Source organism: Mchenga conophoros, linkage group LG4 (genome assembly GCF_057382185.1).
Source record: "Mchenga conophoros isolate Kocher_MC1m ecotype Shallow Benthic linkage group LG4, M_conophoros_male_GT1.1, whole genome shotgun sequence".
Lineage (NCBI taxonomy): Eukaryota > Metazoa > Chordata > Actinopteri > Cichliformes > Cichlidae > Mchenga > Mchenga conophoros.
The window spans coordinates 27,804,454-28,067,817 of NC_140529.1; the positions used below are offsets into that span (position 1 = coordinate 27,804,454).

The 263,364-nt window shown below is 41.6% G+C and overlaps 20 protein-coding genes across 40 annotated transcripts in view; 13 read left to right on the forward strand and 7 right to left on the reverse strand.

The window, feature by feature from the left end:
* The window catches only part of LOC146576293 (G protein-coupled receptor 183-like), a 1,921-nt gene extending 328 nt beyond the window's left edge, over positions 1-1,593 (forward strand). Inside the window, exon 2 of the mRNA XM_085272658.1 lies at positions 601-1,593. Within this exon, the coding sequence (XP_085128784.1) occupies positions 628-1,593 (966 nt within the window). The 5' untranslated portion in view covers positions 601-627. The remainder of the gene's footprint in view (positions 1-600) is intronic.
* A 9,886-nt stretch (positions 1,594-11,479) lies between these two features.
* Positions 11,480-13,391, forward strand: LOC146576294 (G protein-coupled receptor 183-like). The gene is made up of 2 exons (XM_085272659.1): positions 11,480-11,569; positions 12,399-13,391. Exon 2 carries the CDS (start codon positions 12,426-12,428, stop codon positions 13,389-13,391), a length of 966 nt encoding a protein of 321 aa, XP_085128785.1. The 5' UTR covers positions 11,480-11,569; positions 12,399-12,425.
* Positions 13,392-19,123: 5,732 nt separating this feature from the next.
* On the reverse strand, positions 19,124-26,392 carry LOC146576295 (zinc-binding protein A33). The gene is made up of 6 exons (XM_085271455.1): positions 25,279-26,392; positions 24,980-25,075; positions 24,659-24,889; positions 24,552-24,574; positions 24,109-24,227; positions 19,124-24,012 (listed from the first exon to the last, which is right to left on the reverse strand). The coding sequence occupies exons 1-6, from the start codon at positions 25,669-25,671 to the stop codon at positions 23,474-23,476; spliced, it is 1,401 nt and encodes a 466-aa protein (XP_085127581.1). The 5' UTR covers positions 25,672-26,392; the 3' UTR covers positions 19,124-23,473.
* On the forward strand, positions 20,169-21,149 carry LOC146576296 (G protein-coupled receptor 183-like). The gene has a single exon (XM_085271456.1). It carries the CDS (start codon positions 20,184-20,186, stop codon positions 21,147-21,149), a length of 966 nt encoding a protein of 321 aa, XP_085127582.1. The 5' UTR covers positions 20,169-20,183.
* Positions 26,393-27,233: 841 nt separating the features above from the next.
* On the forward strand, positions 27,234-30,014 carry tubb4bl (tubulin, beta 4B class IVb-like). Its single transcript, XM_085271457.1, has 4 exons — positions 27,234-27,422; positions 28,207-28,315; positions 28,445-28,555; positions 28,646-30,014. Exons 1-4 carry the CDS (start codon positions 27,366-27,368, stop codon positions 29,701-29,703), a joined length of 1,335 nt encoding a protein of 444 aa, XP_085127583.1. The 5' UTR covers positions 27,234-27,365; the 3' UTR covers positions 29,704-30,014.
* A 1,456-nt stretch (positions 30,015-31,470) lies between these two features.
* Positions 31,471-36,767, reverse strand: crb3a (crumbs homolog 3a). 6 transcript variants are annotated; one of them, XM_085271461.1, is made up of 6 exons: positions 36,486-36,767; positions 36,046-36,190; positions 35,871-35,958; positions 35,391-35,595; positions 32,564-32,610; positions 31,471-32,482 (listed from the first exon to the last, which is right to left on the reverse strand). In XM_085271461.1, exons 4-6 carry the CDS (start codon positions 35,530-35,532, stop codon positions 32,273-32,275), a joined length of 399 nt encoding a protein of 132 aa, XP_085127587.1. In that variant the 5' UTR covers positions 35,533-35,595; positions 35,871-35,958; positions 36,046-36,190; positions 36,486-36,767; the 3' UTR covers positions 31,471-32,272. The 6 variants fall into 6 exon arrangements, with proteins under 6 accessions (XP_085127587.1, XP_085127586.1, XP_085127588.1 ...); XM_085271460.1 differs by having other exon boundaries at positions 36,046-36,277; XM_085271462.1 differs by lacking the exon at positions 36,046-36,190.
* Positions 36,768-41,901: 5,134 nt separating this feature from the next.
* On the forward strand, positions 41,902-46,244 carry asf1ba (anti-silencing function 1Ba histone chaperone). Its single transcript, XM_085271465.1, has 4 exons — positions 41,902-42,267; positions 42,876-42,991; positions 43,121-43,297; positions 45,476-46,244. The coding sequence occupies exons 1-4, from the start codon at positions 42,159-42,161 to the stop codon at positions 45,665-45,667; spliced, it is 594 nt and encodes a 197-aa protein (XP_085127591.1). The 5' UTR covers positions 41,902-42,158; the 3' UTR covers positions 45,668-46,244.
* Positions 46,245-46,779: 535 nt separating this feature from the next.
* On the forward strand, positions 46,780-69,147 carry prkacaa (protein kinase, cAMP-dependent, catalytic, alpha, genome duplicate a). 3 transcript variants are annotated; one of them, XM_085271467.1, is made up of 10 exons: positions 46,780-47,564; positions 58,966-59,027; positions 60,093-60,221; positions 60,757-60,855; positions 60,965-61,047; positions 61,131-61,257; positions 61,374-61,469; positions 61,633-61,755; positions 64,651-64,815; positions 66,003-69,147. In XM_085271467.1, exons 1-10 carry the CDS (start codon positions 47,519-47,521, stop codon positions 66,126-66,128), a joined length of 1,056 nt encoding a protein of 351 aa, XP_085127593.1. In that variant the 5' UTR covers positions 46,780-47,518; the 3' UTR covers positions 66,129-69,147. The 3 variants fall into 3 exon arrangements, with proteins under 3 accessions (XP_085127593.1, XP_085127594.1, XP_085127592.1); XM_085271468.1 differs by lacking the exon at positions 46,780-47,564 and adding an exon at positions 49,570-49,887; XM_085271466.1 differs by lacking the exon at positions 46,780-47,564 and adding an exon at positions 54,932-55,619.
* Positions 69,148-82,895: 13,748 nt separating this feature from the next.
* Positions 82,896-91,368, forward strand: samd1a (sterile alpha motif domain containing 1a). Of its 4 annotated transcripts, none has more exons than XM_085271469.1 (7): positions 82,896-83,403; positions 86,007-86,355; positions 86,705-86,844; positions 86,968-87,031; positions 88,724-88,802; positions 89,162-89,276; positions 89,520-91,368. In XM_085271469.1, the coding sequence occupies exons 1-7, from the start codon at positions 83,041-83,043 to the stop codon at positions 89,664-89,666; spliced, it is 1,257 nt and encodes a 418-aa protein (XP_085127595.1). In that variant the 5' UTR covers positions 82,896-83,040; the 3' UTR covers positions 89,667-91,368. The 4 variants fall into 4 exon arrangements, with proteins under 4 accessions (XP_085127595.1, XP_085127596.1, XP_085127597.1 ...); XM_085271470.1 differs by having other exon boundaries at positions 86,971-87,031; XM_085271471.1 differs by having other exon boundaries at positions 86,708-86,844.
* tecra (trans-2,3-enoyl-CoA reductase a) lies at positions 91,343-98,483 on the reverse strand. Its single transcript, XM_085271473.1, has 11 exons — positions 97,294-98,483; positions 96,568-96,619; positions 96,345-96,389; positions 96,160-96,263; positions 93,511-93,626; positions 93,168-93,273; positions 92,965-93,037; positions 92,833-92,876; positions 92,686-92,743; positions 92,499-92,587; positions 91,343-92,195 (listed from the first exon to the last, which is right to left on the reverse strand). Exons 1-11 carry the CDS (start codon positions 97,459-97,461, stop codon positions 92,022-92,024), a joined length of 1,029 nt encoding a protein of 342 aa, XP_085127599.1. The 5' UTR covers positions 97,462-98,483; the 3' UTR covers positions 91,343-92,021.
* An 8,429-nt stretch (positions 98,484-106,912) lies between these two features.
* Positions 106,913-112,169, forward strand: dnajb1a (DnaJ heat shock protein family (Hsp40) member B1a). The gene is made up of 3 exons (XM_085271474.1): positions 106,913-107,499; positions 108,385-108,968; positions 109,080-112,169. Exons 1-3 carry the CDS (start codon positions 107,289-107,291, stop codon positions 109,308-109,310), a joined length of 1,026 nt encoding a protein of 341 aa, XP_085127600.1. The 5' UTR covers positions 106,913-107,288; the 3' UTR covers positions 109,311-112,169.
* Positions 112,170-115,033: 2,864 nt separating this feature from the next.
* On the forward strand, positions 115,034-120,783 carry gipc1 (GIPC PDZ domain containing family, member 1). Of its 2 annotated transcripts, none has more exons than XM_085271477.1 (7): positions 115,034-115,251; positions 116,849-117,417; positions 117,516-117,701; positions 117,867-118,047; positions 118,745-118,857; positions 118,939-119,020; positions 119,109-120,783. In XM_085271477.1, the coding sequence occupies exons 2-7, from the start codon at positions 117,118-117,120 to the stop codon at positions 119,258-119,260; spliced, it is 1,014 nt and encodes a 337-aa protein (XP_085127603.1). In that variant the 5' UTR covers positions 115,034-115,251; positions 116,849-117,117; the 3' UTR covers positions 119,261-120,783. The 2 variants fall into 2 exon arrangements, with proteins under 2 accessions (XP_085127603.1, XP_085127604.1); XM_085271478.1 differs by having other exon boundaries at positions 117,111-117,417.
* Positions 120,784-120,925: 142 nt separating this feature from the next.
* On the forward strand, positions 120,926-126,102 carry LOC146576305 (E3 ubiquitin-protein ligase TRIM39-like). Its single transcript, XM_085271475.1, has 6 exons — positions 120,926-122,685; positions 123,092-123,187; positions 124,110-124,340; positions 124,422-124,444; positions 124,541-124,659; positions 124,791-126,102. Exons 1-6 carry the CDS (start codon positions 122,146-122,148, stop codon positions 125,348-125,350), a joined length of 1,569 nt encoding a protein of 522 aa, XP_085127601.1. The 5' UTR covers positions 120,926-122,145; the 3' UTR covers positions 125,351-126,102.
* Positions 126,103-129,438: 3,336 nt separating this feature from the next.
* On the reverse strand, positions 129,439-172,248 carry kcnt2b (potassium sodium-activated channel subfamily T member 2b). Of its 3 annotated transcripts, XM_085271479.1 has the most exons (31): positions 171,864-172,248; positions 170,670-170,866; positions 155,586-155,665; positions 154,754-154,856; positions 154,438-154,500; positions 153,661-153,709; positions 153,213-153,272; positions 151,042-151,116; positions 150,698-150,781; positions 150,127-150,221; positions 149,239-149,419; positions 146,842-147,006; positions 145,418-145,554; positions 144,817-144,880; positions 143,747-143,855; positions 139,395-139,503; positions 139,189-139,245; positions 137,501-137,653; positions 137,169-137,422; positions 136,486-136,810; positions 136,306-136,411; positions 136,055-136,227; positions 135,505-135,576; positions 135,286-135,420; positions 135,079-135,190; positions 134,251-134,352; positions 134,068-134,151; positions 133,857-133,985; positions 132,969-133,314; positions 131,121-131,205; positions 129,439-131,022 (listed from the first exon to the last, which is right to left on the reverse strand). In XM_085271479.1, the coding sequence occupies exons 2-31, from the start codon at positions 170,756-170,758 to the stop codon at positions 130,905-130,907; spliced, it is 3,714 nt and encodes a 1,237-aa protein (XP_085127605.1). In that variant the 5' UTR covers positions 170,759-170,866; positions 171,864-172,248; the 3' UTR covers positions 129,439-130,904. The 3 variants fall into 3 exon arrangements, with proteins under 3 accessions (XP_085127605.1, XP_085127607.1, XP_085127606.1); XM_085271481.1 differs by lacking the exon at positions 170,670-170,866; XM_085271480.1 differs by lacking the exon at positions 171,864-172,248 and having other exon boundaries at positions 134,251-134,349; positions 170,670-171,158.
* Positions 172,249-172,518: 270 nt separating this feature from the next.
* Positions 172,519-177,497, reverse strand: qtrt1 (queuine tRNA-ribosyltransferase 1). The gene is made up of 9 exons (XM_085271491.1): positions 177,177-177,497; positions 176,989-177,057; positions 176,738-176,876; positions 176,430-176,624; positions 174,738-174,876; positions 174,361-174,436; positions 174,153-174,262; positions 173,740-173,824; positions 172,519-173,036 (listed from the first exon to the last, which is right to left on the reverse strand). The coding sequence occupies exons 1-9, from the start codon at positions 177,453-177,455 to the stop codon at positions 172,884-172,886; spliced, it is 1,245 nt and encodes a 414-aa protein (XP_085127617.1). The 5' UTR covers positions 177,456-177,497; the 3' UTR covers positions 172,519-172,883.
* A 114-nt stretch (positions 177,498-177,611) lies between these two features.
* On the forward strand, positions 177,612-210,654 carry dnm2a (dynamin 2a). 8 transcript variants are annotated; one of them, XM_085271482.1, is made up of 22 exons: positions 177,613-178,117; positions 188,716-188,789; positions 189,010-189,159; positions 190,312-190,515; positions 191,449-191,547; positions 191,636-191,796; positions 191,901-192,043; positions 192,263-192,398; positions 193,560-193,627; positions 194,321-194,459; positions 196,330-196,416; positions 198,137-198,207; positions 199,535-199,588; positions 199,824-199,875; positions 201,109-201,141; positions 203,130-203,240; positions 205,275-205,384; positions 205,513-205,624; positions 205,861-206,025; positions 207,224-207,447; positions 207,577-207,840; positions 208,162-210,654. In XM_085271482.1, the coding sequence occupies exons 1-22, from the start codon at positions 177,957-177,959 to the stop codon at positions 208,232-208,234; spliced, it is 2,691 nt and encodes an 896-aa protein (XP_085127608.1). In that variant the 5' UTR covers positions 177,613-177,956; the 3' UTR covers positions 208,235-210,654. The 8 variants fall into 8 exon arrangements, with proteins under 8 accessions (XP_085127615.1, XP_085127608.1, XP_085127609.1 ...); XM_085271483.1 differs by lacking the exon at positions 201,109-201,141 and adding an exon at positions 200,899-200,910 and having other exon boundaries at positions 177,614-178,117; XM_085271489.1 differs by lacking the exons at positions 194,321-194,459; positions 199,535-199,588; positions 201,109-201,141 and adding exons at positions 195,099-195,237; positions 200,899-200,910 and having other exon boundaries at positions 177,612-178,117.
* Positions 210,655-211,962: 1,308 nt separating this feature from the next.
* Positions 211,963-215,463, reverse strand: LOC146576309 (transmembrane emp24 domain-containing protein 1-like). Its single transcript, XM_085271492.1, has 4 exons — positions 214,945-215,463; positions 213,929-214,026; positions 212,691-212,877; positions 211,963-212,575 (listed from the first exon to the last, which is right to left on the reverse strand). Exons 1-4 carry the CDS (start codon positions 215,137-215,139, stop codon positions 212,357-212,359), a joined length of 699 nt encoding a protein of 232 aa, XP_085127618.1. The 5' UTR covers positions 215,140-215,463; the 3' UTR covers positions 211,963-212,356.
* A 3,270-nt stretch (positions 215,464-218,733) lies between these two features.
* Positions 218,734-221,611, forward strand: tnfsf14a (TNF superfamily member 14a). Its single transcript, XM_085272660.1, has 5 exons — positions 218,734-218,901; positions 219,061-219,271; positions 220,367-220,400; positions 220,488-220,553; positions 220,698-221,611. Exons 2-5 carry the CDS (start codon positions 219,077-219,079, stop codon positions 221,087-221,089), a joined length of 687 nt encoding a protein of 228 aa, XP_085128786.1. The 5' UTR covers positions 218,734-218,901; positions 219,061-219,076; the 3' UTR covers positions 221,090-221,611.
* A 3,729-nt stretch (positions 221,612-225,340) lies between these two features.
* Positions 225,341-230,169, reverse strand: LOC146576311 (uncharacterized). Its single transcript, XM_085272662.1, has 4 exons — positions 229,812-230,169; positions 228,509-228,559; positions 227,965-228,031; positions 225,341-227,718 (listed from the first exon to the last, which is right to left on the reverse strand). Exons 1-4 carry the CDS (start codon positions 229,926-229,928, stop codon positions 227,351-227,353), a joined length of 603 nt encoding a protein of 200 aa, XP_085128788.1. The 5' UTR covers positions 229,929-230,169; the 3' UTR covers positions 225,341-227,350.
* A 9,947-nt stretch (positions 230,170-240,116) lies between these two features.
* Positions 240,117-256,293, forward strand: ppap2d (phosphatidic acid phosphatase type 2D). The gene is made up of 6 exons (XM_085271493.1): positions 240,117-240,743; positions 250,695-250,852; positions 251,028-251,317; positions 251,420-251,477; positions 254,353-254,529; positions 254,749-256,293. Exons 1-6 carry the CDS (start codon positions 240,536-240,538, stop codon positions 254,851-254,853), a joined length of 996 nt encoding a protein of 331 aa, XP_085127619.1. The 5' UTR covers positions 240,117-240,535; the 3' UTR covers positions 254,854-256,293.
* The last annotated feature ends 7,071 nt before the right edge of the window (positions 256,294-263,364 follow it).

The following is a 263,364-nucleotide window of genomic DNA, read 5'->3' on the forward strand; positions in this document are numbered from 1 at the left end:
AGAAACTTATGGCTTATGAATGTTTTTATTCCATCAGTCCACCTTTGATAAAATTCATTTTCCAAGTTATCATTCTTCTATATTGAAATTAGCTTAAAGATGAGCTAAATGTCAGAAATCGGCTTTTAAAAGCTCCCAGAAATGATCAAATTCCCACTGACATTACTTACAATAATCTTGAACAGAATATGACCTTTTCCATTTTAATTTGGCAATCACTGCCCTTTTTATCCTTCTGTGAAAGGGTGGTGCTTTTAGAATGACTCTCTTAAGTGAGTTACATGTTCCTAGGGGGAGTCACGTTTCCCAGAGGAGAGTCCGCACAGACACAATAACATGATAACAGCCTGAGGAGAGGCTCTGACGGTGTTTGCGACATGTTTTTACTGTCTCTGGAGCTACTTTATCTCTACTTGTAAGATGAATCTCAGCAGATCAGAAGCAGGGATAATAATTAACAGACAGGCTGTGGCTTCACAGATGTAAAAGAAACCAAAACACTTTAATAACTTCGTGGCTTCAGTGGTATCAGCTGCTGTTTTTTGTGCTTCTTACTGGTCAGAAGTAGCTCAATAATCCTTCTCGCTCCTCTCCCATCAGACTGCTGATTTTTGTGGTAGCACAAACATGGACACAAATGATTCATCACTCAGCTCAACATCCATCCTGACCCAGCTGCTTCTCAATACCACAGCATTCATAAACAGCACGGCAACATCCTTCAGTGCTATTGATGGGTGCGACAACCTGATAGAGGCCGTTCTCTTTGACCTGGCCGTTCAGTGCATCAATGTAATTTTGGGTATCCCGGCCAACTTACTCGTCATTGCTATTCTCATCCACAATCGCAAAGAGCCCTCCACTTCAGACATATTCTTGGGCTGCTTGGCCTTCATGGATGCCTACTTTGGTGCAATGACCCCCCTGAGCTTTCTTAATCTCTACCTCTGGCAGCTCAAAGAGGTGTTGTCTGCCATTAAGTTCTCCTATGGCGTGAAAGACACCAGCGGTCCGTTGTTCCTCTCCTGCATCTGCTTGGATCGCTTTGTAGCTGTACTCTTTCCAATCGCTTTTGGGCAACTTAAACACTTCAAGTACAGGTTAGGCCTCTCAGTGCTGGTGCTCTGCCTCACCTTTGCCTACTCAGCAGCCAAGATGGTGGGAGGACTCCCCAACTTTGAAAAGCTGTTCACCGGTGAGGTACTGGCAACATTTACTTGGATGGTGGTGTGTAACGCAAGCATCCTGTGGGCACTGAAGAAGTCCACCGGTGCAGGGAAAGATGCAATGCACCCCATGAAAAAGAAGGCCTTCAAGATGGTGCTCTCTATCCTGTGTATCATCGTGTTCAACTACCTGCCACTTGTTGCTCTGTTTCCATTTGAGGACTACTACTCCCCTCATGTGTTTCGCTGCTACGTGCAGCCCGCGGGTTTTGCCTTTCTGAACATCAGCAGCACAATCCAGCCCCTTGTCTACTTGTCTCGTCTAGAGAAGGTGCCTTTCCTCTCTGACGCCTGCATTAAAAAGATTACTTCCTGTTTCGACCCAGAGAAGAACCAGAATCCACAGGAGCAAAACCCACCTGCTTAGATTCACAAAATATAAAACTATAACACACATATTAAAATCTATGAAAAATAATTGTCTGTAACTGTGAGAGTCAAATCCTGAGTGTAAAGTCCTGCTTTGTTTTTGTTTGTTTTTTCACAGTTTACGTTTTACTTGAATGCATTTTTTTCATAATCAGTGAAAGAAATCTGTATCAAAAATTGAATCAATAATTAATCAACAACTAGTAGACAATGTTAAAATTATAAGCATTTTAATTTCATGTTTTCATAATGTGATGAATTGCTACAAGGAACATGTGAACTATTTGATTGTGTTTTGGCGCCACCGTGAGGACAAAATACATCAATAAACTTTATCCTTCCAGTGAATGTGTGGACCAGTGACTGTGGTGAGGTTGTGAGGACATTTAGGCTCAGAATCCCAATCAGCATCATACTGATAGCAAAAGGAGCATCTATCTGTTTCATGTGTGATGTCTTTCTCAAGGTGCATGGTGCAGGACGGGGTGTATACATTCCCCACATACGATCGTGGCTCAAGAGTTGGGAGTTCGCCTTGTAATCGGAAGGTTGCCGGTTCGAGCCCCGGCTTGGACAGTCTTGGTCGTTGTGTCCTTGGGCAAGACACTTCACCCGTTGCCTACTGGTGGTGGTCAGAGGGCCCGGTGGCGCCAGTGTCCGGCAGCCTCGCCTCTGTCAGTGCGCCCCAGGGTGGCTGTGGCTACATTGTAGCTTGCCATCACCAGTGTGTGAATGTGTGTGTGAATGGGTGGATGACAGGTTGTGTAAAGCACTTTGGGGTCCTTAGGGACTAGAAAAGCGCTATACAAATACAGGCCATTTACCATTTACCATACCTCTCCAACATAATAATGAATGAATAAGTCAAACAGTGAGTTTTTAACAAGGGTTAGTGTTTGCCACACACCAAAAACTCAGCTGCACCACTACAGGGAAAAAACACTACATATGATTTTATTCAATGTAGTTAAATGTGTTGTATACAGATCTATATTTTCTTTCCTACTGAGTGAACATTCATGCCATGCTCAAATGTATAAAGCACACTGGTATGTTCAAGAATACCACACAGTTAGGTTAACATAGCATACAACCCAAGTGAAAAAGCCATCTTAGCAATAATATCTGTCTTCTAACACCTCTAAAAACTATAAATAGGATGTGTTATTTCTTCCTTTCTTTAAATCCCGGAAAAATGCTTAAGTGTAAAATTTACAGTTCACCATTTTAAAAGTGTTTGCATAACAATCTTTGTGGGGACCAAAGATCTGAAGACATTTTTGACTCAAAATGTGGTTTGGTTAGGGCAACTAGGGAGACTCACTTAGATGTGTCCTGGTCCGGCTGGCTCATGATAGTTGCAGGTTTTGTGTATGTTTTGCTCTCTCTCTCCCCGCACTCTCCAGCGGGGAGAGCACAGCACCTGCAGCCAATCCTCCCTCGGATGGAGCGGCAGCGCCCATGGTGGAGCCGGCTCCTCCCGCCCCAGAACCAGGTACCTCGAGTCTTTGCCTACCTGCCCCTGAGCCCTTCACTGGTGAGTGTCATATATTTAATATATATTCTTAGTGCTTATTGTCTGATTATATTGTTTTATGTATTTTAAGCTCAGACGAGACAAGAACTAGGTTAAGGGTGAGAAGTTGCCCTGCCAACAGACCTTAGACAGGGGAACTGGAGAAAAGAGGAAGTTTCACACACAAAGAGGAACTGAGTAAACTGAGTGTGTGTGTGTGACGTGCTGCATAATATAACCATCCTGGCTGCTACCGCAGTCAGACTCCGCAGTCTCTGTGCTCAGTCTCCATTTTCTGGAAAATGTAAAATTAAAGATCATTTTTTGAGTTAGACCACTTTGAGCCGTGTTTTTCTTCGCTGCCAAAAGAATGCAAAGAACTAAATTTAATATGAGCTATCAAAATGTGCAGGGTTTTAATGCAAATTTCATTGATTTTTTTTGTTTGAGGATGATGGCGCAAAACTTGCAGTTTTTGTTCACTTGTGCAACCACGCACTGCAGTGGGCTCAGGCGGTTTTCTGAGGCGACCCCGAAATAACCTATCCTTCTTTTCTGTTAAAGTTTAAGAGTGTGTTTGACAAGGGGTCGAGCCCCAAAGCGGCGGCTCATCGCCTGCTGAATTTGAAGCAGGGGTGGCAGACAATGGCCAACTACTCCATTGACTTCCAGATCCAGGCCAAAGAAACTCGCTGGGGAGAGAACGTGCTGCGAGGTACCTTGTTAAATAATCTTTGTGATGAATTTAAGGACAATTTGACAATGCGGGTATTGCCCACCTCTTTGGGAGCATTGTTAACATTAGGTAAGTCCCAGTTCCTAGGGACTTACCTAATGTAAGGTACCTATAAGGTATATAAGGTACCCAATGAACTTGAAGGCCGTATACATCACAGCTAGGCAATGGCACCTGGCCCAATTTGAAGGCTGCACCAAATGCAGCTAAAAAATGCCTCCTTCATTTCCCTGGATATGAAGGATGGGTCAAGTGCATCCTTCGTGGCCCAGCCTACCCCCTACGGCCCAGCCAATTCCAGTTTCCAAAAATGGCGGCAGCTACTTAGTTTTAATACTCTTACTCTTTCATGCTCACGAAATAAACTTTTAAGGTATTTTCAGGCGAGAACGTAGCTGTGTAAACTTCAAATATCTGCTTGATTTACCAAGAGATCACGCATTTGTAAAAGTGCGCCGACATTTCTGGAGACGTTTGTTACGCACCAGCTAGATAGCTGACTGGGAGGACAAGGCTCACTAAAGCCGGCGAGAAAACCAGACTCCCGGCACATCGTTTTTAGACCTCCCATGTTCTTTCGGTACTCAGGTTGAACATGATATATAAGTCACTTAGATAACTTAAAAATGTTATTGTTTGGCTTTTTTCAGTGTTTTCTGGCCTTCTCGGTCTTCGAAGGACCCAGCCCATGTAGACCGCGACGGCTGTGTCCTCCGAAGGTTGCGGCCCAGGAATTGGGACATACCTGTAGTGTATCAAAGATGATGATCATCTGTGCGCCCGTCGGAGCTCTCTGCACTACATCTCCCACGAGCCTTCGGAGCAATCCAAGATGGTGCCTGAGGGAGCCCAAGCGGAGCTCTGTGAGCAGGGGAAGGTCTTAAATCAGGAGGAGCCCATGCAGTTGGGCCACTCTCGCCTGTCGTCTGGTCTCCGTGTTTGGTTTGTGGCAAGAGAGGCACATTGTGTTGCAATGTGTCCGGCACAATCAAACAAAATTTCATTTACTTGGCTCTCGTCAAAATTTCAATTTAATTACCGAGCCATTGCCACTCTCACTCCAGATTTCCACTCTGTCAATAAAGCACCTGCCAGACATCACCCACATTACAGAACCAGTCGCCCTCACTTTATCTAGAAACCATTCAGAAACCATCAGATTTTTTTTTGTATTTCAAGCTCCTCAAACACCGTTTGTTTTAGGTCACCCCTGGTTGCAACAATATAACCCTCATATTAATTGGAAGAAGACGTGCACATCTGGGTGGGGGGAGTGCCAAGTGGACTGTCTTAAATCTGCCACTCCCCCTGCTTCAGCATTCAAATTGCCACCAGTCTCAGAACCCCCAGATCTTTCTCTGGTGCCATCGGTCTATCATGACATGGCCAAAGTGTTTCGTGAAGACTGAGTGCGGGCATTATGCCCCCACAGGATGTATGATTGGGCAATCGAACTGCTCCTGGGGCTTACGGGCCTACGAGTCGTTAATTCGTATCACTTGTTTAGAATCCGCGTGGTTGACAAATGGAAGACAACCTTTAACACACATCTCGGTCACTTTGAGTACCTTGTGATGCCGTTCGGGCTAACGTCTTCCAGACGTTGGTTAATGATGTACTCGGGGACTTTTTCAACCGTTTCATCTTCGTGTATTTAGACATTATTCTAATCTTCTCTAAGACTGAAACTGAACACATAACCATGTAAGACAGGTCTTCCAGCAGCTGCTTTAGAACAGACTTTTTGTTAAAGGAGAAAAATGTGAATTTCATGTGCAAAATGTTATTTTTGGGCTACATAATCGAACTCAACTAAATGAACTCAAGCCAGACCCAGCTAAGGTTAGAGTGGTTGTGGAATGGCCAGAACCCACAGATATTTATTGCAGATTCATCAGGAACTTCAGTAAAATCGCCTTACCTTTGACCCATTTGACCTCCCCCAAGATCCCTTTTCAGTGGGACCCAGCAGCTCAAAAGGCCTTCACTAAGTTAAAGGAGCATTTCACTACCGCACACATCCTGACACAAGCCGACTTGCACCTCCAGTTTATAGTGGAGGTGGATGCCTGGGATTCTGGAGTCGGCGCCACCTTCTCCCAGCAACGAGATGGTAAGCTATGGCCCTGTGCCTTTTTCTCTCGCCATCTCTCTCCTACAGTGCCCAACTATGATGTGGGAGACTGGAAGTTCTTTGCAATCAAACTGGCCTTGGAGGAGTGGAGGCACTGGTTGGAGGGCATGGCTCAGCCATTTATCGTTTAGACAGACCATAAGAACCTGGCTTACTTACATGGAGCAAAATGACTCAACGCACTGCAAGCCAGATGGGCTCTTTCCTTCATCCGCTTTAACTTCTCAATTACATACATGCCAGGGTCCCGGAATGTGAAGCTGGACGCTCTGTCCCGGCAGTTTTCGACGCACAAGGAGAAACAGGATCCTGAGCCCATCCTTCCAGCAACTTGCACTATTGGAGCAATCACATGGGAGATCGAGTTGGCCGTTCGGGAGATTAAGAGCCGAACCGGATCCCGGAGGAGGGCTCGCAGGGCAATCTTTGTTCCGTCCACCGTCCACTCCCGGGTGCCACACTGGGCTCATACCGCCTGCTTCACATGCCATTTAGAAGTAAACAGAATGATTACCTTCATCCAGCGCTATTTCTGGTGACTCACCTTGTCACCAGATGCTCAGGAATATGTCTCCACCTGCTCTACATGTGCCCGAGACAAATTGGGGAATCAACCACCGACTGGCTTGCTACAACCACCAGCTCAGCCGTGGTTTAATATCATGTGGACTTCGCCATCGGCCTACCCCCGTCAGCAGGTAACAACACAATAATGACTGTTGCTGATCAGTTTTCTAAATCTGCTCACTTTGTAGCACTTCCTAAAGTCACATCGGTCCTGGAGACAGCCCAGCAGCTCACTAACCACGTGTTCGCCCTCCATGGCATCCCGGAGGATATAGTATGGGATCATGGACCTCAATTAACCTCTCAGGTATGAAAGGAACTCTGCTCACCTCTAGAAGAAAAGGTTAGTCTCTCTTCTGGTTACCACAGAGCAACGGACAAACGGAGCACGCCAGTCAGGAGCTGAAGACCGTGCTTCGCTGCATCGTCGCCTCCAACCAAACCATCTGGAGCGAGCAATTGCCCGGGGTGGAGTATACCCACAACAGCTTGAAGTCTTCGGCTACAGGGCGTACTCCCTAGGGTATCAGCCCCCCCGTTCTTGGCCGTGGAAGGTGAGTACTTTGTTCCTTTGGTCCAGTTTCACCTCTGCATGTGTCGCCAGCTTTGGAGGGCCACTCAGGTGGCACTGTTACGCACCAAAGAATGCAACAAACATGCCGACTGGCATAAAACTCCCGCTCCAGAATACACCATCGGTCAGAAGGTACAGTTGTCCACACACTACGTACCTCTTCATACTGAATCTAAGAAACTCAAATCAACATTCATCAGGTTGTTTGAAATCGCAGCACTGGTTAACCCAGTTTCTGTTCACCTTAATCTCTCTCATAATATGAAAATACACAACGTCTTTCATGTGTTCCAAATAAAGTCATGTCTCTCTAGTCCATTGTGCTGAAGAGAAGGGTGTGAGTGGATTACCTTGCTTCCCCCCCCCAGAGCCCCAGACCAGTTCCCAAGTCACTGTAGGAATAGATCTATATAGCACTGTGATTTCCTCACAGCTTGTGTTTTTATAAGATGTGACTCAACTTTACTACAATTATATGACCCACTGAAGCAGCCAAGATTATGATTTGTATTACAGGCTTTTGACATGAATAGATTATTCTTTATTAAATCCTATTAAGTTGGTATAAATTTGTCCTGCATTGGATTTTATTGTGGATTTGTTTGGTTCTGCATAAACACATTCCCTACTGTATATGTAATTTTTTAAGCTTAAGCTCCATTTGTTACTCTTCTGTTTCTTTTGCACTTGTCCTTATGCTGGTGCACCAATGGTTTGGTTGGAGATGCACAGGCTTAGTGTTTTAATTTGAAAGATGCAGAGAAAGCAGGAAGAATGTGCAGGACACAGTGCAGAACCACAAGAATCCGGTTGTTCAGTGATGACGCGACGAATCCTACTTCCGGTTCTAAAGTAGTCTGCGTTTAATATGGCTTTTGTGTTGTTAACATGTTTAATGTTATGTATTTTCTTCTATTTGATCTCAAAAAGCTCCTAAAACAGTCAGTGATCCCTGTTGACCTCCCTCGGCTTTTATTACCACTAATCATTTATTTAAGCTCGGTTTTTAAAACCTTAGGATGTAACTACAGCCCAGCCCATGCAGCAGTATATGAATGACTAACCTCGTATTGTGGATGGATTATCTCAGTTGTTCTCCTGGCTGAAGTTTGGACCTTTTACAGCATCCTGCCATGCGATTACATTTGTTCCTGACCACCGAGAACACTCACGTTAACTTTTATCGAGTGGAAAAAAAGTTAGCTTGTTTATATTATGCTAACATAGCTGTGTCGCTAGCGGTCACGTAGCACATCATTATATACCAGCTAGCCAAACTTCAGTAACCCTACAAACATCACTGCTGTTTAGTTTTCTGTCTTCATTTATGCTGGAAGTGATAGCAGAGCTGTACGTTTTAATTTGTTTCCAAAACCCTGCAGTCAGGACATGCTATATTGTATTTAGATAGAAGCTAGCGAGCTAACTTCCTGCTAACTTCTAACTCCGTTAAATGTCATAAATTCCGTTTTCATGGATGCCTGGATGTTAAACTCAATTGTTACACCTGGTAGAGCAGAACGCTGATCATTTTATTAAAGATGAAAGACTTTAGACAGTTTTTCAACTCTCAGTAATGCCATAGTGATCGTTTGATATATGGACCTGCAGCGGAGTTTAGACCCAGACACGGCTAGTGACGTCAGACTGAACAACCGGATAGGAAGGATAGGGGGTGATTGTGGCTCAAAAGTTGGCAGTTCGTCTTGTAATCGGAAGGTTGCCGGTTGGAGCCCTGGCTCCGACAGTCTCGGTCGTTGTGTCCTTGGGCAAGACACTTCACCCGTTTCCTACTGGTGGTGGTCAGAGGGCCCAGTGGAGCCAGTGTCCAGCAGCCTTGCCTCTGTCAGTTTCTACAATGTAGCTTGCCATCAACAGTGTGTGAATGGGTGGATGACTGTATGTAGTGCAAAGCACTTTGGGGTCCATAGGGACTAAGTAAAGCGCTATCCGGTCGTTAAGTGATGACGTGACGAAGCCTACTTCCGGGCCTAAAGTAGTCTGCGTTTAATATGGCTTTTGTGTTGTTAACATGTTTTATGTTATGTATTTTCTTCTATTTAATCTCAAAAAGCTCCTAAAACAGTCAGTGATCACTGTTGACCTCCCTCGGCTTTTATTACTGCTAATCATTTATTTAAGCTCAGTTTTTAAAAACCTTAGGATGTAACTACAGCCCAGCCCATGCAGCAGTATATGAATGACTAACCTCGTATTGTGGATGGATTATCTCAGTTGTTCTCCTGGCTGAAGTTTGGTCCTTTTACAGCATCCTGCCATGCAATTACATTTGTTCCTGACCACCGAGAACACTCACGTTATCGAGTGGAAAAAAAGTTATCTTGTTTATATTATGCTAACATAGCTGTGTCGCTAGCGGTCACGCAGCACATCATTATATACCAGCTAGCCAAACTTCAGTAACCCTACAAACGTCACTGCTGTTTTCTGTCTTCATTTATGTTGGAAGTGATAACAGAGCTGTACGTTTTAATTTGTTTCCAAAACCCTGCAGTCAGGACATGCTATATTGTATTTAGATAGAAGCTAGCGAGCTAACTTCCTGCTAACTTCTAACTCCGTTAAATGTCATAAATTCCGTTTTCATGGATGCCTGGATGTTAAACTCAATTGTTACACCTGGTAGAGCAGAACGCTGATCATTTTATTAAAGATGAAAGACAGTTTTTCAACTCTCAGTAATGCCATAGTGATCGTTTGATATATGGACATATATGGTATATGGATATATGGACGGCTAGTGACGTCAGACTTAACGACCGGATACAAATACAGGCCATTTACCATAAGCGTCAGGTTCTACTTGTGGGAACCTGCTGTGCTCGTCAAACAGGTACAATGATCCTCTGCTGCCCCCCTAGACAAAAAAGAAGTAATGCAAATAAATCCCACCCCCTTTTTTCTCTCTCTGTCTCCCTCACTTCTGGATCATTGTGGGTTTTCCTTCTTGTCTTCACATGGAAACAGAACATTGGGTTCTACTTAGCAGAGCCTCAAAATTAACCGCTCTGTGAAACAATCGATCCCAGTACGTCCTGATTCATAACTCTCACACACACAGGCTTTATGCACCTGCCACAGCTTCTTTTCAACTTCACTTGTAACTGATGAGCACTCCATTGGGAATCTAAAATAGCTGTTTTCTTCAGCTACATGAGTGAGACACTGATGCACTAAAACCCAGCAAACACAATTTAGATCTGCTCTCGACTGCTGATGTTTTCCTGCACTTGTGTTCAGTGATTGAGGACAGCATTCATCGCTCCCAGTGAACAGAGAGCATCATCAGACTGGTCCCGTGATGCTCCCTGTCAAAGAAAATTGACACTGGCAAGCTTATCTATAACCCCTGGCACAGTTCAGAGATTTCTTGCTTGTGTAAAAATATCAGCACAATACAGAAACTCTTCGTCACAACAGTCTCTCTACTGAAGAGTCAGCCCCTCATGATGTCAGACAGAACCTCCCCTGGTTGGCGTCAAATACACGACACTTCAGAGAACTTATAAATGAACACCTGTAACACGCTCAGCGTCACACTTACTGCTCAGCTTAGAGGAATCATTCAAACAGGTGAGTAGAACATTGAGATGCTTTAAAATGATTTTGTACTTGGGTTTTATTTCAAGAAGTTTGTTTCTAATCAAACTGTTTCACTCAGTATGTGTCCTTGATAAGAGCACAGATGCCAAACCATATATTAAAGTAACAGATCAATAATTCAGATTTGAGGGATTAGAGGTTAACTCTGTTCCAAGAAATTATCAAAGTGACAAATGGAAAGAGGTCTGTTTATTTTTTCCTCGCTTGACATTGCGCACATCTTCATCTTCATCTTCGTTATGCATGGAGTGACTTTATTTAATAAAAAATGGTAGCATCTCTGCGTGCTTTAGCTGTAAAAGGTGTTTTCTATTTAAAAACAAACATATGAACATATCTACAGTGACAAGAATGCTGCAAAGGACAAATCTGAAATTAAATTTAAAAAACATGTGATTTTTGGTGGGTAATTACAATATGAGTTTTCATAAAACATGACAGAAGTGTTCCAAATTTCAAAATCAAATATTTAATAGCCTTTGCTTTCATGCATTATTGGATGCAGTGCAATACAATAATCAGCAAAAATCACCTCATCAGAATTTTAAAAATGCAAATCAACATCAGTACAGTGCTGTGATCCACACCTGATTAAACCCTCAGAAATGTGTTCTTTGTAAATTCTGTAATATAGACTTCATTTTCCAGTGATTACCCAAAGAAATATACAATTGATTAGATGTGACATTTCCAGGGACGAGCATCTTTGCCAAAGATTACTCCTCCCGTGATTAGTCCCACCGGAGTGTTTGTGGCCTGCAGCAGAAGCACCTCAGAAACATCGCCCACTAAGGAACAGAGCTCAAGAAAGATCTGTATTATAGCAGAACAGTTCCCTTGATGGCAAGAAACAGTCACAGCCTCTGGCTTTAATAGTTCATTACTGGAGGTAGCTCAGGTGTACTCCATTTAAAAACTCTTGCACTTTCACATTGTTCAAATCAAGCTGACTACGAGCTGCTGCAAACATTCCCAAAGCCCAGAACAAAACCTGATATTTATCAATAAAAGCTGCAGAAGAAAAATCAAAAATCTTCTTTTAGGACCCAAAGACGGAGAACCTAAGCTTGTGGCTTATGAATGTTTTTATTCCATCAGTCCACCTTTGATAAAATTCATTTTCCAAGTTATCATCCTTCTTTTTTGAAATTAGCTTAAAGATGAGCTAAATGTCAGAAATGGGCTTTTAAAAGCTCCCAGAAATGACCAAATTCCCACTGACATTACTTACAATAATCTTGAACAGAATATGACCTTTTCCATTTTAATTTGGCAATCACTGCCCTTTTTATCCTTCTGTGAAAGGGTGGTGCTTTTAGAATGACTCTCTTAAGTGAGTTACATGTTCCTAGGGGGAGTCACGTTTCCCAGAGGAGAGTCCGCACAGACACAATAACATGATAACAGCCTGAGGAGAGGCTCTGACGGTGTTTGTGACATGTTTTTACTGTCTGGGAATGGTCTCTGGAGCTACTTTATCTCTACTTGTAAGATAAATCTCAGCAGGGATTCTAATTAACAGACAGGCTGTGGCTTCACTAATTTAAAAGAAATTGAAACACTTTAATTGCATGGCTTCAGTGGTATCAGCTGCTGTTTTCTACGACTGGTCAGAAGTAGCTCAATAATCCTTCTCGCTCCTCTCCCATCAGACTGCTGATTTTTGTGGTAGCACAAACATGGACACAAATGATTCATCACTCAGCTCAACATCCATCCTGACCCAGCTGCCTCTCAATACCACAGCATTCATAAACAGCACGGTAAAATCCTTCAGTGTGTTTGATGGGTGCGAAAACCTGATAGAGGCCATTCTCTTTGACCTGGCCATGCAGTGCATCAATGTAATTGTGGGTATCCCGGCCAACTTACTCGTCATTGCTATTCTCATCCACAATCGCAAAGAGCCCTCCACTTCAGACATATTCTTGGGCTGCTTGGCCTTCATGGATGCCTACTTTGGTGCAATGACCCCCCTGAGCTTTCTTAATCTCTACCTCTGGCAGCTCAAAGAGGTGTGGTCTGCCCTTAAGTTCTCCTTTGGCGTGAAAGATACCAGCGGTCCGTTGTTCCTCTCCTGCATCTGCTTGGATCGCTTTGTAGCTGTACTCTTTCCAATCGCTTTTGGGCAACTTAAACACTTCAAGTACAGGTTAGGCCTCTCAGTGCTGGTGCTCTGCCTCACCTTTGCATACTCAGCAGCCAAGATGGTGGGAGGACTCCCCAACTTTGAAAAGCTGTTCACCGGTGAGGTAGTGGCAACATTTACTTGGATGATGGTGTGTAACGCAAGCATCCTGTGGGCACTGAAGAAGTCCACCGGTGCAGGGAAAGATGCAATGCACCCCATGAAAAAGAAGGCCTTCAAGATGGTGCTCTCTATCCTGTGTATCATCGTGTTCAACTACCTGCCACTTGTTGCTCTGTTTCCATTTGAGGACTACTACTCACCTGATGTGTTTCGCTGCTACGTGCAGCCCGCGGGTTTTGCCTTTCTGAACATCAGCAGCACAATCCAGCCCCTTGTCTACTTGTCTCGTCTAGAGAAGGTGCCTTTCCTCTCTGACGCCTGCATTAAAAAGATTACTTCCTGTTTCAACGCAGAGAAGAACCAGAATCCACAGCAGCAAAACCCACCTGCTTAGATTCACAAAATATAAAAATATAACACACATATTAAAATCTATGAAAAATAATTGTCTGCAACTGTGAGAGTCAAATCCTGAGTGTAAAGTCCTGCTTTGTTTGTTTGTTTTTTCACAGTTTACGTTTTACTTGAATGCATTTTTTTCATAATTAGTGAAAGAAATCTGTATCAAAGATTGAATCAATAATTAATCAACAAGTAGACAATGTTAAAATTATAAGCATTTTAATTTCATGTTTTCATAATGTGATGAATTTCTACGAGGAACATGTGAACTATTTGATTGTGTTTTGGCGCCACCGTGAGGACAAAATACATCAATAAACTTTATCCTTCCAGTGAATGTGTGGACCAGTGACTGTGGTGAGGTTGTGAGGACATTTAGGCTCAGAATCCCAATCAGCATCATACTGATAGCAAAAGGAGCATCTATCTGTTTCATGTGTGATGTCTTTCTCAAGGTGCATGGTGCAGGACGGGGTGTATACATTCCCCACATACCTCTCCAACATAATAATGAATGAATAAGTCAAACAGTGAGTTTTTAACAAGGGTTAGTGTTTGCCACACACCAAAAACTCAGCTGCACCACTACAGGGAAAAAACACTACATATGATTTTATGCGTCTTTGCCTACCTGCCCCTGAGCCCTTCACTGGTGAGCTATCAAAGTGTGCTGGGTTTTAATGCAAATTTTGTTGAATTTTTGTCAACAAAGGAGTTTGTTTGAAGATGATGGCGCAAAACTTGCAGTTTTTGTTCACTTGTTGTGCGACTGCACACTGCAGTGGGCTCAGGTGGTTCTCCGAGCCGACCCCGAAATAACCTATCCTGCTTTTCTGTTAAAGTTTAAGAGTGTGTTTGACAAGGGGTCGAGCGCCAAAGCGGCGGCTCATTGCCTGCTGAACTTGAAGCAGGGGCGGCAGACCATTGCCAACTACTCCATTGACTTCCAGATCCAGGCCAAAGAAACTCACTGGGGAGAGAACGTGCTGCGAGGTACCTTGTTAAATAATCTTTGTGATGAATTTAAGGACGATTTGACAATGCGGGTATTGCCCACCTCTTTGGGTGCATTGTTAACATTAGGTAAGTCCCAATTCCTAGGCCGCAGCCACCGAAGGCCGATTACATCACAGCCAGGCAACGACGGCTGGCCCAATTTAAAGGCTGCACCAAATGTGGCTAAAAAATGTCCCTGGTTTTGAAGGATGGGTCAATTGCATCCTTCCTGGCCCAGCCTACCCCCGAATTCATAGCACCGCCCAGCCAATTCCAGGTACGGTCATCCTCACTTTATTAGTTATGCTGCAATAGACATAGGCTGCCGGGGGATTCCCATGATGCATTGAGTTTTTCCTTTCCAGTCACCTTTCTCACTCACTATGTATTAACAGACCTCTCTGCATTGAATCATATCTGTTATTAACCTCTGTCTCTCTTCCACAGCATGTCTTTTATCCTGTCTTCCTTCTCTCACCCCAACCGGTCGCAGCAGATGGCCGCCCCTCCCTGAGCCTGGTTCTGCCGGAGGTTTCTTCCTGTTAAAAGGGAGTTTTTCCTTCCCACTGTTGCCAAAGTGCTTGCTCATAGGGGGTCATATGATTGTTGGGTTTTTCTCTGTATCTATGAAGCGCCTTGAGGCAACTTATGTTGTGATTTGGCGCTATATAAATAAAATTGAATTGAATTGAATCCGGAAACCATTCAGAAAACATCAGTTTTATTTGTATTTCAAGCTCCTCAAACACCGTTTGTTTTAGGTCACCACTGGTTGCAACAACATAACCCTCATATTAATTGGAAGAAGACGTGCACGTCTGGGTGGGAGGAGTGCCACATGAACTGTCTTAAATCTGCCACTCCCCCCGCTTCCGCATTCAAATTGCCACCAGTCTCCCAACCCCTAGATCTTTCTCTATTGCCATCGGTCTATCGCGACCTGGCCAAAGTGTTTCGTAAAGATCGAGTTCGGGCATTATGCACCCCACAGGCTGAATGACTGCGCAATGGAACTGCTCCTGCACCCATCCTGGCACAACCCGACTTGCACCTCCAGTTTATAGTGGAGGTGGATGCCTGGGATTCTGGAGTCGGCGCCACCCTCTCCCAGCAACGAGATGGTAAGCTATGGCCCTGTGCCTTTTTCTCTCGCCATCTCTCTCCTACAGTGCCCAACTATGATGTGGGAGACTGGAAGTTCTTTGCAATCAAACTGGCCTTGGAGGAGTGGAGGCACTGGTTGGAGGGCATGGCTCAGCCATTTATCGTTTAGACAGACCATAAGAACCTGGCTTACTTACATGGAGCAAAATGACTCAACGCACTGCAAGCCAGATGGGCCCTTTCCTTCATCCGCTTTAACTTCTCAATTACATACATGCCAGGGTCCCGGAATGTGAAGCTGGACGCTCTGTCCCGGCAGTTTTCGACGCACAAGGAGAAACAGGATCCTGAGCCCATCCTTCCAGCAACTTGCACTATTGGAGCAATCACATGGGAGATCGAGTTGGCCGTTCGGGAGATTAAGAGCCGAACCGGATCCCGGAGGAGGGCTCGCAGGGCAATCTTTGTTCCGTCCACCGTCCACTCCCGGGCGCCACACTGGGCTCATACCGCCTGCTTCACATGCCATTTAGAAGTAAACAGAATGATTACCTTCATCCAGCGCTATTTCTGGTGACTCACCTTGTCACCAGATGCTCAGGAATATGTCTCCACCTGCTCCACATGTGCCCGAGACAAATTGGGGAATCAACCACCGACTGGCTTGCTACAACCACCAGCTCAGCCGTGGTTTAATATCACGTGGACTTCGCCATCGGCCTACCCCCGTCAGCAGGTAACAGCACAATAATGACTGTTGCTGATCAGTTTTCTAAACCTGCTCACTTTGTAGGACTTCCTAAAGTCACATCGGTCCTGGAGACAGCCCAGCAGCTCACTAACCACGTGTTTGCCCTCCATGGCATCCCGGAGGATATAGTATGGGATCATGGACCTCAATTAACCTCTCAGGTATGGAAGGAACTCTGCTCACCTCTAGAAGAAAAGGTTAGTCTCTCTTCTGGTTACCACAGAGCAACGGACAAACGGAGCACGCCAGTCAGGAGCTGAAGACTATGCTTCACTGCATCGTCGCCTCCAACCAAACCATCAGGAGCGAGCAATTGCCCGGGGTGGAGTATACCCACAACAGCTTGAAGTCTTCGGCTACAGGGCGTACTCCCTAGGGTATCAGCCCCCCCGTTCTTGGCCGTGGAAGGTGAGTACTTTGTTCCTTTGGTCCAGTTTCACCTTTGCATGTGTCGCCAGCTTTGGAGGGCCACTCAGGTGGCATTGTTACGCACCAAAGAATGCAACAAACATGCCGACTGGCATAAAACTCCCGCTCCAGAATACACCATTGGTCAGAAGGTACAGTTGTCCACACACTACGTACCTCTTCATACTGAATCTAAGAAACTCAAATCAACATTCATCAGGTTGTTTGAAATCGCAGCGCTGGTTAACCCAGTTTCTGTTTGCCTTAATCTCTCTCATAATATGAAAATACACAACGTCTTTCATGTGTCCCAAATAAAGTCATGCCTCTCTAGTCCATTGTGCTGAAAAGAAGGGTATGAGTGGATTACCTTGCTTTTCCCCCCCATAGCCCCAGACCAGTTCCCAAGTCACTGTAGGAATAGATCTATATTATATATTATATTATATTATATATATTTTTCCCTGACCAGAACTCTGTCTGCATGTGAATCCATCTGTTAGCCATGATAAGATGTCCCCACAAGGATATGAAAACACAACTCTGTGTGTGTGTGTGTGTGTGTGTGTGTGTGTGTGTGTGTGTGTGTGTGTGTGTGTGTGTGTGTGTGTGTGTGTGTGTGTGCAAGTAAGTGGGTGTATGTACTGGTGGGAATTTACCTGCATCTCTCTCATGCAGATGAGACTGGAGACAGCTGGATGTCTGTGGACAGTCTCTGCCTCCTCTGTACGCACACATGTTACATCACGGTTTAAATCCACAATAAGACAATAAAATGCTGATATCTCACATGCATAGCATCCAAAGCACATTTGCTATTTGATTTTAATTATGTTAATTATCACAGTGTGTTGCATGCTGTTGATGGTGCTGTGATTAGGTTTTCTGCACAATATCAGTAGCAACTTTTCTAATAATTTTGCTTTTGGCAGACATATGCTAAGGCCTGATTCTGACTAATACCAAAGACTGAAGCTCGCCATCATAGGATTGTGTTTACTTTGTAAATGTATAAATGTGAAACTGATGGTCACATCTGGAGGAAGAAAGATTTATGTAATAGATGAAGGTGGAAAGGATAGATTGTCAAACAGGTACAATGATCCTCTGCTGTCCCCCTAGTCAAAAAAGAAGTAATGCAAGTAAATCCCACCCCTTTTTTTCTCTCTCTGTCTCCCTCACTTCTGGATCATTGTGGGTTTTCCTTCTTGTCTTCACATGGAAACAGAACACTGGGTTCTACTTTAACCGCTCTGTGAAACATTCGGTCCCAGTACGTCCTGATTCATAACTCTCACACACACAGGCTTTATGCACCTGCCACATCTTTTTTCACCTTCACTTGTAACTGATGAGCACTCCATTGGGAATCTAAACTAGCTGTTTTCTTCAGCTACATGAGTGAGACACTGATGCATTAAAACCCAGCAAACACAATTTAGATCTGCTCTCGACTGCTGATGTTTTCCTGCACTTGTGTTCAGTGATTGAGGACAGCATTCATCACTCCCAGTGAACAGAGAGCATCATCAGACTGGTCCCGTGATGCTCCCTGTCAAAGAAATTGACACTGGCAAGCTTATCTATAACCCCTGGCACAGTTCAGAGATTTCTTGCTTGTGTAAAAATATCAGCACAATACAGAAACTCTTCATCACAACAGTCTCTCTACTGAAGAGTCAGCCCCTCATGATGTCAGACAGAACCTCCCCTGGTTGGCGTCAAATACACGACACTTCAGAGAACTTATAAATGAACACCTGTAACACGCTCAGCGTCACACTTACTGCCCAGCTTAGAGGAATCATTCAAACAGGTGAGTAGAACATTGAGATGCTTTAAAATGCTTCAAAGGCCAATGTGATTTTGTACATGGGTTTTATTTCAAGAAGTTTGTTTCTAATCAAACTGCTTCACTCAGTATTTGTCCTTGATAAGAGCACAGATGCCAAACCATATATTAAAGTAACAGATCAATAATTCAGATTTGAGGGATGAGGGGTTAACTCTGTTTTGCAAGAAATTATCAAAGTGAGAAATAGACAGAGGTCCGTTTACTTTCTCTTCGTTTGACATTGCGCACATCTTCATCTTCATCTTCGTTATGCATGGAGTGACTTTATTTAATAACAAACGGTAGCATTTCTGCGTGTTTTAGCTGTAAAGCAAAAAACATATGAAATTATCTACAGTGACTAGAATTCTGCAAAGGACAAATCTGAAATTTTTTTAAGAAAAAATAATTTTTGGTGGGTAATTACAATATGAGTTTTCATAAAACATGATAGAAGTAATCGAAATTTCAAAATCAAATATTTAATAGCCTTTGCTTTCATGCATTATTGGATGCAGTGCAATACAATAATCAGCAAAAATCACCTCATTAGAATTTTAAAAATGCAAATCAACATCAGTACAGTGCTGTGATCCACACCTGATTAAACCCTCAGAAATGTGTTCTTTGTAAATTCTGTAATATAGACTTCATTTTCCAGTGATTGCCCAAAGAAAAATACAATTGATTAGATGTGACATTTCCAGGGACGAGCATCTTTGCCAAAGATTACTCCTCCCGTGATTAGTCCCACCGGAGTGTTTGTGGCCTGCAGCAGAAGCACCTCAGAAACATCGCCCACTAAGGAACAGAGCTCAAGAAAGATCTGTATTATAGCAGAACAGTTCCCTTGATGGCAAGAAACAGTCACAGCCTCTGGCTTATTATAGTCCATTACTTGAGGTAGCTCAGGTGTACTCCATTTGAAACAAAACATTCACATTGTTCAAATCAAGCTGACTACGAGCTGCTGCAAACATTCCCGAAGCCCAGAACAAAACCTGATATTCATCAAAAAAAACTGCAGAAGAAAAATCAAAAATCTTCTTGTAGGACCCAAAGACGGAGAACCTAAGCTTGTGGCTTATGAATGTTTTTATTCCATCAGTCCACCTTTGATAAAATTCATTTTCCAAGTTATCATCCTTCTTTTTTGAAATTAGCTTAAAGATGAGCTAAATGTCAGAAATGGGCTTTTAAAAGCTCCCAGAAATGACCAAATTCCCACTGACATTACTTACAATAATCTTGAACAGAATATGACCTTTTCCATTTTAATTTGGCAATCACTGCCCTTTTTATCCTTCTGTGAAAGGGTGGTGCTTTTAGAATGACTCTCTTAAGTGAGTTACATGTTCCTAGGGGGAGTCACGTTTCCCAGAGGAGAGTCCGCACAGACACAATAACATGATAACAGATAAGGAGAAGCCCTGACGGTGTTTATGACATGTTTTTACTGTCTCTGGAGCTACTTTATCTCTACTTGTAAGATGAATCTCAGCAGATCAGAAGCAGGGATTCTAATTAACAGACAGGCTGTGGCTTCACAGATGTAAAAGAAACCAAAACACTTTAATAATTGCATGGCTTCAGTGGTATCAGCTGCTGTTTTCTACGACTGGTCAGAAGTAGCTCAATAATCCTTCTCGCTCCTCTCCCATCAGACTGCTGATTTTTGTGGTAGCACAAACATGGACACAAATGATTCATCACTCAGCTCAACATCCATCCTGACCCAGCTGCCTCTCAATACCACAGCATTCATAAACAGCACGGCAACATCCTTCAGTGCAGTTGATGGGTGCGAAAACCTGATAGAGGCCATTCTCTTTGACCTGGCCATGCAGTGCATCAATGTAATTGTGGGTATCCCGGCCAACTTACTCGTCATTGCTATTCTCATCCACAATCGCAAAGAGCCCTCCACTTCAGACATATTCTTGGGCTGCTTGGCCTTCATGGATGCCTACTTTGGTGCAATGACGACTGTGAGCTTTCTTAATGTCTACCTCTGGCAGCTCAAAGAGGTGTGGTCAGCCATTAAGTTCTCCTTTGGCGTGAAAGACACCAGCGGTCCGTTGTTCCTCTCCTGCATCTGCTTGGATCGCTTTGTAGCTGTACTCTTTCCAATCGCTTTTGGGCAACTTAAACACTTCAAGTACAGGTTAGGCCTCTCAGTGCTGGTGCTCTGCCTCACCTTTGCCTACTCAGCAGCCAAGATGGTGGGAGGACTCCCCAACTTTGAAAAGTTGTTCACCGGTGAGGTACTGGCAACATTTACTTGGATGGTGGTGTGTAACGCAAGCATCCTGTGGGCACTGAAGAAGTCCACCGGTGCAGGGAAAGATGCAATGCACCCCATGAAAAAGAAGGCCTTCAAGATGGTGCTCTCTATCCTGTGTATCATCGTGTTCAACTACCTGCCACTTGTTGCTCTGTTTCCATTTGAGGACTACTACTCACCTGATGTGTTTCGCTGCTACGTGCAGCCCGCGGGTTTTGCCTTTCTGAACATCAGCAGCACAATCCAGCCCCTTGTCTACTTGTCTCGTCTAGAGAAGGTGCCTTTCCTCTCTGACGCCTGCATTAAAAAGATTACTTCCTGTTTCAACCCAGAGAAGAACCAGAATCCACAGGAGCAAAACCCACCTGCTTAGATTCACAAAATATAAAAATATAACACACATATTAAAATTTATGAAAAATAATTGTCTGCAACTGTGAGAGTCAAATCCTGAGTGTAAAGTCCTGCTTTGTTTGTTTGTTTTTTCACAGTTTACGTTTTACTTGAATGCATTTTTTTCATAATCAGTGAAAGAAATCTGTATCGAAGATTGAATCAATAATTAATCAACAAGTAGACAATGTTAAAATTATAAGCATTTTAATTTCATGTTTTCATAATGTGATGAATTTCTACGAGGAACATGTGAACTATTTGATTGTGTTTTGGCGCCACCGTGAGGACAAAATACATCAATAAACTTTATCCTTCCAGTGAATGTGTGGACCAGTGACTGTGGTGAGGTTGTGAGGACATTTAGGCTCAGAATCCCAATCAGCATCATACTGATAGCAAAAGGAGCATCTATCTGTTTCATGTGTGATGTCTTTCTCAAGGTGCATGGTGCAGGACGGGGTGTATACATTCCCCACATACCTCTCCAACATAATAATGAATGAATAAGTCAAACAGTGAGTTTTTAACAAGGGTTAGTGTTTGCCACACACCAAAAACTCAGCTGCACCACTACAGGGAAAAAACACTACATATGATTTTATTCAATGTAGTTAAATGTGTTTTATACAGATCTATATTTGCTTTCCTACTGAGTGAACATTCATGCCATGCTCAAATGTATAAAGCAGACATGGCATACAAACCAATTGAAAAAGCCATCTTAACAACTAAATCTGTCTTCCAACACCTCTATAACCTATAATTAAGACCTGCTATATCATCCTCTTTAAATCCCAACATAAAGCGTGATTGTAAAGTTTACAGTTCATCATTTTAAAAGGGTTTTTATAACAAGGAGCTAATGGGGTCTCTGGAAAGTTATTATTCCACACTACTTACCCCTGTAAAGTTATTAGTTACTCTCATACTTGTGGTTTTGAACTAAATCAATTAACCAAAATATATTATGTTTGTACATTAGATAAAGATAGGGTAGAAATTTCCATCTTTGTCCTAAGCTAACCAGCTTCTAGCTTTTGTTGCACATACAGTCAATGAACATTTTGTTAGGTACACCTGTTCAGCTGCTTGCTAAAGTAAATATATAATCAGCCAATCAAATGGCAGCAGTTCAATACATTTGGGTAGGTAGGCATGGTTAAGACATCCTACTGAAGTTCAACTTGAGCATCAGAATTAGAAAGGATTTAAGTGACTTTGAACGTGGGATTGCTGTTGGTGCCAGATGGGATATTGTGAGTATTTTAGAAACTGCTGATCTAATGGGAATTTTCCACACAACCATCTCTGGAGTTTAAAGAGAATGGTCCAAAAGAAAAGGGATTATATTGCATCAGTAAGCCTTTCCTCTCAGTTCAAAGCAGCAACTCAAAGAATCACACATTAGATGGGCTACAGCAGCAGAAGACTGCATTAGGTCCTGTCAGCTAAAAACAGGAAACTGAGGCTAAAGTTCATACAGGCTGAACAAAACTGGACAATAGAAAATTGGAAAAATGATCCCTGGTCTGATGAGTTTTGACTTTTAATGCAACATCCACATGGTTGGATCTGAATTTAATATAAGATGAAAGCATGGGTCTATCCTGCATTGTCTCAACGGTTCAGTGGGGAATATTCTTGGCACACTTTATACTGTTAAAATGCCACAGCCCACTTGAGTATTGTTGCTGACCATGTCCATCCCTTTATGGTAAATGGACTGGTTCTCATATAATGCACTTCTACTCTACTGGAGCGCTCAAAGGGCTTTATGACCAAAGTGTACCCATCTGCTGATGGCCAATTCCAACAGGATATTACAGCATATTACAAAGTTCAAATACTCTTAAATTGGGTTTTATGACAGTGAGGTCACTGTATTCAGATTAGCTCCACAGTCACCAGATCTCAATCCAACAGAGCACCTTTTGGATGAGGTTGGAACAGGAGATTTGAATCACGGATGACAAACCTGCAACAACTGTGACACTATTGTGTCACCATAGACCAAAATCTCTGAGAAATATTTTCAGCACTTTGTCGAATCTGTGTCACAAAGAATTAGGGCAGTTCTGAAGTCCAAAGGAGGTCCGACATTGTACTAGCAAGGTGTACCTGATATAGTGTCCAGTGAGTATACATCAAGCCTGAAGAAGGAGCAATATTCCCATTACAGTAAAATGACTGCTTCAGTGGTAACATTACAGCAGGTCACTCCTCCCCACTTTGATAGTTTGACATTCATTTCATCCCGGGATTACATTTTCTCGCTTGATAAAGAATAAATGAGTCGTCCACTTATTGCCGCAACATTGTGACAAGTACCCTCTCTGGCAGTATTCGCAATGGATGACTGCTCTGTGTATAAAAATATGGAAATAAAGGTTCAGTGAAGGAGTGTGTAAATGCATATAAGAGTGTGTTGTCAGTGGCGTCAAAAAATGACACCGTTCCCTTGTTGTAATCGAGCTGAACTTTGACCTGCTTAGGTGTTCTAGAAACTGTCAGCAGGCTGGGTGGGGAGGCCATTGCTCTCAGGTCTCCATCCCGGAAACATAAAGTCCAGAAGCCATTCTTGGGCCGGGCAGAGATCTCTGTGTTTCTCGGTACAGACATGGAGGCAACACCCAGGAGCCAGTCATGATTACTTCCTGTTTCCACAACCCAGTGGTGACTTCCTGAGCCTAGTGCGGTCATGCCTACCACTTCAGCGCTCATATGGAAGCGCTCTGGGTTGTCAGGACATACACTGGGCTGCTTTGAGTAGTGCAGGGAAGTGAGATCGTCAGACAGGATGAGGCAAGGGTGTGCTGTGTTTGGATCTAAGGTTATGGGAGCTAAAAGACAGGAAATGTGCCAAAAACAATGATCTATTAATATTTTGTTGTGCAATTCTTAGGTAAAAGCGAATAATAATATTTAGGTATACTTACTATAATCAACATGGTCCAGGATTTTTTCCCAGACTCTGTACTTGAGGTTGTAGAGGTGTTTAGTCACATCAATCAGCAGCCCAGACATGTTCTCTGAACCAAGCACTATGCTTTTACATCTGTGATAACAACAGATGTCTTACACTGAGGATATGTGACACTGAAATTATTCTTCATCTCAGTAAACATGAAACAATAACTTGGGGGTAAAATGCAACTGACATATATCAAATCAAAGGTTTATTTATTCAAGTATTAATGATTAAGATAAATGTGCTTAGCAAAAACTGAATGTATACCAATCAAGTCTGAACAGATCCCATTAAACTTAACATTTTACACTCTACTCATGTAAAAAAAAGAAAAAGAAAAAAATGACACAGACCATTAATAGGTAATTACATATTTTGCACACATTTTTGTTTGCCTTTTAATAAACCTACCGGTCTTGTGTGTCTTTAAAATTCTGGGGGAGAGAAAAAAAAACATGTTAAGGCAGAGGCTTTTTGCAAACAATAAGGAGATAAGCTTCAAATTGGACAACACAAACCTTCAACAAAACCATATCGTCTTCTTTCAACTGTTCCTGTATGATGGCGATGGTCTCCGTAAGACACGTCACCTCAGCTGAAAGCTCTTTCATTTTCTCCTTCATCCCTGCTATCTTTTCTTCTTCCTCTTTTTTCACAGCAGCTAATCTAGCCGACTCTTCGTGGTAGAGGACTTGATGCAGCTGCTCAAAATGGTTCTTGATCATTTTCTGTGTCTCCAGCGCCTGACTCTGTGGGGGGGGATTATCACAAGCTCTTTTATTAGGTCAGGCATATTTTCCTGACAAATATGAAACATCTGTCAGCTCATCACAGGTTACCTTGATGCACATTAGTGTGTTATTGGACGGCATGTTAATTCTTTTGAGGTTGTCCAGCTTTTCTTGCAGGCTCTTGAGGGATAAAGCAAGTTCGTCCTGGAAGTAAAGCAGGCCTCAGTCAACAGACACCAAATTTAATGTGTAAAGTACTTTAGGTACTGCAGATCTGAGTTAATCCCTGAAAGGGTGCATTACATTCAGGCCTGACTTGTGGAGCAGCATTCTACCATAAGGTGTTACCTTAAAAGCAAACTGCAGAATTTGTTAAGATAACCAATAGCTATGTTTGTCTCCCTCACCTTGCAGTCCAGCAGTGCCTCATCTATAGGCGAGCAGTCGTGGGTCTTGTGCAGTTTGGACGACTGACACACCACGCAGATGGGCTGTTTGTCATTGAGGCAGAAGAGTTTCAGCTTCTCTCCATGAAGATTGCAGTTCACCTTGTCTTCCCCTTCCACTGAGCTCAGCCTCCTGACCTGAAGAACAGCCTCGCAAACATTTTTTAGCGCCAAGTTGCATGGAGGGTTGCACTTTGAAGCTTTTTTCCTACAAACTGGACACTCTCGTATCCCTGTGTCCCAGCAATGTTTTAGACAGCCCCTGCAAAAGCTGTGACTGCATGACAACAGAACAGGGTCTGTGAAAATGTCACAGCACACTGGGCACGTAAGATCCTCCTCTGGGAGTGACATGGCCAAGAGCTCGTCACGTATATAGAATAAATCCACAACTCCAACCAACAAGTCCTCGAGTTTAAGTCCTTAATGACTCCACGGTAAACAGCAACAACATAGTAGCATTATCACACCTAATTAAACTTGTCCCCAGAAAGCCTTAAAGCGTATGGACAGCTTAACTATTGTTCTTGACATGAAGTTCCAAATGCTGTTTTTCCTGTGCATGTCTACTGTGGGAGTAACATGAATCATGCAGCAGCTGAAAAAAAGGAAAGAGCCTGCATGCAGCATAGCTGGAAAGCAGGAAATAAAGCCCCATTGGCTAGTTGTTGAAGAATGGTGGAGGGTAGCTGGTAACTCAGAGCAGGTCTGGAATGTAATCATTCAGGATGTGACTGTTTTAGCGTTGACAGCCCATCCCACCAGCAAACCTTTGTTTTTACCTGGCCTTAATCTGCATACTTAAAAACTCACCATTCAATTACAGACTGGGAAGTTTAAAAAAAAATCAAACTGTAAAAAAAGGGGAAAAAACAACATCCAAACTCATACATCGGTGAACTGAGTGGCTCCTCATTCCCCATGTTTCCATTCATAGTAAGGCTTAGCTCTTGTAGCTGTTGAGTTTCGACACAAACAAGCTAAACCTGCCGTCAGCAACGACAGCAGGCCACATTTTAAGACTTGTGAAAATTAACGTGCTGGGTACAAAATGATAAAAGAGACACCTTTTACGATCTTCAAAAAGAAAAAAGAAAAAGGTGCGCAGCTCATGATGGGCAGAATATAAAATAGGTGGCAGCCAAAAATAGATTAAATGCAGACAGCATTTCATCTGAAATCGTACTTTTAGTACGGTTTAAGTCTGAGGAGAAGGCAGCAATTATTCTGTAAGAAGCTTTAGATGTATCCAATGTATAACAAAATGAAAGGATCTTTATATATAAACAGGTAGCCATGATATCCTGTGCAAAATGTAACTGCAACTTTAAAAAACTGGCTTTCTTTTTTTCAATAATGCCTGCACTGTGTTGGTGCATTTTCATAAGGCCACAGGCTTACATATTTACTAATATTAAAACGTCAGACATGTAAGGCCTCAGACTGACGTGAATGTTTCTGCTTTTCCTCTTTACTTCTTGTGTGCAAACCATGAATTGTGTTCCAGAAACATATTCAGCCACACGAGATGAAGATAAAAATAAGCACGGCAAAAGCCATCCTGGGTCAGACAGAAATGGGTCAAGCACTGATATTATGGAGGGAATCATGATGTGGCTTTTTTTACCTTTTTTTTTTGGGAAGGGGGGGGGGGGGATAACATCAAGTTAATGCGTTCAAAAGTACCAAATAGTCTACATATCACTTTAAGGCAGCTGGATGACTGGTGTTGTTTCATGTGAATATTTTTTTTGGGGGTGTGGGGTCACTGAGTCCGTGAGAATAACGAGACGACCTATTGACACCTGATGCAGCTTCCTCGCATCCTATCCGCCATTTCCACCGCTTTTGGTTCCTCCCTCTCTCCTCCAGTCTTTGGTTGCCATGGCGATGACGTCAAGTTGCACCACCGTTTCAGCCCAGTAGACGGTCTTAGAGGCGGTGCAACAAAATCCCGGACGATCGACTGCAGGAGCCATCATCCTGTGAATCTCCTCTGCTCAGATTCCCGTCTCCTACTCGACCGTCCTCTTACCCACCTGTCCAAAATGCGCGAAATTGTGCACTTGCAGGCCGGCCAGTGCGGAAACCAGATTGGAGCCAAGGTATTTCTTTCTGATTTCTTTTGCTCTATTTCGGTTTTTTTCAATCCGGTGAGCCGTGTGCCGGCTGTCATGCAGGCACTCAGAGGAGCTCCCCTAATCCATCTTCCAGAAATTCTCTAGAACAAACTCTGTGCGGCGTATTTTCTTCTTAAAGCTCATTACATTCCAGAGAGAGGGAGAATCAATCCACAGACGATTTGCTCATTGACATTCCGTGCAGGGTTTCACACCGAGGACAAGACTGATTCATGCACTGGTATATGCAGGAGAAATTAAGAAATTAAGATTTATGCGACTTTATGCTTTAATAATTCCATGCATAACTCGCATTTAATATCGCCACATTTTTGTCGAATTTCCCATGCGAGTATATCAGCGATTGACTGGAATAGTAATGAAACCTTATTGTAGATGTAGGAGCAGCCGCCCCTCCCCCTCCATATTTATGACCTATTTTTGCCTGATTCTTTTCCAGCCACTTGCTTCTGAAAAAAAATGTCTAAATTTAAACTGAATCAAACTGCAGTATTATCATTTTAACACTGGCATGGATTATATCTTTAGTATAATTAATCTTGTTGGCTATATGGCACCAAAGACGTTTTTACTTTTCAGATTATTGCCATCTGCCAGATCAGACTAATAGACTGCTCTTTTGACTCTACATGCACCAGAAATACACACTAAGCTTTCTAGAAATGTAATTAAAAGTATATCAGCAAATACGTAACTGGAATGAACTTGCATCCCACCTTCCTCTCCTACCACGCTTGTTTTGTTTCAGTTCTGGGAGGTGATTAGCGATGAGCACGGCATTGATCCCACCGGTACCTACCATGGAGACAGCGACCTGCAGCTAGACAGGATCAGCGTCTACTACAATGAGGCCACAGGTTGGTTGCAGATTCACCTCTACTGCCGTACAGACTGATTCGCATACATATCTCTGTTTTACATCACATCCAGCGTGCCTCTTAAAATTACAAGGAATTATATTGTTCATTCACTTTTGACTGGTTTAGGTGGAAAATACGTTCCACGAGCCATCCTGGTGGATCTGGAGCCTGGAACGATGGATTCGGTGAGGTCTGGTCCCTTTGGACAGATCTTCAGACCAGACAACTTTGTCTTTGGTAAGCTGGGTGAATTTTGTTAATCGAGCATACTATGCTATGTCTTTCCTGTGCATCTTACATTATAAATTGGAATATTTTTGACTACAGGCCAGAGTGGAGCTGGAAATAACTGGGCCAAGGGCCACTACACTGAGGGAGCAGAGCTGGTGGACTCTGTTCTGGATGTAGTGAGGAAAGAGGCTGAGAGCTGCGATTGCCTCCAGGGCTTCCAGCTCACTCACTCTCTGGGCGGAGGCACTGGCTCCGGCATGGGCACCCTGCTGATTAGCAAGATTCGCGAGGAGTACCCCGATCGCATCATGAACACCTTTAGCGTGGTGCCTTCCCCCAAAGTGTCTGACACCGTGGTGGAGCCTTACAACGCCACCCTCTCTGTCCACCAGCTGGTAGAGAACACAGATGAAACCTACTGTATTGACAATGAAGCCCTCTATGACATCTGCTTCCGCACGCTCAAACTCACCACTCCAACCTACGGAGATCTCAACCATTTGGTGTCTGCCACCATGAGCGGGGTGACCACCTGTCTGCGTTTCCCTGGCCAGCTCAACGCCGATCTCCGCAAACTAGCCGTCAACATGGTGCCCTTCCCCCGTCTGCACTTCTTCATGCCAGGGTTCGCCCCGCTCACCAGCAGGGGCAGCCAGCAGTATCGCTCACTGTCTGTGCCTGAGCTCACTCAGCAGATGTTCGATGCCAAGAACATGATGGCTGCCTGCGACCCACGCCACGGCCGCTACCTGACCGTGGCCGCAGTCTTTAGAGGTCGCATGTCCATGAAGGAGGTGGATGAGCAGATGCTGAATGTGCAGAACAAGAACAGCAGCTACTTTGTCGAATGGATCCCGAACAATGTGAAGACCGCCGTCTGTGACATCCCACCCCGTGGCCTCAAAATGGCCGCCACTTTCATTGGCAACAGCACCGCCATCCAGGAGCTGTTCAAGCGCATCTCCGAGCAGTTCACCGCCATGTTCCGTCGTAAGGCCTTCCTCCACTGGTACACGGGCGAAGGTATGGATGAGATGGAGTTCACCGAAGCCGAGAGCAACATGAACGACTTGGTGTCCGAGTATCAGCAGTACCAGGATGCCACCGCTGAGGAAGGAGAGTTCGAGGAAGAGGGAGAGGAGGAAGTTGCATAAAACCTCCGCGCAACTGGCTCCCTGAGCTCCTTTCACCTCGCCCATTACCCCCCCTTTTCACTCCCCCCCCCCATCATGAATTGAATGGTTCGCCACACTTGAACAGATCACTGTTGCTCTAGTGTTAGACATTGGTGTTAACTGGTGCTAGTGAAGTTTTTGGTTCAAATGTTTTTGTATGTCGTGAATGCACTGAACTACTGACATCCTCACATCTGTCCTGTCATTGCCTTGCCGAAGTCAAAAGCAAGTGATTTTAACTGTGAAGCCTTGAAACTGGCGAAAGAATAAAATCTAATTTAAATGCCAAATTAATGCCTCTTTGGGGGTTTTTGTTTGTTTTCTTTTACTGATTAATTTGACGTGCGATCCAAGATTTCTCTTCACCTTACAGCATTAAAACTCCTAGTTAGCAAGTCTATTCTACAACATATAGCTACAAGGACTTGTGCTACACAATGTTTACTAATACACTGCCGGATGTATACTTCTTTAAGAGAATTATCCTAAATATACATAATGGTTTGGTGAATCTCTCAAGCTTCTCCAGATTTAATGTTCTTCACTTCATAGATTTTCAATGAGATTCAAGTGTAGGACAGTCAGTAACATTCACTTTGGTGATCAGGAGTGTTGGAAGATATATCTTGCATCCAGACTCTGTTTATTTCTGACTGCTTGAGGTTTTCTTTCATAATCTTCCCATATCATTTTTTCTTCATGAGTCCTTCCACCTTGACAAGATTCTCAGTCCTAGACACATCGAAGCATCCACACAGCATAATACTCCCACCACCGTGTTTCATTGTTGGGATGCTGTTTCTTTGGTCTCTAAATTCTACCTTTCTTTCTCCAAATGTAAGCAGTGGCTCTGTGGCCAAAAGGGTTTAATCTCATCTGACCAAAGGATGTGCTTCCAGTATGCATAATCTTTCTCCAGGTTGTCCTTACTGTAGCATACTTCAGTCTGGCTTGAAGGTGTCTCTTTTACACAAATGGAGTTTTTCTTGGTCTACAACATCTGAGTCCATTCCTGTGCAAGGTTCTAATGATCATCTTCTTTCAGACTGCAATTTCTGACTCAACTAAATCATTCAGTTGTTCTGGGGTCTTTCGACACGTGTCTCACTAGCTTTTTTTCCAGTCTTTGAAATCTAACCAACTTGATCTGCCTGTATGTGAGGAACCTTCTTTCCTCGCAGTGATAATGCTGACGTCACATGACTGCGTGTTTCCGTGAGTCATTTACATGCAGAAGCCACTGAAAACCAGGATACGCATTTGTGTGGGGAATAAGACATAAAGACCTGCTCATTTAAAAAAAATTATGAAAAAAGTGACCCTGTGAATTTTCCTTGCATCATACAGTTAACAACTTTTTTACTACAGGCTAACGAGTCGAGCATTTCAGTGCTTTTCTCATGTACACCGAGAGCCTGAACTTTACACTCTGTGGTTACTGAAAATGCTTATCTGCATAGCTATTTTATCATCAGCCTCTGTACACTAATACATACAATAGCTGTGGACTTGTTTGCATTTTTTCCATCGCTGCTCAACCTTTTCAGGCATGTGCTATTTCCTTATTGTTATTTTTAGCCTTTTGCGTAACAGGACAGTGGACAGAAGAAGGAAAGACCTACAACATATAGATCGCCTGCTCTACCTACCCAGCTAAACCAGCACCCTATATCCTATTTTTACTGGGATTTTATACATAAACACCGCTGCTGATCCACCTGGGGAGGACTCGTGAGACTTTAAATGCTTTGTAAAGTTTAATTACACAAATATTAAACAAATATTCAGTTATTTGACAAATGCATAAATAAACACGTGGTGACATTGTAAAACATCTCTACTTGATTACAGTCAATTATGTGCTATACATATGATCTGGTGAATTATTGATGGCCTGTCTTTAAATTAGTGTTGTTATTCAAAGAGATGTCAAGTGTAAACAGTTGCTTCTGATTTCTAGTTATAACCTGACTTCTTTTTTTAGCTCAGAGCAGCTTTGTAAAAAACTAGTTTTCACGAGGATAAGATCTTTTGATTAAACTCATAAATAGAAACTCTTTCCTTTTCAAATGCGATTGACTAAAAACGCAAAAAGTTTGAGGTTAAACGTCAGCAGATTTTGCATTGAAATTTTAGACAGAATCAAATCCAGCAAGTAATTAGGACTTAAGGCAGCTGGCAAAAAGAAGTGTCGCTAAACTAAAATCATTAGTGGCGATAAAATACTGTAGCTTTTTGTTTTTTTAACTTGTGCAGAATAAACATTTAGACCTCTTTGAAATGTTCAGTTGTTCTTAAAAGTCAGAGAAAAATCCCTTTGGGCGCTTCTCTTCGGCTTACCAAGCAAGAACAATTCAGTGCTTGTTGAAATGGAGCGGCAAGAAAATGCATCATGTTGTACGGTTTCAAAGATCTCTCTTTGTCCTCTCTTAAACCTGGAGACAGTTTTCTCTCAGTGGTCAAGCCCCAATCTGAGAGCCTCGTCACACAGGAAGGCTGCCGTGCAAGTGTTTGCAGCCTGTGTCCTTACAAGGTGTTCCACAAAACCTCAAATGAGTCTTTCCTCCTTTGGTAATTTTAGTGCATCCGGTGCGGCAATGCTGCGTGCACCAGACTGCTCCTCAGCGCTGGGTCTGTACGTCCCTTCGGTCTGCCTCTTCTTTTTGACCACGCAGAACAACCAGACGAGAAAAGCCGAGACTATAGCCAGCACTCCCAAGGTGACTGTAGGGGCCACAATGGCTGCGATGTTGGGTCCCTGCAAACAGGATAATATAACACTTAAAGTCTAATTACATACCAAAGTTATTTACTGTTCTTGAAAATATTTGTCACTTACTGTAGTGTTATTAGATTGGGTGTCACTTGCACTTAAGGTCATATTCCCTGTGAAAGGAGCAGAAACATAATGAATGTTATATCAGTGGAACAGTATTTGTTCCCTTTCCAAAAAATGTTTTAACATATTTATTATGCTTCAAATCCTCAAACAATTTTCAATATTAGACACAAATAACCCAAGTAAATACAAAATGCAGTTTTTAAATTGTGATTTTATTGATTATAAAAGTTATCCAAACCTATCTAGCCCTGTGTACAGTAATGGCCCCCAAAACCTAATAACTGGCTGTGCCAGCCTTGGCAGCAATAACTGCAATCAAGTGTTTGCAGTAACTGGCACTGAGTCTTTCACATTGCCGTGGAGGAATTTTGGCTCACTCTTCTTTGCATTTTTTTTTTTGATTCAGCCACATTGTAGGGTTTCTCAGCAGGAACATCACTGTTCAAGGTCACGCTGAAGCATCTTAATCAGATTTAAGGCTGGACTTTGGCTAGGCTGCTCCAAAACCTTTATTTTGTTTTTGTTTTCTGGTTTTATTGAGTCATACAGATGTGAACCTGCTGCTGTGTTTTGGATCATTGTCCTGCTACATAATCCAAGTTGAGCTTCAAACAAACTGACGGTCGGATAGACTCCTTTGAGGTTTTTCCAGTAAAGAGTAAAATCAATGGATCCATCAATTAGATGCTGTTGAGGTCCTGAAGCAGCAAAGCAGGCCCAGACCATCACACTACCCTCACCATGTTTGACCGTTGGTGATTTTTCCCCTCAGCCCACAGAATATTTTTTCCAAAAGTCTTGGGGATCAACAAAATGTTTTATTGACAAATGTGAGACTTTGTGTTCTTTTCGGTCAGCAGTGGATTATCATCTTGGAACTCTCCCATGGATCCCATTTTTGTCTTTCTTATTGTTGAATCATGAACTCTGACCTTAACAGAGGCAAGAGAGGCCTGCAGTTCTTTAGATGTTGTTCTGGGTTAATCTGCGAGCTCGCGGGTCAATTGTCAATGTGGTCTTAGAGTAATTTTTGTAGGCCAACCACTCCTCTTCCAAGTTTTCACCATTTTTGAGTAATGGCTCTAAACTCAGTCCCCCCCCACCCACAAGAAAAAAAGTGCTTAATCACAGTTAATTCATGAGTTAAAAATATTTCTTAACATAGAGCCATGTAGGTTTGTACAGCTTTTTTCTCTTAATAAATGAAATCATCATTTAAAAACTCCATTTTGTATGTAAACTGATGTATATAATTAAAATGTGTTTAAATATTATGGGGCTCTCTGTATTTAGATAAGATCTTTTATTTTAATTGGCAAATGCATTTAAACTTTCAGAGTAACCACTTACAAGCACGTGTGAATGTGCACTCATAACATTTAAAGTAATGAGTCTGTTTCCTGGCAACTGGGGGAGACTTTTGAAAGTTCCAGTCTTTGCAAAGAAGTATAATACCGTACTTTTTTTTTTTTTTAAAGCTACTCATGTAACTCTCAGTGAGAATGAAGAATAATTTTCACATGTAACCAAAGTGTTTGACACATTCATATGCAGATGAATGCAGGAATGTGAAAGGATCTTGAAAAGCTGGCTTCTTAGTAAAGTGCAAAACTGTTTTTGAACCACGACAGAGACATGAGTGTCAAAAATAATGTCTAAAAGAGGAAAAGTGTATCGCTTCTACATGTTATCATGATTGTATCTACCCTTATACATACATGCGTAATGAAAAGCACATAAGAGGAAGTACCACAGTAAAGCAGAAGTTCATTTCAACCTCGTCCACTTTCTAAGCACCTGACACTTGTAAGCATTCCAGTATCGCTACCAGCCATTTCATCTGTGAGCAGCCATGTGATTACTCAGTTACATCATAAAGCCCCACTGGAGCTTCTTGACCAGAGCGAATAGGGAGGAGGAGAAGCTCAGGAATGCACGGTATACCGCAGTCACAATTAGCTGAGTCAAACAGCACACTAGTTTGAAATGTGAGAAAAAAACCCAACTCAAATCTATTTGTTTCTTTGTGTTTCTTTGTGTGTGTGTGTGTTCATCATTCAAAAAATCGTGTTAATGAGAAAGTTTTGTTTTGGAAACTTAAGCCCTCCCCATAGTTTCTGAGTCAATCATTTGCTTGGGTAAATAGTAAACTTGCCAAGGACAAAGGTACGACTTGATAACAAACGTTACAGACGGGGGCAGCCATGTTCACAACTTAAAGTAGGATTCAAACTGACAAATGCAACAGTTTCTCACAGCAGTGGGACAGGGGTCTGTGTCTTACTGTGTAGCATCACCTTCATTTACCAGTTAAAATGTCTGGGAACTGAGGAGAACAATTGCTGCAGTTTTGAAATCACATTTCCTCTCATTCTTGTTTGATAGGAGATTTCAGTTGCTCAACAGTCCCCCACCCCAATGTAACTATACCCATCAGATATACTGTGTTTTGTACTGCACTTATAGTACAAAACACCTCTCCTTTTTAGCTGTAATGACTCTGCGAGATGTTCAGTATCGTGTGAAAATCTAGTTCAAATGATTTTTAAATCATGACATTAGTTTACACGGCACCGCAACATCTTTAAAATTGCTTTTTTGTATATTACTCCCACTCAATGGGGAGCTTGTTCCTATAAATTCTTATCTTAGTCTTATGTTATTAGGCAGTGCTGACATGTTTCACAGTTTCTTAGCAAAGCTTCCTAAGTTTTTTTATGTGTCATCACAGGATGCAATAGGTTTTTTATGTGTGCGTGTGCACAGGTGTGGTCAAAAGGCTGGCTTATTTGTATGGGAGTGCTGAGGAAGGCTTCCAACTCACCCCACACAGGATTACTGCTCAGCACCAGCAGTAAAACACTCCCAACCACAGCTCCAGGTATGGTCAGCACATCCAGGCACGCTGCCATCTCTACCCGTGACCAGCAGGGCCAAATGGGGGCAGACTGGTACAGTCGGGGCATCAGCTTGGGTCCATTTCATTCACAGACAGCCGCCGTGAGGATTTACTGCCTCCATTTGAACAGCTAAAGACACACAACTATCAGCAGTGCAAACGCAAATATCCTCTCCAGTTCACTCAGACACTGATAGACTGTTTTAATCGCAAGCTGAGTCAGGCAGAGAAAACCACAACTACTGAGTCACATTCAGCCTGATGTTGAATCACCTCTAAACCTGCGCAATAATATTTTTACTGGCCTAACAAAAGAACACAGCTCTAACACCTCCTAAAAAACATCATTACACTATCAAATGACAATATGCTGTAACGTGATTCTTTTCAAAGACTTACACACACCCTTCATCCGACTGCTTCCAGATGGTCGAGGCAAAACGAGGAACATCGAACAGGTTGATTCTTTACGCGTCAACTGCTTCCGCCTCACCTTGTCAAAAATGAAACCGCAACACATATGAGTCGGGTGAAAAGTACAGGTAACATCCTCAGCCGACTTCTATCAGAACAAGCCTACCTGAAGTACCCGAGACTACATCCTCGGCTGTCCTATGAGTTGGTCTTTCATCTAAAGCTCTTTTTTTTCCCCTCGTCTACTCCTCACTTCGCCATTGGTCACGTGGTTGAGTTTCGTGTTACAATACCTGAGCACAGTTATCTACCTGCAGCGGGGCGAACAGAACCTCCTTTGTGCGTACAAAGTAGAATAAAATGCGCACTTTGCTAAAGCAGAGCAGCGCCGATCTATCCTGTTTCCATCAGGAAAAAAAAAATCAGACCTTAAAGCTTTTAATCACCTTTATGCAATAATATTTATATTCAGAAATTCCTTCCAAAGTTCATTCAGTTTCTAAAAAATTAACGATAATGATAATAATAACAAGATGCCAGGTTTGCCTTATTTGCTCCAATCTGCACAACTTTAGCCGTAGTTTTTACTCCCTGTGAAGCTCTTACCTACAGCAGCAACCTGCTGATGGCGTTGCATGAAACAGCGCCTCCGTCAGGTTTTATGGTTCCCGTCAGGAGAAAGGATATCGACATTCCTGAGATATTTTAAGGATGAATTTGGAGGCCAGCTGGTCCAGTGGGCTCTAATCCTCTCCTAATCTCTCCTTTCAGACTAAGAGGGGCACAGAAAATGTAGTCTGCTTCGGGCCTAATCTGTGCTAGTCAGAGTTTCGTGTGGACACTCTGTAAGAGCACTGAAGCGTTTTCTGAAAAGCACAGACCTGCTGTGGAAAATTACTCTTATAGTACAGCAGTGACTCACATTGAGGAGGTGCCCCTTGCTATTTTGTATGTAGCCTAATATCTGCAACAGTGTTTCAGTAATATAACGTTCAGTAACCACAGTTTGACATGTGATTCAGAGTGTTTTATCTATTAAAGAAAGGACAGATAAGGCATGAGAAAGTTAACTACTGGCATAACCCTGTCTTTTCATGCACATACACTCACTGGGCACTTTATTAGGTACACTTTGCTAGTACAGGATTGGGCCTTCTTAATTCTTTGTGGCACTGAGTCACAAACCCACCTCATCCCAGTGGTCTATTGAGATATTGAGATCTGTTGAATCTGTAGACGGCATTCCTGTACAGTGAACTCATTATCATGTTCCAGCAACCAGTTTGAGATGATCTGCACTTGGGAACATGGCATGTTTTCCTGCTGGCATGTTACGTCCCCACGAAGGAATTCTTCGAGTTGCGAGTGTGGTGGCCGGTAACAAATGGGTCCAGAACAGAATGAAAAGGAAAGCAGACAGAGGTGTTTAGCATATAATATGGTTTTATTGCAAATAATCTTAACACAAAGAGTCAGCAACGTCGCTGTATCAATAAGGCCAAAAAGAAAAGAAGAGATCAAAAACAACAAAGGAAACAACTAAAAAAAAAAAAAAACTCCACAACACAAAGAGGCACTTCCCACTTCTCACTCAACTGAACTCCTCACCACGGTGAGACATTTCCAAGGCCTATATGCCCATCTACTCACTCAACTTAAAACCACGGGTAGGACAAACACGCATTGGGACTTTTCCAACATCTAAAAAGACAATGTAGAGCCATAGGGAAAAACCACTTGCATCACACAGTTCTTCCCCAGCCTATATAATCTATATAATAAAGAGGTGATTGCTGACTGGGTCCAGGTGCCAAACGGGGTAATGAACAGCAGGTGCGTCGTGGCAAGAGGGCGGAGTGAAAAAGAGACAGAAGGGTGGGAGGAACAAAAGAGGAGGAGGCGGAGAGAGAAGACCACACCCACACAAGGGAAATTTCAAGAAGAGGCCCTGCTAGGGCCATAACAAGGGTCATAAAGGGATGGACATGGTCAGTAATAAAACTGAGGTAGGCTGTGGTAGTTAAACGATGCTGCAGTTGGCACAAAGGGGCCTAAACTGTGCCAAGAAAATATCAGAATCAGAATCAGAAAGGGTTTTATTGCCAAATGTTGAGCAGGTTTACAACATTAGGAAATTGCTGCGGTGCTTCAGTGCAAACATACTGTCATAAATTGCGCTTAAATAGACATGAAAAAATAAAAGTAAGAAGAAGAATTAAAAGTGCTACGTAGAAAGATATATGCATGAGTGCAGGTGGTGATCAGTGCCAAACATGGAATGATGCAGTGAACACAGCGTAGGGTCATGTGTTAGGGGTGGGAACAGTCGTACGTTTATTGTTCATGTGTCCAACAGCAGAGGGGAAGAAACTGTTCTTATGGCGAGAGGTTCTGGTGCGAATGGACCGGAGCCTCCTGCCAGAGGGGAGCAGGTCAAACAGACTGTATCCAGGGTGAGAAGGGTCAGCTGAGATCCGAGCTGCTCGCCGCAATGTCCTGGAGGTGTACAGGTCCTGCAAAGATGGGAGTCTGCAGCCAATCACCTTCTCAGCAGAGCGCACAACACGCTGCAGTCTCTGTTTGTCCCTGATAGTGGCTCCAGCGTACCACACGGTGATGGAGGAGGTGAGGATGGACTCGATGATTGCAGTGTAGAACTGCATCATCGTCCGTGTTGGCAGGTTGAATTTCTTCAGCTGCCTCAGGAAGTACATCCTCTGCTGGGCTTTCTTGATGACGGAGGTGATGGTGGGCTCCCACTTCAGGTCCTGGGTGATGGTGGTACCCAGGAAGCGGAATGAGTCCACAGAGGTGATGGGGGTGTCAGTCAGGATGATGGGGGGGGGGAATGGAGCTGTGTGCTTCCTGAAGTCCACAATAATCTCCACTGTCTTCTGGGCATTCAGCACCAGGTTGTTGTGGCTGCACCAGGACACCAGACGTTCAACAACCCCACAACCATGACATCCTGAACTGCTAATATGGTTCTTTCATGTTTTTCACATCACATTGTGACCCATCTGAATGTCTCACCAGAAATCAAGACTCATCGAATCCAATTTAGGTGAGCCTGAGTGAATCACAGTCTCAGCAAGTAACAGGTGGCTATTTGAGTGACTGTTCCCATCAGCTAGAAACAGACTGGCTGTTCTCCTCTGACCTCTGGTAACAACTAGGCATTTTATCCCTGAGACTCAGCTTGAGATTAAAGAAGTCTCTCATCATTCAATACTTTCTGTTTTGGAGACCATTCTCTGTAAACTCTAGAGGTGGTTGGGCAGAAAAATCCCAGCATATCAACAGTTTTTGAAACTCTCAGAAGCTGGCAGCAAGGCTTGCCATGTTCAAAGTCAAATGCACTGAGCTAACTGACTGATTAGATTATTTGCGTTAACAATTTGGTTGGACATTAGGCTGATTGCAGACCAGATATGGCGGTAGAAGAAACATTAAGAACAAATAGCTCTTCTGGTGTCTTGTTTTCTACTTATTTAGTAGTGACCACTAAAGGGTGCAACAAGCACCTTTTTGTGTGTGTGTGTTTGTTGTCAAATAAATGAGCATTACGTGTAAAACAGTATCTTTTTTATTGGAGTCACTGTTATATATTTCACTGTTAGTTTTATCAGGAAGTTTATTTTACTAAAGAAAGCTTCTGTAAGCAAGTTCATTAGCCTAATAGTTTATGTAAGCTGATATAAATACCTACAGTGACAGCCCAGTAATTAATAACATACATAATAAAACTGCAAGAGAGAAGCAATTCAATGATGATTTTAAAAGGTACACTGTTTTTAGAGCAACGTATTTGATTTAACATCTGTCTAAATGTTGCACTTGGCCATGTTTTCTGGGCTGGAATCAGTGTTGGTGAAACTGCTGCGAAGACATGAAACTGCCATGTACTGGAAGTTAATACGCTATAGCAGAATGTAAAAATGTCAAGGAGATTTATATATTTATCTGACTTGTTATCAGCGCTCAGTTCAAAAACCTGCATGTCTGATAGTGTGGAGGTTCATTCATGCCACTGGAATTGGAAGCTTACACATGCAGAAAGGTATACAGAGGTTTTAGAGCAACATATACTCCCATGCAGGCAATGTCTTTATTATTTCAATCTATATTAATGTGTACCCTTATGTCTATATATATCGCTACCATATTTCAAGAAGATAAATCTTGAAATATTAAAATAAAACCCTAGTTTTGAAAAAGTCAGGACGTTGTGTAAAATGTAAAGAAAAAAAAGCATGCAATGATGTGTATTTTATTCACAGCAGAACATAAAACATATCACGTGCAATGTACCATTTTAAGAAAAATGTTAACTTATTTTGACTTTAATGGCAACAACACCTCTCACACAAGTTGGAAAGGGGACAACAAAAAAGCTAATTATGTTAACTGTCAACAGGTCAGGAACATGTCTGGGTATAAAAAGTTTCACGGAAGTAAAGATGGGCAGATGGTTTAACCATCTGCAAAAAATCAAAAAACAATAATTGAACAATGTCAGAATAATGTTCCTCAATGTCAAATCCTAAAGGCTTGGAATCTCTCACCACCTACGGTACATAACATCATCAGAAGAGTCTGAGAATCTAGAGAAATCTCTGAAAAAAACAGAAAAACTCTAATGTTTGTGCCCTCGGGTGTCACTATATTAAAATGTTTCTATCAGGCATGTTGCTATCATGGAAGTCACTGAATGGCCTCAGGAACACTTCAACATGGTATGGCCATGACCACAGTTTACCATCCAGAAATGAAGGTTAAAGCTCTATCATGGAAAAAAGATGCCACATGTGAACAAGATCCAGAAATATTTCTCTGGGTCAAAGGTCATGGAAATGGACAGACGCAAAACAAAACAAAACAAAAACAATCCAAACACAAAAACCCAAATTGAACTACAAAGAGTACAAAGAAGACTCAGGACTGCTGAACATTCGCCTCCCCAAATTCTAGCAGCTGGTCTTCTCAGTTTCCAGATGTTTATGGACTGTTGTTAAAATAAGGGGTTTGCTGCATGTGGGTAAACATGGCCCTGTACCACTTCTTTTGAGAAATATTGCTGCTATCAAACTCAAAATGAGCCAATATCTTTCTTAAAATGCTACATTTTCTCAATTTAAGTATTTGCAATTGCATTCTGTTTTTATCCTTTTCAGTATTGGGGTTGCAAGCTGGAAAAAAAGTTGCATGCCAGCAAAAATGTCAGTGAATTTTGTTTTATTAAAAAAATTAAATATTTTGTATGGGCCAAGTGGGAGGATTAGAGTATTGCTTTGTGGCATTCTAAAATTCTGCATGCAACAGCTTATTTAAAATGTGTGAATATATAGTATATAGTTCTGATTTCTGACTACACCTCACATATTCAAGTTTTACGAGTTCAGATTCAAAGCTTAAAAATTAGAGCTAGATTTCATGTTTTTCACCAGTGAACTGAAGACCCTGCTTCTCTGTAGCTATAAACCTGTCCTTAAAAGAATCTACCTGGGGATAGAGATTGCAATGAATGCCATGTCTTTTTGTAAACAAATTTAGATTTTCTCTGCATTCAAAGGGGTTTCAAATGTAACACTTTAATCACTATGCTGGTACCTGGTATAGGTGCAGATGAAACCCTGCAAAATGTACTTAATCTGTTAGTTTAATGGCACAAACTCACTACTCCTCAATCCTGGGTGTGACTCCATAAAGTTTAGATACTTTAGATAATTTCATCACCTCCCTGCCCAAGCATTTATGATGAACTGCAGTCATTAACAGCACCAATAAAATGCCTCAGGCACTGAGTTGGTACATCAGAGCTTGAGGCCACGTTACAGAAATACTTCCAGCCTGATTTACTTTGTTTGTGGTTGAAATAATTACAACAATAATCAATCTGTAGCTTGTTTATTGTGGGTTCGGGCTTTGGTAGTTGTGCAACTAGGGGTCAGTAGAGGCACTTTTCCTTCCTTTTGATCGAGGCCACCCTTTTCCTCTGTTTCCATCATACGCGTGTACAGCTTGCCGTAGACGCGCTGAAACCTGGGTAATACAGTCAAAGCGGCGGGAGAGCGGCAATTTATTCCCAGATTTATGAGCAATTGAATGATAGAAATATTGTTTTGGTGAGTAGTGTGAGCCTAGTCCTATAAGTAAGGCCTGCGTTTCGTGAAAGCACAGGTGTGTGATCCATAATAATTGTGGTAACCGCTTGTGTTGCGAGAGTGTTGCTTTTTAAGGTTCCCCGGGAAACTGCCCCTTCTTACCGCTCCAGAAAATATGGCGAAGGTACAGGTGTTGAATGTGGCTGTCCTAGACAACCCGAGTCCTTTCGGAAACCCCTTTCAGTTTGAAATAACCTTTGAGTGTATGGAGGACCTTGCTGAAGGTTGGTACCATTGCATAACAGCTGTCATTATCGCTTGTGTGAAGCTACAACATAAGTCTGCTAACAGCTACACAGTATTAGCTGTAGTAGCTAACTACTTTTTGTTGAAGTGTAAAGGGTAACGTTGCTTAAAGATAACATTAAAGTTGCATAACAGCATGGCTTAAAGCTATAACAAGGAGAGTGGACGCTTCTCGCACGTCCTGTGGTACTTATGAATATGGTAAAGCAATCTTATTGTTTCCATTAAGGGATAAAAAACAAGTTCAGTGCTAATTAGCCAACGTTTTAATGTTTGTGCGTAAAAATGTAAACAAAATATAGCTCTATTCAAGGATGGAAATCTAAAATTTTGTTTTGTTTTTTTTTTGCATTTCTTTGTGTAACTTTATGTGGACAGATTCTTTGTACGAGCACACAACCAAACTGAATTTATAAAGCTTTTGAAATATTAAAAACCATTGTGCACATTAACCTACATGTTTACATCTGTTCATCAGCTGATCAGTTCTTTGCTTAACAGGCTCATTTTTTAACAAAAAAATAATGTTTTTGTCACATCATATTTTTCTAATGAAGCACTCTATTGTAATATTTCCTGTTTATAGACCTGGAGTGGAAGATCATCTATGTCGGCTCAGCAGAGAGTGAAGAGTACGACCAAATCCTCGACTCGGTGCTGGTTGGCCCAGTACCTGCTGGGAGACACATGTTTGTGTTTCAGGTATAATTAATTGACACTCAGAAAAAGTAGTCACTATTTGTGACTAATCTGACCAAATCACAACAGCAGTGGAGCTCCACATATATTAATAGCTTTTTGTTGTTGTTTGTTTGCTTGCTTGTTTATCAGGCGGATGCCCCAAACACTGGATTGATTCCTGAAAGCGATGCAGTTGGTGTTACAGTAGTGCTCATTACCTGCACGTACCGCAGCCAAGAGTTCATTCGCATTGGTTACTATGTGAACAACGAATACACAGACCCAGAGCTGCGTGAAAATCCTCCAATCAAGCCAGACTACACACAGGTTAGGATCATGACTGATTTCTGAGATGCAATGCTACCACGACTGTCTATTTTGAATGTTATTGGTGTAAATTACACGGTAAAGGCCTATTTCCACTGAACATTTATAATTGCAGTCAAATTAAAAACCACCACAGGTCATTTGGCTATTTGAAGTAGACCTAAGTACCCTGAGAATCTAAAATTAGTCCCTTTTGGAAATAAATCTGAATTTCACTGGCCTGTTAGGTTGACAGTTGAAAATTTTGATGAGAAATGCATCACTCATTGTGACGCATGCACTGGAGGCAGACCATCGCTCAGTTATATTGAAGTCTTTTGGTACCACTCAGAGATTACAACATTTTTTGTTGTAATTGAAAGAAGAAATAAACAAAAATGACTAGTTCTTCAGATGTTATTAAATGAAAATTTACTATTAATTATTGAATTTCCAAAAATGGAAACTATTTCATAATTATTGCAGAGGTAATGTGCCAATGTTTACAAGAAGCATACTACGGCAGTACTGATTTCATTTTGGCGTTTTCACCTGCTCTTGTGTCAATCACAGATGTTTATTTTATACACAGAAAATGTTTAACATCTACATAGATATTTTGGATAATGCTCAAGTCAGTGGAGAGTGACTTTTTACACAAACTGGACTTTCATTACTTCAAATAGGTAGGCTTTGGTATACTTTGTAAAGGCTGGCCTCATTTAACCTTTATTTTCTAAACCTGAATTGCATTTTGAATAAGATTTTGCTGATTCTTTGTTACGATTATTTCCTCCATTTCCTGAAATATTTACTGTGCTGCAAAAACGATCCTAAAGGAGATTTTTTTTTTTCCACACCCATTTTTAATAGTGTTTTGTTCATTACAAAATACTGCTACAGACATATCTTTGCTACCATAAAGCTCAATATGAATATGTCCACAGCAGTTGTTTCCAAAACAAGTGTGGCGTTTCTTTGCATAAGTCAACTACTGACTTGTATGACAAGTTTGCAGGTAAGGTTTCTTTTGATGAGTCTTCCATGTAGGACCAGTCTGGACTACATTTCCAGCTCATTTGCGCTCATTTAATGGTTATCTTTTCCCTTCCTGCCCAAGAGATGTGTAGTTTTTGGAGATCCTTACAGGACTAACTACACTTCCTGTGAAGCAAGTGACAGTGTTTTAACATTTTAAAAGAACACTATCTACTTTGAGTGACTCGAAATTGAACCATCTCATTTGCCAAAGAAGACTTGTTGTTGTTCTACATTAGCTTAGTGCAAGAGTTACATTGTATTTGCAGATAACTTCAATGGGATTTTATTGTAAAAATCAACCTTACTTTTTTTTATGCAGAAATTAATCAAATATCTAATTGAAAATGAAATATATGATACGCTTTGCAACTATTACCATACATATGGAGCAGCATGGTGCACTACTGGAGCCCTGAAGTTGAAGCCTTTAATTCAGCAAAGCTTGCACTTTGGAACAAAAAGCGTTGTGAAAGTTCGATTATGACATTCCTTCAGTGGCTTATTCTGTGCCACTGTGAGATTTGTGGTCATAGCAAAGGGTTTTGATTGAAGGTGTCAAATTTTTAAGGTGGCTGACATCTGTGATTAAAACCTTTCACTTACAAATGCAAAAAAAATATCTAAACAGCTTACTCCGATTAGAGTTGCAAAGTTCTTGTTTCCTGTGTGAGTTTATGTGATTAGCTATTGTGAAGAAAGAAAAAAAATACCACACTGTGCCTTTGTACTACTGGGTTCACTCTTTCCTGCCCTGAGTCTAGAGAGCACATGGAGTCAGATGCATTTACACCAGCAGCGTGCCTGTTTTGATGTTGGAGCTAACAGAAAATCAATTAGTAGTCAGGGTAAATGGTAAAGACTTTCAAATGCTGCCAGATACAGTTGTTTGTTTTTTTTTGTTTGTTTTTAATGTTCATGTACACTTCTAATATCACACTTGGTCTTAAATGTTACACTAGCGTACACTAGTATAATGAACATTAATTAATGTCATATTAATGTTATTTACACTGACATGCAGAAATAACACAAATACACGATGAAGATGAAATAAAACTGCCTTAAATTGTGGTCCAAATGATTCTATTAAAGATGCTGTGTTAGGTATTCCTAAAGAACTTGTGCAAAGAATTTATTTTTATGTTTTTCCTTTTTCAGCTGCAGAGAAATATTCTAGCTTCAAACCCACGTGTCACCAGATTCCATATAAACTGGGAAGGCTGCACAGAGCGAATGGAAGACTGTGAAAATGTGGATCCTTCTTCAAACTCCATGCTCCCGCCATCCTGTCTCCCTGGCAAGGCCCCACCTTTGGGTGTACTCCCAGATAACTCTATGGACTGCTTATAAAGATGGCCCCTGCCCTAAAAAGGTGACGATTCACAGCCCGAAACCTTACTTTTGAACAATGCCTATGGACATTCAAGTGGGAATAAAGGATGTGTACACATCCCTGCCTTATAGCTGCCCTTTATTTTCCCGAGACTTCTCAAACATGAGTTCTCACCCTGGGTTTCAAACAAGCACTTGTTCCAAGGAAGATTATGAGTGTCTGACTGGAATGAGTGTTATTTATAGTTGGATAGTTCTTTCCAGTGTTGAAAGCAATATTGCAGGAAACCTCAAATATGAAGCGATAAAACGGAACTGAAACGTAACAAAGCTGTTGAATGATCCACCTTACTTCCTTTCTTGGTGCACAATGGACTTGTACCTGTTTATGAAGATTTCAGCACTGAAGCAATAGGCAATTAAATTGCAGTTTGATAATCTGCCATTGTATTTGTGTTCACAGTGCACTTACACTTACTTTTCCCATTTGACTGTGGAGTTTTGTATGGCTTATATCGCTTCATGGTTTTTTTCCTCCTTTTATTTTGTAATTTTGTGTTCCAAATAAAAGAACGGTGAATTTGTTATATCTGTATGAGTGGGTTTCTAATAATTACTTGGATTCGATCTCCACTTGTTAGATATAGGTAACAAGTGCTAGGTTTATAAGTATATTCCACACTTTTATCATATTGCAAGCGCAGTATCACAAATACAAGTGTGAGTATCCCCTCATATTTTCACATTTTACTAAAAATAGTATGTATTAACGTCACAACCAATCACAGATTGCTATGGTAAAGGGGGTGGCTAGGCCACAGAAACGAAAAACATTGCACTGCAAATATGAGGATTATTGCAAAAGCATCTGATTTGCTTTCGCTACAATAATCTCTCAGATAAATAAAGAAAAGCTGTTAATTTGCAGTCAAAATCGAAAGACGCGGTAACTGTTATTGGCATTTTAGCTACTGGCAAGTCCGGGAGGCGGGACGAAGTCGCTTGACAGTCGAATCGCATGAATGCAATGATTCAATGTGTAGATGCTGATCCAATGAGCGCTCGAATAGCTACGCCTCGCACGTAATTGTCTGTGCGCGGGGCCACTCAGAGGCAGGCGAAGGCGGGCCTGGGTGGATGGATGACTGGAGTTTCCCTTGCGGTCTGAAGATTAATGGAAGGGGTCTGTTGATCTGAGGAATCGACTATCAGGTGGTCGGTCCCAGGAAACCATTGCACTTGACGGCTTCTTTGGAAACGAATGAGGAGAAATCAAGTGGGATAAGCGCCATTGTTAAAAAAACCCCGACTATACTGGACATTTTTTTTAAAAAGGTCTCAAGTGAGAAGGCCTGCATACACTGAGAGAGTACCTGGTTAGTTAAGGCCAGACTGCGAGGAACGCTCAGAAGCTAACTTTAGCTTGCTAGTTAGACAGACGGAAGTGGCTTTCGACGATCTGTGCCCGGACTTGAGGGTTTTTTTTTTTTTTTGGTACAAAACCAAGCCGTCTGTGGAAATAAATAACAACTAATTGACAAGTTGATTTGTCCGTGCTTGCTGGAGAAATCGACGAGCTAACGCTACCAAGCTGACATCCGCTGGCTATCTCTGCGAGCTAACGCGCTAGGCTGAGCTAACTTAAAGCGGCTAACCCTTGGGGCAGTCTTCTGAGTTTCCCTGAAGTCACAACGGAAGAGTACTGCTTTGATCTACATTTACATTTAGTCAATAATGATAGCTGTCAGCTAGTAGCTAGCTGTCAGCTTCATTGAGTCCAGTGACTTGCGTTAACGGTGTAACAATACTCAGTGACTCGCAAAGGAAAACTGATTCCGAGCCAAGGGACTCCACCATCAGCCTGCCATCATGGGCAACACGCCCACAGCAAAGAAGGGCAATGAGATGGAGAGCGGTGAGTTGTACCCTTTACCTCTAAGTTGAAGCAGCTAGCCCGATCATGCCGTCTGCCCCTTAGATCGTTTTGCTATAGTCATTTCCTGTTTCCCATAATGACAGGTACATATGGAGTATACAACCTAGCATCTGTACTGTGCATCCATAATGAGACCACATTAAAATGCTGCAACGGATTTTCTCTAATATGAAGAAGTGTTTGTCAACCTAGACCCACGAAGGACACCCACCCGTGGTCATTCACCTCATACACTGTCATACACTTTCAGCCAAAGTTGTTTTACTGTGAGGCCACGGTCAACTCATCGGAACAGCAGGGGATGTTATTCATTTTCTCTGCTCATCCTGTGGGAAAGCTCGTGACTGCGAGCCCGAGGTTATATTCAGAGTTACCAGTGAGGATGACAACAATTGGCCTCATACAACAGTCATAGGTTTCCTTGCGGTTTGTGTTTTTTAGGTCTTCACATCAGGTCATGAAAGCCGACGATAACACCGCAAACACAAAGCCCACTGTGCAGCTGCTTTCTTGTGCACTTCTTAGAATCGCTTCAGAAAAATAAAACTTTCTTCTCTGTTTTTGAAGCCAGAGGAGAGATGCACATACTACTTTGGATGTTTACATTAACCTCCTAGGACCTGTCGTTCACATATGTGGACATAATATTTTTGGTTATTTAGACCAAAATACTCAATTTTGCTCTACATGGGCCTGATATCCACTTACAAGTACATTATACTGCTACTGTTGTATCAAATTTTTAAATGAATATCCTCATATATGGCTCTTATTTTTCTTAAAAACAAAAATAAGGTTAAAAAAAATGCCCAAATATCAAAGAGAAATTAAAAATGCATGCCGTGGAAGAGTTCGGGTCTTAGGAGGTTATGTTTACATTAGGATGTTTACATTAAGTGATGAGTGAGATCTTAATGCAGTGACTCTCATAGAGCAAAAATAACTGTTATCAGTGGAGGGAGGAAAATAATGCCACCAGGACAGGGTCATATGATGCATGAGGGCAATTTGTCTGCAGGCACAAAGTTGGGAGTTGAGGAGTCTCTTGAACAACATGTGATGAGCGGCATTTAGAACAAGGGCACTTGTATGCGTCACGGAGTCTGTGTAATGTGGAGAAAGAGGTGATCTTGGACCATCTTATTTGTTTGTTTTTGTCTAGTATATATTTGTTGTTGTTGTTGTTTTTATAAAAAAGTTCTTCAACAAAAGTAGAATTAAAAACCCCCAAAGAAATGTTAATCATATACAATAAGTATTTTTAAAAACGACTTAATTTCTTATGAAAATAACTCAGTCAAAACATTTGAAGTTCCTTTTTAATAGTCTGGATCACAGGGTTGCAGAAAAGTTTTGAGAGGACACTGTTTTATGTTTCCATAACACCATAAATGACGCTCAAGTGTGCAAAGTCTGAACGGGTACCTGTTAAATGAATGTCAGCTCCTTGCTGCTGGTAGAGAGTAAGTGTGAAGAATGGCCTCTAGGCTCTCTACTGTACTGTTACCCATGTAACAAGGCCAAGGCTTTCAAGAGCCCTGGCTCAAAGATTTTTAATTTTTTTTCCTCAGGGTTGTAGACGTAAAGGAAACTGACGGATTAGTAGGTTAAAAACATTGACAGAGGAGGCAGTGCTGCCGGAAGGTCTTTTCATACTTTGTCATACTTCACATCTTTATCAGTCTGATCTACAGAGACAGGTGCAGGCAAGGGGTTGAAAGGCCACACCCAGAAGCATCATTTTCCACAGAGCAGCTAGAGATTAAGGGCAACATGGCAGCCGCCTTTGTTTCCTACGTAAAATGGAAGGACAGTGTTGAGAGCTGGTCCAGGTGTTTAACACGTGTCGCGCCCGAACTTTCCAGGCTGGGCAGGCAAGTGAGACACTGAACTGCTGTGCAGAGCTGACCCACAGGAAGAAGCAGGGCGGACAGACAAGTGAACAGCAGTAGGAAGTGAAGGAGCAAGGAAGTTCCAGCCCAGGCTCTGCACAGTTGGTCATCGCCTCTTCTGCTCTATAGACTAAACAGCCATACAAGGATAGCTTAAAGTTTGGGCCTTTAAGACGACGTTAGTTGAGCATTTTTGTGGAATTCCTCCTTGGTAAAATATCGGGACGTACAGCAGTTTTTAAAAGTCTACACGGGAAATCAGCTGGCTTCCCTCCAGCATTGTGTGATGTCTGTAATTCACAAGCTGGCAGGAAGGCTGTTTCATCGAGCTGGACCCTGTCTAGGGGACATAGGCAGTGGAGAAGGCAGACATGACCGACCACAGGAGGAGCTAGAGGCTTGCAACTGGAGTGAGTTTTTATTCTGGAGCTGGGCAGTAGCGTGGGTTAGGGGTGGAGCTGTAGCTCATGCTATGTCCCTTTAGCTTAGTCCTTCACAGGCAGAGGGGAAACGTCTGACAGATAACCAAGCTGTGTTTTCTCGATAATGTTGCACTAAATTAATCTCTTGAACTGGGCGATTGAGTGTCTAACGTTCATGTATAAAAATACATCCGCAGAGCAGAGCACCCTGATATTTGTGTCTGCTCAGTTACCACTTGTTTTTTTTATAGTTACAGTGAAAAGGGGGGCAGTTCTCTGTGCACTGTGCTGCACAGCAAAACACTCAGGCTAAAACTACACAACATAAACTTTTTTTTTTTTTTATTCTTTGACTTTCTTATGCTTTTGTCACTGTCCTCCTGACTCTAGTTTAAGACATTTTTCTGTACCTTCACACTTAAAGTGCTCTCATTGGGCTTTGCAAAACGTTCGCTTTGCGTTAGTGTGGTTTAAAGGTTGTTGTTTTTTTTTTGTACATGAACAAAAAAAAACTCAGCCAAGTCTACTTATAAGGCAGTTACACACATCCACACATGTGCAATAACACTAAGTGCAATAATCTTTTCTGGCATCGTTGTATTTTTACTCAGTTGTATATAGCATTCGTATTCTATTTTTATCTTATTGTATATTTTTATTCTATTTTATTCTACTGTATATAGTATATTATTTTATTCTATTCTGTACAGCTGTGTACTGTATTTATTCTTATTGTATTCTAATTTTTGCGTCATAACTTTTGCACTGTCCACTTCCTGCTGTGACAAAACAAATTTCCCACGTGTGGGACTAATAAAGGTTATCTTATTCCCTCTCACTAGGAAAAACATGCTGCTTCTGAACTGGCAAAAAGCCTTATTGGCCAGTTCAGTCTTTTTTTTTTCTTCTTTTTTGTAACTTAATAACATCACCCTGCAACATATTTACATAACGGCTTTGTGAAAGTTACTTTACATGACATCCAGAGTGTCATAAGTGCATCAGCTTTGGAAGTTTTTTTTCTTTTAAACCTATGTTGCCTAGATGGGTTTTAAGTGATTTCATGCCCATTTTTAAAGCACAATCACTTTCAGCATCCATCTAAAAAACAAAACAAAAAACCCCCCCAAATATTCTTGATCTTAAATCTTATCCCAAGTGATTGTGTTCAAATTGTGTACACTTTGCTGTATAAAATCAAATGGATTTTGATTTGTACTATCGCTATTTTATTGAGTACTTTACTCAACACAGATCGCCAAGAGTAAAATCATAATTGTTGCATTGTCTAAGAAACTGATTTATGATTTAACTTTATGCTTTGTAATTCACTTACGATGGCAGTGTCCCGATAACAATAGGAAAAAACTCTCTTAACGTCAGCCATGCAAAATGCTATCTTTGATGTGTCCACAAGCCAGGGCTGTGTCAAAATGATAATACTGAGAACAAATCAGAAATTATGAAAATCTTTAACACAGATTGGAGACTTATGAATAAGGACCGGGTTTAATTGTTGTTTTCTTTGTACCTTTTATGCTACAGAGCAACCTAAACTAAGCTGGCATCCCCAGATAATACACGTGCGGAGAACTTAAAAGTGTCTTAGGGCGTGTCCTCGACACTCAAGGCCAATGCCAACGCCCTATTTCGCAGTTTTAAAAATGTTCATCCTGTCTCTTTTCCTCTTGCCCATGTTCTACGTCTTTGCCAAGTGTCATGATTCGTGCTTGCAAGCAAACGTAGCTCGGTGTTATCTCATTTTTGCTGGACCTGCTCACTAGTGAGAGGAGACTGGATTTTTAGTGGAGGGGGGAGGGGAAAGCGTTAAAGGAACACGAGCAGAATTAGAGGCAGGGTGAAAAGTTGAGTAGCGAGTAGTTTACTAGTCTCGTGAACAGGAGAAAAAAGCAGACTAGTCAACCATGGACGCATGAAAACGCAAGATAAATCGAGCACAGTCAAACGGTTGAGGTTAAACGTCGGTTAAACCTTTGCATATGTATTTCAAATCAACATTCGACAATCAAATCACGTTGTAAATGTTGCTGAAATGTGTGACACATTGTGTCATTGAGACACACACACGCACACACAGTCAGATTAGTTAGCAGTCCTTGCACTACCAGCCTTTTTTCCTTGCTGGCGTCAGCCGATACACGACCATTAAGATCCAACATCAAAGTGTGCACTGCACTGGTTCAGCAGCTGTCATCTGCTTACTTAACATCTCGCTTGTTTAAAACTTCCCATCACAGAGAGGGAGAGAGAAAGGGGCCACAGCCGTCTGTCTGAGCTGCAGACCATGTTAAGGGTGGGTGGCATGATGAGAGCATCTTTTAACCATTAATGCTTTTCATTAATCAGATGATGTTTGACTGAGTAGTATTTCTGGTGGCGACTTGCAAGGGCTGCAACATTTAAACATGCAGATGACTGGTCATGCATAGTCCTTTTGAAGAGAGGTATTGCTGCAACTTATAGTATAAGGGTCAAAAACTGCATGTATTTTTAAAGTATGTGAGCATTTTGTTGTAAGAAAAAAAATTGCTAATGGGTGATCAGTGGGTCCTGTAAATATGAGCAAAACCTTGGTCAGTTAAGCAGTTATGACACAGGATGTTTGTGTGCTTGTGTGTGTTTTGACTATGACAATATAATGAGGTAGCACTCAATAAAAGTACAACTCCGTCTATAAATATCTGTGGGGTTCATGACCCGCCCCTGCTCTGCATGCAGCTGATTTGTGTAATGCTTAAAGTTGTTTGGGGGGTTTTGTGTGTGTCGTAAGCCTGCACTGCTTATCAGTTGACCTCAGTGTTGAAAGCCAATCAGACATCTCAGGCAAGCTTAGAGCACTAAACTGATAACACGGCAAACTGACACTCGCTGCTAAATAACCCTGAGATCCAGCAGCATGCATGCATCACAAAATCTCCTATACCTGTTCTCAAAATGTGGGGTATTTTCACTTGCTTAATTTTGTCTGCCATGGATGATTGAAATATGCAGCAGTTCTCAAGCTGAAATTACACAATGAAGCTGATGGTTATAGACATTTTACCTGCATGTGACATTCATTGGAGTGCAAAGGTACTTGAAAATACCTGGGTGGCATAACTATATAGACTCAATGGCCAGTTTATTGGGCATACTTGTTAAAGTGCTTTTTGAGGCAAATATGTAATCAACCGATCAGATGGTAATTAATTAATACATTTATTAGGCGTTTAAACATGGCCATTACCACCTCCTGCAAATTCATTAACAGAGCCTTAGACTGAGGTCAGGAAGATCTGCTAGAGCTGAAAGGTGATTTTAAGTGACTTTCACATTGGCGAGGTGGTTGATGTTGGTGTATTTCAGAAATTGCTGATATACTGGGATTTCCTTCACAGGCATCTTTGGAGTTTACAGACAGTGGTATGAAAAATTGAGAAAATATTGAGTGAGTGGCAGTTCTCTGCGTGAAAATGCCTTACTGAGAGGCTAGAGGTCAGAGGAGACCAGCATTTTGAGCTGATGGGAAGATGACACTTACTCAAATAGCCAATTTGTTGCAACCAATGTAAGCAGAAGAGCTTCTCTAAACACGCTTAACCTTGAAGCAGAAGACCACAGTCAGGTGACAGTTCAGAACGCAAAGGACTCCAGTCCTTTTAGTCCTTTACACTAACTACTTCCTATAAGGACTGTAAAAATATATGAAACGCGTATATAAATAACATCACATGTTAAACAAAGAATTTCCTCTTGTACTGACTTTATTAGTCTTAAATTCTTCCTTTTATGCTTTTAATGCTACTCTCTTTTGCTTTTTTGTTTTGTTTTTAACAAAGTAAGCAGCTACATGAGCTAGCTTTAAAACCAACTCCTCTCTGACTGACTTTTCCAGATTTTGTGGCACACATTCTGTAGCCAGGAAAAAGAAAGTACTTATTAGCCTCGGGTAACGCATTGCTTTTGCCTCACCTAGTTTCCTGTCTATATGTGTGTAGGAGCTGCCTGAGCTCCACCCATGGTTAATCTCAGAGCACGGAAGCAACATGACAAAATGTGAAGTAGTCTCCTTTTGCAAAACCTCTAAACGGCGGGCACATCTCCTCTCCTCTCTGGGAGTATCGCTGCTGTATTTTCCTCAACTTTCATCTGTCTTTACTGTCCTCACTGCTGATAACAGATTGCTATGCTTCCTGACTAGGTTGGCTTCTATTAGTTTTTGCGTCTCATGATTAGAACCGTCAGAGTTAGGGGTGTACCTTTACTGCAGCTTCCCTCTCAGTACACTTCAGGGTGCTCCTTGTGTCCGTTAATGTTTTTTGTTTTGTTTTGTTTTGTCTCTCTGATATTGCAGTATTTGGCAAAAATGTATATCATGCATGAAAATAAGATTGATCCCACACTTCATGACTGGCTGTCAGCTCGCTTGCTCCTGAATTGGTCAGTAAATTAACACATCTGCTCTGTTTAAGATGGTAAAACACTCCACATTCATGACTTTGTCAGTATTTGTCCCCTCCCTGTTTTCATTTCATGGCTAAAAGCCGAGTTCTCACCTTTTACAAGCATTTGATCTCATTTCCATTTTACATACAGCTCTGTTTGCTCATTTACTGCTTTCTTATTCACTTGTATGCTATCTGAACAAGGCCTGGTGTAGACTCACACCTGATTTTGGCGCGCGTTGCGGTTTAATGTCGGTCAACTCGCCCTAATATAACCCCTCTATTCCTGCGTCAGAGTGGGGCAGTGAGGCCCAGGGGAGAGATGTGGGATTGATTTTTGGAGGATCAATTCAACCCTGGCACTAAACAACAGACTCTGGTGCTTTTGGGGGTGTGTGTGTGTGTGTGTGTGTGTGTGTGTGTGTGTGTGTGTGTGTGTGTGTGTCCCGGGCAGGGGTGGGGGAGGGGGGTTCACTGTGGTTTGTGCCTTCCTGTTTTGCTAGCGTCTCCTGAGAGTGCCACTTTTTATGTTTCTGAAACACCCAGATCATCTCTGAAAGTTTTTCATCAGTGACATCTGATTGGTTGTGCTAATTGGGGAAAGTTTTAGCTGCTGCTAGATGTGTCTAGTTCATCTCAAGGGTACTTGCTTAGGCCTAGTTTTCCATAGGACTTCATCTCTGGGTTGGATAAATATACCAGCTAGTGTTTTATGCCCCCTCCCCCTGATGATTATGCCCCTGTTTAGATCAATATAGTGTGTGTGTGTGTGTGTGTGTGTGTGTGTGTGTGTGTGTGTGTGTGTGTGTGAGAGACATGAGAGGGAACAGCAGTGAGTACTTTGTGTACAGAATAAATATTGAAACCAAGCAAGGGACCAATTGATCTGCTCGAGTCTAACGGGAGCAGCACTGTTCTCCATACTATGAGTGCACACTGGAGGTGGATGCTACTTTTTGAACTTGGTCTCCAGCAGAGTGAAAGTCACAGGAAAGACTGAAGACTGCCGGCAGGGACTTTTGGCTGGGTTTTTGTGGATGTGTGGGCCTGCTGACTTGACCAGAGTGCTGTCAGAGGGGGAGGATAGGTCATGAGTCAGTGGCTGTGAGGAAGAGGCCAAGAAGTAGTATAGGGGAGACTTTGCAGGGCTAATGTGTGACAGGAAGAGCTCCAGAAGGCATGCAGGGAAGAGGGAGTCATCCTCACGCTCAAGTGAATCGGGGTCGCGCTCGGCAGATGCTGCAGCACCAGAGGTACCCATAGTCCTCCCAGATGGTAAGAAATTTGGAGCTACAGGAGAGTAAGAACATGGATTTTAAAAAAAAATTATTTATTTATTTATTTATTTTGATCAGCTGTATCTCCATTGGTACTCCTTGATACCAGTCCTGTTGCTGTGTCCATATAGCTGCCAGTAACTTCTTCCCATGTCTTTCCTTTGCGCAGTTCCAAGTTATTCCAGTAATGGCTTTTTCTGCTTGGAAGTGGAAGTTGTGCAACTTTCACAGGAAATGTTTTCTCCCTGGTGACCATTCTGCTTCCATTGCTCTCTGAGAGCCACAGTGCTCCTGACATGTTTATAGGAACTTTAGTCTTTGCCATTGTTGCTCCCATCCAATTGTTGGAGCTGCTGGTCTTTTGAGAATTTGCAGGAAATGATGTTTGCTAGATGAGAATTAAGCTTTTCTCTTGGTGTGTGTTTGTGTTTGTGTGTGAGAGAGAGAGAGAGATGAACAAATGCTTGCACGAGACATTTATGAGTAGGTAGCTGTTTGTTTTTCATAATTAATTTTCAGTTTTCTGATTCAGACATCACTCCAAAAGGACATTAGCCGTATCACAAAGCTGATGAATAAACGACCGAGCACTTTCATTATTGACAGTTGACTGGCTTAATTTAAACTGTGCCCCAGGCTGTTGTGTTCTATTGATCGCCAAAGCAGACAGAAATTCCACATGATCATTTAAGCCATAACATTTTTTTTTTTAAGAGATTTGTACATTTTTGTAGCTTTAGTATTGATTTTAAGGTAACGGCTATCAATTAGCTTTCGCTTGAATTCAATTCTTTTAAAAAGATGTCAAAATTGTTAAGCTTATAATCTGATCGTTAAAAGTCGTTGAGTCGTTCTCCACACTTCATTTATGTTTTTGTAATAACAGCAACACAGAAAAGTGGACTCAATTTTACTAAAGCAGTTGTCGGCCTACAACTGTCACCATTCTGTTTCCAGTACTAACAGTATAAATAGCACACTTCAGCTCAGCAGCTGTGCACGGTGCAATGACACTAAGGAAGAATGAGGAAGGGTTGGTTATCTACATGTTCCCACAGAGCACTGAGATTAACCCCATAAAGATAAGGGGGGAAAAGAACTTCTTCATATGACTGTGTGTGTAAAGTTGTTACAGTCTGTCCACAGGATTACAATGCCACTCAAACGTATACCACTTAGGAATGTCTTTTTCTTCTTCTTTTTTTTTTTTAATTAAAGAAAAAAGTCATCTCCATCCATTTAAGCTGAGTGCAAGTGTTATGACTGTCATTAGTTGGTTGGAGTCCTAAAATAGCCAAAAAATAAACATGCTTCTACCAAAACTTGTTAGTGTTCTTGTTCTGATAAAGGCAGCCTGTTAAATGCAGGATAAAGAAACCTTGAAGATTTCATATGAATGTGTGTACTACTCCCTGAGAACAGGACAAAATGACTTTCTTAACGGATAAATGCCAGGACTCGGTGTGCAGCTGATTGTTTCTCTAGATGTACTTACCTTTCTCAGTTAAGTCCTAAACTAAAGCCCCTTTTCCATTAGTACCTACTCGGATTGACTCTCCACGATTCGACCCGGATCGACTGGTTTTCCATTACAATCCCACGACGTAACTAACATGCGACACGAACACTACAATAAAGGTGGGCGAATATAACAAGAATATACCTGTGGCTTGTCATCAGACTCGGGGATCACTGGGTTGTTTTTTTTTTTTTTTGTTTTTTGTTTTTGTAGCCATTTCCCTCGTTGGCGGGTTTCAAAAATGGCGTTTTTGACTTTCGTAAACAAGATGCTCTCATGGGTGACACTAACGAGCTGCCAGTCAGCGGCATGAAATCTGACGTCACAGTTTAGTACCTTCTCGGATTGCTTGGAACCCCACCTGAGAAGTCACTAAAAAAGTACCCGGTACCAGGTACTATGACCTAATGGAAAACCCTGAAAACTGTTGATCTGAGTGGCTTATTTCCTTCATTAAATACTACTATAAGACTGCACTGGGGTTTGGACGACAGGTCCTCATACAAAAGCGTGTACTAAGTGTCTTGGAAATGAAGTCCCACACGGAATAGCTTTAATTTATTACACAAAGAAATTTATTTCAATGTCGTTTTGACAAACTCAAACGCAGAGGCGGATTTCGGCTTTGCTGACTACATCCTGACTGATTTATCAGTGTTCGGTATTAGCAATTTATTCGTTTCTGCATTTCTAATGGCAGATAAATGAACATTCGAAAAATATTAAAAGCAATTGAGAAAGGCCTTTTACCATTTTACATGAATTGATGTGGCATAGTTTCTGTCAGAGAGCAGCTGTTTGGTTGCCAGCACATATTTGGAACACCACAAACAACAATGAGGCGATTGGGACAGAATGTAAACTGCTAGATACATAACTACACATAACAAGTGTCAAAGAAAAAGTATTGGTCAATATAATCCATATACCGGATTTTTAAATCACTAAATATTGATAGCAATATCAGTCTTAGTCCTGCATTGCTTGGGTTCAAGCGCTGACGTGATCTGCGTAACCTTTAACATGATAAACTTGTTTTATATAACAAAGACTCTTTGAAACATGACTCCCGATGGTAGTGTGCCAGAAAATGAGTCTCTTTACGCCTGTGTTGCCATTAGTCTTCCATGAATCATCATTTTCAAGATTTCTCATCAGCTTCAGGTTTTATGAGATTTTTTCACCAAGGACATTCAAAGTGACCCCAGACTTTTGAGCAGTATTTTCAAATTGAATTTGTAAATATATGCAGATTTATATCGTTTTACTTATTCCATTATTCTCCAGTGTGCAGTCAAAGACGTTTGAGGCTTCAAAAGATGAGTTTGTTTAGTCTAAGCCTGAAGTGATACCTCAAAGTTGTTCTTTGATGGCAGAAATGTTGATTTAATGAAACTAACCTGGAATTCTTTGAAATTGATCACTTAGTTGTAAGAACAAAAAAAGAACCGACTAGAATGAATAGAAGTTCGTTTAGACTCCAGTTTATTTAAAGCTTTACTATTTCAATTTGGCTTTGTTGTTCATTTGTGTCTTGCTATTAAGTATTGCTGTGTTGTATTATTTTCTCTATTCTGTGAATAAGGTCATCTATAGCATTTTTTTTTTTTAAATTTATAAATTTGACAACTTTAACTATGTGCTACGTATTCGCTTGTTCTCTTTCATTGTTGCTTGCTGGCAGCAGCTGATAAATCCAGACATCCAGTCATCACAAGCATGTTATGTTGCTCTCCAGTGCTTCAATATCCTTATAAAAGTCTTATTAAATTCAGTTAGGTTTGGGTGAAAACTCTCTGAATGGGAATTTTGTTTCTCTTTGCAGTGAAGGAGTTTCTTGCCAAAGCCAAAGAAGATTTTCTGAAAAAATGGGAGAATCCAGCACAGGTGAGATGAGACATAATTTAGTTTCTCCTCATTACTGTGTCACTCTGTTATTTGTAGCATGCTTTAGTTTTAGTTGTGTTGAGGCACTGTATTGTTAGTGTATTTCACAATGAATCGTGACTTGATTAATGTTTCTTACGCTCATTTACTCAGATAGCCAGTGTCATGGAAATAGGCCTGCCCCTAAACTAATGAAAGCCCATTCATTTCTTAAGGGCAGTTCGCCCTCTGCTGGGCATGTGTGTAATAATACAGTTGACAGCCACTTTCAGTCGCAGAATATATAACCCTGCTGGATTTATCAGGCTGTTAAGGAGACGGCATTCTGTCATCCAGACGTGGATCGCTTATGCAGATGTTCCTCGGGGCTACTTTCAGACACGAAAACGGTGTCTGAGAGTGCTACAGGCCATGTGCAGTTTTTCCCCTTAAGACTAGTTGCAGGACTCGATGTGGAACCTACTCTTGTGAACTGCGACCACGCTTTTGAATGTCCATTTTTGCCATTGTTAAGAAGAAGCATGATCTCTGTGTCGCGCAGGGTGCTACAGCGAACGACCCACCCCTGACTCAGAGAGAGAAAGAGAGAGGGACCAGCATAGATAGATCATAGACAATTTTCTCAAACTTAATATAATTAGAAGAGATTTGGTGAAATTAAGTTTTAAATGTGAACATGTAATTGCTTTTAAAGGCATTCTGTAGCGCACCGAGCTGCTTAGACAGAGGCACGCGAGTGCAACTGCACGTGTTTGCCCCTTAATGTAACTGCATGCATTCAGACTTGTGTTGAATGAGATGTGCTCAGATTACTGTAGCACCTTTTATGGAAAATTAACAAGGTCACTTAATCAGCAGCGAAGCCACGACATGTTTAGATGCTGTCAGAGAAGTTCACCATGAGTGTGCCTCAAACAAAAGACGATATGTCCGATTCATAGTAAAATATCTTGTTACTGATATGGGATGGCCTTTTAGTTCAGGTTTAGCAAAGAACTATGTGGGGCTTGTAAGGACAAACAGATTGTGATCGTTCTCTAACTGGCATGGTCTTCTGTCTCCCAGCAAACTGCGGCGTTGGATCACTTCGAGCGTTTGAAGACTTTAGGCACGGGCTCGTTTGGTCGAGTCATGTTGGTGAAACACAAAGAGTCTGGTCAGCATTACGCCATGAAAATACTTGACAAACAGAAGGTACGGTATTTTTGATGAAGCTAATTCAAGAGTATATTGGAGAGTAAATAAATATGACTCAATTGGGTGCTCTGGCTTGTATCATATCATGCCTTGTACAAAAACATTTATACCAAGATTGTATGAACCATTTGTTCTCATATGTTCTTACAAATACTGGCTTTGGAATTTCCAGAAGGTCACGTTGAAGTTTAGACGTTTTCCAGTGTCAAAAGACACTTTCTAGCTTTACATGTCAAAGTTTCGGGAAATTCACACCATAACTACATCATAACTGCAAAACCCCCTGAAACCCTGTGGGTAGCCTGACAAGCACGTCGTAGAAATGGAACTACGCGATGGGTCGACACTGCTCACAGCTATTCTGATTGGCCTTTTCCATACTGTGCATTTTTGGTTACTTTTCCACAGCGTTATTTGAATTTATCGAAATCTGTCCTGAGATGTAATCATTGTTTTGGGGGGGGGGGTTTTTTGTTTATTTGTTTTTCTTTTTGACAGCCTTCTTACCTTTCTATGTCCTGATCCCTCACAGGTAGTGAAGCTGAAGCAGATAGAGCACACACTGAATGAGAAGCGTATCCTCCAAGCCGTCAGCTTTCCATTTCTGGTGCGACTGGAGCACTCTTTTAAGGTACGCATTTGTGTCCTTCCACTTCTGTTGTTTATCTGTAGTAATTTGGCCGGCTTGTTTATGCGTGCATGCTTTACGTGTCAGTAAGTCTTTCCTCATCTCACTACAGGACAACAGCAATCTGTATATGATAATGGAGTACGTGCCTGGGGGTGAAATGTTCTCACACTTAAGGAGGATTGGTAGATTCAGGTGAGTTGTGTTAACTCTGATGAAAGGCCTCCATGTGCTGTTCCCAGACTTTAAGTATTGAGCCTCGTATGTTGTTTTTGCAGTGAACCGCACGCCCGCTTCTACGCAGCGCAGATTGTACTGACCTTCGAATACCTTCACTCGCTGGATCTCATCTACCGAGATCTGAAGCCAGAGAACCTGCTCATTGACCAGCAAGGTTACATACAGGTATGGGTTACATGTTTGTATTCAGTCATCATCAACAACATTTGCTGCTTAGCGTCTCTAAAAGTGCTCTCCCCGTATGCGACTAGCGGTTAAGGGCTGTTTATTCTGTTTCTTAGGTAACAGATTTTGGGTTTGCAAAAAGGGTGAAAGGCCGAACTTGGACGCTTTGCGGGACTCCCGAGTACCTGGCGCCAGAAATCATCCTCAGTAAAGTAAGTGTTAAGCAGATTAACAGGGGAAATTTAGGAAGCAATTGCTTCAACAGCTTTTAGACTGTGAAACTGCTTTCTTTTTGCTGTTTCCTGTGAAAATTGTAGTGTGAAGTGTTTGTTAGCGGACATGTTTGATGCCCTTTGTTTCTCATGTATTCTTCAGGGTTACAACAAAGCTGTGGACTGGTGGGCTTTGGGAGTACTGATATACGAGATGGCTGCTGGTTACCCACCCTTCTTTGCAGACCAGCCTATTCAGATTTACGAAAAGATTGTATCAGGAAAGGTGAGTTTGGCTACCTGGAAAAATTTGTGTAGGCATTAGAACTGTGCACTTATCCCCAACTAAGGACTCATTTTTACCACCTATTACTGCTTCAAATACACACTGTTACATTTGAACCTTTAGCCTTTATGATTTGAAAAGTGTATAAAATAACGCATTTAGCTTTTCAATTATTATTTCTGAGAAATACTGTCTATGAATCAAGAGAAAAAGTTAATGTCGACTAGGGCTGAACGATATATCGCATTTGCGATAATATCGCGACATGATCAAGTGCAATTTTCTAACCGCAAAGGCTGCGATTATACTCTGGACATGTCCAAATTCATGGGCTGCATCCTCCTGAGGCCGCATTTGTAGACCGATTACGTCACAGCGACGCGCCGAAGGCTGTCCAAATTACTACCATATCCCAGAATTCATAGCGCGGCCCAGCCAAACTCCAGTTTCCAACAATGGCGGCCGCTACTAAGTTTTAAAATTACTCATACTAATCTTTCTGGGTCACAAAATAAACTTAACATATTTTCAGGCGAGAAAGTAGTTGTGTAAACATCAAATATCTGCTCGGTTTATCAAGATATCCCATATTTGCAAAAGTGCTTCGACGTTTTCAGAGGCGTCTGCTACCCACCAGCTCGACAGCTAGCCGGGAGCTCGAGGGTTACTGATGCGGCCGAGAACGGCACAACTCCCGGCACATCATTTTCAGATCACCGCGGAGTTTCGCTGCTCGGGTTAAACGTAATATATAAGTCACTTAGACAACCTAAAAATGTTATTGTTGGGCTTTTTTCAGTGTTTTGTTTGTTCGTGAGTAAATCGGTTTGGCTGAGATTAAAGTTATTAGATTAGATAAAATAAAACTTTATTAATCCCCCGGGTGGGTTCCTCCTTGGTTTTCACACAGCTGACTAAACGTCAAACAGAAAACTTATTAAACAGAAGTATGAGACAGTCGAGAATTTACACCAGTGTCTGGTTATATTTTAGATAGCAAGAAGCAGACGGCCGAGTTTATTAAACTCCACCGAGACAGCGGTGACGCTAATCAGAACTAGCCTTCTGATTCAGAAGGCTAGACCGTCCAATTTCACGCCTTTAAACTTTAAAGGCGTGTTTGTGTGTGTGTTTATACAATTGCTATTATGTTTGCACTTTATGTGTAATGTTACTGACTGCAGAGATCAGTAAGATGTGTGTATTTTTTATTTATTAGTTTTATTTATTTAATATTATTTTTTAATTGAATGACTGTCTAGTAGTTCACAGATGTCGAAAAACTGAGTGTGGTAAAGCCACTGATTTTGTTTATGTATATTTCTGCAATCTGCACATTGTACTGACTTTCATTTTAATGTTTACACCAGGGTTCCTTGTCAGCACTTTATGCTCAGATGTTTGTAAGCTAAAAATAAACTATTGTGTATGTTCAAATATACTGTTGTGATTGAAGAAGTTAAATAAAAATGTCAGTCATCAATTCATGCATCACCTCATGTCATCATAACAGAGGTCTGTCTTCCAGGAAAGAACAGTTTAAAAAAATATAATAATAATAAAGATTAGAAGAACAATACTGTGAATGCTTTTCAAGCATTCACACTAATTAATGTAATATAGTATTGGCCATACTATATGATGTATTGCTTGTCTTTGTTTAATAATACAGAAGACAAAGACCTTAAAAAATAATCGCATATCGCATCGCAATCGCAATATTGGGGCAAAAAATCGCAATTAGATTATTTTCCATAATCGTTCAGCCCTAATGTCGACTCTATGAGCCGCCGCAAAACTCATAAAATCAAATGCAGACAGGACAGCGCAGAGCACGAGCTGCAGTAGAAAGAAGTCGTGCGTGAAGTGATTCCTCTGTAAAACTGTTTAATATAATGTGTAGTTTATAGCTCCCAAATGTCATCTCTGACTTTCACGTATGGTCTCAACAGTGGTGAGAAAAGCAAAAGAACAACTAGCTGGAAGCAACTCCTTAGACACAAATGTCTCATGCAGCAGAAGGTTCAAAGGAGAGTGGAAACAAATGGACACAACCACTCACAACCAGAGAACCATCAAATTTAATTAAGCCGTGTCTCTGTGCTCTTTATGTCTACACAGGAGTCTTTTAGGCACTGTATTGAGTCGTAGGTACATTAACACCGTAGGTGCATGTTTTAAGCACAGGAGAGTGGGGTGCTTTTCATTATGCTAGACACATCTTCTTATTTCCCTTACTGGTATTACTTTCTATCACATTTGCTTCTCATAGCAAGAGAGAGAGAAAAAGAAGGATACATCAGGTTTTCCTTGCATTTTTGCTCTTCCAGTAGGCTCCTCATTTCTTCAAGGTGCATTTATGATTCTTAGATCTTCCATGATAGCAGGGAGGGGGGGGGGGGAGGAGAGAGGATGCAAGAATGCTTGTTAGCAAAATGAGAAGAATCAATATATGTATATACTTTGGGCCATACTAAAATGCAAGCTCTTATGCGTGGAGGATTGATTAAAATATAAATGTATCTGCTTTGAGAAATGCACATGACATGGAAAATTGAAAACAGCCACTAGAGCGCCTTCTCTGTAGACATGTTGGTGGGTGTGATTTTCCACCTGAAGGTCTAGAGTCTCGCAGTGTATTTAAGTGATTATACGAGGAAGGAATGAATAGTTTATTCCAAACCAAATATAAAAACAATTTCAACCTTGCATGAGAATATAGAGCCATGAATGGTTATTACACTTCAGTTAAACTTTAACTGAATTAGCTTAATTTTCTAAAGTTGAACTCTTACGTCAGAAAAGTCACAATAAGACATTTTCCCCCAAAATGATCAGCCTCGTGCCTGAGAACACACTCCGAACAAGACTCTGATTGCTTTCTGTGGTTTGCAGGTTCGCTTTCCTTCCCACTTCAGCTCAGACCTGAAAGATCTGTTGAGAAATTTGCTGCAAGTGGACCTGACCAAGCGCTTTGGCAACCTCAGGAATGGAGTCAATGATATCAAGGGCCACAAGTGGTTTGCCACCACCGACTGGATTGCCATCTACCAGAGGAAGGTAAGAGGTTAGCTTTCATGCAATAGGAATGTGAACATAAATATAAACATAGTCTGGGGTCTGAAAAAAGGAGTCGGGGTAAAAGTCCCTCAGACCAGCTGTTTTTCTAATGACCAATAGGTGGTGATTGTATTTAAATCTGTGGGCAAATGACAGATGATTGAGAATTTATGGTCTCAATCACTAGTTTCATGTCTTATAGAACATGGCAATCACATGGTTGATCATTTTGTACATTATTATGACTTTTACAGTAATATTTAAAAAAAGCAGGGGCTGCTTTAGAGCGATGCTACCTCTTGACATGGCAATGTAAAAAAAATACTCCAAACAATGGTTGTCACTATGGTAGCTACACCCATCTTTTATATACCGTTAATGTTTATAAGTGTTTCTTCGTATTTACAATTGAAGGAATGGAGAAAATTCCTTATTACATTCTTTCCTTAAAAACGAAACTGCTTTTAATGAGATTTCGGTCAGCTTAGGTGTGTTTTGTGACTGCGGATAATTTCCCTGTGTTCTGCCTGTGTACAGAGGGTATTTCAGTGGAGGTTAATGGGGAAAAATATGCAAAGGTTTTAGTACTTTCCCCTTTCCTTCATGCAAAAAGTGGATTCTGCAGAAAACAAAAGCACTGCGCCTAATTTGAAAACCCATGTTCAGCCTTTGTCAGTATAATATGAATACAAATACAAGTTTGAGCTCCTGAGTTGTAGCTTTTAATTCCTAATTCACAGTTAAAGTTGTCAAAGGATTTTACAAAGTTTGAATAGCTCTGCATAAAACGTATGTTAAGGGCAGCTGCCTTTATAGGTAGACCTGACACCACAGACAGGTGAACCTGTCCCCCCCCACCACCTCACCTCTATTTGTTTTTCAGTTTGATTAAAGCTAATGTGGATTCCCTGCAAAAAGACAAATAACTGATTAATGTTAATTGAATGAATAATTGTGCTGAATAACCAGAATTATGGCTTTTTTTTTTGCCTTAATCAAGCAGCCTAAGTTCAAATATGGGCATCTGGGAAAGTACATGATTACACTGATGGTCCTGCAGGGTGTTCACAGATTGATTATCAGACAAACATCACAAATATCAATGTAGGAGTGTTTCATCGAATAATGCATTTGAAGTTACACTTTAACCGCTTTGTCTGTGCGTCTGTCTCCCATCTGCGTTCCAGGTGGAAGCTCCCTTTATTCCTAAGTGCAAAGGCCCTGGTGATACAAGCAACTTTGATGACTACGACGAAGAAGAAATCAGAGTCTCCTTCACAGAGAAGTGTGCAAAGGAGTTTGCTGAGTTCTAGATACCAACCACGGTGGTGATATTATGAGAGAGAGGCAGGGATTTAGAAAGTTAAAGGGGGTCTGAGGACAGAAAGCACTAAAGTGGACTGATAACTTGCTTATATGTGATGAGGAAAACGATGTAAAATCCACCCCCCAAATGGAAAGACGGAGGCAAAGTGATAAAAGATCCAACAGAACCAGCAGTGTTGCCTTTTTGATTGTTTCTCAACTGTTACCTTTACACTTTATTTATCCCTCTTGTGTTTTGTGCCAGGGGCTTGACAAGAACAGGCATAGGTTGTGGCTGTTCAGCTAGATTTGTTTCTTTCTGATGGTGTAAATGACATGTTTTCAGTCTCTGCAGGTTGAGGCATTGATTTTTCTGTTAAGGTACTGAATCTGCTAAAGCTCCTTTTTTTTTTTTTTTTTTTTTCTTCCCTCCTCCCCCTGAGCGGGCCCTCTCTTCAAGCTTCTCTAAGAGTGATCGTTGTATCTTGTCTCCTCCCCACCCCCGGTCTCCTCTCCACCTCTCCATCCCGAATCTGTCCAAGCAATACCAAGTCCAACAGCAGTGCCTATCATAATGCCAACTGGTTGGAAAACTGTGTCAAAAGCGTTGGTGCAGAGCTTTGGCTACGGTGGCGGTGGCCCTCGTTCCCGTTTTGGTTGAAAGCTTGAAAAACTCTCTGCACCTGCCTTTGTCTGCTCAATGTGGCATGATTATTGGGTAGTTGATGCACTCTGCTGCTTGCCGCTGAAGCAGCGGCGACCTCTTTGATCAGAGTGAAAATGATTTATCACAGTAAACTTCACTGCGGTCCTGCTCGTTTAGGGACCCGCGGGAAGTAAACATGAGGTCTGCATTTAAGTCTGTCTTTCTCTTAGCTGAATTTATTAGAGCATTTTAAAAGGAAAAAAAATCCTATCAGTGATCATTTTGTCCTTTTTATGTCGATCTCTGTGCTTGTGTGTTATTTAGTGCTCACGGGTGGGTTTAAAAAGCTGTGATTTAGCAGCAGCTAACATTGTGGTCACACTCCTGACTATTGTTTATTTAAGTCATAGTACATTTATACATGTATATTGATATATATAAATATAAGATAGAGAACATGAAATATCCATCTTTTTTCAACATATGTCTATGTCTCATAGCTGTGAAACTGACTTTAAGATTTTATAAATAAACAGATATTATATAAATTCTGCCAAATTTGCAAACTGAGAAAAATGCAGTTTCCTGTATGTGACTGATGGTGGTGGATTTTAATACGCAAAACAGTAGCAAAAGGTTTCAACAACATGTGCATGTTATTTTTGTACAATATCACTTTTAAAGAAAGACGGCAGAGCTTTGTGCTTTGCTCGTGCCGAGGTACCTGAGATCACGAATAATGTTTAACATTAAAAAGGACAGTCAGTGCTCTATTGGAAGATGGATTGGGAACAAGACCCAGTTAAATGCGTCAAAGTTCTTCTGGGTTTGAGTCATTATTCAGTTGTAGGGCAGCAGATTGCAGATAATTGTCACCGGGGTTGTGCTTCTCCTCTTCCCTGACCTTTTTGCCCCACCCCTCCCCTTTTTGTAATTCTCCCTACATGCAACACCTTCATAGATTTACAGTCCAACCAATTTTCTTTTTCTTTTTTGAACTGTTGGGTTTGGGAGTGTTTTGTTTCTTTTATTTTTCCAGCTTTCTCTGTAACAAATTAAAACCAAGGAAGCAAACCTAAAGCTTTTTTTTTTTTTTTTTTTTTCGGCCAAGTTTCTTTACATGGATGCAAGACAATCGCAGACCAAATCTTATTGCTGGTTTGTTGAGTGAACACAATGTTTTGGTTCATTGAAGGACTTAACGCTGTCGCCCACCTGCCATCCATACATAGGCCTTAGGTGCTAGACCTTGTCCATCTCACTGAAAAGTTTCTGTGAACTGTTTGATGTGCATCGAGCTCTTTGTCATACAGTCGTGTAACGTGACATGTTTAGAATGTTTTGGGGGGTTTTGGCTCCAGTTGATTTCAGTTGGCTTGAGTGATCATTTTTGGCAGTGTCTTAATACGATTGAGATCAATCGCAGGATGATTTTTTTTTTTCTTTCTTTTTTTCCCCTTTTTTTGAGAATGTCTTGAAATGGAGAAGTTTCAGTGCTGTTTGGAAACCTGATGTGTGTGGGGTTTTTCTTTTTCTTTTTTTTTAAAAATACATTTAGTTGGCAGGTTTGGTTTTTCTTGCACGTGGTAAAGCAGCCCAATGAGAAGACTTCCCTCTGGGCCTTAGACATGTTTGAAAAAGCACTGTTTCCACAGCTAACGGTCTGGTTGCTGGTTAACCTTTTTTCGGGGGAATTGTTTGAGCATCACACTAAACAGTAAAGTTGCTCACTAACCAAGCTGTCCAGCCTTTTGAACACAGTGAAGCACAGGCCACACAGTTCATTTGTGCTAAATATTTGAGTCCTTTAATACACACTGTAATGTTTTGAAGAGGGCACATGTAATGCCTTTCTACCCAGCGATGACTAAACCGTCGACAGGTAGAAGGCAACGCCACTTGATCCACTTCAGACACCGAAGCATCACACTTTGTTTTTTCTTTACAATACAAGACGTATTGTCACTTTTCTATCAGCTATCAACTGCTCTGTGCTACTTAAGGTTTTTTTTCTCCCGTCTGCCTTCTCTTTTCATCAAGTTTCCACACACACTTCTTTCAAACATAACACTTTTTACATCTGAGATGTTTTGCGTTCATATTTTCTAATTGTATTTTCAGAAAAAGAGAGGAAAAAAAAAAAGCAAAAACAACATTAATCTTTCTCCTCATGACCTGGGTACAGTGATTGTGTAGTCTATTGTACCTTTTGGGAAACAATACTGTATATCCTTGCCTTCGACAGTCTTAACTATCTTACCCTCTTCTGGAGAACTTGACAGATACCCTTAGAACACAATGAGTATGTTAAAAATATATATACATAAAGTAATATTTTGCAAAATGTATCATTCCAATAAAGTTTTACTTGTTAAGACTAATATGTCTGGGTTATATGTAAACTTTCTCTTTACTTCGCAGAAAGCAGTTGTAGGGTAACAGCTGGATAAGACAAATAAACATGCCGGTAGGTGATGGCAGATGCTGTATTTCCACCGTCCTGTCTGTTATTGTGAATCGTTTAAGAGGATAGCAGGCGCAATTGAATAATGCAGTGTTGTGTTCATCCTGTCACAGTATGGTGTCAGTTACCAACCAGCTCCCAGCACCCCTTTTCCAAATGTAACCCCAACCATAGTGAACTCTTTTATTTTTTTCTTCCCCCTCTTTCTTTCTTTCCTCCTCCTCACTTGCATCTATCTGCATAAGTCATACAGTTGTATGCAAAAGGGTTTGGCACCCTGCGGCGAATTGCATATTTTTGTTGATTTTTGAACTGAAGACCAATAAATACGACTCCTGCAGCAAACGCGCATCAAAAATGAATTCTCCACATGTTAATGCACTCCTGCCACTTTGATTTATTTAATGAAATAAAAAGTACTTGTGGGCATGTGCTGTTAAAAGCTTCAGCTTGGGTTTCATGTGTGGATCGCTGTCGTCTTGCAGAAGTCAGCCACTTTTTCAGTTGCACTTCCTTGGCTCGATCGCATGACATTTGCATCCTGAATTTGCTGATAGGCAGTGAAATTTTTTTCTTCCCTTTTATCCATGCAATGTTTCCTGTGACACCACCCCAAAGCACAATATCCCCAGCCCCAAGGTGTTCTTTTCATCAGTGCAATTCCTTCCCTCTCTCTTTCTCTGAATATATATGTATAGATATCTATAGATCTATATATGTATCTCCAGTAAATATGACCAAAGAGCTGAGCTTTTTGTTCTCCATACAAGTCTGGCCTATCCAGATGTTGCTCTGCATGCTTCAGATGCTGAGTTTTTATAATAGGACCTCAGATAACGTTTCTGTTTTTAATGGCTTGCATATTGGCCACAATAATCCACCATGGAACTTTTTCAAGAAGCTCAAGCTGAAGCTTTTCCCACTGACTGAGGGAGGGGAGAAAAAATTGTGAGTTGTTTTCTTAAAGATTAAAGCAATCTGCGAAGGAGTAAGGGATTCAGAATTTCCAAATCAAGAAAAGCCTCAAATCACAAATGAAAAACTATTGGAATGACTCGCTGTGTAAAATAAAGTGGGCAATTTGGCCAGTGGTCCGCATATGTTTGCACGTATTAAAGGCCTAGAAACCTGAGCCATCATTATGAATGCACTATTTCCATTAAAAAAAATACAAAGCCATGGAGTAAATCTGTTATTACATTACACATTACATTAAGAAAAATGTTAGTGCATATTTGTAAATATGGAGAACATGCAGATGAGTGACTAATTAAATGGAAAAACCTTAAACTTTGACCTTTTCATTGAGGGTATCTGGTGACTTTGTTAAGCTGTGGGTGACATAGTTTGAGCCTATGATGTCTTCTTAGGGGCTAATGGTCACTTTAAATCAATACAGATTTGTCCTAAGTGATCCCATGATGAAACGGCGGTGGTTTCTTTCAGGATGACAAGGACCCCACCCTATCTAAAATGCAGAAAGGGTCACTGAATGGGCTGAGAGACTCCTGACTTAGTTTAACGCCTACAGGAGATTAATAAACTAACAATGCTCTCCGCCACCAAATCAGGATATCTTTTCACGAAATGGTGCAGAAACATTAACAAGGTGCTTTGACGTTATGAGGCAGCAGCTGGTGACCCCAAAACCTTACCAAGATGTAAGTTTACATATATACTGTAAGCTATAATGTAAAAACTATAAATCACTGAAACAGCTTTTGTGGTGGTGCAGTACTGTGTAAAAGCCCTGTGCTACCCCTCATTTCTTTATATCTTGCTTCCAAAGAGCCAAACTTTAACAAATTGCAATGAAGTGCTCTTGAGCAAAAGTTCTCTTGGCTTTTTGGCTGCTTTTTCACTCTTTTTTTTTTTTTTTTAAAGAGTCTTCAAACTGACCTATGAATCATTCAAGCATTAAAAAATGCACATAACTCGAGGGATGAACCTGTGTTGTGGCTACACAGACAGCTTAGCAAAGAACCATTTTTTTAAATTGTCTTTAGGCACTTTGTTACTAACAGCTTGTTGCAATATTGCAAAAGCATGTTTTTTTTGTTACATTTATGAAAAATGCCAAAGATAACACAGTTTGAGCATAAGGTAGTATTTGTGCACCAAGAGGGTGATTCTTAAAGGGCAACTAGCTGAAAACTTGGCATATCTCAAAATTCTGAGCCGTGTGTCTTAAATTTGAGGCTAATAGAAGAAGTATCAGGCCTAAAAGACTATCTACAGCAGATGAACAATATCTGAAAAGTCATATCCTTAAGTAATAAGAAAAAAATCCATCAAAGACCTGACCTTAGAGACAGATCTGGCTCTTCAGTTGATCCATCTGCTGTTCACTGAAGCCTCAGGAGAAATGGTCTCAGTGGAAGGGTGGCTGTCAAGAAGCCATTCTTACGGAAGGGAAACGGGGAGAAAATCCTGAGGTATGCCAACTTACACAAAACTGGACTGAAAACCAGTGTCAAAAGCTCTTAAGGAGTGATGAATCCACTTAAGGTCAAGGGAGAAGTGCAACAGTGTGTGTCTGCAACCATCTGTAAAACGTGATGGAGGCTCTGCCACGGTATGAGACTGCATTTCAGCCAGAGGTGTTGGGGGGCTCTTATGAATGCAGAAAGTGCCATCAGACTTTAATCCACCATGCAATACCACCTGGTCAGCATAGTGGCTTTATATTTCAACATGACAATGACCCAAATGCACTTGCTAATACAGTAAAAGCATACCTGGACAGAAAAATACACAATGGGGCACTGTCAGTCCTGGGCTGGCCTTCTCAGAGCCAGCAACGTGGGATCATTTGCACAGAGAACAGAACAAGAAGGCAGCCATTATTCAAAGAAGAGCTCTGAATGTCCTTCAGGGAGCCTGGAGAACTATTCCTGACTTACAAGAGAGTTTGGGCTTTGTTGACAAATAAAGGTGGTCATACCAAATAGTATGGACATGTTTCAATAAGTTGCTTAATCTCTTTACCACTTTCCCAGCAAAATATTAGGTAAAACGTGAAGGGAAGCTCAAGACTCCTCCACTGTACTGTAAATCTAAAGGAGAATGTACCATTGACAATCATTTGTATATTCAGATCACTTGTGTAGTGTTTGATGGCTGCACGGCTTGTATGTAATTTGTGGGTTTTGTTGTTGTTGTTGTTGTTTTTGTTTTTTTTTATAAAATATATGTATTGCCTGTTTGTGCAATGCTTATTTCTTACTTAAGATTTAGGCATCGAGGGGGCGTCTCAGTTTGGTCTGTGGCTTTGATTTGATTTTGCGAAGCTAGGCGAAGGACTGGATCACGTGTTAAGAATTATTTCCGTGACAGGATGTTTACTCTAATCAAGGGTTGAACGATAATACTAATAATAATAGTTGTTGCCAGTTTGTGTTAATCTTAAACAATAAACAAAAAGCTACCTTTCCGACCAACTGGACCACACTTAATACCGAGTGCGGGCGCTCGTTCCCGTTCAGGACTGCATATTCCACCTTAAAAACGCCTCTCGAGTAAAACTTTTCGCTCTAACTCCCTCGTTCCACCTTAACACTAGGAAGGCCCAGAGCCCAGCCATTTGGCTTTTCTACCTTTAAAACCCGGAGAGCAGCCAAATGGCTGGTAGGCTTTTAGCTAAGCTTTAGCTTCAGGCAAGTGGAAGCTAAATTGGCTAGTCATTCATATGTAAATTGGGTTGTTACCTGGGAATTCTGGAGGGAGGGGAGTGGGGGTGTGTGGATGAGGGGGTGGGGGAGCTGCTAAAAGCGGTGAGCTTCCTTTTGTTTCATCTTGATGCATTCTCAATCATCCAGGGAAACAAATCTCCAAAAGTCACCAACTTGGAGTGTTTCAGTTTGCCATCTTAGGGAGAAATCAACACACATGGGTGTATGTCCTTTGTTGCTGAGATTTATTGATAAAAACAGTACAAAAAATCAACCATTTGTACACATTTTTACAAATAATTATAAAAAGTGAGTGAGTACATTTCGACATTTTCAGCAATCACTCACAATCCTGGCACTGCCATGGTATCTGTAGTCTGCATTTACCACATGTGTATCTGTTGCAGTGAACACATCGCACAGTGGCATGATTGTTCTTGCAATTGTGTTTGACCTGACACATGGCTCTTTTTCCAGGGCTAGGTGTGGAGGGTTGTGTCAAAGGCAACTGTTCTTTTCTTGCCTTCTTCGCAGCTACATGAGAGTGAGCTAACTCCCTTGCAAGCTCCACCAGGAAGTCCACCCGTCTTTCCTTCGTCCCGGAGCATGCTTGATACAGCACATGTGCATTCAGTGCTGCCATGTCAATCATGTTATAAAACACGGCAACTGGCCAGCGCCGTGTTCCTCTGCGGACAGTGTACTCCCGAACCATCTGGTCCATCACATCCACGCCACACTTTGTTTTGTTGTAAAGGGTGACAGTGTTTGGCTTCCTTTTGGTAGTGTTATCAGTCTGAACCACGCCGTGCATGCTGCTAAGAATATAGACTGTCTTCTTCCGTTTGGCCGCATACGCCGTCAGCGTGGCAGCAGATGTTGAAAACACCTAAGAAATAAGATAAATTGTTATTTCCATAGCACTTTTACACACAATGAAACACATAAACATAGAACCAGAAAAGACCTGCAACATACCTGAGTGGTGAATTCATTGCGATCTGTCTGTCTAGTGGATTGAGGAATTTCCCTGCGAATCTTGTTGACTGTGCCGAGGATGGTGGTTTTCCGTCTAAGAAGTTTTTGCGCAAGTGAAAGCGATGTGAAAAAATTGTCCGTGGTAACATTTCTGCCCTTGTCTAGGAATGGTTCCATCAGCCTCATTACTACATTTTCAGAAAGTCTCTCCCCAGTGGGACGACTGGGGTCCTTGCCAAGATATGGGAAGACATTGCAAATGTACTTGGATTTTAGGTCGCAAGCCACCCAAAACTTGATCCCAAACTTGTCCGGCTTACTTGCAATATACTGCAGGAAACTGCACCGAGTCTTTGATGGGAAAAGCTGTTCATCAACGGTGATATGTAGACCAGGGTTGTAGCACGTGATGCAGTTGGTGACAAATGATCCCCACAAACTGGAAATTGCAGCGAACTTATCAGTCTTTGCTCGATCACTGCGGGTGGACTTGTCATCAAAGCGTAGGTGTTGCATGATTTCTTTGAAGCGGTTTCGTGCCATAGTTCCAATTATCTGTGGGTTTCCCAGGTTTGCTGACCAGCAGTCATTTAGAGATGGAACCCTGGTAACCCCCCGCAAGATGACAATTGCAATAAATGCCATTAGTTCAGGGAGGTCCATGAACCAATGAACATGCTCCGTTTGCTGTGCATGTTGAACAGTCCATTCTTGAATGCTACGAAGCATGTCAAGAGTGACAAAACACAGGAAGCTCTGAAGGCGACTCGTGATATTTCTCCTGGCCTTAGCCGTTGGCTCTCCATCTGCAGCGTACGCTTCTATTGGGGTGAAAGGGAGACAGGTCCCCACCTGTTCTTCACGCCACACTGTGCCATCTTTCGCTGTCTCAGTCCCCAAACAAGCTCTCTTTTTAGGTGCAGAAGCAGTCTCCTCATCTGCAGTGTGAACAAATTCAAATTGTGAGCAATGGGAAGGTCCAGTATCTCCTCCTCTGTATCAGAATAATGTCTGAAATATCTTACTTACAAACTACATCCACTTACTTATTTGAAATGAAATAGGAAATAACATGAAATGCAACTAACCGGAAGACTGATCAGACAGCTCTGAGTCCGAATCCGGCTGAACTTGTAGGTCTTCTCCATCCGAGTCACAAGGGTCGACTTCCCTCAGGATCATTTCCAAGGCCTGCTGAGTGGTGAGTCTTCTCTGCATTTTCTTTCCTTGGAGAGGAGGTCCGTACACCACAGAATTCTTCAGGGCAATGAAGGATTAGGCTAAGTGTAGTGAGATTGTATCATATATATAGGGCTTGGCTTCCTGATCAATGCTCCACTACCAAAAGGAAGCCAAGCCCTGCCACCCTTTACAACAAAACAAGGTGTGATCACATTGATGCCACAATGGACGACTGATCAATGCTCCACTACCAAAAGGAAGCCAAGCCCTGCCACCCTTTACAACAAAACAAGGTGTGATCACATTGATGCCACAATGGACGACTGATCAATGCTCCACTACCAAAAGGAAGCCAAGCCCTGCCACCCTTTACAACAAAACAAGGTGTGATCACAGGGCTTGGCTTCCTTTTGGTAGTGGAGCATTGATCAGTCGTCCATTGTGGCATCAATGTGATCACACCTTGTTTTGTTGTAAATGCCACAATGGACGACTGATCAATGCTCCACTACCAAAAGGAAGCCAAGCCCTGTGATCACACCTTGTTTTGTTGTAAAGGGTGGCAGGGCTTGGCTTCCTTTTGGTAGTGGAGCATTGATCAGTCGTCCATTGTGGCATCAATGTGATCACACCTTGTTTTGTTGTAAATGCCACAATGGACGACTGATCAATGCTCCACTACCTTTTTTTTTTTTTTTTTACTTTGATTTTTATTAGGTTATTTTATCATTGTGGACATACAGTAAAGAAAATAACAAACAGACATACATATAAACAAACAGAGTCTGGAGTTTACATATCTTTCTCCATTTATCACATTGCAGAAAAAAAAAGAAAACCTATTATGTTATTTCATTTGTGTCACTTCTGAATGTTTTCCACTTCCTCCATAGTCTGTCGTATTTACCTCCCATCAGTCTAATGTTGAGTGTTATTTTTTCCATCTCTGAGATATCCTCTACAATACTGATCCAATCCCGCTGGGTGGGAGGATCTGGATGTAACCACTTCTTTGTAATTGCTTTTTTTGTTGCGGCCAGAATTATTTTGACTAAATACACGTCCTCTTTTTGTATGTATTCTTTTATGTTTCCTAGATACATCACTTGGCAAGTATTTGGGAATGTATAACTCAAAATATTATCCATATTCATTTTTAAGTCTTCCCAATACTTTTTAATTTTAATGCATTTCCAGAATACATGAGAATGATCCGCTTCCATTTCTCCACACAATCTCCAACAATTTTGTAAACTTGAGGTCAGTTTGCTTTTTATTTTGGGTGTAATGAAAAAACGTGTCAAATTTTTCCAACAAAATTCCCTCCACAACGGCGAATTAGTTGTACTGTGTTGCAATTCACACATATTGAGCCATTCTTTCTCTGTTATTTTTATGGTCAGTTCAACTTCCCATTTCTTTTTAATATAGAGTGTTGAATCTTGTCTATTTTCTTCTAATGACCTATAGAAGGTGGAAATAGTTTTAAATTGTTTATGTTCATAGCAATCTTTTACTTTTCCGACAACCCCCAGTGGTTTCCCAAGCCAGTCAGATTTTATTTGTTTTGCGTAGTAGTCCCTAACTTGCAAATATCTAAAGAAATCTCTATTTTCCAATTTGTATTTGTTTTTTAGTTGTTGGAAACTCATTAGTCCTCCGTTTTTCATAAGGGTACAAACTGCTGTAATCCCTTTTAGTTCCCACTGTTTGAATGTTTGGTCCAATTGTCCTGCCTTGAAATTTTTATCATGTCTAAACCATCTGAGTATAAATAATTGTTCTTTTAACTGACATTTTTCTATTACTGTGTGCCATATGTCTAATGTAAATTTCACAATTTGATTCATTCCACTTTTATTCTTTGTCATTAAATGTTTGTCAGAGATAAAAATCTGAATGTTGTTTCCCTCGATTTCTTTCTCAATTTCCTTCCATCTTGCCTCATATTCTGGTCTACACCAACCAGCAAGTGGTCTGAGTTGGGCTGCATAGAAGTATTCCCTTAGGTTCGGCAAGGCCATCCCTCCCTTGCGCTTCGGGAGTTGCAGTGTTGTTAGTCTTATTCTGGGCTTCTTCCCACCCCAAATAAACCTTGATATCAACACACATGGGTGTATGTCCTTTGTTGCTGAGATTTATTGATAAAAACAGTACAAAAAATCAACCATTTGTACACATTTTTACAAATAATTATAAAAAGTGAGTGAGTACATTTCAACATTTTCAGCAATCACTCACAATCCTGGCACTGCCATGGTATCTGTAGTCTGCATTTACCTTGGCTTGGCTTCCTGATCAATTGTCCACTACCAAAAGGAAGCCAAGCCCTGTGATCACACCTTGTTTTGTTGTAAAGGGTGGCAGGGCTTGGCTTCCTTTTGGTAGTGGAGCATTGATCAGTCGTCCATTGTGGCATTTACAACAAAACAAGGTGTGATCACATTGATGCCACAATGGACGACTGATCAATGCTCCACTACCAAAAGGAAGCCAAGCCCTGCCACCCTTTACAACAAAACAAGGTGTGATCACAGGGCTTGGCTTCCTTTTGGTAGTGGAGCATTGATCAGTCGTCCATTGTGGCATCAATGTGATCACACCTTGTTTTGTTGTAAATGCCACAATGGACGACTGATCAATGCTCCACTACCAAAAGGAAGCCAAGCCCTGTGATCACACCTTGTTTTGTTGTAAAGGGTGGCAGGGCTTGGCTTCCTTTTGGTAGTGGAGCATTGATCAGTCGTCCATTGTGGCATCAATGTGATCACACCTTGTTTTGTTGTAAATGCCACAATGGACGACTGATCAATGCTCCACTACCAAAAGGAAGCCAAGCCCTGTGATCACACCTTGTTTTGTTGTAAAGGGTGGCAGGGCTTGGCTTCCTTTTGGTAGTGGAGCATTGATCAGTCGTCCATTGTGGCATCAATGTGATCACACCTTGTTTTGTTGTAAATGCCACAATGGACGACTGATCAATGCTCCACTACCAAAAGGAAGCCAAGCCCTGTGATCACACCTTGTTTTGTTGTAAAGGGTGGCAGGGCTTGGCTTCCTTTTGGTAGTGGAGCATTGATCAGTCGTCCATTGTGGCATCAATGTGATCACACCTTGTTTTGTTGTAAATGCCACAATGGACGACTGATCAATGCTCCACTACCAAAAGGAAGCCAAGCCCTGCCACCCTTTACAACAAAACAAGGTGTGATCACAGGGCTTGGCTTCCTTTTGGTAGTGGACAATTGATCAGGAAGCCAAGCCAAGGTAAATGCAGACTACAGATACCATGGCAGTGCCAGGATTGTGAGTGATTGCTGAAAATGTTGAAATGTACTCACTCACTTTTTATAATTATTTGTAAAAATGTGTACAAATGGTTGATTTTTTGTACTGTTTTTATCAATAAATCTCAGCAACAAAGGACATACACCCATGTGTGTTGATATCAAGGTTTATTTGGGGTGGGAAGAAGCCCAGAATAAGACTAACAACACTGCAACTCCCGAAGCGCAAGGGAGGGATGGCCTTGCCGAACCTAAGGGAATACTTCTATGCAGCCCAACTCAGACCACTTGCTGGTTGGTGTAGACCAGAATATGAGGCAAGATGGAAGGAAATTGAGAAAGAAATCGAGGGAAACAACATTCAGATTTTTATCTCTGACAAACATTTAATGACAAAGAATAAAAGTGGAATGAATCAAATTGTGAAATTTACATTAGACATATGGCACACAGTAATAGAAAAATGTCAGTTAAAAGAACAATTATTTATACTCAGATGGTTTAGACATGATAAAAATTTCAAGGCAGGACAATTGGACCAAACATTCAAACAGTGGGAACTAAAAGGGATTACAGCAGTTTGTACCCTTATGAAAAACGGAGGACTAATGAGTTTCCAACAACTAAAAAACAAATACAAATTGGAAAATAGAGATTTCTTTAGATATTTGCAAGTTAGGGACTACTACGCAAAACAAATAAAATCTGACTGGCTTGGGAAACCACTGGGGGTTGTCGGAAAAGTAAAAGATTGCTATGAACATAAACAATTTAAAACTATTTCCACCTTCTATAGGTCATTAGAAGAAAATAGACAAGATTCAACACTCTATATTAAAAAGAAATGGGAAGTTGAACTGACCATAAAAATAACAGAGAAAGAATGGCTCAATATGTGTGAATTGCAACACAGTACAACTAATTCGCCGTTGTGGAGGGAATTTTGTTGGAAAAATTTGACACGTTTTTTCATTACACCCAAAATAAAAAGCAAACTGACCTCAAGTTTACAAAATTGTTGGAGATTGTGTGGAGAAATGGAAGCGGATCATTCTCATGTATTCTGGAAATGCATTAAAATTAAAAAGTATTGGGAAGACTTAAAAATGAATATGGATAATATTTTGAGTTATACATTCCCAAATACTTGCCAAGTGATGTATCTAGGAAACATAAAAGAATACATACAAAAAGAGGACGTGTATTTAGTCAAAATAATTCTGGCCGCAACAAAAAAAGCAATTACAAAGAAGTGGTTACATCCAGATCCTCCCACCCAGCGGGATTGGATCAGTATTGTAGAGGATATCTCAGAGATGGAAAAAATAACACTCAACATTAGACTGATGGGAGGTAAATACGACAGACTATGGAGGAAGTGGAAAACATTCAGAAGTGACACAAATGAAATAACATAATAGGTTTTCTTTTTTTTTCTGCAATGTGATAAATGGAGAAAGATATGTAAACTCCAGACTCTGTTTGTTTATATGTATGTCTGTTTGTTATTTTCTTTACTGTATGTCCACAATGATAAAATAACCTAATAAAAATCAAAGTAAAAAAAAAAAAAAAAAGGTAGTGGAGCATTGATCAGTCGTCCATTGTGGCATTTACAACAAAACAAGGTGTGATCACATTGATGCCACAATGGACGACTGATCAATGCTCCACTACCAAAAGGAAGCCAAGCCCTGCCACCCTTTACAACAAAACAAGGTGTGATCACAGGGCTTGGCTTCCTTTTGGTAGTGGAGCATTGATCAGTCGTCCATTGTGGCATTTACAACAAAACAAGGTGTGATCACATTGATGCCACAATGGACGACTGATCAATGCTCCACTACCAAAAGGAAGCCAAGCCCTGTGATCACACCTTGTTTTGTTGTAAAGGGTGGCAGGGCTTGGCTTCCTTTTGGTAGTGGAGCATTGATCAGTCGTCCATTGTGGCATCAATGTGATCACACCTTGTTTTGTTGTAAAGGGTGGCAGGGCTTGGCTTCCTTTTGGTAGTGGAGCATTGATCAGTCGTCCATTGTGGCATCAATGTGATCACACCTTGTTTTGTTGTAAAGGGTGGCAGGGCTTGGCTTCCTTTTGGTAGTGGAGCATTGATCAGGAAGCCAAGCCCTATATATATGATACAATCTCACTACACTTAGCCTAATCCTTCATTGCCCTGAAGAATTCTGTGGTGTACGGACCTCCTCTCCAAGGAAAGAAAATGCAGAGAAGACTCACCACTCAGCAGGCCTTGGAAATGATCCTGAGGGAAGTCGACCCTTGTGACTCGGATGGAGAAGACCTACAAGTTCAGCCGGATTCGGACTCAGAGCTGTCTGATCAGTCTTCCGGTTAGTTGCATTTCATGTTATTTCCTATTTCATTTCAAATAAGTAAGTGGATGTAGTTTGTAAGTAAGATATTTCAGACATTATTCTGATACAGAGGAGGAGATACTGGACCTTCCCATTGCTCACAATTTGAATTTGTTCACACTGCAGATGAGGAGACTGCTTCTGCACCTAAAAAGAGAGCTTGTTTGGGGACTGAGACAGCGAAAGATGGCACAGTGTGGCGTGAAGAACAGGTGGGGACCTGTCTCCCTTTCACCCCAATAGAAGCGTACGCTGCAGATGGAGAGCCAACGGCTAAGGCCAGGAGAAATATCACGAGTCGCCTTCAGAGCTTCCTGTGTTTTGTCACTCTTGACATGCTTCGTAGCATTCAAGAATGGACTGTTCAACATGCACAGCAAACGGAGCATGTTCATTGGTTCATGGACCTCCCTGAACTAATGGCATTTATTGCAATTGTCATCTTGCGGGGGGTTACCAGGGTTCCATCTCTAAATGACTGCTGGTCAGCAAACCTGGGAAACCCACAGATAATTGGAACTATGGCACGAAACCGCTTCAAAGAAATCATGCAACACCTACGCTTTGATGACAAGTCCACCCGCAGTGATCGAGCAAAGACTGATAAGTTCGCTGCAATTTCCAGTTTGTGGGGATCATTTGTCACCAACTGCATCACGTGCTACAACCCTGGTCTACATATCACCGTTGATGAACAGCTTTTCCCATCAAAGACTCGGTGCAGTTTCCTGCAGTATATTGCAAGTAAGCCGGACAAGTTTGGGATCAAGTTTTGGGTGGCTTGCGACCTAAAATCCAAGTACATTTGCAATGTCTTCCCATATCTTGGCAAGGACCCCAGTCGTCCCACTGGGGAGAGACTTTCTGAAAATGTAGTAATGAGGCTGATGGAACCATTCCTAGACAAGGGCAGAAATGTTACCACGGACAATTTTTTCACATCGCTTTCACTTGCGCAAAAACTTCTTAGACGGAAAACCACCATCCTCGGCACAGTCAACAAGATTCGCAGGGAAATTCCTCAATCCACTAGACAGACAGATCGCAATGAATTCACCACTCAGGTATGTTGCAGGTCTTTTCTGGTTCTATGTTTATGTGTTTCATTGTGTGTAAAAGTGCTATGGAAATAACAATTTATCTTATTTCTTAGGTGTTTTCAACATCTGCTGCCACGCTGACGGCGTATGCGGCCAAACGGAAGAAGACAGTCTATATTCTTAGCAGCATGCACGGCGTGGTTCAGACTGATAACACTACCAAAAGGAAGCCAAACACTGTCACCCTTTACAACAAAACAAAGTGTGGCGTGGATGTGATGGACCAGATGGTTCGGGAGTACACTGTCCGCAGAGGAACACGGCGCTGGCCAGTTGCCGTGTTTTATAACATGATTGACATGGCAGCACTGAATGCACATGTGCTGTATCAAGCATGCTCCGGGACGAAGGAAAGACGGGTGGACTTCCTGGTGGAGCTTGCAAGGGAGTTAGCTCACTCTCATGTAGCTGCGAAGAAGGCAAGAAAAGAACAGTTGCCTTTGACACAACCCTCCACACCTAGCCCTGGAAAAAGAGCCATGTGTCAGGTCAAACACAATTGCAAGAACAATCATGCCACTGTGCGATGTGTTCACTGCAACAGATACACATGTGGTAAATGCAGACTACAGATACCATGGCAGTGCCAGGATTGTGAGTGATTGCTGAAAATGTCGAAATGTACTCACTCACTTTTTATAATTATTTGTAAAAATGTGTACAAATGGTTGATTTTTTGTACTGTTTTTATCAATAAATCTCAGCAACAAAGGACATACACCCATGTGTGTTGATTTCTCCCTAAGATGGCAAACTGAAACACTCCAAGTTGGTGACTTTTGGAGATTTGTTTCCCTGGATGATTGAGAATGCATCAAGATGAAACAAAAGGAAGCTCACCGCTTTTAGCAGCTCCCCCACCCCCTCATCCACACACCCCCACTCCCCTCCCTCCAGAATTCCCAGGTAACAACCCAATTTACATATGAATGACTAGCCAATTTAGCTTCCACTTGCCTGAAGCTAAAGCTTAGCTAAAAGCCTACCAGCCATTTGGCTGCTCTCCGGGTTTTAAAGGTAGAAAGGTAGAAGCCTGGGCCTTCCTAGTGTTAAGCGCAAACGCAAACGCAGGAGGCGTACAGCGAGGTTTCCGCTTCTCAGTAGGGCTCGGACCGCGGCTCACGAAAATCACCGTGTGTAACGCACAAGGTTGACGCACTGAGGCACGAAAAAAAAACGGGGAAAAAAGAGAGCAAAGCAAGCGAGCAGAAAAGATGTCTGAATCCAAGTACCGCGAGTGGATTCTGGACACTATCGACTCGCTGCGGTCTCGAAAAGCCCGGCCGGACTTGGAGAGGATTTGCCGAATGGTCCGGAGACGACACGGGTCCGAGCCCGACCGAACCTGCGCAGAACTGGAAAAACTGATCCAAGAACAGACCGTGCTGAAAGTTAACTACAAGGGCTCCATTTCGTACCGAAACGCCGCCAAGGTTCAGCGGAGAAGCAGAAAAAAAGAAGATGTGTCGTTAACAGCGGCTGCGAGAAGGAGCGCCGTGGAAGAAGCTAGTCACTCCGACTTGAGCAACGGGGACAGCGCTTTCGGTCCCGCTGACCAGGACGAGGAGGATTTGGAGGTATGTGGAGGCTGATGCTAGGAGGCACGTTTTCATTGTCATGTCACCTCACAGAAAATTAACAGGTGGGGGGATTGAACGACCACTGTTTGGTGTGTAAAAATAAAACATGTTTTGCCGTGTGTGTGAGAGTGTGTAAGGGAGTGGAGGGGGACGGTGAAGGGGAGTGATTTGCAAGTGCACCCGAAACTGCCGCAGACGGGGAGCGGCGGTTGGACCTCGCTCGAGCGCTGCCGAGGTGGAGAAGGGGAGGGGGAAAGAGAAAAAAAACTGAAGGTGCGCGTGAAGGGAGCGTGTGGCACAATTTGTTTCTTTCTTTTTTACACAGCGCGACAGTTTAAAAGCGCTTTAAATGGACGGCGTGAAAGCGCAAACACGGGACGGGGAAAAGTTGAACCGTCCTGTTCGTCCGCAACAACCCGAGCCTCCATTATCGGCAGCAGAAAGCGCTTTTCAAGCCCCAAACTCGGCGTTGAGGGAGGGGGAGGGGGGTGCTGTTAAGGTTCCGCAATGACAGTTGAGGTAGCCCGGAAGTTGAGAAAAGTGCACTTTCATAATAATGGCATGAAAACTGTGCCCCGCTGGTGGGAATTTTATTTCGAAACGTAAGTCTGGATGTGTGTCTCTTCATTCTCTGTCAACGTGGGAGTGGGTGAAGGAGGAGGAGGAGGGGGGTGGAAAAAAAGTCTCAAACACTGCGAATGTAGGAACCTGACGGGGGGACTGTGGGTCATTGTTGCATTTTTGGTTGTTTTATGCCAGGGAAACAAACGGGGCCCGCTGTTGTAAACAGTGTCGCTATAGCCGTGTCCTCAATCATATTTTTGACCGCCCATGGCTAGATTTCCACCGTTAGCCTCGGTCTATACTTCAAAATATGCCCATCGCAATGTGCAGTGTGCTAAAACAGACACAAAATCGACTGCAAGCGGTGACAAAGTAGTTACATTGTGGGTGCAATCACTTCATTTCACCAAACTGCGTTTCTTCTTCGAGCGATGGACGATTGCCGACGCAGTGCTTGAAGTCGAACCCCTAGATCCATTATCGGACGCACTGCCAAGCCCGGTCACGTCCAACGTCGTGGTGTTAGCTGTTTTTTTTGTTGTTGTTGTTGGTTTTTAATTTTATTGCTCATCACGTCCCGTACAGTGGCGACATCTCGTCTCTGTGTCTGCCAGCTGTGCGCCGACAGTATTTTAGGAGGAAAATCAGCACCACAAAGCTCTGAAATATGCAAGAGCCGGCAGAAAGCTGAAGTAACATAAAGCGACCGCAAACTGTTCGTCCGGCGCTAGATGGCGGATGTGCCCGTCCGATTTGGGTTAAGCCGAGATCAAATTGTTCTGTGAAAGGCGTGTGTGTTGCTACAAGACCGACTATGCGTGAATGCTTTGAACAGACCCCTCTGCGGGGTGTTAACCAGCTTTTGCCAGCATACGAGGGGGTCAAATGTAGACAGTGACGTGTCCGATAACGGACTCATTCGTGTGACTCTTTTCTGTCCAGTCGCTTTTGCTGTAAATCGTTGACCCGACGCAAAGTCAAAGTAGACTGGTAATCGCGTCGTCCGCTGCTCTTTCTGATCGGAGGGCTGTCCGTCGAGTTAAAGCTCGGCTTTTATCTCCGACTGGTCCGCCGTGCAGCGAGCGGCTCGGCCCTGGAAAGCTCTCTGTTTTTCTTTCATTTGACTATTTCCCTTATTTACAAAAAGAGCACAGACACAAAAACAAGGTCTATACCGCGTCTCCCAACTCCATGCGCACTTTGGAGGAAATTTGAGGAAAAACAACAAGAGCATGAACAAAAAACGCCTCCCATCGGCCCCTTTTGTGCTCTCGCGTGTTAAAATTATCAATCAAGTAGGCCTCTTAAAAAAAAAAAAACACGGGGACGCACAGAGTACGTCGGCGGCTCTGAGTGTTTGTGAGCCGAGATGTAAATCATGTTGGGCTGAGATCCCCAGGGGCGTTATGTTTTTGTGACCGTGCCTCGGTGAAAGTTGTGAGAAATGCAGTGCGACGGCTGAATGCCGTTCAAGCGGCTCTTTCCTCAGGAGCGGGGCGGGCTTTCGTGCGCTCATGTGCTCGACTGCTGGGTCTCGGACACGCAGTCGCACACGGCGTGATTTTTCACTCGGGGCGCCGTCGTCGAACCGCTCCAGCAAAAGGAATGTGTGCGTTCGTGAGAACTCTTAGCTGCCATGAAAAAAAGAAAAGACAAGATTGTGTTTAAATGTTTTAATGCAGCGGGGTACATGTTTGTGACGGGAGGGCTCGCACTCTGCGGAGTGAACGCTGTACCGCGGAAAGGGACGGAGGCATTCAAAGGCAATAATTTACCACCACCGCGGTCAAATTGCGACATCAGTACGAGCTTGCCTTCATGTGATACCCTCAGCCTACAATCAGTGCCTCTCAGTGTTCCCAACAATACCTTACAACCTTGTCGGGCTCAGCAGCTTTTTTTAAGTTGCTGCTAATAACAACTTGATGTCTCTTCCTGCTTTTTGTCCCCTCTCATCCAAATGAAGATTTAGAAACATCTAGAAAGCTTCTGTGCAAATGTGAAATCACGTTTCCCCCTCTGCTCCTGTGTTCCAGGCTGACACCTCTATAGCTATGGACACAGACAGCAATGCAGACGAGGAGGGGGGCGATGAGAGCCGGGATGGGCAGGAAAGACCCTCACCCAGCCACACACATGAAGATGCCACTGTGCACTGTGCCCCCGTGCGAGCTGTCTCTGCTCCCTGCTCTCCCTCTGGTGCTAGGCCCGGCCCCGGGTGCAGCCCTGGCTCCGCTCTGGACTGTGCCTCTTTCCAGAAGGCTGGTGAGAGGCCCAACTCCTTGCCCCCCTCCAGCCCCAGGGCCCTTGCACACAATGACTGGGCTTATGATTCTGCCGTCTGCCCAGCAGAGCGCCAGCACCCAGGAATGCAGAGAGACAAAGGTATTCACGGTGCTACACACAGAGCAACGTGCGCACAAAGCACTCTAATATCAGTTTATGTGCAAGCTTACGCTCAGCTTTGCGCTGGATATGAAAGAAGTCGATGGGAGCTTTTAAACACCTGTGTAATTATTTGTGGGATGTTGACAGTGACAACTGTAATGTAAGCCAGACACAGAGATGCAGGGGAAAATAATATATTCTCATAGCTTAGTGATGATCCAGTCTGAGGCGCATTCATCCATTTGGCTGTCATAAATTTCTCCTATTAGACTAAGTAGAATTTGGCAGGTCAGATGTGGACGATAATCAGCGTATAATTGGTGTTAATTGGCCCACTCTGTGTTAGCAGTGGCCATGAAGCCAGCGGCCCAGTCTGTAGCTCCTGCCCCCTGCGCTGTAAACAACGTAAAGAAAGATGATGGAAGCAAGGTGGAGGACAGAAGCGTCTCGTCTGACCAGTTGGTGCCAGACTCAGCAGCACGGCCGGTAAGGGCCTGTTTTTTCCTTTTGTGACGAACATCTGTATCTGTCCTCTGCTTCTTTGATCCCTCTGCTTCCTACCTGACATTGTCATGTTGAATTCATCTTTGTTCTCTCGTGTTTGACCAGCAGGATGAGACCAGGAATGCTTCTAATGGGAGATCACAAACACTGCCTTTGCTATCTGACAACTGTGAGTTACATAGTTTTCTCTTGTTTGTTTGTGTTTGTATAGCAGGCTTGCAGCTTCTATCTCTTTTGCAAAGCTTGACCACCGAATCGTTCTCTCACTTTGGAACATGGTTTCTAATAGAAAGGGAACTTAAGGAGGTTAACTAAATGTCAACATAATGGGCATAAAGGCTCCATTCTGGTTGTTATTTGGCTTTTTGTACCAGTACTTGCCTTCAGCATTGCTTACGATCTTTTGACTGCTTCACAAGCGTGTGCTGCTACCTGCTGTTCAGCTAGTACCCAATCTAGTTAGAGGTCATTGCAACACTTTGTCAGGACTGACTTGTAGAGATGGGATTTTTAGACTGTCCACAGATGCATGATATGAAGAAAAATGACTACATTACCACCACATAATCAATTAATGATTCAGGTATATCTTGTGGGCTCTTATTTTCATTCTTCCTTAAATTTGATTACATTTATTCCATCCTTTGTGGTGGGCAAAACACAGAAATCTCGTTTTAAAGTCTTTCAGCTTTTATCACTTTAACTTGAGACTTAGCCAGCAAAACAAAAGATGTTAAATGACAAATATATGTTCTTCACCACCACTGTTAAGTCATCTAGGCCCATGGCGATCATTAGGTGAACCTGATATGTTGGTACATTCCTAGTAAATCTGTGTTTGCGGGAAACAGTGAACTTTCAGATTTACTAAGGATCTGAGTCAGTTTTTAGGGTTAAAGTTTCTGTCCAGAAGAGACAGAGGCTTCCATTCTTGGTAGATGCTAGTGGAGGTCTTTAGTGTGTAAAAATGAATGTAGTTTGTTGTGTTTACAGGGAGAAACCTAAAGGTAAAACACCTCAAATTGACCATGGTAGTTCTTACTGCTAAATACCCAATAAGCTACATTGCAAGCCAGCTGTTAACCGATGCCTACAGTAATACAAAATCTGACACATAGATATAAACTGCATATGTGTGGGGTGTCATCTAAATCTGAATTTAACTAATCCTGAAATGGGCTTAGCCAGGATCTAATGTCTCCAATCTTTATCTAAAAGTGATCATTGCAGATCCCTACTTTATTTTGTTCTCTGTTTTATTACTTCAGGGATCTGTCAGTGACTTTACTCATGCCTGAATATCAAAGTGAAACCTGCATTTTTCTTTCCTAAGTGAGACATTGCACACTTACAATGCACAGTGGCAAAGCTGGCATGGAGTTTGCCTTGGAGGAGCGGTACCCATCTAAAACATGGCTGCGTCCTCGTCATGCATCATGTGTATGACAACAGGCCTGCCAGCATCCTGTGAAAGTGGTCCGGTGTAATAAGGGGCTGTATCAACACTCATTCACCGAGCCCTCACCTTACTGAGGTGTGAAGCAGCTCTAATAGAAAAACATACCATAACTGCAGACAACCCAGTATGACTACAAGAAGCTGGTCCAACATCGCTCTGCTGGATATCAGCGGAATGAGTTTGCACATTTAAAACTGGAGCTGCTTTTTTTTTTTTCCTTGAAGAAGATAAGTTAGAGCTCTGTTTTTCATTTTAAGACTTTTCTTTTTTTCTGTTTGTTACTCATAAGAGCTCAGGTTCAGTTCACTTTTTATGAATGAGCTGCCCTGCGGTCGATGCAGATATCATCTGCATTTGAGGAATTTTTACATTTATTATAATGTGATTTCTGTTTGTCAACAGGCACATTTAAGAAGGCAGACACATCATCCTTAACAGCAACTGATGACAATCTTCTGAATGGTGGTAAAGTGGATGACGTGTGAGTATCCTGTTAAAAAAAAAAAAAAATATATATATATATATATATAAGTACAAAATACAGCAACTGGCAGGATCTGAGCATTTAGCCATAATTACCTGTCAGCCATTTAATCTGCCAGCCTCAGCTCAGCATGCAGATAGTCCTTGACGGTGTTTGGCCCACACTTTTTGGCAAATTGTCCAGATTATCAGTTCACCTTTGCTGAGGGACAGCACTTAAAATAATTATAGTAAACTACCCTGTGGGTCATGTAAAAGCTTGAAAATGAAACAAAACAAGACATTACCTGCACACGGATGCCATATTGAGGTTTTGTGACTCTTCTTGATTTATTTTTAAATCCTGTAATCCACCAGGTCTGTGAAGAAGGAGAAGATGAGCCAGAACTTGTTGCAGTGGACTGTGGCAGATGTGGCCAGTTATTTCTCAGCTGCAGGATTTCCCGAGCAGGCTGTCGCTTTTCGAACACAGGTTAGTGCAGCGGTACAGAGCTGCTACAGAGAGCATTGCTCATACATCAGAGTCAAACCTAACATACTCCATCACTTCATGGATTTTGTTTTAATGTATTATTTTTTTCGAGGCTCTGTATATACACTATGAGTCTGTTGCACTGTTCAAAACTGAAGAATGGTGCCGTTGGGTTAAATACTCAAAGCATATCTTTAGAAACCCAAGCGTAATTCTAATTAAATTCTTTTCCCTCTTTTGCAGGAAATTGATGGGAAGTCTCTTCTTTTGATGCAGCGTAGTGACGTATTGACCGGGCTGTCCATCCGACTCGGCCCTGCCCTCAAAATCTACGAGCGCCATGTAAAAGTGCTGCAGAGGACCCATTTCCTGGAATGCGAAGACCTTTGAAGTGGCGATTGACATGGCAGACTGCTGCATTGACTCAAACTTCCATTTAGCGCCCCCTCTCACTACTGCCCACTTTCATATACAGTATGTGTAGAGGGTGTGTGGTGGAGGGTTTCGGTGGAATTGACTTTCACTGTGAGAATGACCAGAAACTGAAACACAGTCGTCCTACCTCTCATTACGGTCTTTAGTTTTCAGATGGTTTTCATTTCACTCATTGCAACCCCGTTATGGAGGGAAGAGACCGCTGCATTCCGAGTGTTTTAAAGCGGTGCAGCAGCAACCTTTCTGCAAGAGTAAAACACTGGGAAAGTGAAAAGTTTAAGCCTTCCAACCAAGTGGACCACCTACACAGACATGGCTGTGGACACAGTGCTGTCGCAGCTTTGGATGTCCCCTCTGTGTCTGTTACCACACATTCTGTTTACCCAGAAACTGTTAGTCACAGAAAACAAAGCACAGCAATTGTGCAGTTTGCTTTTTTTCCCCCTTTAATTTCTTTTTATTTCATGTGATGAGTGCTGGAGAAGTCAGACTATCCAAGTACCTGCATTATTAGGGCTGCCCTTTATATCTTGTTTTTCTTTGAAGCCTTGATAATCAGCAGTGAATAGTTGACAATTTTATAACTAAAGCATCATCTGACAGGTGCTGTGCAGAGAGAATGAACAGCAGGACAACAATGGGAGCTAGAGCTCCATTGCAAACCAGTACTTTTCATAGTTTTTTTTTTAACTTGCTAAATAGGTATGAAAGTCACTAATTAGCAGCAGTGAGGTGAACTAAAGCATGACAATCACTGCTGAGAGTCATATGCTGTGCACTCAAGCTCAGATCTTATGGGTTTGTGTTTTTTCCACATTGAGAAAGAAAAAAGTTCCACCTACACGATGAAAAAATATCATTGCCACCAGTAGCTGCTGTTTTGGATTATTTCTTCAGTACCTTTTATAACACTGAGGCCCTTTTCAGACATGGGATATGTGACATTGGTGTCTAAGCGACTGCACTGTCATTCAAACGTAAGCCACTTTCCTGTTAATATTCCTCTCGATTTCATTCAGACACACCCGCAACAGTGACGGAGGCCCGCGGCACACGTGCATCGCAGAGGAATGTTTTACTGCGAATCAGGTCCGGAACAAAGTGTCAATGTGTATTTGTTATTGCTCTTTAGGGCATTCTCTAGTGCATGTCTGAAAGGGGCTGGAGATATAACCAACACTTGAGCTGATATGCTACAACCTGAGGTTTTTTTTTTTTTTTTTTTTGGTTTTTTTCTCCTTGTATTGTCTTAATTAAAAATGACTGTGGTCCAACAATACAGTTGCACTTTGGGGAACGATTGCAAATAGATGTGACCAGAATATGTGCAACCTAAAGGAACTTGCTTTTACACATACACAAAATAAACCTGCAAGAAATGTTGTTGTAATACTGAATATATTGTGAGACATTCAACGGAGCTGCTCAGAATCTGTTTACAAACAGATATCTCGATGAAATGCAATATTTTATCTTCTCTTATTCCTTTATAATTTTGTCTCGTCTCTCTTTGTGTTTTGATCTAAGCCAGCCACTTGAATTGTAACATTCCACATAATGTAGTCCGCATCTCCAGTGTATTTCCCTCCACGTTTTATCTGTAACACAACAGACACTTTTGCGGAGTTGCAAATAAAACTCGTGTCTCCGCTAAGTTGTTTTGTGAGAGTTTATTACCCTTAAATCAACAGTACACCGAAAAGCAATTGTTTCATTGGTTCGGTGACTTAAAGTAATGTAAACAAACCTTACACTACAGATGGAAATCCCTGCAAAAAATATCTATTTTTCAGTAACAAATTCACTCATCTGATCTTCAAATTCAGCTTTGTGTGAAAAGCGCCTTCAGGGGAAACACAATTCATAACAGTGAATAAACTTCATAAGAGAACAGTGTTAGTATAAAGGTCAGTAAGTAGAGTATTGCATGAGCTGCGTGACACCACCAAGTTTTCAGCTCCAGGCTGCATAGTAAGAATACTTTTGATAAAATTTCACTGATTGGGCTGATAAAAGCTACGATTTCTTTTTAAACTTTTGAATATTGTGCAACACATAAAAAGAATAAATAAAAAGGACATCTTTTATCTTCTAGATTGCATATAACATTAAAATAAGACTTTATTGCATTTCACTAGCTTCCTTTCAATGTGACAGTCCTTCAGTTACCAGTCCAGCACTGTAAATGCCGCTCCTTATTACCTCAGCGCACAGTCCCTGACATCCAGGGGGATGCATGGGCCCTTAAAAAGGACCGCTACCAGTGAGGAGTTGGATGGGTGTAGCAGCTGTTGTTGCCTGTGCTTAGATCTACAGGATGAAGGGCAGTATGGAGGAGCGCAGGGTGGGATAATCCCTAAACTCCTTTAAGTAGCTGCGGTGTTTGCCTTTAGCCCAAACCGTCATCTGGATGAAGGCCACAAGAGTGAAGAAAGCCACAGGCACACACTGGGTCATCACTGTGAAGCCGATCCAGGAGCCGACCTGTGAGTAATAAGTTACAGACACACACACAGAGTGCATAGAGAATGATGGTACAGTTACAGAACATAACCACCAGATGGCAATGCATCTTTCCTTGCGAGGATAAAATGCAGCACTGTACAATGAAATGTTAACCTTTAGCGTTCTAGTAGAGTAACATTAAAAAATACTAATAACACCAAAATGAGCATAGACCCAGAAAATTTCCCTTAAATAAATATATAAATACTGGATGTTATAGATTCATCTACCTAAGGAAAAAGGGTGAACTTCACCGAAATATGGAGTTTGATTTGGGCTTACCTCATATGTGTAGTTCGGACAAGAGACCAGCCAAAAGATCCAGGTGAAGGGGTTTTTTGTTGGATAAGGAATCTTCTTGGTTTTGGAGCCTGAAACGAAGGGTAAACTCAAACTGCACTGTGCGTTTAAAAGGAAATCAGTAAGAAAAGGAGACTGAAAATCACACGTATTGCTGCAAAACGCTCACCTGGTGTTTTGAGGTTACGAAGCGCCACGTGGATGGAAAAATTCCCTATTTGACAGAACTGTGGGGATAAAGATATTCAAAAATGAGCATTCAACAGGATGGTGGGTTTAAAATGTGGAAGGTGACTCTCAGAGAGCTGAAGCTTACCAGGAAAATGTAAAGACCTGCATTCACCTGCTGCTGCCCGTAATCTGTTGACGTGTCACAGAAAAATGGATTAAGATAGAAGTTGGCATTGACTGATGAGCTAAAGTGAGAATGAAAGTGGTCAGCACTTACAGGGTGTGGTGTAGAGAGGGTGGTTAATGTAGTATGCCATCCAAGCTGCAGTAGACCAGTAATAGCCACAGTTCTGGCATAGAAAGCAGGACTATTATAAGTCAAAGTGTCTAGATATTGCTCCACATAGATTTCTAAGAAGAGTAACCCCAAACAAAGTAATAACTACAATGCACAAAGCTTTTAATGTGCAGCACAGTTACCTTAAATATGTTCCTGAGAGGCATGGTCCCATGGGAGATACGATGGACAAACAGTGTCTCCAGAATCCTCTTGATGTAGTGGAAGGAGTGACATATGCAGGCCAAACTGCAACAAGACACACAAGCACAAAGACACACTTACATATTTAGCTGTGATTAATACATCGCCCCGCTGCAGTCCATTACACTTGGCGCTGACTCAGTGTCAACATAGCAATATGCTTCCCAACTGTTTGTCATGCTGACGGGGGAGGCGGGGGGTCTGTGCAAAGCCCGGGATTGTGTGAAACACTGCACCAACATCACAACAGATCTCTGAAAACATGGGAAAGCCGACACTCACTGTACGATCCAGTGCTTGCTGCTAGTGAAGTCATACTTTGGAGAGTAGATGAAGGGAAGGCGGAAGTAGAACATTAAGTAGATGATCAGCGGGCCAGCACACTCTGCCAGGAACACCTGAAGTGAGTGAGGAGACACATGTGCTTTAAGTCAAGGGTTCTCAAAGCTTTGTGACCAAGGGCCAGTTAAGGGATTTGTGTGGAAAGCTGCACATATTAAAAAAATGCACACATTAAAGGAGAAATGTGGTTTGGCAGTATTTTATCTTGGCCTGTTTTTCATTTTATTCAGTATAATCAGTTACATTCTTTGGCAGCAGGAGTAGGATGGTTTAGTGGGATATGATGGCTGGAAGTGAAGAGTTCCAGCTGGATGTTAGAAATGCTACTATACTCACTGGCCACTTCTTTAGGTACACCTGTTTGCCTGCTCTTTTCAACAAATATCTAACCAACCAGTTACATTTATATAGCCTACGAAGGAATATTAGGGCCTCATTTCAGACGGATCAGACGGAAAAGCGCACAAGAGTGGATTTGTACAAAATGAAATAGCTGGTATTGGAAAGATGCAAGGTTATCGATGGTTACACCCCGGTCCAATAAGAGGATGTATGTTGTGTCACAAGACGGCGGATCAATTTGTTTCACTAACTCATCTAAACAAGGCATTTTTTAGTGGGTATAGCAAACATGGTAGTTTGTCTTGAAACAAAAATGATAATCTCAACATTTCGTCTTTTTTCTCAAAATAATCGTTAATGTTTTTTTCATTAATGTGGCCCTAATAAATACTCAATCTTACATAGAATCAACTCAATCCACTTTTGCATGTAGACATGCCCCAGGCAGTCTGCTGAAGTTCAAACCGAGCATCAGAATGGGAAAAAAAGTGATTTAAGCTACTTTGAATGTGACATTGTTTTTTGTGTCAGAGTGCTAGTCTGAATATTTCGGAAACTGGTGCCATAACAACCATATCAAGGATTTATACAGAATGGTCCAAAAAAAGAGAAAACATCCAGTGAGTGGCAGTTATTTGGGTAAAAAGTCCTTGCTGATGTCAAAGATGAGATGAAAATGGCCAGTCTGCTTCCTGCTGATAGGAAGGCAACAACAACTCAACCACTCGTTAGAACCAAGGTATGCAAAAGAGAATCTCTGAACACCCAACACACTGAAGCTTGAAGCGGATGGACTACAGCAGAATAACACATCATGTCACAAAGGTTTGGTCAAACTGCGTTCTTAAACATAGCTTGAACAACTCAGAATCCATTACTTTTCTTCATGGATGTGCAGCTGACAAATCTGCACCGTGTGGCTCTGTTTCAACAAAATGAACCAAATTCTCTGAGGAATGTTTTCAGCACATTGTTGAATCTCTGTCATTAACATTAAGGCAGTTCTGAAGATCGAAGAGGGTCCAAACCCTTTGCTGGGATAAAGTGTATCTAATAAAGTGACTTTAGTATATTTATCATAATATGATATCATAACAACATATGACCTGTCGATGAATGAAAAGTTAAAAACAAATCAGGGGTTGCATAAGTTAATACCAGGACTACAGCTTTAAATGCTTTTAACTCAGTACCATAAATTCTGGTAGCTTTCAAATTACAGAAATTAACATAGCCTAATTATTGACTGAAATCCATTTAGAATGATAGTTTGTCGGTATAAACCCTATGCCACAGGGAGAACATGCAACTGACACCTGACATGCTCACCAGCTCACTAACAGCTGACACCAGCGTGGCTCTGGTTTCAACAGTCTCACTTGTTAAAGCCACCATGGATCAAAAAGGTCTGTCTACCTCACCTAAGCATTAGGAACAAATCAGTTACAGTAATACTCCTCCTCATATTCAGTATGTACGCATAGACCAGATGAGATACTGGGACAGCTTGTAACACCCGCTTTAAGATCAAGTGACACAGCTGTGAAACAGATCCCCGAATCAGCACCTTCGGCGGAGGCCTGGCTCAGCATGCCTGACTGGTAGCTACTTCTGATCGCTGCTCGTCCACCCACACTGGCATCAGACTAAAGGCATTTTTCTCAGATTGTCTCAGGGTTTGACGGGGAATGAAAAGACTGGGTGGGCATGGGTGAGTAAAGAGCAGCAATGAAACGGGAGTGAGTGGTCAGGAGGGATAAACGCCTCAGGGGGGAAATGAGGCCATGAGATTAAATGTCCTAGGACAGAGGACATGCAGTGCAAGAGGTGGGGGTAGTGCAGGGGGGACGCCACAGTAAATCAACTCTACCTGTCACTGTAGGCTGATATTTATATTCAAGAGTTATTGAGTGGGTGAAAGGGTGTCTTTGTATATTTAAAGTGCAAGAATGTTAAAAGATCGTGTCGAGGGGTTTGCATGTTTTAGCATAATAAGTGCAAAGCAGTTTTTGAAAAGCAGTTCTCTTTAAGTGATAGTCAGCAGATTAAAAACAATCCAGCTGTGGCTGAGTCATATCCAAAAGCCAATTGTGCAAACATGAGAATTAAATCCTTTCTTCTAATACAATTATGAGTCTTTAGAGTATATTTAAATCCCAGAGCAGAGGCATTACAGAGCAATGTGTTCATGACTTGACACACAACACTAAATCCAAATGTTGTGTGTCTGTGTACAGGTGGACTTACAGTTCCCCACGTGAGCTGGGGTCCCAGGTCACTGAAGTAAAAGCTGGCTGTGGTTCCCACAGGAAGTGTCTGGAGAATGTCCTCATCTCTGAGACACTTTGCCTCTGAGACAAAAACAGTCACCATCACGACCTGCTCTGTAATCTAGATAAATGCTTTAAAAACAAAAAAGGTGGCAGACTTACTTGGATCTAAGCGTAGGGACTGTCGGGCCGGATACCACTTAGGATCTGTCAAAATGGGGAGGAACTTTACTATTAGTATTCTGAAGAGATTCTTTGTGGTCCAAGTGTCTCACTGCTGTAGCTGCTTTCGTGTTTGTACTGAACATCGCTACCAGATTTAATGTAATTCGGATTCAGCAAAGTCAGCAAGAGTCATTTTGGATGTCGTGCAGGATGAACTTACATGATTTGTGAAACAAAGCTTTAATATCCAAAACAGTGGCAGTTGGCTCCACCTAAAATCAAAATAAAAAAAATAAATTTTGTTAAAGATTGTGTTATTACCAGCAGCACAAAAAACAAAGCTGAAATCATTCCTGCTGTCTTGATCAATTTTGTTTTGATTCCTTGTGAAACTTGTCAGGCTCGTCGACTCTGTTATGAGCCCTCCTTCTACGGACATAGCTTGTAACATTTACACTAGCTACTAATCAAGCCTATCTGCGATGCGGGCATGTGCTGTAACTGAAACAGAAAATTCCTGTCAGATGAGGAGGGAATTCTCACCTCCTAACTGCAACCTCAATAGAAACATAACTGATAATGGCTGCACTCGACTGGGCAAACTGTGAAACAGATGATTATCTTTAAAGAGCATCCATGTGTTCAAAGCAACCGTTCTGTATTTTCTTGGCTTCGCTGCAGAGTAAGATCAGGTTTTGCCGCTTGCAGCACAGACTTAACATGTATAAAATATGAAACTTTCAGAGGAGTGAGAACAAGGTGATAAATCAATCCACTCTATGGCATGCTAATGTTTCGAGGCCTTTCTTTTAAATAGGACTTTAGTTATGTGGCTGCAATCAAAGTGATCTGCTGGCTGTTAACATTTTTAAAAAAAAAATCATTAAGCTAAATATAAAAGGTGAGTGTAATTAAATAAAGACCCTTTTGACATCCTCTCACTCACCTTGTCCAGCAGCAATAGCTTCTCCTTTGTCTTTAAATCCACAATCTCCACCTCAAAGTAAACAATCCTTTTGGCCTTTTTGGGGGCTTTTGGTTTTGGCCTCGGTGCGGCTTTCTTCTCAGGCTCTAGTGCATCTGCCTTCTTTGCCTCTAATGCGAGCACATCCATGACACTGTTTGATCCCAAACCTCAATAGCGTGGGGAAATAATCTGTGATATGTCCAGTGACGCTGGTTGTGCTCCACTGGTATGTGTAACAGCTACCAGCTCGTCTCCAGAGAAGCTGTTAGTCCAGTTCAAGAGTCTCTTGTGTCTCTCAGACTCAGTGAATATCCTTCCACTTTCGGAGTTTCTTCCACAGAGGAGTGACCGTAAACACTTGAGGCAATGGCACTGAGCAGAAGTCGGAGGAGAGCTAGTCTAAAACCATGAAGTAGACCTGCTCTTCACCTGAACAGAATCCTGTTCAAGATCCACAGCCCCCACATCACGCAGCAAAATGCACTGAAGACGAAACTGGAGAGGCCCAAGACATAATCCATAGCGCGCCATTTGCGAGGCTAAATATAAGTCGCCTGATTTGCTCTGCTCCGGCTTGGTAACCTTGGGAAGCCACATACAGTACAACCTTAGCCGGTGACAGATGCCAACATTTTCTCATTAGACCTATAAGACACATCTGCTCCCCGCTCTGCTCCTCGCTTGGTCACACAGTGAGGGGTCCCACTGAAAACCTGATCAGTCAGATGAAAGATCTCCACATGCCCACACATCCCTCTATCCCCCAAACCACCTGTGAGGGTTGTTTTCTCGTTCTGAAAAACCACAACAAAGACAAACCTGTTTATTCAGGGCCTGCGTCAGGTCACAGTTTGTGTGCCGAACACATTCTGAAACACTTCAAGGGGGTTTGTTTTGAGAGGCGGGTGATAAAAATTCTGATTGGGAGAACATCAGAGATGCCTTTCATTGCACTGGGTCAGCTCATCATTGCAAATAGCCAGCTGCATATCTATAGTCCAGTGTTGGGGAGTAACGGAATACATGTACCGCCGTTACGTATTTAAAATACAAAATATGAGTAACTGTATTCCGTTACAGTTACCGTTTAAAAAGGTGGTATTCAGAATACAGTTACTTTGTTGAAATAAATGGATTACACTGCGGTACTTTCCTGTTTCATTTTGTCGCGGGTCAGGACTGTTTGGGTTTTGTTTGACAGCTACGTGCTGTTGTTCCAGGCGGCAGCGCTACGGTTGCCATGGTTACAGGGCGACGCTCTCTCTCTCTCTCTCTCTGCGACTGTGTGTTTCCTGGGTGAGAGAGCGCCTTTTCGTTGTTGTTGTTGTTGTTGTGCTAAGCTAACAGGCAGAATGCTACAAGCATAGCTCTAAAGAATGTAGCATCATGGGCAGTGTAGTCCGTGCTGCAGGGAGAATGGACTGCCATACACATTATGGGTCTGTGAGCGCGAGGAGGGAGAGAGAAAAAGGGGAGTGGAAAGGTTGGAGTTGTCATCGAGGAAAAACGGGAGCTGGAAGCATGTAAATATAATAATAACCACTTCAGCCAAGAAGAGTGCCTGACGAGCCCAGTTGTAAGTAAGCTATTAAGACTCGACTGTACACCGTGTTCGTGTTTTCCTCCGAAAACAATAAGTTCCGTTGGAGCCGTCTTTCAACGTCTCTCTCTGTCTCTCGCAAGAAAAGTTGACCCACACAACAAAGTAAAGCTATTTTTCGGCTATGAGCCGACAGGGACCCCGCCGTATTAGTCAGAGGTCCCTTTACTACAGCTCGGAGTCGCGGACCTTCAGTAATAGTAATAAATCACACAGCAATAGTACATTCACGTTGTTGTAAAAAGCATGATAATATATTAAGTAATCCAAAGTATTCAGAATACGTTACTGTCATTGAGTAACGTAACGGAATACGTTACAGAATACTGTAACGATGGTTAAGTGTTATTGTACAGTGACATGTTGGTGATCTCTGCACACTGTTGTTGTTCCTTTAAGATTCATGTTTGGTTGTGGTGTACAGGAAGGGGTGGGTGGGACCTGGTTGTTCTGTGTGTGTGCCAGGCTGAAGAGAGGGGGAGTTCGAGAGCGCTTCCCCCTGAGTTAACAACCCGCTGGCTTATGTGCCAAATAAACGGACAAACTGAGACCCCAACCGTCTGGTTCTTGTGAACGTTACATTGGTGTCAGAAGTGAAGAAAGAAAAAAGAACCCCAGAACGCCCGACACCCTGTTGCTGGCGACGCTTGCCGTTACGAGACGAGGATGTTGCCGGGCAAGATTAAGAAGGAGACGGAGGAGAGGGAGGTTCGTCCGCGCTCGCCCGCCCATGGAGTGAGGGAAACGGCGCTGCGGCTGTCTGCCGAGGCTGGATTTTCTCCAGGTTTGACTAGGCTCGGGAACTGTTCGCACAGCGGCCGCGATTCCGGCGGGAAGGAGTCGACCTCGCTTGGCGCGCCGTCACGTGATGTAAACAAACATGGCGGCGCCCAGCAAGCTGCAGCGAATATAAAAACGCCTAAGTTCAGCGGCAAGACGCCATGGGAAGTGTTTATCGCACAGTTCGAGCTGTTAGCTGTCGCAGCTGGCTGGTCTGAGGAACATAAAGCTCTCCAACTGGCTTTGTGTCTGTGTGAGGATGCAGCTGCATGCCTGCTGCTGCTGACCGAGGAGCAGAGGGGAGATTATAATGCTCTGGTCGGAGCACTTCAGAGGCGCTTCGGGCAGTATAACCAACCAGTGCTGCTGAGGTCGGAGTTCCACAACAGACGCAGATTGCCAGGCGAGCCCCTCCGCATTTTGGCCCATGAAATCGTGTGCCTTTGCCGGAGGGCGTATGACAGCATGCCACCATCAGTGCAAGCGGAGTTAGCTCGGGACCAGTCCTGCAGGCCCTGAGCCCTAAAGAGCTCCGTATGCAAACTCAGCTTGCTCGGCCAGCCACACTCAGTGCAGCCCTGGAGCTAGCGTTGGAGAGGGAGATGCTTGCAGGATCCTCTGGGGGCGCTGATGACGCACACGTGGTGAGGGCTGTGTCAGCACCTGTGGAACAGATGGAGACGCCAGCGGGCTTGTGCAGTTTGGTGCAGGCGGCTTCGCTGCAGTCGCCTTCCCCTCGGGCTGGCCCACACCGCCGACCACAGAGCTGCTGGGGATGTGGACAACCCGGACACCTCATCAGGCAGTGCCCCAAGCTTGCAGCGGTTCAGGGAAACGCCCACGGGCCCGTGTAGGCGGGAGTACACGGGCCTGGGAGAACGACATCCCCACACCACCGCCACCTCCACCCGGTGCGGCCATCGCTGTGGGCTGGACCCAGGTTGGCGGCTTTTGCCATGTTCCAGTGACGATCGCGGGGGTGTCCTGTACGGCCCTGCTGGACACGGGGTCCAATGCAACGCTGGTCCGACCCGATATTGTCCCAACCGGAGCTGCTGTGCAACCGACTAATGTGCAACTTAAGACTGTGACCGGTGATCTGGCCCCAATGAGAGGGAGGGGAGTGTTCCAGTTCAAGGTGGGGGACCTCGGTGTGTCTTATGCTGCCTGGGTGGCTGACGTGCAGGACGCCTGCATCCTTGGGCTGGATTTTTTACGAGCCATTGGCGGTGTACTGGACTTAGGCAAAGGCTTCCTCGTAACCCCTGATGGGAAGAAGGTGCCGCTTATTCCTCCCCCGGTCTGCACAGCATCTGCCGCGGCGTCCACCTCCACCGCAGAGACCGCTGCAGACCCGCCAGCAGAACAGCGAGCGGAGGAGGAGGAGGAGGAGAGGCTCTTAGCAGTGAGGAGTATCTGGTCAAAGAACTGTGAGGGGCTGACTCCACAGCAGCAAGAGAGTCTATGGCAGGTACTAAAAGAGTTTAGTGACATTTTTGCCCTGAAAGAAAGTGATGTTGGCTTGACACACTTGGTAGAGCACGTCATTGAGACCGGGGATGCCCAGCCTATTAAAGTGCGCCCACGCCGCCTGCCCCTGGCTCATCAGGAGGCTGCGGACAGAGAGTTGTGTGAAATGATGAAGGCGGGCATCATAGAGCCATCTGATAGCCCGTGGGCCTCCGCGGTGGTGATGGTGCCTAAGAAAAAAAGTCCTAGGATGCGTTTCTGTGTGGACTACAGACCACTCAACAAAGTGACGAAGAAGGACTCTTACCCCCTTCCCAGGATTGATGAGTCTCTCGACTTAGTAGCCGGGTCCTCCTGGTTCTCCACCCTGGACCTGCGGAGTGGCTACTGGCAGGTGCCACTGTCCCCGGAATCCAGACCGAAGACAGCCTTCTGCACTAACAGGGGACTATGGCAGTTCAAAGTCCTGAGCTTTGGTCTTTGCAATGCTCCTGCGACCTTCGAGAGGCTTATGGACAGTGTGCTGGCTGGCGTCCCACGGCAACGGTGTCTGGTTTACCTGGATGACCTTCTAGTGCACGGGAGCTCCTTTGATGCTGCCCTGGATGCCCTGAGACAAGTGTTGGAGAGGGTGGCAGCTGCAGGCCTGAAGCTGCACCCCGACAAGTGCCACTTCATGAGGAGGGAGGTGGAGTTTCTGGGCCACAAGCTGGGTCGTGAGGGCATCAGCACGTTGGAGGAAAAAATTCACACCATTACCGAGTGGCCCACACCAGCAGACCAGAAACAGCTCAAAAGCTTCCTAGGACTGGCGTCTTATTACAGGAGGTTTGTGAAGGGCTTTTCCTCCATAGCCGCACCACTCTTCCACCTGCTGCAGAAGGACCGTGACTTCATCTGGACCCGGGACTGTCAGCAGGCGTTCGACACCCTCCGCAGATCGCTGACAGAGTCTCCAGTCCTTGCCCCCCCTGACCCCGCCCTGCCTTTTGTCCTGGACACTGACGCAAGTAATGTGGGGCTGGGAGCGGTGTTGTCGCAGGTTGGGCCGGAAGGGGAGAAGGTGGTGGCGTACTTCAGCCGGGTCCTGAACAGGAGTGAGCGGTGCTACTGTGTCACACGACGAGAGCTGTTGGCTGTGGTGGCGGGGGTGAGACACTTTAAGTACTACCTGTGCGGCACAGCATTTGTTATCAGAACTGATCATGCTGCCCTTCAGTGGCTGATGTCTTTCAGGGAGCCAGAGGGACAGGTGGCTCGCTGGCTGGAGGAGCTCCAAGCCTTCAATTTCACTGTGGAGCACAGAGCAGGGACGCACCATTCTAACGCAGACGCCCTCTCTCGTCGCCCATGTGCTGCAGCTGGCTGCCGTTACTGTGAGAAGCGAGAGGAAATAGAGCGGGAACTCACGACAATAGACGGAGCAGCACAGCTCGCCTGCAGGGCTCTTCTGATGGTGGATGCAGCGGAGTGGAGGGCACGGCAGGAACAAGACACGGACCTGCTGCCGGTCCTGCAGTGGCTGGAGAAGGGGGAGCAACCCCTTTGGGATGAGGTCACTGGGTTTTCCATCTGTACCAGGGGGCTATGGGCCAAGTTTGCAGCTCTCAGGCTGAAGGAGGGGGTGTTGGAGCGTGCCTGGAAGGATCCTGCCACGGGGGAGGAGAGGTGGCAGGTTGTGGTGCCAAGGTCGCTGAGGTCAGCTGTGCTGGAAGCCTGCCATGGGAGCACTGGCTCCGGCCACTTTGGGGTCTCCAAGACTCTCCGCCGCCTCCGCCAGGGCTATTACTGGGGTCAACAGCGGAGGGACGTGGAGGACTTTTGCCGCAGCTGTGATGCATGTTCCTCACACAAAGGGCCACAGGACCAGTCCCGGGCTCAGCTTCAGCAGCAACCAGCAGGAGCCCCAATGGAGCGAGTAGCTGTGGACGTCATGGGCCCATTTCCTCGCACAGACAGAGGAAACCGCTATGTTCTTGTGGCCATGGACTATTTTACCAAGTGGCCGGAAGCATACGCCATCCCAGATCAGGAGGCTGAGACGGTCGCTGATGTATTAGTGGAGGGGATGTTCAGCCGCTTTGGAACAGCAGAGACCCTCCACAGTGACCAGGGGCGTAACTTTGAGTCCAAGGTATTTGCTGCCATGTGTGAACGCCTTGGGACTAAGAAAACCCGCACCACCCCACTTCACCCCCAAAGCGATGGGCTGGTGGAAAGGTTTAACAGGACGCTGGCCCAGCAGCTAGCCATCCTTACCTCAGAACACCAACGGGACTGGGATTACCATCTTCCCTTTACCCTCATGGCCTACAGGTCGGCAGTACAGGACTCCACCCAATGTACGCCTGCCCTGCTCATGTTAGGGAGAGAGCTGAGAACTCCTGCAGAGTTGGCTTTTGGGAAGCCCCCGGACGTGCCAGAGGCACCACCGGGCCGGGACTACGCAAGGAAGCTGCAGGACCGGCTGGATTCTGCACATTCCTACGCCCGAGAGCAGCTGGCGAAGGCAGGCCTGCGCCAAAAGTGGAATTACGACATCACCACTAAGGGGAGGCACTTCCATGCTGGGGAGCTGGTGTGGGTCTACAGCCCAAAGAGGAAGAAGGGACGGTGTCCTAAACTGGATAGCAGCTGGGTGGGGCCTTGCAGCGTCCTAGAGCGAGTAGGGGAGGTTGTTTACAGGGTGCAGTTGCCTCCTAGGGGGAGGATAGTAGCGCTGCACAGAGACCGGATGGCCCCCTACAGAGGGCAGTCCCTCCCCTCCTTTCCAGAGGGACGTGTACAGAGCGTCCGTGACCCTGCTCAGAGGGACCCCCGACCGGGGCTGCGTTCCCCTCCCTCGGACTCTCCACCCCAAAGCCCCGAAGCTCCGCGTCCACCTCAGGGGCTCAGGAGGTCAAGGAGGGAACGTAGGCTACCACCCCGCCTCAGAGACTGTGTCGTTCCCTCGGGGACGAGGAAGTTATTGCTGGGGGGGCAGTGTAACGATGGTTAAGTGTTATTGTACAGTGACATGTTGGTGATCTCTGCACACTGTTGTTGTTCCTTTAAGATTCATGTTTGGTTGTGGTGTACAGGAAGGGGTGGGTGGGACCTGGTTGTTCTGTGTGTGTGCCAGGCTGAAGAGAGGGGGAGTTCGAGAGCGCTTCCCCCTGAGTTAACAACCCGCTGGCTTATGTGCCAAATAAACAGACAAACTGAGACCCCAACCGTCTGGTTCTTGTGAACGTTACAATACATTTTGGGGCATGTATTCTGTATTCTGTAATGGAATACATTTTAAAAGTAACCTTCCCAACACTGCTATAGTCTATGTTCTATTTATAACAAGTAAGAGCACCACAGGGCAGAAGCAGGCAGCAGTACGCGTGCATTCCCAGATCACTTCTGAGTCTTGGATTTGACACATTCCAGCTTAACTGTAATCCATTTCATGCTAATAAACTCATTTATGTGTTGATCTGGGCCTGCTTCTTTTTCAAGGTGGTTACACTGAGATCTGATCTTGTGACGTCGTTGTGATCCTTCACAGTGATTTGTGGAGCAGCTACAATCGGTTTAGGTTATCAAAAGGCTCTTCTGAATATCCTCATTATTCCCTGTGTAACGTGAGATGAAAAGATGCAATGTAAAAGGGCTTTGAGCTGATTTTTTTTTATATACACTATCATTTTTCACAATGATTGTGAAAATGATTTTCATGCAATGAGAATAAAAGGGCTTTTTATAATCATTCATTCACTGTCTTTGTTTCTACTGCTGTGAAAGCAATCCATTGCACTCTTGTGAAACATATTACCCCTAGGCTTTTTGTTTTTGTGGAAACTCAGTCAAAAAGCCTTTGATTTAGCTCTATGCATATCTCTGTGGCTGTATCCTGATTAATGAGAAGTTGCCGGTGAATATGTGAAAAACCTTCAGCACTTCTTCCTGAGTCAGGCAGTGAGCAGCAGGAAAATCAATGCTGACCCCTTCAGTCCTGTATGTATTTTAGCATGTGTCCTCTAGTAATTATCACACAGCACTGCATAATCAGTGAAACCACTTAATAATTGAACTCAAAGAGTTTCTTTCTATATATGCACCATCAAACATGAACAGTTAATTTAGCCACATCGGATCCTGTCAAATTATCTTGAAAAAGCAAGACACCCCTTTGCACTTATGGAGAATGTCAGCATTAGCTGAAGCTGTAGAGTCTGGGCATCCATCAAGACGAGCATGTAAAATATATTTCGAGACCGTTATGGTCAAGCTTTTACATAGACTCATAGGCATGAATGTCGTGTTAATTTGGGGCTTTAAATAATTTTTTTGAACTGTTCTTTTTAATGACTGTAAGAAAACAAAAGCTCGGTGCACTAGATTGAATTTTTGGGGATTTTCTCTAATCTGCACAGGGTCAAAAGTATATATACAGATATATACACAAACACCCCCGTAATATTTGGTTACACGTCAAGTTGCACCGAGATCATATGTTTTTGGCGCCCATCAACAAGCTTCTGGCATATTTCTTTATATGCCAGAAGTCTCACCTTTATTCTTTCAAACATACCTCTTGTCATTGTCTCCAAATATCTTACTTTTTGTTTTGTTTGATAAAATTCTTCCCCAGATGATATTTGGCTTGTCCATGAGGGCAGCTGAAAATTTTAGTCGACTTTGGAGCAGGGCTTCTTTCTCAATCGGCACACTCTCTGTCCATGTTGATGTAAAACTCACTCCACTGTGGACAGTGATGCTGGAGTTTCCAGGTCATGGCAGGCTGAGCGTTGGTGGTTCCTGGGCTATTCTTTAACGGTCTAATCGATTTTCCTTTTAACCCTGAGAAAATCCAAAAGAAATTTAAACTCGTGCAATTCTTGTTTTTTTGTTTTGTTTTGTATTTTTCTTTTTTCTTTTAAGTCATTAAAGTTATATGCTGGACAATCATTACCATGGCATTCACTCCCGTGATGAATGTATTCAAACGTCTGATCACAACTATTACCTTTAACTTACATGCAGCGTATATTGCTGAAATGCAATAACAATGATGTTAAGATTATTAGACTGATCTGTGGACATTCACTTTAAAATCTATTGCACTTTATTTGATTTCATTTTTATTCCTAAGTGCCTGTGCTATGGCCTATTTGTTAACTATACGCATGTGTTTAGATTTAAAAGGTACAATTCACAAGCCAGATTCAATATTCCATATTCCATAAAATCCGTGCATCATGTTGCATCATGTTTTGAAAGTGCAGGGAATTTGTATAAAGAGCTGTTGTAGAAATATTGCTTTAACACATCTAAGATAATAATAATAACAACAATAAATGAATTTATTATTAATATAAATTGTTACATAACGCGAATCCATAAAGCAGGAAATGGAGAGTTTGATGCTTAAAATGTGGTCGGTGTGTGTCTAGTCATCGTAGTTTCTTATTTTTATTTTTACCCTATGGTATTTATTCTCCTCCCTGCGTTATAGTACAGCGAGGAACTGGAAACTTGTAAAAAATTACTCGATAGTATAAAAAATTTCTCACGCTGCTAAGTAGTCTGCGCATGCGTACTTGAATGTCACTTATATTATAATAATAAGTGCTAAGAGCTTTTAAAATGCGGATATTTTACACGAGTCATCCAAGCAGTAATAAATGCCTCGATAGGTTCCCGGTTTCGAGTACAAGTTTCTTAAACATTTAATTGAAAACGTCCAGCGCAGCTCAAGCGAAACCGGAAGTTGTCGGGGGTGAATTTTCTTGACTCGGCAGAGATGACCCACATCAGCAGCATCAGCTTCTTCCAGAAGTTTCCTCGCAAGGTTTCGAGTGCGGCATACTGACACACTTACGCAAACGCGGGCAGGCTAGGTGACATTTTCGTCCTCGCCAGTGGGTCAAAGCTGAAAGTTGCTGTGGGGGCTGTGACACTTTCTGGAGGAGCACCCCGACGGCGATCTGAACTATTGCCCGCTGCAGGGACAACTGCGGCGGCGGGGTGAGACATTGGATCCCGGTAACCTGTGCTTCGTTTTACACGAGGCATGCTGGGTGTTTTATCGACGTCAAACCGAAGCTATTGAACAAACAAAAGCAATTGAAAGAAGTGCCGACCGGCCGGTGTGATGGGTAAAGATTATTACAAAGTGCTGGGTATAGCCAGGGGAGCATCTGAAGATGAGATAAAAAAGGCGTACAGAAAACAGGCTCTGCGCTATCACCCCGACAAGAATAAGTCTCCTGGAGCTGAAGACAAATTCAAGGAGATCGCCGAAGCCTATGACGTCCTCAGTGATGCCAAGAAAAAGGACATTTACGATCGTTTTGGAGAAGAAGGTAACCGAACTCCTTCCCCCGGGTTGCACGAAGTTTTGCAGCCTTTGCATTTACCGAGTTTAATCCTCTGCAAATAATGCAAAGCAAAACGTGCATCTTCTTACTCTCTCAATCTAATCGATGTACACATGCATCCTCCTCAGTGCGGTTTCTGGGGTCTTTCTGCAGCAGTTATCTGACAATAGTTGGGTGTACAATAGGGTGCAGCTGGAGAACCTGCTGGAAACAGCAAGTTCTTGCCCGTCCTGTCGGTGTGCCTCTCTCTTGTTATTATTGTGGCTTTGAAAAAATGATTTGTACCTTCAGGCTTTGGTGTCCTTGTCCACACCCTCATGGACAGGGAGGGACAGAGATCAAACTTTGGGATGTCTGGAAGCAGAAAAATATTTTAGCTTCTGAGCATTTACTTCTTGCAAGTAGTAAATATTTTGTGTCAGTTTGTTTGTTTGTTTGCAATCTTTAGACGTTGATTCAAATCATAGGGGTGAATATAGGGTGAATTAAGGTCAGTGTGTTATAAGTGTTAAAGCGGTAATGCCGAGGTATTATTCAACAGATGAGCACCAATAAGCTGATCAAAAAGATCAATAATCAGGTGGCTGTCATCTGATGTCATCTGATAACTACCTTGTCATTAGCAGTGATCAGTGTTTGTCTGTTGTGTTAAGACAACTATGTGTTGACTTGCACCAGTGATGGTGCAGTGAAAACTCTTTTTTTTTTTGCAGTCAATTTTTATATAAAGAATGCTTAGTTTCCCAGACATCAAAGGGTAAATAAAAAATAACAGTAAAAACGAAACAAACATGCTATTTCAAACATTGATATGACAGTGATATTTCCCGTTCTTTTTTAAATACTTGGCGATGTTGTCTTCTTCAACAGGATTAAAGGGTTCAGCTGACACTGGAGGCAGAGGACATGGCGGTCAAAGCTGCAACTACAGCTTCCACGGGGACCCTCACGCAATCTTCGCTGAGTTCTTCGGTGGCCGCAGCCCATTCGATCACTTCTTCTTCCAGGACGGGGAAGACGACGTGGACATCAACAACCCTTTCGCAACGTTTGGCATGCCAGGAATGGGCGGCATGGGTGGGTTTCACCGGCCTTTCAAAACCCACCCGGCAGGAGTTCACCGAGCGCACGAGAAGAAGAAGGACCCGCCTGTGGTGCACGAGCTGAAGGTGAGCTTGGAAGAGGTGTTCTCGGGCTGCACGAAAAAGATGAAGATTTCTCGCAAGAGGCTCAATCCGGACGGCTGCACCATGCGCAGCGAAGATAAGATTTTAACGGTGGACATTAAGCGTGGCTGGAAGGAGGGGACGAAAATCACCTTTCCTAGGGAGGGGGATGAGACTGCCACCAACATTCCTGCAGATGTGGTGTTTGTGGTCAAAGACAAACCTCACCCGGTGTTCAGAAGAGAGGGTTCAGATATTGTTTATCCTGCAAAAATATCTCTTAGAGAGGTAAGATAATCATTCCAACATTAATCATGCTAGTTTATCTTTTTAAAGATGCTTATAATCAAAACTCGGCCGAGCACTTGGATGTCTGCTTATCAGTCCTTTTGTCTCCAGGCATTGTGTGGCTGCACGGTCAAAGCTCCCACACTGGACGGCCGGACCATCACTGTTACCTCTAGAGACATTGTCAAACCCGGAACGAAAAAGCGAATAAGCGGCGAGGGGCTGCCGTTGTCCAAGTTCCCAGAGAAGAGAGGTGACATGATCCTGGACTTCACTGTTAAATTCCCAGACAAACTGGCCCAAAACACACGCGATACACTCGAGCAGATTCTTCCGCTGTGACATGTTATGACTCCAAATCCCCAAAAAGTTAGCATTTCCAGCAGCACTGTCCTGTGTACTACCTGGACTTTTGAGGGCAGATTTGGGTTCAGTGGGGTTTAATTTTACTGCCTGAACAACAAATCCGTATCCTTAACCCAGAATCCAGCTTGTTATTTATTTATTTTTTGGCTTTGAGTGAAGGAGACAAAGGCAGAAAGACAAACAGGTGTTCTTTAAATGTTCAGTGAATTGCAGCACTGGGAAACTTATTGTAGTAACTGAGGATTTGATAACATAGCAGATCTTTGTGCGAGTGCTTTAGGTAACACATAGCCAGCTGCTTAACAATACCTCCCTGATGCAAGTGCACTGATGCATGAATGTGGCTAAAACTTCATTACTCATAGGACATGATTTGGGTTTCCATTAAGTAAAATTGAGGCTTAGATATTGTGCGGGTCTTGAAAGGTGAAACTTTTTGAGATATCTGTAGCAGTATTGGTCTTACTAGGAGTTAATAGAGTTTTCTTTTTCATTGATAAATAAAATTCAGTGTTTTACTTGTCGTTTACACTAAGCTATAATGTAAAGCTTTGTGAAAAATACACCTAAAGTGTTCTCAAGGCTGAAAACAGTAGAGCCCTACCAGGACTGATGCTCAGTACGACTCTTATGGAGTGTGTGTGTGTGTGTGTGTGTATATATATATATAATGAGATGATATTGTTTATAATTATAAAACTGTCAGCCACAACTTTAAATCCACTAAAAGGTGAAGTGAGACTTAACATTCATGTGGATGTTATTACATGTAACACTCACTTAAAGCCCCTATCATGCAGGCCTAGAGGCCAGTTAGTGACCCGCCAACAACCAAAGGTCGCTAGGGAAAAATGTGCATTCCCAGTCTGGTTAGTGAGTGGTTGCTGGGTGAAGTTGGTTGCAAAGAGATATCACCTGCAGATTTCCACGATCACCCAAAGGGAGGTGATGCTGACTTGTCTGCAAACACTTGCCAGCTGCTTGTTGAGCAGAATGGAAATGGAGTAAAAGTTGCACCTATTGAAACATAATAGTTTTGTAGTAAAACACGGGTTTTGCTTTGGAGGTGAGTGCACTCCATTTTTGGTTTGCGTTGCAAGTTTCACTACTGCTCCATGGTTAGATAGCGAATGCTTGCAGACAAATTAGTGTCTTGTGTAGAAGCAATGGGCGAAAGCAGAAATCTGAGCGTTGACAAGGAGGGTTTTGTGCAGCACCTTAATTGTAGGTTATTTCACCTAGCGACAGTCTGCACAAGCAGTCGGGGATGACTGGGACTCAGCGGCCAGTCCCTCGGTCATTACCATTGCTGAAGCCCAAGCTCAACCACTTGTGGCCAGTCTTCTTCCCAAGGTGTCACATCGGCCTCGAAACCCTTTAGGTTTCAGTTGATCTTTGGAACGTGGCAGAGGCCTCACTACATAGAGGGTATCTGACAGGTCAAAGGGGAGGTACCTGTGCACCTGATTGGTGTAAGTACATACACTATGCTAGGGGTATATTTAAAGAGAAAATGATGGGGTCATTGTTTATTAACTTTCCAGCAGGGCATTTAATAAAATTAGTCACCAACGTACCATGAAGACTTGACAGGTCTCCACACTACACTGTGCTCATCTGTAATGCTGCTCTGTTTCATGTGCTGCAGATTATTGTAAAAATGGAGTGAGACTATAAATGATCCCTGTTTAGTATCAGAAAGCATTATATCCCAATGCTAATATATCTGGAGATAGGCCAATTAACTTATGCTACTACTAATAATAAGATGCACCTTGATGGACCTCCAGTATTTTCCAGATTTTTAATGGAGGACAACAAAGGCATAGGGAGTTTTCTTTTCTGCAGTTGTAAAGATGGCACATGTTTACTTTTCCAAACTCTTGTTTAACCAGAAGTACACACAAATTATTGCTCATGTAAAATATTTGTTGGAGAAAAAAATGTGCCAAACATTTGTCCCTATCTTATTGTAATATATGTGTGTAAGTATGTGTCTTAAAATTTGCTGAGGACATGTGTGTATCCTGTCACATGACTGAAAATGATCAAAACCTGACTGCATTCATACCCTGTTAAAATGCACAGAGAAATTGATATTTTATACAGAAGTCATGTATTTGTGATGGTTTAATTCATCCTTTTTGTTCTTCTAATGGTGTCTGTCTGATTGCAGATTGAATCAAAAGCCAGTGTGTTTATAATTTCTTTTATCCAACCTGTAAAAATGATATGAAATGTGCTGCCGTTATATTTCACATGACGATGTGAAAAAGAAGTTTAACCTCCAGCTTTAAAGGCCTGCAACCTTTGATCATTCTGTCTTATATCACGAGTCTATTGTGCCAGACAGCTTTCACTCTAGCGTGTACAGAATCGGGTGTTGTGTAGTTTCACAGTTGGGTGACGATCCTGAAGACACAGTCTTTGTGATGATGATGGAAGCTAGTGAATATTAGTAATTTTAGTATCAGTGTGACTGTCAGAGAAAAATAAGTAAACCTCATGATAGTCAGGAACTGCCGCTTCGTCCTGCTTCTGCACATGGTGTAACGTGAATGTAGAGATGTGTAATCTCTCTAATTTCTCTCTATTTTATTTTATTATTTTTTTACAGAATGAATGATTTCTTTTTTTCTTTTTAAAGGAAAACAGATCCTTTTTTTTGTTTACCTCGTTTATGTTTTGAAATTTCTCAGGTTGGGATTCAGAAGCCTTTGATTTTTAACAACAAAAGTTTTATGAATTGATAATAGGAAATATGGAAATTTCTACTTGGCCTTTCCTATGCTGTGATGATTAGCATTTCCACAATAAAGAAACTGGCAAACCAAACTGGCCAATACTGCCTCACTTACTGTCCAATGTTTTAATTATATAGCTGAATTGTAACAACAGTTTCCCTTAAAATCTTTTCTCAGGTTTCACTGTATCCAGCACGTTATCTAGCAAGCCTCATACATTTTGGTTTAGAGGGACTATGCTTAAATTTAGGGCTTAATTTATTTCAAGTTAACGACCAAATAATATTACAGAAAAATGCCCAACAATCAAATGACCCCTTCCAACCCCCTTAAAGAACCATGTGGTGACAGTAGAAAGGAAAAACTTGCTTTTAACAGGAAGAAACCTCTGGCAGACACAGGATCTTGGAGGGGCAACAATCTGCTGAAGCCGGCTGTGAGGGGAAAGAGAAAAGAAAAGAGGCATTTGCAGAGATGAGGAGAAAACAAACTATCTCAGAGAAAAGATAAAATCACATGGCAAAAAAAAATGCTCATTGCATCATAGGAAGTTCCTCGGCAGCCTGAGCTTATGGCAGCATATCTAAGAGATGGTTATGATGGGGTCTAGTTATTCAAGACTCGTGTGTGTGCAAGAAGAAATATTTTAGTTTAAATTCTAGAACTAACAAAGTGTCAGTGAAGAGAAGCCAATACGGGAGAAAGGCGGTCTGTGTTCTAGTCCCTTTTGCTACTCCCACTTCAGTGTTTTGGATCAACTGGCTCTCCAGAGATCTTTCAGAGCAACCTGACAATAATGATTAACAATGGTCCAATCTAAGAATAACACATGCATGAACTAGTTTGTCAGCATGTCAGACATACTTCAAAAATGACTACCAGGTTCCTCAAAGTGTTACTGGAGGCTAACTTAACCCTCCACTGCATAGCGTTGCCCTGAGGCAACAAACCACATTTTCATGCCTTACACTACATGAGAGACATCTCCATTAGGAGGCAAGATAAAGATCACTATTTTACATGTTTATGGACTAACCTATTTTACAGGTTAGTGGTTCAATCCCTGGCTCCTCCAGTCTGCATGTCAAGAATGTGAATGTGTATGAATGTAGTTAGGAAGCACTCAGTTAAGCAAAAGTGGGTGAATGTGGCATGTTGTATAGAGCACTTTGAGTAATCTGGGAGAGTAGAAAAGCGCTATATAAAAATCAGTCCATTCACTGTCTGAACAGAGTTTCGGCATGTTACTTTTGCACTGTTTTGCATGTTCTGGCACATGTTGTTATTGCATGGCTTGATTAAGGTACACATTAGGCTGACATCTGGGGCCAGAGCTCAAACTGTTCTGGGCCAGCACAGGGCCAGCAGTGTGTCTACAACTGGCCCGTGGCTGCACACCACCTACAGATGGCCCACATACCGCAATGAATGACGGCCCTTTGGTGGCCCAGACCAGGTTTGTCAAATTTTATGATTGATATATTATTAGGGACCCTAAAGCTCCCCCAAAATAGGGAGAAATATTTTATTCCCCAAAAATTAAAAAGTCATGCTGTAGAGGGATAATGTCATCCAGAGTACGTAGCTGGCTAGACACCAGGTTTCTGAGGTTTTGTCACAATTAAGAAGTAGAAAATTGGAGGTCAGGAATGCCTATAGTATAACGAACCAAGTTGTCTAATCTGGTTTCATAAATAAATACAGCAAGGTACTATTTGCATAGCAATGGAAATGCATGCAGTGTTTTCTAAAGATGTTACCCAGGGAAAACATGTATGAGGTAAAAGGTATTGGTCGCAGCACAGAGCCCTGTGGAACTCTATGTGACGAAGAATCCCTGTTTACATGAACAAAGTGTGGTAATTGGTATTGAAGTACAGAGACAGATACACTGTCAGAAACTATAAGAATATTAGTGACCCACACTAGTGTTACTTTTGTGCTATGATAAACTCTTCAAATGGACTATTTTACATTTTTTTAAAAGGTCTTGACGCATGCTCAATCATCCAGGTAAGTAAATCCCAAAAGATTGATTCTATTCATCTGGAAGTAGCGTTTTCAGTAGAAGAACAGAATCAACTTTTTGGGATTTTTAATAAGTTTCTGTATTAGTCTTATTTGAATTGTTCAAAGAAACCATGTAATTATTCCCGTTGTATTAAAGTGTCCTTGTCTCTTTTTTATTTACTGTGTAAAAATGAACAGAATTCAGATTAGATATCATCTAGATATCTTCTATTCAGATAAAAATAGCAATTTCGTGGTTAAAACTGTGCAGTCTTGGTTTTATTTTGAAGACCGCAAGCGGAAATACGTCTGTCTGCCTCGATAGTCGGGAATATCATATGCACGAATAAAAAAAAACTGTGTCACTTTCAAGGACACCATAAGCAGCCAGTTAATACATTCAAGCTGTTAAAGAAAAGGTTTCTACAGGGCTTGTTTTGTTCGCCTGTAAAGAACACATCGAGGAACTAGACATACAAACGTCAGCGTCAGAAACACTAAATGCTTCCGGCAAGAACCTTCAAAATTAAAGTTTTATAATTGACAGCTGTCGTAAATGATTTTGGCCTCCAGGGGGAGGTGTATGCTCACAGCTATCAGCGCTCATAAGCGAAATAGCAACAATATCAAAAGTTTAAGTAGACAACGGCATCCAAACGTTTCGTAAAAACTAAAGAAACGCTTCATAATATTCATACATTCACAGTACACATTTATATATAATTTAATGACAGTAATGATGTAACTTCGACTCAAAGATCCTGTAAAATGTCAAAATAGCAGACCTCTAATAGACATATCCATGTGATTTTTTTTACTACATTTTAACCAAACATTGCTTTACACTCATGTCGTTCTTATTCTTCTTGATTAAACTTTAAAATCCGGACTATGAAGCAGTCGCTCTGGGGAAAGTTGGTGTTTACGAGAAACCTTGAATGCGTCACTGTTCCACCCCTGTTGGGCTGGCACTAAGCTAACTCTACAGCAGCATACCGACACACATACACACAGATACACTGTACCCTTAAACCTTAATAGGCCAATTTAGCCTGTTCGTTACGCAGAAGTAAGAAATATTAAACACTGTCTGTATAGCTGTAACGTCATTTGCGAGTGCACCGTTAGCAGGCTAACGATAGTTGGCTGAAACTCGTGCTCTGGTAAGAATGACTCGCCTTCCATGTTTACTGCGATCTTGATTCAGCTAGCTAGATAGCTAATCAATCTTGAGAAAGAGTAACGGTGTAACTCACTAACATGGGGGATTGCCAGTCAAAGATTCAGCTGCATGTTTCATGAGCTGTCTGATAACTGTCTGATAACTGATTAAGTGGCCACTGGAGTATTAACTGTTATTCGTTATTTGTGTTGCTACAAGTGGAAGATGTTTGACTGCGTCTTGGAGCTAGCAGCTAACGTTAGCGTTTTCTAATGTAATGAATGTTCAAGCTATAATGTGTAGACAGTGTTCAGAAGAAGCAATTTATACAGCTTATACAGTACTGTGCAAAGGTCTCAAGCCAACCCTCGTTTCTTTATATTTTGTTTGGGAAATTGAGAAGGGGTGCAGTGATTTATTGAAACATGTGCAAACACCCATTGAAATACAGTATGTAAGGCAAAACAGAATTTGTATAATTAGCTTGAATGTCTGTATTTTGTATGACTACGTTTATTCTTCAACACAGCCTAAACTTTCTTAGGCGAGTGTGGCTTTCATGTAATTTTCATTAAGTAGTCTGTGGGAATAGTTCTCCAGGCTCTTTGGATGTTGGCTGTCAAGATGATCCCTGCTTCAGTAATTAAAGTTTGAGGTCTGGGGAGGCCAGGCCATGACTGATAGTGTTCCTCTGCTTTTGCTGTGTTTTTGGGATCACTGTCATGCTGAAATGTGAAAGCAGCTAGACACTCCAGACTGTATTGCAATTTTCTGATTGTAATTTTCTGGATTCAGAATTCCATCCGCTTTGCCAAGATCAGCAGTTTGCAGCCATAAACTCCCGTAGACATTCACTGTTGTACCTCTCTCCTGGCCGCCTCCATACTTATCGATGATGATTTGAACGAAAAATGTCAAATATGCCATTGAATTTCAGTCCAGACTTTTCTCTCTGTTTCTATTCATTAAGAATGGCTTCTTGACAGCCACTGTTCCACTGAGACTATTTCTGATGAGGCTTCATTGAGCAGTAGATGGCTCGATTGATGCTTCAGCATGTCTTTAGGTCCCATTTCAGGTCTTTGCTGGATTTTTTATTTTTTCCTATTTTCTAAGGACATGACAAGTATTTGGCGTGTAGCTCCTTGAGAATCACCTTGTTTGTGCAAGGATACTATTTTATAACTGTCAGACTGTGTTATCTTCTTTATAGATGTATCTAAAGAAATGGGAACAAATTGTGTTTTCTGTGACAGGCTGCTGCAGTGTTTAACAAAGTGCCTCAAGACCGTTTTAAACAGATTCTTTGCTAAAGTTCTGTGCCTTTTTTATCCTTGAAATGATTCACAAGTTATTGTTAATTGGGTAAGAAATAAACAAACAAAACAAAGCCCCCTGAAAATAGTCAGAACCAAGGACTTGACTGTAAATTACAGAAAAAAACCCAGCCAATGTGCAAGATTACAAGAAATTTTGGCTCCCTGGATACAAAAAATAAAGAAATAAGTTGTGACTCTAGACTTTTGCATGCCACTGCGTATGTACAATCCATGGTACATGTATAAAGAAGAAAGAGTTTTTTGTCTCTTGTTTTACAGCTGAAAACCTTCCACTGGAGGCTGCTGGACTTGACAGATCCAGCTATGTGAGCTGCTCTGATGTGTGGATTCCTAAATCCATACAGTGCGTGGTTGAGACGGCTCTCAAGCTGGTCTAGAGGACAACACTATTACTGTGACATACATATCCAGCAGACCTGCAGCTGATTTAGCTGAGCAGGTGTATGTTGGTCAAAGTTGTAGCATAACTCCCCAGAGCTGCCTCCATCCTCCCTTCCTCTCCCTCTGCAACCCCTCATAGGACTACTATGCCACTGGGATTGGGAAGAAGGAAGAAGGCGTCCCCGCTGGTCGAGAACGAGGAAGCGGAGCCTATCCGCGCGGGTCTCAATGTGCCAGGTATGGAAGGCATCGATGGTGGGGTCGTCGGGCTGGGAGAAGGCGCCACCTCCGAAGGCCTGCCGCCGCCACCTAACAGCATGCGGCCTCGCCTCATCTTCCACACCCAGCTCGCTCACGGCAGCCCCACAGGCCGCATCGAGGGCTTCAGTAACGTGCGGGAGCTTTACGCCAAGATTGGCGAGGCTTTTGGGATACCACCGTCAGAGGTAAGCCTTCCTGCAGACATTAATGGATTTGAGGATTTATAGATTTGCTCCAGATATGCTTGTGGCAGAATTTACCTGATGTTTGTCTTCCTTCACAGGTTATGTTTTGCACTCTGAACACTCACAAGGTGGACATGGATAAACTATTGGGAGGTCAGATCGGGCTAGAGGACTTTATTTTTGCCCACATTAAAGGCCAGAGAAAGGAGATAGAGGTGTTCAAAGGCGAGGATGCGCTGGGGTTGACGATCACTGATAATGGAGCCGGCTACGCTTTCATCAAGGTGAGGAATGTTTAAGTGATGGAGAAAGTGTTTTTTTATTGACTCAAGCACCACCGGGTAAAGGCGTGACCCTGGAATGAAAGTGAATCAATTACTTGCTGTAGGGAGAAAGCGATGAGCTTAATAGTGAATTGGATTTTTTTTTTTGTTTTGATGGTTTTTCAGAGGATTCGTGAGGGCAGCATCATCCACCAGATCCAGGTCATCAACGTGGGGGATATGATAGAGTCGATTAATGGCCACCGCCTTATTGGCTGTCGACACTACGAAGTGGCCAAGATGCTGAAGGAGCTTCCCAAAGGAAAGGAGTTCACCATCAAGCTGGTGGAGCCTCTTAAAGCCTTTGGTAGGTGCTGGAAGAAGATGCTTGAAAACCTAGTTTGAAGGGACCTGTTAGGGCTTTCCTTTTTTCCTATCATTTATAGATATATAGTTTTATATGGTAGGAATTTGGATAAAAATGTTTTTAAAAAATTACATTAGCATATTTCCCCCCAAAAAACAGTCTGGTTTCGGCCTGCTCTTAACACATTGAGGGTTTTTTTTGTACCCTTAGATCTGTAGGATGTCACTGAGGAAGAGACATCCTTTACATATGAGGGGTAGCCAATCAGAAGAAAGCTGGCTTAGAGCGAGGGGGAGGGCAGGTCAAACAGCTAGTTCTAGACAAAGGATTGAAGTTTTTGGCTGTGGCAAGACCTAATATGAGGTAAATAAAGGTTATTTTGAACAGTGACTTGACACTTCTAATGTAGAGCAACCCCACAGGGTGTACAGGTTTGTTTTTGTGCCAGGATTCTAGGTCTGCGTCTTGGACCCACCTTTTCACTTGCTCTCTTACAAATATATATTTCATCGTGCTAATAACATCCTTATTAGTACATCAGATGTCCTAAACAGAAACCTAGAGTGGTAAACGAACTACGTTTTCAGTTTTCCAGCTCACGGAGTAATCAGTAGAGAGTAATAAAGAGGATGAAGACTGCCGCAGCAGAGGGAGAAATCTTTAATTATTTCTGAAAAGGTTTAATTCTGTTTTGTAGACATGATTAGCCAGAGATCTGGTGGGTCTAGGTCAGCTTCAGGGGTTCAGCTGGGGACCGGCAGAGGAACCCTTCGTCTTCGCTCTAAAGGGCCTGCCACTGTGGAGGAGCTGGTGAGCATGCCTGCAAGACCTGTGAACTAATAACTGGTGGTTGTACTGTTTAAATAAAATGTCCCGTTGCTGCTCTTCTAGCCCTCTGCATTTGAGGAAAAGGCCATCGAGAAAGTGGATGACCTGCTCGAGAGTTATATGGGCATCAGAGACAGCGAGCTGGGTGAGTGTGAGTCCCCGATGGCTCTGTGAGTGTCTCACTTAGCGTGATGTGAGTTAAAAAAGATCTTATGTTTTTTTCTTCCCCTCAGCGGCTACCATGGTGGAGCTGGGAAAAGACAAAAAGAACCCGGATGAGTTTGCAGAGGCTTTAGATGAAACCCTGGGAGACTTTGCCTTCCCCGATGAGTTTGTTTTCGATGTGTGGGGCGCCATCGGAGACGCTAAGGTCGGGCGGGTTTAACGACAGAACCGAAGCAGAACGACCTGCTTTGCGTGTGTGCTTGTTACACCCACAACATTGAGCACTACTAGAAAACCACAACACTACCGTCATGAGTTTGTTTTTATTCCACTGCGCACTCTTTCTATTTTTTTGAGTTTGTACTGTTTATTTTTGTTTGTTTTTGGGAGACTCATCCTTAAAAATGAGGATAATCCAGTAAACGGGAGAGGAAGGTGACTATGATGACTTCCAAAGTGCTTTTATTTGTCTTCCAGCTGTTCCCAGAAAATACGAGCACGCCAACGAGCATTTCCTTCGACTGCGTCACATGAACCTGCATGTCATTGTTGTAGTTGCTGGCAGTGGACCAAACACGGGGCAGGTTTCTAAAATGGGAGAAATGGCAAAACAGAGGCTGACACAGAGGAGATTGATATGGATCTTTTTTTTTTTTTTTTTTGATTGTTGCACTGTGTTGCACGCGCTGTAAACCAACTACGGAAGTGAGCATGGATTACACTGTACCTGTTGAGCGACTCTGTTATTGCACAAGCATGGGTCTCCCTGAAGTACAGTGTCGTCCTGAAACACTAAATGTTACTGTGATGGATCAGTTTTACAAGCATGTGCTGTTACATTTCTCTCCTCATAATGAATTTTGCTGGTTTTCCTTTTTATTTTTCTTTCTTTTCTTTTTAAGTAAAGGTAAAAGGAGTGTTCTCAGAGAGAAGTCATAGTAAATTGTAGCTCCTGACTAAAAAGACCAGAGGTGTTTGTTTACTGTTAACACATTCCGTGATGTAATGAAGTTAACCGTGCAGACTGTCTTTCACACATTTGACAGTGTTTGAGAAAATCAGTGTTCATTTACTTTCATTGAAGTATGTGCTAGGAGAAAGAGAAGAACGGCGGTCTCCAGCTTGTGGATCGTGTTGACTTGTTATTTTTTTATAGCCGGTGTGTTTTTTATATGAGGTGACGTGATGTCTATTTTAAAACAAGGTTTGCATAACTGACGAATAATGAAAACTTGTGTTGCAGTTTATTATGGAGAGCAGTATTACAGAAGAAGAAAGAAGTGATGAGTTGGAGTAGTTGTGTTTAAAAAAAGAAAAAAAAAGAAAAGACAATAGATCTGCCTTCATTTCTTCTTATTTCTTACATTTTATATACTTTGTTAGAAGTCTGCGTTCTGGTGCGTGCGATTGAAAAATGAGAACACTTGAAGCAGAATGGGACCAAATGAGTTTCATCTCCTGCAGTCGTTTGTTCACTGAAAGGAAAAAAATACAGCGGCAATGTTGCGCCAGCTACTTGGTTTAGGTAAACACACGTCTTAAAGAACTCTGGGTGTTTAGCCTTTTCTGTATATCCAAATGTATGAAGCTATTTTGTAGTTTTGTTTGATTCTTTCAGAGTTCATGGATACCTAAATGGGTTATGATGCTAGAATACTGTAAAACTAAGGAGAAGACATTATTTTGATGGCTTTGTATTACACCGGTGTCAGTGTCCAAATATAATGCAATAACATCCACACAGCAGCCGTCCTTCTGTTTCTTCTTTCATCAACTTAGCACAACAAACTGCCCCGTGGCGTCTGGTCTGAAAAATCTTGATTTGGATGAGTTTATTCAACACTTTGAGCCACTATTGTGAAACAAAGAGACAAAACTGCAACAAACCCGTAGTCTTTTCCAAGATTCTGAGAAACCGTGCCTGAGAGCACTTTCTGTGTTTGTGTTTCTTCTCACTCCTGTGTCTTCTTGAAATATAAATGACATTTAACTAGACAGTGAACTAGGTGTCAGCAGGTAATAAGATCTCTCTGGGTCAACATGATAGTGCTGGTCAAGCTCAGCGAGGTCACTTACAGGCCTCAATGGAGGGAGGTGACAAACTGAAGAGCCGCCGATGTTCCTGCCACTTTATAAAGGGGCTTTTTCAGCATTTCTTTAATAGGATTTTCAGATGAGTTACTGCAGTTCAAACATTGCAGACAGGCCAAGTCTCACTAAAAAGTGCAAAGAAAGTCTATGAGACCAAACGTCAAATATAATTGCAATTAACAAATATTTTGTTAAACGTGACACTAAATTTGAAGCATGAAGATGAGACAATGACAGTACAAATGAGGAAAAAAACATTGTATTTAATGAAATGAGTAACAAGAGTGTGTGTGTGCGCGCTGCACATGCAAGGATGTCCTCTGTAACTATGAATGTCAGACATGGTGATGTATGAGGCTCTAGAAAATGATATTACTGAGAGGAGATATAGATGGAGAGATGTCATAAATAACTAAATAAGAATGACTAATAATAACAAAGATAATGATAATAAGGACAGTAATAGTAAATACATAAATAAAAGGAACAGAGAAATAGGGTTATGCATAATAATTGAGTAAAAACTATATCTGTAATTGGCTTGGATTTGGCCTTCCTCGCCACATCACCTGCTCCAGAGGGTCCCAAGAATGACAATAATAGCAAAATTACTTGTTTTGCTATTATTATACTTCAAGCTTATTTTTATTCGAGGTTTGTGAGTACACAATGTCTTTGTTCTAGTTTGAACAACAGACCTTTTACCAGGTAAGTGTTACCTTACCTGGTAAAAGCTTAAAGTTTAACTTTGGTTCACTATTACGACCTTTTTTCTACATAGAAGAATTTTCAATAGGCTGGACTGTGTCCAGTTTCCTAAGCTTCCCTGAGGCTAACAAATGAGGGGTGGTGACATGTCCTGTATTTACTACAAGCGAGGTAAACAAGTTCTTCAAGTCCCTGTTGCTCTATAACCTTGGTTGCTCATAAACTGTGTCCAGACTGCTCTCTGGACTCCCTGCAGGGTACTTACAGACAGCAGCTCCCCCTCCCACACACCCTACATCAAGAACCATGGCGTTGCGCCCACGCGCTTCCTCCCAGCCTTTAAAGCTTACCTTCTTTCAGAGTTCTAAGCTAAATTCGTTCCTGCGACCTCGAGCTGTTTCGTCACAGTCAGGCTCCATGCTGGAAGATGAGCTCTCCTGTCCTATATGCTGTGAAATCTTCAAGGACCCGGTAGTGCTCAAGTGCAGCCACAGTTTCTGTCGGGCCTGTCTTCAGCAGTTCTGGAACAAGAAGAAGGCCAGGCGTGAATGTCCTGTCTGCAGGAGGAAGTGCTCGCTGACTGAGCCCACAGTCAGCTTGGCTCTGAAGAATGTGGCCGAAACCTTCCTGAAGGAGCACGGGTGCAGGGGAGCCACAGCGGGAACTGGGGCTGGTGATACAGGGAAACAAGCAGTGACAGTGGATTTTAAGTGCAGTACACATGAGGAAGTTCTCAAACTCTTCTGTCTGGATGACTTTGAAGTCCTGTGCTGTGTGTGTCACACCTCCAAGAAGCACCTCGGACATCGAGTGTGTCCCATAGAAGAAGGTGCTCAGGATCTTAAGGTATTGTACTTTTGTTCCCTTTCCTGTTACCCACATCCAGCTTTAGCAGATGTCTACTCCGCACAGATCCTTGTTATGCTGGAAGGAGTTAAAAGGGAGTTCTTCCTTCCTGCTATCACCAAGCGCTTGCTTATAGAGGTTCACATAATAATTGGAGCTCTCTCTTGTATAGTATGCGGTTTTCACCTTATGAAATAAGCACCTGCTATTCTTAATTGGAGCTACATAAATACAGTTGAACTATTTGCCATTTAAGCAAACTACCTTTGACCTTTTAGTCCTCCTTTGAAAATGTCACTTTACTGCTTTCAAATTGAAGAAGGTGATACTTTTGCAAACTGAGAAAACTGTTAACATTGTTCAATGTACAATAAGATAAATATGACTCTTTATCCTCGCTCTTCAGGCAGAGCTGAAAAATGAGCTGATTCCTCTGAAGAAAAACCTGCGTTGCCTCTATGAAGCCAAGCAGGAGTGTGATGACACAACTGTGCATATCAAGGTATCAATAAACACTCAGATACCACGAAACACTAGAGGACATTGAAGGTGACGTAACAGTGACTGAAGTTGAGCAGTGCAATGTTAAGTGTGTAAATATGTCAGCTAATGTCTCAGAGCAGGTGAAATATACTTCTCAAAAAAGTTAATGTCTAACATCAAATCAGATAAACTTCCAGGATACTGATCTGGTCAGTTAAGTAGCAGAGAGGGTTGATGGTCAGTTTCAGTTGCCTTGGTGCTAATTAGATTAACAACAGGTACTCTAGATGAGCAACAGTGAAACAACCATCCAAAAACATGGTTTTAAAAGTGGAGGCCACTGACATTTGTTCCATTCTTTTCTGGTTTTCAATAGTTTTGCATTTGTCTAGGGTCAGTGTCACTACTTGTAGCTTGAGGCAATACCCGGATTGTGCAGATTGCACAGGTAGTCCGGATCCTCCAGGATGGTACATCAATGTGCCATTTTCAGGTTTGCTGTCTCTCCCGGCGCAGTCTCAGTAGCGTGAAGGAGATTCCAGGAGAGAGGACGTTATTCTAGGAGAGGTGGACAGAGCCGTAGAAAGTCCTTAATCTGTCAGCAGGACCGCTATTTGCTCGTTTGAGCAAAGAGGAACAGGATGAGCACTGCCAGAGTCCTACGAAATAACCTCCAGCAGCCCACTGGTGTGAATGTCATGATGAAACAATCATGTTTAGGGAGTGGCACCATTGGCTAGGCAGTGGCAACACGAAGGAACTGATACCACTGACTGACCCTCACTCTCGCCTAACATAAATCCAACAGAACACTTCTGGGACATTATGTTTTGGTATGAGCTGGTGGGTTGCACCTCAAGTCCCTTTTGAGGAAGTATGGATAAAGAAAGAAAATTAGACTAGAAATGAATTTTTACATTGATCCATATTCCCATGTGTAGAACCAGACTCAGGCCACAGAAAAGCAGATCAAAGAGGAGTTTGAGGAGCTGCGGGAGTTTCTCCGGAGGGAGGAGGAGGAACGTCTGGCCACTCTGCAGAAAGACGATAAGGAGAAGAAAGAGCTAGTGAAGAAGAAGTCTGACAGCATCGCCAGAGATATCCTCACCTTCTCCCATGCTGTCATTGCCATTGAGAACGAGATTGCATCCAGTGATGTTAATTTCCTTCAGGTGAGCAGATCTTAACGGTTTTCCGCATCACATCCATGCCACGAAACACACTGCTTATAACTCTTTCTTTCCTTATTTCAGAATTATACAAACACAAAGAAAAGGTAGGAGGTTTAAAAAAGTATTTGGCAGCGTCATGCCAGCTTCAACGCTAGTGATTCAGCACTACTTTCTTTTTGTGTTTCTTTTACCTCTCACAGAGCACAGATCCTACCCAAGAATCCAGAAAAAGTCTCAGGTGCTCTTATAAATGTGACCAAGCATGTCAGTTCCCTCAAGTACCACGTGTGGGAGAAAATGGTGGATCTGGTTCAGTACAGTAAGAACTCACGTGACTCTGTGACACATTCTTGTATACATCACCAAGGAAGATTTTTTTTTTCTTTTAGAGATCTTTGCATTTAAACAGTTCAACGTATCTCAAATTTCTTTCTTCTTCTTAATCTTTAGCACCCATCACCTTGGATCCTAACACTGCCTACTCCTGGTTATCCCTCACCTCGGATTTGACCAGTGTGGCCAACAGCGGATCCCTGCAGCAACTCCCGGACAATCCTGAACGGTTTGGTCATTTTGTGTTTGTTCTGGGCTCAGAGGGTTTTACATCAGGCCGTCACGCCTGGGAGGTAGAGGTGGGCGACAAAGTGGAGTGGATGCTCGGGGTGGTCAAAGAGTCCATTGACAGGAAGGGCCGCATCTCGGGCTGTCCCGAGGGCGGCTTTTGGATGATCTCATACTTTGAGGGGGAGTACTCAGCCATGACAAGGCCCAGCACCCCGCTGCATCTGGAGGGGAAGCTAACTCGAGTAAGGGTGCAGCTGGACTACGACTCTGGAGAGGTCATCTTCTCCAACCCTGTCAATATGACACCCATCTACACTTTCAATGACTTCTTCACTCAGAAGTTGTACCCCTTCTTCTGCCCTGGTGCTAACATCAACGGAAACAACCCCAAACCTCTTAAAATCTGCCCCGCCAAGGTGGCTGTGTGGAACAGCGCGACGTGGTGATTAGTGAGGACCTTAGAAAGGACATCAGTAGAATTGAAATTCATTATATGACCCAAGTGTGAATCAAATGATTAAGCAAATTATGTCAGTGCATGATTGTTGGTAAAATGAGCACGACACAAGCTGAGTGATGACAGCAGTAATTGGTTTATTTCACTTGGGTTCATTTAGTGATTGACTGCAGGTTACGAAGCCAAAAGAGGCTCTTTAGAGTGAACAAGGGGACGCAGTTGCAATAATTATGCAGCAAGGCTCCATTATACTTCTCAGCCAGGCAGGCTGTCACACTAAGCATCTCCTGCCTACTGTCATGAACATCAATATCCCCCTAGTGGTTCCTCACACTGGAACACAATTATTTTCACTTCTAGTTCAGAAAAACACAAACAACCTCATGCGAGTGTCACAGATGATTTAAGTTTTGCTTTTCCCCCCGCCCGGTTCAAATGTGACACAGATCTGTCATTCACTGCTGGTATAATCATTAGAACACACACTTTCACTCATCTGACCTGGACTTTTTTCATACGTGATCATTCTGAATTTAATGGCTTTGCAACAACTGTTTTATAAAATATTATACAGTTTTAGTTTATCTGACTAAGTGTGTCTTTAAGTCTTTAAGTTTTGTACAGTGACTCCTGCAACAGCTTGTTTTCCATGCAATGATGACGCATACACGCAACCATTGTTTGTATAAATGCTGAACATAATTGCTTGGTAATTGTCCTTAATTAATAAAATGATCATATTCTGAGACCACTCTTGTCCCTCTACATTATTTTATTGCGTCCTTTATACAAGATGTAACTGGAAACTTGATCTCCTCTTCTCCACACATGGAACTGCCAGGTTGCGACACTGAAAAGGCTGTTTTGTCCTCTCCTGTCGGAGAGGAGAAGGCTGGTACAAAAATGTCAGTGCAGAGGTTACATGTTAGTAAGATCAAGCTTTTGGGTGGCAGATCACTTACCTTTATGCTGCAAAAAGAAATGGTAGGGATGATGATGCATGCGATTTTAGATCTTCTTCTAAAGGGGAAATGCAATCTAATGATGAGGACCAGAAGGAGCAAGAGTTAAAGTCTGCTTTTTCTAATTTAAAAAATACAAGACAGCTTTAGATGTAGTATTTTATCCTCCTCAGTCCTTATTTTGATGCTCAACATTATTGTGGACTTTAGTCTGCATGTTCTCTAGCCTGCCACCCTGCAGGGGGCCTTTGGTCAGAACCCCTGCTTTGTTAATCAGCAGGTTGAGACCCACTGTATTCACCAGGGAGACCTCCTGCTGGGTGTACTGTTTTATGCAACAAAGGTCAGTGGCGTCTGACAGAGAAAGAAAGAAAGTGGAGCATCAGGGGCGGTCAATAGTGAACAGTCAGATAAATATCAGAACAGTGGGCTAGTGGTGGAGGTGGGGCCTGTTTGTTCCCTGGTATGTACAGACTATAACAGGAGAACATCCAATGATCAGGCATAACATGACCACTAAAATGTAGCGTGAATAACACTCAGTATTTGTTCATCATGGCGGGATTTATTAGGGAGCAAATGAACTTTGTTCTCAAAATTGATGTGTCACAAGCAGGGAAAATGGGCTGTTTGTCAGAGCATCTTCAAACCTGAAGCTCCTGTGGGGTGTTCCCAGTCCACAGAGGTGAGTATCTATCAAAAGTGGTCCAAGGAAGGGACAATGGGGAGCCAGGGTTCACTGATAAACACGGAGAGTGAAAGCTGACCCATTTGGTCCAATTCTAGAGATAAGCTAACGTAGCAAATTTCTGTAAAAGTTAATGGTGGTTCTGGAGATGTCAGAATACATAGTGTATCGTAGTTTGTCGTGTATAGGGCTACATAGCACAGACCAGTGTCCGTGTAGCCCGTGCTGACCCGTCCCAACAATGGGCACAACTGGACCATAAAAAGGAGCACAATAATGACTTTGAGAAGCTGACTTCAATTCAATTCAATTCAATTTTATTTATATAGCGCCAAATCACAACAAAAGTCGCCTCAAGGCGCTTCATAGATACAGAGAAAAACCCAACAATCATATGACCCCCTATGAGCAAGCACTTTGGCGACAGTGGGAAGGAAAAACTCCCTTTTAACAGGAAGAAACCTCGGGCAGAACCAGGCTCAGGGAGGGGCGGCCATCTGCTGCGACCGGTTGGGGTGAGAGAAGGAAGACATGCTGTGGAAGAGAGACAGAGGTTAATAACAGATATGATTCAATGCAGAGAGGTCTGTTAATACATAGTGAGTGAGAAAGCTGACTGGAAAGGAAAAACTCAATGCATCATGGGAATCCCCCGGCAGCCTACGTGTATTGCAGCATAACTAAGGGAGGATTCAGGGTCACCTGGTCCAGCCCTAACTATATGCTTTAGCAAAAAGGAAAGTTTTAAGCCTAATCTTAAAAGTAGAGATAGTGTCTGTCTCCCGAATCCAAACTGGAAGCTGGTTCCACAGAAGAGGGGCCTGAAAACTGAAGGCTCTCCCTCCCATTCTACTTTTAAATACTCTAGGAACAACAAGTAAGCCTGCAGAGCGAGAGCGAAGTGCTCTAATAGGGTGGCATCCAAATTCCCCAGATCTAAATCCAAGTGAGCATCTGTGGAATGTAGTGTGTAAACAAGTCTGATCCATGGAGGGCCATTTGCTGCCGGTAGCACTGGAACATTCAAGGTGGATGGAATAATGAAAGAGGAGGACTACCTCAAAATTCTTCGACGTCACCTCAAACCAACAGCTAGATTGTTGACATGTAAACACATTTGGGTGTCCCAGAAGAACATTGATCCATATATTCACATCAAAACTGGTTTTGAAGGCTTCTGGACTACATCCCACATTGGAAAAAAAACAGTTCAAAGAAACCATTAAAAAACAAAAATATCAAGATATTCATGTATGTAAACTTCTGAACACAGATGCTGTAGTGCCCTCACTCAGTTGGACAACAGGATGCTTCTTTTGTCACCGTTTCCTGTGTCTGTAAATACATAGAAAGAAATGTAAACAATCACAAGATGCAATCCATCAGTTATACTATTTTTTTTGTCTTAGCTGCATTTTTGCTCCATCTCCTGTGACATCATTTTAAACACATTTTCTATTACAGTTAGGGAGCAGTTTACTGCGACTCCTATAAAGTGGCACAAAGGTTTAGGGCTGTTACCTCAGCTGTGGATTCATCTGACTTCCTGCAACAGTTTTCTCACTGGGTGGGGGTCCTCTGTTGTCTCCAGTGTTAAGCATGCTGACTGGCTGAAGCTCCATTTCCTCTGCCTCAGTTTGCACAGTTTAAGCTTTCTCATTCAGCCTCAGCTGACTGTTTAGTCTTTAGCCTGGACACACCCATGTTTGTTCTGTCGCTATGCCTGCATAATATCCATTCAATATGACAAGTAAAGCATGTGCACAGGGGCCCTATTTTGAGGCTTTTCCAAGATAAAATAAACTTCAGAGCAAGAAAAGACACATATAATGGCAAATAAAAGAACCCAGACATGATGATGGTGATAACGTGTAAAACATGCTGGATGAGGAGGAGGATGAGGAGGAGTGTGATTCGTGTTAGTCTTTTTTTCCAAAGCCCAACAAGAACAACATGTGCAAAGCAATGAAAACAAAGGGCTTCGTGGTTATGAAAAGAAAGGAACTCACCCAGTGAGATGACCGTTGGTTAAAAACACACTGTCCACATTAACTTAACTAACAGCACAGACACGAGGGGCCGTGGTAGACTTATGTAAGCCATATGGGTGCGCAGACCAACTACTAAAACACATGCAGCAGTATTATGCAGTTGTACGTGAGCTCGGTGACATTACAGTAGATGATTTAGGGCCATTTAGTGTGACTCATGCACAGTGTTGATGTAGCACAGCAAAAATAGCTTCTGAATGTGAGCTCAGTAAACCACACAAAAGACTGTCAGACAATTAAACGATTCATTTAGATAAGAAAATAATGTGAAAGCACTGATGTCAAGTAGTTTTCATCAACTGTGTTAAGCGCTTAGATTCCGTGTCTGGCATTACAAACTAATAAAAAAACAGCAACAAAGCAATGACAAGCTGTATGGAATGCCTTTAATATATACATATTTCCACCTGTTATAATGGCACTGAAGCTACAGCAGTGGTGTTGGCAGGGATTTGTATTCCCGGCACATGATTGCGCCATTTCTGTGTGAAACGGCGCACTCTGAATATCTGGCAAAAGATTTACAGAGGCTTGCAAATCCTTGATAAACAAACGGCATAAATGTCCACAGTAACAAATGATTTACTCTTCAAAAGAGGAAAAAAATTAACCTCGGGTGTGGAGAGTGATCTGAACAGCACGCCGTTCACTTGTTTTGAGAGGAATAATCTTCTTCGGAAACCAAATTGCACAATAGGTTTAAAACCTAAAGAAATGTCTTGTGAAGGTGGATATTTATAGCAGCGTGCAATAAATATAGCAACAAAAAATATATATATTGTGAGGCTTATAATTTAGCTTCAAAACGGACAGTCTCTCAAATTGATGTTTATAGGCTTCACAATGGTCGTATTTCTTGCAGGGCTCGTCGTAAACTGGATGGCATGACACTGGAGTCTCTGTACCTTTTATTCTGTCCGTCCCCTGCCTCTCTAACATGCGTGTCAGCAAAAGCAAGCTGGCAGCAGGACGGCTCACACTGACACTGACACAAGCAGAGGGAGGTTTCGGGAAGAAAAACAACAAATGTGGGTCCGATTTGTTCAGAGAGGACTCGCATATGTATATTTAAAAAACTATGAGAAACTCAGACAACAGTGTGACCGAATGCCCTGCACTGATGATATAAGCTTGCTGTCCATTATTGAGACTGGTGCTCTTTGGATTCCTCCGCTGCTGGTGAGCGTAAACTGAGTGTGTGAGCGAGAGGTTAACAAAAAGAAAACCCCAAAACGACCCCCTCCCAGAAAATCTCACGAGGGAGGGGTGCAGACTGTGGTGTCTTCTTGAAATACGTCGAACGACAAAAGTGTGACAACACGGGAAAGGACATAACAACACATCCCTTGACTTTCATTTGGCAGCAGCTTCCTTTGGCTGTCCGGGTTTGAAATTGGCAGTGTCTTGCTTTCGATCCATAAGCATACGCACGCGTACTCACTCACACGGTGCAGCCATACATACTCACAGACATACATACAGTACATGATGCAGTACATAACATGCACGTACACAGATATAAATACGTAAAGGTTTTCTTTAAATGCACTTCTGTGTCCGCAGCTCTCCGCTTTGAAAATAGGAAGGTGCATAAATAAAACATTCCTATTATAGAAAAGGTCCATGCATGCCTGGCACCTCTGGGTTTGCTGAGACTGAATGTGGAGGAAATATGAGGGCTGTGTGCCATCTGGCTGTATCCCCTCATATCTCACCACTTCATAAATTATGCTTCTTCTTCGTGATTGTGTCGTTTGACTCTCGGGCAGTGTTTTGGACAGTACATTAGTCTCTCTCGCTCTCTCTCTCTCTGTCTTTATTTATTTATTTATTCATTGTCCTTCACAGATGGGTGCTGTCCTGCGTATCGAACCTGTGGCTCTCTGAGAGCCCGGTGCTGCATTTCCTGCTGCTCCCTTGATTAGGTACCAAGGAGAGGGGGTCTGGCCTGATCAGGTACCTGGAGATGGGACAGAGGACAGATAGACCACAGTAGTATTTGTCATTTTTAGTGCTGGTTTCACTTATAGCACTAAAAGTGTGCTGCCGTATACTCACACAACATCATGGAGCTCCAGTCTGGTGTCTGGAGGAGGGTTGATGAGGATGTATGACAGTCTGTTCCCTTGGTCTGTCATCCCGTCTGACACAGGAAGAAAAGAGATTAGTAAGGCAGGAAATGAAGTAGGCACAGGATACACAGCAGGCCGTGCTACATCCGCACATGCAGAATAGGCTTTATCTTACACTGAGTCACATGACAGGAATTTGGATAAAAATGGACACAAGTCCAAACAGTGTCACAGATAGTAAACATTAGGGTGAGCGACACAGATACTTTGCTTAAGTAGAAGCAGAAGTTTGAAAAAATAAAAAGGCTGGTATGATTACAATGATGATTACAGCGTATTAATGTGTTTTTTTTTATTCATGCAGACGGTCTAGGTGTAGCTAATTTTGATAAACAGCTAACAAAATGTTAAAAATATGTCACAGAAATACGTAAATTATGGAATTATTCGAAATAATTATGTAACAATTTGAAATGTGCAAATGCAATCGGAGGATTTTCACATTATTTGTAAAAAGGCTTGAAAATATTAGTTTAATCTAATTATTTGTAAATAATTAAGAAAAAAACCCCATTAGAAACTACTTATTATAAATGTCAACTATAAACCTGCCACTTTATTAAGTACGCTTTGCAAGTAGTCTGTTTAAGCCAGCATAAATTCAACAATCTGTTCCACGACATCCCAAACATCCTCTTTTGGATCGAGACCTGGTGACTCTGGAAGCTATTTGAGTACAGTGAACTCATTGTCAGTTTGAGATGGACCTGAGCTTTGTAACATTAAGTGTAATCCTGCTAGAAGCAACACTATTCTGATACACATGGTCAGCAACGATACTCAGATAGGCTGTCGTGTTTAAATGATTCTCAGTTGGTACTTAGGGACCCAGCCTGACTGAACCCCTGGTATAAGACAGGATAGATCCATGCTTTCATGTTGTTTAAACCAAATTCTGACTCTACCATCAAAATGTGGCAGTAGAAATTAAGTCTCATCAGAACAATCAACCATTTTCCAATTTTCTGTTGACTAAATTTGGATAGTCCGTGGCCTGCGTTTCCTGTTCTTAGCTGACAGGTGTGGGACCTGGTGTGGACAGCAGCCAGAGAACTGCTGATATTATCTCTTTTTCTGGTGATTTTCTGTACACCCAAGAGATGTTTGTGGAAGAAAATCCCATCAGATCAGCAGTTTCTGAAACTCAAAACACAGCCTGGCACCAACAAACATTCCACGTCCCTTCAATCGCCTTTCTTTCCCACTCCGATGCTCATTTTGAATTTCAGCACTTCCTTGGCCATGTCTACATTCCTAAAATCACTGACTTGCTGCCATGTGATTGGCTGATTAGATATTTGTGTAAACAAACAGCTGAAAAGGTGCACCTAAAAAAAACTAACCACTGAGTGCAGTTTAAAGTAAGGCAAACGCTTACATAATCCAAAAATACTGAATTTAAAAAAAACCTGAATGTTTGATCCCTTTGTGAAGGAGATCCAGTGGCCATGTTGCTCCACTAAGAAAGCTTACAGGTGTGCAGTGTACCTCCGTTTCTCAGTCTGATCCATCCCTCACTTGTCACACCACAAAGACAGTGTTGGAAAAATTTCTCAGACTGAGGCTTGTTACAGAAGCTGTGTCCACCTTTTACATACAGCCTCTGGTCCTTTTAGTATAGTTACAGACTTGGGGAATCGATGCCAAGATGCATTAAAGCTGTTTTAGTAGCACACGGTGACCTGACACCTACTTGTCTCCCGTCTGTGTGTGCTACATCCACCACTCAAAAGCAGGAACAGTTAGATTCCTACACAAATTGCTGCAGACTTACTGAATCCACTTGGAGAAAGGCCCAAATGTTTCATCCTTGTCCGCACCAGTGCGTTGAGTTCCTGCCTCTCTGAGCGCCTGAAAAGAGTCAGTCTCTGTTGGCTGATCCTCTCTGCCGCACTGCCGGGTCCCCCTTTGGACCCGCTGGAACTCCGACCCCCCTTCCTGCTCAACCGCCGTGCCCACTGCATGCTCTTCCTCCTCAGCAGCGGGTGGTCTGAAGAGTGCGAAGAGGTGGAAATGGGCTCCGAGGATGTCGAGTTCCGGTGGACGCTGGTCCGGGATAACAGGGGCTCCCTGGGTTCTCTGGTGTCCTCGTAGTCCTCAACTGTGATAGATACCTGGGACTGAGACCCACACACAAGCAAAAGCTTACACTTCCTCATATGTGAAGTAAACCTGTTATCACGCTGGTCTCATTAAATCAGTTCTGCGGCAGTTCTGTTTTCTGATTTCTCAAAGCAAAGCGGGATTAACACTTTATCTTATTAGAAACAAATGATGAATAAAAGATAGATTCTTTGAATGTAATCACAAGTGTTTTTTGGCAAAGCTCTCAGTTCCCAAAGCGCCATGTTTACTATGCAGATTTCATTCAACTATGTCTGTTTCACTTCGCGGAAACACATCAAAACTAAGCTCTAACTGTCTTCACAGCTATCAGTGTCTTCATAACATGAACAAACAGGATTAGCATCAAGACAGATTCTTCTATTTAAACTAATCCAAAGGGAAAATTTCCTGACTGATTTTTTTATAGCGAGGAAACTCTTTAAAAGCAGAAAGTCTGTTCATTGCATGCAATCTAATAACCTTTAGATTAAAGTAACTGCAGTGACAGTCAGCAATTTCTTAGCCATACAACACCAAAACAAGAGGAGCCGCTGACCTCAGAGACCGGAAGCTTGTGGGCCTCCGTTCGGTAGATCCCTATGGGAATGTCTCCAGTGGACGAGCATAGCTTCTGGTAGAGCCTGCCATAGTTGCGGATCCACAGGTCGTCTTCTGTGATTTTCATCTAGATGACAAACAACACAATAATCAGCATCATAAGCAGTTACAGTCCAAACACAGTTTGAGCTCCTTGTGTCGCTACTTACGGCACAGAGGAAACCTGATCCCGGCATGGAGTCTAAACCAAGCAGCAGCCTGGTGATGGAGATCATGTAGTCCTTCACAAATGACTGGCAGGACATTCAAACAAAAAGTCAGTAGATATAGATCACACTCGGCACACTCAGGAGAAGGATCTTTGTTATTCAGTAAGAGTTTGTCTGAGAAACCTGGTAGAGGAGAGTGTCCAGCATGCTAACGCTAAACACCTTCCCAGCAGCGAAGGGCAGGCGGAACATAAAGACCAGGTTAGACCCCTTCTCCCTTTCCTTCTGGAGAACAGACACACAGCATTTTTTGGATTACACAAGTCCCAAAGGCAATAAAACAACAGACTGTAATCACCACAATCTTTTTAAAATCTAACTTCTTTAAGCTGTTATGAAATCAAGCTTCCTTGACTTGAAGTTAGCGCTGACAAAGTGACATTCACTCTCATGGCCACATTAGACTTTCCTCTGCATCTGACTAGCATCTAATGTTGGATTAAACTCCCACCATGCATAGCAAAATCAAAACAAACCAAAAAAAAAAAAAAGAGGTTGGAAATCCACTAAAGGCCTTTTTCCAACTGTGAGCCGATGGCGTTCATGAGAAATGTAAATTTATCTCATCACACTGTTGTTTCTGTATTGAAATTCATTTTAAGACTTCAAGCAGTGACTAATTTACTGCTCTGTTGATTGATGTTATTGATGCCCAAGGGGGATTCATTAGCTTTCACGCAGAGAACAACATTATCAACAACAACAGATATTAAAAAAAGCAAGATGTAATGGGTGAAAGGAACAAAAACCACAAGCTTACGATCAATCACACGTTTTACTCTGGGATCATTAGAGGAGCTGTGGCAAAAGAGCTCTGCAAATCAATTTATTTTGAAAGGCACACTAAAGATTGGCTTTCACACTGCCAATTTTTTCCCCTTATGCTGTTTTTTCCCCATTATAAGGTCTGTATTGAAGGAAATGACAGTAAAAGAAAATATGGAGTTTTACCTTTTCCAGTTTGGACAGAGCTAAAGAGTAGTGGTCTTTGACTTTAAACTGCATGAAGCGCATGTTGGCCGGGTGCGTGAGCTCTGTGATGATGCTCAAACCTGGGAACAGCCTGACAGGGGTGGAAACGAGAAGGACACACAGAGAGAGATATTAAAATTTGAAGCTAGTGTGTGAGATTGAAGAACAAGTTTGGGCAAAGCAGACCTGAACAGTGTTTGGACGTTGACGATGGTCTTTGCATCAGCCATATAGTCCTCCTCAGCAATCATGGAACTCTCCTTGTCAACCACCACCATGGTGTCGGCAAAAGTGATCCCACATCGCAGCAGACTGTCCAGACTGTGGAAAGAGAAGGAACGACGATTAAAAAGCTAAAAATAAGAATAAAGAAATAAAGAAACAAGCAGATTTGGGTTGTCTTACTTGTCGATAGAGCCCACTGTATAGAACACCATGGGGAACCAGCAGATTGCCTCCAGGAAGTCTGCTTCGGGTCTAAACCAATCAAAACACAAATAGACTTGAGAGTCCCACCGGTAGAGATTTATACACACAATGATAAAGAGCTAACGTTCCCACAGTGACAGACCCCTCCTCACTCAGTCTTGAAAAATAAGGCACAACCAAACAGCCTGCAGATAAAGCTGAAAATAACAGCACTACACAGGAGTGACTCAGCTTTTTATTGCCTTTTTATTGGATTCCACTCTCATTTGGCCAACTGCGCTTGTGTACCAGCCACAAAACACGACACAGGATTGTGGAGAGCATTGTCCTGAAAGCATTCAGCGTTCCACAAATCATGTTCGCCGTGACCAGTTTTTCTCCTCCACTTGCTATTTACAGAGGGACTCATTCTGCCATCCTCTGCAACCTGTATATGAGACGCAGCTCACCACCATGCTGACTTTGAAGCCTGAGTTTCCAATAACAGCCAATGCATCACAAGAAATAATAGAGATGTTGCGCTCACATGCTCTCCAGCAGGAGCACAATAGGGTTGAGCTCCTTCCTCGGTCGGTAGTAGGCCCGCAGCGGCACAATGAAGTTGTACAGACCATTCCCCGCACTCTCCGCAGAGACAATAATCAGCTTGTTTTTGAAGCCGTAGGAGCGGGCATCCTCGAAAGGGATGTGGTGACAAGCCTAGAAAAGAGCAGTGATGGAGGATGATGGCTATGTCAGCGTAGAAAATAGAGAGAGCAAGCCATTTAAATTTCATACCTTGTCTAAGCGCAGGCAGCAGAAAGGCATCTTTTCTTGCAGGAGGTGGCACAGTGCAGGCGAGCTGCCGATGTATGGCGAGTTAAGCGGGTATCCCTTCACCCACCTGCAGCACAAGCCCACATTTATCTCTGAACTTACCCACTTCCACATGTTCCCACATTAAATCACTCTACTCACTCGCAGTGTTGACCCCACCAGTGGGCTCTCTCATCTTTGTCACTGTCCTCCTTGCCTTCTTCTCCTCCTTCGTCCTCGGACTGGTCTCCCAGAAGGTCAAAGGTGGGGTTGTTGACGCCGTCGACTAGCTCCAGGACAGGGGCGATGCTGTGTCGCCTCTCCTCTGTGGAGTCTCCCATGGCGGGAAGAGCCAAGGTGTTGGCACCCCCGGTCTCTGTTCTGGAGCTGCTTCTGCTTCCTCTCCCACTGCCAGGTCCTGCGCTTCCTGCATCCTGGCCTTCTGGACTGCTGTCACTGGAGTCCTGCAAGTCGATGGCAACTGTGCCTAAAACACACACACAGAGGATCTAAGCATGGATTCAGGTGTAGATCAGCAGTTTTCCTCATTGTCCACTAGGTGGTGTGTTTGTAAAACCACAGTTTTCTGGCATTATTGCTCTTGTCAAGTGTGATTTACTCCATACTAAAATAGATGGTAATTCCTCTTCAAATGCTATGAATGTTTGTTTTAATCTCTTGGATAAATTTCAAATTTGAGAGTGCATAATTCTGGCAGCTGTGACTGAGCTACTCTCTAAGACAGTTTAATAACAGGTTTGCATTTTTGACCAACACAGAAACTGCAAGCAGAAGGTCAGTGTGTAAATGTTACACAGTCTTTGTGCGGCGCCCATCTGACTGACCCATGCTGGCGATGATACTGTGGACTGGCAGGCGGGTGAGTCCATGGTAGATGCTTTGGTGCACTCCCCTGGCATTTCCTCCTGTGCCACCCCACGATGGCTCCCTTTGGCCCCTGACAAATGCTGAGTTCTCCTCTTTGGAGATATTGATGTAAAAGCAAGTGTCAGAGGCTCCCATGATGTGGCACGGACCAGGGTTTAACAGGATATTGGTTGTGTCCAGCCTACGTACTCCGATTAAGCACACCCCATACCTGCAGCCAAACAGACAAGATCAGCTCTGAATTGTGCAACGTCATGTGCTTTAAAAGCTTTTGCAGATCATTGCTTACTTTTTGTGAGCGTGAAAGGAGGCAAAAGTGAAACTCTTCCCCTGGTATTCCCCAAAGAATTTGCTCTCTTCCAGACGGATGTGATGCACCTCATTGGCCGAGCACCGTCGGTAGGTGCGGTGCCATTGGTCCGCCGAGCATGCACCGCCCTCCCTGCGAGGAAAAATTTGGCCATGTGGGGAAAGACTGACCTTTAAAACATGTTACACAAAACATCCAGCTCTTCCATCAAGGCTGAGGAGGTAACATCTTATATCTCTGTCAGAGCCGCTGATCAAGAGCACAGCGATGCACGCATGGACACCCAGGCTGTCTGAACAATAGGTCCCAGATGAACACATTCGCACAGTTAGGAGGACAGCAGTTTACACAGGGGGATACGGCTTAAGACGCGGAGGCTAAAGAGGTGATAACAGGAAGCAGGGGTGTGGGGGCAGTGTGAATGTGGGAGGCTTGCAACAAAGACCGTATTACATAAAAAAGTGTTATAGCAAATTTACAGTTTACAGGAACTAAGTGCAAGGCAGCGGAGGAGGAGGACAAATCCTCGTCATGTCGCATTGTCGCAAATGGCATCACGTCCAGATATAGATGCAAACTTATGAAACACCCTGCTTTCGCATGTTGAACCATTTTGCTGAACTGTTAAATGTTTTCTGCCTTTTTGCAATTGAAAAATATGTTTATTGCACTCACTTGTGTGAGCAACATTTGAATAAGCTTTAAATAAGAAGCTGCTGGTGTAATGTGTTAGCTATTTATCTGACATTTTTCATTTAATTCATTAGTTCGTGTTTTTGTTTTGAAAGAAATGCTAAAAACATATAGCCTAGCCACAAATCTGCACATATTTAATGGTGTTACAGCTAATTGAAATATTTGAACACAACATCTGTGAAAATTCGCAATTAAAAAAAATATTTGTACCCCACTCAAGTGTAGCGTTTCCCCTTGAGATGATCGATATAATTGTGGTAATTTTGCCTCTGCACACCACCATGATGGATTCCTAATGAAACAATCAAGATGTGATTGAAGTCCAGATTTTTAGCTTTAATTCAAAGGGCTTTTGCAAAACAAAATGCAACACTGTTCAGTATTTACAGCCATTTTTATACACCTGCATACAATTTCAGATGCTCAAAATTAATTAATTGGACAACTGCATGCTTTTCAGGTATTTTGCATTAAAACTGAAGGCAAAAAGACCTACAAACAAGCAGCAACTGAAGGTGGCTGCAGTAAAGGTCTAGCAGAGCATCTCAAAGGGTGAAACAGCATTTGGTGATATCCAGGGGTTTTAGACTCCCAGCAGTCTTTGACTGCAAAGGATTTTCACCCAAACATTAAAAAAGCCTTATATCTAAAATATGTCATTTTGTCCAATTAATTTTGAGCCTTGGAAAAATGGAAAATTCCTAAAAAAAACCCCAAACAAACAATCCAGATGTTTGTAAAATGTCTTGAATTAAAGCTGACAGCTTGTACGGAGGCAAAACTATGAAAAACTTAAGAGCAAAAACATTCCACTTCATGCGTAACCATGTAAACAAACACTGTTTCATACCTCACGTTTCCCTTGCAAACAATGGAAGTTAGCGCTATCTGCAGCACAGTATGCAAACTGTGGAAGTTGACAGAGAATTTGGGATAACCTTGAGCACAAACGTGGGAAAAGAAAACTCTACCTGTTGAGGGCTTGAAAGGCTCCTACACGTTGCTTGAAGGCCTCTTGGTGCGCCGTTCTTGAAAAATAAAGATGAGTGACAGTGAAGAGACGCGACGCAGCCGAGTTTGACTGCTTACTGCATTTTTGAATTTCGAGACTGCAACAGCGTACTGTGGACAGTTAAATCGAAAGAACGATAGGAAGAGAGAAAACAAGTGAACTCACTGTCCTCTAGAGGAGTGGATCAATAGAGTGATGAGAGTTGAGGTACCAGGGCACACACAGTTTAAAGCCAGCATGGCATACTTAAACTCTTCTTCACATACCACATGGTCTGTAAGCACAAAAAAGAGAACAGGGACAAAGGATGCATCTGCAAATCGCATTGTTATTTTTAAAAGTTGATCTTCTTCTTTTGCCTGCTCCATCTGACCCTATCGCTTTCTTCTGTCATCTCCTTTGTGGTCTTCCTCTTTTCCTCCAGCTTAGCAGCTTCACATTCATCATCATCTATTCAGTATGTCATCTATCCCTCCTCTGCACATGCCCTAACCATCTTCTCCTCCATCTTCTACCAGCATGTAACATAGCAGCAAAACACTCAGTGACGCCTCGTGCCTGGTGGACAAGGGTATTATCTGCTTGGAAGATAAAAGTGATTGCTCACAACAGCTTCTTTTATTGATTTGCAGTGACCCTTACCTCCAAATGTGGACCACAACAGCACAAACTCTCACTTCAGGAGTCAAAGGTTGAACTTTTTCCTTTAATTGGTCAAATGTCTATAAATCGATGGATCCGGGTCAAAGATTAATAATCAGACCAACGTATTAAATAGGAATATTTTCATTTGAATTATGCAGTTTTTCTTAATTAACCTTTTTCCCACCACATGTGCACACAGTCCAAACCCAGTGCTTGGAAAATATGTTTTGTTTATCCAACTAACACTTCAAAACTCAACGATATTCATCAGACAATTACATGAAACACAAACAACACATTTAGGCATTTAAGGAGCTGCAAGCAGCAACTTTGCGGCATTTTTTCTTTGCATGCAACACATTCATTCAAATTATTATTAATTTTTTGCTAACCAGAAATAGTTTAGTTTGATGTTCATTTAATTATCTGCTCAAAACACTAAAAAAGAACATTTAAATAAATATGGAAGCTACTCAGGAGTTTCACTGAACTTTGTGCTAAATAAATATTCCCAAAGAAAACTGTTGGTTTTATTTACTTTACCTCTCCTTTAAACACGCAAAATGTAGCGTGCATTTTACATATTAGACTGTTATTGTGGCTCTATCCTTAACATTAAAGGACACGAGCGCACAATCAAATGTCACTATCTCACATTGGAATATGTCTAAATGTCACCTGACGTTTGTCACCGTCCCCGTTGACTCAGATGGGATCAATTTTATGTCGCTGCTCGGTTTTTTCTGTTTGTTTTGGGGGTTTTTTGGGTGGGGGTGAGACCTGGCAACAGGCCGGTGATTCAGTGTCAACCCCACTGAGCCACCTTCCACTCACGTCATTGAGCACTTAACGTAGTGCTGCCTGGGTGCCAAGCGAGCCAAACTGAGCAAACGCAGATGACGGTGCCTCGTTTACCTGTTGCTGCTCAGCATCCTCTTTGAAAGAAAAACCAACAGAGCGATTAATGTTTTTTGTAAGCCAATCAGAGCATCCATTTCTCCTGCTGTGTAATTCTTGATTGCATTATCGACAGTGGTGAGCACACGGGCATGTTAAGGTCCTAAAGTACAATTTGTGCACTGTATCATTGAATAACCGGTGAGAAATGTCAGATCCCGACTCAACTCAGCCGCTACTGTGAGAAACAGGAGGCCAGCTATGATGTAAACGCAGCTTGTGATAAAGTAGCAGACTTTGTGTTTGTGTGTATGTGTGTGCCAGAGGCTGAGCAGGTGAGAGACGTAACAATTGAAACTGCTGATTGTGAATATTCTGCTAGAGAAGTAGTGTTCTTTCGGCTCAACACATCATGATGCAGCTCACAAACAAACACACTGTAGGATCTTGCTATTCTGCCTGTGAAGTCCTTTCAAAGCAGAGCAACAAGCATCTGAAGCCTCCTGAGCACAAAGACAAAAACACTGATGTTGTTTCTACAGAGGAACAGTATTCATTATTGTTAGACATGCATTCCTCCCTCTTTCTCTCTCTGAGTCTCTCACACACACACATTTCCCCAGCTCCCAGTGCACGGACGTGGTTGCCATGCATCAAACTGAATCTTATTTTTCCAATATTTAATTTCCAGTGTCCTTCTCGCACCTTTCCTCAACACCGCCCCTTCGCTTCCAGTTTTCTACCCTCAAGCACGGCCCTCCTTGCTGCCCTCTCTCCTTCAGGTGCCTAGACCCAGACCAGGAGTGAAACCAATTACTGACACTAGAACACCGCACATGCACAAACACACATAAGGACACACTTTTTGCTTCCTGTCATGCTGACTTTGAAGGTCTTGGTTTTCTATTACAGAGAGGCATTAAAGGTGTAATCCTGTTTGTGCAAATGTGCATATCTGTATGTAAATGTGGCTATTGGCTCTCCCTGCAAGAGTGCAATTACAACCTGACCACAGGTCGGCCGGCGAAGCTAATTAAATCAGTCGGCCTTTATTGCTTGTACAAGTCAGCTGCTATCAACACCATGCGGCTACAATAAGTTGTGCTAATCAGGGAAACTGGTTATTGTCATTAAAAACAAAAACCTGGACAGTCTGGATCCAATTTTTTATTATTATTATTCAGATACCTCAGGGGTTTCCTGGCCTGCTCCAGCATCATACCCACAGATCTATAATGAACCTTGAGCTGTTTTTAATTCACTTTTGCAAATCAAATTAAATCTTGTATCTCTTGCTCATTAATGCCTCCCACACTATTGCTTAGTGAGTCTATTCTAAGTAGTGTCAAAACAGAGCATCTGTACTTACAGTAATGCGCATGTGACAGCATGCTATTTGCTCTCTGAGTCTATCTACCAGGCCTTGAGGATTCGAGGACGTTAAACTCGATTTATTTTGAAGAGCCGTACCTTGTATACGGCTAAAGTCCTATTCAGAACTCAAGAATTTTGTATTCAGCACTAAATATTTGATACAATACTCACATCACCCAGTGCTAAATCAATACTTTGAAATGATTAAGGAGGATTTTTAAACTGGATTTATGTGAAATAACACTTAAAAGCAAGTCATAGATTTTACAGCAGCTAAACTCTCAGCAGGGGAACGGGAGATTCACACTGCTTAGCTCATGAATTTATCTTTTTGCTTATAAAAAAGGCCAACAAGGTCTGCCTGTGCCAGTGTGGAGTTGAACCTGCGCTGCAGGAGAATTGCCTGTGGTAAGAGCTCTTCTGCCAGGTTAGCTTAACAGCAGACCTCATCAAATGAAGGGGATTTTCTTTGCCAAGGTAGCAAAGTAAAACATTAATCATTGATAGAGACAGCTGGGATGAGGGCGGTAAGCTAGAATTGAGTCTGACTTTCTCCAGGGCTGTAGGCAGAGAGATGTGTGAGATAGGAAAGGGTGAGCTAGCGACCGAGTGAGATAGAAACAGTGGGAGAGAGAATGAGAGAGAGAGTTTGGGTCCTCTTCTTTCACTCACAGATGATTGACTGGCGTCTTCTGTTGAGCCGGAGAAGAAGGGAAGCTCTCCAAAAGGCAATGTAAAAACTCACAGAAACCCTCAGAAGGCTTAAAGCCAAGCTGTGCCAATCTTTAGAGCAGGAAAGGACAGAGAGCTCTGCTGCTGCTGCAGCCCGCTGATAGAAAAAGGATCCAGATTTAGCACGACAGTTGTTGACGCACACTCGAAAATTGTGGTGAACTTTCCAAAATGAGCATAATGTTCTCTGCGGAAGCAAAGTAAAAATGCTTACCTAATCGTCTGTCTTTTTAGACAGCTACGCATCATCACCGGTGACAAAGCAATTCCAGTCACATTATTGGGCAAAATCAACTGTCAAATTGGACCAGGAGAACACACACAGACGATGAATATAAAAAAAACCCTGAACACTTGAACCCCACAGCGAGGGGGCGTGAGGTGGTGGTGAGCGGAATGACAGTGCCAGCATCCACAGAGCGTGAGGGGTCTCTGAATAGCTACCATATGCTATGACCTCGGGGTGACGGTGGCTCAGGAAGTAAAGCAGGTCATGTACTAACTGGAAGGTCGGTGGTTTAATCCCTAACTGCTCCCAGTCTGCAAGCCAAAGTAAAAATAAACAGTGTGTGTGACTGAGACGTGTTGTATAAAGTGCTTTGAGTACTCAATTAGAGTAAGAAAAGCTCTTTATCAGAAGCAGTCCATTTGCCTTTACCAGACATCAACCCGTGGGAGATGTTTTAGACGTCCACTAAATGAGGGAATACCATTTTGGAAGAATGCTCTTTCATCCATTAGAGCTCTAGAGAGACTTGTAGAGTCAATGCCATCAGGTACCATTTCATTATTTCCTGCATCCTGGTGTGATCAAATAATAGTAGCTGCATTCAAATGACCAATAATTTGATTTCACACTCACTGCCCACCTGCAAATTTGACATGGAACTTGTTCTCTGGCTTGAGAATCTGGACGTAAAGGGGGCAGTTTGGAGCGAAGTCTTTCACCGCCCATGCTCGAAGGATGGTCTGGTGATCCTGAGAAAATTAGAAACAGAGAGTAGTGAGATAAATGGAGTGGCAGAGAGAGAGAGCGTGAGAGTGCAACAGAGGGAGAAAAAGAGAAAGAAACCCATCATTAGCTCGGCTATAATAATCCCCTTAAAGCACTGATTGCATGCAGCAACTGAATGGTCCGTGCAACATCTCAGAGTAATAAAATACTGACATTTTATGACAGGCTGTGGCAAGAGCATGGAGAGAGGGAGCTCAAGAAGACTAGCCCTGAGAGAAATTTTGAAAAGTCAGTGAAAGGAAAAACAGGAGTTTAAAGCTGCGCGAGGCTGCACTCTGACACAGCGGCGCTCTGAGCTAAAAGGTTATCTTGCTAGAATTTAGTAACAAGGAAAAAACTCAAAGTAGCCGTGGCTGACAGGCACGTCAGTTTGCGGGTACTAACAACAAACCAAAGAAATGGCTAAACTGAAATTTCAACTTCACGGATCAGTTGGGTGAAAAATAAGGGCATCGTCGCTGCATGTTAATGGAAGAATAACTTCCGTGTCAAATCTCGTGGCTCTCCAGTAAAAACTTGTTGATGTTTTTCACGGAAATGTAAAAATGTCAGCCTCGTGATGCATGAAAAGGTGTGCTAACAATTAGCAGACCTTGAAAAGTCCAAATGAGAGAGTCATGCTCGATTGCCTGAACGCTGATATTTTAAAAATGAGATAGTGATATTATTCTAGTAATACACCAGCTTACAAGATATGAATATTAAAGAGTTGCTCTGTAATGTCAAGCACGTTTTTCTCTTATTCTCAGTTTTAGTTCTTTTGCACTGCAATTAACATGTTAGGGGAAATAATCAAGCTAGAAATGAATGCCAAGTCATAAAAAGCTGCTACCAAAGAAAACTGCTATTTTGCTAAGTCTGGTTATACTGATGTTTTGCAGTGTGAGGAGTTGTGGCAATACAGGAAAGTGGGGAGGCACGTACAGCAGCAATGCGGTCCACTTCAAACCGGTTACTGAGGATAAAGCAGGCCTCAGCATCGTCCATCCTGGAGGGAGTTAGTACAGCATGTAGCATTGGGAGTGCCGGAGAGAGAGGGAGAGAGAGAGGGGGAGAGAGAGAGAATTGGGGAAGCCATGAAACACAGGAAGGAGGGTGTTGTCATGTTATTGAGCGAGAGGATAAAAGAGGAAAAAAGTGGGACAATAGAACAACAAATGTACCAATGTGTCTTTCAAGCCCACGCCATTTAAAGATGAGATAGCAGGAGGCGAGGAGACGGGGAGATTAAACAAACAGGCTTGTGCTCCTTTTTCTTTTCTTTCTCTGTGAAGCTAGCCTAGGGTGCTGCGTCTGTATTATCAAAAGCCAGGGGCCAAACAATATGCAATATGACTCAAATCGCAATCACAGCTGCTACTTAAAGGCTTGAAGGTGCTACAGGTATTAATTGCGAGTTCGAGCTTGCAGACGCAAGGGCCTTTCATTCCGAGGTGTCTAAACTCAGGTCTGTTGTGGATTTCTGTTTTTCAAGGCTGGATTGATGTGATGATAATAATAGTTTACTTCAGACTCAGCGACTCACTTGGCCCTCATCAGGTCTTGGTCTTTGAGGGCAGATCCTTGCAGATAGATGACTCTCTGGGCCCACAGGGGGACATGAAGGATCCTCCTAACTTGGACATCCATCTCCGCGGGGCAAAGGATCACCACATAGTAGTCCTACACACACAAACACATGGGAACGGGTGTTAACATACATTATAACCTATATTTAGGTAACACTACCTGAGGAAATGCTGTCAAGCTTGCCATTGAATTGGAATTTAATTAGTTATAAATGTTTTAATGAATGAAATCCAAATTTCCAAGTACGCAAAAAAATGAAAATACATCAAATTAATTAGATCACAGCTACACTAACCACTGCATAATATATATACTGTTACATTATTGGATCCTCTTATCAAAGGAGGCAAATTAATGAAGTTGGCCTATTTAAAACTATGGAAAATGCATCTTGACGCATGCTCAATCAGCCAGGTAAGTAAATCCCTAAAAGTTGATTCAGTTCATCTGGACGTAATGTTTTTAGTTTGAGAAATGTTTTCATGGCTCATCTAAGTCTTCAGTCTCAGCTGACTGCAAGTTTCCCCGACCTTATAAACAGAACATTTGCATAGTAATTGAAACTAACACCACTGAAGGAACAATGGGCTGTGAGGTTGTTTCTCCCACTGAAAACACTATGTCCAGATGAACAGGATCAACCTTTGGGGATATGGAACTGTTTTTCCTACTTTTGTGCTAAACTGCTCAGATTTCCTTATATAGTACATCTAGAGAGTATTCACAGAGTTTCACTTGTTCCCTATTTTATACCTTAACCAACCTGGTGGATCTTGAGAGGTTCAGCAAAGAAGATCGAGAGAAACTCCCCAAAGTAGCGGCGCCCGTGAATACTTTTTGGTACATGTTATTTTTTGTTGTTGTTGTTGTTGTTGTTTTTTACATTTTGCAATAAGTTCAAGCAATTTCTTTTCACTTTGTCATTGTGGAGTATTGTGTGTAAATTTGTATGGTCACCTTAGTGTGGCGAGGTGAGCTAGAAGCACTGCTTCCAGGGCAGAAAAAGCCATTAAGAATAAAGTGGACAGGTGCAAAAACTGCTTATCTCAAACAACAGAAGTGTGAATAACGCAAAGCCACCCTGGTAGAGTCCTAGATTTAGCCCCAAAACTATAGATGATATTTAGAGAGATATTTTATTCCCTTTAAACCCCACCTGTGGAGCAGACCAATCAAAATAACCCCCAAAGAAACAAATAAATATGCACACATTCATTCAAATGAATAAGATAGCGGTTTAATTTTTCCTACTGAAAAGTTCATTCTCTGCCTTAAACTCAGTCGACCTGGCACCTGGAGAGGATCATTACAGACAACAAATGTGCACACACAAGAGCCCCCAACCTCCCCCTTGTCCTACTTAAAGCCATTTGGAGAGACCTGTAGCCGGGGGTGAGCGAAGAACTCATTGAGGAAGTCCATGAGGAGGTCGATCTTGAGACAGCTGACACACAGAACCACGTGTTTCTCCGTCTGTGCCCTGTAGCGGCTGTAGTTTCCTCCAGACTTCTGTCGTTCCATCCACAGAAAGGCCAGCTGCTCAAACTGCATTGAGAAAAACATCCATCACATTCAACAGATGGAAACTGGATTAAGTTAGCCTGGATACAGGGAGGAGCCAGGTGGTACATGAAAAGAAAACAATGCCTTGTACTATATAGTGTTTCCATGTGATTAGGGAGAGTGTTTGAGGGGAATTAAGACAGGTGGAAGTTAGTTCAGCATAGCGAATGAATGGAACATGATAGCGGATATTAGCATGGGAAGGCAGGGCATGGAAATAACAGTAGGCTTAAAGAGAGCTCCACAGAGAGACTTTTTTGTTGTTTTTTTTGTCTGAGCTCTGGAAAGTTGTGCGAATAAATGGGTAGTTTGAGGTTTTAACAGATGTAAGAGTGATCTACTTTCTTGCAGATTTCCACAGCAAAATAACAAGCTATTTTACACCTGACACTTCATTCAGTCTGAGGGGAGAAAAGGAGCATTTATTATCCCGTTTGTTCCCCCGGTGATTCCAGCAGGTCCAGAAAGAACTATCATGATGCAATTTTGTCTCACTCCATGTAAGCAGTTCTCCACAAAATCATGGTTGATACTGTTGTTGGTCTGAACACACATATTTTCATGATTTTTAAGTTTATCAGCCACAGTCACAATGAATCTCCGATGTTTCTGGCCATACACCTACATCTATCAGATTTCAATGGGCATATTTCATTAGTGTGCAGTTTTTCTCTATGAACTAATCATTTTGGCCCAGATAAATGTGATCACCTTTATGTTGAGATAATGTCGGCTTATTAAAGGGTAAAAGCATCATCCAGCTACAACAAATGTGTTTTATTTTGTCCTCTTTTAGACTCTATTACAAAAGTATAGTGATTTTTCTTCACGCTGGGCAATTTGAATTTTAAACAAGAGAATTGGATTAAATTTCAGACTTCTTATTTTAATGGTATTTACAATAATGATTCTTTTGAGGCTCAAAATTGCACAAAATGTCTTGGTAAGAGAGGTGGATTTGTTGTGTGTTGGGGACAGTTACAGGAAAAATCAACAGAGGAAGCAATAAGAACCAGAGCGATGGCTGAATCCTGATGTGCTCTGCGGCTCTCCTGTGCAACCTGGAGTCTGGTCATGGCAGGATCAGAGTCAGACAGAAGGACACACTCACACTCGCAGAGTGAGTGGGGGTGGAGTTGCGTTTGTGGAGAGAGGGCAAAGGGGTGGGCCAGTTTCTAAATGTCAAAGGTATTTATGGATGAAAGATAGAGTGAGGGGCCGAAGAGGATGACATGATAACCACGTCAGTAATCAACAGCATGCAAGTGCAAATTTCCCCAAAGTTGTCTTTATGGTCATGATTTGTGAAGTTATTCGCAACCATGGAGCCCTTGCTCGTGGAAACAAAACAACACAGATAAATAATAAAAATAGTGAGATCATGCTTGTGTAGGATGCAGTCCTACACCTACAGTACAGTGTGTGTCTGCTTATTTGATGCCACCAAAAACAGAGAAAAAAAGTTAGCAACAATTTGTAGCGTCATCACTTGTGTAGCAGTAGTGAGAGCGTGAGAGATTTCCTGCCCACAAAAACCTCCTAACTGCAGGTACAGTATATACACAGTGGAAATTTATCATATTTTCGCCTTCGAGTCTTTCGGGAGACAAACAGCTAGTGCAGCTTCCTCAGGGATAAAAGCTTTACACAAATATGAGAGACAACTGTTAGGATACAGAGGGACAAGTGCATTTGTCAGGGTGTTTTTATCAGTCGCTGTACAAATAGTGTGTTTGTGTGAGTGTGTGTTGGTAAACGGTTGCTCCAATTCTCTGTCATGAGGTTCCCTCAGCGGAGCAGTTAAATGACAGGAGAGGGATTTGGGGAATTGAGTGAGTATGGAAGACACTCTTGTTGCTCTCTGAATAAAAATAGTCTTGCAAATCTATGTAGGCTGCAGTGAGTCATCACATTATTGTGTGATGGGGGGGGAAACACAAAAAATATTAGTGTTAAGTAGGAAGACTTTATGTGTTGTGTACCAAGAAAAATGTTAACTTATTTCTGATGAGTTTTAGACACATCTGTGGCTAGTTTATCTCTTATTTTTTACCTCACTACAAACTGAAGGAGAGCTCGAAGCTGTTGGTCGCTTGAAAAAAAAATTGATGGAGATGGACGAAATGATTTTTGCCGCCGCTGCTTTTATTTAAATTAATCTGAGTGCTGTTTAAACTTGCTCTGCACTCAAACTTTAGCGCTTTCACTTCTCACCTGGATGGGGAGCACAATGAGGGCCACAAAGATCATGATGACCACCAGGAGCTGCGAGGGCCAGATCTGTGGGGTGACATCGCCGAACCCCACTGTGGAGAAGGTGACCACGCAGAAATAGAGCGAGTCGAACAGGGTCAGGTTGTTGCCCGCTCGCTCGAGGTGTTGAATGCCGCAAATGCTGATGAGAGAATAAGAAAAAGGAGCGGGCATCGTTGAGATAGAGACTTCACACCTAAGCCATAGGCACCTGCTTCACTCGGCGAGGTATGGGCGCTCGTGGAGGGGCAATATCCACAGATAACTGTTTTTCGCGCCTGTGCCTATATGTGTGACTTTGAATGTGTGGAAATGGGAGTGAATGCATGCCCGAGTGCATTTATCGAACATGGTATACTTTAAAATGAATAGGTGTGCGACTCCTGGCTGGGCATAATATCATAATTTTTAAGGGACAGATGAGTCAAGAGGCAAATGTCAAACCCAGAAATGGTCGGAGATACTGTGTGAATGAACTTCTGGATTAGCTCAGGCTTTCACACCAGCAAGCTGCCACATCCTCCAGTGCACTGAAGAAATTGCCAGTTGTCATCTCAGAGCTCTATCTCACTCTTACAGTTACCGATTACCTTTCTGCTCTCTGCCTTTCGCTCTCTTAGCTCCAGTGGCTGCATTTTTCATTCTCCTCTCGCTCTCTCTCTCTCTCTTTTTTTTTGCCTTTGCATGTATCACACTAATGGTCGTCAATCTCGCCCTCTTTTCCTTTCTCACTCCATCCATGGCCGCGACACCGTTCACTTCCCACTCAACCTCTATCTAATGTCCTTTTTTTGCCTGTGTTTTTTTGGCCCCGGCTCTCAGTGTAATGTCAGCAGTAAGGGTACGCACCACGTAAACATGAGACAGACCAGTGTGCTGATAAGTATCACCACCTGGTTAAACATGGCTGAGTGCGTCCGCTGGATCGCCCTGTGGAGATCGTTCTGCAGAGAGATGGTGAGACAGATAGGAGTCAATGTATGCAAATGACAACAAGCTAAGTGCTGCATTGTGCAAGTGTAAAACGAGGATGAAATGTAGCTGATGGACAGCAGGACAACTTTAAATGAAAAAAAAAAAAGCAGGAATATTGAAATGCACTAAAAATGAGATAGGCATTGCCAATTGCTGGAATATAAAAAGCAGCAGGAGAGGGAGGTTACCAAATAATGTGAAGCAGCCTTAGTTAGCTGGATGTCATTGGACTGACTGAGGGAGGGAATGTTAAGTGCCTCAGGAAATAAAATCCATGTTATTATTATAAAGGTTTTCTGACTGATTTACCTTTGTAGGAGAGTGTTTAAGATAAAACTGGTGAGCTGAAATGGGAAACAGAGGGGGGCAATTGCATGCCAACAAAATAGCATAATAGAGATGCTGAGATGAAAAAAAATGGACAGGGACATTGCGCTCCACTTACTATCATGTTCTCCAAAGCATGCTTGGCCAGCCAGCAATTTAAAAAGACAGGGATGAAGAGATTTCTGAAGGATGGCAAAATCACCTGTCGAGAGAAAAAGAAATGCTTAGGCTTACTTAGCTCTTATCGCTCTGTTTTCACATGTTACACAATCATGGTCTCTGGCAGTAAAGGGGGTTCTGTGCATCTTGGGATATCCTCACGGTTTCAGGTACTGGATAGTGATGTGTGATTTTTTTTTTCATAGGTGGGTGGGACTACAGTGCTTGAAGCCCAAAACAAATGGCTGCCTGCAGAGACTCCCCGTGCCGTCAGTGCTCAGTAATGCGTATCCTTCCACTTACAGTGATCATGAAGGGAACAGCGCTGATCATCTCCAGAATGAAAGGGACACGTAGTACCTGCTCCCAAACGTTGCCCTGGAAACACAAACCACACACAGGGGTCAGGAAACTCCATTGTCTTGGCGACCTTAGGAGATTAACACATAACAGGCCCAGTTACCACAAAGTGCAGGGGAACAAATTGATGAGCTTTTGCACCATACAATAAATCGGGGTGTGTGTTAGGGTTGTATGACTGTCTTTTGAGGAAGGAAGCAGCATTACTCAGTTTCCACTAAGCCTTTCTGCTCAATTAAGATGTCAGCCATAGCTGTTTTTATGTCTCTCCCGCCTGCATATGGCTGACCTGAATCTGACTAGTGTAGGTGGACAGGCATAGGCTATGTCCACAAGAATCAGTCAGCTCTAAATGCTAAGGTCTCTAGCCTCCAGAGCAATCTGCAGAGAGAGCGCCTTATAAGCTTATAGTTTCAGATCCAGACACACATTGATGAATTGCCTTCCCTCTGCCTGGAGAAGGGCGGTCCTCCCCAAAAGTGCTTCAAATGTGTCCATAACAGGACAATGCTGAGGAAGCCTCAAGGAGCTCTGAGGTTCTTTCCAAATGCAAGAGCAAAGGAGCAGCATCAAAGGAGAACAAAAAATGTCAATTTATTAGAGTGTACCTAGAAAATCTGCTTTTGGTTCTCTAAAAGAGATTCCTGTTTCAGGGACTACCCTAAACAGCAATGACATAAAAAAAAAACAAAACAAAAAACTAGAGTGGTGGTGAAAAAGACTTCTCCTTCGATAGGTCACATTAACTCACCAGAAATGACTACAACCCAGAATTTGACACAAACAAACAACTGAGCAGGAGATGAGGTTTGCTGCTTCCAGCTGGTGATTCTTGGTTTGTTTTATACCTGCAGATGTCAGACAGTGGCAGGGTACATCCGTGCACATTTCCAAGGTGAGAGTTGTGCCAATTAATGCATGTTGCACAACAGCAGTAATTGAATTAATTACTCATTGCTCAATTATACCATAAATGGAAACTACTCAATCTACCAGCAAAACAGGTATAGCATTAGTTCAAGCAGGGTATGACGTCACTGAGGAGGTAGATCAGGTGGTCTACTAATTGGAAGGTTGGTGGTTTGATCTGCTCACAATGCATTCATAAGAGTGTGAATTTACTTCAATAGAATTCAAATTAATTTGATTTATATAGTGCCAAATCACAACAACAGTTGCCTCAAGGCACTTTATACTGTAAGGTAAAGAGTCTAAAATAACAGAAAGAAAACCCCAACAATCAGGCGGCCCCCTATGAGGCAGCACTTGGCAACAGTGGAAAAGAAAAACTCCCTGTAATGAGGAAGAAACCTCCAGCAGAGTCAGGCTCAGGGAGGTGCAGCAAATGATTGGGGTTGAAGGGAGGAGACACACTGTGGAGGACAGACACAGCTTAATAATAATAACTGATGATTAAAGGCAGAGTGATGTAAAATGTTCAAAAGAGTCCTTGCATAAACGTTTGTGTAAATGGGTCAGTGAGACAAGTTATATAAAGTGCTTCAAGCGTTCAAGTAGTAGTAGTAGTAGTAGTAGTAGTAGCATAGAAAACAGTTCATTTACCATATTATTTTCTACATCCGGGGAATATCTCATAGAGGGTGCCACGCCATAGTTGCTGTTCATCTGAAAGCCACTTTGCAACCCACCTCAAATCACAGATCCTCCTTTCGTGTTGCTTCTGACTGTGACTATGTGACTGTGACTTTTAGCAAATGGACATTGACTACATGGAGTTTTTTGCCCCCACCTTAGCATTTAGGGGCAGCAGGAAAGCTCCCAAAGCAGAGCTGTGGCACCCAAATAAAATTACAGCAGGTGTAAATAATATTCATTTGAGGACATTTTATCAATTGAGATAATCTTGTTTAATCCACTAAAGAGATTTTAGGTGCCAAAGAAGGTCACAGTTTGTAAGCTTCAGCTTCTTTTTTTTAAAAATTAATGTAAAAATGATCTATGGTTGAAAGACAGAATACCATCACTTCAACTTTAATAGCACAGCAGAAATGTCCAGTGGACAGTCACCACCATCAAGCATCAGAAATCCATCCAAATCCCCCACATACACCACCACAAACAGGCTGGCCAATGGGGTCGTGTGAGTGGCTCACCTTGTAGCTGAGATACACGAGTAACATAGTTTCCGAAAAGCTGATGAAAGCCACAAGCACCTGCAAAAACAGAGAGCGAGAGAGAGAGTAATGTGGAGAAACAGACAGAGGGAGAGCAGACACAGAAATTAGGAGTCGCAGAGATGGGGAGCGTGGGTGGAATCAGTGGGTGTGCTGATGTTTGAGCTTCAGAAGGAACAGGTTTAAGTGAAGCAAGAGACAGCCTGGTGTCTGATGTACATTTATATGTATGTGTGGGTAACCACATTGTAACTGTAAATATATGTCAAGTAAGAATGAGCTGAAATAATGTGACCTAAATTGAATTGGCAATAAGCCGTTAAAGCATACGCAGATATTTTGACTTCTGTGCATTCGTGCATGCAGAAGTGATCAGACACAAAAATGGAGGCCTTGTTTACATAGGAATGTTACAGATGTATCTAACCTGCAGTGCCCACAGCGGTAGAGGTCTGTCAACCCAGATGATCAGCTTCCTGCAGAGGTGGGAAAAAAAGGGAAGAATGCAAAGTGGAGGAGACAGATGTCACAAAGAAAGAGAAAAAAAAAACAGGCAGACAATGTTAAAATTACACTAGACTAATTCAACTGTGCTGATAATACTGTATAATCATCATAACTGGATAATTATCATATTGTATGAGGTTAAAGGAAAGTAACCCCCCACTCCCCCAGAGGAAAAAAAAAGAACCTGGGCTTAAGGCTGCTTGGCACGATGCTACAAGTCTACTGCCTGGAGCAGGAGGTGGCCCATCCCTTTCCTGAGCTCACTGAGTCAGGCTCCTTATTCATTTGGCGCCAGAGCTTAGCCAATGTCATCAGCCACCAATTAGATCAATAGGTCCCTGAGCAGGAGACAGGGCAAGGCCCCAGGTCCAAACACACCTTCTGGATTCTCTCTCTGCTCCTGTATATTAGATACTCTGTCTTCACTAGATCACTGTTGATTAGGCTGCACAGGCACTGCGTGCATATTATGTTGGCAGGTAATCCATACAGCTGAATCGTGATAAACGAAGGTGGATCAGTAATGTTTAATATCAACATTGTGGATTGCATCAGTTAAGCAAAGTCGCATTGATTGCATTATACAACATTTCCGGCCGGAGAGCTGGTGTCGTGGATCAAAGTATCCCAGGATGGTTTCATGGTCCTATTCTGCAGGCTAAAGCCATCACTCCTAATTAAAGCCTTGCATGCTTACCAGTCAAACTCACTCCATGGACGGGATGACGTGTTTTGTTTGGTGCAGTTAACTCCGCTCACACTGCAGGGGGTAAAACCACATGAACAGCATGAATAAGACGTCTTCATCCCAGCAGCTTTCATCAAAACTGGACTGAGCCACTAAACGGTTCAGTTTCCAGACTTGTTTTTCTCTTCCTCCATAAAGTTACGGGATACTTTATACACACACACATACACACTGCTGTCCCCTCTATTGACTTGTTGCTTTTGCTCCTGCTATCAGAGAACCTTCTTTTACCCAGTTGAGCCATCGTTCACGCCATATTGCTCACCAGTCCTGTCTTTGCTCTTGCGGGTTGTCCAGCAGGACTCGGACGATGTAGAGGAGGCAGCTCAGCACTTTTAGAGAAAAGTTGAACATTCGCACTCGCAGACCTGCAGTTCGAAAAAGAAATAGTCAGCGAGTCAAAGACAACACCAATACGGCAGAATTTATGAAGATACAATTTATTCAATGCTATCAATATCCTTGATGCATGATTTAAAAATGTGACACCGAATAAAGCTCTGCAGGATTCTTTTAAGCAGTGCAGTGCTCTTTGAATCTGTTACGATTAAAGCTTCAATGAAGACATGACACAAATTCTTAAGAAATAAATCCTCTGGGCAACTAGGAGTATTTCATATACCACTAATTATCACTACCAGAAAGCTTGAAAGTCCTTCTGAAAGTTGATTCATCTCATCTTTTCAATGTGCATTTCTGGCCAGGACTAACAATGCTTGGCCTAATGTAGCTGAAGTGCACGCGTGTAGTATATTGCCTAACTAGTAAACAACCCCTTGATAATTCACAATAAGCCAATTACCTCCCCCCCAAAAAGCAACTTGTGTATTCAGTAGAAATGTAGAAATATTAATATTACTGTACACCATCCTTGTAAATGAGCACACTGATAATCAAACCCGCTACACAGACTTTTAAGCAGGCACAGAGAGTGGACAAGTTGAATAACTGGTGATGAAGTGCAGAGCAAGAATGGCAGCACACCACACATTAAAACGAAACACGTGTTCAGCTGAACAAGTGGTTTAAAAAAGAAGACAGCAGACAAGAAATTCACTCAACCAGGGAAAGCGTGATCCCGAACACGGGCAACTTACTGGATCTTTGGTTTTTGATGAAGAACAGCTTGAGGCGCTCCTTAAAAGTGTTCTCGTTCACATAAAACTCCACCTGCACCCTAAGAGAGGTGATGGAGAGATGGGCAGAGTCAGTAATAGGCAAATGGAGATAACGACGGTACAAGAGAACCCAGAGGAAAAGTACTAGGAAACTGCTTCAGGTGACTGAGGAAATAAAATAGCTGGAGTCAAGTCATGAGACAGATGAGAGGAAGCGAGTGAAGTGCTATGAGATAAAACAGGGTAAAGGTGATGAAGAAAAACAACACAATTGAACAAATTCGACATAGAAAGGGTGATAATGATTATGTGACCACGGAAAAGTATGTAAATAAGATGCTGTGGACTGCTGCATTAAAGACTAATGGGTTTTGGAGGAAATGGTGTTCCTGCTTGTCCGCCTGCCCATAGGCCCAGACAGCTGCAGTCACTCTCGTTATCTCCACTGATTAAATATAGAGCAACAAATTACTTCCCTCTGATGTTTCTGCTGAACATGGGAGGCCATAATTACTGCTTTTTCTCCCTTTTCATTCTGGCACCCTCCTGTTAGAGGGGCCCGCACGCACACACATTACTGTACACACATGGCCCTGAAACACACACCTGCAACTGGGTCATTAGTATTATTAGACCATTCATGTGGCCATCTGACATGGATTCTTGTGGAGAGATATGATGAAGAGCCACTCTTCAGACACCTCTTACATGTGTACAGACACATAATCAGGCACTGTCACACATAGACTGTATTTCCTGTCTGACCACCTCGGGGGAGAATTCTCAGTAGCTCCCCTTTCATCCTATGGAGGGAAGAGTGGATGACTCAGGTCGAGGATAAAAACGCCAGGCCCGGCACGCCGGTGGTCTCACACAACACAGGCAGATGAAAGAGAGGCAGAACAACTGTGGTCTATTCTCCTGTCTGCAGGAAGAGGAAGAGGTGACGGCATTGGTGGCGGTGGTTGAAGAGGTTGTGGGGGAGCCTTCCCGGGGTTCCAGAGTGACGTTATACCACCATGAGGTGCACACAAATCAAGATAAAACTACACACCTTCCCAGCAAAGGGGGGGGGGGGGCTTGTTGGGGTGGGGTGTAATTGTCGTCTCTGTTACTATGGCAACGCAGAATTCAGTGTCTTTTTCCTTGCCTCTCTTATGAGCACATGTGAGCAAACACACACTTGTGGAAAGTGTTCAGCCACCGGAGCTGATGGCCCCGCTGCAACTTGTCGACGGTTCCCTGCGCTCTGAGCAGATTGCTGACAATAATGCTTTCACACACATGATGAAAAACACACAAAAATAATAGAAATCCAGATGAGCACGGGCTCGCGAAAGCCCAGAGATGTGCAACGGCACCGTATTGTTTGCAATATGGATACTGTCTCCCCCTGTGGAGTCAAACTCAGTGTAGTTAGTTAATTAAACTTTAGTCAACAGTTAGTTTTACTGTTGAAAAAAACAAAAAAACAACAAAAAACAGTTAGTTTTACAAATTATAACATGTTTACTCTTCGTTAGTAATGTTACAATTTACGATATTATGTAGTGAGAGTTCAACACTGTGTATTTTTTAATGATTACAATGCTATTGTAGTTTTCTAGTAAAGGTTTTACTGTATTATAAGTGTATCCTGTCTAACTCCTCAAAGGTGGACACTTGGGCACGGCACTGTTGGCATCGTATTTCAATTTACTGGGTCCACTTGAGCATCAAAGTCTTTTTCCTAAACCACAGACAAGTTGTTTTAGTTTGTAAATCTAAATGGTGAGTGAAAATGAAACTAATTAGTATGTAAAAAAAAAAAAAAAGTACATTAACTGCTATCTAGAATTTTTGGATGTAGACTGCTGCCTCCACCCATTAGCCAACTTACATTCTCTTTAAAACTCTGGGAGGTGCGTGTCGTCATGATAAAAAAGTACCCTAGCTCCACATTTTGGACAAAAATGAAAGAACCAATCTCGATAAAAATATGTAACCAGTTTTCAGAGTATATTATTTTTTTTGTCCTGTGATTGGCACTGACTGGAAAAACAATCCAAAGCTCAGCAAGTAACTAATAATTATTTAAGAAATGCAAATTTATATTTAAAAATCTATTATAAAGTGTAATTAAAGTGTAATTAACATAACATATTCCACATTATTAACAATGGCTACTATAAAGTGTTAGACTGGATAATTCAGCTGTACATGTGTTTAGTGACAATAAAAGGCATTCTATTCTACAATAACCTTATTTGTGGTTAAAGTTTTATATCCAGTGTCAGGTCACATTACTGTGCACTTTGCCATCTTTTAAGGGTCACTTTTAGTATTTCCAGTCAGCTAGTGTTGGCAGGTCTGGTGGACCCACTGCATTTTCGTGTTAAATCAATACACCCCTTAACAACAATTTATGTAAAAAACAAACAAACAAACAAAAAAACTAACAGATGTTTATTTTATTAGTGGTTAATATTTGGAATTTGCCTCAGTTAGATAACATTTATGAATAAAAGTGCTGTTCTTTTTTTTTTTTTTGATAAAATGTTTTAGAAACTGAAAAAATAATCCTGACCTAACCATCCTAACAGGTAAGGAAAAAAACGTGTTGATCTTGAACAAGTATAATTAAAGGAAGGGTTCTTAGCCCTACTGAAATGTATTTCTTTGAAATAAATTAGAAGTGAATCATGTTCATGCCATATTACATATTAGTCCCAACAATGAATAAATGATAAATACTGATCGATAAGTAACAACTCAGGCAAAGCTATTTATTTATTGTGTTCCACCACCAATTTGCAGCAGGGACAAAGCGTGACAAACTACAGATGGTTTCTGCAGACATACAGCAGGCCATGTAGAAGGAGGACAGAGTGTGGACAAAGGTACACGGAATCAGTGTAGTCCCGAAAACCACACGTGTAGTGTCAATGTGTGTGTATAAAGTCATTGAAAGAGTTTTATTTTATACGTTTGTCACAGGAAATGAGCCAAAAACAAGAAGTCTGAGGTTCAAAATGGTAATAAATTGTGTCATTTTTCCTTTTGGTAAACAATGAAAACAGGTTTACCAGAACTAAACATGAGACACGGGTTAATTAAAATTGGTCAAACAGCATCTAAGACACTTTCTGCATTGCTTTCATATTTCAAAAGTAACCTTTCTGATTATGTCTAAAGCTACACTATATTCTAGTAAACATCAGCTCCTCTTACATTCTTGAGTGGGGCTTCTTTTGAAAAGCTCCACTGTGCCAAGTTCCTGGTTATCATCCTCATAACAAAAAAGGTAAACACTCAAATTTTTACTTTCCCTTGAACTTATCTGGCCTTTTACAACCACATACATCTCAGGCTGCACTTTAAGATCTGACGGTGACAGTGTTTTGCTCTCCTGCGCCAAAACATTTTTATCGCCTGTTTGTTCTCATCTTAGGACAATTTAGGTGACATACGTTCTTAAATCCTGCCATCTGAGTATTTATTCATTCCAGAAAGTCCTCAAAGCCTCTTCATATTTTGTGAGACGACAAGAGGATAATTTCAGAGGTCATTCTAGCCTTGATGTATTTCTCTAAGCAGAAGCTTTTCCACTTGAGTGTACAATAGAGGATGAAAAGTAAAGTGGAAATATAGCCCAATAAAGACTTGAGCCGTAGGATAGATTGAAAGTCGGGAACTTTAATCTAAGGGGAAGGTGGAGGAGAAAAACATATTAAAAACTCATAAAGAGCATTATTTCAAAACAAAAGACAAGCAATCACATCACGATGATACCCCTGGGCAATAGCCTCGTTCCCGCCCCAAGGCCTTCTAAAAAAGTGAAATGAAAATAAACGATTAGATAATTGTGGGGGAAAACTGGTTTGGCTCATGTTGTGCAGAAAATAACATATGTCACTGAACTGGGGAACAGCGAGATTCATCATGAGGGAGAAACTCCCATAGAGGTCCTCTCCTCTCACTCTCTGCTCTGACGCTCCTTCAATAACGTTGATTGATCAAGCTAATTATTTACAACCAGCGAAAATTATCTTTTGGAGTAAAACTAACAGCTTTAACAGCTGGAAACAAGAGCACGTGACTAAAGAAGCATTACAAAAACGAGCCTGGAGAGATTTCACATTTGCATGGACGTGTGTGACGGGGAGGCAGAGGGAGAGAGGGAGGACTGAAATACAGACAGATAAATGTAGTTAAACAGACGCAGACAGATGGACAGACAGACAGAAGGGGACATGCGGAGGAGGATCTCTGAGAAACACAGAGAGAGAGAGAGAGAGAGGAACCTCGTTCTCCTGCTGCTTCCACCCATGCCTGAGCTCCATAATGACACAGCATTGGCCGTCTAATGACACAGTGGAAGAGACTAAAGAAACCCAAATCTATGCACACAAAGCAGCACAACATAGGCTCATTACGACCTCCACACTAAAACTCTGAAATAATAGTCATACCAGTGACAGAGAACAAGCAGGAAAATAAAGTAATCGAATGAATGAATGAAATGAAAAGATGATGCCTTTGGAAAATTAAGTCCAAAGAAAATATTAAAATGTGCTTTAATACACGAGAGGGGGAGTTTTTCATTGGAATACACATAAAAAAAATTACACTAGCTGCTTGCAATGAAAGTCAATAACATATAATGACATTTATACACTCGTCCGACACTTTATTAGGTACACCATGATAGTAACCGTTTGAACCTCCTTTTGTTTAAATTCTTCCCAGCACAGATTCAGCAAGATGCTGGAAACATTCATCAGATATTTATTCCCATATTGACATGTAGCACCACACAACTGCTGCACATCCATGATAGAATTTCCTGTTCTACTACCATACACTGTGCATTTACCCATTGCAACACATCCCAATGGTGGTCTGCTGGATTGAGCTCTGGTGACTGTAGAGGCTGTTACCAATTAGAGATGATTTCATGTTATACTGTTGGAATAACATGTCATAATGTGGTCATAATTCATTCAGACCTGAAAACATTTTTCCAATTTTGAGGACCACTTTTGTGAATTGGAGCTTCGGTTTCCTGTTCTTAGCTGAAACCCTGGCACTGGGTGTGGTCTTATGCTGTTGTAGCCCATATGCTTCAGCGTGTGTGCATTCAGAGATGCTGCTCTGTATACTTTGGTTTTAAATTGTGTGTATTTGAGTTACGATTGCCTTTCTATCACCTCAAAGCTGTCTGGCTTTTCTCCTCTGATCTCTGGCAACAATAAGGTATTTTCACCCAGAGCATTGTACCTCGCAGGATATTATCTCTACTTTAGACTCATTCTCTGTAAATCCTAAAGATGGTTGTGTAGGAACTTCCCCATAAATCAGCAGTTTCTGAACTCTTTATAACAGCTCACCTGGCACCAAAAAACTTGCCAAATTCAAAGTTACTTAAATTGACTTTCTTTGAATATTAGCAGGCTGTCTTGAGCACGTTTATAGGCCTCAGTAGATTAAGATGTTGTCATGTGATTGGCTGATTATATAGTGTGTATAGAATGCACATCTACCTCATATAAAGTTAGTCTTACAGTAAAACATCGGACAGTATCAAGGATTGGAGTACTCTGCCAGGCATTTTAAAGAAGAAAAACTCCATTGCTGCATTTATTATCTGGATTTGGAATCGCCCAGACTGGAAGTTACTAGAATATTGGAAACATCACCAAGGCTACATGAAACAGCTGGAGAATAGACGAGCTGATGCTGCTACATTGCAAGCCCCAATCCGAGCAGCAGTGAGGAAACATCCACCTGCTGATGTGACCGACCAACGCTCGGCTGGAAAATCTGTTTGAAAACTCAAACAGGACGACAGCAACTATTTGCTCCTCTTGTCACATGCCAACATGCCCTGAGCAATGCATGTGGCAACTGTATGCTAGAGCTGCCTGTAGTGTATGTTTAGCTTTGGCTAATTTTAGTTGTTTGTTCAGTCCCTGCACAATGAAAAAAAGTCAGACTAAAGGGCTGCCCTTTGTCAGAGATTCTGCTCATAATCCTTTATTGACAGAATTTCAAATAAGTAAGCAAATAATGTTTCCTTAAAATGACTGAAAACTAAGTGACACCAGGATAATAAGTAATACAGTGGATTGTGCTTCGGATTAAAAAAGAAAGTATAGATTTCAGTTTTGCAATAATAAAGCTCTAAGAAATCCCCAGGAAGACTCCAGCCAGTTAGATATGTTAGTAGGATGAGGGTTAAAGCTGCACCTAAATATTAAAAAAGCCAAACATCCCAGCATCTCAACAAGCTGCTGAGTTTTGCAGAAGAGATTTGAAACCTCAAGAGTCCCATTTTCCTGCTTAAAAAAAGGTTAAATAAGTATAAAAAGGAAAGAGCTTTCCAGAACAATGAGAGCTCATGCTAGGATAACATGGGTTATCTCATGTTGTGGAGTCCCACCAGACTGAGAACAAGCTGTCATTAAAGCAATGGGTGGAAGGGTGGAAACTAGATATTCTGTAGTTCACAGACTTTTTTTTTCTTCCACAGTCAAATCTTTCCTCAAATTGTCAAGCTGATGTTCCAGCGATTATAATCAGTCTTATTATACCACATTTTTTCTCCCTACTGTAAGGACTATGGCTACCAGCGCACACGAGAGACTGTGAGTCACACCTTTTCACAGCAGACTCCAATCTGCGCATGAATTAAATGAGTAAATAATGATCATTTTCAATGGCAGTGATAATACTCCTGCTAAGTTAATAATTTTTATGTACACGAATGAATAAAAACCTTTTGTATTTTACAGGCCTGTAAGAGGAGAGAGCCCGTGGACACTTGTGCCAGTCGGTTTGAGTTAATCCAGCTTCGGCTGCTCCGTCCTCGTGTCACAGCAGGGATGCTCGGGTGTGTTATTGATGGCTCAGTTCTACTTAGTGGAGGTGCTGCTTTTATGCATGCTGCCGTAGTTAGTGGGATGCTAAAGAGAACCGAGCCATTGTTAATTCCACCTGTGCTTTCCCTACTGTGATAAGCCAAGATGTCTGCTGGGTAAAAGGTCAGTGATGGCTTTTCCCCCCTTTTTCTTTGGAACTGGGTTTTTCAATCCAGTCCAATTCAATTTAGCTTTACTGGCATAAGCATAATTCAGACACATGATGACTAAAAAAACCAAGTAAGCTGCTAAACTACAGGTGCACCTGTTGATTACTTTACCTGAACAACTCTCAGTAAAAACACTTTACAAAGGTTACAAGTTGTGCATCCATTCAGGCCACAGATGCATCCTTTAATTACACCTTTTTTCCCCCCATGAGGTATTTAATAAATACAGTTGCTTTACTTTGATCAGTCCAAATTGAGTCCATCAGATAAAACTACAGTGCTAAGCAAAGAGCAAATGATCGTCCTGGCAGACAATTAATAGTCCTGAAGCACTTCCAAACGCAGGTGACATTTACACAGATCAGCCAAAACATCAAAGCCTCCAAAAAAGCTCTGACCTGTTGGGCAATAGATGAGGAACCTCTGGGGGTGTCCCGTGGTGTCTGGCACAGACACGCTGGCAGCAGATCCTCCAGACTGTGCTTGTGTTTCATAGCACAGCAACACGACTGGCTTGATATTTACAGGCTTGGCTGTTACGCAGCTTTTTGGGGGCAAGTGCGGGCCATAAAAGACATCATTGCACATTTATTTCCCCATACAATTGAAGAGGTTTAAAACTGTCAATTCATCCCTCAAACCCCTAAGACGTACAGAAGAAGTGCTAGAATCAATAAAATGCTTTTAATCTCTAAAAGGATGAGAGCAGCGCACACATACAGCGTAAAGGTTTTTAAGGAAGGTGTTCCCATTGATGCAGCCATTACATGTGTTTGACAATTTTGAAGTGAGGTGAAAAAGAATACAGAAGAGATTGGAATGAGAATATGTGTCCATATCCTTGCTAAATGAAAATCCATTTCTTGTGGTTAAAAGGTTTTTTTTTCTCTAAGACCTCAATGCAAGAGATAACACGGACTGAGGAATGATATAAAAGATGCAGCCGTTTCCGTTTTGCCCCTCTTTCTAAATACCAATCATAGCTGTTGTGAAATTGATTTTACCACTCCAATGAACAAAAAGCTACGCTTTAATTATCATTCAATTATGACCGAGGTTTTAAAAGTGTTGTCTTTTTATTGTTTGTTTTTCACTCTGTAACTGAGGGGGAAAAGAATCCACACATGTCAGTGCCATGACTGATTCTCAGTAGATATTTGCCAGGACAAAGAACAGCAGGAGCAAAGGGGCCATCGTTTACAAGAAATGTGCAAGGTAATTTAAAGCATACTGACAATAAGAAAATAGCACTGGAGTCTTTGGTCTGAACCATTTCCTGAGCAAACTCTGGTTTCCCACTGATTAAAATTTGATACATATTATCTGTACGCATGATTCAGCCATCATCCACCGCTGCTTCCTAGTGTAGTCATCTTACCTCACCCTTTCCTGAAATTATCATCTGCTGCTTATTGCTTAAAGGATCTGCTGACACATAGATGCAGTCTGTTTTGTTCACCTGAAGGAAGAACAGAACATGATGGTTCATTTTAAAGGTTGAATTTAGAGAAATGCACCTCCTCTGCCTTGGCACTATTTCCTCACTAAAAAAAAAGGAAAAAAAAAAGAGATACATTAATTTCTCTTATCATGAAACAAAATATAGGCTGAATTGATGCAAGTCATTAAAAATCACGCAATGCCATCCTATCTCCCAAGTCTCTTAAGATTACTTTAGTTTCAGATATGCTCAGACATTTAGCATTTGATTATGTCAACATAAGATATTCATCTTTTTTATTGCCAAATAACCACTTTGAAGACGACGTGAGATGCAAAGAAGAGTGAAACATGAGAGGAATCATCTCTCTTCACTGTCCCTGGTGTCCCTGGGGCTTCTTGGATTTCAAAGATAACTCCTGAGGTGTATTAAGCTAACATAGTTTGGGAATAGGGGAGCTTCAATCAGTGGACAACTGCATTTGTGATCTCCCACAATAGTGTAGCACAGCTTGCTGCCCCCACTCTGATGCCATGGGACCTTCCAGCAACATCCAAACACGGCAAGAGCCCAGAAGCGGTCAGGCACATGCTAGTCAGCTCTACGGCTGTGTTAGCATCCACAGCAGGAAGGCACTTAAGTGTTGACAGCACTCATCTAAAACTGAAAGGCTGGTTAGGGAATTCAATCTTGTGGTTACTAAGCTCCAGCGGTGGGGAAAAAATAAAAACAAATAAAAACAAATAACCATGAATCTAGATGACCATAAGAGAAACTGCCATCATTTTCTTTCAATAGTGTTAAAAAATGCATATCAAATACAATAAACCAGAGCAGAAACTGCCTCTGTAATTACTATATGATTACTATTACTATGTTACTATATTAGTTTTACATCTAGAAAGAAATCAAAAAGTGGTTTTGAGGTTTAGCTGACTGTGAGTTTCTTTTTATATGCATCTATAGATCCAAAACTGCTTTCATTTTAATATGACAGTTTTTTTGAAGGAGAATAACGATTAGAAATTAATTTGAAATGAACCACTAATATGCAGATCTTGAACCTCCTTTTGCCTTCAGAGCTGCCTTAATTCTTCATGGCACACATTCAACAAGGTGCTGGAAGTGTTGCTCTGAGAGTTTGGTCTATATTGGCTCAATAGCCTCACACAGCTGCTGCAGATTTGTTGGCTGCACAGCCATGATGTGAATGTCGTGTTTCACCACATCCCAGAGGTGCTCTGTTAGACTGAGCTCTGGTGACTGTGGAAGCCATTTAAGTACAGTGACCTCAATGTCACGTTCAAGAAACCATTCTGATGGTTTAGCGACATGACACCTTACCCTGCTTGAAGCAGCCATTAGATGAAGGCCAGACTGTAATCAGAAAAGGGAACCAACAGCCTGAAACTGTTGATAGAAGGCAACATACATCCATTTTTAAATGTTCTTTGCACCAAGACTCATCAGAACAGGTAAAGTATTTTCCATTTTCTGTTGACAACTTTGGTGAGCCAGTAGGAATTGGGTCACTCATTTCTCATTCTCAGCTGCCGGGAGTGCCATCCAGTGTGGTCTTCTGCTGCTTTAGCCCATTTAAGGTTTAATCCAGAGATGCTCTTCTGCTGAAGATTCTCAAAAGTTCAGCAGTTTTGAAGATACTCAGACCAGGCCAATAGGCACCAACAATAATACCACATTCAAAGTGTGTGTGTGTGTGTATATATATATGTGTATATATATATATATATATATATATATATATATATATATATATATATATATATATATATATATATATATATATATATATATATATATATATATATATATATATACACACACACACACACACACACACACACACACATACCCATCATGTCATTGGAGAGTCTATTTCCAAAGATTTTGCAAAAAACTTGCCAAATCTTCTCTGCCAATGGCAAACAGCTTATTATACTATTATCACTTGTTTTGTGTTATTTATTGGATTGGATGATTGAAGTCTGGAGAAACAAGGCATATTGGTAATTTAACAATTTCTTCATTTAAGAAACAGAGGCCTGAGTAGCATGTGGACGAATCATACACAGCCACAACAGCCTGGCACCGCCTTCTCATGCTGCTCACCAGCTTGGTAACACACTGATGTGGGATGGCATCCCATTCTTTAAAGAGTATTGTTCCAAGTCAGCCAGTGTGGGTGTGTTGGTCATTCTGGCATGAACAGCATGCCCAAGCTGATCCCACAACTGTTCAGAGTGATTGAGGTCAGACCTCCATGGAGGCCATTCCATCCTCTCCACTCCAAATTCTAGAGGTAGTTTCTAATAAATCCCGCTCAGCGTTTTATCAGTAAAGCTGCAACTTGGTGTTGAGGAACACCCGCTTGAAGCTGACACTAACTGACCGCTGTACCAGAATCCATGCTGACAGGTTCTGTATATATACATACATATATGCACACACATATATATGCGGGGTTGCTACAGTAACAAAAAAGAAACTAAAATGTGACTGTGATAAACTATGACACTGCAACTAAAATGAAATGTCTCTCATGTCTCTCACTCTGCCTTAGGTAACGTCTTCCCTGTTGTGCAGACAGCCTTGTCACAAAGAGAGCAGCGGCTCATGTTCAAAATATTGTTTACAGCAGAATTATGCTCAGACTGCCTATACACCCTGCTTTTCCCCCAATCATACCCTGTCATTTGTTCTAAAATAGTTCTGTGTTTGTACCACATGCAACCCATCCTGTTCTCCTATATTAATTAGAGTGTCATTTATGGAACACCTTTTTAATTAATAGAAATTAATTCATGAGACCTGATGCTTTAGTTTTATTAGCTCACTTCACTTTATGTTCCAAGCTTTCCATTAACAATTCAGACCCCCCCCTGCCAATTACTTTCCATTAACAAAGTGTTTCTAAGTTCACTTTACATATTTTCCAGAAATAAATGTGCAGACACGTACAGGATTCATAAATGAGGTGATGAGCTCCCTCTTCACCTCCTTTCTCTCATCCAGGCATACATTTGATAGATATCACTTTTTCAAGTGACTGTTTATCATAAAAGCCATCTATTGCCAAGAGCCTGCTTTATGTCAGTTCTGGCTTGCGAGATACCCATGATGCATAATACATCTCTGATTCCACAGTTCTGGACAGAGATAGTCATCAGCTTTATAATCTGAGTTATGAAAGATATGAATGAACCTTACAGGGGCTCTAAATGACACACTAAAGGACTCTGGAATCCACCTTAGTGCCAAATCAAAGGACAGTAAAACTAACTGGAACATGAATATTGACAGTATTGATGGATCATGCGCCACGTTGGCCTTACTAGATTAAGACTTGACAGGAAGAATTAAGAGAGAAGAAAGGGGAATAGGGACACGAGGAGAAAGGAGAGCAGACTGAGACGGAGATTAAGCGAGAGAAGATGTGGAGGCGACAGCCAATAAGAAATTGTTTTAAGGACAAAAGCCTGTCATTTGTATGGTAATCCAGGACTCAGACATAAGCTCCCACTGAGGATTTCTATTGTGGAGCAGAGGAGACTGTTGTATTTAATTCACCTTTAAAACAAATTAATTATAGAAGTGGAGAAGTGTAATAGTTATGTGTGCTTCTATGTTGGCCATTTTAGCAACTTTGAGGAAAAAAAAGTACCGGTATTGCTCTGCAATACAGCAAAATGTACTTTCAAAATGTATAAAATATGTTAGAATAATAATGCATATCATTTTGGGTGAAAGAATCATAGCCTTTTGTAAATCTTTGATTAGTGATAACAACCATGCCATGAATTAATCAGTTACAGGACTCAATATCAAATTCATTTCAAGCAAAAACAAGACAGCTCCTTACTCTGGCAAAATCCGCCAGCCTGCAAAAGATCTGTATTTAATTGTTCAGTCATCTGGCATTTCCTCTAAACAGAAGCCTCTGACTCGCTGCCAAAAAAAATATAAATGGTAACCATATAAACAGAAGAGTGGCAATAAAATGTTTTTACGTCTTCGCTCCCGACACAAATGACAAAATGACCCACATTTAATTATTGATCAGTCACCAGAAATAATCTTGATTTAGGTTTTGGAGTTATGGGAGCGATAGAGCTAACAATAATTGGCTGCGGCAAACAAAATTTCAACAGCCGACCCCCTATTCAAATTCTGTCTTGGACTTAATTCTTATCCCGTTTTATTCACTGCTTGTTCCAATTTGAGGAAAGAAAATGCAGCCACTGCTGAATTGTCAAGACAAAATCTGATATGTTTGCAGTTTAAGCCGAACATGAAGCGAACTGAAGGACCAGCAGGGGTAGACAGAAAAGGAGTCATGCACCACACCGATAAATGTATAGTCAGAAAGATCAGATCCCTGTGTGTGAAATAAATTATTAAATCGATTCCCATCTTTAAAAGCCTGCTAGAAATTCTTAACTTGAGGACCTTTTGGTGGCTACGGTAAAATCTATTCGACTGAGTTACAGGAGCAGTCTGGGGGGTGGCTACACGGTATTGAAGGCACTTCAATCAGAAACGAGAGGGATGGTGGAAATGTGAAGTGAGGGAGATGTACGGACACACACAAATGCACACACGCAAACACACACTTAGAGCGATGCAAACAGAAGAGAGGAGGAAAGGGAAAGGCCAGCGGAGGGTGACAGAAGAGGGATTAAAGGGCTCAGTAATGCATGTTTTTCCAGAGCACACTGTACCATATGTGTCAAGGAGATAAGTTATGCAAACTCACACTGACATTTTGATGTGAGAAAATATGTTGGAGTTAGGGGATGTAGTCATACTGTACAGAGCTATCTGTGCACCTGAGCCCAAGGGAAGTGTCTGCTTATTTATTTAGGGTGTTTGTGCAGAGGCTACTTCTATAGATTTATGGCCTACAGCAGGAAAACTCTGTCACTATCAGTCATATTTCTCACTTTGCTCCCAATGAGGAACTGAGATCAGCATGCTGACCCTCCACTCGACTGCTCTTTCATTTTCATTTGTGTAAGTCGGCGTGCGGATGCTAAGAGAAATCTATGAAGCGTGGCAAAAACAGACATTGGAGGTATTTTTTGTTTACAAAAGCTCATTATCTAGGCAGTGGGTAAACAGCTAGTGCTTGTGTGTGTGCCAGACACTAGAGCTCTGACAAATGACAAAATAACATGCACAGTACACACACCATTAATCAGTACCTGTGTGTCGTCCAAGGCACTTAAAGGATATTCCTGAAACGCCAATCAACATCATGTGTTTGCGAGTTATTACAGCACATCTGTGGCACCAGCATACACAGAGTCCTCTCCAACTGTCTCAGCAGCCCTTCCAACCAAATTATTCACATCCACACTTCAGCTGTGTATTAATTTGGCTTTTGAAAGATTCATTTTGGTTAAATTACCTACTGCATTGTCATTGGATGTTTTGTTTCCCCCCCCTCTCCTATAGAAGATGAGCTATCTGACCTATAAAAGGGTCCTCTTGTGTCTCATAGACTTCTAAGAAACAAGCATCATAACCTCTCTAATCTGGTGACTGAGGTCACACTGCACTGACACATTTGTCCTAGGGCAATAGCTGACAAATTACAGAAGGCTGGGAGCAGAGAGAACAGGCCTTTTTAGACTTTTTAGCTGTTCAGAATAAGAGCCCTAAGAGGTCAGGGCCACAGAAGACCAAACATACAAGTTATAAATCCAGGCAATGCTTAAATATTGACCGATCGTGTCCTCTGCGTTTTTAATAACAACTTTCCCCAATAATCTGTTTTGAAACACCCACACAAGCCCACACGTAAGGGTTTTTGGGCCTCAATTCCACATAGCAACAAGAAATACAGGCACGATGGAGGTTAAGCTTTTCCATTAGCCAGCATAATGAAATTGTAGAATTAAGCAATGCATATCATATATAGCACATCAAATCTACTGGAGAGTAAGCAAAGGTTAATTGCTAGTTACTGAGGGAGACCATTTGAAACTGCTTACCCAGGTGGCAGATGTTTCACTGTAAATCTCAGAAACGAGGGCTTTAGGGAATACATAAAAAGGGAATAGCCCAATGTAGGCATTCCTTGCTGTAACTGTTCTTTAATTCTTCTCATTTGAATTCAATCAAAGGATTATTTTGTAACACTTTATATGTGTAGATTTGCACAAACGCGCCTCTTGCACGAAAAGAATAAAAAAAACAACAACTTAAGATTAAGGTGTCTTTTAAAATATGTTTTCTTCTATGCTTTCATATTGCCTGTATTGTCTTAACAGTATTATCACCAGTCGCCTCTGCGCACACAGGGAGACGAGAAAACCTGTTGCAGCAGCGCCCTTTAAACAGAACTGCAAAGCTGACCATAAAATTCTCCGAGACATTCATGCACCTGATCTGTTGAGATCAGAGTGATTTGATGGCGGTGCAAAAGAAATGAGTACTTTCTAGACACAGTGATATAATGTTCTGATGTTGTACTGATGCGCAACGGATTCGGTGCGCCGTGCGTAAACGCTACAAGCAGCTGCATTCATACCTGTCGTCGCTCTGCCAGTCCCCGAGCAACAGGTCTCGGAACCGGTACCGAGGGGGCAGCGGGAGCACCTCCTTCTCCAGTTCGACCATGGTCCCCCTCCTCAAAACCCAGAGACAGAGACAAATACCACCGCAAACCGCACCTCCACAGCGAGGAGGTGATCTCCTCCAAAACCAACTCAGTTCCTCTTCCTTCTGCTATTCAGAACATAAATCAGTAACGAACACATTGATACACCTCATGGTACCGTATTCGTCCTTCTTCAGAAAAAAAAAGAAAAAACATCTCTCTTCTCTGCCACCCGTCACAATGCAGCTCTACTTTTCTTCACACTGAGGCAACAGGTCGAAGACGTTCATCCGTCGGTGGGTAGGGGTCGCTCCACTTTTCTGTGACAGCTGGAGAGCAACTGGTTGTCTCTCTTTAACACCAGCATCCTCCCTGCCTGAGCTCCACATGGACGCACTGACTGCAAATGTGTAAAGAAACGTCGAGGAGAAGCTGTTGCCACTTTCCCCCCCTCCCCTTAGTCTAACCAAAATAAACATCGACAAAAACTGTGATTTTAATATTATTTTCAATCAGCAATAAGCTCTCTCTCCGTCCACATCTGCTCTACACTGTGAACGATAATGATCTCTGTAACCCACGATAATAATAATTAAACTGTTACACATACGCACACGTGATGCCCAGAAATATCTACTGCACTGTAGAGACCAGCGCGGATCTCAGTCGTGAGTCTATTTCGGCGCTATAGTTTTCCACATTTTTCTTCAGTATTATTCTTTTCATAAATATCAGCTGTTGGTTGTTTTCAATCAGGAGACGTGTTTGTCATGTTGGGAATTGCTCTGCTTTAAAAATACATGAGAGCAATTTATTTAGCGCAAGGCTTTGGTCGTGCATATTCATTTCCAGACACTTAACACGATTCTACACGGCTTACCAAATGAGCTCTGAGTGCTGCTGCTCTCTTACTATGTATACATATGCTAAGTGTATTCAAAATACCCAATCAAAGCAGAAGATACAAAAAAACAAAACAAAAAAAAAAACCCACACAATTAATCACAGACTTTAAATAAATAAATAAAATGGGAATCCAGGCCACCATTTGAATTCTGTATCCTCCCTTAATGGACATATTCAATACACATATGTAATTAAGGGAATAAAAGCTTTCAAACTTACCGCTTTACAGTTTCAATCAGTACTCAAACATCTGTGCTATATATTAGTCGGTCACACTTCACCTCTTAGGGGTTTAATCTTATAGAAACTCTTGGTCACAACAGAAGAGGTGATGAAATTCAAATACGGTGCTTAAGAGGCCTGTTGACCCAAAGCCGCAGACAACAGGTGTTATTCAAATTAACTTTCATGGATTAATATTGATAAAGCAGCCTCTCCGTGGGCTCCACACAAAACCAAAACGTCAAAAGGCTTACTGCCACCTAAGGTTGATTTGATCGATGTTGGGCTTGGATTGTAAGCACGTTGGCGTCAGTGCGTTTGTAAACTCAAATGACTCATCTAAATGTAAATGTTTGTTATTTTGCGCTTCCAGACAGATTAACTTTCTCCCCAATTAGGAAACTTGCACAAACATATTCAGGTTGTCGTAAGCCTGCAGTAGTTGTATCCATTTCGCCCTCTGGTGGCCAATCAGGAAGCAATCTTCATTCATCTTTGCAAACAGCTGACAACAATTTGTCTGTTAAAATTAAAGTTAAAAGCTGAGAATATATACACGTCGACTATTACTCTGCCTTTGGTAAAAAGGAAAAAAAAAGGTACCTCTGTAATACACTTAGCCATTAAAACATTAAAGAGGTTGACAGGAAGGCAAAAATATTTAATTTCAAGTGGGTGAGCCTGGCTGTGTAGCCATGGTAACAACACAAAACTGTCTGCGGATATCAGAGGAAATAGTTCATGTGTTTCAAACCTCATTTAAACTGCATTCAGTCTAACATTACCATAATGTGTACTCTGAGGACAATCTGCAGAGGCTGCGTAAAGCAGCCTGTTGCAAGGGACAATCGGCTTTATTCCAGTAGATCAAAAGCCATTCTCCTCACCGCCAACAAAACAAGCAATTCATATACAAATACAGACAAAGAGTAGAAAACAATCAGCCATAAAAAAGTCATTTAAAACAATATAAAATCTGTCAGTTGAGATGAATAGCGAACAGTCATCTCCCAGCTTCTAGTCCAAAGTAACGTTAACAGAAGCTAAAGCATCCACAGCCCAGCTGGGGTACTGGTCACCAGAAGGAAACAGTCGCTTCATGAACGTCCGTATGAACTCAGGGAAGCGGCCTTCCACAATGCTCTCTCTCACAGAGCGCATCAGCGTGAGCTGCAAAGACAAATGATTGATGAACTGAGGAAAAATAATGCGATTCTTATTGATCTGCAGTGGGAAATGATCTTCTGCTGTGCACAAGGTCAGCTACAGGTCAGTGTCCTCTGAGGTAGCATGTTAATGTTTTGCAGCGATCCATTAAAAAGTTAATGAGGCATTAACCATCAACCATCACTCCTGGACACTCCAGAACCACCATACAAGTGGCTTAAAAAGAAAAAAAAGAACCAGCAAACAAATAGGATGCGTAATCGATTGGATTATATTGGTTACGATTTCCTAACACCCATTTTGGCGACATATCTGTAAGAATATTTGGCTTTTTGTGCTTCTGATTATGTCAAAGCAACAAAACGAGTTGTGCTCCTGCCACACAAACCATACTGAAGGATTTAATAGCCATCACTGAGAGAAGGGTATCGTCACGTCACATAAATTTGAAAAGATAGACATTTTTCTTCATATTTCTGCCAGAGAAATTCAACTTTCAAACATACTGTGAAAAATATGTCGCACTTCAAGCTTATTGACTGAAGATGGCAGATACAGGAGAATAATAAACTGATTAATCGTCAGATTTATTCCATGCATGTGCCTTTTTAGTATGTCGCCTGCTTTGAAGCACATGAGAAAACTGTCAGAATAAAATAAAGAAACCTGTACTTTGTCAGTCATAGAAGATTTTGCTCGAACTGACCTGGTAGGCGATGTTGTGGATAGTGATGTGATGCATGGCTGCAGTGTCACTCTTAAACAGAGCATGCAGGTAAGCTCGACTGTGCCTGAAAGAGGAAATGCAGACATTATTTACATTATTTAAGTGCTGAATAAACCCCCCGCCTACCCAGATTTTGAGCTTCCTCCTTTCACAGAACACTCTGCTTTTGTCTGCAGGACATTTTAGACCAAGTGATGCCAAAGGACTTATTTTTGCTAGTCTTCAAAGATGTTATTATCTAGATTTAATTTTCTCAAAATAAATAAATATAAAATGAAAACAGGTAGAATAAGAGCCAGCTGGCTAAAAGAGCTGTTCTAGGGCACTAAAAAGAACTTTCTAGGCTTCAATTTCTGTCACAGTAAAGAAAATGCTTTGGCAAACTGACTTACTTCTTGCAGGTAGGACACTGGCAGTCTGGGTCTATGGGCTGGAAATCTTTGGCATACTGCTTATGTTTCACTTGGAGAGTTCCCCAGGGCACCAAGGCAGAGCCAAACCTCTGAGAGAAAAGAACCATGACTGTCAGAACAGAATGAAATACATCTGAAGTCAGTTGTGGATCCTAATGCGATTTCTCAGAAGGTAAAGACGGATTACCGCAGTGCGTGTTGGGAAAACGCAGTCAAACATATCACATCCCAGGGCGACGCATACCACCAGATCCACAGCATACCTACAACACATGACCATGTGAATTTATTACGTGGTTAAATGTACCACAGCCAATATTCAATTACATTTTATTTAATCACAACAGCCGTCGCCTCAAGGCACTTTATATGGTAAGGTAGACCCTGCAATATTACACACAGAGAAAAACCCAACAATCATATGACCCCTTACGAGTAAGCACTTTGGCAACAGTGGGAAGGAAAAACTCCCTTTTAACAGGAAGAAACCTCTGGCAGAACCAGGCTCAGGAGGTAAACAACCAGGTTCTCATGATGGATTTCAGTGAAAACCAGTAAACATACCCTACACCCATGAGATAGCGGGGTTTTTCCCGAGGCAGGTGATCAGTGCTTAGTGTCACCATCTGCCAGAAGTCATCCTTCTCTTCTCCTCCACTCAGTCCGCCAATGGCAAAACCAGGAACATCACGCTTAGTCATTTCTACAGGAAGAAGAAACAATATCTTAAGTGAAAGTCTGATCCCTTCTCTTGAATTCTGATGCCCTTTCCAAACTGCATGGCCCTTTAAATAACTCGGATTAGTTCCTCACCACGCCCTGATATCTTTGTTTCACATAAGCTTCCTCAATAGACTGAAACATGTAAACTTTTTAGTTAATGCTGCCACTTTTCCACTTACTGAAATAAGTGTAAGAGGAAAAAGTGATCAAGGCATTTTAGCATGTATTCAGCCTTCATAAATACGATGAAATTATTCAGCTTGATTTTCAATATCGGTACATGAAGAAAGTGAAAGAGCAAGATTAGTTAATGGAGACCCACTCATATTAATTAAGTTAAGTTTGACCAGTATCAGCACATTATAGATCTAGTGGTCATCAGCATATAGTCATGTAAGTCCATGGAAAAAAATAAAATAAAATCCAGTAAGTGCCTCCCACCTGAGCTCCTTAGAAGCAACAGATTTCCTTGTTAAAAAAAACAAAAAAAAAAAAACTTGGTATGTGTTATGAAGCTATTCCAAAAGAAATGTTTTCCCAGTTTTTAGGTTCTTAAAGTACATATTGGTGGATATACTGTTTTTTAAGACATTAGAAAATTTGACAAAGAATAAATCATGGCTAGAAAATGGTATCAAAATTTAGGTAAATATATTTGCTGTAACTTGTTTTGACCAGACACCCAACTCATGTATTAATATAACCCTGTGCAGTTTACACAAATGTGCTTTTTTTGATGTTTTCTCCAGTGAATTATTAGAAAACATAAAAAACCCAGGGTACCAAGATTAACTTGATTAACAAGAATATTAACAACATATTAACTGGTGACGCTGTGGTGTTGAAACTGTTATGTCTCTCTGATATTGATGCTCAAATGCAGGTTATAAAAAAAAAAAACAAGCTGAAAAAAGATGAGATTTGATTTTGACTTCTGACATTTGAACGGGTGTAAAATTGATTTTTTTAAACACAGCCCAAGTGTGTTTTTTCAGCTCGGAGAATTTAATGTGACTATATTCTGTATTTTAAGTTATTTCAGCTCTAAAATGCTGGAAAAATACAGTGAATAGTGCCACGAAAAGTGCCAAATTTTAGCCCACCCCACGTATGTCTAATATGGCTTTGTTTTCTTCGAGAAGCTGTAACTCAGCACATATCCTCTGCAGCACATGTAGCAAAGGGCACATCATCTGAGCAGACAGTGGTGAGGATGCATCAGCAGCTTCACATTTCACTGATAGTTTGTGATAAACAAAACTAATAATTCCCCCACTTTAACCTAACTTACATACTGTCTGAATATATAAGATAGTACCATCAAAAAGCAAGAACATTTCCCTGTGTGCTTTTCTTCCAGCATGCCTGCCAATTTTAGATCAATCCGATCACAAACGGGGGATCTTAAAGGACTTAACAGTCAAATTTCAGCCTTTATATCAATGTGCGTTTGTAAAGCACATCAGCCAAAATATATTTATCATTAAAGGAATCTCAGTGTCAGCATCAGCCTCTGTTTGTTTGTTTTTTTACCATCTAGACAGGCCTTGCGCAGCTCTGCATTCAATCCTCCCTGAATGATGGCAAAGAGGTTTTGTTTGTCTCGATTTTTATTGGCTGCTATACAGCGGTCCAGCCAGCGAACGGATCTATGCATGGCCTCTTCTACCCGTGGTCCTGTCACAGTACTGCTGACCACGTCATCCAGCTGCATCATGATGTCTGACCCTGGAAGAACACAAAGAAACATGGAGGTGCTGTCCGTCAGCCACAGAAATACTGACGAAAGCTCAGAGTATCTGCTGGTTAATGCTGAGTCAGTTATTTTACTCCTTGCTGACCCAGACTGTTCTGTATGCTGATAGACTTCTCAGGACTTAGTAAGATTTCTTTGCCGTCGTAGGGGGACCTGAACTTGACTCCTTCCTCCGTAACTTCGGAGAGCTCGACGAGAGACACCATCTGAAACCCTCCACTGTCCTGTGAGCAAAGAAAAAGGAACGCGTGGTTTTTAAGACAAAAGTTTCCAGTCACATGTTGTACTTTTATTTGTCATCCACGTATGACAAATAAAATGTGAAGTTAAACTCACAGTTAAAAGATTTCTCTTCCAGTTCATGAACCCATGCAAACCATTGGCTTTCTCAATCAAATCGGGACCCTTTAGGCAGCAGAAAAGACATTTACACAAGAAAACTGACATGAAATCGTCAACAAATGGTTTATGCCCAGTAAAACACGAGATAAAAATTAAATTTGCGTTATAGCAAACCTGCATACCGGTCTCATTCCAAGGTGGTATGTGTTTCCAAGGCAAATCCGACATCCCAGATCTTCCAGCTGATCCACAGTGATTCCCTTCAGGGTCCCCTGAGTCCCGACGGGCATGAAAACCGGGGTGCTAACGGTGCTATGCGGCAGTATTAGATCACAGGCTCTCGCTTTAGTTACTGGGCATTCAGCAACAATTCGCAAAGAGAGAGGAGACAAAGCTTTCTTTAGGGACATGTTGTTCTCTATAGTTTCTGTATGAGCCCCACACTCTATGGGGGCAGCCATGTTTTACCGATCACGTGACATGAACGGACCTCCAACTGACAATCGTGACGACCAATTAGAAATTAATTATCTGATTCGAGCGTTAAGACGTCCAATCAAAACGAAGTTTGGTGAAGCGGCAGCAACATTAGCCAATAAACCGCTTTTATTTGTGCAAGAGAGGCGGGGCTATAGTAACCGGCACCGATAGGATGTCATCTTCTGTGACCGGATGGTGTTTGTGTAGAGGAAGTTTTGCTTGCGAGTTTTCCGTCCGTTTCGACTGCCTGGGTATTTAGTTGAGGCGTTTTGTTATTATACGATATGATATTGGTGTGAACTGCATTACTGGGAAGCGCACAAGTATTCAAAAAGTGAATAAAAGCCCGAGCTGAAGAGGCGGGGTTTTAGCACTCTAGAGTAACCCGAGAGCACCTTGCTGCTAAGCTAACGTTACTGAGCTCGCTAGCATTAGCCTCTGGTCTGTGTTGAATTGAAGGGGCTCTTCAAGCTCACGAAGCCATGGGGAACCGGGGCATGGAAGACCTGATTCCCCTCATCAACAAGCTTCAAGACGCATTCAGCTCCATTGGCCAGAGTTGTAATTTAGACCTTCCTCAGATCGCGGTGGTCGGTGGGCAGAGCGCTGGAAAAAGCTCGGTTTTGGAGAATTTCGTTGGCAGGTAAGTGATAAGTGTTAAATGAGCTAGTGTAGTGTTACGCCCTTCTAACAGGCCATGCTTGGTCGTACGTTGTCAAACAGCCCGTTTTTTGGTCTGGGAGGTACGGTACTTTTGGAAATGCCAGTCGCATAAAGCTAAGCTAACGTCACTTTCCCAGAACGTAACGTCAATATTGATTTACGCACTTGCGCTGTAGATTCAACAACTTCAGATACATACTGTTCTTGTGTATTTATGTAGTGTGATATTTGTGTTACGATCTTAAAAAGAAGCTTACTTTTTCTCTCTTTTCTTTACTTCATACAATTTTTTTTTTTTCCCCCAACTCGATTGGACCACCAACTGTTGTCTTGCATTTGCTGATAAATTCGTTTGTCCTGCCCAATATGTTTTAATATGATTAAAGGCTTGTTCTGGGTTGCCATTTTTTCAATAGACCTTAGTGCACGTAATCTTTCCTGTAATCTAGCTTAATGGGCTTTTCCCCCTTTTGTTCTCATATTGATAACTACAGGCCACACCCTGAGAGTCCTGCAGAATTTATATTACCAACAAATTTAAAAGATGGAGGGATGACTGTTTGTTTTACAAGGGAGGGAGTTTTATTGGATGGTAACTGGCAAGGTGTATGGAATAAAAGGGGTATCGCAGTGTAGGCAGAAAGTCACCTAACTTGTATTTTTACAGCTACTTATTGTATTTTGACACAAAACTTTGACCTCAAAGCAGACTGTCTCTCTTTACAGTGCTGACATTTCCTCAACATAGCAGACATAACTTCCCTTACCAGCTTCCTCTTTTGTTTCTGTTTTTGGCCAACGTTTAGAAATTATAGAAACAGACTTGACATCACTGTTTTTTGAGATGCATTGCTTTTAATCTACGGTCCTCCTTACCAGACTGGCTCTATCATTGTCATCAGGCTGGTCTTGTTGTTGTCGCCTGCAACAGCAATGAGTGAGATCACCCTGCAGTAAAAAGAAACATAACAAGTTTGCTCTGTAGTAGCTTGTTTAACAGGATTTCACCTCCTTTGAGAGACAATCAGTGTGTAGCCCAACCCACACACGTATGCAGGCTGGTCGGCAGACTGGAGAAGGCACATTGGCTATCAAGATGGCATGCACATAGGCTTTTGGTTATAAAAACGGAGACAAGAGCATGTTGTAACTACTCTCTGGCAAGAACATGCATGCAGATTAGACTTCCACTCAGTGTGCAGTAATTCGGACGAGTGGGACTTTGTGCTGGGAGAACACTCAACACAAATCGGCAGCAATTAACTTGAGACATTTCATGGTGACCGTGATTTGCTATCGTGCTGGTTTTCCACTTTATGCGTGTTTACAGGGCAAACATACATCCATGTGCTGACAAATTATTGTAGCATTGTAGGCTGTTCACTTTCATGTACCTTTCATAAGGTGTGCTTAATATTGAAAAGAACACCATTTACTCTGTTTGCATGTTGATGCTGTGCGGGTGAATTTAATGAGGGCTGACCAGCTGAAACAATCTTACTTCAACCTCGAAGCACGGATCTTGGAATTTGTTCCCTCCATTGGGCATTTTGACATGTAACAGCTGTTTCTTGATTTTTAAAATGACACCTAAAAACACAACCATATGAGGACTATTGATTATCCAATTAGTGCTGTGTACAGGATTAGTGCCACTGTGAGCCACACACCACAATTGGGATGCTAACACTGGGTTGTTTTTGGCACCTGTGAGGCATGGCTACTGGAAACAAATGGAGGAACATGTTGAATTGTTTTTTAACTTCACTTGTAAAACCCTTGCTAAACCTGTATGTTGGCAAAGCTACGTATAGGTGTCCTGAGATTCAAACAGATCAGTGGTTGATTTGGGGAAAATTTAATTTCCTTCTGCTGTGCAGATCATTTAGAGTAGTAAAATAAGTCAGGCTAGGCACACTTTAGGAGTTGCTGTACACTGCTAAAGCATTGGGCAAACTCATGAGTCATTGTTGACTAAAAGGTTTGTTTGAACCGATACCTAAACCTTGTACCATGTGTTCTACTCATTTAAAAAAAAATAATTCAAAGCAGATGAAAATGATGCGTGTAATGGTGTTGTGGAAAACTTCATTTGCAATTCTCTGTGGTTTCGCCTTTTTAATTTTTTTTTTTTTTTTTTTTTTTTGTGGTGTTCTTTTTTTCTTTTCACCATGAGTACTGAGCTTCTGTTACACTCGGTAATGGCTGATCTGTAATTTCCCCAGTGACTGAGATCTTTTCTTTGGTGAGGTGCATGTTGTGTGTAAAAGGCTGGCTTCATATCTGTGTCCTATGGGATGAAAATAATCCCTCTGTTTTGTTTGTTTTTTTTGTTTGTTTGTTTTTTCCCCCCCATTTTGACGTACCAGCAACAATAGAAACAGTGTCACTTATTGCTGGGAAAACAACTGGGACAATGGAGTGATGATTCTGCCACAGACTGTAAAAGCTGCTCGCTTTCTCTCTCTCACCTGAACTTCATGCTGATGTCATGATCCACAGGTGCCAAGTGACCTCACCGCCTCACTATTAATTTAGCAAATGTTTGACCGCCACAAAAAGCACGTCGGATGCTGCTTGGTTTCTGCTTTAGATTTCCTGGTTTCACTGGAGAGGGAAAACGTTGGGCTGGTTTTGGGATCATGTGACCTAACTTGCTATTCTTTTGGCCTCTGCTTTCAACAGCATTAGTGTGGAAGACAAATATGTTTTGCGTGGTTGATCCACATTCTTGCTGGGGAGAAGTTTGTTTAATAAATTACTGTATTTCCCGGACTACAAAGCGCACCTGAATATTAGCCGCACAAGCTAAAATCAGGGGAAAATCCTGTTTTGTACATACATTAGCCGCACCTGACTAAAAGCCGCAGGTGTTTCAATGTTGACTTATCATATGTAAGAGAATATGCACAAAGGGAATTGTCAGGAAAGAGATGGCTGTTTGGAGACATCACTTTTATTAATATTTTGAAAAACAAGTTATAGGTACATAACAGTAACCTACAGCACACCAAAAAAATAGATTCGGACTACCTTTTAGGCTCAGGTGCAGTGACACAGCTTTAACAAGAAGAAAAGTCAGTCATTCACCACCATCTTTCTCTTCTTCCTGCGCACTAAAACCACCAAAGTCCTCTCCTCCAGTGTCGGATACAAACAGGCTCAGGATGGCTTCGTCATCCACTCTCCGCTTCTCTCCTTCGTTGTCACTTTCAAAACCAAAGAAATCCTCGTTGTCAGTGTCAGAGTCGAACACCCTCTGAAGGGCCGTGGCAGTGTCCTCCTCTCCATCATGCAGCAGTCCAGCCCTTCAAAATCCGTTGGTGATCGTGGATGCTTTCACACTTTTCCACGCTGTCAGAATCCACCGGTGGAGTTGAGCATAACTTGCTTTTCGCAAGTTTATCGCCGCTCATCATCCACGCCTCCCGCTGAACGCGTACCGCTACTTTGAAGTTTGTTTTTCGCGCTACTTCGTACGGCACTACGTTGCCTGGCGGACGGACATGTGACTAACATACCACTCTTGAACACCGATCCTTCCGCCAGGCAACGTAGTGCCGTACAACAGCGGAACACACAAAACAAATCGTCTTATGATATGACAAAAATCATGGACAATCCATAGAAAAGCCGCACCTGACTAAAAGCCGCAGGGTTCAAAGCTTGTGCAAAAAGTAGCGGCTTATAGCCCGACAATTACGGTAGCTTGTGTTTCAGTCTGTTGGTACGCATCTAATCTTATTACATTATCCACCCAGCCAACTTAATGAGTGACCTCAGGTTTTACTGCAACACTGACTTGATTGACTAAATAAATATTTACATTAGATTAGATAGAACTTTATTAATCCCTCGGGTGGGTTCCTCTGGGAAATTCGATTTCCAAAAAAGCACAGCACCGACAGAAGTTACAGAGTTATACACACACACATATATATATATATATATATATATATATATATATATATATATATATATATATAAATAAATAAAATATACGAAGGGGATAAATAGAATAAATTGGAATAAAAATACAAGTGAAAAAATAAAAAAAAATAGTCTGTATTGCTTTGAGTTAATTTACTGGTCCTTACCAGAAGATATACTAAGGTATTACAAAGAAAAAAGTAATCTGTGTAGTTAAGAACTATCTTGAATAATAAGCAAATTTTCTTTCTGTGTGTGTTACTCTACTGAAATGTTTATGAACCAGTGCAAGTATTTTCAGTTCAGAGATGCTGATCACACCCATGTCTCTGTTTTGGCTTTGGTGTGTTGTGATTTCATTGTATCAGTTGGGCGCAAAGACGTCATATCTTGTAGTGCAAGCTGGCCTGGGCGGAGGTTATTATCAGATCTGTGGCAACTACGCTGCAAAAACAGACTTTTTTTTTTTAAGTGTTTGATCAGTTAAGTTTAAAGGGGACCTATTATGCTCACTAGAATAGAGTGGCTTTGTTGTTATCTCCTTTTGTGCAGCTCTTCATTTCAGCCGCCATCTGAAACAAGCTACTTTAGCTCTATCTTCAAGGACTTCCTTCCTTTGAACTGACTTTCTTCTGATTAGCTACCCCTTCACAAATAGCAAATTTGGATACCAAGCAACTATATCCTGTACACGTCACAAACACCCAAGAATAGGTGAAACTGTCAGAAACTCTCTGAAGCTTAGAACTTTGTCTTGATCTGATAAAATATTTTAAACATTGCTCTGCTTTGATTTCATGGCACATTTATCAAAATATGACCATGTTGACATAAAACCTATTCACTCAAGGTTGATGGTCAAGCTTTGCTGTCCTTTCTGCAAGTACTCTGGCATGATGGCGGGAATTATTGAGCAATTCAAGCAGAAGTATGGATGCTTTTGTGTAGTGCAATCAAAGAAGAAGGAGCACACTCAGTTGAGTGGCAGAGAGTGAAGGGATTTTCCACTAAGCAGTTGGATTTTGGTAGTGCTTCAGGAGACTTTGCTGCCTGGCAATGGCTCTTCGTGCTCTCATTGACAAACTGCGGAGCGGGAATGTGGATTGCCATAATTATATGTTCATAGCCACTCCAGAGACCTCCTGAAGTCCCACCAAACCACAAACACATTTTTTTTTGTGTGCTATGCCCTCCTGGGAGGACCTGCTGTGACTTTAGCATTTTTCATTTCGGTTTGTATGCTTGAAAAGGAGACTTTGTACCCCTGTATAGGCATGAGGAGAAGGAGGACAGGGTTGCTCTGCCTGTTTGTAAGAGGCAGAGGGTATAGGGGCTGGCAGGCAGGGGGAGGGGAGTTGGCTCTCATTCTCTCCCTTCCCTAGTCACTCTTGATTTTGCTTTCTCTTGTGTTCAAATGAAGGGAGGGCAGCGCATGGATTGATGCTCTTTGCTTGGCAATGCATAATGCATCAAATGATACACAAGCTGCTCAGCCTCTTCTATCATTTACAGCGCATCAATAATGGAACCCTGGCCTCTTGCTTCTTTTCAATATGTCACTGCAGTTTATCTAATTCTGTCTGCGCAGACTGACTGGCTCAATTCTGTCCTTGCTGTATGTCTCCTCAAAAGAGCACTTTGAACCAAACATTATGGGCACTTTATTTTATTGCTGTGGATCTTTTACCAGTGACCACTTGTAGAGACCGTAAGATGGGATTTCACTACCGAGAAGTCAGTGGAGAGTATCCTTTACCACCAATGCTTGCTGGCTTCCCTAGACAGCTTCTTCATACCATTTTCCACATCTGATCTAATCTTGTCACACCTGAAACGCACAAAGTGGCTTTCTTCTTTTTCTCTCTTCTCCTCTTTTTTTTTTTTTTTTTTTTCTCTAAATCTGATCCACAGCTTTCTGCCTTACACAGCACCAGTGGTGAACCACTGACCTGTGGATTTTTGCTGACCCCTGGTCAACTGGTGAGAAGGTTTGGTATATTCCCCACTGTTTGATCACAGTCTAGGCCTAACAAGCAGTGAGTAGTATGGAAGCTCCCCTCTTTTATCCTGTGGGTGACACATTGCTTTCATCCACAGGGCCCTTAGACATGTAGGCCTGGTAATGAGAAGAAAAAGAGGATGTGGGTTAGTGACGCACTCATCACTTCTAGCAGTATTCCTGGCCTGGGAATACTGATTACCACCAGATGTAGTATGTTTGTAGGGCAGCAGACTTGACATTCAAAATTTATACGGGTCTGCAGAAAACTGGGTGGAGGCGTTTATCTGAAGGCTGACTAAGCAGGGTTATCCATGTGGTTAAAAATTCCATAGGTACTCTGTCACTTTAAGAGGAACAAAAAAGGTAACTGAGTAACTTCTCATTGTTTCCTATAAGCTTGGTGTCTCAATTGTGCACTGTTGCACCCGTTGTTTGTTTGCTGTCATCTAAAGCTTATGCACTGCATTACATTTTGCAGTTGGCATGATGAAAGCCAGTTGTAGGTGCACCTATTCAACCTATTCTCCGACCTGGGGCCTAGTGTGGGAAAAGCATTACATGTTGCTGGCATTGACACAAAATCTAACAACTGCTAGCTGAAACTGTAGGCCGGAGATCTGAATCTGATAATGGCTTGTTTTTCAAGTGGTTTACAGATAGTGAAACTACATTTATGTTACTCAGTCGAAATTTTGAACAGGATGTTATGTTCCATAGTGTGAGATGTGCTTTTCTTCATTTGTCAAAAAACTGCACATCCAAAGCCAACATTTGTAAGACCCTAACAAACAAAAATCATTATTTCATGGTTACAACTTGTGATGATGCTCAGTTAAAATCGATACAATGAAGTTTAACGTCTTTGTTGTTGTCCCTTGCCGTGTTCATATTTAGGAAGCCCATGCAATGGTGACTTATTTGTTGATAGTTTTGTGTTTGGCATCTACCATAACAGATTTACAGGATTTAATGTTAAAGACAAAACAAAAATAGAATGGCTCTCATCTCTTTAACTCACTTTCAAAGAAGGCCCAAAAGTGCATAAAGACAACCAAAAGACAAGCCATTTGGCCTGCTTTGAACATCACTGACACTTTGTGGAGTTATCCAAGTGGCTGTAGAAAGTGGTAATGGTGGACTTAAAGGCAGCCTTATGTAAATGTGTTATATTCATGTAGATAAACCAGCAGAAGAAAGGGATTGACTCCAGACAAGGTGTTTTGCTATGTTACAAAACACAAACTCCAGACATTTTATATACACAAGCTATGTAGCACACTAAAAGCGAAAAACACAAGACAGAATAACATAAGACATCATTACAGAGGAAAAAAGTCGAAACTCAAAGTTGCCTCCTCAGCTTTGCTGCCACACATCTTCTCCCCTGGAATTGAAGTAAGCTTTTGGATAATCATAACAACACTGAATTTTCTTTAGCTGTAATACAGATAAATGCACCGCCTATGCACATCTTCAAGCTGAGTTTTAAACATAAAAGAAACATACAACAGAAGTGAAAAGATTTTCTTGTTACACCAAAAAGTTTCAAGACACGGCTGGAAGCATTATACACAAGTTTAAATGTTACAGGGGGAAACTTTTCTCGATGTTGAAGAAAAGGCAAAACTATTTGGTGAGGAGAAGAATAAATGTATTCCAAAATTGCTGAACTATTGATACAGATGATAAGTTGCATAATTTTATTGAACCTACAACTGCATTCAGTAAACCACACAACTCTCTGTGGGTATCTGGCGTGGTCTGTGTCATAGGGCTGAGCTAGTCGATTCATATTTATTTTTATCATTTATTTATTTATTTATTTATTTTTAAATTCAGTCTTTCAGCCTATTCATCTGCTTTGAGAGGGATCGAGGTTCCACAGTTACCAACTCCATGAAAATTAAAGATTTAGCTATAAAGCCTGTCCATCTGTGCTTGGTCTTGGGGCTTATGTGATATCTCAGCAGGAGACCTGCTGGTGGTCTTGTCAAGACTGGCTTCCCTGCCATCACACTTTCAGACATTTAGAGTGGCGCCTGTCCACCTTTGGTTTTAAAAGTATTAATGCTAGTCGTGAAGCTTTTAATGCACTTACTTCAGGATAATTTGTTTTTGACAAGTCAAGTAATGGTATCTTCTCTTAATCCAGTCTCTTTATCCGTTTTGTACTCTGCCACGCTCTATTCAATTTTTATCTTCCGAATCGGTGCTATTTCTAAGTGGAGCATCAAGGTTTTAGTTAATCTTTTCATAAAATATGAATCCCATCACTAGAGTGTTTTTCCAGGTTTTACAGGTTGAATATTTCTGACTGAAACTGTAGTAATATTTTTCTCTTGTCAGACAACAAATTTTAAATTGTAGCCCATGAACTCGACAATCTAATTAGAAATTTCTCCAAAGCTGTTGTGCTTCAGTGATAAAACATTGTTTCCTGTGTTACAATAAAAGCTTAGCTGGTTATTGGTCGATGCTGGCATTTAAAAATATTACAAAGAAAGTTGGGGACTCAAAGTTGTGTTCTTAGCCTAATTGCGACATAGTGACTCAAAGCTTTTGAAAACCTCCGTTTACTGAGGACACACTGAAGCCTTTGTGAGACTTTACTGGTTTAATGTGTGCTTCCTCTTTGTCTAGTTTTTTTTTTTTTTCTGTTTTTCTTTTTTAAGATATTGCATCAAATATTAGTTTAACTGTTTGCAAACCATTGAACTGTGAATCGCAAATGCATTTAAAGCGGTAAGATAAGCACAGGTGCCTTCATTGTGTTCTAAGGATCACTGTCTGTGGACGTCCTGGGGGATCTGTTCTTAGATGGCATTATAATTACACGCTGTTTGGTTCATTATGAAAGGAGATCCATAAATTGAAAAATGAAGTTTGTGTAAGCCATTGCAGATATGACCATAAATTCTGTTTTAGGGTGCATTTTGCTCATACTAGCAGTAGAGCTGGGCGATATGAGATTTTTTTCATATCACGATATGTTTTTTTTCATTTCAGGCGATAACGATATCTATCACGATATAAGCCAAATAACTATATTTGTAAGATTTAAATGTGCCGTTGCTCACAAGTAAAATGTGAAATAATCAGCAGCTTGTTTTTATTTAAATATTTATTTCCCATAATAAGTTCAACAGGGTAGATGTACTTAAGGAACATGAGACTTTTTCAGATAAATAAAGGCAAATATTGCAAACTACACAAAAGGCAGCCGCTAAAGCGTTTAAGTTTCAAAATAGAACAAACGAAACAGACTAAATTGTCAATTCCACTTAGAAACAAAATATTAATTCTAAAAATAAATCTTAGTTTGTTTTACAGAAGAACAGACAAAACTGACTAACTTTTGTCAATATCAAATAAACTGAGAACTAAAAGGAAATTGTCAATCTCTCCTTGTTGTATAGCTGAGCTTTTCAAACAGTTTTAACAGTTACTTTAGTCTGACAAAAGCCGAATGACGAATTAGCGCTTCCAGTCAGAGACTGAGGCTACGTCCACACGTACACGGGTATTTTTGAAAACGGAGATTTTCCGTTTTCGTTTTAAAAAATAATCCCGTCCACACATAAAGGCAGAAATGAAGGAAAACGCTGCTATGAACATGCCAAAGCAGCAGGTGGCGCTAGATTCCTAACCGTGCAGAAATGTTGGCCAATCAGAAGTCTAGAAGCCTCGGTGGGAAAAAGTAAACAAAGCTGCGGCATAGAAGCAGAACAGAGTCGTATGTGTGGAGGGACAGTAACTGTGTGTATATGTAAGCATTTAAACACTGCAGAGAGTAGAATTAACAGTAACAGTATTGTAGAAATTCATTTCACCGAAACAATAACGTGGCGCACAGTGTGACGCATGCACCAGTTTATTGTATTTCCAGACTTGCTTTCGGCACAATTTACAGTGCGCGCTACTCTGTTTTTTGTCAGACTTGAAATAGCCGAAATACCTTCACACTACGGAACTTCTATGGCTCTTCCGTTCGACAATCTCTCCGGCATTGGAACCATCATCTGTTTTCTCTTCGGTCACGCTCGGTTGATTTTTCTAGTCGGCACACTCATTTCCTCCATGACCCGCTGGCTGCTTCCCAAACAAACACACGTGCGGCTTGGCACTTGTGCTGTACGTAACAAGTCACAAGACGTGACGCTGCGGCTGTGATTGGTTCGGCTCTGCGCTACTTAGTTTGGATTGGCTGACCTTTTTTTATTTTTTATTTTTTTTTATTTTAAGAGGACAAGAGCGGCGAGGTCTATCGCGATAGCTTAATTTCTCTATCGAGTAAAAGTTATATCGCGATACATATCGTTATCGTTCTATCGCCCAGCTCTAACTAGCAGCAGTGGGTGTGCCTGTATTGGTCTGTCTTGCTGTAATGATGAGAGAAAATGACTTTGTCACATTTAATTTGTTGTGAGTGAAGTTGGAGGCGTGAAATTCTCCTGTGCCCATCAATTTACCAGAGGCCAAACAGTGGGGAAATGGACATTGAGTGCAGTAAAGAATTGATGTAACTTTTTCTTTCTTCCTGTCTCTTTCTTTTCATCTTGATTGCTTGTATTATGTCTTTTGTGTCACCTTTACAAAGTATCTGGTGTTTATTTTTTTATTTTTTTCTCTCTGTCTCTTTCACTCAGGGACTTCCTTCCACGTGGCTCAGGCATTGTGACCCGCAGACCTCTAATTTTGCAGCTGATCAACAATAAAGCAGGTGAGTATGTCAGTCCTGTACACAGCCACATCCCAATCTCCTTTTGTAGCTGCCCTGTATATGGCCTCTCAGTCACAATGCCTCAAGCTAGGCACACTGTCTTCTATTTGCTGCTTTCATCCATTTAATATTTTCTCTCTCGCTCTCCCTTTCCTTTTTGTTCCCTTTGTCCTCTGTCTCCCCATCTCCCTTGTAAACGTTACCCTGTCACTGTGTGTAGAATATGCTGAATTCTTGCACTGCAAAGGAAAGAAGTTCGTGGATTTTGATGAAGTGCGGGCAGAAATTGAGGCAGAGACCGACAGGATAACAGGCTCCAACAAAGGCATCTCTCCTATCCCAATTAACCTGAGGGTGTACTCCCCACACGGTAATGGACACAAGTCTTTTTGAAACTTTAATCACAAAGTCCAGAAAATCATTTTTTAAAACTCTTTGCTCTCATGTACATATTAAGACCATTACCCCCCACACCCTTTTTTTTTCTAAGCCATTGCAGATACGACCATAAATTCTATTTCAGGGTGCATTTTGCTCATACTGTGAGTGTGAATGTTAATCCTCTGTTTCTCTTTAAAACTGATCATTGTTTTAGCACAGTACTGTCTGATAGGTTAATTTATTTATACAGCACACTTTTGAACTTTACAAATTAGCTTTCCAAAGGTCATTCTCTTATTGCTGGATGGTTCTTATAATAAAAGCCTTTGGGTCAGCTGTAGAAAGAAATAAAAGTCACTGTTGCATCCATGTGAATGATAAGCCATGTTAATGTAAATAACAAAATGTAAAGTAAAGCTGCAGGGCTATTGCAACTTTGCATGCTGAGATGGTGTGCTATAATCAGGGAATGCTGCAGCAATTTCCTGCATGCATGTAGATGTTTTCAGGGCTGTCAAGTTACAGATCACTTCTTGTGCCTCTAGTTGGTAATGGACAACACACCAATTATATGTCATGTTGCCCTTTATCATGTGTAGAACCCACAATGAAAATATCATGTACATTGAATGATCTTTTGCGCACAATGTCTGTTCTTGTTACCGGTACATGATGCTCTGACTGTGGCCTGGCATTGGCATTTAGTTGTATTTATGCGTGGAGTCTTATCAAGAATGCCTAGTGTGGAGCAGATTGGACAGTGTGCATTTGAGTTGGTTAATAAATGGCACTAAAATTTACTCTTGACTTCAAAATGGTGGATATCCTTTTTGGTTTAGGACTTGCCTACAATTTTATCTGTACTTCTTAATGTGTGACGTGTTTACCAAACCCTTAAAATAATACAGAATTAAGAATTTTTAAAACGTGTCACAGGCCTAGCTAGTATTAATAAATAGAACTGACCCAGTGTCAGTGCTTAGTCCTAATGAACTTAAAAATAACACCTTACTTGAGCAAACAATGATATGTATGGGTGTTTCCTATTTTTCATTCAAGAAACCTGATTATCTATTTTAATTCATCTGAAAAAAAATATGTGTTTAGGATTTATGTTGACTTCTGTCCTTTTATGACTCAGTGCTGAACCTGACACTGATTGACCTCCCGGGAATGACTAAGGTTGCTGTAGGAGATCAGCCACAAGACATAGAGCACCAGATCAGGGATATGCTGTTGCAATTCATTACCAAGGAAAGCTGTCTGATCCTGGCAGTCACTCCTGCCAACACTGATCTGGCCAACTCTGATGCTTTGAAGATTGCAAAGGAGGTGGACCCACAGGGTAAGCGTGCATCTTTGTAGTAGTCTAACATTCAAAGAGCAGGCCTCCAAACCCAAAGTTTTAATTAATACACTTTAACATTGCATGTTATGATGCCTATTACCTTACCTTTAATCTGCTACTCCTGTTTCATCTGCACTTTAGTGTGGAGCAAGTCTCCACATCTTATTTTTTCGCCAAAGGCCTCTGCCAGTGATGAAAGACACTGATGTAATATGTATTGTTGTGAACTGTTTGGAGTTACCAGGATTTGTGATTTAATTACACATAACATGTGATTTGAGTATCATTACATAGTTATACACAAACATCACCTCACTAAAGTAATAACACAAAAATCCCCTAATTTTCATGTAAATGGAGAGCACATTGACTAGTTGCTTGAAATGTGTAGTGAACTATGGTTACAAACCCAATTCCAAAAAGTGTTGGGACGCTGTGTAAAATGTAACTTAAAAAAATGAAATGATTTTTAAATCTCATAAACCTATATTTTATTTACAATAGAACACAAAACAAAGATCATTTAAAATGGACTGAGGCAAAGTGAAAAACTTTTCTGAGGTCAGGCAAATTAATTAAAAACATTTGCTGTATCATTAAATCAAAAATATGGTAAAGAAGACCCAGGACTGATGAGCATCTGAATTCCTAAAAGTTCAAAGTAGGGATCCTACACCGTAGTAAACATGGCCCTGTCTCAGGTTGTTGTTGTTGTTGTTGTTGTTGTTGGACATTTGCTGCCATCAAATTAATTTTATTTTTTTTCCCTTAAATTAGTACCTTTTCCCAGTTAGACACATAACATGTTTTTATAGTCTTATCTGAATGAAATATCACTCTGAGATTTGTAAATCATAAGAATTTATTTCCATGTTGGTTACAAATATCACATTTCTGAACGTTTGTATAACTACACTTAATTATGTGCAGGTCTGCGTACCATTGGTGTTATAACAAAACTGGATCTGATGGACGAAGGGACAGATGCGAAGGATATTTTTGAAAATAAACTTCTGCCACTGCGAAGGGGTGAGGATTATGCACATACTTACAGGAATATGCATTTACTTGGCTTTAATTTTACACCTGGAATGACTCTGTGTGTGCGTGTGTGTAGGTTACATAGGTGTGGTGAACCGCAGTCAGAAAGACATTGATGGGAGGAAAGACATTCGTGCTGCTCTGGCTGCTGAGAGAAAGTTCTTCTTGTCTCACCCAGCCTATAGACACATGGCAGAACGCATGGGTACACCACATCTACAGAAAGCACTTAACCAGGTTTGCTAGTGGTTGTCTTTTTAAATTTTGTTTTAAAAAATGTTATCTTATCTCTGCCATGCCACCGATATCCTAAAAATAAAAGGCTACCTTTTTTTCTATAGCAATTGACCAACCACATCAGGGATACCCTGCCTGGTCTGCGCAGTAAGTTGCAGAGTCAGCTTCTCTCCCTAGAGAAGGAGGTTGAGGAGTACAAGAACTTCCGTCCAGATGACCCGACACGGAAGACCAAGGCTTTGTTGCAGTACGTGCAAATTAATATTTCTCCTGAGAGAAATACAAACAGCATCATTAATTATCTTGTGCTGAAATAAAAGTAGAAAGGTTGTGATAAAATGCCTGTTTTACTTAAAATCAATACCACTTTTTTGTACCATTGATGTTAAGTGCTGTTATTACAGATAAATTTGTTTTAATGAACAGCAAGCAGGGTATTCACAAAGCCACATGTGTCCTTCATCAGGATGGTGCAGCAGTTTGGTGTGGACTTTGAGAAGTGCATTGAAGGCTCCGGGGACCAGGTGGACACCAATGAGCTTTCGGGTGGTGCCAAGATCAACCGCCTCTTTCATGAGCGCTTCCCCTTTGAACTAGTCAAGGTTAGTACTGTGGCATAACATGCATAAAACAAGCAGTCGGACTAGGGATGGGTATCGAAAACCGGTTCTTGTTGAGGACCGGTTCCCACTGTTTCAATTCCTAAGAATTGTTTGCCATTTTTGCAAACGATTTCCTTATCGATTCCAGTCGTCCCGAAGGACGTCACCACGTTGCGGAGCGTCATTTACCTGGCAGGAAACATGGCGGCTCAAATGCTCAAAAGTTTGGTTATACTTTACGAGAACGGATGTCAACAGGGCAACTTGCAAAGTAGATATTTCATTTAAAGGAGGAAACACTACGAATATGCAAAAGCATTTGCTCACAAAACACGCAATGACCTTAAATGAATGTCACGTTTTTAATTCCGCTCCGGACGCGTGAATCTCAACCCAGCAGCGGTAACGGTAATGCGGCAGGTAAATAATCAACTAACAGTGCATATTATGTTAGTGAGATCTGCCTTATTACAAAACCTACTATTACTGTGCGCTGCATTTAGGTGACCATGATGAGAGAGACAGACAGAGTCTGGCTGGCTCAGATGCTGGCAGTTCTCATTGCAGTTTACGGGTAGCGTCTCCTTTCAGGCCAGGATATACAAATGTCATGCACCCATTTGCCACAGCAGATGCCCCCGATTTTCGGTAAGTGAATGTGTTTAATTGTAGGCAGGGACATTACTGGATATTCTTGTGTAATTGCTACAGAATAATTTATGTTATACTTTGTTATTGCTACAGAAGAATATTTATTTTATTATTTTACATTTACATTTTTTTTTTTTTTCTTTTTCCTGGGGACCCTGTGACACCCCGTTGAAGAGCCGTAGGCTGGATCTCTTAAGATCTCACTGTTGGGTTTGTAAGGCCATGTTACTCCTAAATTTCTATTTTCTTCAAAGAGAATATATAAAACAAAGTTTTAAGGTAATTGACCTCAGTGTTCTCCTTTTTTAAAAAGAATCGATAAAGAATTGAATCGTTAAACAGAATCGAAAATGGAATCGGAATCGTGAAAATCTTATCAATACCCATCCCTAAGTCGGACACAGGGAATCAATCATATTTAGATCAACATGTACTTGGAAAGTTTGGCTTCTAGGTTTGATTTACATACAAAAAACCCCAAAACAACTTTATATCTTTTCTTTTATCTAGATTGTTTTTGATGAGAAGGAGCTACGGCGAGAAATCAGCCATGCAATCAAGAATGTCCACGGTGTCAGGCAAGTGGAATGGGACAAAAAACATCCTCCTCCCTTCGAAAAAGAAACTCAATAATTGCCTCTTTTCTGCTTCAACCTTAAATACTGCTGTAGCCACACACTTGATTTTCTCCCTTCATCAGAGCTTTTATTTTACTGCAATTCAAATTTCCATAATCAAGCCTTGGAATCATAGACTAAAAGTACCAATTAAAATTGGTGTATTCAGTAAGTGTTGTATGAGAATTTTAAATTTTTCTACTTTTCCTCAGTGTTCTTTCAATCCCTTTATCTCCTCACTGCAAAGCCACCCACTCCTTTTTTTTGTTACTGCCTGCCAAAGTATTCGGTTATAATGCGATTTTGTGTTACATGTATCTGTATTAGCTGCATTTGTGTTGTTGTGTATTCCTTAATGAAAATCTTCTGTCTGTCTTATCTCATTTGTCCTTGTGTGTTTTTAATTATACGCACATTCGGCCGTCTTTGGCACTTCATCTCCACTTCTCCTGTCATGTTTGTCAGTATTTACTTAGTATTTTTTATTTTATTAAATTTTTTTTGGGGGGGGGGGTGTCTCATCGTGTGTGTGTGTATGTGTGTATGTGTGTATAAATTATATTTTATTTTATTTATTTTATTTTTTTTACCAACATCTCTGTTAACTGTCCCATCTGTCTGCCGCTGTGCCTCTGTCTCTCTGTGCATCCTCAGAACGGGACTGTTCACTCCAGACCTGGCGTTTGAGGCCATCGTGAAAAAGCAGATCGTTAAGCTGAAAACGCCCTGTCTCAAATGTATCGATCTGGTCATTCAGGAGCTCATCAACACAGTCAGGCAGTGCACCAACAAGGTACTGCAGGTGGTCCAGCATCTCCCGACCCAGAGACATTGGGCGGGGGAAAGCATGGGTGTGCCAGAGGGTGAACTGACACAGGACATTAGCATCTTCTTAGAAGATGTAGAGAAGCCTCTGCTAAGCTACCAGTGTTTATAAGGAGGATAAAGAGGAAAGTTCTGTGCAGTTTGCCCTGGCTTCACCCAGCCCCATGAGCTCTGTGTGCAGGCAGCGCTGTCGTGTTTTGGAGTGTTGTGACGGGTAACGTGTTGTTGTGGATAAGAGATGTTTTCTGGACTGAACATCTCAAGTCTCTCCTGGACAAGCTGCAGGTCTCACAACTCGATGCAGAATGCCAGTGAAATATAGGGTGGTCTGTAAGGTGCAAATTTGGCATTAGTCATCACCATATTCACCTCATTTAAGAGCGACTAGCTAGTGAAGGAAGAGATGTGAAGTATACCTGCAGCTTGTCTTTAACCGCTGCTTGGTTTTGTCTGTTTGTGCCTAGAAATGACTAACTGAACAACAACTTCTCTTTTTATTTCCTCTTTTTTCCCTTTCCTCTCTTTTCAATTTTTCTTTCTTCAATTCCTGCCTCCTGCTGTCTCTCTACCTCCTTAACCAAATTCAATCGACCCAATGACCTCTCAGAACGGGGCTCTTCACCCCTGACCTGGCTTTCGAGGCGATTGTCAAAAAGCAGATCCTCAAACTCAAAGAGCCCAGCCTTAAATGTGTGGACCTGGTGGTTTCTGAGCTCACCGCACTCGTCATGAAGTGTGCAGTTAAGGTAACCAGGGACACACCAGCCAGGAAGATGGCATTTAAAAAAAGGGATTCATTTTCTTTGTAAATGTGTATCACCGTCATCGAGTTTTCACCCCAGTGAAATCAACTCCAGACAACTCTTTGCCACCACACCATCTGTGTCCACTGCATTGAATGTGTGCATCCTCCCCCTGCCGTCTTCGTACTTTTAGAAGTTGCCACGCCATTTGGCATCTTCTTGGCACGTCAGATTTGCTCACATTTGAAATATTAAACACAACTATAAATTTCCACCAGCTGTCTCCCACGTGCTGCTGGACCTAAGCATCAGCTCATTAGAGCATTTTTTTCCCCCCCACCTCCACATTGCTTCTGGTCTGTCTGAGCAGAGGCGAGCCCACCGCTGCTCCCTTTCTGACCCACATGACAGACTGACATTCTGTTATCTGCTGAACCGGATGGAAAGGGAACAATGTGAGTCGGGGTGGGGGAGCTGAGATGATATTCAGAGCCCTAAGGGCTCTGTGGGTGCTGTGACAGCTTGAATGAAGCGTTTCCATAGCAACAACTCTACACTACCATCTTGTGGACAGATGAAGGCTCTGCATCTAAAGACATGATTTAAAAAAAAAAAAAAAAAAATCTGCTCTGTTACCCAGGCATCCATAGTCCCTGTCTTTTTCTCTGCCTCACCCACCCTGCTATTTCTCATCCAGTCTTCATTAATATAACTACTACAGTCAGCTAGAGACGACTGTTTTACACACACTCACAAAAATACAGGATTATGCCAACAACAAATATCGAGTGCGACAAAATTGGATCTTTTGTGAAGTCATCTCTGGCTGATTCTGCCACCTTATATAACAGACGGTCATTGTGGCTTTAAAGTCTGTTTATGTGCGTGTGCTGGATTGTGATTGCCTGGATATGTGTGACACTGCAATGTCACTTGACTATCTCTTTCCCTTTTCTTTGTTTCCTACTTATTTTCACTTCTCACTCCTGTTTCTCTCTGATACTTATTGGTAAGTCTTATTAAGCTCAAGCTCACATGTAAGTGTGCATGTGTCTCAGTTCAAGGCCGCAGTTATGTGTTTTTGTTGCCTTTCAGCTCAACTCCTACCCCAGACTGAGAGAGGAGACTGAGAGAATTGTCACAACTCATGTCAGAGAAAGAGAAGGGAAGGCCAAGGACCAGGTGAGATGCTGGCATGCTGATTAAACATTAGTTATCATTTTTCACGTGCAAAAAATGCATCTACAGTTCCTGTGTAACCTCAGTCCAGTAGTTGTATGTTTGTTTTTTTTAAACCTGTCCTGTCAAACTTTTTTTTTCTTTTCTTTGTTGTGCCGAACATATTTTTGCTTTCCCAAGTAGAGCACAGTAGACTGTGTATGCTATTTTATTTATTTACGTTATTATTCATATTAATGTCCTGTGGTTGTTACGCTGGAGCAGACTGGGGGTAAAGGCCAGATAGGTGAAAGATGAGAGAAGAAAGCAGAGAACTAGAAAAAGAAAAGAGAGAAGGGGAAAAAATAGCAAAGAATGGGATCGGGAGGGGGGTCGAGAGTGAAGTAAACAGACACGCTGGGTCTCCAACTGCTGTTTCTGTAACAAAGCACACACTGATGATACATGGCACCAAAAAGACAAAACAGAGGGAGGTACACAAACAGATATACCATTTTGCTGACAGAGAGAAAGACAGAGACAGACAGGGAGAAAGACAGAGACCCTCCAAGGGGGCAGGTTAGCAAACACACCAAAATGCCCAGTCACGCACCCCAGAGCCACCAAGCGCACGAGGAGGTTGGGGGGGGGGGAGTGACACATGAAGTTATGATATAAGTATAATTAATAAATATTATAGTTTGTAATGTGAAGAAGTTCATAGTTATTGTTTTTTACTGTTATTATTGTATTACATTGTTGCTTTTTAATACCATTTTTATATTGTTAAGCACTTTGTGCAGCATCGGCTGTTTGAAATGTGCTATATAAATAAATTTGACCTTAACATTTTAACACCTAGCATTAACTGTATCAATGACTCATCGAGCATTTTTAGTTTCTACATCTGCTGATCTTCCATCTGAAACACGAAGAAGCACATTTTTCCTTTTTAAAAACACCCTTAATCTCCCTGCAATTCTTTATCGGTAATTTAAGGTCATGCTATGCTAGTTGCCCTCTTGGTGTCTGCATGCATTCTTCCCAGTGACGCACAACCATGTTATAAAATGTTTTGTCTCAAGTCTATTCATATTTGTGGTTATCAGAGCTGCAGGTGGATGCATACATTTAAGAAAAAAAAAACAGATGCCTGTTATATCCTGTATATTATAACACTGCATGCATTATCAGGTTTTTTTTTTTCCATAAGGTTTGCAACTGTGTGTGTGTGTGTGTAGTCCTAGTCATCATTGGTATTTAGTGCTGCAAGTGAATTCGTAACTGATAGTTTGACCAAATGAGTCAACATAGATTCTAATCTCTTTAATATTCAGGGGAAAAAAGTTTAATTGGCCACATGTGCTTTAAATATATTCCAACTTCCTGTTAATTTGACTCATTTCTGCTAAATTTTCACAGAAATCTGGCTTCTGAGAGAGAAGGAAAAACGTATTTATTTCGTTTCAGGTTTAAATTGTCCACGCTAGAGTTTCAGTCCTGGTAGCAACACTTTTAACCAGAAATCAAAACAAGTTGAGCTGAAATTCCTATTCTCAACTCCACTGCATCACTAATGCAGTACTGATGGGCTGTATCACAATGACTGTGTGAATTTAGTTTTAAATGTCAGGGTTTATTTTTGTTCAGTGTGTAATATCACAAGGGAGACTTTCTATTTTGTGCTCACTGTAATTGGTGTTTAATTGTGACCTCTCCCTCTTAATCATAACTTTCTGCTAAGGTTCTGCTGCTGATTGACATTGAGCTGTCCTACATCAACACCAACCATGAGGACTTCATAGGCTTTGCTAAGTAAGTACCCCTCTCACCTCCACCTTCTCCAGCCCAATTTACAGCCTGCTGTCTGTGACAAGTGTCTCACTGAGGGCAAGTTTGATGAACTTTAATTTGCCTTTTGTCCGAACGTGTGGTTCCATTGATTTTTTTTTTTTTTTAAAAAGAAAAGACATGTAATACGATAACTTTCAGCAATCAATACGCATGCAATCCAGCTCTCACTTTAGACCCTTGACAATCACTGCACTGCTCCTGATTCCAGTCATTTCCTATAATAAGTTTGTGTCCATAGATGATTGTCTGAAAATGCTAGCCAAGGCACTATGTAGCTTGTTTTCCCTTAGTTTTCCGTGGCGTCTGTCATATAAATGGCACGCACACAGCAGTCTGGCTCACAGCTCTGCACACTTTCAGTAGAATGTGCATGTGTCGTATACTGATTAACTATGAGAGAGCAAACCCGTTGGTTTGGTTTGAAATTGGAGAGTGAGGTAATTATGCATTTTTAGAGAAACTAGTTTCTGCTCTCTAGTTTCTAGTCACATGGTTGTGGAGAAGTCCCAATGAAAAGCAGAGGAGCGATAGATGGGGTAAAGATTACTGGAGTCAACAGCAAGTCGATGAGTGGGTAAAGACTTCACAAAAAGTGTTAGTTTGTGTCAAATCAAAGTAGGCGGCTTAAGCCAAACCGAACATCCGTGTTACCTCCCGCTGATGGTATTGGATGTTAGCAAGCTTACAGGGTTGCAGTTGGATGATTTGGACTATTGAGTGCAGAGCTCCAGCTTATAATTACATACATGTTGTAAACTACTGTGCCTCAGTGTGCAGCATGCCAATTAGTCATTTAGCACATATCTCTCCCTCTCAGTAAAGTGGATGTTACATTGATCAAGGTCACTTTAGATGCCGACTTCTCCCCACTGCATGCAGCATTACTTGCTGAGCCTCCAAACAAAGTCAAGCATGCTCGGTTGCTTGACTATAAACACTACTTATGTTGGCAATGAAGAGAGAAAGTGCTGACGTTTTACTGCATTGACTTTAGATGCTTTTGTGCACTGGAAACTAATTTGCACATTGCAAAGTGTTCACTGCGTTTGTGGTATATCCCTAAGCAGTTTGTGGTTGAATTCGTGTTCTTTTTAGCATAGTAGTTACAGTAGCATGTAGTTGAGTGACGCTTCCCTGCTCTGTGTGGGTTGTTTCATTGACCAATAACAAAGCAAGCCCCAGAGTGTGTGCGTGTGTGAAGGTTTATCCTCTGCATGGCAAGCGGATTGATGAAACTTGTCGGCGGTAAGCAAGGGCTGTTTAACGGTTCTCATGACATCACTTTCAGTCTTGACTACAGAAGGCTGGATGATGGTAGCTCCCCAGTGTACGGCAACAACAGGTGGGCAAACAGAAAAGATTGAGGGTTTTGTCTTATAGCATTTGTAAGACCATTATAGTCCCCATGTAGTGCAAATTCTTCCCCAGCCTACTTCCACATCCATGTGTGTATGTATTGGTTCAATAATAATGACGCCATGAACATCTTAGGTAAACCCACACAAGTCACTTGTGAATACTTGTGTATTTTAGAGATGTGGTATAAGGTGTGTTGTGATCTCTTTATGTGATGACAGTGCTCAGCAGAGGAACACGGCTGCGAACAAGAAGAGGGCCATACCGAACCAGGTATGTTTGCTCGGTCAGCTTCTCACCAATCCCAGATTTAATCTTCCTTTACTGACGCCTCCCATTACCAACCTGTTAATAAACCTAGTGAGCATACCTGACATAACTTAGCAGTGATAAAGACCCTTGGCCATTAATCTATCTTGACCTACCTAACTGTTAATGACACTGACTGTATCCAGTCCCAATCTTTTCTAATCCTCATGTTCAACTGGCTGGTCTTTGCCAATATTGTTACAAAGCTGGTACCTCTCCTTTTCTATTTTATTCAGTGTTTTGTTGAAAAGTTTGTTTAAATTGTAAAGTGTATTTGAGACAATTTTTAATATGATTGTATTCCCGCTAATTAGCCTCAATGGCATTTTCAGTAAGGGGAGAGTTGCCTTAGTGAACTTAAAGAAGACCCTGCTTCACTGCTTTATTGTTATTTATTTATTTATTTTTAACGAGCATTTGTCTCTGGCTGTTATTAATTGCTGTTTGCATGTGATCTAGGCATGATGGTGTGAAGCAAAGTAGCAATTGATCCCCAAATTATATTGATTGTTTTGCCTTCCCATTAACTCACAAGCATCCTTTGCTACAGAATACAGAATGTGCATGGATCCTGCACCTATCAACTGAGCAACAAATATGACATAACCAAATTGTGGTATACTTGAAGTAATTCTAATTGCATGTAATTCTCTTGCTCTCTCTTTCTCTCTATACCTCTTTCTCCTCTCTCTTCATCTTCCTTTCTCTGGTTGCCAAATGGATTTCCTCTGTTTTCCTCCTGTGTGTGTGCACTTCCTTCAAACTGTCATTCCTGCCATTTTACCATCTTCTTTTCAACCTTCCTCATTACTGCTTCACTCCTCTTCTTCTCCTCTTTCCTCCTACATCTTGTCCTTCATCTTCATTTCTTTGCTTCCTTACCTTATTTATTTTGGCTTTGATTTTATACTACTCCCCCCTTTTTTTTTTTTTTTTTTTTTTTTTTTTGGCTTTAATCTCCCCCCTCCCCCCCTCCTGTTACTGCAGGGTGAGATTCTGGTAAGTACCCCTCAAACCCACACCCTGCCCGGGGCAGTAGGGGTAACTCATGCAGAAGAACTGAGGCCATCACAGAAAGGTCAGCTGGTATAGTTAGGCTTCAAAAACAGGCTGCTATGAAATAACTGTTTAAACAGCTAGCTATAGCAAATAGCACTTTATACTTTCATCATAATGAATTGTTGTACCTCTCTGCAGCTTGACGCACTAGGAGAGGTCTACGAGGAAAAGGTAGAGTCTCAGGACTGACTTAAAGTGATATCAATTACAATTCTGACATCAGCACGCAGTCCAGTAATTTGGACTATCTTTAGAGTAACACTCGGCACATTGACTTCTGTAATTCATCACTTTAATATGACAGTAATTGTCATTAATTCTACATTTTGGTTGCTACTAACATTTTCTCTATTGAATAATATGAAAAAGATATGAATTATTTTGTGCCCATAAAGGCTTTTGGCACTTGGCAGTGCTTTGTTCTCTCTGTTAAGGACCAGAGAAAGATAACAAGGAACTCTTCCACCAGTAACCGTGGAGGCGTCAGTTCTCCTGTCCTTGGGTTTTTACCTCTGCTGCTGCCTCATGCATGGTGACTCAAAAGTTTGCCTTGTGGAAATCATCCGAAGTGTCACTGGGGACAAAATGGGTATTGAGAGTGGAACAAATAATAATAATAATAATAATTACTCATTTCCTTTATGGATTGGTTGTTAGATTAAATTCATTACATTCTAAAAGATACCTTCTTACTAATCAAAGCTGTATTTGTACTATGATTGATTATGACTTTGGGATTTCTTTAATTAAATGAAATGTTTTGGGGGTTTTGGTCATTTTGATTTTCTTTTTTTAATATTTGACAAGACAAATTCAAAATGTCATTATTTTTATTTTTTTACACCAATCCTATGAATTTCTTTCCTTTGACTCTGATGTAATCTAACACCTTTAATTAACCATTGCATCACAAAAATTTAGATTTAACTGACTACAGAAACAAGAACATCTCACCTGTGAAATCCTCACATCACTTATGCAAGCTTACATTAAAACAGGAAGCAGTATTTCTACCTGCCTTAAATCCTCTGGATTTAAGTCCTTTTATTGCTCTGAAAAGTTACGTTATGTTCATGCCAAGGCAAACTACCACGACTAGCTTCTGCATTCCTAACTCCTCTCCCATGTTTATGTTGGCGCTTTTGAACCAATTAACCTTTATTTCCCATTGCTCACTCCAGTCCTCTCCTGGGTGGAAAAGGAGTGCAGGAGAGAGGTCTAAAGCAGGTTTTGAAATGGACATTTCCACTTAGATGCAGTCTGCAAAAAAGCACACTTCTCAAAGATAGTTTCACATACTGCACTTGAAATGCATGAAGCTCTGTGTGAGAAAATGGAGAGACCATGGTTACACTGGTTTCTCCATAATGCATGGACTCTTCCTAAATTGATTCCCTCTCCAGCTCTCCACTTCAGATTTTTCTTTGCTTTTAAATTTTTTGTCCCGCTTGTGATCTCTGCTAACTCCGTCCATCTGCTTGGCTCTGTGTTTAATCTCCTTCGCTACAAATCACTTTTCCTTCTTTACCTCTTTCTTTTAAAATCAAGTAATTAACACTCTTTTCTCAAAGTTCAGCTAAACCCATTAACAATGCTGCTCTCTAACTTCCAGTGCATAGGCTAGGCTTTACTGACCCGCTGGCATTAACATACCACCGTCGACCTTTGGTTTTTGACTTTGTATCAGAGCAGCCATGCTGTGGGTACTATCAGGACCCATTTGGTCATTTCCTTACTGTGGACTATAGACAATGAGGCCTACATCCCTCTTTTCAACCTTGTAATGCTTTTGTATATAGTCATCCATATTACATGTGTATATACTAGATAAATGTGCATGTTTTTCTGTTCTTTAGTCACTCCATTTTGTCATAGTTTAGCATTTTCAGATTCTCTCTTTTGTGATACCTAGTTAAGTAAATTAGATTTGTTTAGGTACAATGTTTAATATGTACATAAAAAGAAAAAAACACAAACATACCAAGGCCCAGCAGGTAAGCGGGTAAGGTTTTATTGTTGTTAAATCCCATAATTAATGGAACTTTATGGGGTCCACATTTCGCCAGTGCATGAACCTCATTGTTAAAGCTTTCCCTCAATCCTCCTGGTACCCCTCTCTCCCTACAACCCTTCTCCGTCATATTCTCCTGACCATACAGGTGATCAGGAAAGGCTGGCTAACCATCAACATCAGCATCATGAAAGGAGGCTCCAAGGAATACTGGTTTGTCCTGACTGCTGAGTCCCTGTCCTGGTACAAAAATGAGGAGGTGAGAAGAGTTGCTGTGTGGTTAAGACGCTGCTGCTAATATAAACTATCCCAAATGAGGATTTGGTGTCATTTCCCAGCCTAGCCTAACCAATGTGCAGACTACTGTTCAGCTGCAGCCTGATGAACAGGTAGTCTGAACACTGGGCAGGCGAGGTGGGGGTTGAGGGGTGAGAAGGACTCTGATGGGAGGAAGGACCCAGAGGTCATTACGTCTGCATGCTGCAACTGTAGGACCGAGGACACAAAGAGTAAATATTATCTCAGTAATCATACATATGAAGAAAAAGCCACGTGTATATAGGAACTGCTTATTACTAAAACAACAGAAAACTTAAAATTTAAGTTTTTTGTGTGAAAATGCAGCATTACATGAAACATTTTAACCATTACAACAATATGTTTAAAGTGACTCAGGCGAGTGACTCGTGCCAGCCCCTCTTGGCTAAACAGCAGTGTCTAAATATGTTTTGTAGAAAAGATATGTACTGAGTCTCGAATTCAAGGAAAGGAGACAAATGTTCACTCCAAGAAGCATGCGTGCCCTGATGGATAAACTTAAAATGATCAGACTTAACTGATTTAACTAAAATGAAAGTTTGAATACTTTTAATAGCATGAAATTCATAAAAAAAAAATCATCACATTGCTCACCCACTTGATCGTCCTTAGTTGTATCCATTCTTCCACCAAGATTATTATTATTTTTTTTTTAAAAAAGAAGTCATCATTTAAAATATATACACACACACACAAACGTTAACTGAAAGGGCGTCCTCACGTTGGTAGCCTTTTGTGAAAAGTCGAAGAGAAAGGAGCGGTACGATGGTGGAGGCAAACTGACGTGGCAGGCGGGCTGAAATGTTCCAGCCGGGATCTGACTTTGGAATTTGCAGGAAATCGTACTGGGTTACGGGGGCCAGAGCAGAGGGAGGGGGTGATTGTGTGTACAAGTGTGCATGTGTGTAGACACTTGTTCACATGAGTCAGCCTAAATGATTTAGGAATTGGGTGTGCAAGTGCGTCGTTATGCACACGCACAAAGTTCAGTTTTATGTATTTGTTCGCTTTAGTCAGGCTTGTCTGTTTGTTTGTCTTTGCACGTGCAGTTAAAGACTTAGCCCCTGTTTTTTTTTTTCTTTTCTTTTTTTGCGAGTGTGTATGTGTCGTGAGGGCGGGGAATCATGAGGAACTGAGTGATGTAACTCTTGGGCCTGCACCCCACTCTCTGTGGTTGTGCAGACATAAATGCTTCCAGATGTCTTTGCTCAACAGCGAAAGCTGGCACCCCATCCCCCTAGAGCTCCCTCATGCTCCTCCTCCTCACACTCATCATGCATTTCTTCATCCCACCAGCCTGGTGGTCGTCCACACAGAGGAAATGCATTCCATCATGTCTGCTCATTGGTGTCGAAGTATCAGAGCAACGCTCTGTGATTTTCATCTACAGCCTACAGTTGAAATCAGAGCTCTTCAACCCTACATAGTATGTAGGGGTTACACATCAAATCATTTAGAAGTTCTATAAGTAACATTTTTGAGTTAAGTGAAATATTCAAACAGAGAACATTTTCTGTGGTATTTAAAGAAAGCAAATGAAGAACTGAAAAAGAGTAAGGGTTTTTGTTTCCCACAGAGAAATTAGAATTTGAAAAGGCCTCCAAAGTTTGGGGGGAATACCAGAAAAATTTGATGCCATTAAGGACAAAGAAGGCTCTCTATAAAATCCCAACCTGATGAATAATTTTTCTACTAGTCTGCTTTGAGGAAAGCTTCATATGTTTTAGTACCATCGGTCATTTTCTGAAAACTTGACTCTGAAATTTATTTTTGAATTTTATTTGTTTTTCAATGCTTTTGTAAATTTCAGTAAATGTTATTCACATCATGAGAAATGTCTTGACTATTGGGAGGTTTAAAAAATTTCACTACAGCACTGTGTAGAAGTCCTTATGTGTTCTCTGTTATATGTTCAAGGTTTGCCTGTTATTATTACTTTGTGTCGTGTGTAAAAACGTTTTTTTTCTCATGCTAGGAAAAAGAAAAGAAGTATATGCTTCCCTTGGATAACCTGAAGCTCAGAGATGTTGAGAAAGGCTTTATGTCCACAAAGCACATCTTTGCAATCTTCAACACTGAACAGAGGTCAGTCGTGTTAATAATAAAACCCGTACTTGTTGACCGGTATTCCTGCAGGCCTATCTTTTCCTTGTGTGTGCATGAATTTGTGTATTGGAGTGAGGCTACACACAGCCACTTGTTTATCTCTACAGGAACGTGTACAAGGATCTTCGCCAAATAGAACTGGCATGTGATACTCAGGACGATGTGGACAGCTGGAAAGCGTCTTTCCTCAGGGCTGGAGTTTATCCAGAAAAGGACCAGGTATGTAACAAAGTATTTCTGTTTGACTGGTTCTTTTCCATTAAAGAACCAGAAAGCATTCATAATCAAGCTCAGAGTTTGGACTTACTGTGCAACTATAAACACTCTATAGCGCTTTTTCTCTCTTTACATTTTCAGGAGAATTTTCATATCTGCTCCTATTACAGGAAGTAGATGTGTGTAGGCTATAATTCTGCTTCATCTTTGCTGTTTTGTGTTTTGATGTTGTGGTTAAGGAGGAGAATGAAGAGCCTTGCCCTGCAGATACATTCTCCATGGATCCTCAGTTGGAACGGCAGGTGGAAACCATACGCAACCTGGTGGACTCGTACATCAGCATCATAAACAAATCTATCAGAGATCTTGTGCCCAAGACCATCATGCATCTCATGATCAACAGCGTAAGTTCAGCAGTTCTCACCACCAGACCAAAGTAATTGACTAGACTCGAAATACGCTAGAAGTAGAGTTATCCAATCACATTGAAAAATTTCTTTTGGGGGGGAAGGGTTTGTTTTTATAAGTTGGGCATAGCAGTGTGCAATTTCTCTGACGGAGCAGTGATCATGTTGCGGTGGGCCATACTGTGGGAAGTGACATGCGTATTTAAGTTACAAAGTTATGCAGTTGCACCATGAAATGGGTTCAATCGGTTGATAGTTGCAGAAAACAGTTGGTGCCCACACCCATACTGTGTAATGCCTGAAAGGTGTGGTGTTTTCCAGCACTATTCAACCATCGGAAATACAATATGAGAAGAATATATATCCTGACAGTGTCTGCATGTTCTGGGTCTGTTACTGCAACACTGCACTGTATTTCACTTAGAGCTTAATTGGCTTCTTTTCTGCAGATTCTCTATGACAGCCACTTCATACAGTGCATAATACATTCAAGCACAGTTTCTGGTTAAAGCGGATCCTAATTGTGAGGATATGTCCTGTGAAAAATGCCAACAGTAACTGTATCTCAACCTAAACTTTAAATGAGAGCATGTACTATTGCAACACTCTGCACGTCCTAAAATATTGCACTTCCACACAGTATCCCTCCTACGCACTCAAAGTGTATTTCTGTGAACTGTGGGAGGACGTAGCATGTTTTTTACTAGTTCTGTTGATCGTTGTCTTTCTTAAAACAAGCTTTTAATTGTACTTACAGTACTAAGTGTATTTGCTGTAGAACTATGGAGAACAGTTTTTAGTTTTCTTGTTTTTTGTTATTGGCATTAGTCGTGCATTTTATTTTGACACAAGTTCCTAAACTTGAAGCAATTAAGAGAATTTATGAGGCATCCTCACAGTAACTTGCCCACTGTCCATTTATTCTGATTTATTATTTTAGTGAGCCTACTTTGACATCTTCTAGCAGTCCAGCAACTACACATACACACACTTGTAACAAACTCCTACACGACTGTCTAGTAAGCAGCTCTTTTGCCAAGACTTTCAAATATTTTTGGTCACAGATATATGCGTATTTTTCTTTTATGAGTAAGTATTAACCCCATAATATCTTATTAATTGGAACCACATACTACAGCCATTTTCCTGCTCCATATCTAAAGATTCTGTCTTGATTAATATGTCCTCCTTATAGGCGAAGGACTTCATCCACTCAGAGCTTCTGGCCTACCTCTATTCATCTGGGGATCAGAACATCCTGATGGAGGAGTCGGCTGACCAGGCCCAGCGTAGAGACGAAATGCTGCGCATGTATCATGCACTCAAGGAAGCACTGGTCATTATTGGCGACATCAGTGCCAACACAATCTCCACCCCAGTACCGCCACCTGTAAATGACTCCTGGATGCAGGAAGCCAGGTGAGGGTTAACGGGGTGTGAATGTAATAGTTGAAACACTCTTTCTCTAATCACACAGGAGAATTCATGTGATCTTTGTGTTGGTTTTCATTTTCCTTTCCGTTTGTCATGCACTAAACTTTTTCTCAGTCCGACCGCTCAGCGCAGGCCAACTCCTACATCATCCCAACCCCCCAGCCGTCCACCTGCTGTGAGGGGACCAACACCAGGACCTCCCTTGAACCCTTCCCCTGCATTTGGAGCACCACTCAATCCCTCCCCGGCCTTTGGTGCACCCCCAATCCCCTCCCGCCCAGGCCCGCCCATCAATGCCTTCAATAGCAGTCAGGATCCCTTCAGTGCACCCCCACAGATCCCCTCCCGGCCTGCTCGTGTCCCTCCCAATATTCCCAGGTAAGTTTTATGATGTGACCAGCAATGCGTGGAAGGTGTTACTGTGATTTTTGTCGCACAGACTCTCTAACACTTTGTCTTTGACGTCACATCATCGTGTTTCTTTCGAGAGTTCCAGGCATGGTTTGTGGTTTGTCTGTCGTTTGTATACATACCTATTATTTCTGTATGCGTCATTCTTTCCTGAGTCTCAAGTTTCTCTTTGTCACTCTTCTTCCGTTCTTCTCTCTCTTCTGCTTCTGTTTGGGAAGTTTGGTTTCTTCACTGCCTCTTTGAGAGCACATCTCACTTCTTGTCCTGGTTTTTCTCTCCTCGTTACAGCCGAAGACCCCCTGGTGCTCCTTCTCACCGGCCCACCATTATTCGCCCTGCTGAGCCCTCCCTGCTAGACTAGACCTGTGGCCGAGTCCACCTAAGAGTGTGTGTATTTGTGTGTGGATGTGTGTATCTGCACAATATAGGCAGGGGCGGGGGCTCAAGGGGAGGGGCTGACTGATAGTAGTGCATAACATGCAACATCCAGCCGCATTGATGTCTGTTCAAGCAATGTTAATAAGCTGCTAATAATGTGTTTATAAATGCGCAGGAAAGAAAGCAAGCCCTTAACCACTTGAATATTGCATTTGACTGCTCTAAAAGAGGAAAACAAATGGCTCATCTGTGAGATGCATTCAGCTTCTGTCATTAGGAGATGATGTGTCAGATTCAATATTTTTTAAATGTAATAACTGGTTAATTTCCTTTACAGTTTATTTCCTGGCAAGGTTCTCAGCAGAAGTACATTTATTAAGTTATTAACTGGTACAGGCTGATTTTTTTCTCTCCCCTCCGCCCTACTTTTTTTCCCCTTCAAAATAAGCCTGGACGTTCAAGTCTAGGTTGGTCTTTGTAATATACACCCATAACCAGCTGTTCTCTCGGGTCTCCTGATTTCATATTGGAAAAACAATGGCTTATTATCACTGTTCTTTTTTCTTCCCTTGTGTTGCTTTATTTGAGTGAATTTGTCCTTTTTAAATGACAGTTATACATGTAGCTTTAAAATGAAATCTTAATCTCAACAGAGTGTAAAAACAAAGAAAAAAAAAAGATACAGAGCAGGGTTGTTTGACACTGAGAGAAATAGCTTCGGTTCCTCCTTCAACTATTATTTTCCTCAATGAAATGTTATTCATTGACCGTTATAATCCAAGCACTTCTAACCGCCTAGCCTTACATTAAGCCACTCATAGCAGGGATGCTGTAGCTTGTTACCATAACACTATGCACAAAAGTCCGGGGGGAGGGGTGGGATGGATGCTGTCTGCACTTTCTGGGAAGCTTTCTCCACTAATTTGGAGATGATCACGTCTTGAATTTTAATCCTTCTAGTCTCAGTCATACCTCAGTGAGGCCTACAGCCTTGGAGGAGAGTTAATTCCTGGATTAGCGGATTTAAATAGAACGGCGCACACGGTACAGTTTTCTCTCGGAGAGGATAAAACTTGATGAAGCTGAGGGGTGTGTGGACAGATCTGTGATTCAGAGCGTAAAGGTGGTATTAAGTATAGATCAGATGTTACGTCTCTGTCTGGGCTTAATTTTCAAGGAAATTTTCTCTCACTTATGCTTCCATGCATAAAATGATCCTGTATATAGCTGGCCTATTCTGGGGAGTTAGCTTATCTCTCATTTTATTATAGGGTACATGACAAAGCATGCTATCGATCATAATCCAAGCCCAAAATGTCAAAATACAACGGTAGTCATCAAATTAAAGAAAGCACTAGCACTCATTTCATAGATTAGACTTCAATAAAGGCGGGAAAAGAGATTATTTCATTGTGCTTTATTTAAAATCTGGGCATTTTTTTTATTTTTTATTTTCCCCCATTTCTTTTGATGCTTTGGTAGCAATTGTATCATCTCTGTACAGGTATGTTCAACTCAGCCCCCCAGCTTCGCCTGGACTGTTACTTGGGGTTTTGCTACAGGGATTATCTGTCTAAACTTGGACGTGCACTTGGTTCAGCTGTGATTATTTGATGATGATCTTTTGATTGCTCTTTGAACGTATTTGACCATAATAAAAAAAAATATATATATATTTTTAAGTCTTTAAGGGGAAATTGGGAGTTACATTGGGCACTTGTTTTCTGTTTTTTTTTTTTTGTTTGATCAGTAGTGGTGAGCAGGTGCTGGGATTTGTGGTTTACAAAGGCACATCCTGTCAAGAGAAGCTCCCTAAGATGGTAGTCTGCTTCAAGGAAAGATGATTAATTAGCCAGACTGACAAATCAAAAAGCTGTTTTAAAAAAAAAAAAAAAAATGCAGCAAGATCCCAAACCACTGCTTCTTGAGACAAAATGTGCCTTTTCTTCCTTTCTCAAGGTCTGGCTTTCAGTGACAGCACCAGGAAGAATAAAATATTCCTATCCGGTCTTTATACTGAAGATCTTTAATAATGGATCTTCCATACTCCCCATGGTACACAAATTTTAAACAACTAAAACAGATATTTATTGGTCTAGAGTTTAAATCTCTGTGATTGTCACTTAGACCTGCCCTTGGGAAGGCTAACCTGTAAATGGCTTGTCATATAGTAGGCTGTGAGCAAACTGCCTTTCTCCCTAATGGACGTACCCATCTTTCTTCGAACCCAACTCTCGGATCTGGAAGACGGGGATTGGAAACAACCTGCAAACATTTTTTTTTCTTCAAACCTTGTCAAGTGCCTCTGTAGCAATTAATTGATTTGAATAAACAACATGAACGGATTTAGAAAGGCGAGTAAATAAAGAGGTGTTGTGTACAATAAAGGGACTGGCTCTGGTGGTTGGTGTCTGTTTGTGTCTTGTGTGGTCTTCTCTCTTTCTCTCAGATAATGTATAGAGCATTTCCTGGTGGTCCTCTCCTTTCTCTTTGCTTTCGCTCTCCCTCTCTCGGGCTAAAACAAGCCCATATTCCTATGGCAACCTTCTACTTAACAACCTGCAGAAATGCATCTTGACAAATCCTGTGGTGATGAGCAGGAACACTACATTTTTGCAACATTAACTTTTAATCATTGTTTCTCTGTGGGCCAAATCATCTTCCAATAACAGCTTCTCAGATTTTCTCTTGCAACACTAAATTGAGATATAATCATACATTTTTCACACTGATGAAAGATAAACGGTTGCTTTTAGTATTTAGATTTTTCCAGGCAGTATTTAAAATTCAAATGTGAAATGCACTTCCCTAGTATTTCCCTTTGCTTAAACAAAAGGTCCTTCTATCCCTCAGCCGGCACCCGCCACAGTACAAGTGTCCTTGCTGTTTTGATAACTGGATCCTGAAGGGTTAACATGTCAACGGCAATTCTTTACTGCGTGTCACCAAGAGATTAATGTCAGTTGTTCCTGAACAGGCGCCCGGCCCCTCGTCGAAACCAGCAGTGACCTTGGCCGCTCCGCAGTGAATGTGAAATGACTCCAATGACAACAATGGGAGCAGAAGAGCACGTTTTAATTTCACTTCATCAAAACAAAGAGGCACTCCCAATAACACTGTTACAGTCCTGCAGCCTAACTGAAGAATTCAAACTGAGTGGCATGGTTCAGGGTTTTGTTTCTTTCTTTGGGATAATGACACTAATGATTGTGGGCACAAAAAGCTGAAATAGTTTGAAATCTCATGGTGTACTTTCAGTTCTCTGTTCCCAATCCCCCAGAAGACCTTAGAGCATTTGTTTTGTATCATTTCAGTTCTGGTGCCAACTCACAAAGTGCAGCAGGAGAATTGTATTATAATTTTTCATGTATCTGCTCAGTGATGCAAAAGAGAGAATGCCTTTCAAGTGGTGGAGCATTACCACAATAAAATGATTCATGGCAGAGTCTGTAACTGCTCACAGTTATAAAAATAGACACCTGGTTTTACTGACTTCTCCACCTTAGTACCACAAAGTGCAATTGCATGAAACAAGTGACTCTGATGCCTTTTTCCCCAGCCACCTGACTGTTATTGTTTTGTGTAATATTTAACTGTCATATAGTAAATCTAATCAGGGACTTTTCTTTTTATGATTATAAATATTTATTTTATTACAGTTACTCTTTTGCATCATTTTGTTGTTTTTTTGTTTTTAAAGCTTTTAAAAAGCTTCATCATGCGCTTTCATGAGGTGACGTATCTGATAATTAGTTTTTTGGTGTTCTGATAATCTTAGTTTCTAGATGTGCCAAATGTAGTGTTTGTAATTCAATAAACTTTCAAGGGAGAACAACTGACGTTCTAGCTTCCCTAATGAAACTTTTAACAAATACCGGTGCTACAGGCATCCACTACTGTGCTATAAATGTGATTTCAGGGATGACACAAAAGCAGAAAGTGGTTTCCACAATGCATCAAAGGGAACAGTTTTTGACAATTAAAAAAAAATCCAGTGCAAAAACCAGCTTTTTAAAATGATGTAAACTATTCCTTTAAATTCAGCTCCCATGTCAGTTGAGTGTTTTCTGCTAGTCTTTCGTCGATGGAGGTAAGGATGGTTTTGTTATGTGCGGACCTGCTTGGTGTTGACAAAGAGGCGTCGGAGGGTGTAAATTTGAACAACAGCAACAGTGAGCATGACCGACAGGTTTACGCAGGACCAAAAGGACACTCGCCACAAGTTGTCCTCCAGAAGGTAGCGGTCTCTCGCCTCAAATGCCCTCAGCATGGCCTGGACCTGATGGCTTTTCTCCAGGTGCCGGTGCACAGAGTCCATTCTCGCCTGGAGGGGGACAAAAAAGACATTAAGTGGATTTAAACGAATGGCGCTGATATGATAACCAGTTGTAGAATAAATTTAGATCCAGGACATGCATAATTTTATTTTCTGCTCTCACCCTGATGTCTTCCATTTTGTAGTCCACCATGCTGTCTGAAGTTACAGTCTCTAACCAATCATCTTGGCCTCCGTTTTTGCTGTTCTGATTATTAATGACGACCTCAAAAAACACCATCTTCTCTGACATTTTACTGAAGCTGTTGTCAAAACATAACCGGTAGTCTCCATCAACTGTGGGATCCACCCTACAGGAAAAAGAACATTTTGAAGACAGGTGGCCGATCGATATGAATCTCCCACATTGTATATGTCTTGATACACATTCAATCATCCGGGCAAGAAAGAGTTTATCTGGACAACTGCGAAAAACTGTGATGAAAAATTTCTCCTACTGAAAACGCAATGTCCGCTAAAATGTACGTTATTAGGTAGACTTTAGACCTTCCCTTTAATTCAGTTCAGATTTGTATAGCAAAAATCACAACAGGCGCCTTCAGAATGATTTCTTCTGACCTCCAGAAGTGCCTAATTCAAGGCACAGATTCAACAAGGCGCTGTAAACAATCCTCTGAGATTTTGGTTCATATTAAAATGATGGCATCACACAATTGCAGCAGATTTGTCAGCCGCACATTCATGATGTGAATCTCACCTTTCACCACATCCCAAAGGAGCTCTATTACATTGAGATCTGGTGACTGTGGAGGCCATTTGAGAACTGTGATCTGATTTTCATATTCAAGAAACCAGTTCGACAGCTTTGTGACATCATGGCATATTATCCTGCTAGAAGCAGCCATCGGAAGATGGACACATTATGTTCTGTAAACCCAAAAGATGGTTTTATGTTTGTGAGGGTTTTTTTTCTTGCTTTTTAAATTTTTTTAAAATCATTTTAGGGTTTGTAGCCTACAATTTAAAGCACCTTGAGATGACAGTGGTCATGAAGGAGCTATATAAACAGAACTGAATTGAAATGAAGCAAAAATCACAGCAGATCAGCTGTTTTTGAAATACTATGACCAGCCCATCTGGGAACAACAACAGTGTTGCATTCAAAGTCACCTAAATAACGTTTCTTCCCCAAAATGATGCTTACTTTGTCATCCTGAGCATACCTACATGCCTAAACACATTCATTTACTGCCCTGTGATTAGCTGATCAAATATTTGCATTAAAAAGAACTTGAACAGGTGTATCTAAGTCATTCTTTACGTACATTTGTTTAACTACTTTTTAATAGAAATACTAAAGAGCAAGAGAGACTGCTCATCTCAGACTGAACAGATACGCACATGTGGATACCATCAGACCTCCTGAAGTCAGAGACTAGCCGATGTCCGGTGGGTGAGAGGAGGATAAACCCAACATCCAGACCTGACCCTGCGATCACCTGTAACAAAAACAGGGATTGAAGTCAGTATTTGCAAAGGTTTGAAGTCACAATCACACAGAATTCACTAACACAGCTCATTTCTTTTCATCCCAGACATGCAGCTTACATGTGAAGCTTCTCTACTTTACAGGTTCATTTGCAACAGCTGCCTGAAATTCAAATTAGAACCCTGATAGTAGCCTGAGCGACAACCTAGCTCACGTGTTATCCCACTGTCTGAGTTCTAGCCACACAGTTCTCAGCAGTTAAAAGTGTTTATTTCAGCACCTAAATAACCCACTAGTTAATGAAAAGCACAGGGTCAGACAAGTTTAACACCCAAGATAGGAAATTGATGAATTTTATCAGTGACTGACTGAAAAAAAAAAGGATTTTGTCAGATGTTTACTTCTGAAGCAGGACTGGAACTTAAGGATACTGAAGGTGTAGTTATGTTGTTTAATGATTGTGACTTAGGTTTCCAAATGAATGCATTAATGCTACACGGAGACATAAAGAGTCATGACTCAGAACCAGCACACCACCACAGCTGCAAAGAGATTGCAGTAACAGAGTGACCGCGATACTAACTGTGGTCTGATTATAGGAAGTTAACCAAAGGTTATTCTGAATTTTTGAAATGAAAGTTTCTTTGGATTTATGCATTGTTGTGTGTGTGTGTGTGTGTGTGTGGGTGGTGGGGAGATAATGCATAAAGATAGATTAATCATTTTGTGGGTTATTTTGCTCCCCCTCTGTGTTATGGCTTCTGCAGCACCAGTGGTTGTGTTATCTCTCTCTATGCAATGCCAAAGTCCAACACGTTTCTTGTTTTTGAGTTACATATTATACACAAACTTTTTCCGGCTAAAGCAAACATCAGAATAAACTCTGTCCGTGTACAGACAAACACCAAAGAGAGAAGTTTCCACTCACCTGGTATTCAACTTCCATGCTGTCGTTCATCGCCGTCCTTTGGTAAAAACACTCTGTGCTTCCAGCTGGTAAGAGGAACGTAAACCCCATGTTTTTGTTTGGGCCCAAACCCAAAGTCAATCCCAAAGTCAGAGTTAAATATGCCAGCAAACACAGCTGTGCAGACGCAGTCATCATGTTTTGGTGGCAGTGCATAGTCCATTTATTCTACTTTCACCAACTATGAGCCACTTGTTACACATTTGCTACACAGTTTTCTGCATATCTCTAATTGCTTACTCGCACTCTGACAGTTGGAGAATAGCCAATAGATAGCACCGCTTCCCTTAAAAGCTCAATGAGTGGAGCCACCGTTGCGACCAATAGCGCTTTGCGGTCTGAACAGCAGAGCTGACAAAGCTGACATGAAGTAATTGGTTTGTTTAAAAAAAAAAAAAAAAAATTCTACAAAATTTCTTCGAAGACAAAAGTGCTATGTTTTTCACATTTCATTTCCCCTTTCTCTTAATTTTCTGGTTTTTACATACGTAAGATCACTAACGTTGTAGGCGAACTACCTGACATTTTCCTTTAGGTGGAGCTGTTGATGAGATAAAAAAAAAAAAGAATAGAAAGCAGGCTTGATATTAAAAAAAAAGAGGCACAAACATGATTTATGATGACTTCATGAATAAATAAATATACGTTGTATCATAAAGTTTTGAGTTTGTGGAGACTGGGTCCAGGATTGCTGAGCTTAGTGTTCACAGAAAATGTTGCTGAGTGATTTCCATTGAACGGTCTTTCAATGGAAGATCATTTATTTACAGCCTAGAGACTATGTGATGTTATTTCTCTGTCACTTTATTATTTTATTCTTGATATATAGAAGAAGAAAACCCCCAAAACAAATCAACGAAACCCAAAACCACAGAGCAAGTGCCAATTTACAAATCACTGGAGGGCGACAGACTGAACAAACACTTTTCTTAATTTAATAAAGAGATAAAGAAAGGAAAATTATGTAATACTGTACTGAATGTGACTAAATGTGACTTCTCTCTTTTCAGAGTGAGTAATAAAATCTTAGTATGAAAAGCTCATTATTTTCTGACTTTTCTTGCCCAACCTTCCCTCTCCTTTCCCAGTTCTCACACCTCTCATTGGTAGATGGAGATCTGCCACCAGTCCTCACCGAGGCCTTCCCCAAACCACAGTCTCAGGCCTAGATCTGTGCTTGTTCCCCCCGCCAGTCTCTCCCAAGAAACACTCAAAGTGAAGATGTGAAAATGATAGGACAAATAAAAGACATTTACCACTGCTATTAGGAATTAATTAAACTGTCTTAGGTCCACTTGGGTCAGCAGACAAACAGCATTAAAGGAAGTTCAAATTAATGTTCACTTCCTCTATAGTGCTCTGTGTCATGTTTTGTTTCTGTTTGTCATACTTTTGTCATCATATATATATTTTCATCCTATGATTCACCTTGCATCGTTGCTCTCTCACTTTCATTGCATCATGTACACATTAAATCATCATTAATCATGTATTCCTAAGCAGGTGTTTAGAATGATCAAATGGAAACCACTTCATCATATTGTCCATTACTAGCATATTTCAGAACCACTTCACATACATTACTTTAAAAGGATGGTATGGTAAGCTCATACACTAATATGCTAATACAATCCAAGCAGCTGGTAGATCACTGGAACATGCTTAAACAGAAGTTTTATTGAAAGGATGTACCCCCACGCTTCCTTCCCCTTTCTCATTTCTCATTTCTCAGGCTTCTCATTAGTTTACGGGGATCTGCCTCGTCAGGGAGCCTCCATCAGTCCTCTCTGAGGGCTTCTCCAAACAGTAGCCTCGGCTCTGTGCTTATTCCATCTGCCATTTTCTTACAAGAAATGTTGTCTAATCTAATTGAGGATGTATTTGATGATGATGATGGTATTTGTTGGGTTGTAGGACATGCTGGAACTGTATTAGTGACAGTATTTAACAGTAATCTTGTACTTTGTTATATTTACGTGTATAGTCCACTACAAGGTCAAAGGTCGGGAATCCTTTTCAGCACTAAGCTGGTAAAATGTCTTTCCCCGTATGTCCATCACATCTTTTCTCATCAGAATGTGAAATTGTCCAGCCCCTCACCTACTGAAGCCTCAGTGACAAAGTACATCTCACTAAAACTGAGTTTTAACCTTCTTGGATCTTCTAAATGGTGAATATTGATACATTTAATGTACTCCGTTCATTCCATCCATTAAGCTTCTCTCTGGACATGTCCAAACCATCTCAGCCCTGTCTCTCTAACTCTGTCATAGCAGGTCTCACTGTCATCTTGTAAACCTTCCCTTCCATTGTTGCCGCTATCCTTCTGTCAAGAATCATCCCTGACACTCATCTACACCCACTCCACCCCCTAAGGGTGGGTGGTGGAGTGGGAAGGTGGTGCTTCCAATGACATTTAACAAAAATTGAAGTAGGTAAATAACTGAAAGAAATTCCACTATTAAATCCATATCTTAAAAAAAAAAGAAGCTTTGTGTGGCCTTCAGAAAAAATATTTTTTGTACCTATGAGACTGGCAAGAATTTAAAAGAATCCCTAAATTATTTTAGGTAAAATAAGTATAGTCTTAAAAAAGCGATGTCGATTTTTCAAAAACTAGTCCACCACATCATCCCAAGAACAAACTGTTTGATGCAAGAACCCTAAAGTGCCATTACAGGAACTGTAGGTCAGGTATGAGGGTTAGAGTGCATGCATCTCGAATCAACCAGAGATTGCACATTTGACCTACATTGCAAAACCGTTGCAGCTGTTTAGAGCAAAACAGCAGTTTGCAATGACCTTACAGGTCGTTTGGAATATTGTGCTCTGGAGACACAAATCAAAGTTAGAGTTGTTCAGCAGCACTAACAGCAGACCAACCAAGGACAGCTTTGCCACATACTGATGGAAACTTTATTGTGTTGTGGTTGTTTGTTTCCTGGGGGATAAACGGCTCTCTGCCATTGCCATTCAGCTTTGAATTCATTCTGCATTCTGCTTAACATGAAGCCATCTGTGCCAAAGCTGAGTGGACTTTTAAGACAGCGATGGCCCTTTACACCAAGGAACGACTTAAGAAGGAATCACTCAAAAAGAAGAAGTGAAGTGGAAAGTTAAGTCAAAGGCAAGATTGAAATGACATGTTCTTGCATTTTACGCTAAGACTATGTCACAGATTGGTGGAAAATTACACCTATACATTTTTTTAATTAAATAATTTCCCCTGTGTCCAAGCATAAAATGTTTATCTGTAGGGAAAGCGTCCAACAAATTGCATTGGGTGTGCATATTTTTTTCCCCATGACTGTTATCACCCTCATGTAGAAGCTAAACGACTTTTTCCTGCTAACCAATGGGATGCTAACTGTTTACTAATTAGATGCTAGTGAAGATAATGAAAAATTATATTAACCAGTGCTACGTATTACCAGCACTGACTGGATGGAATATGCATACTGTTTAAACCTCAAAATACTTTCTCGTAAAATAACCAAGCCTTGGGAGAAAATATATACATTTTAAACCCATTACTTAAGGTGGCTTGTGACCTTTTAGGGTCTTTCACAAATGTGCTTAAAGTGACAAAGGACATGTGTGTACAACTTTGGTCTGTTACTGTAACTGTCAGACCAAAGAGAGTGTTAACGAGGGAGGAAGTGGGACTGGAGACATTCTGCACTGCTGCTGCACTGAAGTGGGAGGGTGTAAATGGGGAGGTCAGAATGCATTGCTCTGGGTCTTCCACTCACTGAATGTCGCCTTCAACCGTGACACTTCAAAAATGATTTATTGACTACACTGGAAAGAGTGACATAACCTCGGAGTATCCTTTGGGTGCGTGCAGTTCAAGTGCACGTTGGAAGCTCTCAAAGGTGCTTTGGTGATACATCTCAAGACTTCTGTCTCTGATTGCTGGTAAGTTTGCTCCACTTGAACCAACCAGAAGTAAGCCCACCCATTCTGAAACTTCTTCACACTTGCCTGTCTCTCAGGTCTCTCTGTCTTTACTGTCTTTTTGAAGTAGCAGCAGCTACTTCAGTGAGAGCGCCTCACTGAATTCTTTTCCATTTACAGAAAAAACCCAGAAAGTATGGAGAAGATTAAATATCCCTCTGTGTGTGTGGTGGACACCCATGCCACAAGGCCTCCAGTGCCCCCCAGGCTGATCCAGGTGCGAAAAAAGACCGGGGTGGCTCAGATCCTGCTCTTCATGCTGGTGAGCGTGGCGCTGTGCGGCATGGTCATAGAAGCATGCTTCATCTATGGACTCTACCAGGCCGAACATGTAAGTATCACCATTTCTGTACCTTTTGCAATTTCATTCTATGATTTATTATTAGCTCATTGTCTCGGTAGATCTTTTTTCCATTAAATATCTGTTTCAACGCCTCTGAATCTCGCTTTCATTGTAAGAGTTTATTCATTGTTTACCACAGTGTTCTCACTTCCAGTTTTCTTTTCGTACTTTTTCACAGTATTCTCCTACATATTTTCTGTCAGTCATTTTAATAACACTTTCACTCAATCAGAAGTATTTGTAATCAGAAATGCGTTTGGTTAAAGGTCACAGCAGATTGCTACAGGTCTTGATTTTCTTTAAACCTGAGTTTTTGTTTTATATCATTGATATTGTCATAATTAAACATGTAGATGCATAAATAGGCATAAAAATGTAGATTACTTTGAGCTGTATGTGAGAAAGTTATTAAAAATGTAAATTTCCACAACAGAATAGAATAGAATAACAGTTTGACTTAGAGAAGATCCTATTGCAGAGATTCTTTATGCAATATGTATGTCTGGGTATCTGGAAGGGTTTGTGACGCAAACACAGGGGCTCTTGTGATAGAAATTCTGCTGAGATGAATTTATTTTCAGTAAAAACTGCTGATCATGAATTTATTTCACTATTATGGGGAAGAGGGCCAAGCACACATGGAGAAGTACTCTAAAGTCCAGCTCATTTACGGACAACTTTAATGACGTGCATGTGGGGAGGGGGCAGACATACTTTCTGAGGCGGTGGACGTACAGAGTCAGTTTCCTGTACAGCACTGATGCACTGTGTAGCTGTCACGTATTATAGAACAGAATAACAGCAGTGGCGTTTTTGAGTGTGTGCACAGTGTACAAACAAGGGATGATGGCAAAAAGGAAGTGGTCTACTTCCGGTATCATGATAGCAATCTACTTTCTTCTGTCCTACCATGCTCTGCAGAAAAACAATGCCTGTTACAATTACATTTTAATATTGTTAAACTTCTATTTTCACAACTTTGTTATCCACAAGAGCCGATTGCATCTACGCATCTACATGTGCACGCTCAAAAATGCAAATGCACATTAAAAATACATTAACCCTCTTTCGTTTTCGTTGCAGACCGACTCAGAATCGATCTCTAAGCTCATCGGAGGTGAGTCTCAGCACTTTAGACACAGATGACGAGCACCTTCCGTTTACTTATTCCACACTAGATAAATAATGTTTCGTCCTCTCACAGTTACAACTGCCACTGAACAACCCAGTTATGGTATTCCTCCCTCTAAACCGGTTGCACATCTGACAGGTAAAAACAGCATTTCCCTAACTGCCAGAAACATAATGTTTCAGTTATTACCAAGATGCATAATTAAGTACATATTGCTCTTCACAGTGTGATGTTTGCACTTTATTTTATTAGAATGATTACATTTGTTCTTATATTTTTCAGATGGACAAGATGTAACTCATGCAAAAAACAAAATGGCATGGAGCATGAATGCAGACCCTCTCCTCTATGAAATGACCTACAAAGACAAAGAGCTTAAAATTCAGAAAGAGGGTTATTACTATGTCTATTCCAAGGTTTTCTTCTCAGACAGCAACGGATTTCAGCATCGTATTAGCATGCATACTGACAGGTATTCAGGGAATATCACCCTCCTGCAGTCCAGGAAATATCCTTCACATTCAAAAGGCAGTCAAAAAACACAATCCAACAGTTACCTGGGTGGAGTGTTTCACCTTTATAAGGATGATGGTATTTTTGTGGACGTGAGTGACACTGCAAAAATTGTACGCCACAAACCCTCTGAGAATGTCTTTGGTGCCTATATGATTTAGATGCCACATAAAGGCTCTAAATGAGAGTAAATTAAAACCTATAAGTCCTCTCAGGGGTTTGTGATTCTCTTTGACATGAAAAAGCAGGTCCGTAACCGCAAGGAAGGCAAGTGTCAAATCCTCTTTGTGCCTTTGCACGTTGCAAAGTGCAGGGCTGTGCTGCCAGCTTTGTTTCTGCAGATGTAACTCTCAATTTTGTTTTATAAGTGTAACGAACAGTCGGACAACAGGGAAATTTGATATGCTTATATGCTTGTGTATTTGCTTTAAAACAAAACTTTGATTGTTAAAATATGATTTCTAACAGTTCATTTCTAATATATATATACATATTTCACAGATTGAACTTCAGATTGTTGCTGAGTGTTCATACTAATATCAAAAATAAGACTGTAACCTTTCTTTTTCCTACTTGCTGTAACACGTACAGCACACTATTTATGAATTTGTTTTTTATTATTAAAGAAAAAAGCTCATTTTTCTGTATTTATATACATTAAGTCATACAGTGCAATGAAATAAACACATAATAATTTAAAAGACCTGTTTGGTTTGGTCTTTTTTGTTAGCCATGCACAGTAAGGGAAGTGTATTCACTTCCTGCCGTGAAAGATGAGACCGTGATACAGGCTCAGTGGTCTCTGTATTAAAAATGTTGTCGCCCACTCAGTCCAACCACACAGCAGTTACTGGAGGAACTTTTTTTTTCAATACCACAATGGCCCAAAAAGTAAAGTGTCATCATGTCAGCTTCTTCTCACCTGAATGTATACTGGCAGCAACATTATTTAAGGTTTAAAGGTTTAAAGTGGATGTGAAAAATGTCAACGTCTTCATTGTTGGTTTACTTTTCTATTTACTACTTTTTTTCAGTAGATTACATCGTTTCTTTTCAAGTCACATCTCGGCACAACGTGCAACCATGACAAGGTCTGTGCGAACGAGAAGCTCTTTGAAGCTTTTTTCTTTTTCCCCTTTTTTGTATGTCCCATGCAGTCACTGTTATACTTTCCCTTCATCTATGTGTGTTCGAAGAAGACACCCACAGAGTTGTATATTTGTAAACTGAAAAGGAAGTGGTAGTGGGGGCTGCCGGGGGGAGGGGGGTGATAGCAGCAGATTGCTTGGCTGACTCACTTTCCAACCCCAGACCCAGAGAGAAATGGCTGGTGAAAATGAAGCAACATGTGTGTGTGTGAGTGTATGTGAATGAATATGTGTATGTGCATGTATGTGTTTCTATGGGTGGGTGTGTAGGCTGAGTGATTTCTCTAATTAATTTTCCCTCAGCCAAGTATGGATTACTCAAATTGGGAAAACACACTTGAGAGCTGAAAGTGTAACTCCAGTCCAGAGTTTAGTTATCCATGAGCTGAATGATGTTTTCTCAAGTCTTCTGGTCTTTTAATAACACATGTGTGAGTCATGATCTTCCAGCGCTGGCTGACCTGTGAAGTGTGAGAGACGACGGTAGCGCAGCAGCGCGAGCTGTATCAGCTGTGTAGTTTCGAGGCCAAGCATGACTTGTATAGAGAATTTGTGTGGGCTGAGAGTACTCTATCACCGGTTATGACATGAACCAAAATCTTTACACTTCCGTATATGAAATCAACATTTTCCATTTATAAAGCAGGTCTGTGTGAGATATTGATCTCTTGAGCACTGCTGATTTTTACAATCAACTTTTGAAATAAGGCAAAAATGGCCTCTTAAATTGAACCTTTTTTTTGGCTAAAATCACACAACATAGTTTATGGAGAATATATTTTTTTATGCAAAGCAAAACTGAAAGAGGAGCACAGCAAACAGTCCGCAGCTAAATGCTGTCCCCTTGTGTTGGTACAAATAACAGTTTGGGCTTCTGTGGGGGCTTTCCCCCCTCTTCAGAACAACTCTAAAACTTTGAGTGGGGTGAACTGTAACTCATCCACTGGAGTTAGGGATCAGTTTTTGTGCCCTTGGTGCTTTTTTAATCTATTATCTGATTAATATTGTGGCTGTCTGTGAGATACAGGCCACCCCACAAGTCTACACTTGAGTTAAAGTCTAGCATTTTATTAGTGCAATACTAATTAACCAATATAAACGCTAGTTAGCTGAAGAATTAGTACTTCATCTATATCAGGTGCCTTCTGGCTTCAAAAAGAGGTGATCAAAACAATTATATTTTTGTTATTTAGTATCAAATCATAACAATAATCACTTTGGTTTGCTTTATATCACGAGGTAAAGACCCTACAAAAACACAGAAAACACCAAGCCTTCACTAATGCTGTGTCTGTACAGAGTTCTGAAGCCTGACTAAAACTCTTCAAATAAACCAACAATCAAAGGACCAGCTATGAGCACCTGGCAACAGTGAGAATGACAAACTCCCTTTTAACAGGAAGAAACCTCTGGCAGAACCAGGCTCATGGAGGGTCAGGGACTGGAGGTTGGGGCAGGGAGACAGGACAAAAGAGCTGAAGTAACACTGCATCATGAGAATGACCCAGGAACCTAGGCCTATTGCAACATAATTGAGGACGAACCCAGGATCACCTGATCCAGCCCTAACTATAGGTTTTATCAAAAAGGAAAGTTTTAACCTCAGTCTTGAAAATAGTCTTAAAATGTTGCTAAAATTCAATGTGGGAGCTGGTTTCACAGAAGAGAGGCCTGAAAGTTGTAAGCTCTTCCTCCCATTCTTCTTTTAAATATCCTAGCAACCACAAGTCAGCCAACAGTCTGAGACTGAAGTGCTCAATTGGGGTGATATGGTACTATGAGGTCTTTAAGGTAAGACAGGGCCTGATTATTCTAGAACTGGTATATGAGGAGAATGAATGAAGAAAAGCCAATAATGGAGAAACATGCTCTCTCTTTCTAGTCCCTGTCAGTACTTTTACTGCAGCATTTTGGATCAACTGAAGGCTTTTCAGGGAGATTTTAGGAGAGCCCCGTCCTAACGAATTACAGTAGTTCAGCCAAGAAGTAATAAATGCATGAACTAGTTTTTTAACATCACTCTAAAATTAGATGTTTCTAATTGTAAAGATATTGCACAAATGCAAGAAACCAATCCTACATATTAGCTCAATATACACACTGAAGGATGTAAAACGACTCTAAAATTTCTCCCAGTTTTACTGGAGGCCAAGGTAATGCCATTCTAAGTATCCAGTTAGACACCAGTTGCCGTAATTTAGAAGCAGAAAATAAGAGATCATCCAGGTCTTTTTGTCTTTAAGTTGTTCTTGCAATTAACTAATTAGTGAGTGTTATCTGGCTTCACGGGCAGATAAAGTTGGGTGTCATCTGGATAGCAGTGAAAATGTACCCTTTGCTTTTTAATGATAGTGGCTGTATAAAGTCAACAGAACTGATCCTAGCACGGAACCCTGCGGAACTCCATAATTAACCTTAGTGTATGAAGTGTGTGTGAAGAGGACTGTCCCTTTATGCAAACAAATCATATGTTCTTTCCAATTGGAATCCATCAGATAGATATGATTCATTCATAACCTTCAATTATGCTGTTTCTGTACAATGATGAGTTCTGAAACCTCACGAAACTCTTTAAATAAACCATTCCTCTGCAGATGATCAGATCAAAAATCTGCAGTTGATCAGATCAAAAATACCCAACTTTGCAGCTTTAAAACACCATATTTACAGCTTGATTCAAAAATGGTCTAGAACTGTGTGGATAGTGTTAATTAATAACAGCTTTATGGTCGATACAGGAGCTGCTGTAACTGACCTGTGTGTGTGGGTTAGGCTTCACCTCTGCTATTAAACGTGACCTTTCCACTGTGTTTGTGCTATTGTTGTCTTTAGTAGAATTTTAATTGGATTAGCTGTTAAATAATGATGCCTGTTGTGCGGCGGTAACCATCCAAGAGATCTGTACTTGAATTTTAACAAGAAAAATTCTTCTATTGTTTTAGTCTTTTGCTAAATATCAGAAATTTGTGTCTGCGCATAGCACTCTTGTAGCACAGTAGTGTATATATCCAAAACTGGGTAACCCACACACAATACTCTACATGGCTATTTAACACTACAGGCTGGAGGAAAAATATGTGAGTGAGAAATATTTGAACTTTTAAAGATTTGACATCACTATCATTTTGATTCAAGATTTTAAAAAAAACGCTGTGACTGGATTTAGAAGCTTACTCATTTCAGACATTTTCTAGTCTGACAAATCTTTTATTGTAAGAGGTGGCATATTGATAAGGGTTACAAGAAGAAACTGGAAGATTGTTATTCAAAAAGTGCATGCTGTAAACATGTTTATAATGTCAACGTTCTCTCCATGATGTCTGGGCAAAAATGATGTGTAGAGGTTATACACTTTCTCTGTGTGGATACACCATTTATTATCTTGACATTGGGCAGTGGAAAGCAGTAGGAAGGGAGCAACCAAAATCAACCCATGCAAATGCATCTAAGGCCTCTAATAAAAGAGACAGAGTGGGTGGTAGTTTGCTATGTCTGCTATCAATTTTTACATCCTGGACCTCTTCGCTGCAATCGAAAGCTGTGGTAGCAACAACTAATTGACAGAGCACTGAGAGATATGGGACTCGTTTGTGGCTGAGGTTTGGAAAACAAAAGTTTTCAAATGAAAGCTGGAAAATGTGCCTCTTGACAGTGATGACTAATGTTCCAGTGACCTTTTTTGCTGCTTTACTGTATCTCTGTCACTGCGATTTAGGTCACTGGATGTGACTTTGAATGCTTTGTATGAGAAGCATTTCTTCTGTTTGCTTTGTCAAGAGTCAAGAGGACATATTCTTCGACAGCATATAGACAGGGAGGGTCCCGCTGTATCTTTCTATTAGTGATTATGTGGTAATCCAATGTTAACTCATGACCTCTCACTTTCATATGTAGGGTCTCATAAATGACTCAAACCCAAAAGCCCTTAATCACTGTTATCGTGTCCTTTGATTCATATTGAGTTTGTTTTTGTTTTACAGTCACATCAAATACAATAAAGACAGTAAACATTTTTAACTAAGACGTACTCTTATTTTTTTCATAACAATGGTTAAAGTCAAATTTAAACACACACATTTAGCAGGTCTCACAGAAATCTTTTCAAATGCATAAGCAGCTTCCTCTTCCACTAAAACATCAAAAAAATTACAAAAAGTGAAAAAACCCAGTATTTCTTTCAAATCTCAAACACATGAAACTTACCGCAACAACCACTGCGACTTGTGTTTTCACGTGTCACAATGTATAGTACATGTAGTCAAGGATGTCTGGAGCTTATCAAGTCATTTCACACTTATCTTTAGACTAAAGAGATGAAATACTCAAGTATGTTATTGGTCAAGTAAATCAAAACTACACCTTTGTGCTTTCCAAATATGAATTACATTCTTTTAACAAACAAAGTCAATTCTCTTCATAGATTCCAGTGACTCACTACCAGTTTGTGACTGGTACACCCTGTGGAACATTATCACTGAGAAAATAAACATTCATAGATTATTAGCTGACCTGCCATGGGGTTTTTTGTTACATCCATTATGTGTCTAAATCATATGCTGCACATGGTTTTTGTTGCGAGAAATAAATAAATAAACTTAAATACAGAATTCATACAATGTTAACAAAACAAGAAATGAATCAGAAATTAGAAAGTATAATCTGTGCAAACATCAAAAGCAATCTCCTGCTGAAAAATGTGACACTTCAGCACAATAAATTCTTGAAATCAACTACTAGATATTTTAAACATGCAAAGCTCTAACAAAGAAATATCGTTTCAACAAGTGAGATCTGTCAATTCTGAACAACCCGCTTCAAAGATTCTGTTTAAAACAGCTATTTGAGAACAATGAAAACAATCCAGCTTTGGTTCTAATTCATTAAATACACAATACATTACATACATTGCGCTGTTTTCAAGTGTGATTTTGTAGTGATGATACAACCTGAGACCAATACCCGGTCTGCTATATCTACTTTACAAAACTGAACATCATTGAATCATTATAAACCCTGTTTAAGGCGAGCTCTAGACCGGAATGTAAAAAGAGACGAGGTTTTCATCCAACCTCTTATTGAATTCCCCTTTTTTATGCATCTTTTACAAAAATTGTTAGGTAAATTGCTGATCTAGAGATCAACTGGCCAAAATCAAAGTGTGATCCATCCAAAGTGAACAAATACACCCAACAAGATTCAGACTAGGTTTGCTTCAGTGTGGGTTCCAAAGCTGGAAAGGTGTCGTGCACTATGCTAAAAATAATGAACTTACATCTAAAGCCGTGGCATGAAGATGATATCCAGGTGAGTTTTACTGTCATTTTTATCAACACAACTGAGTAATAGGTCACTAATGTTGAATATCAGCCTCTCTCCAGCACCGCACTCCACTACCTTGCTGAGAATACCTGTGGTCTTTGTTTCTTTGTTAATCGAGCCCTTTAGAAGAATTTTGGGGTCTTTGTCCTCCGGTATGTACACCAGGCTCACACTGGATTGATCTGTTATGGAACAGGCTGGACGCACTGCAACCTGAAGATTTAGGAAATAGTATCCATCCATGTTCAGGCTCAGGCCATTGTTGACTTTTGAAATCAGGGTTTTATCTGAACGAATTGGACTCCATGTTATATCACTTTCACCTGTGGAGGACATAAAATAGACTGCTATAGATGCTAAATTTGTTTTTTCTATATTCAGTTTTTAAATCAAATTTTTTTCCTGAAGTAAAGTACATTTGACTGTATTCATTTATTTACTGACTGTATGTATTTCATGGGATTACATTTTTTTTCTTCTGACAAAGAAAGTATAAACACAGCAATATTTGAATGGGGATATGATAAATTTTAAGTGCAGATAATAAATTGAAATAAGAAAAACATTACCTTCCTCAAACTTAAAGCTGAGCATTTTTCCTGTAATTGAGGAGAGGCTAGAGGGGGCGGTGGTTGTCTGTTGAAAGAAGAAGAAGGGATTTATCACTCTCAAAATAGTAACAGTAAATGTGGTGCAAACATGACTTCCAGGGACACACACTCAGGCCCAGAGAGGCTGCAGTTTATTCAACGTGAGACAACAGCAGCTTACAGCATAGACTGTGTACTAACTTCAGAAGGAAAATGAAGAGACAACAGTTGAGTTTAGTGGCATTTCCCCGAATGTGGCAATGACGTCACTGAGCTTCCTCCAAGAGGGGAGGAGAGTGGTTAGACATACGTAACTCATAAGAAATGGAATTAATCTGACATACATAGTGCAGCATCTATCTCGCTTACTAAACATGTGTACTTATAGTAAATACATGTAACATCAGCAGGACGTCTTTGTGGCATGAAATAAAGGAAAATGGACAGAGGGTGAATGTTTAACACAAAAGTCAGGAGAGAAACACAAACTCTGAATAAATCTTAGAAATGATGGATAGCTTACCCATCTCTTTTCCGTGGAGGAAATTTTGGATGATTCTACAGCACTATTTTCCTAAGATTGGAAAAGGAAACAAAAGTGCTTATACTAAATACTGTAAGAGGATTTCGGGGTGGAAACTGACTGAAACTCTGAAATTTAGGTGCAATTGTGAGTTTTAACATAGTTCTACAAAAGAACTAGCTGTCATCCAATTTCTTTTAGGCAATCATGATGCCTTTTTCCACTGTTTAAACATTTAAATATGTTTCTTTTCTATAAAACTACAGATGACTTATATTTTCTCCCAGTAATAAACTTGCGTTTGAATGAAGTAAGGCATCCCTGGTGCTGTATTACTGTATCTTATTTTATTCTGTGGGAAACCAATTTAACTCAAAAACACTGAACATTATGAGAAAGCTGTCACTGGGTGTTATGACGGGGGTCTGTAACCAAATGTAGACCACAGGCATAGGTGTCTTTCTCACCAGCTATGCTACAAAAACCACAAAAAAGAACAGCTGTATGGCACAGATGTTGATTTTTTTTCTGCCCTTCGTGTAATTTATTCAAAAAATGATCATACTATTGTAATGTTTTAACCCTCCTGTTATGTTGCAGGTCAGATTGACCCAGAACAGAAGAGATGTCACATGTCATCTGCATCACTACAGAAAATGAAAAAAAATCAAAATTATAAAAGAAAATTGTAAAATAATCAATGCCAGTGTTTCTGACACTTTTGGATGAGTAAATTTGCCCAAATGAACCCAGGAGCATAATTGGTGTTCCTGGAAACCAACATAACAGGAGGGTTAACATAGTTCTACAAAAGCACCAGATGTCATCCAATTTCTTTTAGGCAATCATTCGTCAATAAGATGCCTTCTTCACTGTTTAAACATTTAAATATGTTTATTTTCTATAAAACTTCAAATGACTTATATTTTCTCCCAGTAATAAACTTGTGTTTTGAATGAAGTAAGGCATCCCTGGTGCTGTATTACTGTATCTTATTTTATTCTGTGGGAAACCAATTTAACTCAAAAACACTGAACATTATGAGAAAGCTGTGACTGGGTGTTATGACGGGGGTCTGTAACCAAATGTAGACCACAGGCATAGGTGTCTTTCTCACCAGTTACCAGCTACTACCAAAACCACAAATAAGAGCAGATGTACGGCACAGATGTTGACTTTTTCTGAAGTTCATGTTATTATTCAAAAAAATGTTCATGCTACACTAACGGTTTTAAAAAGAAGTTACCTTTTTTTGTCTAATCGCTAATCACCATAGTTAAAGTATTATTCAAAGAGTTCTCACCAAGCCTTTATGTCCTGCTGTGAAGTATAGAACGAAGAACACAATTAGGAATATGGTGATTACGGTGTTCCACAACACGAGGATACGGATCAGTAAATTCTGGGTAGGCTCCGGCATCGTCAGTCAAACAGCAGGGTTCGGAGCGCTCTTAGCCCGGGGAACGCAGGAAGATAGATGTTAAGAAACGACGACTGTACAAGTCCTGAGTTTCCTCTGCTGTGCACTGATGTGTTACTTCGCTTCCTGAGCTCACTGTGTGGCCTAAGTATCTGAAGTATCCAAATGGTACTTTCCCCTGTATGCTACTGAAGGGAGACACAGCCAGATTATATCTATATCTCTAAAGGGACTGGCCCTTTTCTCCTACTCACCACAAGTCACACAGACAGGAACAATACTGACAGCTGGGAGAAAAGGAAGGAGTGAAACTTTGACATAAATATATGTTGAAATGTGTTCTTAACTTCCTTATTTATGAAGAGACTGTTAAAGTGAAAATTTTAGGATATTTTCGTGGTTATTACAACACTGAAAATCATTACTTTGCTGATTTTTTTCTATGTGTATTTCTCCACTAATATTAAAATGGAAGGGTAAAGATGTGTACCAACATGACAATATGCCTCTGTTACAGTTTATCCTTAAAAATATTTGTTTGGAACTGACGCAAGCATCATAACCAGAGATAAAAATAGTAAACTGAATATAAAAGAAAGAACTGTCGCAACATAATTCAACCACATATTGTTGACTTATCAACAACTTATCTTAAGTCTGATCTTATAACAGAATGTCACTGCAAAATTTAGCAGTGGAACTCTAAAAATGTTGTGATGAGCTGTTTACTATTTGCGCTTTTTAAAAATTCCCACCTGCAACTAAATTCTGCTTGTGGTCAGTAAATGTGGTTTCACTTTCTCTGTTTGTACTTTGACAGGGGAAAGTTTCATGGCAGCAAAAACAGGATGGGCTTTGGTTCAGGTATGCGTCATCAAACTCAATCACTCAGAAAAAATGATGCATGCGGTGTTTATGACTGGGAATGGTCAAGTAACAGAGCTGTAAACAACATGCCCAGACTTGTTACATGGATACATTTTAGTTAAATGAAATTATGAGAAGCAAAAAAGGAACAAGAGATTGTTATGTTTTTTTTCTTTTGATAAGATGGGGAAAGCCGATGAGCAATTGTTTTTTTTTTAGGAGTCAGCAGTATCGAGTCATGTGCATGTTTAAAGGACAGTGAGAAACCCCTGCTGTCTCTCATTGTGTGATGAATACGATGACATGAAAGCAATGATTCTTTCTGCAATGCAACTAGCTTACTTCTGCATTGTTGATGATTCACTATTTTCCAAAACATAAGCCAAAACAAAGTGCGCAACTCATGATAAATCACAGTACAACTTCTGAGGCACATACAATCTATATCACATTCTGATCTTATCAATGCTATGTTTGTGGGAGCTGGGCTAACAGAGCACATGGATTTTCTTGTACAAGAATTGCAGCTTCCACATTTTATAGCCACAAAGGAGACAAAGTGATTTTTTTTGTTTGTTTCTTCTATTTGAGTGTCTTTGATTTAGTGTGATTTTAGAATTGTATAGCAATTTTAACCCTTCTGGAACAAAAGTGTTATCCAGTGCCCTTTGTAGTGGACAGCAGGTCTTACTGCCTCACATCCTGAACTTATTTTAATATTTCAGGAAGCAAAGGGCAGGACGAGGAGAAAAGGACATTTACTCAGAACTGTGAAAGGAGAGTCAGACTTACAGCTGTCAGGAGATGAGGTGGAGCAAGGCCAGCCATTAGAGCAGGAAGGTGAAAGCTCAGAGGAAGACATACCAGCCTTTGAGGAGTCTGAGTCAGGGCAAAATAATGGCACTCCAGAAATATTGTGCGAGGGCTTTGAAGTTGTCTGGTGTGGTTTCTCAACTGCCACATTGGATTTGAAATCTTTAGGCATTCTGATTTCTAGAAAACACACACACACTTAAAGTTTCACTTCTGTAATGAATTACATTTATGAGGAAAAAAGCATTAAAGTCTATGTGTCTTGTCTTTATCAGTTGAATTCAGCTTAAACAATACATGAAAGGCAAAAACATTCTTCAGCATATCTGTGTTCACGGCATGACTCAGATAACACAGGATTTGAATTTACTGTTTCCTGTTTTCAGCTAATAGAAACTAATAAGACAGATTCTTTAAGATTAGGCAGTCCATCAAAACAACAAATGTTCTTGGTGTTAATGATAAGAGACATCTTGAAGAGCTCTCTTAACTGAATACAGCAAGACAGCTTAAATCTGCTGAGCCCACAACTTCATAGCCCTAGCTTACAAGTAATAGACTTTGTGTCATTATTTTGCCGTCCACTGTTTACATATCCTTCTCTGAACTTTCACCTTCTTGCTGTAAGATCAGACCCCACTCCACCTGCATCTCCTGACAGCACTAAGTATGAAACTGACTAAGTAAGACTCTCCTTCCAGTTCCAACATTTGCTGTAGCATGTGACTGTCAAATCTAAATATCACAAATTTTTATTCTGGGTCTCAGGAGGATTTATGATGACTTACAGCCATCTAGTGGCCATAAATCAAAAATGCACAAAACTGAGACCATCAGCAAAAAGGAAAGAAAAAGTTCAACGACCAACAAAAGCTCGTACTTAGTTTCATTAGTAGTTATGATTATTGCCCTACAGTAAATGCAAAGCTGTGATACTGTGTTCCAGACAACTGAAGATGGGGTTTTACTACTTTTACTGCATCACTGTAGAATTTCCCACAGAAAATACACAATTCAACATAGAGAAACAGTTTCCTTTTGCTTTCTTTCATTTCTCTCTGAATACTCCATTTCTTCCGAGTTCAAAACTATGGTTGTGGTTGAAAGATTGTTGTTGTGGTTGAAAGATTGGCTGTGCAGTATTGTATTGAATTCTTTGTATTTTACTTCCAAGGATCCAGATTTACTTCTAATTTGTAGAAGGTTAGTCATGGGAAATATTTCTTCAGGCTTTTAGGTTTCATTTCATTTATTTTCAGCCCAGTCCTTCTATATGACAGGATCTTAAATTAAATCTTTCTTTTACTTTCTCCCCCATTTTTTTCTTTAATTGAATCTCTGACACAGACAATTGATAACACAGTTTGACAGGCATAAAATGTGTTTTTACACTAACAAACAGCTATTGTGCAAAAACATGGAATATTTTTGCCATGGTGTGCAGTAAATGGTAAATGGACTGGTTGCTCACATTTATACACCAATGAATGCATCAAAGAGCAACTGTGGCTACAGTTTGGCATGCAGACTGCCAAAGATCAGACCACCAACCGTCCAGTCAGGAAGTTCTGCCTCCAACAGTCACCCTGCTACCTTAAAACATCTGAGGAAAGTGGCAGGCCTAAAAAAACTATCTAAAGCAGATGAACAATGGAAGTCAAGAAGGGAGAGAAGACTGAGGTATACAAAAATACACAAAACTGCACTGAAAATCAGCAGCAGCAGGTCTTATGGAGCGATGAACCCAAATTTGTCATTTTTGTGCAAGTTGTCATTATTGTGTACAGAGGAGGTCAGGAGAGAGGTTTAGTAGTGAGTATCAGCTATCTGTAAAACATGGTGGAGGCTCTGTCATGATTTGGGGCTACATTTTAGCAAGTAACGGCGTTACTAACGGCATTACTTTTTTCAGTAACGAGTAATCTAACTAATTACTATTTCTATCATTACAACGCCGTTACCGTTACTAACAAGAAAATGCTGTGTGGTCGCGTTACTATTTTTCAACAAACAGAAGGTTGAAGCTGTCTTCAGCTTACTGCATCTTATATCAGTTGTACGGAAGTAGCTTCTGGCACAACACCTGGAGCCAATGAGTGCTGCTGTTTGACTGAGGGAGAATAAAGTAGTCGTGGTAAGGCAATCACATGACCACTTAAAGACAAAGCAACAAGGTGATAGATACCAGTTTATAAATTGTGTTGATAGGCCACGCAAAACCAGAGTCATGATAAACAACACATACGCGTGTTTTTTCCTGAATAGTTTCATCACGTTTACTGTCTAAGGAAAAGCGCAAGCAAGCACTCTCTGCTTATGACCAAAAAAACCCCCAAAAACCAAAACAAAAAACAGCCCTTTCGTGTTGGTGGAAAAATGCACCATGTCGACCAATCAAAAATGATATGACAACATGACATTTAGTTGTTTAGGAAGAGGGGGAAGGTTTAGGAGTGATGGCGAGAAATACAGAGCAGAAAAAGAAAGAGACTGAGTTTTGAGATGTGAGAGATGTGTGACGTTTAGCGTGTTTGGAGCGTGTAGTTAATGTGTTGTCTTGTGTAGTTAGTGTGTAGTGTTGTGGATAGTTTTGTGTTGTGTGTCAGAACAATGAGGCGACTGCTGTCTCCAGGTAGAAAACAGGAGTGATACACCTGCTGTCAGACCCGCAGGTATCAGGCTGTGCTGTTCTCCTTTATAGTGGACAGAAATTTTTGGAGTGGCACAAATAATTTGTGTGGCATCTTATTGAATGCAGTTTGAAATGGTTATAAAAAATGGTAAAAGGTAAATGGCTGCAAATAACTTTGTTGTTTGTAAAACTTGAACAATTTATATTTGTATTTAAAGTGATGAAATATGATTCATTAAACATGTTTGTGGTTGTTACAGTAAAAAATATAACTTTTTTCTACTCAAATGTTATGTTTTTTGTCTGATTTTAGATCAATTGTGTTAATACCAGAGGTGGGACCAAGTCATTGTTTTGCAAGTCTCAAGTAAGTCTCAAGTCTTTATCCTCAAGTCTCAAGTCAAGTCTCAAGTAATGTCAGGCAAGTCCGAGTCGAGTCTCAAGTCACTGGTGTAAAAGTCAGAGTCAAGTCACAAGTCTGAAACTTTGAATTTCAAGTCCTTTCGAGTCTTTAAAAAAAAAAAAAAGAAACGAAAAAATAATGTTGCAGTTATGCTAAATGTAAATATTAGACCATGTAATTTTAAAATCTGTGTTTTTCTCAACACATGACAAAATAGTGAACTTAGAAAATATACACAAATCGTGAAATTGCACCTCTTTAAAATGCAGCTCAATTAAACCTAGCTCCAAGAATAATTTTCACCGACAGTTCTGAGATAAGCTGCATGTTATTCTTGGATGCGGTTGTAGGACCGGCTTTAAAATCGCATGACAAAAATATCATACAAAAAAAACTGCATCACCAACGTAGCCTGGACAACATTTGCTAGTTAGATGAAGTCAGCTATCTCATTGTAGCATATTTATAATCATACGGTTCTTGGAGTGAGCGCATACACTCATGAAGTTTAGTAACTTCAGGTCACTGCAACAAGCCCAGGTACAGTTTACCGCCGGATGGGTGCAGGACCTTGAAATGCACCGTGTAGAACGAAAGACCATCGTACGTATCATAAGTTTACCAGTCTCACAAATCGTCATCATAAATACACATTCGTTAACCGTTTATTAATAGGACCTTTGAGCTCAAGGGTAATTAATTAGTAGTGGAAATAATTTCTGGTACGCATTACAGAAATGTAGCAGTGACAATAATATTGTATGCTGTAATCGTACTGGACAATTAGTGATACAAAACAACTGTTTTATCCTGTGAATAAAAGTATATGTTTTTGTCAATGTACCATAATAACAGAAGTGAAACGCAATATTGTGTCAGGACAATTCACTATTTATGCACAATAAATAAAGGAGCATAGCGCCAGACTTGCTTGTAACCTATATCACCAATTATGTTATGAAAATGATGTATTAACTACTAAAAAACACTGACCTTCGTGTAAATGCTTGGAGCAGACTAACCGTGAGCTGGAGTGTTCTGGGACGTTATATTTGGTCTTTGAATGGCTGCAATCCAGTCGCCTCTTTGTTAGAGATGGCACGATACCACTTTTTTATGTCCGATACCGATACCGATATCATAAATTTGGATATCTGCCGATACCGATATGAATCCGATATAGTGTTTTTTAATCAACAAAACTGTTTTTTAAAATATCTTGCTGCATTTTGCAAGTCTGCAAGTTCATACTCAAGTTTAAAACAACAACTACACTAAAGCTATTCTGTTATACCTGTATACAAAAAAAATATTTCATAGTTCAGCAATACTGATCAATCTAATAAACTTAGACCTACACCATCCTCCCTATTCTGGTATTTTAAAGAGTACTTAGCGTAAATATTAAGCAACCTAACTAATAGGGTTCCAACTCCCAGCAACAACAAACTAAATAAATAAAAAATAAGGAACCACCCCTCACGCGCCACCTCATGATGCTTAATCGACGTAATCAACCTTAATTTGATGCAGTGTGAAAAAAAAATGCACAGAAATCAATTATTTTTCAAGAAATATTAAATAGATTCAACATCTTTCTTCAACAAAATTGCAGACTGCACAGATGGTACCTTCCCAAAGTAAAAAGTACTATAGCTTACTAGGGTATATATTAGACTTAATAGTCACTATATACAGTAATTGACTTCTATTCATTTTACATCAAATTAAAACTTTGGGTGTCAGATAATTATTTATTAAAAGCTCGACATTTTAAATGAGAATAAGAAAGAAAAGTATGTCTTTGTGCCCCCTTTTCCCTGTTCATGCCCTATCGGCCCCCCTGGCTAAACTTTGCTAGATCCGCCCCTGCACAGTTACCAGCTTCAGCTACGTAGAAAAAGATCCTGGTGTAGAAAGTAATATTAAATACATTCTAACAACAGCTTATCAAGCTTAAACGTGCTGCTGTTGTTCAGCCGCTGGTTTCCTCTTTCTGGTGCAAAGTGGGCCAAAAACAAACAAGAGAGACTCACGACAGAAAAGCCGATCAGCTGATCATTTAAGCAGTTTCACGATTGAAGTAGCAGCCGGAGAGCGAGAGGCAGTCACTTGTTAAGCTTAACGTGGGAATGCTTTACAAACATTCAGAGATGGACTTACACAATTGCTTTACTTCTCTCGGGGATAACTTTGTCGGAGATGAAATGCCAGGTTGCTAGCGAAGCTCCACATGCTATCCAGACCACCGACAGGTCCGGCATGCCACAGCTGCTCTATCACGTGATGCATACTGCTCTGACTGCTAACGTTCTGAGGTGAGTTACGGCGTGTTGCAAGTTTTGCGAGGTGCTTTCGTGATATTTAATGGATCGGATTACATTTTTTATTTTTCTCCGATATCCGATCCAGTAATTTAGGTCAGTATCGGACCGATACCTAATATCGGATCGGTCCATCTCTACTCTTTGTTACTTCGGAAACATGGCTTGAACAATTTCTCTTCAACGACATAATCCGATAACAACCGATCTCTTTACCCGTCGGCTTCCTGTGGCTGTCATGCAACCGGCTATTGCAGTTAATAATACAACAGCTTCTTGACATTTTTGTGTTTCTTTTTATCGCTGTGTGACTGATTTCAATTGAAAGCCTGCTTGCGCTAGTACCTCTTGCCACGAGTTCCCAGAATCCTTTGCGGTTTTACCCCTGAATGACGTCACATTTTCAATTTCTATATAATATGCATGTTAAATTTTATATTTGGGGTGAAATATCAAGTCTTTTCAAGTAAACCGGTTCAAGTCCAATTCAAGTCCCAGGTCATTGGTGTAAAAGTCCAAGTCAAGTCACAAGTCTTAGAACATTTTTTCAAGTCAAGTCTAAAGTCATAAAATTAATGACTCGAGTCTGACTCGAGTCCAAGTCATGTGACTCGAGTCCACACCTCTGGTTAATACAGTATGTCAAAATGAAAACATAACTGTAAATTCAGACATGGGAGGTTGTGCTGATGATACCAAACAAGGCAAAGTAAATAGTTTTTAAAGGTGAAATGTAGAGGAAACATCAAAAGTAGTTAAAAATAGCCAATTATACCCTGGACCCCAGAGGGTTAAACATTTTTTTTAAAGTAATGCAATAGTTACTTTTCAAATAATTAATTACTTTAGAATCTTGTAACTCAGTTACTAACTCAGTTACTTTTTTGAAGAAGTAACTAGTAACTATAATTAATTACTTTTTCAAAGTGACTTTCCCAACACTGGTGCTGTCAGGGATCTTCTCAAAACTGATGGAATTACAGAAAAGTGCCATCAGAGTTTTAATCCAGCAGATAAAAAACTATCTGGAAAGTCTCAGATTAGCAACCACTTCATTTTTTTAGCATGATTGCAAACACACTGTCAGTGCAGTAAAGGCACTCATAGATAGAAAACTACACAATTAAACACTATGAGTCACAGGTTGGCCTCCCCAGAGCCCAGACCTCAACATTATTGAAGCAGCATGGGATCATGATGACAGAAAATGGATTAAAAGGCAGCCAGCGCCAAAAAAAGAGCGTTGAATGTCCTTCGTGTAGCCTGGGATGTTTTTTCATTTCCACTTAAACTGGAAGAAATTACAAGAAAGAGAGTTCAGGACATACATAATGTTGATTTTCAAGTTCATTAGAATTGTACAAACTCTGTTTTTGCCTAATATATTGTATTTCCTTGGATGTTTTCATATTTCAGTAAGTCACTAAATAAAGAAATTAGTGGTGACTCAAGAAGGTGATGAAGTACTGTAGGTGTGAATGTGAGCATGGACTAATTACAACTTGGATAAGTTGCAGCTGTAAAATGGATAAGCAGCTAAGAAAATGCATCGATGGACTGATCCACATTTTTAGTTTACAGAGATTTAGCAGATTTTTAAAAAAAATTATGGAAAATACAAGATAATCCATTATTATTTGGGACCACACTCCTATATTGACATTTTTCCTTTTCTTAAAAAGTTTATCCAAATATGAACACACATTTTCTCTCTTTTTTTAACAAAAATAAAAAAAACAGTAAAAATGAAAGAGCTCTGAAAACCTCCATAAAAATGACCACTACTGGAAGGCTTTTGAAATGAAGCAATGAGTGATATGTGATGCAGTTATAATCTAGCTTTTGGTGCTCATTGCAAATGTGCAAAGCTTTTACCTAGACAATAAGGATTAACCTGCTAATCCAAAAGTCAGTTTAGATCCATATTGTGAACTTTTTGTGCCGTTTACTTGCACAGCAGATGCATCAAAGGTTATGAAATAAAAGAACTGAGTCAGAAAAAACAAGGGTGACATATATTTGTTTACCTGTAACCCTATGAATGCACTAATGCACCATCTGAACATCAATGATTTCAAGGTTTTGTCTCACGGTAGGCTTTAACGTCTACTTTTTACAGTATGTAAAAAAAATGAAAGAAGCATAAAAAGTGGAGAAATATTAAAACAGTGCTTGTATGTTTTCCAGGTAACATTCAGTTTTCAGTTAAAAAAGGGAGTCTCCATTTCCATCAGGCTGATGGTCGTTTGCGCTATAGAAAATTAGAGATTTTGAATATTAGATGGGAAATTACAATAGGTGCTTTTGGCCATTCAAAGCCTAATAACTAATGAATAAGGTAGACGAATAATTCATAATAGAAATAACAGCTTGAGCATCAGCAGATGGATGAATAGCTTAAAGTATCAATTTAAAAAAGCTGATGAACTTTTCAGAGGCGAAGCAGTAGTACTTTAATCTTTACAGCAGGTGGCAGGATACCTCCAACGAACAAACGCTTTAATAACGAAAGGAATCAAATGACCTATACAGCTTTGGATTAACAAATGAAATATCATGATATTTCATAAAGCCCTTATGCCAGTGGGGCAAAGACTAGACTTATACCACGCGTTCAGATTGTTTTATTGAGTGGTCTGGCAGACAATCAAGCAGCAGTCAATATTATGGAAATTAAATTAGCTGTATAGTGAGGAAGTCGTGTGCCCATTAAGGCATAAGGCTCAGTGCAATAAAAATGCCATTAAAAAGTCATCACAACAAAGGATATAAGATTACTTTCTACAAGGACACACTACACATCATTATTATGGAATGTATTTATACCCTCGTTTTGTTTGGTTTTGGTTTGTTGTTTTGATTGTGTAAAATTTCTGAACAACAAACTCTTAAAAAAAAACAACAACAACCCACATGTCCTCTGAACTCCAGAAGTTGTATGTGGGACACGTCCTGACACTGGCGAGGCAGTTTAAGGCATGGACATGTACCCGGTCATGAGGTCAAATGGATCGAACTTGTTAGCAAGCTCCAGTCTGATCGTTACATATTGATTTTCTAAGTTTTTTTTTCCTTGCCCCAACAAAATGCGTAAAGTCAAACCCACTACCACATACCGGAAATAACCAACTTAAACGCATCAGCACTACTCGACTTGGGATAGGAGGAGCAGTCACGGGGTTTATTTTGAAGTTCCATTAATGTGCTCTGCTGCATACATGTTTCGCTCGGGACGTTTCAAAGTAGTCTGTAGAGCACGCTCCAGCGGTAGAAGTTTGTTGTGACTCGGTTTGGTCGGATGCTTGTTTTCCTCTGTCTGGTTTTCTCCTGCCTTGCTTCGCCCCCCCCTCTCTCTTGCCTTTGGATGACCGACGTAACCTCACCTCGCGGCCGGTTGCTTGACCAGGGTCTCCTGCTGTCAAACTTTAGTTGACATGATTTGGCGCACCGACGACGGATGGACTTAAAGTTTTTGGGATTTTCATCGTTTGCCAGCCACTACAAACGTAAAGGACTTACTGGAACCACATTCGAACAAGTTGTCATTAACTTTTAACCAGCCAGAGACATGCAGAAGTTAAATTCCACCGGTACTCACAGCAGCATGCTCCCCCAGGATGAGGAGCTCCAGCGGCGGTTAGCTGACAGCGGAGGATCCGGGGAAGGGAGGGAGAACGGAGCTGGGAAACAATTCCTCACCCAACCTGAGGTGGAAAGCTCGTTTTGCACCAAGAGGAAGATGCTTGTTTGTTTGGATGTGTTGTGCCTTTGTATTGGTAAGAATTTGTGTTACTATTTCACTTAACAAGTGTACTATTTTAAATCTTTAAATACCTAGATCAGTGTTTTAATGACTCTTGAATTCTGTATTTGCTTTTTCCCTAATGTCATAAACAAAGTTGGTTTCAGACAAGGGGCAAAAAAGCACAAACTATCCAACGCTGGATTGGGATTTGTTAAAGTTAACGAAGCTGCAAAGCATTTTTCCAGAAGTCAAGTGGAAACTGCTCAGACTGGAGCAGAAAACTTCAGCTCGGTCCCCTCTACATGCACGTGGGGGCAGGAGGGAGGGAAGAACCGGGGAAAATGTGGGTGGGGGCTCAGCTGGCAGCAGCTGAGTTGTCCCGGGAATTCATCAGTTCCCATGGTAACTCTCAAATTTCCCGGGAGAAGAACGTGGGAATAAGGATAAAAACGTGCCCCGTGCGTATGATCTGGTGCTGAATTACCTCTATGCAGAGCTCTTTAGCCTCTCTCAGGGTTAGCTTACTGTTTGTAGCCAATAATTCACCACAGTGTGCACAGAAGCCTTGCTTATATAACTAGCAAGCTTCACATCAAGAAACAAAAACTGCCAAGGCCACAATCAACACAGAAATGAGAGCCAACGGAGATACTAATCACAACCCAAAAAAGTTAACTTATTATGGAGAAAAACAAACTGGCAGTAGATTCATATCAAATAAACGATAAAAGCAGTAATAGTCACTAACTCAGGCTATAACGTGATTGTCCAGATTGCTTTCATTCAGTAAAAGGGAAACAAATTGTCATTCTGTTCTTCCAAGTGCTTTAAGATTGGTCGAATACTCTCTCAGTGTATTCTTAAAATCTACTTATTATGGCCAGCATGAGATTGAACTTGCAATGCAGCAGAACAAACAGAACCTCAAACACTCAAGTTGAAGAGTTATAATTGTTCAGAATCAAAGTAAAAGGTTGTTATGCATGTTGACATGTGCTTTAGGCCTGATTTTAGTGCCACCTTTTTAAAGATAGTAGAACCGAATCACATGTTTTTTCTTCTAATGATGCAATGAACCATATCTAAGGACTTTAATGCTTCTGTGTTGTTTTCAGGGCCAGTGCTAAGCCACAAAGGGTATAGGGAATATAGAAAAGTTAAAGGAAGAAAAAAAAGAGTTCTACTTCTACCTGAAATTTGTAAAATACCTCAGAAAGGTATTTTTGCTTGTAATTGTTTCATTAACTGTACTTCAGCCCCTTTCTATTAGTAGAAATCCTCCTAAAATTTGTACACAGAGTTTGTTTGTTTGTGTAATAATACATAATTCATAAATTCCATGCCGTCATCTCACATGACTGCGAAAGGGACGGGAGCACCAGTGTTGTGTGAATTAGTGTTTCAGCTGCAACTGAAGGCAGAACCCGTCTAGGCAGACCGACAGGTCTCAGGCTTGGCCGTTAAATCTTAGGAAGTAGCCTGGCAAACTCGATGACAGGTCGAGGTAGTCACTTTTCTATTCTGTACTATGTTATTCTTAACCCCTGCAGGTATACTATTAGCTGTTTAGTTTGTGCACTTTTCTGCAGCTTTGTTCTGGGTTTAGGAAGTGGCTAGCAACTGAGCATCAGTCAGGAAAGTATAGGAAATGGGCTCTCTCAGTTCTTCCCCTAAGACATAAACCAAGCACGCCACTAGCTTTCTCAAAAAACTGTGTGCTCTGACCCTTCTTAGCCCCGGTCTGAACCGATAACAGTTCTGAGCCTGTGTTGCTGGGCATCAAGCTGAACACAGCTGAGCGGATTTATAAAGTTTGTTGGACTAAAACGTTCAAGTCAAAGCTCAGCAATCTCTAAAGTCCCGGTTTGATTTGATTCTTTGATATGTTCCTGGTACACTTTGGCAGCAAACGTGTCTGAGAACATACTGTTACACGTTTTCAAATAATGACTTGCAGTAATAATGCAAAGGCACAAGGTATTAGAGTTTGTGATTAAAGAGATTTATCTTACTGATTTTGAGAAGTAGTCTTTTTTTTTTCAGTTTTATTAAGCACAGTGAGACCACAACACTAGCTATTATATGTCACAGATAACAATCAAATGTCCTGAAATAAGATGTAATTTACAGTACAAGGCATTATTTCCCCTTATTGTTGCATACAGTGCTGTATGGGCTATTGGATTACTCCATCCTGACTGTATCTGTCTCGCAGAAGCCCGACATTGACTCATCTATGGGCATTTGGCATTGAATGTCATCAATTGTTGGAAATGAATTGGACCCTTTATTTCTCTTGACCCTCATATGTCTGACTAATCAAAATTTCCCTTAAAAGTGCCTTTATCAGATTCCCTCAGACAGTTGACCCACCAGCGTTATTCATCCTTTAAAGGGGCTCATTCACAACTGTAAAAGTGGAATTTGGCCCTGAAGCACCGCCACTCTTTATGCAATCAGCTGAAGAGGGATTCTGCAATGTTCTGAGGTTATCGCTGTCTCTTTAGGGCTTAATTCACATTTGAAGTGGCGACGTGAAACTAGTATGTTGTGGTGTTGAATGAGCTTTAATCTGTCTGTGGAATGTGGTGACATTGAACTCATTAACTGTGGCTTTGGCTGAGTTTACCTGACCTGATTCTTTCTCAACACCAGGCTTGTCTAATATTGTTGTACTTTGCATATCATAGTGTTGATTATGGGGGTGTTCGGGCATGCACATGATGCCTGACAGAGATGGATTGTTTTGGTTAAGCTCAGTGCCAGTAAGTTCCATGTGATTTGCAAACTGCAATTTGTTTTCAAGTCTTTGCCTGTGTGCTAAAGTGTGTGCATGCATTATTGCTGGGACTGGGACTCAAAGAGAGATGACAATATTTTTCACCCTGTGGCTGCATGTACTATGTAGAGCCCAGCCACGCACATGTCAGGAGGTTTGAGGTTTTTGTCATATCTGACGAGCGTGCAGGGACAAGACTTCTAGACTATGCTGCTATTTCCCTCCTGCGCAGGTGGCCCTGACTCTATCATCGCCATAATAAAGTAACTCTCTTTAAGGGTAACTGAATGAAAACAGCACTTGAGTAGCCTGCTGCACAACAAAAGCTCATACAATATAAGTGAAACATAAAGAATGTTATGAGGCACAACTTTTCTCTAGAGGTTAATTACAGAGCTATGCCATTTTCACACATGCCTGAAATGCAAAAGATCATAGCCGTGGTTAAAATGATACAGTTTACATGGATTGTGTTTTTGTGTACAATAGAAAGAGAAAGCTGGAAACAGTTGATTGCTGTTGTATGTGTGACAAGACATGAAGCAGCTTGCCAGAACAAGATGACTGGTATCTACTTAAGTGATCTGAATACTGAAAGGCCTGCCTCTTTCTACCCTACATCCGCTTATATCCTCTTCTCTTTTTATTATCTTTTCTTCAGCCGAGCTCTACTTTGGGACCAAAGGTGTCCCACTGATGTAGTGAGGCGTGTGAGTGTGTTTTACGTCTCCATGTATTTTGGGCGGGTGTCAGATTTTTGTTAGAGGATTTTGGGTTATACTTATTTGGCAGAGAAAGCTGCCAAGTGAGTCAGGCAGCAAAAGGCTGACATGTCAGAGCGTGCAGTTGTGTATAGGCTCCGAAATATTAAATTGTGTGCGTATGTGTAAAAGTGTGGGTGTGGGTGTTTTGTATGTGTATGAGTCATCGCTGTTAACTACCCTACTACAGCTGCCATGTGCTTGCTGTTTGTTGACAAATTTGCCGGTCTTGTTTTGCTGTGTGTCTTAGGCCCTGACTCTCTGAAGTTAAGGAAAACATTGGCGTCAGTCTGCGGCTGACAGATGGAGCGCCATTAAAAATGGCTCAGTCAAATCATTAGCTAGTGGAAGAACTGATTTCGCTTTCTGTCCCCTCTTAGTCTATTAATGCATCTCCTTCCCGTTTGACAGTGCTGCAGAGTTACAGGAATCCATTAAGTGCGCTGTTGCTCAGACAGACCACATGGGCCTATTCACTTCACTTCTCGGTACATCTTCCTTCACCCATTAGCACGCTGGAATCGACTAAGTCCCACGTATCTATAGGCTGAGGGGCAAGTAAGAACTTGAATGAAGGAAAAGCCCCAAGGGTGGAGAGGGGAGTAAGATCCGGAAAGACTGAGGAGGCAGAATCTACAGTAGGGGTCAGGGGTCAAACCCTTGGTTGCTCGAGGGATCCTATACACAGCTGTCTGTTTATGTCTCAATGAGGAAGTAGTACTCAGAACCAGATAGGAAATGTTCAGACAGCAGATAGCTTCAAATGTACTTTTAATGAGAGCTGTAATCTTCTCCTAGATGATGATTCCATAAGTGCCCAGGGTGGTCCATAGGTATTAGCTATAATGAGCGAATAAAGATGTGTGTATCGCTCTAATCCTCAGCGCTCATTAGCTCCAATGGGCCTGGAGAGGATACCAGAAGACTGTCTACCTGACTCCGAATACAGGCTGTAACTCCGCCTTTTCGTCTGTTAGAACTAACGATTTGTCTTCTGTCTGTCTCCCTATAAGAAAACTTAGACATTCCCTCTTGGCGCCATTGCATAGTTACCCATCATCGGGTACATTTTATCAGTGTGTCTCATCTCACCTGCTGGAGCCCATCCTCCCTTAATCATCTCAAGCTCTGACTGTCCTAACAGCACATTCCCCTGCAAATCCGAACACTCTGACAAAACAGCCCTGCAGGTTTGAACTCTTTCCATCCATAGAGTGCCACCGCAATCATGCTGTACCATGCTAAATACCTCTCCAGCAGTCTAACCCAAAATCCTGTGTCATTTTCACATTGCAGACTGGCAGCTCTCATCTCACAATGCACGCCCTTACCTTCATGCCACAAAAACCACTGGGGAACTCTTTAAAGTTTCCAAGATATGCACCACAGTGGCGGGTTCTTTATGTTCTTACTGAATCAGACAGACAGACAGACTGCTTCAAACTTCCCCGCTCCGGCCCTGAACTCCAGAGTCAGGCTCCAGGAAGCAAGGCACTGAAGTGTGGCAAGAACAGAAGCAACTGTGGGAAGCATGTCTCTACTGGCTAGTGGCAACAGTAACAGTGGAAAGGGCAGGCAAGAAATCTCCTGGTGCACTGTTAGGAGTTGAAAAAGCTAAGTTTTTAAGCGTCATTGTGTTTTATTTTTCATGGTCATGGAGACGTAGGGTTTGCATTTGCTCTGTGTTGAGTTATTAATGTAGTGCATTAAACCTCCATAAATATTAACATTTTTGGCCAGCGAGGTACTTTGAGCGGTCGACTGTTTCTTTCTGGGGCCCCTGTTTTTGCCTACATTAATGAGTTGGGTATGGGCTGATAAATGAAGCAGTGGGTGTACTTAAACAGTGTGTGTGTGTGGAGTCCAGCTGCAGCAGATGTTGATGATAGCAGATGGTTAACAAAACTCTGTTGCGGCTTCTCAGCCCGCCTTTGTTCTTCACTTAAAAATCTCTCGTCGACGCCATCAGGGCAGACAAAACAGACCCATCTCCCAAAACAATCCAGCCAATTATGGGAAAGTAAAAGAGTGTGTGTGGGTGTGTGTGTGTCAGTAAGGAGGCTAACACTTACTCTTCCCCCATTCCTCCCTTACCTGGATTGGGCCACCAAGGAAGAACAGGATGTACCTGTCATACACACACTGCACTTTAATTGAGTTTTTTGCCATCCGCGGTTGCCAATAATAATCACAGCCTTGGTGCGAATGAATTCACCTGCTGACTTACCTGCCCTACAGTACAACTGCCTGTGTGTGTTTGTTCTTTTGTGTGATAGAGAATTATGCAGTGAGGCGCACAGACTCTCTCTGGACTAACTTTTAAAACAGTCTTTTGTTTCAGGTACAAATTCTCAACTCTGCCTGTAATGATCTCAAACTGAGAAGGGATTAGATGAAATAACAGATCTTATGAAGACGGCTTCAGTCATTATTGCACAAATAATTGCAAAAACCCACCCAGTCCATCTGCAGACTGCCATTTATGAGCGTACTAGGAATGCCGTCACGCTGCTTCCTTGTAATGTTGTTACTGGGGATTATGAACCTCGCAGAGATTCAAATTCCAACACTGCGCGATACAGTTCACTGGCTTATTATTTTTGAAAGGTTGACTTGAAGGTAAATAAGCACCTTAAAATTTAGTTGTGATCTCCTGGCACATGCAAGCTGGTGAAGAGCTCAGTGTGGGTGGACCACCCGTGAAGGGTGCTGCACAGGCCACGCTCATCCCGGTCCCAGGTCCTGCAGGCCACATGGCTCTGTGTTGACAGGTCACTAACAGTCTGTCCTCTAGCTTTATCAAAGGGCAAAAGTAGAAAGAGGCCTGTGCAGTCAAATATTATTGAGTGTGATGGAAACAGATGACCATTACTGTGGCTTGGAGATAGCTTTAGGATATGTCATGCTAATCCATGAGTATACACAGGCTGTTTTTTAGTGATAGAAGCAGCAGCATCCATACGAGTGAATTTAGCTCTGTGATAGTGATTGTGGTGTCTGCATTAATGGCTGTGTTTTGGATCGTTAGGGGGTTTTTCTGTGGTTCATGGCTCTGGCATGGTTGGTTAATTTTTTCCAGGTGTTTTTTTTTTTTTTTTTTTTTTTGCGGTGTGTTTTGGTTGTCTTGTTAATCTATGCGGCTGTGGATTTGGTTTGTCTGCATCTCAGTGAGGTTTTTTTTTTTTTTTTTTTTATGTGTATGTGTGTCGGGGGGTATTCTGCCTGTTGAGGCGGGGTCGTGTTTACAGAGCGGGTCCCATCAGAGCCCAGATCTCTGACCCTCACATTCCAGAACCACCACTAATCGCCTCCGTCTGCTGTTCTTTAAAGAGGAACCTTTGCTGCATGTCTCTTGGCTCCATCTTTCCAGTTTTTCTCACCCCAGTTTCCCCCCCCCCCCCCCCCCCCCCACACACACACACACACACATCCATTTGTCAATTCTCCGCCCTTGTGGCCATGCATCGCAGCCTAGCTTTCAGTCCAACAATGAATTGATCAGTAGATGTTGAGCAACATGACTTGAAAGTATGTCGATGAATTCCTACCATCTGCCCTCTTTTCTTTGCACTCCTCCTTAAACCACTTTTTTTCATTTGCTGTTTTTTTATTTCTTTATTTTGTTGCTTTTGGTTGTTGTTGTTCCCCTCTCACAGTGAGCTCATTCTGGGCTGTGGTCATAGATGTGTAAATTAGAACCAGAACAGTTTCTCAGAGAGAGGCACATATCCCCTCTTTTCCTCCCTTCCTCTTTCCCCTTCTTCTTTCTATCCTTTTGACTATTTGAAAGCATTCCTGCTTTGAATGTTAGGCCCAGTGAGCAGCACATTTTGGCTCTTGGAGCCAGCCCACTCCTCTGCCTCCTTTTGTGTGCTCTTGCAGGCCTTCCTGGTCTGGCTCTCTTTTGAGCATGTCTTGGCCAGGTGCAGAGGTTGGCTCACAGCTGCCTGACAGATGAAGTGAGAGTCTGTGGAGTGTTTTTCAGTCATGTTGTGAAAACATTTTGAATGTAGTTGTAAAGCATAGAGGTTGACTGTGACATAGGAGCTTGTAATTTCTTTAGGATTGTTCACAAACTAAATAACTAATGTGGTTTCAAGTATGTTTGCTCAGTTTTTCTCTTGTGATATTATCAAGGAGCTTTTTAAACCACTAAACCACTTTTGTCATGTTTAGTGATTATTGCATGCAAAAATGGGGAAGCATTACAAGCCGTCTCTGACTGACGTGACACTTCCTTCGCCTTTAAAAAGTCTTACAGTATAAGTGTTTGGACTTTAATGGAGCTTCTCACCATTATCTCTGTGTCAATACAACAAAATACTGATTTCTGGAATCAGATGAGGGGCTTTTAATGGATTATATGGAAACCAGAAAGGGTCAAAAGAAGCCCCTGTTCAACACAAAATAGTACTTGTTGTTGTTTTAAGTATTTGTTTCATTATTAAATGCTAAAATGTATCATCAGTGTTTGATTACCCCCAAACACAGCATGTCTCTCTCAGTTTAAAAGTCCTTATAAAATGTCATCAGCGTTTTATTTTAGTGGATTGTTGTTGTTGTTATGTTGGGGCTTTTGCATAACACTTATTTGAAAGGAGCTGACTGTACTGGAGAAAAAAAATCTGGGTGTGGAATCAAATACCTCACGTCTCCACTTGGGTATGACATGCATAGGGGTATTATGATCAAGTGATTCAAAAAGATGCATTTCATGCAGGTAACACAAAGGCAAACATGAACTCTCATTGAGGTTATTTATTTATCTACCAATTAGCACAAAAGCAAACACAGGTACTCCATTGATCTTAGCTAATGTAAACTCTCACTAGGATAACCACAAGATAGATAAAGAAGAAGAAGAAGATCTAATAGATTATTTTACTAGCAAAACATGTTATATGAGGCACATCAGTGAGCTGAATTTCCATATGAAGAATCTGTACATGTGTTATCTGGATGGGATGAGTGAGAGATTGGGGTCAGATGTGAGGCGTTTGCTCTGTGTGCTGGCGTCACAGGCTCTGCTATCTGTCTACAGGATGTTTCCCTCTCTCCTTCCCTGCCGTAACATCTCATGAAATACATGGACGCGAGCTTGTTTTTAGTCTTTGTTTTGTCTTTCTGGGAGGGCAGCTTGACTTTGACTGCAGAGTTTTTTTTTAACACACACACATTTGACCTATGTCTTACTGTATCCCAGCCTTAATCACGTCTCCCGTGCCTATCAGTAAGTTCAGTAAGGTTGAATGAACAGCATGGGAGTTTAGTTGACTCTGTGTTTGGTTAAAGCTGATACGGAGCCAGTTTTGGCAGATCTCAAAGTGGACAAACTGTAGCTACCTGCTGTTCATCAAATACTCATTTCCCACTCTTTTCTTTCAAAATTTGGTGATTTATCATGATTAAAGGAATGTTTTCAGACCCTTGTTTATGTGTTTGAGTGAGAATCCTTCTGGCCTGGTTTTAAATGTGTATCCTGTGTTCTTTTCAGTCACGTAGTCTGAGAGATTCTCTGGCAGGAGCAGTGTTTTGGCCTGGGAGCGTTCCAACCAACGAGCAGGCCTGGGATGATAGGGAAAGGCACAGAGGTTAATGATTAGTCCCATGTCCTCGCTGCATTCCATGGGGTGACAAGGGGACATGGGATAAGGGACAGAGAAATGGAGCATGCTGGGACTTTAGAGGGATATTGGCTATTAGTGTTTAAGTACAATGCAGAACAAAAGCCGTGCAGTTCAGCCCTCGTTTGTGGAGCTACAATCACCACCTTCCAATTCGTCATTTAAAAACTGGTTAAAACGCTAATTTTCCCCAGTGAACTTTGATCATGAGACTGCGTGGTGATGTTTACCTAAGCAAACCAGACCTTGGCCACTTTCACCTGATAGCGTAAATTCTTATAATTAGTGACCAGGCAGTAAACATAATGTGAGACAGCTGTTAATATAAGTTAAGATGGATTAAACTGTGAGTCACTGCTTTTGGCTTGAAGAAAACATACTTGTTTAACAATACACAGTGACTTTATTGTGTTCTTTGAGCACACTGATGTTTTTGTGTAACATGCTCTCAATAACTTCTTCCTCCTTCCTCATCTGAATTCTCCACTGTCATGCTGCCTCCATTTTTTCACATCTTTTCATGTCTGTCAGCCTTCTCCTTCTCCCTGCTCCCATGTTGAAAGCAGCTATGTGTGGAATTCCCTGATCCCCAGGAATCTGGAACTCATATCACCAAATGACTGACGCTTTAATGCTACCCCCCTTTATTATGTTAGGCCATTTTCATATGAGTAGACAGTACCGTTGTCCATGTATCGCGCTGTCTCTTTTATTTGTCATCGTTGTTACACAGACCACATCATAGATATTCATCAAGCCATCTTTTGTTTTGTTTTTTTGTCTGCCTCCACTCCCTTTTTCCCCCCCGACCCCCACAGCCTCCATCCCATTTTTTGCATGCGAGATGAAGTTTGTGACTCCCTACAAACGAGGCTTTTTCTGCGGAGACCCCAGCATCACTTATCCCAACATAACGACCGAGGCCATCCCCGACAGCCTGCTCATCGCTGGTGGCATCGCCATCACTGGTGTAGCGGTAAGACAGTAATTGATGTTATGTGTAAGGACAGTGAGTTAAAGCTATCATCATCTTCTTATAGTGTAAATGTGCTTGTGTTTGCTTAAAAGTAAAACAAACCTACTTTCACAGTATTTGTTCAGCCGGGCAGTATGGCAAGTTAAAAGTTGTCTCCTGTCTTTGTTTCTTTCAGATCGCTGTAGGTGAATGCTATCGTGTGCGTTTCCGAGGTGTGCACTCACGAGCTTTTGTTAGAAACTGCTATGTGTCATGCCTGTACAAGGAACTGGGAAGCTTCCTGTTTGGCTGTTGTATTGGTCAGTCTCTCACCAACATGGCCAAGCTAAGCGTAGGTCGCCTGAGACCCAACTTCCTGGATGTGTGCAACATCACATATGCATCCATTAACTGCAAGGAAGGCATCTATGTCCCTGCAGAGTCCATAGTCTGCAGTGCGGAGAAGAAGTTGGAGGAGGAGGCAAGGTGTGTGGTTTATGTGCAATTATCTGCTTTCTCAGGGTGCTGTATACAGAAACCCAAGTTAATGTGTAACATTTGGCTGCGTTTATGGATCTTCTCTTTCAGGAAGTCCTTCTTTTCCGGCCATGCTTCCTTCGCGATGTACACAATGCTTTATCTGGCAGTAAGTCACCTTTGCTTCACAAACAAACAAACACACCCAGTCTATCGGCGAACAAATCTGGAAAGTTGACCTCTACATACACCTGAGCTCATATTGTGTAATTACTGTATTCACCCCAGTGTTTATAGTATCAGAGGAAGATTACAGTTCTTGCTTTGTTTTCAGTTTTTAAAGACAACACCAGCCCCTAGAGGCCGAGAACAATGCTAATTGAACATGTGGAAAGACACACCAAGCCATGTGCTGTTAAATACATTCACGGTTCCCGATCTTTGAGAGAACCAATTCTCTACAGGCAGCCAGCTTCCAACCAAAAGGGCTGGTGAGACAGAAAGATAGGGAGGAGGAGGATTTGGAGTGGGGTAGAGAATGAGGGAGAATGTTTTCCACAGGGAACATGAATAGATGAAGAGACTCCACAGACAGAGGAGGCCTTGTTGTGGGTCTCATTTAGTCGAGGGGGGAGAGCTGAATATGCCTGCTGAGAGATCGACAGGCTTCTTTCAGCAATAGACACCCTCTCAACCCTCCAAGCCTCCCTCCCCATCTCTTCATTTTTTTCTCACAGCACACTGCCCTGTAGTCATGGGCGCATTGTGAGAGAGAAGTGACAGTTAGAGGGAGACAAAAGCACATTATTGTCTATGAAACGTTCACATACTTCACATAACCATCATCGCTAGCTGCTAATTAATGGTTTTCAGGTGACATAAATATTTGTATTCATCTGAGATGAATGAAAATAATTTGTTGCTTTTCAAAACTCAAAGTGAGGAGAAAACCTTCTCTATTTGTACAGTGCTGTGTCTTATTTCTGTATATTTCAGTTATAAAGAGCCAGACTTGCAGGTTGTGATTTTTGTTTTGTCTTAAGCAGTAGTTTTCCAGACTCTCTGAAAGTCTTCTTTCATTTTCACTTCAGTCCATCTGTCTGGGACTAGAGGAAAGATTTTTTTGTTGTTGTTCGTCAGACCACTTACTGTAACACTGACCTATGAATTGTTCAAGCATAACACCTATCTTAGTCACAATCTAGCAAATAACCAATTATAAATTATATTTTTAGGTACTTTGCTACTAACGGCCTGTGACAAAACACATAATTTCTTCCCATTTCTTTAACCGAATCTATGGAAAATATGTTCGAAAGGGAAAAATAACAGTTGCACCAACAAGGTGATTCTCAAAGAGCATTTAGCTCAAAAACTTTACATATCTGTGCATGGTGTACACTGTTTCCTTAAAATATTTGAGGAAACTAGATAAATGGAAGACAAAATACGAAGTTTCAAGCCTAAAAAAACTAAAAGAAATCTACAGCAGATGAGCAGTATTTGAAAGTCATGTCCTAAGAATAGGGGGGGGAAAAATCCAGCAAAGACCTGACACAGTACCTCAGAGACACAGCTGGCCCTGTCCACCTACTGTTGGCTGAAACCTTGTTAGAGATAGTCTCAGTGGAAGGTTTGCTTTCAAGAAGGAAACCGGGAAGAGAATGCTCCAGTATGCTAAATTAGACAAAAACGTCACGTCTTCAAGTCATTGTGAGTACATACAGAGAAGGTCAGGAGAGAAGTTCAACAGTGAGTGTCTACAGCTATCTGTAAAACATGGTGGAGGCTCTGTCATGGTTTGAGGCTGTATTTCAGCCAGTGGCGTTGGGGATCTTGTCAGCATTGATGGAAATATGAATGAAGAAAGTACGTCAGATTTTGACTCACCGCTGGATACTGTTTCTGAAGCATCTGATTGGCAGTCGTTTCATTTTTCAGCGTGACAATGCAGTGCAGTAAAACCATACCTGGATATAAAAATTCACAATGGAACACTGTCAGTCATAGACTGACCTCACAAGAGCAAATCAAAAAAATAATAATAAGAGAACAGAACAAAAGGCAGCCAGCAGCTACAGAAGAGCTTTGAATATCCTTGAAGATGCCTGGAGAACTATTCTTGAAGACTACTTAAAGAAATTACAGGGAAGCTTGCCCAAGAGAGTTCAGGCTATGTTCAAAAATAATAAAGAAAATATCAATTTATCTTTCAACAAATCACTACATCTATTTCTTCTTTACCTAGCAAAAGATAAAGAAATGAGGGGTGGCTCATAATTACTGCACAGTTTTTTTTTACAAGTCCACAGCAAAATGTTCCTTTTTGAACCAAAAGAGAAAGAAAGGGATGAATATTGTGGGACTGACTGAGAGGAATGAAAGGGTAGCGAACTGAAAGGAAGAAGTGGCGTGACTAAAACAAAAACCTAGTGTTTTTTTTCTCCACACAAGCACGCACACACAGAAGTTGCTGCTTACAAATTATTTGACAGAGCTTAGACAACCTAGTGAGAATGTGTCAGACTTGCAGCTACACGCCACCATGACCTTGCCAGCTACTTGTGTGTACAGCAGGAATAGTGACACCTGTTCTCAGTTAAGATAGGAAAAGGAGAGACAGCGAGGATCGGCTTGCCAGCAGTAATGTAGACCACATGCTCCCCAGCGGCTGTTTGACTCAGACATACCTCCAGCCACCTCATAAAGCGAGCCCTGCATCTGCATTCAGCTCGACCTGTGACCCCATTTTCACGCACACAAACAGGACCTCTGTACTGTAGCGCTGATGCACGGGATGAGGATGAACAAAAGCAGGAAGTTGGGTTTAAAAAGTGCTAATGAAACCATGCCAAACTTCTCTTCCCCCCTCTGGGCAGCAGATTAAATGGATGTTCATGTTCCACTTAGTTTATAGAACTTCAGCCATTAGACATAACCATAAATTTATGTTTGTGGGGGCATACATTAGCACATAAGTGCCCATAGCCATATATTCACTTAGTAGTGAAAATAATAATGGTATTTATCTTCTTTTTTTGCAGTTCTACCTGCAGGCACGGCTGTCGTGGCGAGGAGCTCGGCTATTGCGCCCACTTATACAGTTCTTCTTAGTAATGATCGCTGTCTACACCGGATTGAGCCGCATCTCAGACTACCGTCACCATCCCACTGACGTCCTTACAGGCTTTATTCAAGGAGGGCTCACCGCATACTGGGTGGTATGTTAAAATTCACTGTTGTCTAAATAGCCTGAATACCAGTTATCCTTTTCCTCGCAGGGTTTGTTTCTCGCTGCTTTCTGCTGACTGTGTTAGCTCAAACACTATGCTTTCTCCCTCAATTTCCACTCTCTGTTTATAAACAGTGAGTGATTGACAGCATGTGTGGTCTGCGTGTCTTTCCTGACAATTGTTTTTTTTTTTTGTCTGTGCCTGCAGGCCTTCTATATCTCCACCATGTTTAAGCCCTGCGCCCGCCCAGACGGGTCTCCCACTAGCATGTCCCTGGAGAGTCCACTGTCCAGCCAGCAAACTGTCTGTTAGCAGGTGCATGCAGTCATTTCAGGAATCGGAGGATCAGAGAAGTGAACTGCAGAAATACAGGGAGAGCAGTAGATAGCACAGGTGAGGAGCACAAAGAACTGAGGAACTAGTTTAGAAGAAAGGATATCATTCTAAGAAAATATTGAGAGTACAATCTAACCTGCTTATACTTTTGGTATATTGATATACACGCAAACATACAGTCATCTAACACATATAGACATAAGATAAATGCAACAAGACTACAAGTCAAACCCGTCCAGTGGAACAAACTTTGTGGTAATATTAGAAATATTTTTTTATATATGAAAAAAGATTAAAAGTGTTTATTTTTCAAGATAAGTTGTAGAAGCTGCTAAAGTTGAAAGCTAGTTTGTTTTCTTCTGGTATGGAGGGCTTTGGCAAGTGCGTTTGCTTAGCTTTCAAAGCCAAGCCAGTCACCCTTTGGTCACGGGTTAGAGATGAGAAAATACCAGCCTCGGTTTTTGGTTTTTGATTCCTTGCTCAGCTTGGAAAACATGAGCCAGCAGCTGTTAACTGAGACCATCGGACCTCAGATGTAAAGACAGCTCTGTGCAAAGTGACGGAACAAGCACAGGCTTCCTAACGATCTTTGCCTTCAGTCGCACGACGTGCCACTAACCTAAAAAGTCGACCCTACACCACTGTGACTACATGATAAAACACATGTAAGCAAAGGACAACAATGTTTGAGCTGTGATAGAATGCCATCTTTCTCTTTTGAGTAACCAAGTCAGTGACTGGGAGCAATCTGACCAGGTAATTTCTCTTCCCATTCACTGCCACTTTCCTGCTACTAACCACTTTGACTGTGTCTCAGAGGTGGAGGTTTTGACTGAATTTTGTAACCTCTGACCTTTTGTCCCTGGACTCCAAACTCTTGAGCTGCACCTTGATTTATGCCACTCAGACAGGAGCCGTGCAGCCGCGATCCCAGCGGTCCTCCTGTGCGTCTTTATTAATAGCACTTGAACATAGTGGAACCCTCTAATTATAATCAATATTATATATTTTATCACAAGTTTGAATAATCAGTGTTTATTTTTGTTAATGTCTGACTCATACACTATATTCTTTTCATGAAAAGATAATTATTCAAACTGAATGTAAATAGCAATTTCATTTTATAAACCGCAGAACCACAGAATTTCAAGTATTAGTTCAAGTTTTGGACCGTTTTTACATGTTTATGTAAGTGTTTGTATTTACGTTTTTGTCGATCGGGTACAGAGAGTTGCTCTTGTACCTGTTGTAACTACTAGACTGAGCCACAGATGTTATCAGAAAGCTATATATATTTTTGTGTTCCCAGATATTTTTGTTTGTTTGATTTGTCTGTGAATGCCACAGCGGCAGAAATAACCACTGTACTCAAAAGAAAACCAAACCATTAAACCATCGAATGTTGAATGTTTCAAAGTTCTTCTGTCTTTTTTTCATGTTTAGCTTCGGCAGACTGAAAAGTGCCTAGCACACCTACACATACTGAACGTCAATGTCAGAATCAGAATCAGAATACTTTATTGATCCCTGGGGGAAATTATTTTTTGTTACAGTGCTCCATTTTAAACCAATGTATCAGTGTTTTTAAAAAAAAGCCATTTAGCCTTTTCCTCATATGGACATTCATTATTTACGCGGGGGATACCAAACATGGTGTGGAGGTGAGGAAATCTTGAGCTAAAATAAAACAAACATTTAACAGAAAAAGTGATTTAACCATGTGGGGTTTTGAAGCTTCCACTCCAGTGCCCTCGTAGTTTCCTTCATCTCTCTCTCCTCCTTCACACCCTTCCTCGTTCTGCCCCTTCTCTGCACTCGGTCCTTTTCAAGTGCAGTGGAGCATGATGGGCTGTTTCGGGGGGTCATGCTACCATGGAGATGCTTAGCCAGATACAGGTCAGGGCGTCTGAGGCATTTTCTTTGATTTCTTTTTTCTCTCTCTCACACACACTCACTCACTCACTCTCTCACTCTCTTTCTCCAATGTACTTCGAGGCTTAGGGAGGGGAAAAAAGCAGCTCAGATGAGACAGAGAGGGCAAAAGAGAGAGAGAGAAGAAGCGAGAGCTTCAGTAATGTCTGTGTGCATAACGATAAGGTAAGGGGACGAGCAGGGAAAGTGGTCCAGTAATGAGGGGGAAGCGTAACGGAGCAGTTGGCAGAACAGATGGGCTGGTAGATTGGGGAGAGTAAGGGTAATGGTTGTGGGCATCAGGGTGGGAACAAATGTGATCCCGTTTTTCAGGCCTGTTTTGTTTTATAGGACTGTAACTGAGAAGCCTCGTTTTATTCCTGAGCAATACATATATGGCTGTGGTATTGTGACAGCTCCTTGTCTGTCTGCCTCACTACTTGTTATTGTCTAACGTTTAGGTGTGTGTGACCGAGCTGAGCTTACACGCCCTGTCAAACATGACATCTCGTTTACACTGTTACTGGCCTGCTCCTCGGTAACCCTTCAGCCCTAATGGAAATGAATGGGAGTCAACAAGCAGAGGCAGACTCCTCTCTGTGTTCACATTACTGAGGTCCGGTCAGAAGGGCCTCGCTATTTGCACTGCCGCAATTGTGCACACAGTAGGTCAGCACTGTTCATTTCGACTGGCCGTGGTATTTGTACTGTTATCTCAACAGGTGAAAGCCATAATTGTCCACACGCTTGACTGTGAAAGAAAATTAAAACCACTTTTTCCTTCTTCCTCATACTTAACTTTGGGCAATTCCTTGATAAGATTCTGATTTTTGTGAAATTGGACGGGAGCAAAAATAGCAGTGCGGATGGCGGTGCTGATTCTCAGCAACACAGAGATAAGCGTGCTGTGGAAGGCACGTAGCTCACCTGCGTATCTCTTTGTGTGAGAGGAATAGAGTACACGTGGGAGTAAAGTTATCATATTTGTTTTTTTTCTGACAACGATAACATCGTCAAGAAATTTGTAGATTATCCAAATTTTATGGGCCCATATTTGAAGTGATGAAATAGCCCTTGGCGCCTAATGGAGATACGAAATATCTCTTTTCACAGAACTAATGTAACCTGTCTTTGTTTACTACAAAGTAAAAGCTGCTTAGGAGTGAAAATTGACTTAACTGTTTGTAAAGAGGAAAAGAAATTTCCTTGCATAGGAGTTTTCGTTAAGTATTTACCATACGTCTCCGAGGCATTACCGACTTAGTCTCTGGAACTCCGCTGGCCTCTTATCCAGCTGTAGTCCAATTCTTAATAGAATTAAAAAGGATTAATGGGCTCTTTAGTGTGCTTGAGTTCAGGCCTGCTCCCCCCAGCCTCGCTGCTATGCGCATTTTTAAATCTCCTATAGTAATGACAGTGAGTGAATGCACAAGCTGTAGCCATTAGGCACATCATGTCCTGATGTGAGTTTATGAAAAACATTACTTTGCCTGTTCCCACTTAGATAAATTGTCTTGCTTCTCCTCTCTTCTCCCTCTCTCTCTGTGCTCCTCAGGGATTAAGATGTGCCCAGCCACGTTGACTCACTGAGTGAGCTAAGAAATCAACACTTAAACTGATCCACAAAGTACTAATGAGGACCTACAGGTGGACAGCTGGGTGCAATCACTCCCAAATGGGAAAACCTATGTTAGTGTGCATTCCCTTTGATGCATGAAAGCAAAATGCATACCTTATTTATCAGTCAGGCACATATGTACACATAGATAAGGCATGGAATATCTGACGAGATCAGCGTAATCATGGCGGCTGATGAAGATAGCACCCCTTGTCACATCCTGGCACTGTTATGCACCTAACTATACAGCACTGGAGCTCAGATTCACTATTTTTTGAAGCTTATATGAACTGGTAACCACACATGGAGACTTTTATAAAGGGCTCTATTAAAAGAGAGTCAAAAAACAAGCTCCTGCCTACTGAGACCCTTTTTTCCTGTTAGCTTTGCTAAATAATAAATGAACACGGGATTCCTCATACGTATATTTGTTCAAAAGCAGCAATGTGGTCTCTGCATTATTATACGCATAGCTTATAACTTGCCCTTAAGCCACTATTTACCATTTTAAAGGTCATATTATTGTCTTCGCAAAAGCAAGGAAGAGTTAAAAGAGCACAACACATCGGAAAGGCCACCCATCGTAATGTGTGTTGAGTTCATTTTAGTGTTAAGCTTAGGATGCCCTTGGTTACCTGGAGCTTCTCTTTTCTGAGGTGGAGGAGTCTTCAGCCAGGGATTGTTTCTCATTATCTGTGTCATCTATAAAACAAACCTAAAGTACATGCCCATTCTAGATGGATAAATCTGACATGTAAAAATCTAGCTCACAGTCATAACAAGCCGGGTGGACTTTGACAAAACATTCTCCAATAAAACAAACTTATCTAACAGGGTCGAGACAAGACCTGTTGTCAATAGAGATAGCCAACCGTTTTGTTTTGCAGCCTGAAGAATGAGGGATGCTAAGTGAGTGTGTGTGCGTGTGGATGAGTGTTTGGTTCCTGAAGACAGACTGGAATGTAAAAACAACATCTCTCGTCTAAAAACAATAGTCGAGACTTGTGAGGTGTCAGTGACGACGACCGCAGCAGAGAGGTGGGAAGGTGGGAGGAGGATCCTGGGTTTCAAGGTCAACACGCTCAGCCTCCTGCAGCACGCACATTCGCGAGTGGCGGTAATATGATGGTGACATAACACTCAGTCTTTGCTGGTACGCGCAGTGGAATCATGCAACAGCTCATTTATCAGTTAAGTAACACTGGATGCATGTTATACCTCACCACTACAGGTCTAGGGAGCTGGTCTCACATGAGATATCACTTGGTGTGAAGAAAACACGCTGGGGGAATATACATCACGTCATTGCCTTCATTTATGCAATAATATCTCTGTATGAGTTCGGTTTGTTTACACATACACACATTGGCTTGTTTTTAAAAGCTCATTTAGGCCATGACTCACTCCTTGCCTTACACATGCTATCATAATCCACCATAGACTCCTTACACCTTCTATTTTACTTAATGTGGCTTCTGTGAAGAACATTGTTAAACTATCTCATACGAGAGGATTACTATGTGTCAGTGCAGGATTAAACAGTAAAGAGAAAGAATTACACTATTTGTGAAGCAGTGTAGTGTGGACAGTACGAGTGAAAATTAAAAACCTGAGGTGCTGAGGTCACGCAGCTCTGCAGTACCTCAGGGAGCAAATGAAAGGCACTCGCTGGTGCTCAGGAAACTGCTAAGTACAGTGTAGGCCTCTCTGTCTTCGCGCCCCAGTGTGTATGTGTGTATCCTTTCATCTATTTTATGTGCATGTAAGTATGATGATAGCTTAGTGCCACTAGTTTAATGAGCAAGCACACAGGCAATATTCTTCTAATTCCTAGTTATGACTGAGGTGAGCTTGTGAGTAACTTGTGTGTGTAATACTGATCCACTAGCATCACTTTCCAAGGAAAGCTTGTGTATAATTGGCAGATTGAGGACACTCATTAGAGTACAGTAAGAAGCTGATATTATATTCAGCAACAGCAGTGACTCATTATCATATCTGTCGCATGGTCTTATCTTCTTTTGTAATTTGTGTCTCAAGCATCTCTTGAAATGAAAGCTTTTTCCTCTCCTCCCTCCCCAACACTACCGGACAACAGATGGACTGCACGCACTTTTACGATGGATTGTTTACAGTTATTTCATATAATTGTCGAACAGTGTCAGTCTGACAGTTACAACTCTGCTCTTTGCCTCTGTCCTATAATTATGTTTCTCCTTCCCCTTGGTTTGGTGGCAGATGATGACAGCGGTGGAAAAGCCAGGAGAAAAAACTTCCTGCTGGAAAATGAGGACTGATGGCAGTGACAGGCAGCTGATCCCAGGCCAGGAATCACAGAGGCATCTACCTGTCTAGACATTGAACAACTGGCTAGAAGTGGCACGTTGAAAAATGTTAAAAATGTAATGTGGTTACATTTAACTTGTTGAAGGTGTGAATCACCTGCTTTCATGGATTTCACTGAACTGAGTGCTATTCAAACACCATAAAACTTAAGAGTGAAAACTGGCTTTTTTTCCCCACCATAAATATTTGACATGTAGAGGAGAAAATTCAAAGGTGAACTAATAACACAAATGGCAGCACCACTCAATCTGAATATCCCGGTAAGGTACCAGAGCCCTGGAAGTAAGGCATCTAAATGACACGTATCCATTGTTAATGTTAATGTGGGCTTTTTAAGCTGCTACGTGTCAAAGTAGCTGCTGTGAAAATGGCCAAGTGGCACACTGGTTTTAATGAGAAACTTTAAATGGTTTAAAATGTGCCTTCTATGTAGTGTTCTGCTGTACTACTCTCCATTCTCTCTCCAGTTTTTCAGGTGAGTGCCTCGCTGATCCGCAGCACAGCCAAACACAAGGCTTTGCTTATTTAACAATAAGGATCAGCCAAGTGTGAACAGCTACACAAGAGCTGGCCTAACCAAACATGACACTGATAGACATACGGACTTAACTGACATTTTAAAGCAAACCAGCAGCCCCCTGTTTACAAATCCCCGACCCCAGATACTCCATTCACAGTGTGTCCAAGAAAGGCTGGATACTGTTGTGAATCACAGGGAACAGTACAGAGAGCAGCTTCTAAACAAAATTAACCGAATGGGTAATTTGATGTGAATTTCTTGCATACTTTCTCAGGAGTCCATTTAATGTGCAGTGCATGCCAGTGCTTGTAAATGTGCTTGTGCGTGTGTGTCTCAGAACAAATGGTAGTGTTTGTGAAATGTGTTGTACTATGTGCATGTACGGATGCTGTGTGTGACGTTGTGTGTGTGTGTGTGTGTGTGTGTGTGTGTGTGTGTGTGTGTGTGTGTGTGTGTGTGTGTGTGTGTGTGTGTGTGTGTGTGTGTGTGTGTGTGTGAGAGAGAGACTACAGAAACAACAGAGGGCAGGATATAAAAATCCTGATTGTTTCTGAGGGATTATCCTTCACAATGCACAGCTTTATCAGAAAACCTCGATTGCTGTAACAAGACACGCTTGCCCTGGGTTTGCCCAGCCAAATACTAAGAATCCTGAGTTACCCCAGCAGCGAATCACAAGGGGGGGAAATGAAGAGCGCAGAAAAAAGAAACACAGGGGAGAAGGAGAGCAAAGAGTCGACACTAGATCGAGTGAGTGGATTGAGAGGGAAAGCGGAGAAGAATACACAGAATAAGGATGGGAGAGAAGTACACAGAGAAAAGCAGGAGTTGAACAACTTCAACTGGAGGCCATGCCTCAAACAGGGGTTTGTTTTCTGACAGCGATCCCTCTCAGGAGATTTGGCTGGAAAACATATTGCAGTTATAGAGCCTGTCCAAGTTGCGCAACATGTGCTTCAGCACCATGTGAACAAAAGCTGCTGTGCATCATAGCATGCTGTGCTGCGACTGTTTTGCGTGGCATAGCCTAACGCAGGTCCACTAAGCTTTTGTATTAGAATACTGATAGGCCCTCAGGCTGAGATTTAAATGTAAGCAAACATCTGCCAGATATATGAGGTTTGGCAGTGTGGAGGAGAGGTGCTTTTTATTGGATCATTTTATTTGCTTCCTTTTATAAGACTTTCTCAGTAGGATCAGGTTGCTGTGCCTGATCTTACCAAACTCTGCAAAGGGGAGCTGTGGTTTTGGCTGACTGTGGAAGGGGCTTTAATATGCGCACATTGTAGAAAGTGGGTTTGGGTGTGCAGAACGTTGTGTGAGGCCGTGTGATTAAGCATAGTCATATATTCCAGTGACAGCTTCATTCCTTTCACATGTGAAGAATATTTGTTTAGATTTGCAAATTTACTTTAGATAATTGTTCATTTGTTGGTTTTTGAAGTGCCATTATGTAACCTCGTTGCATGCTTGTGTATTACAGAGCACAGTGATACATAACTACACTGTAAATAACGAGATGGATGTCATATTTGTGCACATATTTCTCTGTAGGGGAGTATGTGTTGATGTTGAGGTGTTTGGTGTGCTGGCAGTGTGCAGATTTCCTTCTGTGATATCAAACCTGTCCCAGTGGGGGTTTCAGGCTTCACACTGAGCCAAATGGACAGACTAAAGTTTTGCAGCAATCCCAGCGCAACATGCTAGTTCTCCAAACTTTGCTCTCCTTTGGTCTTGCACTGAGAATAAGAGATGATACTTTTTGCCATTTTATGTGAATACACCCCTGCTGACTCTTTGCTTTCCCTTTTAAACCCAGGAAAATGGAAAATGCCATGTAGATGTCTGTGATCTTAAACTATGATTGGCTAATATAACTAGTAAGATTGCGAACATGATACTGTTGTCTTAAAAGCAGTTACTCTTAGTCTATATAGTATATACTGTTTCGGTTTACCGTGGGGGTATTTTAAAACCGTTGTGGAACTATGCAAACACAAGTGGGGTACTGAGCAGCCAGCGCTATTGTTTCAGACCTACTCAGGATTCTTGGGATGTCGCTTTGCCTCAGCTTTGACTCCACAATTCACAC

Coding starts and splice junctions, on each gene's coding strand:
- LOC146576305 (XM_085271475.1), top strand. CDS start 122,146: ATGGCGTTGCGCCCACGCGCTTCCTCCCAGCCTTTAAAGCTTACCTTC. Junction 123,188..124,109: donor ACACAACTGTGCATATCAAG/GTATCAATAAAC, acceptor TCCCATGTGTAG/AACCAGACTCAGGCCACAGA. Junction 124,445..124,540: donor TATACAAACACAAAGAAAAG/GTAGGAGGTTTA, acceptor TACCTCTCACAG/AGCACAGATCCTACCCAAGA.
- qtrt1 (XM_085271491.1), bottom strand. CDS start 177,455: ATGGCTGCCCCCATAGAGTGTGGGGCTCATACAGAAACTATAGAGAAC. Junction 176,877..176,988: donor GGAAGAGAAATCTTTTAACT/GTGAGTTTAACT, acceptor CTTTGCTCACAG/GACAGTGGAGGGTTTCAGAT. Junction 173,825..174,152: donor CAGTGTCCTACCTGCAAGAA/GTAAGTCAGTTT, acceptor TTCCTCTTTCAG/GCACAGTCGAGCTTACCTGC.
- gipc1 (XM_085271477.1), top strand. CDS start 117,118: ATGCCACTGGGATTGGGAAGAAGGAAGAAGGCGTCCCCGCTGGTCGAG. Junction 117,418..117,515: donor TTGGGATACCACCGTCAGAG/GTAAGCCTTCCT, acceptor CTTCCTTCACAG/GTTATGTTTTGCACTCTGAA. Junction 118,858..118,938: donor CTGCCACTGTGGAGGAGCTG/GTGAGCATGCCT, acceptor CTGCTCTTCTAG/CCCTCTGCATTTGAGGAAAA.
- crb3a (XM_085271462.1), bottom strand. CDS start 35,532: ATGCCCCGACTGTACCAGTCTGCCCCCATTTGGCCCTGCTGGTCACGG. Junction 32,611..35,390: donor GAGCAGTAATCCTGTGTGGG/GTGAGTTGGAAG, acceptor CTCCTTTCACAG/GGAATATGACCTTAAGTGCA. Junction 32,483..32,563: donor CCCAATCTAATAACACTACA/GTAAGTGACAAA, acceptor TCCTGTTTGCAG/GGACCCAACATCGCAGCCAT.
- LOC146576295 (XM_085271455.1), bottom strand. CDS start 25,671: ATGTCACTCCCAGAGGAGGATCTTACGTGCCCAGTGTGCTGTGACATT. Junction 25,076..25,278: donor AGGCACTGCTGGACTGCAAG/GTGAGGGAGACA, acceptor CTTTACTTCCAG/GACGAACTTGCTTTATCCCT. Junction 24,228..24,551: donor TTTAAAGACACACAAGACCG/GTAGGTTTATTA, acceptor TTGTTATCACAG/ATGTAAAAGCATAGTGCTTG.
- kcnt2b (XM_085271479.1), bottom strand. CDS start 170,758: ATGGTCGAACTGGAGAAGGAGGTGCTCCCGCTGCCCCCTCGGTACCGG. Junction 155,666..170,669: donor GACTGGCAGAGCGACGACAG/GTATGAATGCAG, acceptor CACCTCTCTTAG/GGTGCAGGTGGAGTTTTATG. Junction 139,504..143,746: donor GTTCCATGTCAAATTTGCAG/GTGGGCAGTGAG, acceptor TTGTGCTTACAG/ACCATGTGGTATGTGAAGAA.
- LOC146576309 (XM_085271492.1), bottom strand. CDS start 215,139: ATGCACTGCCACCAAAACATGATGACTGCGTCTGCACAGCTGTGTTTG. Junction 214,027..214,944: donor GCATGGAAGTTGAATACCAG/GTGAGTGGAAAC, acceptor TTTTTGTTACAG/GTGATCGCAGGGTCAGGTCT. Junction 212,878..213,928: donor AGGTCTGATGGTATCCACAT/GTGCGTATCTGT, acceptor TTTTTCCTGTAG/GGTGGATCCCACAGTTGATG.
- asf1ba (XM_085271465.1), top strand. CDS start 42,159: ATGGCGAAGGTACAGGTGTTGAATGTGGCTGTCCTAGACAACCCGAGT. Junction 42,992..43,120: donor GACACATGTTTGTGTTTCAG/GTATAATTAATT, acceptor CTTGTTTATCAG/GCGGATGCCCCAAACACTGG. Junction 43,298..45,475: donor TCAAGCCAGACTACACACAG/GTTAGGATCATG, acceptor TTCCTTTTTCAG/CTGCAGAGAAATATTCTAGC.
- tnfsf14a (XM_085272660.1), top strand. CDS start 219,077: ATGGAGAAGATTAAATATCCCTCTGTGTGTGTGGTGGACACCCATGCC. Junction 219,272..220,366: donor GACTCTACCAGGCCGAACAT/GTAAGTATCACC, acceptor TTTTCGTTGCAG/ACCGACTCAGAATCGATCTC. Junction 220,554..220,697: donor ACCGGTTGCACATCTGACAG/GTAAAAACAGCA, acceptor TATATTTTTCAG/ATGGACAAGATGTAACTCAT.
- LOC146576311 (XM_085272662.1), bottom strand. CDS start 229,928: ATGCCGGAGCCTACCCAGAATTTACTGATCCGTATCCTCGTGTTGTGG. Junction 228,560..229,811: donor CAGCAGGACATAAAGGCTTG/GTGAGAACTCTT, acceptor TTCCAATCTTAG/GAAAATAGTGCTGTAGAATC. Junction 228,032..228,508: donor CCTCCACGGAAAAGAGATGG/GTAAGCTATCCA, acceptor TTCTTTCAACAG/ACAACCACCGCCCCCTCTAG.
- tubb4bl (XM_085271457.1), top strand. CDS start 27,366: ATGCGCGAAATTGTGCACTTGCAGGCCGGCCAGTGCGGAAACCAGATT. Junction 28,316..28,444: donor CTACTACAATGAGGCCACAG/GTTGGTTGCAGA, acceptor TGACTGGTTTAG/GTGGAAAATACGTTCCACGA. Junction 28,556..28,645: donor ACCAGACAACTTTGTCTTTG/GTAAGCTGGGTG, acceptor TTTTGACTACAG/GCCAGAGTGGAGCTGGAAAT.
- LOC146576296 (XM_085271456.1), top strand. CDS start 20,184: ATGGACACAAATGATTCATCACTCAGCTCAACATCCATCCTGACCCAG.
- dnajb1a (XM_085271474.1), top strand. CDS start 107,289: ATGGGTAAAGATTATTACAAAGTGCTGGGTATAGCCAGGGGAGCATCT. Junction 107,500..108,384: donor CGATCGTTTTGGAGAAGAAG/GTAACCGAACTC, acceptor CTTCTTCAACAG/GATTAAAGGGTTCAGCTGAC. Junction 108,969..109,079: donor CAAAAATATCTCTTAGAGAG/GTAAGATAATCA, acceptor TTTTGTCTCCAG/GCATTGTGTGGCTGCACGGT.
- samd1a (XM_085271469.1), top strand. CDS start 83,041: ATGTCTGAATCCAAGTACCGCGAGTGGATTCTGGACACTATCGACTCG. Junction 86,356..86,704: donor AGGAATGCAGAGAGACAAAG/GTATTCACGGTG, acceptor ACTCTGTGTTAG/CAGTGGCCATGAAGCCAGCG. Junction 86,845..86,967: donor CAGACTCAGCAGCACGGCCG/GTAAGGGCCTGT, acceptor GTGTTTGACCAG/CAGGATGAGACCAGGAATGC.
- prkacaa (XM_085271468.1), top strand. CDS start 49,764: ATGTCTGTAATTCACAAGCTGGCAGGAAGGCTGTTTCATCGAGCTGGA. Junction 59,028..60,092: donor AATGGGAGAATCCAGCACAG/GTGAGATGAGAC, acceptor TCTGTCTCCCAG/CAAACTGCGGCGTTGGATCA. Junction 61,048..61,130: donor AGGAGGATTGGTAGATTCAG/GTGAGTTGTGTT, acceptor TTGTTTTTGCAG/TGAACCGCACGCCCGCTTCT.
- ppap2d (XM_085271493.1), top strand. CDS start 240,536: ATGCAGAAGTTAAATTCCACCGGTACTCACAGCAGCATGCTCCCCCAG. Junction 250,853..251,027: donor TCGCCATCACTGGTGTAGCG/GTAAGACAGTAA, acceptor TGTTTCTTTCAG/ATCGCTGTAGGTGAATGCTA. Junction 251,318..251,419: donor AAGTTGGAGGAGGAGGCAAG/GTGTGTGGTTTA, acceptor CTTCTCTTTCAG/GAAGTCCTTCTTTTCCGGCC.
- LOC146576294 (XM_085272659.1), top strand. CDS start 12,426: ATGGACACAAATGATTCATCACTCAGCTCAACATCCATCCTGACCCAG.
- tecra (XM_085271473.1), bottom strand. CDS start 97,461: ATGGATGTGCTCGCATTAGAGGCAAAGAAGGCAGATGCACTAGAGCCT. Junction 96,390..96,567: donor AGCTTTGTTTCACAAATCAT/GTAAGTTCATCC, acceptor CCATTTTGACAG/ATCCTAAGTGGTATCCGGCC. Junction 96,264..96,344: donor GTCCCTACGCTTAGATCCAA/GTAAGTCTGCCA, acceptor TTTTTGTCTCAG/AGGCAAAGTGTCTCAGAGAT.
- dnm2a (XM_085271482.1), top strand. CDS start 177,957: ATGGGGAACCGGGGCATGGAAGACCTGATTCCCCTCATCAACAAGCTT. Junction 199,876..201,108: donor AGAGGGCCATACCGAACCAG/GTATGTTTGCTC, acceptor ACCTCTCTGCAG/CTTGACGCACTAGGAGAGGT. Junction 205,625..205,860: donor TTTATCCAGAAAAGGACCAG/GTATGTAACAAA, acceptor GTTGTGGTTAAG/GAGGAGAATGAAGAGCCTTG.